At 52.2% G+C, this 273,268-nt stretch overlaps 16 protein-coding genes and 3 long non-coding RNA genes across 41 annotated transcripts in view; 11 read left to right on the forward strand and 8 right to left on the reverse strand.

The window, feature by feature from the left end:
• Positions 1–4,751: 4,751 nt before the first annotated feature.
• Positions 4,752–19,890, reverse strand: RBM5 (RNA binding motif protein 5). The gene is made up of 24 exons (XM_048315282.1): positions 19,754–19,890; positions 19,206–19,650; positions 18,848–19,003; positions 16,816–16,885; positions 16,257–16,330; positions 13,863–13,946; positions 13,384–13,444; positions 13,160–13,225; positions 12,852–13,012; positions 11,692–11,789; positions 11,115–11,202; positions 10,812–10,889; positions 10,649–10,721; positions 10,044–10,129; positions 9,647–9,725; positions 9,296–9,387; positions 8,590–8,754; positions 7,972–8,118; positions 7,822–7,893; positions 6,896–7,075; positions 6,619–6,693; positions 6,106–6,203; positions 5,890–6,019; positions 4,752–5,374 (listed from the first exon to the last, which is right to left on the reverse strand). Exons 1-24 carry the CDS (start codon positions 19,768–19,770, stop codon positions 5,249–5,251), a joined length of 2,721 nt encoding a protein of 906 aa, XP_048171239.1. The 5' UTR covers positions 19,771–19,890; the 3' UTR covers positions 4,752–5,248.
• Positions 19,891–22,050: 2,160 nt separating this feature from the next.
• On the forward strand, positions 22,051–26,670 carry PARP3 (poly(ADP-ribose) polymerase family member 3). Its single transcript, XM_048315482.1, has 11 exons — positions 22,051–22,183; positions 22,789–23,029; positions 23,243–23,368; positions 23,783–23,974; positions 24,337–24,472; positions 24,700–24,926; positions 25,066–25,221; positions 25,371–25,448; positions 25,691–25,868; positions 26,070–26,216; positions 26,332–26,670. Exons 2-11 carry the CDS (start codon positions 22,847–22,849, stop codon positions 26,499–26,501), a joined length of 1,593 nt encoding a protein of 530 aa, XP_048171439.1. The 5' UTR covers positions 22,051–22,183; positions 22,789–22,846; the 3' UTR covers positions 26,502–26,670.
• A 739-nt stretch (positions 26,671–27,409) lies between these two features.
• LOC125331464 (probable G-protein coupled receptor) lies at positions 27,410–29,867 on the forward strand. Its single transcript, XM_048315488.1, has 2 exons — positions 27,410–27,543; positions 27,882–29,867. Exon 2 carries the CDS (start codon positions 27,992–27,994, stop codon positions 29,219–29,221), a length of 1,230 nt encoding a protein of 409 aa, XP_048171445.1. The 5' UTR covers positions 27,410–27,543; positions 27,882–27,991; the 3' UTR covers positions 29,222–29,867.
• Positions 27,550–29,867, forward strand: LOC125331467. The gene is made up of 2 exons (XR_007206063.1): positions 27,550–27,892; positions 29,444–29,867. It is a non-coding gene; the product is annotated as an uncharacterized LOC125331467 (long non-coding RNA).
• Positions 29,868–30,709: 842 nt separating this feature from the next.
• Positions 30,710–36,817, reverse strand: PCBP4 (poly(rC) binding protein 4). Of its 4 annotated transcripts, XM_048315483.1 has the most exons (13): positions 36,644–36,816; positions 35,055–35,170; positions 34,729–34,752; positions 34,618–34,650; positions 34,243–34,359; positions 34,028–34,156; positions 33,658–33,786; positions 33,331–33,405; positions 33,117–33,161; positions 32,896–32,971; positions 32,455–32,507; positions 31,860–32,029; positions 30,710–31,523 (listed from the first exon to the last, which is right to left on the reverse strand). In XM_048315483.1, the coding sequence occupies exons 2-13, from the start codon at positions 35,148–35,150 to the stop codon at positions 31,208–31,210; spliced, it is 1,263 nt and encodes a 420-aa protein (XP_048171440.1). In that variant the 5' UTR covers positions 35,151–35,170; positions 36,644–36,816; the 3' UTR covers positions 30,710–31,207. The 4 variants fall into 4 exon arrangements, with proteins under 4 accessions (XP_048171440.1, XP_048171441.1, XP_048171443.1 ...); XM_048315484.1 differs by lacking the exon at positions 33,331–33,405 and having other exon boundaries at positions 36,644–36,817; XM_048315486.1 differs by lacking the exon at positions 36,644–36,816 and having other exon boundaries at positions 34,243–34,354; positions 35,055–35,072.
• Positions 36,189–41,772, forward strand: LOC125331465 (protein ABHD14A-like). 2 transcript variants are annotated; one of them, XM_048315490.1, is made up of 4 exons: positions 36,189–36,410; positions 40,512–40,627; positions 40,921–41,156; positions 41,406–41,772. In XM_048315490.1, the coding sequence occupies exons 1-4, from the start codon at positions 36,250–36,252 to the stop codon at positions 41,586–41,588; spliced, it is 696 nt and encodes a 231-aa protein (XP_048171447.1). In that variant the 5' UTR covers positions 36,189–36,249; the 3' UTR covers positions 41,589–41,772. The 2 variants fall into 2 exon arrangements, with proteins under 2 accessions (XP_048171447.1, XP_048171446.1); XM_048315489.1 differs by lacking the exon at positions 36,189–36,410 and adding an exon at positions 40,036–40,382.
• Positions 37,967–39,690, reverse strand: LOC125331466 (protein ABHD14B-like). Of its 3 annotated transcripts, none has more exons than XM_048315493.1 (4): positions 39,459–39,690; positions 39,054–39,263; positions 38,658–38,899; positions 37,967–38,324 (listed from the first exon to the last, which is right to left on the reverse strand). In XM_048315493.1, exons 2-4 carry the CDS (start codon positions 39,259–39,261, stop codon positions 38,142–38,144), a joined length of 633 nt encoding a protein of 210 aa, XP_048171450.1. In that variant the 5' UTR covers positions 39,262–39,263; positions 39,459–39,690; the 3' UTR covers positions 37,967–38,141. The 3 variants fall into 3 exon arrangements, with proteins under 3 accessions (XP_048171450.1, XP_048171448.1, XP_048171449.1); XM_048315491.1 differs by having other exon boundaries at positions 39,054–39,340; positions 39,459–39,687; XM_048315492.1 differs by having other exon boundaries at positions 39,054–39,366; positions 39,459–39,687.
• Positions 41,773–41,976: 204 nt separating the features above from the next.
• ACY1 (aminoacylase 1) lies at positions 41,977–47,873 on the forward strand. Of its 3 annotated transcripts, none has more exons than XM_048315839.1 (15): positions 41,977–42,012; positions 43,294–43,438; positions 44,033–44,097; positions 44,635–44,739; positions 44,847–44,941; positions 45,131–45,207; positions 45,463–45,552; positions 45,796–45,852; positions 45,962–46,035; positions 46,136–46,185; positions 46,376–46,520; positions 46,600–46,668; positions 46,763–46,842; positions 47,120–47,180; positions 47,294–47,873. In XM_048315839.1, the coding sequence occupies exons 2-15, from the start codon at positions 43,330–43,332 to the stop codon at positions 47,456–47,458; spliced, it is 1,242 nt and encodes a 413-aa protein (XP_048171796.1). In that variant the 5' UTR covers positions 41,977–42,012; positions 43,294–43,329; the 3' UTR covers positions 47,459–47,873. The 3 variants fall into 3 exon arrangements, with proteins under 3 accessions (XP_048171796.1, XP_048171797.1, XP_048171795.1); XM_048315840.1 differs by having other exon boundaries at positions 43,306–43,438; XM_048315838.1 differs by lacking the exon at positions 41,977–42,012 and adding an exon at positions 42,056–42,121.
• Positions 47,874–49,298: 1,425 nt separating this feature from the next.
• On the forward strand, positions 49,299–61,132 carry SEMA3G (semaphorin 3G). The gene is made up of 16 exons (XM_048315837.1): positions 49,299–49,395; positions 52,760–52,920; positions 53,960–54,022; positions 55,504–55,623; positions 56,230–56,320; positions 56,402–56,518; positions 56,769–56,911; positions 56,991–57,105; positions 57,207–57,276; positions 57,451–57,595; positions 57,844–58,075; positions 58,176–58,267; positions 58,533–58,574; positions 58,745–58,970; positions 59,257–59,396; positions 59,488–61,132. The coding sequence occupies exons 1-16, from the start codon at positions 49,308–49,310 to the stop codon at positions 59,950–59,952; spliced, it is 2,310 nt and encodes a 769-aa protein (XP_048171794.1). The 5' UTR covers positions 49,299–49,307; the 3' UTR covers positions 59,953–61,132.
• Positions 61,133–63,343: 2,211 nt separating this feature from the next.
• Positions 63,344–75,410, forward strand: BAP1 (BRCA1 associated protein 1). 3 transcript variants are annotated; one of them, XM_048315769.1, is made up of 17 exons: positions 63,344–63,460; positions 65,850–65,879; positions 65,978–66,032; positions 66,700–66,832; positions 67,221–67,340; positions 67,827–67,888; positions 67,962–68,104; positions 68,660–68,738; positions 69,402–69,525; positions 69,827–69,944; positions 70,318–70,505; positions 70,852–70,985; positions 71,581–72,053; positions 72,181–72,338; positions 73,031–73,123; positions 73,634–73,706; positions 73,987–75,410. In XM_048315769.1, exons 1-17 carry the CDS (start codon positions 63,424–63,426, stop codon positions 74,118–74,120), a joined length of 2,154 nt encoding a protein of 717 aa, XP_048171726.1. In that variant the 5' UTR covers positions 63,344–63,423; the 3' UTR covers positions 74,121–75,410. The 3 variants fall into 3 exon arrangements, with proteins under 3 accessions (XP_048171726.1, XP_048171727.1, XP_048171728.1); XM_048315770.1 differs by having other exon boundaries at positions 72,181–72,284; XM_048315771.1 differs by having other exon boundaries at positions 63,345–63,460; positions 71,728–72,053.
• Positions 75,411–75,546: 136 nt separating this feature from the next.
• DNAH1 (dynein axonemal heavy chain 1) lies at positions 75,547–143,764 on the reverse strand. The gene is made up of 79 exons (XM_048316018.1): positions 143,759–143,764; positions 142,295–142,468; positions 141,663–141,735; positions 139,000–139,174; positions 138,334–138,490; positions 137,665–137,797; positions 136,535–136,696; positions 135,766–136,018; positions 134,361–134,518; positions 133,322–133,533; positions 131,789–132,084; positions 130,641–130,791; positions 129,870–130,063; positions 128,776–129,001; positions 128,033–128,152; positions 127,155–127,237; positions 125,584–125,725; positions 124,340–124,495; positions 123,139–123,337; positions 121,018–121,271; positions 119,906–120,118; positions 119,048–119,212; positions 118,238–118,359; positions 117,569–117,674; positions 116,284–116,463; positions 115,250–115,390; positions 114,469–114,632; positions 113,970–114,083; positions 113,166–113,354; positions 112,015–112,120; positions 110,819–110,932; positions 110,344–110,493; positions 109,763–109,849; positions 109,471–109,657; positions 109,267–109,358; positions 108,628–108,782; positions 106,861–107,038; positions 106,551–106,745; positions 105,764–105,883; positions 104,983–105,141; positions 104,601–104,705; positions 103,289–103,429; positions 102,638–102,798; positions 101,798–101,955; positions 101,491–101,664; positions 101,081–101,119; positions 99,817–99,995; positions 98,756–98,986; positions 97,237–97,433; positions 96,717–96,852; positions 95,355–95,563; positions 94,401–94,572; positions 93,856–94,047; positions 93,216–93,326; positions 91,955–92,140; positions 87,027–87,218; positions 86,410–86,577; positions 85,938–86,129; positions 85,401–85,532; positions 85,060–85,185; positions 84,497–84,616; positions 83,564–83,713; positions 83,008–83,168; positions 82,660–82,885; positions 82,379–82,574; positions 82,024–82,175; positions 81,345–81,541; positions 80,810–80,954; positions 80,231–80,389; positions 79,664–79,795; positions 79,312–79,482; positions 78,705–78,884; positions 78,451–78,627; positions 78,101–78,271; positions 77,771–77,901; positions 77,280–77,424; positions 76,822–77,028; positions 76,181–76,415; positions 75,547–75,820 (listed from the first exon to the last, which is right to left on the reverse strand). The coding sequence occupies exons 1-79, from the start codon at positions 143,762–143,764 to the stop codon at positions 75,699–75,701; spliced, it is 12,639 nt and encodes a 4,212-aa protein (XP_048171975.1). The 3' UTR covers positions 75,547–75,698.
• Positions 143,765–152,807: 9,043 nt separating this feature from the next.
• Positions 152,808–161,540, reverse strand: LOC125331837. The gene is made up of 2 exons (XR_007206232.1): positions 155,155–161,540; positions 152,808–154,702 (listed from the first exon to the last, which is right to left on the reverse strand). It is a non-coding gene; the product is annotated as an uncharacterized LOC125331837 (long non-coding RNA).
• A 28,513-nt stretch (positions 161,541–190,053) lies between these two features.
• On the forward strand, positions 190,054–196,771 carry LOC125331766. Its single transcript, XR_007206183.1, has 3 exons — positions 190,054–190,522; positions 191,146–191,393; positions 193,451–196,771. It is a non-coding gene; the product is annotated as an uncharacterized LOC125331766 (long non-coding RNA).
• GLYCTK (glycerate kinase) lies at positions 191,861–207,190 on the reverse strand. 3 transcript variants are annotated; one of them, XM_048316105.1, is made up of 5 exons: positions 207,081–207,190; positions 198,302–198,697; positions 197,781–197,932; positions 195,768–195,943; positions 191,861–195,152 (listed from the first exon to the last, which is right to left on the reverse strand). In XM_048316105.1, exons 1-5 carry the CDS (start codon positions 207,158–207,160, stop codon positions 194,244–194,246), a joined length of 1,713 nt encoding a protein of 570 aa, XP_048172062.1. In that variant the 5' UTR covers positions 207,161–207,190; the 3' UTR covers positions 191,861–194,243. The 3 variants fall into 3 exon arrangements, with proteins under 3 accessions (XP_048172062.1, XP_048172063.1, XP_048172064.1); XM_048316106.1 differs by lacking the exon at positions 207,081–207,190 and adding an exon at positions 200,630–201,860; XM_048316107.1 differs by lacking the exon at positions 207,081–207,190 and adding an exon at positions 200,135–200,544.
• A 238-nt stretch (positions 207,191–207,428) lies between these two features.
• WDR82 (WD repeat domain 82) lies at positions 207,429–225,383 on the forward strand. Its single transcript, XM_048316112.1, has 9 exons — positions 207,429–207,678; positions 212,594–212,691; positions 215,567–215,633; positions 215,825–215,924; positions 217,990–218,106; positions 219,480–219,635; positions 219,760–219,829; positions 221,609–221,751; positions 221,930–225,383. The coding sequence occupies exons 1-9, from the start codon at positions 207,518–207,520 to the stop codon at positions 221,957–221,959; spliced, it is 942 nt and encodes a 313-aa protein (XP_048172069.1). The 5' UTR covers positions 207,429–207,517; the 3' UTR covers positions 221,960–225,383.
• Positions 225,384–226,142: 759 nt separating this feature from the next.
• PPM1M (protein phosphatase, Mg2+/Mn2+ dependent 1M) lies at positions 226,143–233,848 on the reverse strand. The gene is made up of 10 exons (XM_048316108.1): positions 233,614–233,848; positions 232,521–232,644; positions 231,643–231,897; positions 231,040–231,152; positions 229,978–230,062; positions 229,539–229,657; positions 229,056–229,119; positions 228,050–228,157; positions 227,704–227,852; positions 226,143–227,431 (listed from the first exon to the last, which is right to left on the reverse strand). Exons 1-10 carry the CDS (start codon positions 233,826–233,828, stop codon positions 227,287–227,289), a joined length of 1,377 nt encoding a protein of 458 aa, XP_048172065.1. The 5' UTR covers positions 233,829–233,848; the 3' UTR covers positions 226,143–227,286.
• A 57-nt stretch (positions 233,849–233,905) lies between these two features.
• On the forward strand, positions 233,906–257,249 carry TWF2 (twinfilin actin binding protein 2). 3 transcript variants are annotated; one of them, XM_048316111.1, is made up of 11 exons: positions 240,096–240,505; positions 243,341–243,418; positions 247,230–247,408; positions 248,700–248,795; positions 249,547–249,651; positions 250,845–250,859; positions 253,385–253,564; positions 254,770–254,895; positions 254,989–255,139; positions 255,543–255,664; positions 255,831–257,249. In XM_048316111.1, the coding sequence occupies exons 1-11, from the start codon at positions 240,394–240,396 to the stop codon at positions 255,996–255,998; spliced, it is 1,332 nt and encodes a 443-aa protein (XP_048172068.1). In that variant the 5' UTR covers positions 240,096–240,393; the 3' UTR covers positions 255,999–257,249. The 3 variants fall into 3 exon arrangements, with proteins under 3 accessions (XP_048172067.1, XP_048172068.1, XP_048172066.1); XM_048316110.1 differs by lacking the exons at positions 240,096–240,505; positions 250,845–250,859; positions 253,385–253,564 and adding an exon at positions 233,906–234,016; XM_048316109.1 differs by lacking the exons at positions 250,845–250,859; positions 253,385–253,564 and having other exon boundaries at positions 240,111–240,505.
• Positions 257,250–261,766: 4,517 nt separating this feature from the next.
• Positions 261,767–269,027, reverse strand: ALAS1 (5'-aminolevulinate synthase 1). Its single transcript, XM_048315841.1, has 10 exons — positions 268,729–269,027; positions 267,753–267,959; positions 266,611–266,766; positions 266,309–266,531; positions 265,675–265,859; positions 264,926–265,105; positions 264,593–264,757; positions 263,208–263,476; positions 262,598–262,760; positions 261,767–262,047 (listed from the first exon to the last, which is right to left on the reverse strand). Exons 1-10 carry the CDS (start codon positions 268,925–268,927, stop codon positions 261,887–261,889), a joined length of 1,908 nt encoding a protein of 635 aa, XP_048171798.1. The 5' UTR covers positions 268,928–269,027; the 3' UTR covers positions 261,767–261,886.
• A 16-nt stretch (positions 269,028–269,043) lies between these two features.
• The window catches only part of LOC125331618 (heat shock transcription factor, Y-linked-like), a 24,460-nt gene continuing 20,235 nt past the window's right edge, over positions 269,044–273,268 (forward strand). For 5 of the 9 annotated variants that reach the window (XR_007206138.1, XR_007206141.1, XR_007206140.1 and 2 more), the window contains exon 1: positions 269,405–272,008. The gene's annotated coding sequence lies outside the window, so the exon portion shown is untranslated. Of the gene's footprint in view, positions 269,143–269,404; positions 272,846–273,268 lie in introns of those variants that run through there. The other 4 variants (XR_007206137.1, XR_007206145.1, XR_007206142.1 and 1 more) reach the window with 4 other exon arrangements.

The following is a 273,268-nucleotide window of genomic DNA, read 5'->3' on the forward strand; positions in this document are numbered from 1 at the left end:
TGATGCTGCGGGCACATCCCGCCGGGGAGACGGATGGGGCTGGGGGGCGGTGGGTTTTGAGCAGCTTCCAGAGACGACAGATGCTTTGGGGTGCCCAGGACAGGGTCCTGAGAGGACCGCAGAGGGATGTTCTGGGAAAAATGGAGTCCCTCTCTTGCCTGGATTTTCGTGATGCAGGAAGCAGTTTCTCTCCCCAAACCAGGCTTTGGAGGAGGGGAACAAGCACCAAATAAATTTTTCTTAGGAACTGGAGCAAAAAAGCCCCAGTCTCTGTTTCTCAAGTGCACCTGCATGCACGCACCCCTCGGGTCTGGTTACTGCTAAAGGGGAAAAAAAGGGGTGGAGGTAAAGAGATTTTTGTAGGTGGTGACAAATTCCTGTGAAAACGTTTTTGACATGAAATCGTCTCCTATCCAAGTCCCTCCCGGCGGAGATGGTGAGCTGTTCCCCTGCCCCACTCCCATACCAGGCAAAGGGCTTGAGCTGCTCACCCCGCCGGGTTCTGTGGGGCCAGGGGCCTGTGGATGCCCCACGGGGGCTCAGGTTTTCCCCATCGCCAGGCTCTGGCTCACTCCCTGGAACCCCAGGGCCCTGCCTGCAGCAAGGCTGACACTGGCCTGCCCCCAGCCCCTCGGTCCCACCGCCCAACCCCCTCGGTCCTCTCCCCCCCGGGCTTGGCTCCACTGCCCCGGGCTCTGCGCAGCCTCCAGCCCAGCGCGGGGCTGCCTGGCTGGTGATCGACGGCTCACTGCCGGAGGCAGGGAAGAGTCTCTGCTGGGAAAACCGTTTCTTTACCCTCCAAATCTGCCTGTTCCAGCATTTCTGCAAGGCTGGAGCATCTCCCCTGGGAGAGCCTGGCGTTGGAAGATGCCCAAGGGCCCAGGAGAGTGTGAGCATGCTGGATGTAGCCACAGGTCCCAGGCCCCAGGATCCCAGCCCCCATCTGTTTTTGTTTTCTTCCAACAACAACAGAGCCCCCCTCCACTCCATCCTCCAGGGCTGCAAATTGTGTCCACGTTGCTGCAGATGGCGAGTCAATTAAAACCATCTTTTTTTTCTGCCCCAGCAGAGAAACCTGGCCCATGCAGTTCCCAAGCCAGAACCGGGCTCTCAGTCAAAGCAGCATCTAAGTAGAGCAGCCACGGCGTAAGGGACACACCTCCCCTTCCTCACCCACCCTGGTACTGTGGGGCTGGGGAGGAAGGATGTCCAGGATGACATGGCCACTGGTCCAGGGCCACAGGGGTTCCATGCCAAGGGGCAGGAGAGGGTGCTGGTATAACTGAGCGCCTGGAGCAAGGTGCCAACACCCGTCCCCTCAGCTGTCCTCTTCCTGCTCTTTGAGCATCCCAAACAGCCACGCTGCCAGGGTGCCACAGCGGTACCCATGGTATGCTGGCAGGATGCTGCACCCGTGCCCTGCCCATTCTCCCACCACAGCCCCACGGCTGAAGCCAGAGCCACGTGGCTGTGGGGCAGTTGGGTAAAATAAGGACAGCTGTTCCAGGGCAATTCCAGTTAGGACAGATTTAGTGGATCAGGAGAGGATGGACCAAGATGGTGGGGAAGAGAAGGGGAAGCAGCCTTGTTAAATCCCCAGTGGCAGTGGGGAATGGCACAGGAGGGAGCATGAGCACACACAGGTGCATAACCTCACACACGTTGCCTGTGCCCCCCGCCCCAGGCTCTCCCATGGCAGCAAACACCACCTCCCACTTCAGATCCCCTTTTGGCATCAGGATCCAAACGCTGTGGAGCTGTGGGTGCCTGGCTTTGGCCAGCACTCAGCATGTGCACAGCCAAGGTGGTCCCAAGTCACAGTTCTCTCCACGCCTGTCCTGCTGGGCTTGGGAGGCTTTTTGGCAGGGGGAATGCAGGAAGGCCAACCCAATCCACACAGAGTCCTGGGGCCTCTGGCAGCCCCAACCAGTGGCACAAGGATGTGTTCCTACCTGCCAGCGGCATTTCAGTGACCGTGCAAGAGAGCAAGGCAGGCCTGGGGCTGGCCATGCAGAATGCCGAGCTCTGTCATGGGTTGGTAACTCCAGCAATTAAGGAATACTCAGGAGGAAAGCTGTTCACACTGATGATTTGGCTGGTTTCCTCGCCTCAAATTAGCAAGCAGGAGCTCACAATTCTCCAAAGCCAGGGCATAGCAGGCTTGGGAGTTTTAATATTAATAATGCTGAAAGCCAGCCAGAAAAATCCCAAACTTTAAAACTACAGCAACAGGGGCTGCATATTGTAGGTGCTGGAGGGAGCTGCAACCCTGTAGGAGCCAAGGCCCTAGAAGTCATCCTGCAGTTGCCCTGTGCCTAGAAGGAGCCCCTGGCTGAAGTCCTGCTCTCATGTACCTATTGCCCATGGCAAAGGGCACAGGGTCCCTCTGGGGATCCCCCCTTTACCCCTAGCCTGGGGTCTCCACGTGCTCTGGGGGTTAGTGTCTTTACTTTTCCATTGTCAGCCACAGAGAAACCTTGTGGCTGTTCAGCGATAGGGAAACAAAAGCATAGGAGTGCAGCGAAGCTCTGCCCATCCAGAGACTGCTCTGCACCGCCTCCTGCACTGCCCAGCTACACAAGCCTGTCTCCAGGATTCTGTGTCCTTCTGCATTCCTGGTGGGACCAGCTTCAGCCCTCCAGCACTTTGACTGCAGCCTGGCACCTTTTTGGGGCACCTTGCATCAGGCTCAGGATCAGCTGCAAAGGGATTGGCGCACTGGCAGCCCTGCAAGCCATGCCCAAGGCAGCTCCCCCCCTTGCTCCGAGGGGGATCCTGCCTCGTCACTGCACACTTCTGGGGCTGGCCCCATCCCACGGCTTCTCCTCCCGCCCCCACAGAGGTCGGTCCCCGGGGAAGCAGGGACACCACGTCCCTCTGAAGGCTGTGGGCCATGGTGCATTCAGTCACGAACAGCCGCGCTGTGCTGCCTAAATTGGAGGCGCGGGTGCTGGCAGGCAGCGGTGCCTCCATGCCCCGCTCCAGCGCTTGGCATGGGGTTCAGGGGCATGCCTGGAAGTGGTGGAGCTGCATGCAACCCCCCCAGCTTCTCCTGTTCCCTGGGCACCCAGCAGCAGTGCCTTAACCCAGGAAGGGGGGCTTTAACCCATCTAACCAAAAGGGGGTGGCTGCAAGCCCAGGACCCCATTAAAGCCTTGCCCCAGCACAGGACCCTGCTTTGGGCGCCCCATTCCAGCAGTTATCCCCACAAGCAGCTCCCTGTGCCCCCATGGAATGCTGCTGGCTCCCCACTGCAACTGCTCTGCAGGAGGTACCAGCTGGGGCTGGCTCAGCTCTTGGCACTGGGGCAGCATTTTGCTGCAGCAAGGAGGGAGCGAACCTGACAGACCACCGTGCTGTGCCCACTGCAGGCCCTCCCCCCGTGCCCGCAGCATCACCCCTCATCAGGAGGATGCACTGGGACAGGGATCGATTGGGCTGGGAAGAAGCTGAGCTACACAAATGCACTTTATCGATCCCTCGAACCCACCTGCTGGGAAACAGACCCCCCATTTACAGCCCAGAGCAGCAAAGCACTTCGCTATGTCGCCAGCCGGGACACACGGGAGGGGAGTGGGGGGAGGCTGCCGCAGGCACACGGGGCACTGTCGCAGTGCACCAGGCCTGCCTTCTCTGCCATCACCCTCGGGGGAAGCTGCGGCAGGGAGCTAGCACTTCTAGGTTGTTTCAAGCCACTCGGCTTCCTCTGTGGAGCCGAAGAGGGAATGTCACACGCTAGGATGAAGCCCTGGGGCCCCGGCGACGCTCGGCAGTCCTGCATAGATGAAATATTCCACAAGCTGTCACAGCCGGGCCACGCCTGCCACCTGGTGGAACGGCCCGGGGACTCCAGCAGGGACCCCAAGCCCTGCAGTCCCGGTCCTGAGGCAGAGGCGGGGGGGATTCCCAAGCTAACCCCAAGCCAGGCACCCCTAAAAAAATCAGGCAGGGGCCTGACCGTGCAATAGGGACACAAGTACAGCTGCAGCAGCCTGCAAAGCAGGATCCACCCACTCCAAAAAGCAGCCACAGGGTGCTGGCCTTGACCCCCAGAAGGACTCTGCCCCAAGCACGAGTAGTGAAGCTGCCCTGCTTCATTCTACCCCTTCCTATGCCCACCTGGACAGTAGGAAAGCCCACTGCTGGCTCAGCTTTGTGTGGAAGCTGAGCAAGACCCACAGCCAACAGCATCAGCAAAGGCAGAGCTCAGGGCTGAGACCCACTCTGCTCATCTTGGCTCTTGGGAAGAGGAATGTGAACAAGGCACAGCACAGGCAGAGGAACAGAAAGGCAGCCAACAGGACAGCTGCAGACACCTCTGGTGAACCCTGTCCTCCCCTCACCCAGCTGGCCACAGCCCCCCACAGCATCGAGGTGTGCCAGAAGCCAAGGTGGAGCACACAGACCTTCCCAGAGGTGCCACACGTCACCCCACTCCCTGCCAGCCCCCTGCCCACCACAGGACCAGCACCTAACACCCAGGGGGGCCTGGGCAAGCACAGACTCTCCTGCTCCTACAGCAAGAAGGGCTACAGAGAGATCTGATGCTCCACCAGCCACCGTCCACACTGGAGCTGTGAGAAAGATGCTGAGAACAACGCACAGCACAGGGATGAAAGGAGGGAGGCGAGTGAAGAGCTGCACAGAACAGAGACTCCAGGATGAAGTCTCATCAAGGAAGAAGCAGAATGACAGCAAGGACAAGTAGCACTGGCAACTTAATTCTTCATTCACCCACCGAGAAACAGAAATAGGGTAATTTTTGGATGTATTTCATTTGGAAATGAGCCAAATTGGCAACTAGAATCAAAGTCTTCAAAAAGTCTATACAAAGATGTATCATACAAAATGTACAGGAAAATTCTCAAAAAAACCCAGACAGACAATACAACAAAAGGAGAGCAGAGACAGTTTGAAAGCACAGCCAACAGGTCCTGCTGCTGCTCCAGAGGGCAGGAGCAGCACCTGGACAACAGGCTAAAACACAGAATACATTACACTATATACACGACCATACAAAGATCAGCCATCCCCCTTTGGTCGAAACCAGGAGCTCTCCAGCATGAAGTTGGGTCGGTTCAAACAATCTGCTCATGGAAGTGTTTGTTACATGCTGAGCAGGGAACAACGTCCAAGGGAATGAAATGGTCAACTCTAAACCAAAACCAGGATACAGCCAGGTCACCAAGGCTACCGAGTTTAACAGTCAGTTCTTGCTAACAACGAAGTGCTTTGCAGGCCAGAGGAGTTACTCCATCTCTGTGAAGCGAGCGAACATGGCTTTCCGCACCGCATCTTTGTACGAATCTGCTGTGGAGACACCGTAGGAGCTGCCCTTGGCTCCCAAGCCAGCTCCTCTCATTCGTACTTGGGCCTGCAAGGGAAGAGAGACACACTTCAGCTCTGCAGCGAGTGGCCAGACCACCATGATGGCACAATCAGAAATCCCATCAATCCAGCCAGTTTCCCAAGCTTCCCTGGGGATCCCTACAGCCATAAATACCACCACAGACAGCAAGAGGCTGGAGTATACCTAACACCACACCCTCACTGGCTTCACTCTACTCTGACCCCACTTTGACTGCACAGCACAACCTGGAGCACAGGCAAAGCCAGGAAACGCAGTGACTGGAGGGAGGGCAGCCACCCCTAAGGGACTGGGGCCACAGCACCTCAGCAGTCAAGTACCAAAGGGAGGAAGGCATGGCCCTGCCTCTGCTTCAGCATCCGATGGGACAAACATGAGCAGGAGCCAACATAAACAGAGGCAGCTTTGCTGTGGCTGGCAGTTTATTCCTTCAGAGCTCTTCAGCAGCAAGTGCTTGTGGTTAAAAACAAAAAAAACAAAGGCACCAAATCTCCTCAAGGAGACAACTCCTCTTCACTTACCTCAATGGGTGCTGTGATGCCCTGGCATTTTCTTCCCAAGCCTGAACCTTCCCTCCAGCCCATGGCCTGCAGCATCTTGTTCCCTATATTACTGTTGTCAAGGCCATCTTTGGTGGGCTGCTCGTAATTGCTGTGGGAAGAAGAGTTGAGTTAACAAGTTACCCACACTGCTCACGGTGCATCGAGGCAGCTGCTGAGGAGCTTTCGGATACGTACACTGTGCCTGCATCGTAGACCTTCTTGCGCTTGGGCTCCGGGGGCTCAGGGATGCCGTACTTTTCCCGCCTCTCAGCTGCTCTGTCTCTGTATTTCATCTGCACAAAGCAACTACAGTTAGCATGGGTTTCAAGACACTTTTGTTCATCTTTGAGCTATGGGAGTCAGATAAACGCTGTAGACTGCAGCCTACTAATACTAACACCACCAAGAGCAGAGCCGCAGACCCAAGTCCCTGGAGCATCATCTGAACCAGCACTGGGGCAGGAAGAGACTCGCAGGTTTCTAGTGGCAGCCCTGAGCTAAAGATGGAATGAGCCTTCCCTGTTAAGCCATAGCTGTGGGATATGGGACACTTCCCTCCATGTAACACGGCAGCTCTGAACCTTGACTGGAAAAGCGGTTGGCTTACAAGGATTATCTCAAGTGACGTGCGTCGGGATAAGGAGAGCTCAACAGATCACCTGTGCAGGTTTTCCATTAGCTACTCATCTGCTCAATCTCAACACTGACCTCTCTCTCACGCAGCTCCAAGGCTTCAAGTTCCTGCTCAGAAAGCTTTGATCTCCTATAGATATCCATGTTTTGCTGAAACAAGGAGAGAGATTCCCTTTAACATGAAATGCACAACAGCTCTTCTTAAGTAGCTGACTTTTGGGAGAGCAACAATTCACTTGCAGATTTTCACTTTAAGAGAAATAGTTTTCCATACAGCAACATGCCTCGTGGCTTTGCTTTACGCATTGAATTATGACAACCAAGTATTTTCCTCACCACACAGTGTAACTACCTTGTGCAAGTCAGACAGCTGTTGGTGTCGAATAAGAGCATCTTTGTTTGGGAACTGCCTTCTACACAGCAGACAAGCCATCTTCTTCCAGTCAGTCAGCTTCTCCTCCTCATTCTCCATTCTTTCCAGTAAGTCCTCATCGTTATCGCTGTCACCACTGTAGGCAGCCACAAGGCCGCGCTGAAAAGGCAAGACAGCATGAAGGGGACTGCAACAGTGCCACCACAGTTCAGACAGCACAAAGAGGGAACACAGGCTGCAGATGTGTGTCACAGGAGGAACAGCATGCTCCCACTACTAAGGATGAAATCACAGAATACTTGAGGGTGGATGGGACCACAGCAGGTCATCCAGTCCAATCTCCCTGCTTAAACAGGGTCCCCCACTAGCACATACTGCTCAGGACTGTGTCATGATGACCTCTGAGTATCTCCAGGGAAGGAGACTCCACAGCCTCTCTAGGAAACCTTTCCAGTGCTCAGTCACCCTCACAGTACCACTTCTTTTACTCATGTTCCCCAGGGTCAGGGATTCCTAACGGCTGGCCTTGGCAGTGAAGACTAAAACAAAGGAGTTCAGTATTTCAGCCTTCTCTGCCACCTCTGTTGCAAGGGTCCTTGTTCTATTAAGTACTGGGCCCACACTTCAACAGCACTGCAACTCAAAAGAAATACATACCACAGTGGCTGCAAGACAGCTCCCACTAGCCAAACAGTACTTTTAAGTACAGCCTATGTAGAAACCTCAAAACCCAAACTGAGCTTGAGGCTAGAAAGAATCACAGCTGTCCTCTGTGTATCTGAGTCACCCAGCCTACTGCACTTGTACCACACCACTGCAACCACCAGCACCACTTTTTACAGGTAATACCATGGGAATCCAAGTTGGAAAGCAAGTATTGGCTGGAGCTCCTCTACCATACTCACCTTTAGTGGATTTTCATCATCCCCGTTTTTCAACACCTCTGGCAGGATCTGCTGTCGCTCAGACAGAGCTCCCTGGATGAGACAAGAATGCCGTGAGCAGGGAGCTCTGTCACACGACCCCCCACCTCACACCACTGCCAGCACCTTCACCTTTTTCTCAAAGAGGGCAAAGCCTGCATCTGCAGCTGCTGACTCCTTCCGCTCCTCCTCCCTGGTACTCAGTGGCTGGAAGCTATTCTTGAAGTTCTCTTTCTGCTTGTTCAAACTCTTTGCCCAGCGCTCCATGTCTTTAGCAATCTGAAATGCAGAGTGGTTTGCTCACACAGCTCCTCTCAAAGCTATCAATCTCTTATGACATGTACTCAATCTCACATGCAGCTTCAGAACAAGTCAACCCACTACCTTTTATTTTTAAACCACGGGACACTGGATGTAGTGCAGCTGTTTCCCTGTATATGGTGTTCAAAGATAACGCAGCTTGCTGCTTTTACTGTACAAACCCTTCTTATCAAGCTAATCCTCTAAGTGACGGCTCAGTTATACTCCCACTGATCCTGGCAGGATTCCATAAGCACTCCTCCTATGCAGAGCTTATTTCTGCACTGCAGCCTTGCCAACTCCACCTCTCCTCAGCCCCCCACAATGCCTGCAAACTGAACGCATGCACCCCCACTGAATAACCTAGGATTTCCTTTGTCATGAAAAAGGAGAAATACTATCCCATTCCACAGAGAAGACTTTATCCCAGTTATGATCCCATTCTGTTACCTGTTGGGCTGTTTTACTTTTAGGCTTCTCTTTCTTCTCTTTCACTTCTTTGGTGGTGGTTGTGGTAGCCGTCTGTTGGTACGTGACGCCTTCTGCTGCAGGCATGTAGGTCTCCTTTTCGCCATCCCAGTACAGGTACTGCTGGGTTAAGGCATTGTAGTAATACTGCCAGAGGGAAGGATAGGCAGACAGTTAAACACCTCACAGGAGCTCAGTGTCCACGGGAGAACCCAAGCAAGCTGATTCACACTACTGCACCACACGGGAAGGCGTTTTGTAGAGTCCAAACAAGTTTTGCAGACTCCACAGAGGAGTCAAAAGGCAGAAAGTGGCTGAAGCCTCTGTCCCCACACACAGGCAGTTCTGCCCAACAGCACTATGGAGCATCTTTTGCTTCTCCCAAGAGACGACCCACCAGAGCCCAGAGCTGGGTGCACTTTGCTGGGCACTCCGCAACGAAATAGCTCAGTTACAGTGGCTGTGACAAGTGCTAATCCTATATGGGCCAAACGTGGAGGAAAATTAAGGAAAAGGAGAGAAAAATGCAGGGCTATACCAGAGGGAAATCAAGTCCCAGCCCTACACACAGCGCTGAGTTATCTGCAACATTTGGTATGTCGTGCACTTCAAATGTCACTCGTATGATGAGAGATAAGGAACTAATGGACCTTAACAGTTAAGACATGTGGGAAGAACTTGTGTTTACCTGGGAATTAGGATCATAGTAGAGCCCTGTTATAGGATCATAATAATATCCTGAAGATTCATCATATTGGTAGGTGGAAGTATCAGGGACAGCTGTAAAAAAATTAAAGTGTGGGACATGGTCGTTCCAGACGAATTCAGACAGGTATCTTTCTACATTTCAGGTAAAATTCGGAGATTATAGCAGCCACGACGGCAGACACGTCTGTAAAGGGCTCTTAATCGCCCGTGCAGCCAACACTCTCCAGGAGCAGCTTCACCATGACACGGTCATGGAGCACTTGGCCAAAGCCGAGTCTCTCTTGCTACAGTGACAGAAACCTGTCCCCAAGAGCAGCTCCCGAGCACTTACCGTACTTGGTTCCAGGCACCACGCCAGTCGGAGGAGCCGCCTGTGCCTGAGTGCTAGTGGTAGGTGGTGCTGATTGTGTCTGAAAAAAACCCAAACCACAAACCTCAATTAGAAAATCTGTCACCAAGAAAACAAGGACAGCGAGCCAAGGCGTGAGCAGCGCACCCCACGCGTACGACAGCTAACTCCTCCTCACCAGCACGCTTGGCACTCACCTTTAGCAAGGAACAAAACCAGCAGAGAGAAGAAACGGCAGGTGACTTATGAGCACAAGCACTGTGACTAACCCATGGACACTCAGAAGCTTTGCCGTACCACCCACTTTAAAAAGCAAAGGCTACAACTAAGCCACATATCCCAGGCTTTGAAAGCAAGGGCTCATCAGCGCTGTAATTACCGGAGAGTCAGGTGAGTTTGTCTGCTGATTATACAGCTGAGGACTCTGGGACACAACTGCTGCTGTGGTGGTAGTGACCGGAGCTCCTGCCAAAAGAGAGCAGCAATGCATAAGCCAACTAATTTGTAAAACAGTTCTGCATCCTAGAGCTAAAATTACTTTGTTTATAGTTTCAGCTACTAGTTCCAGCTCCAGCAGTCAAACAAGGCAATAAACGTTCAACAGGAGATATATACACAGTGGGTATCTTCTACCCAGACAAGGAGTAGTTTCCTTTTCAGGAGGCAATATTCTGCTCCCAAAATCAGCAATTCCTGGCCTCTACAGCTGTTAGTGCTGAACATTTGCTAGAGCTGCTTACACAGCTCTCATAAGTTCAAGGCCTTTGTCAATAGTCTGAAACTGAGGCTTCTCTCTAATCTTGCACAAGAGGTTCCACTTCAACAAATGTGTTACAGTTCTCTACTAATTCAGACATCCTGAGAGCAAAATGAACCAAGTCTTCTTTTACACAGCAAAATAACATAAAAGGCTGAGGCAAAATACTATCACTACTGCAAAATTATCATTACAAACAACTGCTTCTCAGATGCAGGAAGCACTACCTGATATGGTAGCTGTGTCTGTGTCCAACACTCCTCCTTGATTTTGGTAGTACTGTTGATAATCCTGGGAATACTGCAAAGGGAAATGAACGACAACACAAGGTGAATAATTTGCATACCCAAATTTATGACAACTGGTTAGAGCACGATCTCTCCTACTAACCTGAGCATACTGTGAGTATCCATCCTGTCCTGACTGGAGGTAGCTGTAGTCAAGGGTGCTGCCCTCTCCAGTCTGTGGCTGAAATTCAAGAGGGTAATTTTTGTCAGGGAGAGCTCAACTACCTTATTAAAGAATTTCATGCATCCCACTGCCTAGGCTCCAAACTGATTGTGGAGTGGACGTGTCATAGCTGGATCTACGATTAAACAGTTCAATCAAGCAAGGGGCCAGCAGGGCAATTACACGGGCTGCATTTTAATTTTCAGGAAAGCAAGACTATGAGGAACAGTCTCCAAATCATACCTGAGTGGATGACCACTGAGCTGCAGCAATGGCTGTGCTTGCCACAGAGAAGGCGCTGACTCTGTTACCATCTGGAAGAAGCAGGTCTCTGCAATCACAAAAATCAGGCACCTGAGTAAGTACTGCTTTTTTCTCAAGTGTCTCCCATGCAAGGAGGTGGAGTCTGCCCCTCACACATGGATTTCTTGGCAGTTACAGAACATTTGTGATGTAATGAACGAGCCAAAACACTGCTTGGCAAGTAAAGGAACTTCAGGTTCATTGTTGAAGAGCCAGTAACAAGTCAGGAGGTCTCCAAGGAAACAAATGTGCTGTGCACACAAGCAGTTACGGTGTTATCTTCAGAGGACTGGAAACAGGGGTGTGGGGAACACTGCTTTCACTCTTCTCATACACAGTGAGGAGCAGGATGCATGCAACATGAGTGACTTAAGGGAAGCAAAACTTTGGAGTTAGAATCAGCTTAGTACAAGTCTGGGTGACACGAAGAAACCATCCAATATAAAGGGAAGGGGTGGGTGTGTAAATAAAAAAAAAGCAAAAACCAAAAGTGCAATTGACTGCTATCACAACTCACTTTCTGGCACTCTTTGCAAAGTCAACACCAATTGTTTTGCCATCAATTTTTAACGGTGGCTGAAGACTTTGTAAAATCTGTAGCAGTTGAGAAGCATCCTACAACAAAAAATACTCATTATTATGAAAGGCAGTTTACTGAGGGGGATTCAGAAGTTCCCCAAATTCCACCTTTTCATGTACAGCCACTGAAAAGAGCTAGAGATGTAAAAACACCTCCATCTCCTCATATTACACGCATGCAGAAGAGTACAGTGAGACCTATAACAGCCCATGTGAAAATACTGAGCATTTCCCTGGGTCACTACATATTAAATATGTTCCAAAAATCTTAGCTTTATCAAGATCCAAATTACTCCAAACAGGATATCAGCAAAAACTGAGATCACGCACCTGGGTTAATCTAACCACCTGCTTTCTGCTGACTAAAGCAGGTCCAAACAAATCACACTGCTGCTCGAGTCTGGTGTACAGACTCATGGAACCATTTAGGCTGGAAAGGATCTTGAAAACCATCGAGTCCAACTGTTAACCCAGCATTGCCAAGTCCACCACTACACCACATCCCTCAGTGTCACATCTACCTCCAGGAACAGAAATTCACTGCCCTTCAGGGACCCCATGCCAGCATAAGACCTCCCTGAACCTTAGGAGGCTTTTATTGTACCTCACTACCATCTCCTGTATTTCAATTTATGGCTGTTGCCTATTGTCCCATCCTTATGTATCCTTGAGAATATTTTTCTCTTGTCCCTGCACCCTCCCACTGGATGCTGCTGAGAAGAGCAACATCTGCCTCCTCCTCTCTTTTCAAGGTGGAAGAAGCCTAATTCCATGCACCTGCTCCCACACCGTATGCCCCAGATCTTACAATCTGTCAACAAAGTACAACCCCACACCATTATTTTTGCAATCCAAGCACAAAGCTAAGCTGCAATCCAGAACAGCACTCTGCTACAAAAATAGCTTTTCAATGTGCTTCCAACATCCCACCACGTTCTTTCAAACTGCAGCTACCTATCATCAGCTTTAACACACTGTATCCACACCAACATTCCTTGAAGGGGGCCAGTCCTTCAGACAGCTCAGGGCTCTAAGTGCTGCAGTGAGAGAAGGAGGTTAACCAGCTGTTTCTCTCCAGAACACCAGTAAGGTCCTCACCATGGCAGAAGACAGCTGCACAAATGCAAAGCCTCTGTTCTGCTGAGTCTGCTTGTCTTTGATAAGACGAATATTATTGACTGCCAGAGATGCATACGGAGACAAGGCAGTCATGATGGATTCCACTACTGTGTGAGGAGCAATGTTTCGGAGAATGATGGCTGAGGAGAAAAAGTACGACATTAGCAGTGCACACCATGGCTTTGCAGAGTGTTTCAAGTCCTTCAGCTGGGAGGCTGAGGTACGGGAAGGATTTTTAGTACCCATGTTTACATTTCACATTCTAGAATAAGTCAAAGATCACTTACTATCACAGTAATAATCCACAGACTGAACGGCTTCTGCTGCTCCAGGTGGTACCTCCTGTTCTGAATCTTTGTAAGAAGAGAAAGTATTTCAGTCAGGACATGGCTCGTTCACTTAAAGCTCAGTATTTCGTAAGTCAGTCTAGAACCTATACAGAACTCTGCTGCCTACATAGACCAGAAAGCTTCCCACAAAACCAAACGTAAGAGAGATCATGGTAACGTACCGAATTTGTCCGCTCCACAGCGGAAGCATTTTAGCCTCCTTCTGAAGTTGTAAAGGCAGCACTGTGACAAACAAAAGAAGCCTGGTAAGAACTTGGATAATTTTAATAACGCTGCATTTGCTGTATACAAAAAAACCCCAGACATTCACACAAAGTAACACAACAAAGCCAAACCCACCAGAATAATCCAGAACATTGAAAGCCACCCTTATTTGCACCACAGCTGCTTTTCAGAACATCCCAGCTACTTTCTCCCTAGTCATCCCAAGTTAGTTAACTGTGTGGTCTTAAGCTTACAATCCCAGGCACAGTGACTACTACAAGAAGCACAATGCTAAAAGGGAGCACATGCTGGAGAATAATTTAACTTTATGAGGAACAAGAGCAGGTTTGATTCAGGTGTCACTTTCTTTCAACGACTGAGCAAGTGGAGAGCTCTAGAGCCAAGACAAACTCTCCCATAAAAACACGTGTTGTACCTTGTTGCAGAGCCAGTCCTCAAATTTAGGCCTTGGGTTGCTGTAGTGCATTGCAATCTGCTTCCCCTGAATCACCAGCTTTTTCTGCAAAAAAAATGGTTTCAATTATTCCTGTATCAAGACACACATGTCCATTTTCCCATGGCAGAGCACCCTTCGGAGGAATCAGTGCTCCTGAATTAAATGGACAACATATGGGGAGGATGTGGAGGACAACCACCGCCACCTACACCCTGCCCATCCAATCCTGCAGAGAGGAGGACGAGGGCAGTAAGAGAATGGGATGTGGAGCAAAGATAAACGGAATCAGGGAGTGTTGAAAAAGCTGGCAAACACTAAACGCTGACATGGAACCAGAAAGTGTCTCGAAGGAGACAGAGTCCTAATCTGCTGCGTTCAGATTAACACATTTTTAGGAGTCTCTTTGCCCCCACATTTCTATTCACTTCTGGTATAGCACTGAGCAACTTTTTAAACATGTCCTTAGGTGACTGCTTCACTTCATCCCCTACTCCAAACACCCCACACTTTTTAACCGCATTTGAATTTACTTTTCCAAGCACACTTCAGAAGTGTCCCCTTGAAAATACAGTAATTCCTCCCAAAGGGACCCTGCTTAGACTTCTTGAAGGCTGGATTACAAGTGCCATCAACGGAAACGTAACTCAAGAGTGGTTTCATTTGACTATTGCATCAGTTCAATTGGAAGCCTGCACAAGAGGTTTGTGTTCTTCATTCAGGCAGGAGCTCTCCAAAATGAGTAACTAGACTGCACGTGAAGCTTCTCCAGGGGTAGGAAAAGTTCATAATGCTTTCAGCACGTCCTCTGACTTCAGAGGAGTTAGGAATTTACAGCTATTAAGAAGCCTTGACTCTTAGCCTCACGCTTTGCCAAGCGTGGGTATGCAGAATGACCTTTCAAAATATGGCTATCAACATATTTTGGTCAAACAGGTGGAAGCACATCTGAGGAAGTGCGTATTAGAGGCCACACCCCAGACACTGCAATGGCAGAACCATTTTTATGGCAGGTTGGCTTTCTGCAGAGGTACCACAGTGTCAGGACCAGTGGCTTTTCCGGTAACAGGGTCTGACACAGATCTAGCACGTAGCATGAACAAGGCTCTCACATTCTGCACAACTAAATAGGGCAAAGCCATTGCTCCTACCGGCAGGAGGGAGGGTTGGAGGGCCCAGCACTCACTGGATGTGCACACATAGAAACAAGGCTGCTGGCATAGCTGCAATACATCATTCTGTCATCTAACAGTCAGCAACCCGGCTGCTGGGGACAGGCTATGTTTTCCCTACTACTAAGGTGGCTGGTTAATGGAGTGAATTTGAATATACTTCAATAATATGCATCAATACAGCTTTGTATATATTAAAACAATCAATTTCTGAAAATATGCTCAGCATTCGTTTCTTGATATTAGTCTTTCCCCTGCAGCCACCTGCCCTAACTGAGCAGCATGTCAGGAAAACAGAATTTGAAAGCTGCTCTCTGGCTGGGGAAATCACCCAGAGCGTGGGACATACCAAACACTATTCCAGCACAAGGTGTATGACAAATTTCATCTGCTGGAACTGCCATGAATCCTATTTACAGTGCCATTTCTTTATTGTAACATGAAGAGAGCAGAAAAACAGCAATTATGCTGTCATGGGACCACTGCATCAAATATTCAGGTGCAAGAAAAGTCAGTGATTTGATGCATTTGCTCACTTTGAGAGTATTTTTAAGTTCTGTTGTTAAAATAGGTTATGAATACTCAAAAAAGTAGTGAAAGCAAGTGAAATTGTTTGCAGTGCTACAGGAAAATCTCATGGGAAAACAAACCAGAGGATTCTTACTGCATTTTGGCTCCTTATCAAGGCATAGTAACAAAAAAGCCAAAATACAGAGCCTAACAGATGTGAGAACTCACTCTCTGCCTAATTTATTTGCAATGAACATGCTTTTTCCTCTAGAAGAGCCAGTTCCCCCCCTTAAACCAGGGTAACAGATTAGTGCCAAGAACTGACACTTCTCTTTCAGAGTTAATACCAATGTATCACAGAGATGTGGTGTTTTCTCTGACAACAGAGAATGAAACGTTAAGTGGAAATAAGCTAGGATTCTCTAACAACTACTAACCGAATCTTCGTGAGCCAATTAAATGGAAACCAAGTCATTTAAAACAATGGCACCTTTTACTAAAGTAGAACTTTTTCTCCTAGTTTTACCTTGTATGTTACAAATTTTAATATATACAAAGCTTTTATTCTTTTAAATCACTGTTATGGAACAAACCACTCCTTCCACCTCTATTTTTTCTTTTTTTTTTTTTCTTTGTTAAACTGTACAGACTTGTTCCATTTTCAGGAATATCTAGACTTGGTGAGTGAAGCAACCTGATTGGCTTCCATCCAGCTGGTAGCATCTTGAAAGTGATAAAACTCCACGAAGGCGAAACCACGGCTTACACCTAGAGACAGCATTCAGATATAGACGGGATACTTGTGTTAGTCAGTTCCTTTAAAACAGGCGAATCTCTCTCCAACTGCTTCATTACTTCATGACAAAGCAGCTTTACAAATGCGACGTCAACTGCTGGGATCTGCTCGTTATTTTGCCATGGCAAGGAACCAAGCTGCCTTAACTGGCTACATTTCACTCGATTTGAATCCATGTTTAAGGGTAACCATGCAACAGACTACATACTATTAAATGGGTTTATACTATTATTACTTACCAACACCTGTTAACAAAACCCCCTGTAGACAGACTTCTTTTAACATGTTGACCAGCTATCTAAGTCTTCCAAAAAGCCACATTCCTTAGCCATGGCAAACCTTTCAGGTTTTTTGGGTTTTTTTATTGCATGTGCTTGCAGTTTGGGGACAATTCTGGATACTCTTTTGGGCTGGGGAAGAGGAAGGCGATGTCAAAAACTGGATTAAGAGCTCTCACCTGTCTTTCTTTTCATCAGCCTCACGTCTGCAGGCTGAGGACCTTCAAAGGACTCAATAAGCTCGCGAATCTGCAGGAGATTTTGATCCAACAGTTAAAATTTTCATAACTTGGTGGGAAATAACAGAGGTCACAGAAGTAACCTACCTTGCAGTACCATGCAAGAGATACACAAAACAGTGTTTTCAACACTATCTCAGGGACAAAGAAAATGTTTACTGAGAACCCAACAGGCGAATGATGAGCATCCAAGTCCACATAATCTTTTGCTACACGCTAAACTAACTGTAATCCTCACTCAGGACAGTGCATCATCCAGAATCTGAATCCCTATGGTTTTGTGTTCTGAGATTATCTGGACAGTATTTGGCAAAGACTGTGCATGACCCCAAGTTTTTAAAAAGAACTCTGCTGGTATCCCTCGCCCTGCATGTCTAAATACCCTTCACTCCTAGCAATGAAAAACAAGAAGCCTGCACTGCAAGGCTCCATGATGAATGTATACCTAAGCCTCATGCTAAGAATCTCATCCTCTCACAGATCTCCATCGGTTTCTCAGGATAAAGTAGATTTGTGAAGAACATGTCATCAAAGAAAAAGCTGAAGAGACATCAGTTCTTGAGCTGTTACAAAGCTGCTTAGGCTGCAGCACAGGCAACATAAGTCACTGTGCAGAGGGGCATGGAGGAAAAATAAACACTAACCAATTTTTTAATTCTAGAGCAGAAAACAAAAGGTTTTTCAGCAGCTTTCATAGAATTCAAACTACATTACATGCAACAGGGCTGCTCAGCAGAATCACAATTTATCTAAAGCTGTCCATTTATATGATGACTGGGAATAATATCAGCAATGAAAGTAGATTTATCTTATAAAAAATGTATTAAAAAAAGTAAATGGTGTACACAACCAGAAGTACTGTTAACTTAAGAATTCAACTGTAATTTCCAAAATGCATTATCTACATGCTGCATCCAGAATTAAACATTCATATAAATTATGTTACAGTAATTGCACAACTGTAGAGCTACAATATCACCACCTCAGAAACAAGAACTGTTCTAAAGTGTTCTAAGCGATGTCTGACTGGGCTGTTTCATTTGTATGCAGGAACCTATACTTGATTTCAAACACTCATGAAAATATTAGAGCAATATATTGTGATTAGGAACCCTCAATATCAGGAGGGTAACAAATGACCAAAAGAAAAAAAAAAAAAGGAAAAACTACCCATTGTAGGAAATGGTGCAAAAGTATTCTCTGTGCTAGCAATTAATGCATAAACACATCGGCGGCAGAGGCAGAGTCTGACCGAAAACAAACTGGGACAGCTCAGCTTTTACCCCTCAAGTAACAGTTGTGGGCTTATAGCTTGGTAACCAAAATAACCCAGCAAGAAAAAAACCCTAAAAAATTATCATAAAGAAAAAAAACTTTAACGCTTCAACATCTTTTTATTAAAGAAATTAGACAAGCAAGTACCAAGCTCGTCAGTACTTGCTCTGTCAGCTCGGCAGCAGCCATTTTGACTCCCACAGCTGTGCCCACACAAAGCAGCTTTGTGCAGGGCTGTGCTCGGCTAAGGAGCTCGGTGACTGTGTGTGACCCCATCGGTCACAAGTTCTGGCCTCGATAAAGACCAGAAAAACTGGTGAGTGCCACCTCATTGTCTCTGTCCCCCTCCCCTCCCCCAGCAACGGGGGAGAAGCAGCAAAAAAAAATCTGCCTCCTCCCCCCCATACAGAAAAGCAGGAAAGAGCAGGTAGTTTAAAATCCACTCTTAGGGAAAGCATCCAAACACGCGTGAAAAAACGAATATTCATGGGCTGTTCCGTTTGAAAAGGACTGGTTAACATTGAACTGACCTCTGTTACTTAACACTGAGAGTTTAAATGCTTTCAGGACTCAAAATGGCAGCGCGACGGTGCTGGAGACGGGCCACCATGATGCAGCGCTCAACAAAATGGCAGCAGCCGCTCCGGCACAGCCCTGCCCGGGGGCAAGGCAGGCACAGCCCTGCCCGGCTACTCACATCGTTCTCTGTAACCGTGATGGGGAGCCCACGCAACATGATGGTCTTGCTTTCTTTTTCATCGTTAATATCGTTCCTGTAGTCGTGCTCTCCGTAGTCCCCATCGGAATGGTATCCGTCCTCTGATTTGTCGCTGTTCCTGCGCTCCCGCTCCCTCTGGAAGCCAGCGCCCAGGATTAGCCACCGCGATTCCCTGCAGCGCGTCCCCACAGTGCCACACGAACGGACGGCGGCACGGACACCGGCCGCTGCCCGGGGCTGGGCCCCACGGCTTCGGGCAGCGCTCCCGGTGCCCTCCACCCCGCAGAGCCCGGAGTGCCTGCCCCGGCCCCCGACCCCGCTCGCCCGCCCCGCTCACCTCGGGGCTATCGTAATCGCGGCTGTCGTAGTCTCTATCATAGTCTCGGCTATCGCGACTGTCGTAGTCTCGACAATCCCGACTATCGTAGTCCCGGCAATCGTAGTCTCGGCTGTCCCGGCTGTCGTAGTCGCGGCAATCTCGGCTATCGTAGTCTCGGCAATCGCGGCTGTCGCGACTGTCGTAGTCCCGGCAGACCCGGCTGTCTCGACTATCGTAGTCCCGACTGTCGTAGTCACGGCAGTCTCGGCTATCACGGCTGTCGTAGTCTCGGCTGTCGTAGTCTCGACTATCGTAGTCGCGATAGTCATCATAGCGGTCACCACGGCGCTCCTCACTGGACCGCTTGTAGTCATCTCTCCGCCGGCTGCGGGACTCCCGCTCGTCGCGGTCCTCCCTCTCCACGATGGAGCCATAGCGGCCGCTCCGCTCCGTCCTGCTCACCCTGCGGGGCACAGCGGGCCGAGCTCAGAGAGTGAAGCGCCCGCCGCAACCCCCACCACTGCCCGCCTCCTCCCGTCTCCCCTCGCCCTCCCGCCACCGCTCACCGCTTGTCCGAGCCCATGCCGCTGCCCAGGATCCGCAGGCACCCGGCACAACACTGTCCGGCACCACACGCCGAGCACACCCGCGCAGCCCCTCTCACTGCCTCGCCACAAAATGGCGCCGAGGGGACCGCCCGTCTTCTACCCAGCGGCCACCTCGCGCGCCGACTGGAAGCTTCCAAGCGGGGCGCAGGCGCAGCGGCAGCGCGCCGCAGGGCACGCCGGGAGATGTAGTTCGGGGGCGCGGGGGCCCGCTGCCGCTGTTAACGTGCGGTCCTGCCTCCCTCACTTATGGGACCGGGATGCTCAGACCCCCGTCCAGCTTGACCCTGGACACTGCCAGGGATGGGGCAGCCGCAACTGCTCTGTGAAACGTGTGCCAGTGCCTCGCCACAGGGCATTTCTTCCTTATGTCCAATCTAAAACTGGTGTCAGTTTAAAGCCATTATCCTTTGTCCTATCGCTACGTGCCTCATCCAAAGTCCCTCTCCGCCGACTTGGAGCCCCTTTAGGGACCGGAAGGGGCTCTAAGCTTCCCATGGAGTCTTATCTTCTCCAGACTGAGCAACCCCAGCTCCTCCAGCCTGTCAATAGCTAAATAGCTGTGGTGGCCTGCCATCCTTTTGGGGAGCACCTGCCTCAGTAAAACTGAATTGCTTCTGCCCCCAGGGAAGGACGTGGGGCTGTACCCCGACCTGCACTGCTTGGGCTCACGTGGCCAAGCCCATGAGCTACAAAACCACCAAGACTTTGGCCCCAGCAACATTGTCCTCTCTGTGTTGCCAGCACAAAGGGCAACTCTGCCCCCTTCCCATGGCACCAGCATCAGTCTCCACTCCTGCACAACTACTCCTGCCCGGACCCACACTCCTCGGTGCCGGCAGGAGCAGGCAGACGTTGCTGAGAACCCTTCAAACCACGTTCAAATGCCAGGGATGCAGTCAGGACCTCCTCCCTGCCTGACCTTCAGCCCTGAGTGCTTGCTTGGGACCCAAGAAAAGACATTTAACACACAAACCAGTGCCATCTTTAACACTTTCAAATCAGTTTTCTTAGTTTCAGAGAGTGGCGGAGTGGGGCTGGCTGGAGGGCAGGGTGGTGTCAGGGTCACACCTCATCCAGGGACTGCTGGGCAGAGCAGGCAGTAGCAGAAGGCAGTACAGTCAGAACAGGCAGCACAGGTAGCACAAGCAGTGCAGGCAGACAGGCAGACAGGCAGTACAGTCGGTCCAGGGAGTTACAGGCAGCACAGGCAGTACAGTCGGTACAGGGAGTTACAGGCACACAGGCAGCACAGGCAGCACAGGCAGTACAGGCAGACAGGCAGCGCAGGCAGTACAGTCTGTACAGGCAGTGCAGGCAGTGCAGTCTGTACAGGCAGTACAGGCACACAGGCAGTACAGGCAGACAGGCAGCACAGGCAGTACAGGCAGTACAGACTGTACAGGCAGTACAGGCAGTACAGACAGTACAGGCAGTACAGACAGTACAGGCAGTACAGGCACACAGGCAGTACAGGCAGTACAGTCAGTACAGGCAGCGCAGGCAGTGCAGGCAGTACAGGCACACAGGCAGCGCAGGCAGTACAGGCACACAGGCAGTGCAGGCAGTACAGTCAGTACAGGCACACAGGCAGTACAGGCAGTACAGGCACACAGGCAGCACAGGCAGTACAGGCAGTACAGACTGTACAGGCAGTGCAGGCAGTACAGGCAGTACAGGCAGTACAGGCAGTACGGATTGTACAGGCAGTACAGGCACACAGGCAGCACAGGCAGCACAGGCAGTACAGGCAGTACAGACTGTACAGGCAGTGCAGGCAGTACAGGCAGTACAGGCACACAGGCAGTGCAGTCAGTACAGGCAGTACAGGCACACAGGCAGTGCAGGCAGTACAGGCAGTACAGACTGTACAGGCAGTGCAGGCAGTACAGGCAGTACAGGCACACAGGCAGTGCAGGCAGTACAGGCAGTACAGGCAGTACAGGCACACAGGCAGTGCAGGCAGTACAGGCACACAGGCAGTACAGACTGTACAGGCAGCACAGGCAGTACAGGCAGTACAGGCACACAGGCAGTACAGGCAGTACAGTCAGTACAGGCACACAGGCAGTACAGGCAGTACAGGCAGTGCAGGCAGTACAGGCAGTACAGGCACACAGGCACACAGGCAGTACAGGCAGTACAGGCAGTGCAGGCAGTACAGGCAGTACAGGCACACAGGCAGTGCAGGCAGTACAGCAGCAGGCAGTGCAGCCAGGCAGCAGGCAGGCCTGTCACGGGGTGCATGCGCTACGTGGAGGCGTGACAGCTGTTTCCGCTGTCATCTGTGGCTGCTGCCTAAGGAAAAAGTTTCTCCTCTGGGCAGGCTGCCCGACCAGCTTGAAGGCTCCCGGCAGCTCCTCGGCAGGCAGCCCCGAGCAGTGGGAGCAGGTAGGACATGGCTGTTCCCTGCACCTCTGTCCCCGTTGCTGCCCCCAGCACCCCCTCTTCAGCTGGGACTGGCAGGGGGCATAGCAGATGGGGGCTGTCTGAGCCCCCCCATGCCCAAATCAAGGCACTTCACTGGTCCTGAGAGGGACTGGGGAGGTGGCATTGCATGTTTGGGGGGTGTCGTCACGTTGTTTCCTCTCCTGCAAAGCCTCGGGGGCACAGACCTGGGCGAGCCTTGGGGACACACTCCTGTGGATTGGGGGTTCCTAGTGAGGGGAGGTGGGGGCTGGCAGTCCCTTGTCCTCTTCCAGCTCTTCTGACCCAAGTTTGCTGTGCAAGCAGCTGAGCTCCCCTGTGCTCTTCCTTGGCTCTGCGTCACTGGGCTCTTTCCACTTTGGGGTCCCTCAAGGGCTGAAGGGTGCTGAGAGGCTCTTCCACCCACTCCGAACAGAGGGACAACACTCAGACAGTTTGTGGGCAGAGGTCCCATCCCCTCCTCCAGCCCTGCTGTCGGCTGAAGGCACAGGGAAAGCAGGACCCAGCCCACAGGACTTTCCCGGAAGGGCAGCTCGGCATCTCTCACCTCTCCCTCTGCTATCTCCAAGGATTTTTCTGGGGGATTAAGGCTGCACTGACCCCACGGCAGGGGGTGGGGACTCAGTCATGGCTTCCAAGCGCCAGGCGTCCTCCTCGAAGCAGCCAGACAGCAGGGAAAAGAAGGCAAAAGGGGAAGAGGAGGACAGCACCTGGAGCTCCACCTTGGCAGCCCTGAAAACTGCTCCCAAGGAGAAGCCCCCTGCCACCATTGATAGGCTGTGCCCCCTGAGCACGGCACCGGACGCCCGGGTGAGAGCAGGGCTGAGGTACCCAGAGGGGCAGGGATGGGAGGGTGTGGGTGGGAGGGTTGGGGGAGTCCCAGAGCGGCCCCTGCCCTATTGACACAGGGTCAGCCCCAATTTTCCTTGCAGACCCCCATGTGTTCCCACTGGGACATTTCTGGACCCTCTCCTTCCCCAAACACTGCCCAGGTGCCAGCCCAGGCCGTGTCACTCGCTATAGGTCTATGAGGACTATGACTGCACCCTGAACCAGACCAACATCAGTGCCAACAACAACAAGTTCTACATCATCCAGCTCCTTGAGTGTGATGGTGCCTACAGTGTCTGGAACCGCTGGGGCCGTGTGGTGAGTCCACCCTGGCACTGCTCATCCCCTGCTCCTCAGCTGTTCCCACCCTGCCTTCGGAACCCCAAAAGCTGAGGGTGAACCTGGTGGTCCCCATCCTTTTTCCCTGGTCCCAAAGCGAGCAACCACCTGTCCTGCTGTAGCCCTTTAATGGGGGGGCTTCAAGGACTTGCCCCCACATAACATGGTCAGCCTGGCTGGGGCACATGGCACCTGTCACTGCAGTGAATATGAGTGTGACAGCCCAGCAAGGAGTCCTGGGGTGTCTTCCTGAGCTGGTGGCTCAGCATGTTCCTGCTCACTGCCCCACAGCCCTGCTATCACAGCCCTCCTGGTTCCTGCCTGCTTCCACTGGCATGGGGCTGGTGGAGCAGGGATGCAGGGGAGGTCCTGACCGCTGCTGTCCACTGCTAGGGAGAGGTGGGCCAGTCCAAGCTCATACCCTGTGCCTCCCTGGAAGCTGCCAAGAAGGACTTTGAGAAGAAGTTTCGGGAGAAGACCAAGAACAGCTGGGCAACAAGGGAGAACTTCATTGCCCAGCCGGGGAAGTACATGCTCATCGAGGTGCAGCCAGGGGCTAGGCAGGAGGTGGAGGTTGCCCTCAGGGTGAGTACTGTGGGCACCCAGGGTGTCACTGTGGTGGGATGGTCCTCATCGCACTCCTGGTCCACTGAACACCACAACATCCAAGAGGGTCAGCAGGATGGGATGGGTTTTGAGGGGAGTCTGGGTGCGTGCTGGAACAGCTTGAAGGCAGAGATTTGGGGCTAATGGGTTAAAATGGAATGGGAGGGCATCCTGAATGAGAAACATGGCCTTCTGGGTGGCAGTGGCCATGGAAAGTGGAGGCAGCACCTGCCCGTTGCTCTGCTGCCCCGGGACCAGGCTCTCCTCACAGAGATGGGCAGCGCTGGTGCTGTGCTCCCACAGCCTCTCACAGGCTCGCAGCTGATGTGGGGTGTCTGCAGGTGGATGCTGTGGATGGGGACAAGGTCTGCAAGCAGCGGGTGCTGCCCTGCACCTTGGACAGAGCCACACAGGACCTGGTATCCCTCATCTTCAGCAGTGACATGTTTCGGGATGCCATGCAGACCATGAATATCGGTAGGAGGCAAGGGGTTGATGGGTGGCGTGGGCTCAGTCTGGGGGTGAGGAGAACGGAGCAGAGTTGCTGATGGATTTTAGAGCATCCCCTCTGATATCCTGGCACCTGATGGGTCTGTGGACACCTCATGCTGGTTGCCCACACTTGCCCATAGTGATACTGGACGTTCTTGGAAGTAGCTGTGGGGCAAGTGGGGTGGATGGGTTCACCTTGTCCTCCCCTGTAGACGTGAAGAAGATGCCTTTGGGGAAGCTGAGCAAGCACCAGATCGCGAGGGGCTTCGAGGCACTGGAGGAGCTGGAGGCAGTGCTGAGGGAGCAGCCCCCCCAGGCCACACGCCTGGAGGAGCTCTCCTCACGCTTCTACACCATCGTGCCACACAACTTTGGACGGGCACGGCCACCCCCCATCAACTCCCCTGACCTGCTGCGTGCCAAGAAGGACATGCTGTTGGTGAGATGCCAGAGCACATAGTGGGTGGCATCCCTTCTCAGTGGGGCAGGAGCTGCTGGCAGGAGGCTGGGCTTGCCCTGGTCCCCCGGCACAGTGCCCAGTACTGGCGGTGAGGATGTCCCTGCTCTGTCCCTGCCAGGTGCTGGCCGACATTGAGGTGGCACAGAGCCTACAGGCACAGAAAGTGAAGGAGGAGGAGGAGGAGGAGAAAGAAGTCGCTCATCCACTGGATCAGGATTACGCCCTGCTCTGCTGCCAGCTTTTCCTGCTGGACCCGGCTTCCCGGGAATACCAGGTGCTTCTTATGCCACAGTGTCCCATAATGGGAAGCAATTATGTCAGGCCTGTGGGCACCCCAAAGGTTCCTAATGTCTCAGGGGGACCGTGGGCATTGCTGGGATGGCTGCCTGGAATGACACAGCTTTTTTGCCTCCCCCTTGGCAGCTGATCCAAACCTACGTGACGCAGACTGGGCACAAACTCCGCATCCTCAACATCTGGCAGGTGGCCCGAGATGGTGAGGTGAGGAGAAGGTGATTTTCCCCATGTCACAGTGGGGAAGCCATGGTTGCACCCCAGGATTGCTTTAGGGCTTCTCCATCCAGGAGGGGATTCAGCCCAGCTGGCCAGGGCCAAACAGGCACCCCATCTCCTGCCCCTCCAGCCAGGCACTGGGGCTGGACTGGGTAGGTGGGTGGCAGTATTCCACCCCTGGGCACCCATGTCTCCCTCTGTGGAGAGCTCTTAGCTCTGCATCTCTCCAGGATGAGCGTTTCAAGGCCCATGATCTCCTGGAGCACCGGCGCCTGCTTTGGCATGGCACCAACGTGGCAGTGGTGGCAGCCATCCTGAAGAGTGGGCTGCGCATCATGCCCCACTCGGGCGGGCGCGTGGGCAAGGGCATCTACTTCGCCTCTGAGAACAGCAAATCAGCCTGCTATGGTGAGGGTCCTGAGATGGGCAGGGCTGCTCATGATGCCCACAGGGTCTGTGTGAGCCTGGCTGCCTTTGCATACCCCCTGCCAGGCAGCTGTGGGCATGCCAAGCCCACGACTGGTCCCTGTGTCCCAGCATGGCCTGGGCACAACCAGATGGGAACACCAGGGATGGTGCTATCATCCCCATCCCTTTCTCCCATGGCAGTGGGCTGTACATCTAAGAAGGTTGGCATCATGTTCCTGACGGAGGTGGCCCTGGGCAAGCCCTATCGCATCACCCGCGATGACCCCACGCTGTGTCAGCCACCTGCTGGCTATGACAGTGTCCTGGCCTGTGGCCAGACAGAGCCAGGTGAGCCTGGGGCAGGAGCGGTGTGGTAGCTGTGGGCCTGTGGTGGGCACAGGGCATGGGGGGAGAGAGGCCAGATCTCAGGTTTGATGTGGTGGTGGGGTGCCTTCTGGCCCAGATCCTGCACAGGATGAGGAGGTGCTGCTGGATGGCAAGAAGGTGCTGGTGTGCCAGGGCAAGCCCATCCCCATGCCTGCCTACAAGGACTCCTCCTTCAGCCAGAGCGAGTACCTCATCTACCAGGAAAGCCAGTGCCGGATCCGCTACCTTGTCCAGCTCCACTTCTGAGGGTGCCTGGGAGCACCGTGGCCCTGGGCCAGCACCAGCTGGTGACACCCATCAGCCCAGAGCACAGCGATCTGGACACTCCGGCCACCCCACCTGGGGCTTGGCGAGGGACAGGCTGGCATGGGGACGGAGCTTGCTTTGGCTGTGAATAAAAGCACCGTGCCTTGCATCGAGCAGTGCTCTCGCTTTCCTGCCCAGCAAGGCAGGTGTGTTATAGGGAAGGGTGTCAGTGGGTCGCTGAAGGGATGGCACGGGTGGCTCTGGAGGGGCCAAAGCCTTCAGATGAAAGCTGGTGTCTTTGAGAGCCAGCTGCTCTTGTCACGTTAGCAAGGCACATGGCTCATGCCCACCCCGTGGCATCAGAGCTACAGAGGATGAGCCAGATCTGCTGCCCTGCGTGGGCATGGAGGAATTAATCCATCCATCCTGAGGGTGAGTGCCCGTCTGGTTCCTGACACCTGACCTCCCTCTAGTGCCATGCCTGCTGTCCTGCCTCAGCCTGGCACCCATGCCAAGCCCTTCTCTGTGCTCACGTGTGCCCCTTGTTCGGGTGCTCAGGCTGCCAGGGAAGGGCAACTCGCAGCTGTGTTACCCCAATGCCCCATGAGTATCCATGTGCCAGTGGAGATGATTTGCTGCAGACCTGCCTGTAGCTGTGTCCCTTGAACCCCAGGGACCTGAGGGCTGAGCTGTTCCTCTGGAAGGACCAGGCCTGGTGGAGTGGGTGGCCATTCTTGGGGGGCACAGGGCTCAGGGACCCCGGTCCCCCCTTCCTGAGCCCCTGCCGGCTGCTAGGACCCAGCAGCTGTCTCCGTGGGACTGCCACGGGTGCAGGCAGCGCAGGCAGCGCTGGGAGTGACAGCTGGTGCCATCCGCAGCTGGCGGGCTGCAGGCAAACAGGATGACGAGCGGGTGACGGGAGCGGGGAAGGGGGAGCGTGGCCTCACACAGGGCCGGCAGCCCCGGTTCTGCTGCGGGAGCAACACCAGCAAGAGGGACCCCAGTGAGGAGAGGAGCATCACCCATCTCCCCAGGAGCAAAGGTGCGCTGAATCCCATCCACCCCAGGTTCCCCTGTGGCCAGAGCAAGAGGGTTGGGACAGGCAAGTTGTGCTGTCCCTCCTTGGGACATACTGGTGCCATTGGAGAGGGGGACGGGGTGTCAGGCTGGCATGGGTGCCCACAGGTTCTAGCAATGCTATCCCTGGCCAGCTTGTGGACAGCCTGGGTGCCAGCTGTGGGACAGCCAGGGTGCTATGACTTCTCTGGCTACCTCTCCCTCCTCCAGCACCTTAGAGGTGTGCTGGTTGTCTCTGTGTTTCTCTGTGGCTCTTCTCCATTTTGGTTCTTTCCCTTCACACCCTGCTCCCGATCCCAACAGGCAAGGAGAAGGTAGCAGCCATGGTTGTGGTGGGGTTACCCTCTCTGGGACACAGGAGAAGAGCCCTTGCTGCCCAGGCACCAGAACTGCTGGCTTAGCCCTGGAGGGGGATGGCAAGCCAGACGGGGTCAAACACCACGGACAGCCTAGAGCTGCTCTCCATCCCCAAGCACTCCATTGCCCAGGAGGTGGTGGGCCTCTTCTGCATGATCCTGCTCACCCTCACCGCCCTGGTGGCAAACATCGTGGTGATGGTCATCATCCTCAAAACACCCCTTTTCAGGAAGTTCATCTTCGTCTGCCACCTCTGTGTAGTCAATCTCCTCTCAGCCATTTTCCTCATGCCCCTGGGGATCATCTCCAGCTCCTCCTGCTTCAACAGGGTGATCTACAGCATTGCTGAGTGCAAGGCCGTGATATTCCTGAATATCTGCTTCATCAGTGCCTCCATTCTCACCATCTCTATCATCAGTGTGGAGCGGTACTACTACATCGTCCACCCCTTGAGGTATGAGGTCAAGATGACCATCAGGCTGGCAGTGGCTGGAGTGATTTTCATTTGGGTCAAGTCTGTTCTCATCACTGTCTTGGCACTGGTGGCGTGGCCTCACGGTAATGGGGCCACCAGCGCCAGCCGCTGCACAGTCTACTGGAGCCCCGGGGCACACAAGAAGGTTTTTGTGATCCTCTTCAGCATCACCTGCTTCATTCTGCCCACCATCATTATCCTTGCTGTCTACTCCAGCATCTACCGCGTGGCCCGGACTGCATCCCTGCAGCAGGCGCCTGTGCCGGCACAGGCAGTTGCACCCAGACACCGATGTGATTCCATCGCCAGCCAAGTGACCATCCTCACTGCCAGGATCCTGATGCTGCCCAGGCTGATCCCAGATCGCCTTCTGGGAAGCAACAAGGCCATCCTCACCTTGGTCCTCATTGTGGGACAGTTCTTGTGCTGCTGGCTGCCTTTCTTTGCTTTCCACTTGCACTCCTCTGTCACTGTTGGCACTCTGGGTGGTGGGCATGGGGAGATGGTGGTCACCTGGATTGCCTACTCCTCCTTTGCCATTAATCCTTTCTTCTACGGGTTGCTGAACCGCCAAATCCGTGAGGAGCTGGCCCGGCTCCGGCGCAGCTGTCTTAACCGTCCACTGGGTCAGGAGCTCTGTCTTTCCATCTCAGAGGCTTCTGTTCAGGAAAACTTCTTGCAGTTCCTCCAGAGAGCAACTTGCACACTGGAGACCCACACCAGCTGCATCAGCCCCAGCCCCAGGAACAGGCTGGACCAGACCACAGCGGGCTTCCCCACCCCAGGTCAAGTTCCTGAAGAGAGCAGCTGAGAAGGAGGCTCTGTTCCACTGTGCTGGGCAGGAGACCTGCCAGGGACCTGTCAGACCTGCTTGGACCCAATCTCTTGGATTTGGGGAAGTCCTTGTTCAGGTTTTACCTCTTCTCTGAGCTTGTGCTGGAAGATGGTTTGTCTCTGTGTTTCTCTGTGGCTCTTCTCCATTTTGGTTCTTTCCCTTCACACCCTGCTCCCGATCCCAACAGGCAAGGAGAAGGTAGCAGCCATGGTTGTGGTGGAAGAAGGCAAGGAGAAGGTAGCAGATCTGGGGAAGTCACATCTCTCTTCTGCAGGCTGGAATTGTCTCCGGCTCCACCAGCACAGCCCAGTTCCATGGATGGGCTCTCCTCAAGACATGGAATGCTAAGGGGCTCCTACACAGGGGCAGGGACACCTCCATCTCCACTGCCCTGCTGGGAGCTCTCCTGGCCAGTGGGAAAGAGCAGATGTCCCTTGCATTCTACCCAGGAGCAATGTTCCAGCTAATGCCACTAACACCAGTAACACCAGGGCCCCGAGCCCCCTGCTGAGCCTGGATGGCAGGCATGAAGACCTCCATCCTTGACTGTTTAACCCAAAACTAATGTCTGTGTGGAGGAGCTCCTGCTCCCTATAACACTGATCAGGAGGACACACTCACAGGGCTGGCTCTGGCTGTGTCACTGTTTGTCCTGCTGGCATGGCAGCATGCAATGCCCATGGCCATGCCTGGCCGTGCCCTCCGTCCCCCTTAGCTGGCAGTGATCACCCCCCTGGGGGGGAACTGGCTGTCCGGGGGTCCATGCCAGGCTGTTTATGGACACAGCTGCCCAGCTGAAGCCCAGCCAGCAGTGCCACGTGCCAGCCAAACCGGGCTGCTGGCCAAGGGCACACTGGGGTGGACATGGTGACACAGGCTGGTGGGGGGTGGCTGCGTGGGGTGCCCCAGGGCAGCAGCAGCTGGGCAGACGGGATCAGGAGCTGCTGTTCCACTTCAGTCTCATTGCTTTTGAAGGGCTTGGGGACACTCTCATGGGGTCCCCAGTGCTAGAAAGAGGACTGGACCCTTTTGGGGAAGGCTGTGGGGGTACATCACCCCCAGCCCACCCACAAAGGTCCCAGGGATGGTGTTGGCATGGTGGGTTGGAGATGTCCCTTCTCCAGTAGTAACTGTAGGCCTGAGGGAAAACTGCCCTATGGCCTCTCTAACTTCCCTGTGGCAGGGAGGGGCTCCAGGAAGACCCCCAGAGAGATGGGGCTGAAGGCCAGCATCCCCTCCTAGACACAGGGATGCCCTTCCAGCCACCACTCAAGTACCCAGGAGCTGGGGCCACCCCTGCTTTGGGGGAAGTCTCTATCCAGGGTGGGGAATATTATTATTTTTGTTTTTATTGTTATTTTCTTGTAAATTTTATCTTTTTATTAAACCATTGATAAGTTACAAAGGAGGAAAAAATATAGACTCATATATATACAGCATTTCCAAGCCAGCAGGGACTGGCTCTTGGATGGGGTTGCTGGGAGGCGATTGCCCCAGGGTGGCCCAGCAAGGGCCCCCCACCAGAGCCAGCGGACGGGGGACTCCTGGAGAGGCCAGGCAGTCCTCATCCAGTGGGACCTGGCTTTTGGGTGCCAGATGGAGTGTGGGCGTGAGCAGGATGGCAGGGCAGGCAGGGTGAGGAGCAGGAGGCAGGGGTCCCACACCAGCACAGGGCACTGGGAGAAGGGACCCTAGGCCGGCAGGGATAGGCTCCCACCCATTACCAGGACACATGGTCTCTGTGCAGAAAATCAGGGAGGGGGGCACAGCGCTGCTGGGACGAGCAGCAGGCAATGAAACAGCTCCTTCCTCCAGCGGGCATCACCACCAGGAAGACCCTTCCCTTCCCTGGGGTGGGGGACATGGGGCACCTGGCAGAGGCTGAGGTCAGGGTGGGTGATGGGAAGGTGTCCTTGCTACTGAGGAGCACCCTGGACCCCCTGACCCACCCACCAGTGGGGTTCAGTAGGGCGAGAACTTCTGCCGGTCAGCTTTCTTGGTGCCGTTGGCTGCCGAGATCTTGGTCGTGTAAGTGGTGGTGCCGCCATTGGGACCTGCCATGGAGGATGGGGACAGTGCCAGGAAGGACACCGGCTTCAGGCCAATGAAGTTGGAGAGGGAGATGGCGTAGGGGGTGCCCAGCAGGGCTGGGGGGGCTGAGGCAACGGCGGGAAGTGCTGCACCGGAGCCTGGGGCAAGGGGCTGGGAGAAGCCCATGCCAAGGTCCATGGAGCCAGGGCCTGGTGGCACCTGGGAGGTAGATTTAGCCGTCTCTAAGCTGGGGAAGCAAGAGAGAAGGATGATGGTGAGTACCATGGTGACAGAGTGGTTCTCCCACCACGTGAGGGTGCAGGAAGCACGTGCCCCATCCTTTCTGGCACATGTCTCCATGGCACATCCTGGGTATCCCACTGAGCAGGATTAAAAAGCTGGGGCTCAAATCTGGTGGGTCTCGGGTCCTGCACCTACCGCCGCAGGATCTCAAAGCACCACCCCGCTCATCCTTCCTGAGGATGCTGTGGTGGGGGGATCCTCCAAAAGCTGCCTTGGAGTGCTGGAGAAGTGCCACCCCGCACTAGCACCCAGCATGAGTCCCTCCCAGGCTGACACCTACCAGGCTGTGATGAGGTACTGAGCCAGGGTGATGCTGACAGGGGTCCCTGTGATGGTCACATGCCGCTCACTGGAGCCCTCGGTCTGGTTGCCAATCTTGATATGGGCGCCCGACATCTGCCTGATCTCGCTGATCTTGCTGCCGTGCCGGCCGATGATGCAGCCGATGAGCTGAAGGGGCAGGGATGGGGTGAGCCAGAAGCAGCCAGAGCAGTCTTGCCAAGCAGGGAGCTCCCAGGGGTTCACCCGGACACACCCTACACCTCAGAGGGTTGGTGAAACTGTGGAAGGTGCTGGGAGGGCAGGTCACTGCTTTCCTTGGGCAAACCTTGCTTTTGGTCTCACTCAAGTCCCTCTAGCTGGCATTGTGCCACATGTCAAGGCCATTCCTTGGCATTGGCCAAACCCTTTCCCCCTGCCCTGTGTTTCAGTTTCCCTTTTCTTCTGCCCCAGTTACTCCCTCCTGCTCCTAAGCTCTGGCAGAGCCTCCACTGTGTGGGCCAGTGGGTGCTGGCCTCTGCAAAGTGCCTCTGGGATGGGACACATGGGTGGGGACAAGCTGTGGTCCCCCTTGTCATTCCCAGACCAATACATACGTCGTTGGGCACCAGGAACTCCTGGGAGCTGCTCTGGGAGCTGGCATCCAGACCTGGAGAGAGAGACAGGGATGTTAGCAATGGGGGGGGGGCAGGTCTCCAGTAACTCTGTGCCCCTACCCCAGCCCCATACTGGGGTGGTCAGCGGCTCTGGGGACAAAACTGGAGGATCCCTGGGGAGAGGCAGGGAGGACAGGACATAGACGAGTCATAATTTGGTGCTGGTGCTCTCTCACTGCAGGACTGGGGACCACTGGTGGGTGCAGGGACCCCAGGAAAACAATGAGAGGGTTGTGCTGGGGGGGGAGGTAGACATGCTGGGGGGGCTGGGACTGGGAAGGGTGCAGAGGATGGAAACCCCTTCATCAGGGCCAGGTGTCAGAGTGGATCAGGAGAGGCACCCACACCCCCAGCCTTGGGGGGAGCATGGGAGATGCTCACCTGGCATCATGGTGGGTGCATGGCCCAGGGGGGCAAAGGGAAGCGCATGCCCTGACAGCTGCTGCAGCTTTGTCACCTGCCCAGGCAGTGCAAAGAGGAGGAAGGTGGTGTTAGGGGTGATGGCAGAGGGTCCCCTGTGCCCCAGTGCCTCCCAAGACAGGCATTACCAGCAGCACCCATCCTGGTGGGCACAGACCCTGTTGCTACAGGGACAGACTCACCTCTGCAGGAGAGACCCCACTGTACTGGCCCTGCATGGAGAAGCCCTGGGGAGAGAAAAAAGGGGCATCAGTGGGGAGCCAGGTGGGGACCATTGTCTCAGGTCACTCCCCCCTGGGACAGAGAGACTACCCTGAGCCCACCAGAGTTTCCCCTTGCTGTCAGAGGCTGCCCCCCTGGCCACCTCATGCCCTTGGAGATGCTGTGGCCTCTTACCTGATTGGCAGAGAGCAGGATGGTGCCCAGGGAGAGACCAGGGTGGTAGGGTATGGTGGCCCCCTTCGGAGGCGACTGGAGACAGAAGGAAGGAGGTGGAGGAGATGAGAGATGAAGCTGAATGCCCCTGTAGCCCCAAGGACCCTCTGCCCCTTTATGCCTCCAGCAAGCTGGGCATAGCCCCCAGCACCATGAAGGCATGGTGCTCCTATGGGTTTCCACACAGGGGGACCCTGGTGTTTGGGTCCAGATGGGCATGGGAAGCCTTGGGGAGGGGGAGGTGGGTAGCAGATGCCCCCTGGGCTGGGCATGGGGCTTGGCGGGTACCTCCAGGATGACAGCGCAGATCTGCCTCACGCACTGGATGATGGTGTCTGGCACCCCCGAGACGGTGACAGCCCGTTCAGTGGAGTTGGGCAGCAAGTCACCAGCCACCTGCACCTGTGCCCCTGTGCTCTGCAGGAAGCAAAGAGAGATGCTGGCGTCCTCCAACCACTCCCTGCCAGGGCTCAGCACCTCACACCTCCCCTGTCCCCCTCCTGAGCCCCCAGGGACCATTGCAGGACCTGCAGGGTGCTGCTCCCTCTCCTGCATCACCTCCCCCAGCCCCTGTGGGACTGTGGCAGCCCCCACACCCAGGGCTCTGTGCCTCCAGGGGAAGAAGGGGATCCCACATTCAGGCTGCCCTCAGCCTCACCTCCCGGATCTCCCGGATCTTAGCTCCCGCCTTGCCGATGAGGGAACCGCATTGGCTGGCCGGGATGACGAGGCGCAGGGTCACGGGTGCTCTGCCTGCTGACACCCCATCGCCCCCTGCTCCCAGGTCCTGTGAGGGATGTGGGTTGCAGCGTCAGACCCCCAGGATCCCGCAGGTGTGGGGGCACCTGGCGGGGATGTAGGAGGGCTGTCTACCTCCTCCAGCTTGAAGGCGATCATGGAGACAGCGCGGAAGACGGCATCGGTGGAGCCGGTGATCGTGGTGATGCGCTCAGGGCAGGACCCTTCCGAGATAGTGATGCGTGCGCTGCTCTGGGGACAGTGTCACACCCCATTAGGGATGTCACAAGCCCTGTGCTTCATTACTTCTCCCAGGGGTAGCCTCATAGGCGAAGATTGATGCCTTCAAGCCTGAGCCTTCCCCTTCCCACCTGCCCCAGGCAACTTTCCCTGGGGTGCCGCTTTGTTTTCCCTGGTTCCACCTGGGATTTAGGGGGCCAGGCACATGGGAGCCACCGGGTATAGGCCCAACAGGCAGCAGGACCTGGCAGCCCATCAGCATGCCCTTACCTGCTCTCGTATCCTCTTAACAGTCTCTCCTTTCTGCAGGTAAAGGAACAGGGTGGGTGGTCAGGTCCAGGGGAGCCAAGGGCTGGCAACACACAGGACCCCAAATCTTACCTTGCCGATGATGCTGCCGATCTCCTGAAAAGGCAGACAAGAGAGGCACTGTCAGCAGGCAGCTCCCTGCCTGCCACATCCCTCCTCTGCCCACAGCCTGGCAACAGGCAGACCTTGCCCTAGGGACACTGGGTGACACTGGGGCATGGGAATGTGCCCCTCCCTGGCCTAGGATGGGGAAAGAAATCCTTCTGGGAATGCTATTCCCAGGAGAGACTGGGAGCAGGGGAAGAAAACAGGGCATAGTGAGGAGCTGGACCTCCAACACGGCCCCTCACCCCAGGCATCACTGACCCCCCCAGTGGCACTGAGCCCCCTGCCATTACCTTGCCGTGCATGAGCATGCGGAGGGTCAGGGTGATGCTGAGCTCCGTCTCCTCAGGACTGCCGCCCATGCCACTGGCTCCGTCCGGCGATGCCATGGCGGGAGGGCGAGATGAGCCTGTGGGACATGGTGGTCTTCAGACAGGGGGGATGCCCCAGCTAGCCCCCCACCCCCAGATCTGCAGCTTGAAAATCCTACAGCTGGGAAATGGGGAAACTGAGGCAGGGGCAGCACTGTGCCCTGCTCTGGCAGGGGAGGTTCACATGGCCCCATGGCACCCCACGGGCACCCTGCACTCCCAAAAGGGACCCGCTGCTGTGTGTCTGCCTGAGCTGCCTTCAGTCTGTCTCACGTAAAGCCAGGAACTGGATGGGTACAGGGGAAAGCGGCAAGGTGTGTGGAGCATGGCTGTAGGATAGGATTCTGTTTGCAGACGCTTGCTGGAGTGGGGAGAGCAGAGGTGGCCTGGGTGATCTCACAGGCTATGCAAACCACCTTCTTTCTCCTCCTTCCTTCCCCCTGCCCATGTGCAAAACCCCAGGGGAAACTGAGGCAAGCTCCCTGATTGGGACCACCCCAACCAAACCACAGCATGATGCCCATTGACTGATGCCGCTGCACCCTGTCCCTTCCCAGAGCACCCCAGGGCCCCCCCGGACCCTGTTCCCGGGTGGCCGTGGGCGGCCAGTGCCCCTGGGAGGAGGACAATTACTGCGTGTCCAGGCCCGGGTGGGCGGCTGCGGCACCGCTGGCTCCCGGCGAGCTGGGCGATGCCAAGCAGCTTTGAAACAAAGCACCCGTGTTGGGGCTGGGGCCGTGTCCGCGGGCATGGCGGGGGGGGGGGGGGGGGCGGCTATTTTAGGTGCTGGCAGGACTCGTCACCGCTACAGCACATCTCCTGCATCAGGGTAACGGGGGGGGGGGGGTGGGGGGTGGGGGTGGCGCACCCCCTAAGTGCTATGGCTCGCACCCCCGGAGTGGTTTGAACGCCCCGTCTCCACCCTCCTGTTACCGCGGGCTAGAGAAAGGTGGAGAGACTGAAGAAGGGGAATATTCCCATTCCTGATGCAGGGGAGCCTGAAGTGGGGCGGAGGGGGAGGGATGCACCCCGCTGTAACCCCTGCCCGCGGCATCCGGAGCTGTGTGCGGTGCCGGCAGGGACCGCGCAGCCGGCCGGGGTCCCCAGTCCCCCGGGGATGAATGGCAGCAGGAATCCGCCAGGGACAAAAGACCCCGCCGGCGGAAGAAGGACGAGGCTGGCGGTGGGACAGAGGGAACGCAGCAGGGCCACGAGTGTCCCCCCACTGCCACAGACAACGCGTGGGGGGTCTGCGGGCAGGGGGGTGCTCTCGCCCAGGTGAGCCAGGCTGGCAGGGACGCCAAAGGTCCCGGTGATGGGCACAGGCCACCTGCCATTGGGACAGCCACCAAGCTGGGCACCGCCCGTCCTTCGGGGCACCTTCGGGTGGCAAAGGGAGGGGGGGACGATAGGAGGAAGCCCCCACCCCGTTCCTGGGGAAACCTCTCTCTGCTCGCCCTCCCGGCCGCCCCAAGCCCTCTGGTCCCCGCGGAGTGGGGCCTGGCGGGTACCTTTCCGTGCGCCTCGTCCCTCCACCGCCGGCCGCCCCGCTCAGTGCCACATTGTCCCCGGCGGCGCCCAGTGACACCCGGGGCAGGAACAATGAGCCGCTTGACAGGCCAGGGCCAAGCTGGCAGCCCCGGCCCCCACCCCGGTCCACGCCGGGGCCCCCCTCGCTCTTCCCCTCTCCCACATCCCTCCCTCCGGGATCCTATTACAGCGGATAAGAGACACTAAAAGGAACAATGCACCCTGGGTAAGGCCATCTGCCACCGCTGGGGACATTCCTGGCCCCCCCGGCCCCCCTCCCTTTGGCTCACACATCGCCCCTCTTTGTAATTGCGTGGTTTTTTTCCTGGAAGCCGATCAGCTGGCAGGGCTCGAGGGCTCAAGGACACCGGAGCGGGCAGGGATGGGGCAGCTGGCACCCCAGGGCCCGCTGGCACCCCGGGCTGCTGCTGTGAGGTAGCGCCTGGAAGGGCAGGAGGCACCCCTGCATGGGGGGGTTGGGACAGCAACAGGGGACCTGAGCCATCTGGGGGGACAGGGATGCTCCAGACAGGGGTCCTGCCGTACTGCCAGGGCAGGGACCAGCTCCTGCACCCCTGGCACTGCCTTGTGTCCCCCACATGGGCATCCTGCACCCACAGAAAAGTGCCCCCCCCCCCCCCCCCCATTACCTCCCCCACTAAATCCTCCTGTGCCCTGGCGTAAGCAGCTAAAGCCCAGGCAAGCTTGGGGAAGGGGGGGCACTGGGGGGGCACCCTGCTGCCGGCTCCATCTGTGCCCCCGAGTGCCCGGTGCAGCAGCACCAAAGGCAGAGGATGCAGGTGGCAGGCAGGGGTCTTGTCCCCCTGTCTGTCAGGCCTCCCCACCCGCCTCCTCATCTGTTCGTGTTGGGTAAATCGCCCCCCACCTCCTCAGGGTGCTGGGTGGATGCTGCCGTGGGCAGGAGCCTGCCGGGGCTGGCAGTTCCCTTTTAAGCCCCTGTGGATTACCCTGGACTTGGGTGTGTGCCAGGAGGGGTGGGAGGAGGAAGAGGAGGATGAAGAGGAGGCTGGGGACGTGGCTGTCACTACCTTGAGGGACCTACCCGTCCCTGAACACAGCCCTGGGCCTCCCTCAGCACCATCTGAGGTTCATGGGGGTCCTGTCAGAAGTGATGGGTGGGCTCCAGCAAGGCTGGCACTCACCCACCCACAAGTCCCAAATGTACCATCCCTCAGAGGCTGCATCTTCCCTGCTGTCACCCCTCAGACCTGTGTGGGACAGCAGCCATGGAGGCGGGCATGAGGGAAGGAGGTGGGAAAGGTGGAAAAGTAGCAGGATGAAGGTGGCAGGAAAGCAGTGGCAGAGCCTGGGGTTTTATTTGGTCTCGAGAGAGGTAGGTGCTGGTGTGGGCCAGTACAGTGTGAGTGCCAGCCGAGCACCTGGGTTGGCACAAGGGTGCATGTGCAGGCAGAGGGGTGGGTGGGCTGGCCACATCCCCCTGCCCAGGTCCCATCCTGTTCATTTCAGCTGCTGCAGGAAGGCCAGGAGTCCATGGTGCCACTCATTGGGTTTGTCCAGGTAGCAGGCGTGTCCTGCACCCTGCAGCATCAGCACCTGGTGCTCAGCGAGGTGCCGCAGGTTGTTCAGGCTGGTCTGCCCCAGCTCCATGTCCTGGTCCCCGTACACGATCAGCGTGGGGGTCTGCAGAGGGGGAACGCACCCTGAGCCTGCAAGTGTCACCCAGGCCCTCACTCCTCCTGGCCAGGGACACCCTGGAGGGGAGACACTTGCCCTTCTCCCCCACCCAGTATGACAAAGGGAAACTGAAGCTCAGACTCCTGGGTCTCCAATTGTCCCCTCTTTCCCTCCCACTACCTCACATTTACATTCCTTCATCACCACATTCCCCTTTTCCAGTGGCAACAGGGTTTCTGGCCCGCTTGGCCTTTCCCCTGCCCAGCCCCAGTACCAGGGTCCCCTCTTCACCATCCCCTCCCAGTTCCCTGACCTCCCCAGTGTCCTTCCAGGCCGTACTTTGATTTGGGCATACTGCTCCGCCGTGAATTTCTCAGTGCAGATGGGTGCCACAGGTACATAGGCCTTGAACAGGTGGCTGTGCTCTAAGAGGAAGGGCAGCGAGTACATGCCACTGAGCGATGGGCTGATCACCACAGCTGGACCCAGGCCCAGAGCCTCCAAAACTGCCTTCAGGAACGCTGCCGGTGCTGGCTGGCCCACGGGCGCTGGCGCGACGGCATCCTTCGAGCGCCCCAGCCCTGAATCGTGGGAGACAGAAGTGGCCCTGTCAGGCTCCACACCACCTCAGTGACTGGGAGAAGCCAGCACACCACGACACCAGGGTTGCCATCCTGGCACCACAAACCGGTGACTACCCCACCTGACTCTAGGGCTGTGCTCACCACACCTTACCCGGCAGGTCGATGGCCACGGCTCGGTAGCCGTTCTCGGCCAGTGTGGCGAGCGTCCCCACCTGCAGCCAGGTTTCGGAGGAGAAGCGGATGCCATGCAGCAGCAGCACTGTCAGCTTGGGCACTGCCTGGGCTGGCTCAGCTTGGCGGTAGAAGAGGGTCTGTCCTTGCACTGTGACGGTGCTCTCAGTGATCCGCGGGGTGGCCATGCCTGAGGGCCGGGGGGCTGTTCAGTGGGGTGACAGGTGGGAACAGAAGGGCTGACAGGCCTTCTGCTGCTGTTGAGGCCTGGCAGTGGCAGGAAGGCAGGAGGGCTATGAGAGGTCACACCGGCATCACCTTCACTGTGGTGGCACCAGCGGGGTCACTGATGTGCCAGGTGGGCTCCCGGGCCTGCAGCCCTTACCTGCTGCTCCGCGCACGGGGCCGGCCCCCTCTTGCCTCTTCCCCGCTGCACCACGGGACTGGGGGTGCCGCGTCCCGGGGCCAAGGACCGACGGGGCGTGCGAGAGAACGGCGGCACCGCCTCACGGAGCGCAAGGTCCGGGGCGGCCCCGGGAACCACTGGGCAGAGCCGAGCCCTGCCCCGCCAAGCGAAGGCGAGCTTTACCGAGCGCAGCCGAGTCTTGCCGAGCGAAGCCGAGCTTTGCCGAGTGAAGCCGAGCTTTGCCGAGCGAAGGCGAGCCCTACCCGAACTCTACCGAGCCAGGTCGAGCGCTGTAGAGCAGAACCCGAGCTCTGCCGAGCCAGACTGAGCCCAACCCGAGCCCTGCCCGAGCTCTGTCGAGAGCCACCGAGCCCCTGATGAACATAGCCGAGCTCTGCCGAGCTTAGCCGAGCCCCAGCCCATCCCCGAGCAAGGGCTCCACTCCATCCCTCGGGGCTGCGGCGCCGCGGGCTGCCGCCAGACGGAGCCCGAAGGCTCAGCGGCGCCGTGCACGGCGGGGCCGGGGCCGAGCGGGGCCGGGGCCGAGCGGGGCCGCCAGCGCCGGGCGGGGGCTCGGGCAGGGCCCGGGCCGAGCAGAGCAGCGGGGACCGGGACCTGTCCCCCCGCAGCAGCGGGGCCGGGTCCCGCAGCCCCGCGCTGCCGCTCTCCTTCTCCAGCGGGAGCGGAGATGCTGCTTGCCCGCAGCCGCCTGGGGCTGCTGCTCCTCGGGGCGCTCCTCGCTTTCCTCCTCTACCTCTTGCTGCCGGCCGCCCGGCGCTCACGGCCTGACGAGGGGAAGCGGGGTTGGCGCGCGGCCAACGGTACCGTGAGGACGGGGATGGCTGCGGGAGAGCCCCCCGTGTTCTACAGGGAGGCTCCCGCAGCAGCTGTCGGCCCCGGGAGGTGGGTCAGCCCGCCGGCATGGGGGGTGGCAGGCCCTGGGGTCGGTGTTCACCAGCCCCCGTGGTCGCTGGACGCTGCAGGCATGGCAGCCTTCCTGGACCCCTTCCCACCTGTCTTCCCCCCACGCAGGCCCGATGTCCTCTTCCTGCACGGCCAGGCATTCACCTCCAAGACGTGGGAGGCCTTGGGCACGCTGGCACTGCTCGCTGGAGAAGGCTACCGTGCGGTCGCAATAGATCTGCCTGGTAGGACCATGGCACTGTGCTTAGCTGATCACTTTGGGCAGCTCCAGTCCCTCATCTTAGTCGCTGCTGGGCTCTGGATCTCTTTAGGGAGGGCTCTGGATGGCTACTGGTGATTCCTGGGGCAGTGTGCTCGGGATTTGTCACTGTCCTGGGCCATTGATGGCTGCGACTGTACAACCCTGGGGCTTCAGCAAGTGTCCATTTTTTGACAAGCCATTGAACCCTGGTGAGGAGAGACCATTGCAGGCTGCACAGTGCCCCCTGACCACCCTATGCCCTCTTCCCCATACCAGGCTATGGGGATTCGCCCCCAGTGGAGATGGTGGTGACGGCACAAGGCCGGAGGACTTTCCTGGACCATGTCCTCCAGGAGCTGGGCATGCAGAGGCCTGTTCTCGTCAGCCCCTCCATGAGCGGCCGCTTTGCCCTGCCCTTCCTCCTGGCACATGGGGACCGGCTGGCCGGCTTCGTGCCCATTGCACCTGTGGGCACCAAGGACTACACTGCTGAGCAGTACCAGGGGGTCCAGGTGGGTTGTTGGGCTCTTGGGGGCTGTCCTGGGTATTGGTGAGCCTTGTGAGCCAGCTGGCTGCAGGGTGATGTGGAGGGTGGCACTGTTTTGGGGTGAGTGAGGGGGACCTGTGTCCCCCAGCTCATGAGGGTGCTGGCACCTGCCTCCCCTCAGCTTTGCAGCCCCCTGCGGTGACAGTCCAGGGGGAGCGTGGTGGCCATTTACCCCTCTGACAGCTGCTCTTGTTTTCTCTCTCCCCTTACCAAGACGCCCACCCTGATCCTGTATGGTGACCGTGACACAAGCCTGGCTCCCCAGGCCCTGCAGAACCTCCAGCACCTCCCTAAGCACCGTGTGGCCGTGCTGCCCGGTGCTGGCCATGCCTGCTACCTGGACAAGCCAGAGGACTTCCACCGGGCCCTGCTGGGCTTCCTGCACCAGCTGAAGTGAGCGCTGCCTCCTCCCTGCCAAGCAGAAGGCGTCCAAGGGACTGGGAGACACAGAGAGCTGGCATGAGGGGTGCTGTTCCCTCTTGGGGTACCCCCAGGGTGGCGGGGGTGGGGACTGGCGGTGTCCCTTGCTGGCAGGACAGGGTGTCGTCTGTCACGAGGCCAATAAACTGATGCTGCTCTGCTTTCTGCGTGTGTCCCCAAGCGCCGCGGGGCTGCTCGAGCTCCAGCCTCATCCCTCTGCCCCTAGTGTGGGGCCAGGAGGGTGGCCTGTGCCCCTTGCGTGCACCCTGCCCCTTCTGCTCCCCCCGCTCCTCCCCTGCCCGCCCCTGCCCGCCTCCTGCCCGCTGCTGCCGGCGGGGCGGAGCGGAGCGGAGCGGGCGGAGCGGGGCCGGGCGGGCAGCGCCGGCGGCGGCAGCGCTGAGGTAGGGCCGGGGGCGGCGGGGGGCCGGGCAGCGGGGCCGGGCAGCAGCGCCCGGCACCCCGCGGGTGGGTGCTCCGGTGCCTTCGCCCCCCCCTCAAGCCCGGGCCAAGGTATCCTGCACCCCCCCCTTGCACCCCTCGTCTACCCCCTTGTACCCCCTTGCCGCACCGTTCTGCACCCCTAACCGTGGTATCTTGCACCCCCTGCGCTCCTAACCACAGTATCCAGCACCCCTCTGCCCTTCTGCCCGTGCTGCGCCTGCACCCCAATAACGCAAGTGCTGCAGCCCTAACCACGGTGCCCTGCCTGCCCTCTGCTTCACCCTGTACCCCTAACCACAGTACCCCTGCAGCCCTACCCGCGGGACCCTGCCCTGCCCTGCCCACAACTCTAACCGTGGTGTCCCTGCATCCCAGCTGCGGTACCCCTGCACCCCGCTGTGCCCGCTTCCTGCACGCCAGCCATGGTACCCCTGTACCCGACCTGTGCCCCTTTGCACCTCCAGCCACGGCACCCCTGCACCCCTAACCACAGTCCCACTGCACCCCTCATAGCCTCTCTGCAGCCCCTGCTCCCATACACCCCCCAGTGCTCCCCTTCACCCCTCCTGCTGAACCCCCATGTGCCCCTAAGTACCCCACATCCTCCTGCTCCTCCAGCACCCCTCAAACAGCTCCCACAGTACCCTGGCACCCTAATGTGGTCCCCCAGTACCTCTGTCCTCTGTTAACACTCAATCCCCCTTCACCACTTCCATTTCAGAGCACCCTCAGAGCCTTTCCTTGCAGCTCTCCTTCATCCCCTTAGCCAGGCAGTAGTTCCCTTCTACCTACCTGGACCCCCTTACACCAGCATCCCGCCTTCCCTGCCTGCATCCCCCAGCATTCCCCCAAACCTCTAACCCCTGGCTAATCCCAGCTACCTGTCTCCCTACTTGACACACCCCTCTTCCCCTCTACCCTTCTTCATATTCCCCCACCTAGTTGCCCCCCTTTCCTCCCAGCTAGCCCTTCCCTGGATTTCACCCCTTGCCTGGGCATCACAGCCTGTCCTGGCACTGTGTTTGGGGCAGGAACATGTGTGTTGGTGGAAGAAAGACAGGACAGTGTGGGAGGCACACCCCATCCTGCTCTGTACCCAAGTGGGGGGGATTTCTCCCATGGTGGCAGTGTCCCAGGAGTCACATGGGGGAGACCTTTGCCCCATCTCCCTTCGGTTTCTGTGACGACTGAGTGTGAGGGCGGACTTTGGAGGGGCCGGTGGGTGATTAACCATCTTGCAGCTCTTTCCCCAGAGCTTTGCAGCCCTGGTCCCAGACATGGCACCTGGGAAGCCCGGGAAGAGCACAGGGGCCTCAGAGAACCCCTCGGTTACGCTTTTCCGGGAGTACCTGAGGATTGACACCGTCCACCCTAAACCTGACTATGGTGAGAATGGGGGGACAGGATGGGGAGCCATGTGGGGATCTGGCAATGCAGTTTTGCAGCTCTGATCTTTGGACCCAGGTGCCCAAGTCCTGTGCTGGGGCTGTTTTGATGGTGGTTTTAACGAGTGAACTCCTTTGTGCCTTATCTCTGCTGGTGCCTTTGGCTGGGGCAGGGACGTTTCAAGTGCCCTCAGAGCTGCTGTTTGCTTCTTCCAGTCCCGTGCTCCTTGCTTCCTTTTCCATGCTGCCCTGGCTCTGGGATGAGTGATCTCCTTTCGTTAACATTTATGTCTTCCCACTAAAGTACATTTTATTGGTGAGGAGCTCCCAAAACTCCACTGGAGAAACATTCCCCCTGAACTTACCCCCCTTCAATTTTTATTTTATTCATATTTCCCAAGTCCTCACCCCAAAGGGATGGTGATGAGCTGCTCCTCTCCCTGCTCATGGCCACCTCTCGTGTCCAGGACCTGCAGCACCTGCCCTCTCTTGTCATCTCTTTCCCTGGTCTGGGAACCCCACAGAGCCTTGGGGTCCCTGGGGGGTTGCAATGAGAAACCCCGCTGTAACTCTGAGCATCCCTACTCTTCCCCAGATGCGGCCATCCGGTTTCTGGAGCGTGTCGGCACCGACCTGGGCTTGGCCTGCCAAAAAGTGGAGGTGAGCAAGCTGAGGAGCAGCCTCCAGTCTGTCCACCCATCTATCCACCTGTGTTTGGGTCCTTAGTGACCAAGATGTTCCTCTGCCTGCACCCAGAGCTGGACAGGAGTGAATCCCCTCTGCCTGTAATCCTCTGCTGACCTGAGCCCTTCCTTAAGCCAGTATTCTGGCTGCTCCCCACTGACCTTTGCAGCTGCCTGTACTATGATTAGCTGGGGACCTGGCAGGGTCACGTTGGCTGGGGCCATCCTTCCTGCTGGGCACTGGCTGTCCTGGGAGACTCCCGGGCACCAGGGGAAGATGCTGGGTTTGTCTTCCCTCCTCTGAATTGCAGCCAGGTTTGGCACCTGCAGCCGGGCTCTGGCTGGCTGTGCGGGTTCAGGCAGGCCTGCTCCCTCTCCCAGTGGAGAAAGGGGTGACTGGCCGGGTGGCATCCAGAAACTTTTCCTAAGCTGATGCTTTTTGGCTCCAGCCTGCTGGTCCAAGCCTTTCTGTCCCCATCCTGGACCCTGGTGACATCCTACCTTTGTCCCACAGGTGTGCCAGGGCCGTGTGGTGCTGATCCTGACCTGGCAGGGCACAAACCCCCGCCTGCGCTCCATCCTCCTCAACTCCCACACCGACGTCGTGCCTGTCTTTGAGGTGCTGGGACAGGGTGAGGGGTGGGAAGGGCACGGAGGGGAGGACAGGGTGGATGGGAGCTGGTGCCCTCTGTGCCCCTCTGCCATCATGGATGCTGTTCCCTGCAGGAGCACTGGACCTACCCACCCTTCGAGGCAGTTAAGGACTCGCAAGGCAACATCTACGCGCGGGGTGCCCAGGATATGAAGTGTGTCTCCATCCAGTGAGTGGAGGGCTCTGCACCTGCTGGGTGGGCACGGTGCTGGTGGTGTCTCTGAGTGATGCAGGACAGGATGCCACTGTCCTCAGGGTCCCTGGGACCAGAGGTGCCCCCGCTTGACCTGCCCTGAGGTGGCTGAGAGCACACAAGCCCCTCTCCTCCACGATGACCAGACACTACCTTCCCTTGCAGGTACCTTGAGGCCATCCGGAGGCTGAAGACAGAGGGAAAGTCTTTTGCCCGCACCATCCACCTCACCTTTGTGCCTGGTGAGTCCCCAGGCTGTCCCCTCTCAGGAGGTACAGAAGGGCCTGGCAGCTGGGTTGTGCTCTGGAGTCTCCCGTGGCAGCCAGGCACCAGGCTCTCCAGATTCCAACCTCCCCTAGCTCAAGGCTGGAGAGGTTTCCATGTCTGAGGACATCAGGTGTGCTGATGGCATCCAAGCTGGCATGGAAGGAGGCCTAGGGGGTAGCGGGCTGGGGGATGCCCCAGTGCCTTCCTCCATGCCAGGCTTTCCCCCACAGATGAGGAGGTGGGCGGACACAAGGGCATGGAGATGTTCGTGCAGCGCCCTGAGTTCAAAGTGCTCAACGTGGGCTTTGCCATGGATGAGGGTGAGTGGTGATAGGGCTGGCACAGGGATGTGTCTCCTCTTGGCACACACTCCTCTGCCTGTTGGCATCACTCCCCAGGCACCAGCATCCCACATGCTTCCAGGGACCCCCTTAGGGGATCCTTCCCCTGGGCAGTGACCCACATGGTGCCAGTCTGGAGGGAAAATGCTGCCAGGACAGAGCAGAGGGGGCACATCATGGCACCCCCATGCCCCACTGACCCCCTGTCTGTGTCCACCACAGGCCTGGCCAGCCCATCTGACACCTTCAGTGTCTTCTATGGCGAGAGGAGCCCGTGGTGTGAGTATCTGTGTGTCCCCTGCCCTGTCCCTGGCTCTCCTGGGCACTGGGGCACTGGTGCTATCCCAGGCTTTCTGCTCCACCCTTCCCTCTACGCCTACTGCTGCAGGGATAAAGGTGAAGTGCATGGGTAGCCCCGGGCATGGGTCCCGCTTCATCAGCAACACGGCGGCTGAGAAGATGGTAAGAGAGGGGGTACACCCTGTGCTCCCCCCGTGCTGCCCTGGGCTGCCAGGCCCCTGCCCATGGGGCTGGTCCTCACCCGCTGCCCTTCCCTCCCCAGCACAAAGTCATCAACTCCTTCCTGGCCTTCAGGGAGAGCGAGAAGCAGAGGTAGGAGGAGATGGGCAGTGGGATGGCAGTGGCTTAGTTCAGTCCATGAAGGGGGTCCTTGGGATCCCAAGCCAGGCTGTGATCTGGCGCTGCTGCCCTGTGCCTCAGTTTCCCGTTTTGCATGATGGCAGGGTGGGGAAGCACTCCTCCCCACGGGGGCAGATAGTGACTCTCCCTTGCATCCCCCAAGGCTCAAGTCCGACTCAAGCCTGACCCTAGGGGATGTCACCTCGCTCAACATGACCATGCTGGAGGGGGGCGTCTCCTTCAACGTGGTGCCCTCCGAGATGGCCGCCAGCTTCGACATCCGCATCCCACCCACCGTGGACCTGAAGGTGGGCACCTTGCCAGCCCCACCCAGGAGAGTGGGATGAGGATACCCTGCTCACACTCCTCCTCTGTTCTCTGCCCCAGGCCTTCGAGGAGCAGGTGGCCACGTGGTGCCGCGGTGCTGGGGATGGTGTCACCTATGAGTTTCACCAGGTGAGGGGTCTCAGCCACCTGGGCATATCGTGCCTGTCCCTCCCCTGCCAAGTGCCACCTCCTTGCCCCTTCATCTGCCCTCTCCCTCTGTCAGAAATGCATGGACCAACACATCACATCCACCGAGGAGTCGGACCCGTGGTGGAAGGCCTTCAGCGGGGTCTGTAGGGACATGTAAGTAGTGTCCCCAGGAAGGGTGGAAGCCTGGGAGGGACATCCTCTGGTGGAAACCAGGTGGTCCCTGGGGGTCTCTGGGGTCATGTCAGAGGCTGGGATGGGGAGCCCTGTGATGTGCCAAAGCATCTCCCCATTGCCCCCCAAAAGGGATGGGACTGAGTGTCCCTCAGGGCTGAGGGATGTCCTGGCACAGTCTCTTTGCCCATGGGGTATGAGGGGGACAGGGGACTTGGCTGGCCCTGCACCCATGCTGACACAGGGTCTCACTTGACAGGAAGCTGCAGCTCAAGCTCGAGATCTTCCCGGCTGCCACTGACAGCCGCTACATCCGAGCGGTGAGTGCGATGCCAGCAGACCTGCAGCCCCAAGCAGGAGCTGTGTCTAGGTGAAGGGGGGCTCGTGGTGCCCCTGCCAGCTCTGACCTCACCCTGTGCCTCCCCATCTCCAGGCAGGACACCCTGCTATTGGCTTTTCGCCCATGAACCGCACCCCAGTGCTGCTGCACGACCACAACGAGTTCCTGAATGAGCAAGTCTTCCTGCGGGGCATCGAGATCTACGCCCGCCTCCTGACTGCCCTGGCTTCAGTGCCCCCGCTGCCTGCTGAGGGCTGAGTGCCTGGCAAGGGGCAGGAAGGGGGTGCCAAGCAGAGACAGCCAAGGCTTTAAAAAGAGGGGCAGGGGCTGGGCACAGCAAATACCTGCTAGTGTGCTGGGGATGCAGATGGCATCATGCCACATTGGCTGTGTTCAGGGCTGGCCTGATGGTGACACCCAGGGGGTTATGTCCCCCTTGGCCAAGTGCCAGCAGAGCCTCATGCCCAGGTGCCTCCAGCCTTTCCTGGTGTTTTCAGTGCCTCCCTCTGTCCCTGTGCCATCTCTGGCTGCACTGGCTGGGTGGTGAGGGGCTGGCCAGTGCCCCACTCTGCCTGCCCATGCCTCGTCCTGCCTCCCTGCTCACTTGCTGGGGGAGCTGGGGCCAGTGCTGCCCACCCTCCCTGTCAATAAATCTTGCTAAGCACAGCCTGGAGCGGAGCAGTCTGTCTGTCTGTCTGTCTGTCCACGATGGCGCTGCCCGCAGGGTCTCGCCCAGGTGCTGCCGATTTCCTCGCACGGTGCGGTTTGCTGGGGTGCTTCTCCTCCCCTGGGCTCATTGCCTGCATGACAGCAGAGCGGGCAGGATCCTGCCCGGGCATGCTGAGGGGCCTCTGCTCCCGATCAGCCTCAGGGGACTGGTGCTGGGGTTCATCCTTCTCCTTCCCTCCCTCTCTCCAGAGCTTCTGCTGCAGTGCCGCTCCTGCAGACCCTCTGGTCAGGGCAGGCAGTGTGCGGGTCTGGGCAGGCAGCTCCGCTTACCTGCCAGAGCTGCCATCAGCTGCATCTCCTCCTTGCTTGTTCTGTGTGGCTCCCCAGCACCCCAGGGTGTGTGATCTGTCCCAGCCATGCTGTTCCTTAGGGAAACCAAGGGCCCACTGAGCGAATTGGGGTGGTTTTACACTGCTCGGGAGACTTGCAGAGCTGCTCCATTAAAAAGGTTGGGGGGAAGCCAGGGATCTCCCAGCCTCCTGACCTCTGTTTTAATTAAGAAAGCTGCTGGAACCCTTGGGGGGCTGGGGATAATGAGGCTGCCCCATGCCGGGCTGGGAGAAGAGATGAGGCTGGTGGTGATGAAGCACTGAGAGAGAAACCACCAGCTCCTCAGCTCCTTCCCCTCCATTCAGTGCAGGGGGAAGTCCAAGGTTTTTGGATGTGGGACACACCTGCCTGTGTGATGAGGCTCCCAAGAGAGGCCGGCGTGGATTCTCTGATGTCTCAAACGACCACATCCCCTGACCTCGCAGCCCTGGGGGAGGATGGCATGGGAGTGGCGTGGGCACCGTGGGGTCCTTGCCCAGGGTGTTGGCACCTTTGCACCTTTGCAGGCAGACAGCAGCACATCCCCTGCCCTGTGGGTGTGCTAGGGCTACGTGCGGCACCCTGTGCCCCCCTCGACCCTGCTCAGTTCCCTGCCCCAGCTGGCCTGCTGTCCCCAGCTTGCCTGGCACTGAGATGGGACCTGGCAGCTGTGTGCTTGCTGGTGCTTGGAGATCACACCACGCTGAGCATCCTTCTCGCGGGGCAGGTCTGTGTGCCCTCTCCTACCTCAGGAGTGCGAGGCTGGAGGACCCCAGCTTCCCTCCCTTGCTCCCCAACCTCAGGGGAGAGCCAGAGGTGTTGGCAGGGTCACTTCTTGGGAAGGGAACTGCAGTAACGGCTAAAGCGCCGCTGGCAGGGGACACTTTTGGGGATGTGCGGAGTTCTCGGGGTCCTCCCGGGAGATGGGGCCGTCCCCCCGCGCATCCCCGCCGCCCAGGGACGGGGTATGGCGGGGCCGGGCCGGGGCGGGCCGGGGCGGGCCGGGGGCGGTCGGATGTCGGCCCCATAAAAGCTCGGTGCCACCGGCGACCGCGGGCGCGGCGGAGGGATGCGGGCGGCCGCGGCGGTGTCGCTGTCGCTGTGCTGGCTCTGGGCGGCGGGGCACAGCCTGCCCCGGCTCCGCCTGTCCTACCGCGGTGAGCCGGGCCGGGGGCACCTGCTGCGGGACGGGGGGGGCTGTCCACGGAGGGGTGTCCTCAGGGTCCCCCCTCCGGGGCCCTGGGGGCTTGGGGAGCCTCAGCTGCGGGCGCCGCGCCCGGAGTACGGGGTTTTTTTGGTGCGGTTGGTGGGCAAATTGTGCTGGGGGCTCGGGTTGGGCCGGGGTTTCGGTGGGTGGCTGCCCGGCACTCTCCGCTCCCCACGCGGGACGTGGGGACCCCCGAGGAGAAGGAGGAGGAAGAGGGGAGCAGGGTGACTGGGACAGGGATTGTGCCGCCGGGCTCCGCGCCAGCCCCGCTGCTTCCCCTGGGGGATCGTCTCCCACGTGGGGTGCGGGGAAACTGAGGCACGGCGGTGTTCTGGCCCCGGCACGCTTTCTCTTGTGTGTTGGGGGGGGGCTGCGGTGCGCGGGTGGTCCCCCGGCGTGGTGGGCACTCAGCATCCTGCCCTCGGCTGGGTGGGTGGGTCCCCGGGCTGCACCCTCCGAGCCCCGTGGCGCTGGGGTGCGGGTGCTGGGGTGCCGGGGCCCCTCGGGGGGCTGCGGGGGCAGTGCTTGGTTTTAATTAAAACTCTCCTTGTGATCCTGCTCTGGCTCGCCGCATCCCCCGCCCTGCCAACCTAATCCACGGGCTGCTCCTGCCAAACTTGACGGAGCCTGGGGCGCCCCAATCTCCTCCTGGCCTCAAAGCAATGAACCTGCTCTAAAAAAATTAACATAAATTACATAATGTGTATCTTCCCCCTTCCCAGAAGGGGGAAAGGCCTGGGCAACCCAGCACTTCCAGAGCCCCGGGGGCTGCAGTGCCAGGGGAAAATTTGCTTCTCTGCTGCCTGGGCTGGGGGTTCCCGGGTCTGGCTGCATCCCCTGCTCTGTCCTGGGGCACAGCAGGTGACCCCAGGGGCTGCGTCTCTGTTGAACGGGAAACTGAGGCACGCAGTGCCCCCCACCCCCTTATCCTGAGAGTCCGGGATGGCTCATGGCTCTGCCCCGTGATGCGATCCGGTGTCCTCAGGTTGGGTTTGGCAGCAGAGCGAGGAGATTTGAGGTCTCAGCAGAGGTGAATCGTGAGGCTCAGGGTCTGGCTCAGTGTCTGATCCACTCCAGCGCAAAGTCCAGCCGTGCGGGGCCGTTTCCCAGGTGCGAGGAGCTGCCCCGGGGCGGGGTGGAAGCTCCTCTCAGCCTCCCACAGGGAATGAGCCACCTTTGGAAGATTTTTTTTTTTCCTTAAGCTGATTATTCCGTTCGTCTTCCAAATTGGAAACAGAAACTGAAATTTCCCATGAAACAAATTCTGCCACCGCCTTCTCCCCGGGGGAAGAAAAAAAAAAAAAAAAAAAAGAAAATTTCAATTAAAAACATTAGAGCCTCGGAAATTAAACCCGTGGTGAGCTGAAGCTGTTTCTGCAGAGCTCCTCGACCTGGGCTCTGCGTGGCTGTGAGGTGACTTTGGGGGGTGACAAGGACAGTGCTGTGGGTGCAGGGATGGCCATGTACCCAGCCTCACACTTCAAGCCACTTTTTTCCTTTTGTTTCGACTTCCAACAGTGGCTCATGTGAGACGGGACAGAGCATTTTGCTGTTGTGTGGAGTGGAAGCATTGCCCTGTGCTCTTTGCTGTCCCTCCCGAGGGACCCCCGCTTGTGGGGTGGCTCCCGCGGGAGCCCCACCCTGGGGTAAAGGTGTCCCAGGAATGGATGGGGCATGGCAAGGGGCTGTTCCCTGGGGAGGTGAAGAGGAAGGCGCCCTGAGCCAGTGTAACCCGAGGCACAGGAGGAATTCGCCAGGTCTGAGGGAGAAGGGGAAGCCTTGCCTGAAACAATAAAAGGAGCCCGACGACTTGGCCAATGTTGTTCTGAGCTGGGAAAATATTATTGCTGGGCAAGAATAGAAGGAGACGACAGCATTTTCCTGGGCTGTACCCGGTGATACGGGAGGATCTGATGCTGGGAGGACACAGGGAGGAGGGTACCAGACTGGGTGGAGGGGCCAGCAGTGCCGGGAGCCAGCTCTGCTTGCAGGCACAGGGGTCTTCCCGATGAGAATGGAGCCACTGGAGCTGTATCCTCTGTGCCACTGGCATCACCAGTTCGGGCACTGGGACTGCCCTTGAGCAGGGATGGGGTGTGTGATGGGGTGAAGGTGTCTATTGTCCCCTGCTGGGGATGGACCTTGTCTCCCTTGCAGGGCCTAGAAGACACATTTCCCACCAGGATGTGGCATTGCATCGCTGGCCACCTCCTGGCTGGAAGTGACAAATGTCCCCCCAGCAAGAGCAGGACTTGGCACCCCAGTGTCCTGAGCTGTGCCAACTGGGCTTGTCCCAGCACCACCTCCCTTCTCACGGGGACATGTGGGAGATGCTCGGGCTGGGTGTTTCCCTGGGGTCAGCAGCAGTGGCTGGCAGTCTTCCGGGCCGGAGGGTGTTTGGGGACAGAGCTGTGCTCATCAATGGCGCTTTGTCCTCCTCCTCCTTCTCCGTCTGGCAGTCACAGTGGCCTGGCCTGGGGTCAGGATGGGTTTTCAGAGCCCCATGGAGCTGAGCCATTCCCTCTGGCCCTCTCCCTCTGGCGGCTGTGGCAGCTGTGTGGGCGCCACTGTGCCAGCTTGGTGACCCTGGAAGTCATTTCCCACCGGAAACCAGTCGAGCCACTGCTCCCGCCTCATCGTCACTGTGAGGGTCCCCTTGGCATTGCACGAGATTCAGGCTTGGGCCTGCTCTGGGGGCTTTGACTGTCAGACCCAGTTGCTTTGAGATGTGATGTCCATCCTAGGGATGCAGTACCCCCATGCTGGTGTCTCTCTCCAGGTGCCTGGGGAGGAAGCGTCCCTGTCAGTGAGTTCTGGTGGTGGTGGCAGTGGCGGGCTTTGTGTGGCAGTTTCCCCATGGCACTGGCTGTGTGCCTGCTATTGTGTCCTTGGCTGGCACCCAGCAGGGACAGGCCTTGCTTTCTGCCCACGCCATGTCCGGTCTCGCCACCATCCCAGCCCTGTGTGAGCCCAGCCTGGGGCTGATGGCACAGCCCAGCTCGCGGTGGCACGGCCTCAGCAGGAGTCTGGGGTGGTTCAGCCAAACCTTGCTGGGGGTGGCAACCCTGCTTGGGACCTTGCTGCTTGTTGGCTCTGCAGCTTAATCCTTGGCTGGCAGGGAGAAGAGCACTCCAGCCAGGTTGAGGCTGGGATGTCCGTGCCTCTGGGAAGGGATGGCGACATGCTGCAGTCCAGAGTGGCTGTGAGCGGCTCTGCTGACTCCAGGACAACTGCATGATACTCAGAAGCAGCAGCTCGGAGGAACCCTTGGGGCTGGGATGGCTCCTGCTGATGCTTTCATCTCTTCCTGGCAGAGCTTTTAGGCACCAACCGCTCCGACCTCTTCTTTGGTCACCGCGGTTTCCTGGGTTTCCGCTCCCTCTACCTGGATGAGTATCGCGACCGGCTCTTCATCGGGGGGAAGGATGTGCTCTACTCCCTGCTCCTGGACAGGACCAGTGCAGATGCCAAGGAGGTGAGCTGGGTCCTGCTGAGCACCCTGGAGTCTCTGTCCCCACCCTGGCCGCTGTGGACCTGTCAGTGCCCAACTGAGCCAGGCAAAGTCACTCTGAAACAAGACCTGCCCTGGGGATGGCCTCATCTGAAGTGCCTCAAAATTATTCCATAAACTTGTTGAGCCTGGCAAGGGCAGGCTGGCTGTGGTGTCTGGAGGGCAATTAGCTGGCAATTAGTCACGATCATCAGCCTCAGAGACTGATGGTGCAGCCCACCAGTGATTTCTGGGTATTGAGCATTGTTTTGGACCCCACTCTTCTAAAAAACTGTCATTGGGAGGTTGAGTGCTGCCCATCACCATCTGGGCATCCCCTTCACGGGCCAAATATTCAGCTGAAAGCCTGCAGAGACAAGGAGCTAAAGGGATCCATCATTGCAAGAAGTTGTGGCAGGGTTCAGCCGGCAAAGCCCCCAGATCTCTCCTGCTTCCTTGGTGGGAGAGGTGGTGGACCAAAGTGATGGTGCGGGTGGTGGCTCCCCTCCTCTTTCACCCTCTCCACTTTGACTTTTTGTTTTTCAAACACAGCTCTGGGCAGTTTCTAGCTGAAGAAAGAGGAGGAGGAAATGAAGTGCCCTTCGGTGTGCTGGGTCACTGCGGTGGGGTCAAGGGCTTGTGTACCCAAGCTGCCCTTGGTCTGAGAGCCGCTAAAGGCTGTGGGGGACATGGACTCCATCACTCCTGCTGTCCCCTGGGCACCCTTTCCCCAGGCCACCCACAGGCCTACCCCCTTCCAGTCCAGCTCCAGCTGTCCCCAGCATGACCACCCCAATCCAGCCCAGCTGTGGGCTATTACTGCCAGGACGCATCTCCCAGGAGGAAGGGTCCTGCCCGGGATTATAGGGTGGGAGTCCTGGGCTGGGTGGGTTCCACGGAGCTGTGGTCCCTTTCTCTGTCCCTCTCTCCATCCCCTTGCCATTGGCAGCCTGGGGATGTGGATTTGCATGGCTGGGTCCCTGCTGTCCCCCCTCCCTGCTCCAACAGACCCTTTGTGTTCCAGATCCATTGGCCACCCCGCCCTGGGCAGACGGAGGAGTGTTTTCGAAAGGGGAAGGACCCAGGGGTGAGTCTCTCCCTATGTGGGGGTCCCCTTGTGCCAGATGGCTCCCCCCATGTTTGGGCTGTTGTCACCTGCCAGGGATGGCCCCCTGGGGCTCAGGGGACATTTAATCCTGGTGCACAAGGGAAACTGAGGCAGGGAGTCAGTGGCCAATCCTGGCCATGCAAGAGGCTCGCTCCAGGCTCTGGAAATCCTGTCTCGGTGGCTCTGCTCAGCCCCATGGCCACAGAGTGGTGGTCAGTGTGTCCCAATGTGGCTGCATGAGCAGGCAGGGATAGCTGGGCTTTGGGACCCAAGCTTGGAGGGACAAAAATCCCCATGGTGTGCTCCAGACCCCAGCAACACTGCCTGGCCCATCCTGGCTGTCTCCAGTGGTGGGAAATCTGTAACTGGCTCAGGTTTGGTGACCTTGTTCCCTAAACCTTACCCCTCTTTGTGTCCCCCTGCCCTGATATGAAGCAGGACTGTGGTGGGGCGAAAGTCCCCAAGGCTCCCCTGGCCCAGACAAATTGCTCCCAGGAGTCCCTGTTCTGCTCTCTGTGTTTATTTTACCAGCTCTCACCGACAGATCCAAGCCAGGGCAGGCTCAACTTTTTATTTTCCTTGAACATATATTTTTTTTCACTTGCTATTTTAGAGGCTCTTTGCAAAGGGAAAATAAACAGCAGGAAGCTGGGAACCCCCGGGGCGGCTCGGCAGCGGTGTTCCCAGCAGATGAGGGGCCTCGCATCCCGCTGTGGAGGGGACAATGGAGGGCAGGCAGGGCTGGCGGTGGCCAGGGGGAGCTGCCAAGCTAATGGTGGAGAAGGATGGGAGCCCTTTTCCAGTGGGAACTGCCAGGAGATAATGTGCAAAGTCAGAGGTGGCAGGTCTCCAGCCCTGGGGGTGTCATTGCTGTCATCCCCCAGAGAAGGGGACACTTCCAGACAGCAGCAACCAGGGCTGTTCTGGAGGCAGCCCAGGATGCCTGTGGGTCTCTGTCTCCACTGTTTCCTCCTTTTGTTTCATCCCTGGCGTAAGCAGGAACATGACGGGGAAGGATGTCCCTGCATCTGGTCACGTCCTGGGCGCCAGGGGCTTGGGGCAGGGCTTGGAGCTTGCTGGGCAGGTGACGTTGCTCCCCTGGCTAGCGTGGGCTGTGTGACAGGGTGAGTGCACAGGTGCCTGCAGGCAGGAGATGCCCAGGTGGCAGCTGGATCCCGTGTGGATGTCATCCCAGCAGTCCCCTGGGATGCTCTTGTAGCAGGAGGACCAGTAAAAAGCCCTGTCCTTTTGCAGTGGGCTGGGGACCACCCAGATGAAGTCCATACAAGCCCTGTCAGTGGGTACAAGCTGCCACCCCAGATCCCTGGCACCGGGCTGGAGGCAGGGAGCCAGGGCTGGGGCTCACCCACTGTCGTAGGGCCCAAGACAGAGGCAGGGGGCTGGGGGTGGGCAAGGCACCAATACCCTGTGACCCTTCCTCTCCCCTGCTGTCCCCCCAGACTGACTGTGCCAACTATGTCCGTGTGCTGCATCCCTACAACCGGACACACTTGCTGGCCTGCGGGACGGGCGCCTTCCACCCCATGTGCACCTTTGTCTACGTGGGGCACCGTGGCGAGGTAGGGCAGCATCCCCAGCAGGACACCCCTGGGATGTAGATCCCCATTGCCTGCCTCTCTCCTGAGGGGCCTTGGGACTGCGTGGGGATGCTGGATGTGGAGTTTGCTCTACCCTGAATACTGGTGGGGGGGTGTGTCAGGAACCAGCTCCCTGTAGTCCCTTTGTCCTTCTGCTGCCCCCTGTCCAGCTTTCCCATCTGTCTGGCCTGGCATTCCCTTTACAGACATGTCCCCAGGGGCTGGTGTCCTGCCAGGGGCTGAGGTGGGGGTGGCATTTTCTCCTCTCCCAGCTAACTGCTCATAAATCAAGCTGGCTGGGGTGGAATGGCAGAACACCCCTCAGAGCCCTCCTCACAGCCTGGCCCTGCCTGGGCAGCGGGAGCTCTGCCTGTACCGTGATGACTCCGACTAGGCAGGTGGGCGAGCAGTGGAGCTGGTGGGTCCCTTTGGACCCTCATGGCATCAGTCTTGCCTCAAAAAGCGTGGATCCTGCTTCCAGATGATCCTTTGGGTGCACTGAGTGAGGTGCAAGTCAGGCAGGGACCAGAGCTGGCCTCTGCATGCCCAGGCACAGCCTGGGGCTCACCTGGCTGCTGCTCTCCCCAGCACACCTTCAGCCTGGACTCCGCCAGTGTGGAGAGTGGCCGGGGCAGGTGCCCGCACGAGCCCAGCCGTGCTTTCGCCAGCACCATCATCGGTGGGTTGTCTTCCTCACGATCTGGGAGCCTCTGGGGTTTGGGCCAGGGATGGTCCCTGTGCCAGCTGGGTGTTTTTGCAGGTGGGGAGCTGTACGCCGGCCTCACCGCAGATTTCCTGGGACGCGATCCCGGTGTTTTCCGCAGCATGGGGACCCGCTCTGCCCTGCGCACAGAGGTGGACCAGCGCTTACTCAACGGTAACAGCTTCCCTCTGCCCCTCCATTCCCCCCAGCAGGGCTAGTGCCGGGGACCACGAACCTTGTGGTGGCCAGAGCATCTGTGGCCATGGTGCAGCATCCCCCGTGCCAGCTAAGAGCAGGGAAAGGCACCAGGGCAGCAAGGTCTGGGGGTGCTCCTGGCTGGCATCCGGCCCCAGCATGGTGTGGGGTCTGGAGGTGGTGGCTGTGCCCTCTCTCCCCACCTGACATGGCTGGCTCTTGCTTGTAGATCCCAAATTTGTGGCAGCCCACTTGATCCCAGACAACGATGACCGGGACAATGACAAAGCCTATTTCTTCTTCACCGAGAAGGTGGTGGAGGCAGACAGCAAGGAGCACGTCATCGTCAGCCGTGTGGGGCGTGTCTGCGTGGTGAGATGCTGGTGGGGACTGCGGGGGACAGGGATGCATCAAGTCACAGCAGTGGCCCTGATGCTCCCTGTCCCTGCAGAATGATGCTGGTGGCCAGAGAGTGCTGGTCAACAAGTGGAGTACCTTCAACAAAGCCCGGCTGGTGTGCTCTGTCCCCGGCCCTGGTGGCATCGACACCTACTTTGATGAGCTGGGTAAGGGGTGCGTGGAGCTGTACTGCACCGGGGCTAGTCACTTAGTTGGTGGCTGGTCACTTAGTTGGAATCCAGGAAAAAAAACATGCTCTCATTTCCAGAGGATGTCTTCTTGCTGAGGACAAAGGATGGGAAGAGCCCAGAGATCTATGCCCTCTTCAGCACCGTCAGGTGAGTGGTCCAGCTCGTCTCTGGGGATATCCAGCTGCAGCTGCCCATGACCTGCCCTGTCACTGTCACCAAGGGTTGCTGGCCACTCCCCTGGTCTGCACAGGGATGTCGGTGCTCCCGCTGCCAGCAGTGCCAAGCATGGCTCTGCTCAACCCATTCTCCATCCCCTTTCAGCCACATTTTCCGGGGCTCTGCTGTCTGTGTGTACCGCATGGCCGACATCCGGGAGGTCTTCAACGGACCCTTTGCCCACCGGGAGAGCCCCCACCACCGGTGGGGTGCCTACGAGGGCAGGGTGCCCTACCCACGGCCAGGCGTGGTGAGTGACTCTCTGGAGCTCCAGGTCCCCTCTGCTCTTTTGGGATGGTGGTGGGGCCATCCCCCATCTTCTCACCTGCTGGAGAGGTCAGCTGGTGGTTTGCCGAGGTCTGGCAAAGGGGTGGAAAAGATGGATTCCAAACTGGAAGGCAGAGAGGGACCCAAACCAGCTCTGAGGAGCAATGAAGGGGGAAGGAGGGATGGGTGCTGGGGTGGCTGGGCTGAGCTGGTCCCCTCTTGTCCCCTCAGTGTCCCAGCAAGACCACCAACCAGCCCCGGCGGCAGTACAGCACCACCAAGGACTTCCCCGACGAGGTGCTGCACTTCGCCCGCGCCCACCCCCTCATGTACAAGGCTGTGTACCCCCGGCACCGCCGGCCCCTCCTCGTGAACACTGACCTGCCCCACCGGCTGCGCCAGCTCGTGGTGGACAGGGTGGAGGCTGAGGACGGGCAGCACGACATCCTCTTCCTTGGGACAGGTGAGCAGCAGGAGCAGAGTGCAGGAAGGAGCCCCGGAGCTGGGGCTCCCAGGGCTGTGTGATGCAGGGTGCTCACACCTCCATCCTCCTCGGCCCCCAGATGCTGGCTCAGTGCTGAAGGTGGTGGTCCTGCAGAAGACGAGCTCAGCCACAACTGAGGAAGTCATCTTGGAGGAGCTGCAGGTTTTTAAGGTGACATTTACTGCCCCATGTGTAAGGGAGGGGGCAGTGGGGTGGGCTCAGGTTGGGGACACACGTGGGGATGGAGGCTCGGGGCTGTCACTGAGTTGTTGGTCACTGGAAGGTCTTGAGGCCGTGAGGGAAGAGGGTGGCTGGGGGTATTTTCACCCTCCACAAAACATTGCTGATTTTCTGCCAAGCCCTGGTGGCTCTGAAAGAGCTGGGCTGTCCGTGGTGAGGATTATGCCAGCCTGATGACCACTCCCCTCTCCTACAGATGCCTGTGCCCATCACCCAGATGGAGATCTCCGTCAAGCGTGTGAGTACAGACACGGCTTGGCCACGGGGCTGGGGACCAGGCAGGTGACCAGCTGTGGTCACTAGCCTCTCAAAGCTGTGTGGTGCTTGCCCTGGGGTGTCCTGGTTGGACCCCCAGGTGCTGAGCCCATGGGGGTTTCCAACATCACCACCTTGGTGCTGTTCCCCCAGCAAACGCTCTACGTGGGCTCCAGCCTGGGGGTGGCCCAGGTGCGGCTGCATCAGTGTGAGTCCTACGGCACTGGTTGTGCCGAGTGCTGCCTGGCCAGGGATCCCTACTGCGCCTGGGATGGCACCGCCTGCACCCACTACCAGCCCTCCAGCAAGCGCCGCCAGCGCCGCCAGGACGCCCGCCACAGCCACCCTGCACACCAGTGTCTGGACCAGAACCTGACCGGTGAGAGACTGGGGGCCTGCAGGGCTGAGGGGCTTCTCCAGGTGCCCCAAGATGTCCTGACATCCACAGCCCTAGCACACAGAGGGGCTTGTGGCCATTCCATGTGGGCACTCTCACCTGCCCATCTCATAGACCAGACCAAGAGAAGGTGGGTGCTGCTGGGGCTGGGGCTGTCCTCTGGGAGAGAAGGGGATGAAGTCACACGGTGGCCAAGGGGGGCTGACGCCTGGGCAAGCGGAAGCCTGGCTCTGCCCTCCCTGTGAGTCTGTGCCTGTCTTTGCCCCAGTGGATGATTTTGAGAGCGTTGAGGAGAAGGTGCTTTATGGGGCAGAGGACAACAGCACATTCCTGGAGTGCGTGCCCCGGTCCCCGCAGGCCAGCGTGCAGTGGTTTGTCCAGAGGCCCCCCGATGAGCAGCGGGATGAGGTGAGGCTCCCCTGCACCTGCTCCCCTTGCGGGCACACGGGAGGGGTGTGGGGCCAGACCTGGACACCCCCAACCTCGCGGTGGCCGACAGGTGAAGACGGACGAGCGCATCCTGCAGACGGAGCACGGGCTGCTTTTCCGCAAGCTGCACCGGCACGACGCCGGCACCTACTACTGCAAAACGCTGGAGCACGGCTTCACCCGGACCGTGTCCAAGACCGCCCTGGAGGTGATCGCCAGCGAGCAGCTGGCACACACCGTCCCCCGAGGGCGAGGGGACGAGCTCCCGCACCTGCTCTGCCCCGAGCCCTGGCTGGTGCCACAGGCTCCCAAAACCTGGTTCAAGGATATCATGCACCTCATCAGCTCCCAAAACCCACGGCGGGTGGAGGAGTACTGTGCCCGCCTCTGGTGCAGCAGCCGCCCCCACCACCGCAAGAGCAAACTGGCCCAGGCCAAGTTGGTGCTGGCTGGTGTGGACGTGGCCAAGAAGGGACGGACGGCCAAACCCCTCAGCGAGAGGAACCGTGTGCCCCGGCAAGCACCGGCCGCTTAGAGAGGGCAGGGTAATGGACGTGGGGCAGCCACAGGCAAGTACCAGCTCCCCGTGCTGCTGGTGGCCCCAGGGGCATCTTGCCCTGGTGGGTGGCTTGCAGTGCTGCCAGCCTAGTCCCCATGGCCGGAGTGGATGGACGGGTCCCTGTTACCCTCAGTGGCTGCAGGGTCACCTCACAAACAGGCGGTGAGGTGGGACTCGTTGGCCCCTCCTTGCTCTCGCAGGTGACGTAGCAGGTGGGGGCTGTAGTCCCTGGGTGGGGTGGGGCATGGTGGCATGGTGCCACCCAGGCCATGCTATCACCCAGATGCTGGCTGGATCCCTCCGTGAATAATGGGGCCGAGTGTGGTGCTGTGGGGAGCGGTTGATGGCTCCAGGCTCTTTCCACACCAGCACAGAGCCTGGGGAAGATGATGCCTGCTTGTATGGGGGCAAAACCAGCATCATCCCAAAAAGCCTCTGTGTGCACGAGGAGCCCTGTCACTCGCTGTGCCTGCGGAGCCGCAGCTGTGCTGTGTCACCCAGGGCATACCCTGGGGGACAGGGCTCCTTCCTCCCTTCTCTTGGCACTGGGACACACTCAGCAGGGCCAGCCTGTTCCTGGGTGCAGCTCCCCACTTCTCCTCTGTCCGCCTCACAGCCACAGTGTTAGGGCTGGACAGGGTTGGGGAGAACAGCAAACGGCTGCGGCAGGTTAGACCTGTTCCTGGGTAAACACTGGGAGAGGCACTAATGCCACTGCAGTCACTGTGCCCAGGTGGGAGCAGGGACAGGCAGAAGGCAGCCCCAGCACAGTCTGGGGGGCTGTACCACAGCTGGGGTGGTTTCTGCTGGTTGGTGGTCCTGCAGGGGCATGGGTGGGATGTGGCTGGTTTGGGTGAGCTCCTGCTGCCTGGGGGAACTAAACCAGCAGCCAGGGCCTCCCCCAAACACAGGGGTTGGGAGTAGGTGCCTGGAGGGCACCTCCAGGCTGCCAGCGAGGTGTTCTTGCTTTCCTCACCCGACATGAGCTCACTCACGGTCAGCCTGGGGTGATAAAGATCTGCCCCTTCCTGAGGCAGGGCAGCCCCACACAATGGTGTGAACCGCAGCCCCGCCGGGACGGGCATTGTTCAGAGCTGGAGGAACGGGAAAGAAAAATAATAATAATAATTAAAAGGCCCTAAATAGCTCACACAAAGCCAGGTCCTGATATCATCTCTCCTCCCTATGTGTGTGTGTGTGTGTTTGTGTTTCTGCTGCAGCAGCGGCTCCCCGGGAGCAAAGTCCCTCGACAGCACTGCCCCATCCCACAGAGACAGGTTGGGGGTCCTGGCCCCCTTCTCCAGCTCCCTGTCCCACCTCTCCTGCAAACTCCATGTGTCTCCTGGGATGGGAGAGCTGTGGTGGGGCTGGCAGGCTGGGACATGTCCTGCACGGAGGGGAGTAGCGCTGGTAGCGCTGATTTATGGGGCTGGGCGGGAGCCAAGCACGTGGATTTGGGTAATGGCAGGCCTGAGTGGCACAGGAGAACAACAGCCAGCAAGAGACGAGGGAGCTGGGTGCAAAGCCAGAAATGAGAGACAGGAATCTGATTCCTCAGGGCCCCGATTAAACAGCTCTGCAGTGCCTGCACTGACCCGTGTGGAACGCCCGCACCCTTCTGCCTCCGAGCGATGCCTGTGCTCTGCAGAGCAGGGGCTGGGCTGCCCATTGTGGGGGACACAGCAAGAGGGGGCCCGAGGGCTCTGCTGTGTATGGGACCTGGCCCTGAGGTGAACTGTGAGAAGCTGGAGATGGCACCAGGGCCAGCAGTGCTTCAAATTGAGCAGGAAAAGAGACCAGGAGCAAACAGTCCCCCAAACAGCCAGCCCCCTTTTGGGGACCTGGTCCTCCTGGGTAGATTTACCACTAAGGCTGGAGCAGGAGAGATTTTGTCAGGGCTGCCCCACAGCATTCTGCAGGCTTCCAGCAGATCAGCAGCCAACTGAGGCAACCTGCGTCCCTAGAAACTTCCAGAGACTGAACAACTATGACCACACCCTCATGCACCTGGGGGGTGGAAGGAGACACCGTCCCTGGGCAGACCCAGCGCCGCGCACCTGGGTCTCTGCAGAGGGGGATGAGCCCTACCTGGGCTTGGCCCTGTCCCAGGGGGGGCAGGAGTGGGGTGAGGGGAGCGCTGGGGGCCGGGGTGTGTGTGGGAACGGCCACAGAACAAAGCCATGGGGGGGGGACAGGCACAGCCGCCCGTCCCACTCCTATTTTTATCCCACTTCCTAAGGAAGCGCAGCGTAGAGGCGCACGCTCGCCCTGGGAGCTTTCCAGCCTCTGAGGTGGCAAAAGTGGAGCTGCTGGCCAGGTCAGCCCGGCCCCAGCCTCGCCAGCAGCTCTCACACCTCCACACACAAGCACAGAATCGATCAGGTTGGAAGAGACCCCTGAGATCATCAAGTCCAACCTACAACCCAACACCACCATGGCACCGAGCGCCACATCCAGCCTTTCCTTAAACACCTCCAGGGACGGTGACTCCCCCACCTCCCTGGCCAGCCCACTCCAATGTCTAAGCCCCCTTTCCATAAAGAAATTCTTCCTAATGTCCAGCATGATCCTCCCCTGGTGCAGCTTGAGACTGTGTCCCTCTCATCCTGTCTTTAGCTGCTTGGGAGGAGAGGCTGGGCAGCACAGCCCCTCACTGCAGCCCCTCAGCAACAGGGCAGCCCAGGCTGCTGAGCCTGAGCCCCATCATCATCATCATCATCATCACCCCAAACAACCCTACAGAAAAACAAAACGACGACAGAACCCCAAACCCACCAGATGGATGCATATTATTATTACACATTATTATTCTTGCTATTCCTTCTGCCCAACGTGCACATTTCCAGACGCTTTGTTACGATCACAAGGCAGGGATGGGGTCTATCCAACAGTCCTGGATGTTGCAAATTCTGGCAGAGGCCTCTACCCTCAGCAGTGCTGTGAGGCGAGCAGAGCCTCCTTGAAGGCACAGGGGCAGAGCTAAAAAAGCACTCAAGTATCACAATGTCTAGAGAATCATAGGCATAAAGCTCACGAGCATGTGCCGTTAGCTAAATTCCCTAGACAATAGCGGGAAGTAGCAGCATGCAGTGAGGAAAGGCAGAGAGGAGGGGCTGGAAGTCAAGTCACCAGAAAACACAGAGGAGTGAGATGTGACAGACCCCATTGTTTTAGAGGCAACACACTCTCGACACCCATGCTCCCTGCACACGCCACGCCAGAAAGAAGAACAGACGGGCATTTTTCAGAGGATCCGCTTTCCAGGGAATCCCGCGCCCTTCCCGGGCCCTTCCCGGCGCCCCCGCCCCTCGGGCCCCACGTGCCTGTGCGTGGCCACGTGTCGCGCCCGCGTGACGTCACCGCGCGCGGCGATGACGCACAGGGGCGAGCGACGGCGGATCCCGTAGTCGGGGCCGGACATGGCGGCGCGGCCCGGCCCGCGGGAAGATGAATAAGGGCTGGCTGGAGCTGGAGAGCGATCCCGGTGAGCGGGGCCGCGGCACCGCGCAGGGGGCGGGGCTGGGGGAGGGCCGAGGCACAGGTCGGGGCGGCGGGGGGGCTCTGAGGGACACACGGGTAGCGGGGCCTGGGCTGGGGGGGACATGGGGGACAGGTCAGGGAGGCTGCAAGGGGCAGGCTGGGAGTGTGGGGTGTACGAGTGGAGTTTTGGGGGCTGCGGTGTGCGGTGCATAAATGGAGTTTTGGGCGGGGCTGGGGCTGGGAGGTGTACAGGTGAAGTTTGGGGGGGCTGCGGTGAAGTTTTGGGGGCTGGGGCTGTGGGGTGTGCAGGTGAAGTTTTGGGGGTGTGGGGTGTACGGTGTACAAGCGGAGTTTTGTGGGGGGTGAGATGTACAGGTGAAATTTGGGGTGTGAGATGTAGGGTGCAGGCCTAGAGTAGGAGGGTGCAGGAGGGCAGGAAGGTGCTGGAGAGCCCGGCATGGAGAAACCGGCAGCAGGACGGCCACAGGTGCCTCCTTCCCGCTGCCTTGGAGGTGGAGTCTGTGGCGGAGTCCCGGAGTTGTTCCACGGGTTAGGATTTGAGGGCCAGCGCTGGTGTTGGCTGGGGCATTGTCTGAATGTTGTTTTAACCCTGTGAGTCGCTGTAGGGTGGAATGGGGTTGTCCTGTGGAAGGCTGGGAGCTGCTCTCTAGGATGGGGCGGTGAGTTTTTGAGGCTGGGGGTGAGGAAACTTGACCTCTGCAATTGTCTTCTCAGCAAAGGATTCTGTCTGCTGTCGGTGTCCCAGTCACCCCCAGTTTTGCTGCTCTTTATCCTCTTTACTGGTACTTGAAAAATGCTGAAATCATTCCCATCCTGTCCAAAGTCACAGGACATGGTGTGGATTCTCACAGCTGGGAGGGAAGGTTATTTGCTTGGGAGATAATCTGTCTGGGCAGAGGCAGGTTTTTTGGATCTGTGGCAGCTGGGACAGATATTAGGAGTGACCCGTGTGCTGCTCTCAGCTTTCAGCACATCCCATGAGCTGAATATCGTCCCACTGGCTCCTACTGTGGGGCTTGTGCTGAAATCTCTGAGTGTTTTATTGGTCAGGAAGGGTTGGTAGGTCCAGGTTTGGGCTGGCTGCTGGGTGGGGAAGAGAGCCCTGGGGACATCCCGGCTGCTGGCATAGTGTTGTGTGTGCTTGTGGACACCAGAACGTGTCCCAGCCAGCCCATATCATTTGGAATGGGTGTCTGAGTGTTCCAGGAGAGGTGTCAGTAGCAGGAGTGTGCCTTTTGTAGATGCTGAGGTAATACAAAAGATTGAAATATATCAGAAATCAAAGTGGGGTTGGAAAGGACCAGGAAAGTGCTGGGGTTTGGTGTAATGGCCTGGCACAGTGAGCAGGCTCCCACTGGTTTGAAGCATCTTATTTCCACAGCATATTTCTTCTCACTGGCAATTTTGTAAGAAATACAATGTTTTCTGATAAATCAATGAAGACTTTTTGCTCCCAGGAGTTTCCTCCCTGTTTTAATAATTTTAACTTTGGTGTGGAAGCCCCTTGGGCTCTTCTTAATTGAGCCACATGCATCAGAGTCCTTCAATCCATTGCTTACAGGGATGTTTCTCAGGATTTAATCCTTCTTATTGGTATTCCCTGGACTCCCTCCCAGGCTTTCAGCAGCCTTTATTAGGGAGATAAAAAAGCAGATTTGTTATTCCAGTCTTGAACTCGCTAACTCCATGTGCAGACTGACTGCCTGAAAATTGGGCTGACTGCCTTTGCTTTGGCATCATAGTGGCAGCTGCTGCTCAGTTGCTGGTATCTGATAATCCTTGTTTTCTTGCTGTTGTCTCTGTATCCCTGGCTATGTCCTCCTGCATTTGGTAGTCACTGGAGACAGGCTGTTGGATTTGGTTCCCCCAAAGAGACAGGGAGATGAAGACGAGCCTTTCAGCCCTCGGAGTTCCCTGCAGCCCTGTTGCTGTGATCTGGATTTCCCCTCACTGGCTTTCACTAACCAGGAGCAAAATGATCTTTTTTTAAAATATCCTGTGACCTCTTCAGCCATTTTTCTCTCTGGCTACAAGCGTGTGTGTGTCATTTAGGTGCTCCCTGCTGCTGCTGCTCACTTGGCAGGTCACCTGCAGTGGGTCAGGATGCATTGGGCTCTGGCAGGAAAGAGCTGGTTCAGGTCCTCTTGAAGAAGAGGATGATCACTGGGGATGGAAGGGTGAAGGGAGTTGGAGCACCTCTGAGGTCAACAGCCCCACTGCTGGGACTCTCTGTGATCCTGGTGCCGCTCTGCTGTGGGTTTTCTGGCTGTACCTTGGCCTGAGACCCTCTGGGGCTCTCGGGGGATGATGACAGCAGATTTTCTCTCTGCTCTCTTCAGCCAGAAGTAACCTGTTGGTTTTGTTCCTTTCAGGTCTTTTCACACTCCTGGTTGAAGATTTTGGTAAGTCCAAGAAACTTTCCTGGGAAGTCGGTTTTATGCCTGACATTACCTTGTCCTTTCTGGTGGGCCTTACACCAGCTTCTCTCCTTTGTCTGCAGGGGTCAAGGGAGTGCAGGTTGAGGAGATTTATGATCTGCAGAGTAAATGCCAAGGGTGAGTCAGAGGCCTGAGAGTGTGAGTTTTGTTAAGCAGAATGGTCTGTGGGCCTGGGAACTCATCACCAGGCATTCAGAGGGGCCCCTGTGAGCTTGTCTGTCATGGAGGTCAGTGCTGTAAGTGATGGCTTCAGCAGGTTTGGGGCAGGTGAGGGACATACTTCAAGGGATTCATCTCCCTCTCACCGTGGAGAGGTGGTGTGCTTGCAGTGTGAGCTTTCTCCCTGTCCTGGTGCTGTGAAAAGGCTTTGAGGCTGTCACTTCTTAAAAGCCATTGCTGAACTCCTCTCAAGAATGAATCCAAGGTAAGTGTAAAAGGAGGGTCATTCAGTGGCCAGGCACTGTTCTGCAGGTCAGTGAGTGTCCAGAGGGGAATTTCCCATTTCTCTGTCTTCAGCCTCTTAAGACTTGTCAAACCCCAGAGTTTTCAAGCTTGCTTGTTGGCTGAGTCTGGAGCATCACTGCAGGAGTGTCCTCAGTAATGTTGGGCTGGGGGGATTGTGGCAGGGATGGTCACCTCCAGAAAGATGGCACTGGTCGTTCTGCTTTTCCTCTCTTTCTTTGCTCTGCCCATGGTTTGAAACAGAAGGTTTCTGGTGCTGGGCAGAGCAGCCCCACTGGTGTGGTTGGTCCAAAGTGCTGGAGCTGCTGCTTTCTCTCTGCAGCCCTGTGTATGGGTTCATCTTCCTGTTCAAGTGGATTGAGGAGCGCCGCTCCCGCCGGAAGGTCTCCACGCTGGTGGATGAGACGTCGGTGATCGACGATGACATTGTCAATAACATGTTCTTTGCTCACCAGGTAGGCTCCAGGAGGGGGGAAAGTGTGTGTGGGGTGTCTCCTGTGACACCTCAGGGAAGCAGTGTGGTACTGAGAGGCTGCACTGATCTTGCTGGTCATGAGGGCAGCTCCTCTTTCCTGGGAGTGTCTTCCCTGAGCTCCAGGTTGGAGGGAATCCAGTGAGGGCTGGGAGACTGTGGCCTGCACTGTGAGCAGATGGGGCACGGTGAGGCTCACTAAGTGATACTGACTTCCTTCCTTCCTGTGAGAGCTGAGGTCAGGTCATTGCTCTCACAAGCACTGCTGGTTCTTGCATCAGTGCTTTCAACTGATTGTTGTCAGCACGGAGGAGTTTTTGAAAGGCTGCCTTGTTCCTGCTGGTTAAGTTGGTCCTTGTGTTACTCTCCAGCTCATCCCCAATTCCTGTGCCACCCATGCCCTGCTGAGCGTCCTCCTCAACTGCAACAATGTCGACCTGGGCCCCACGTTGAGCCGCATGAAGGATTTCACCAAAGGCTTTAGCCCTGAGGTAGGGGCAGGGTCAGGCAGGGCTGTGCAGGAGTGGCACATGTGGCCCTGCCTCTCGCTCCTCTCTTGGGGTGATGCTCTTAATGAGCTGGCTCCTTCCATGCCCTCCATGGCTGCACACTGCAGCGGGATTGCCTTTTCTCTCTCATGTTCCTGCCTTGCCTTGCTCAGAGCCTTGGTTCCCTTTAGGCTGGGCACAGCTCTGAGCCTTCTGTCATGTTACTCCCTGTAATCAAAAGTCTTTTCTCCTCCCTTCAGACCTATTGTGAAGTCCGTCTTTCTCCAGCTGTAATTTATTCAGAAGAAATTGTGTGCTCTTTGCATCTTGGGCTTTACCTGTAACTCAGAAGAGTACAGGGTGTGCCTGAGGGTTTCTGTCCTGGTCCTGTGGGTAGATGGACAGAGGGAGTGGGAAGGTGGTGGGTGAAGCATTTTGTTTGTTCCCTGTCACTTCTGAGCTGTTCTCCTCTCTTGTTGTTGGCTGCAGAGCAAAGGCTATGCCATCGGCAACGCCCCGGAACTGGCCAAGGCCCACAACAGCCATGCCAGGTGAGTGAGGGGTGTCTGCAGCTCCCTCTCTCAGAGGAGGAGGCAGACTCTCCATGACCTCTCACCCTCCCAGGCCGGAGCCACGGCACTTGCCAGAAAAGCAGAACGGGATCAGCGCGGTGCGGACCATGGAGGCTTTTCATTTTGTCAGTTATGTCCCCATCAAGGGACGGCTCTTTGAGCTGGATGGGCTGAAGGTCTATCCCATTGACCACGGTAAGAGCCCACCTGTCCCTGCTTGTTGACACAGGTGAATAGCACCCTGGTGTGTTCAAATGTATTGTTTTCCATTGCCTCTTAGTGTTAACTGGTGTTAGTGAAGAATCACTCCAGTGGCTCCCAGATTTGTCCTGAGTTTTGACAGTTCATTTTGGAGCTTGTGTGCTGGGTACTGTGCCTAGAAAGCAGTTATTTCTAAATGTATTGCTGTTGTTTTGCCAGCCTTGCCATTTTCCTCCCCAGTTGCTCAGGGCCACGAGGTCCTTCAGCTCTGAAATAACTGCATATAGCAAGGAGAATTTATCTCCTCACTCTCTCCTTGTGCCACATAACCACTGTGTGTTGGTTGAGGCACCAGGTCCCAACAGATCCAGTGGGCTGCCCAGGTTACTCCCTTCTCTTACAACTTGACCACTCAGTTCTGTCTTTCAGACAGTTATTTATCCCTGCCAGGTTTCTGTCTGTCAACCCCTTTGGTAAGGTACCCACTTCATGTACTTGGTTCACTTAAGCATGGCCTGCTTTAAGTCCAGCTGTGTCTTGTTATCACAGGGCCGTGGGCAGACGACGAGGAATGGACAGACAAAGCCAGGAGAGTGATCATGGAGCGCATTGGCCTGGCCACTGCAGGGTAATGTCCTGGGCCATGGGGCAAGCACTGGCCCCTTGCCATATTGCCCTGGATTATTTGTATTATGGTTTCTGAGTGGCAGGTTGTGGAAGTGGGGGTGGAGAAGGTTGCCTATAGAGAGGTGCAGGCGCTCTGCTCTGCCCCTTGCCTTCTCTTGCCTGCAGAGCATGCGGAGAAGGTGCATTCCCTGTGCGATGCAGAGTCCCTGCAAATGCTGCACAGTGTTAAGAGTGGCCTGGTTAGGTCCCCGTTAGCTCAAGTCCATAGGAGAAGGATTGGTGCTTCTGGTCTTGAGCTGGGCCTCTTGAATGCTTGGGCGTAAGGGTGACAGCACTGGCACAGGTTGCCCAAAGATGTTGTGGAATCTCCATCTCTGGAGATATTCAAAAGCTGTCTGGATGTTGTCAGGATGACCAGCTCTGGGTGTTACTGCTGGAGCAGATGACTCTCACAGGTCCCTTCCCACCTCAACCAACCTGTGACTGTGAGGAGTGTTTTGTGTGGTAGCTGAAGCAACCTTGCACTGCTTCACCAGCCACTGTGAGGTTGACTTGGTTTTGGGGAGAAGCCTTGGGTGTGTTGGTGTTAAAACACCCGGGCAGGAGGTGGGGATAAGGGCTGTCACCACAATCCCATGGCTGAGGCCCGCTGCCCTTCCTGCAGGGAGCCGTACCATGACATCCGCTTCAACCTGATGGCCGTGGTGCCTGACCGGAGGATGAAGTACGAGTCCAAACTGCACATCCTGAAGATGAACCGCCAGACTGTGCTGGAGGCCTTGCAGCAGGTAGGACAGCCCAGGCCTGGTGAGGGGAAGAGGCTGTTTTCAGGGCATCTACCTGTGCTGCCAGGGCCCTGGCTTTGAGGGTTTTGTTTGGTCTTGGGAAAAGTCTCGTGGGAAGAGGAGATAACCAGCCTTGCTGCTTGGCTGTTGCTGCTCTCCTGGGAGGTGACTCACCTGTGTCGGTTGTGTGCCTGGGCACTTGGTGTTGGCTCACCCTCATGAGCTCTGCAGTGCTTGAGTGGGAAGGATGTGGTTTGGGTCATTGCTGGTCCAGCATGCAGTTTCTATGTCATTTGCTTTCAAGCTTATCCGAGTAACTCAGCCTGAGCTGATCCAGACCCAGAAGTCTCAGGAGTCTCAGCCTGCTGAAGAGGCAAAGCCAGCCAGCAGCAAGACTGTGACTCCAGAGAGCACCCATCCAGGTAGGACCTTGTACCAGCAGTGTTGCCAGCCTGGCCTGCCATGGAATGAACCCAGGGTGGTGGTGACAACAGCTGCCTGACCTGGAGCTTGGACAGTTTCATTGTGATCTTCACTTCCTTTTCTGTGAGCCCTGCTCCATGTGCACTGTGCTGGGGCGTGGGTGATGCCTCTGTGCCTGGGGGGTAGTCGGAGGGATGCGAAGCTTCAAAGTAGGAGGGCTGGAGCTTGGGGACACCAGTGACAGCTGGAGGTGGGTGTGGTGGTCTGGAGGAGTGTAAGAGCTCCTCTCTCACCTGGGTAAGAGGTGGTAGAGGACATGGAGTAAAAGGTGACAGTGCTGGTGATGAATGGAATGCTGTGCTTGTGTGGCAGATGGCACTGATGAACCCACCAGCCAGGGCCACCCCCCGGCCACGCAGAGCCCCCCCAGCAAATCCAAACCGGTGCCAAAGACGACAGCGAGCGGTATCAATGGGGCCCCTCCAGCAAACCCCAACCCCATTGTGCAGAGACTGCCAGCCTTCCTGGATAACCACAACTATGCCAAGTCCCCCATGCAGGTAGGCTGGAGCGCCAGGCCAGCAGCACGCCTGAATCAAGCTGAGCTCTTTGCCTCCAGTCCCTCACCTCTGTGGGAGCATGGCTGTCAGCTGGCCTAAGCCCAGCCCTGCCTTGCAGCCAGCCTGGCCCAGCACTAACCCAGGCTGGGAGGGAGGAGCGTAAATAAAGACTGACCTGACAAAGGAGGTTAACCTTAATGTGGGTAAACTGAGCAAAAATGGGGAAGGGTCCCTGTTTCCTCTCAAAAGACACAAGTCCTGGTGTTAAGCTGGACCAAGGATGAGTCCACTGGGCTCTTCCTCCTTGCCCTGCTGCCAGCCTGCCTTCAGCAATGGTGTGTTGCAGGAAGAGGAAGACCTTGCGGCAGGAGTGGGTCGCAACCGGGTCCCAGTCCGACAGCACCAGCAGTACTCGGACGATGAGGATGACTATGATGATGATGATGAGGAGGAAGTTCGTAACACCAACTCAGCCATCAGGTGACAGCTTGACCTGAGGGTGGGGGGCCGGGAGCTGACATTTGCAGAACCGTCAGTGAGGACTTCCCAGACCTCTTTCCTTAGCTCTCCGATAGTTCTGTTCATCTCTTCACCTGCTCTTTTACTTTTCACTCACTGGATTTCGTGAAGTCCTTCTGTAGCTCTTCACAGCCAACTCTGAATTTCAGCTGCCCTGAGAGTAACTGTGTATTGGCAGCAGGCTTTGGGGCTTTGAGGAACCTTGGTTCACAGTGCCAATTGCCAGTTCAGCTCCTGGTGACAGTTGTTAATGTGCTTGGACTGCTGCTAAGGCCAGGAGGTTGCAGTCACAGCAAGGGTGCTTTGGAAGAAGAGCAGGGGGTACACAGCACCCTGTGCCTCCCAGCAGTGTAGGGATCCCTGGGACTGAGTGGTTCAGTGGTGCTCGGGTGCTGCAAGAGAAGCTGATGGCACTGGGGGTGACCTGGAAGTGTTTCAGACCTTGTTTCATCCCAGCAGGCAGCCTGGACTGCTGAGCACAGAGCTGGCAGTGTCTGTGCTGGGCCTCTACTTCCTTCCACCAGCTACTCACCTTCCCTGCTGTGTTCCTGGGCAGGTTCAAGAGGAAAGGGCAAGTGAAGCAAGAGCATGTGGCAGGGGCCGCAGATGGCCAGCTCTCTGTCCTGCAGCCTAACACCATCAATGTCCTGGCTGAGAAGCTGAAGGAATCTCAAAAGGATCTTTCCATTCCCCTGTCCATCAGGACGAGCAGCGGGGGTGCCGCCGTGGCAGTGGTCACCCACTCCCAGCCCTCCCCCACGCCCAGCAACGAGAGCACGGACACCGCCTCCGAGATCGGCAGCGCCTTCAACTCCCCACTGCGCTCTCCCATCCGCTCGGCCAACCCCACGCGCCCCTCCAGCCCTGTCACCTCCCACATCTCCAAGGTGCTGTTCGGCGAGGAGGACGGGCTGCTGCGAGTTGACTGCATGCGCTACAACCGGGCTGTCAGGGACCTGGGGCCCATCGTCAGCTCCGGGCTGCTGCACCTCACTGAGGACGGCGTGTTCTGCCCGCTGGCTGCTGCAGGTAAGCGCCTTACAGCTTGTAGGGGGTGGTAATCTCACCTAGGGTGACAGGACAGTTGTCCTTTGATTTTGGGAGTGGATGCCAGTCCTCTGCGATAGCTCCTAATGCTTCCTTCCCCTGTGTGTAGATGGGAAAAACTCCCCCTCTTCCATCAAACCCGGTGAAGAGGCCCCAGTTGCGATCAAACTGGAGGAGAAGGAGGGCAGTGAGGCCAGTGACAGCAAAGAGAAGGTGGGACTTGGCAGGACCAGTGATCACCCTGGGGGGGAAAAGTATTCTCCCAAGGTGAGTTTTGTGCTGCGACAGCCCTGGGAGCGTGGAGCTCACCCGGAGGTGCAGCAGCGCTGGCAGTGACTGAACCGCATGTGCACGCTGTCCCCTCGCGTGTCGTCGCAGCCGCGCCTCGAGGCACAGGGCAGTGCAGGTTTTGTGCCTTGCGTCATCTCGGGGACCTTTGCCTTGGTAGTGGGCGCAGCCCCTGTCTCTGCAGCTGAGATGTTCAGCCTGCTGTGCTCTCCTCTGGGCCAGGGGCTGGTGAGACCCTGCATCCCCAAGCCCCAGCCCGCTGGTGGTTTCACAGCCTGTCTGTGCCCTCTAGCCAGGGGACAGGACCAGGCTCAGGCAGCACCAAGGGCTCCCTGGAGGAGAGCTGGATAGAAACTGATATTCCAAAGGGAAGTCTTCAGATTTCTTTTTTGAGGGGAAGCAGGTCCTGGGGGAGGTGGTTCTGGCACACAGGCAGCCCCTCCCCCTGTCCTAAAACCAGGTATATGGGGCTGGGGCAGAGCCCACCTCCCCTGGGGCTGGCCGCAGTGAATTCCCTACAATGAACTGATCTCCTTGCTTTCCCCCAGCAAGTGTTTTTCCTTTGGATCCTCCCTTTCCTAGCACAGAGAGGAACACCTGCCAGCTCACCCTGCTGGCTCCTGGGCTGTGGCTGGGTCTGTGCTCACGTTTGGTCTGCTTGATCCTGGTAGGAGCTGCTGGCGCTGCTCAAGTGTGTGGAAGCAGAGATTGCAAACTACGAGGCCTGCCTGAAGGAGGAGGTAGAGAAGAGGAAAAAATTCAAGGTGTGTTGGTGGCTTGTTTGTATTGCTGATTTAGCTGCCCAAAGGCTTTTTTCTGGGGTGGCTTTATGCACAAATGGAGGGAGAGCGGTTCAGCTGAGAATGGCGATGAGGAGCATTCAGGAGTCCCTTCCCTGTTACCAAACAGCTCAGCGGGGCAGAGCTCTCAGCGGGGCGGACCACAGCCCCGACATCCTGGGGGAGGGTGATACAGCTCTGGGATGAACATCAGCACTGATAGGAGGCAGGGGAGAGTCTGCAGAGATGCCTCCCTGCCCACCCTCACATCTTCCTAGCTGCCCTTTGTGGAACATGCCAGCATCTGAACGGGGATGGAGACAGTCCTACTTGTGCCCTGGCCCAGGATAGGCTGGGAGGTGGGTCCCTTCCTGCTTGTCTCCTTAGTCTGTGGGCTGGGCCAGGCATGCCAGTTCTTTGTCCCCTGTTAACCTTGAACTCTCCCTTCTCCCTGCCCCCGGCTTGTGGATTATTTGTGGATTTGTCTCTTTGTAGATTGATGACCAGAGGAGAACCCACAACTACGATGAGTTCATCTGTACCTTCATATCCATGCTGGCCCAGGAAGGTGAGCTGTGCTCATGGGGCAGAGGGTTTGGGTTCAGCTGGGGCAGCTGCACTGAGCATGATGGAGCAGCAGCTGTGAGCCTGGGAAGCTTCACCCTGCCCGGCTCCCTGTTTATGCCAGGCCTGAGGCACAGGGTGATGCTCAGTCTGGGGAGCCACAGATCTCTGCTTTTATAGTCCCAGGAGGTGCCCACTGATGGCTTTCGAGCGAGAGAGGCAGGGCTGCCCTCTGGCATGGGTAATCCCAGCACTCCAGGCCCGTGTGTGTGCTCTCCCTGCAGGCATGCTGGCCAGCCTTGTGGAGCAAAACATCTCCGTGCGCCGGCGGCAGGGAGTCAGCATCGGCCGCCTGCACAAGCAGAGGAAGCCGGACCGCCGGAAACGCTCCCGCCCCTACAAAGCCAAGCGCCAGTAGCCAGGGAGCCAAGACTGAGAAACAGCAGCTGGGCTTTGTGGCTTTGGGCACTGGCACTTGGATCTATGTTACCCTTTGCCCAACGAAGAGGGACCACAGTGACGAGCCCTCAGCCCAGGTGGAGCCTGGGGACAAAGGGAAATTGGGTTTTTCTCTGTGCCTGAGCTGTGAAAGGCAAGAACCTGTCTGGAGGAGTTCCTGCAGCAGAAGGGAGTCTGGAGTGCTCAGCTGCCTAATCATGCCATGGCAGCACCCAGATGCCATGGCCTCTGTCTCAGCACCCTGGCTGAGGACTGTGACAGGAGGGAAAGAGCCCACCCAGCTGGGGATGGGTCTGGCGTTGTGGGAACGCTGGCAATGCCCATGTGAGGTTGTGCTGGCCGCAGCTGGCTGTGGCTTGTGTCCTCCTGTGTCTGGGCCTTCAGCTTTGTGCTTCCCTGGGATGTTCATGTCTGTGTTTTCTATCCTTCTCCCTTCCCCAAACTCATTTTTGGTCCTAACCCAGGCTTTGGCCATTCTGAGGAAGGTGGCTCCAGGACAGAGCTGCTTCTGCACCCACCCGCCGCTGCAATGCCCAGTGCTGGCTGAGCTCCTGGGCATGGCATCACCTTCCCAGTGTAGCTTGGCTCCCCAGTGGGCCATGGCAGCTCTGGTGCTGGATGAGGGTGGGGAGGCTCATCTGTGCCCAGCCCTCTGTGGTGGTGCTGGGGTGGCCTGTGCCTCCTGCTGCTCTCCTCAGGACCAGCTCTGTGGCCCTGGCAGTGCCTGTGGGTCACACAGCATTGCACCAGGCCCAGTCCCCAGAGAAACCCCGTGAATTATGAACAGACCAGGTCCATATGGGGGCCTCGGTGGTGCTGGGCACGGCCCAAGGGTGTGGCTGTGGCTTGGTGCAGCCTCGGGGCAGGGGGAGAGGTGGCTGGTTGCTGCAGTGGTGGAGATGGGATGGGGGCAGCAGTGGAGGGAGCTCGCCCCTAGCTGCCTGCTAACACGAGGTTGCTGGTGCAGCCTGGCTGCCTCTTGCCCGCTGCCTCCTGCCAGCCCCCAGGAGCCTGGCAGAAATCTGAGGTATCAGAGGTGAGCACAGCTTTCCACAGATGTCCTGGGGCAGGAGTCCACAGGAGAGGACTGAATTTTTTCAATATGTGTACAGATCTTGACTATGGAATGAAACAGTTCTTTTGGTATTTGTTGAAGGAAAGAAAATCCTTCTGTCTCTTGCTGTGTCTAATATCAAGTGCTGTAAATAATGGATCTGTCTGAAGGAATAAAGCTATCCTGTAATGGCCAGCCAGGGAAGAGGTGTGTGAGGGAAGGGGAGGGGGGGCAGTGGGGCTGGAAACACCATGTGGCAGCTCCACGCCCTGTTATCCCTCCTGGCAGCTCCTCTGTGGTGTAGAGATTTGAAGTAATTGGGGGGGGATGGTACAACAACACCAGGCTCAATTTATTGACACTTCAACAGGAGCAGGGCAGGACTCACCTCAACAGTAGGAGGGCAGGAGGAGAGGGGGGCAGCAGCCCGGCTCAGGCCCTCAGCTGCAGTGGGTTCCTGGGCTGCCTGGCTGTGTTTCCTGGCTAAAAGTCCAGGGCACAAATCAAGGCTGTGCCACGTTTGATCCAGTGCTTCTCTGGCTTGTCCGTAGGGATCTCCACAGCAATCACGTAGTTGGTGGAGTGGCCCGTTGTTGACAACGTGCCTGTAATGGGGGAAGCAAGGGCAAGAGCGTGGTGCTGCTGCACAGACTGGAGAGTCCCAGACAAGTGACCCCATCCATGAGCCCTTGTTTCCACCCTAATCCAGGTGACAGGCTGAGCAGGGCTGGGGGAAACAGGCTTGTGGGCTTGAGGGGCACTGCTACAGAGCCAGGGTGCCTGCCTGCTCCATCTCCTCAACCACAGCAGGAGAAATCTTTTCTCCCTGGCTGGCCACTGCCAACAGTACCTTGCTCCGTGCCCATGTATGGCAGGAGGAACTCCCTACTGCCTCTCCCGGGCTGCCCCTCCTAGCTGCTCCTGCAGCTCCCGTGCTTCTGGAAATCTGCCTTTAGGGCACCTACCTGCTCGAGTGAGAGTCTTATAGATGGGGCACAGGTAGGAGCCGGATTCTGGAGGCTTGCGGTTGGGAACAGGCACTAGCCAGATGACAGCCATCTCCGTGTAGAGCTCCTTGGGGCGTGACTCTGCCAGCTGACCCGCAGCCGCGTCCCATCGGGCGCCCTCCAGGAACAAGCCGTGGATGTAGCAGCCCACGTCGGGCTGGTGTGTCAGCTCCTTCACCGACTCCTTCATGACCTGCCCAGGGAGGGGCGTCGGGCCCTTGCTCAAGGCCTGTCCCTGGCGGCTCAGCCCCAAAAAACCTCTTAAGCAGCTCTTAGTTAAGCCAGCGTTGCCAAAGGAGACCCTGCCCCAGCTCTTGGAGGGGCTGGGCTGCATTTTTTGGCAGCTCACATCATGTTGGGCAGCCTGTGACAGAGCTGGTGGAGGGGGATGTGAGCAGCTCTGGAAGCAGAAGCCTCTGCCAGCCTTGGGGAGGTGTCTGGCAGGGTGGGTGGGTGGGTGTATCCAAGCACAAAGAGGATGATGCGGCCATGGGCTGCTGTGTAGCCTGGTGCCTTCACCTCTTGGGCAGACCAGGGCCTTTGTGGCCTTCTAGCAGGAGATTCCAAATAAATTCAGAGCCTCCACCTGATTTACTTACCTTGAAGTTAAATGAAATGGTGTCGATGGAGATGACAGACTTCCTGGCGAAGTTCTGCAGTGTCCCGGTGAGGAAGGCCTGGGGGAAGAAGAACCCACTGATCCAGAACACGGAGGGGATCCCATGGCTGATCCAGTTCTGCAGGAATTCAATCCGCTGCACCAGGTCGTTCACCCATGATGCCAACGGCTTCAGCGACGGATAGGCCTGTGGGGCACCCACAGAGGGAGGTGCTGAATGCAGCCAAGGACAGCCCAGACCTTGTGCCTCAGCTGCTGAGGCTGCCCAGAGCCCAGGGGCTGGGAACAACTGGGAGCTGCACTAGGCAGGAGACATCTCCATGTCAGGGGACCAAGAGCCAGCTCCACATGAGACAGCCCAGTCCAGTGGCAGTTGATGACCCATTCCCCTGGTTTGGGTGAGCTCTGGCAGGCAGCTGGGCTGGCTGGGGCATGTACCTTGGCATTCCATATTTCAGGAACACTGTTGTTGTACAAACTGGTGGCCATCAGCTCCAGCCGAGAGGACATCACAACCAGACCCTTGAGAGCTTTCAGCAAATCCTTCAGACTTTGAGCAACCTCCTCCAGGAGCTTGTTGTACCTACAGAGAAAGGGCAGAGGGAGCAGAGTGACTCTCTGCAGTGGTTTATTGCCCATTGCCTGCCCAGAGAGGGTGTGGATCTTTATACAAGAGCGAAGCTCCTCCATGTAACCCCCAGCCCCAATCCTCTTCAACAGGGTCTCACAGCTGCTTCTCCAGCCCTAAGCTGCTGACTGTAGCAGATGGAGACAGGATCAGCCAAAGGTCCTGGCTGGGACAACACAGTTGTTAGTGTGACTGCCAACCCCACTGCTGTGCTCAGTACTGAGGTTCCCCAAAGGTGGGTGGCAGTAGGGGCCTGCACCTCTCTGCTGTTCCGCAGGATGTGATCCCACAGGAGTTTTACCTGATCACTTCCTGCACCAGCACTGTGTTCATGGATTCTTCGTAGAGCAGTGGGTATTTTTGGATCACCTCCTGCAGGTTCATGGGGTCAGGCAGCTTTGCCAGGATGTCATTGGAGGTCTCCTCCACGATCTGCAAGGAAGGCAGCACGTGGCAGCACCCTTCTAATCCAGCCCCATAGCTGCTGAGAAGGGGCAGAGCTAACGCTGGGATGGCGGTGCCACTGCTGGCACCCAGCAGGCAGGGTGGCACCTGCTGAGAGCCGGTGCTTGTGGTCACTGCCCACACTGGGCACTGGCTGCCAGAGCACCGACAGGACTGGGGCACCCACCTCTTCCCTGCTGCGGCCTCCCACCGTGATGGTCTTGGGCTGCAGCAGCAAAATGGCCCCCAGCAGAGCAAAGGTCTCGTTCTGAGTGAAGGTGATGTCAGCATTGTCGTGTAAACCAAAGAGCTCCGGGCTGTCGTTGAGAGGCAGGCCCTTGACGTATTGGAGGTAGCCCTGGAGAGGAATCCACACAGACTCTGAGGGCAAGAGCAGCCAAAGATCCCCAGGTTCTTACAAACTTATATTCCCCCAGGGACCTGAAAATGCAGTGGGTTTCAGGGAGGAGAGATCCCCTTTGCACTGTGACAATCCCCCTGGATCTATGAGCTGAAATTTGTGACTTGAGTACTTACATTGAGGTCAGAAGAGGTACTGATCTGCTTGTAGATACCTGATTCGGAATAGGAAAAGTCAGGACTTAAAACCTCAGGTTTGTAGAAATCCTCCAAAATGCTCATGATGCAGCGCCGGTCCCAGTCGTCGGTCACGCGGCCGCCGTAGTTGATCTCCCCAGCTGTGTATTTCAGAACCTGCAAGAGACCCCACCACGGTTCCGATCCATGTCTGCACCGTGAGCTTGTTCCCTCGCAGGAGGGGCAGCTCTCACCTTGTAGGGAATTTCTGCGTATTCATTCAAGAACATCTGCAGCTGACTGATGCAGATGCGGAGGTCTCCGTCTGTGAACTCATAGGGGATGTTGAACCCCAGAGGCCCAAACTTTCTCCTCTCCAGCATGTTCCCATGGAAGAAGCAAAGTGAGAGCAACAAGGATTTAAACTCTGTGACCTGTGGGAAGCAAGGAGAGGAGTTGCTCAGCTTGGGAGGAGGCACCCTTGGAGGGAGTCAGGTTCTGCTGGGACCTGGCAGATTAATAGTGCCAATTCAGGAGTTCCAGCTGGAGCTTGGAGAGGGGGAAACCTCAGTCAGGCTGCTGTGCTGGGAAAGGCCATGGCCCACTTCTGGCTTAAAGAGAGCTGCAGCAAGTGCCTTATGCCCGGCTTCCAAAATAGTGTTGTTTCTGTTTCTCAAAGTAAAACTTCCAAGTTGCTCTTCACAGGTGTGAGTTTATGAGAAATACCTCCTTCTCTAGCACATGCATTCTCTAATGGGGAGGAAGATCTATGCCTGGAGAGGAGCAACATCCAGGTGGAAAGCATACAGTGGAGCAGGCGTGGAATGGGGACAGCAATCCAAAGCACAATCTGGGTCTTACCTTGGAGCAAGAATTCAAGAAGTCATCACTGAAACTAATGTAGGACTTGAGCAGGTTGGCCTTGACCCCACGGGGGGGCTCGATGGTCATCTTGGAGCCATTCTGGAGAATGGACACAGGGAAGTGGTTGCTTGGTAGACTGGTGAGCCAGAGGCGAAAGTCCGGATGCACCTGAAGTCCAGAAGGCAGCAAGTGCTCAGAGGGTGCAGGCACAGCCCCTGCAGCTCCTGCACTGACCCTCTGTTCTGTGAGGAACCTATGGATGGGACTGAACTAGAGCTGGGGTCCTCCCAGGCTCCAGCCTCCTGCCTGTTATCCTCAGAGTGGGCACCTGCTCAGTAACACATCTCACCTTGCTGGGGTCAATGCCCTCGATGAGTCTCTCCAGTGAGGGCATCCAGCTGGGAGCCAGGTGGCAGTTCTGGAAGAAGACCCAGTTGCCCTGCTCCATGGCACTGTGCAACATGGCTTCAGCACGGGGGCCCTGCAGAGGCAGAGAGAGAGAGCTCAGAGACCCTGTCCCATGGCATGCTGTGTCCTGCTGAGCTGGACTGGGAGGCAGCTCCCTGGAGCTGGGTGGAAGGACCACTGTCCTGAGCTATGGCCTGGCTTTGCCCCTATGGCTCAGCTGGATCTTTGCTGTTTGATGGCACAGCAAAGGACTTTTACAGCTTTTACAAGCCTGTGAGGAAGGGCGGAGGGAAGGGAAGAACTGCAGATGGATTCAGGAAGGCAGAGGGCACTGTAGTGGGAGCTGCTGCAGCTCCCACACCAAGGGGGCAGAAGCAGAAGGTTGGTAAGGGCCCTGGGGCACGAGGGTGTTTTCACAGCGCTGCAAGTGTTTGACCTACTTGGAGCTTGGTGAGTGTCCTGACGAGTGCCAGGACACTGCTGTTCCAGGTATGCGCTGACAGCTTACCTGTCCTTGGCCCAGAGAAATGGCAGTGAGCTTCTGTGTGAACTTCATTTCTTCAGCAAACTTGTAGAGGTCGGCAGCGGGGTCAGTGCCCGGGGACAGCACGAACACCAGGGGGGTGGTGGCAGTGGACTCCTTAAACACGACTGAGAGGTCAGTGGTCTGCAATAGAGAGTTGGTCAGAGTGGAGAGCCCGTAGTGGAACCACACAGCACCTCCTCAGCCTTCCTGGCCTCCAGCTCCCCTCCAAGGCACCGGCGTCCTCTCGGGTGCCAAGGTCAGGAACACGTTCAGTGAGGACCACATACAGCTCTCCTCTGGCTGCATTAGGGTCAGGGCATGAACCACTTTCCCATTTGTCATTCGAACCCTTATCTTGTACACCTGCAGTATCTGCCCCTCCCAGTGTGGTTTAACTGGTGGACATCAGAAAGGCTATCCCTCGTCTAAGGCACAGGTATTTCCCCAGCTGTGGGAGGAACACTGTGGCTGCAGAGGGACACCATCACCCTCACTGCCCATTTATCACAAGCTTGAGGCCTCCTGCTCCCCTCCCACCAGCACCTGCTCTTGGCTGGTTACCTGTGGCTCGATGAAGCGCTGATCCAGGTTCAGCACCACGAAGTCCTGCATGGCGTTAGTGATCTTGTCTCCACGCAGACACCGCAGAACCAGCAGCTTCTGGAAGGCATCGAGCCCATCTTCCCACTTCCCAGGCAGAGGCTCTCTGCAAAGAAATTGGGTGCATTTTGGGGGGATGTGCCAGATCCTACACTCCACAAGAAGTACCCAAGTTGCCTGCAGGCAGCCATTAGGGCTTCATAAGGGACAAGGACCTTCTAGTCCCTTGGCTGAAGTTGTTGTCTGCAGCTCTGAAACCACCAGTGGGCAAGCCAGAACTGCTTCCACTGGGGAAGCAGCAAATACTGCTAGGATAAGGCATTGTGTGGCTCTGTCTTGGGCAAGCAATGGTCACCCCTGAAGAGAAAAAGGCAGTGCCTCACCCTTTCCCTTGTGTGGCACTGCACCGGTAGCAGAGCTGGCACTGTGGCTGTATCAGCTCCTCCTGCTCTCCCAGGGATGTCATGTGCAGTAGAGCTAAGCAGGGGACACTTGCCTGTGAGGCTTGTGGCTGTCAAAAATGGCCCTGAACCCTTCAAGGTTGGCTGCAAAATCGTTGTCAAAGTCAGAGAAATTCTTCAGGCTGCTCAGGGCCAGGATGTCTCCCCACGCTCTCTCGTTCAGCCAGGCTGGAGCTGGGTTGTCCTTCATCTCCTTTATGGCCCCTCCTGACAGCAGGTACCGCCACTCATCCTGGGAACAGGACACAATTTGGTCATGGATAACAGCCTACACACCTGAGCCCAAGGCATGTGGTGCCATATCCAATTAAAATCCCGTAGTATCTTTCTGGCTGCTCTCCTGCCAGGTGTGTGTGTCAAGCAGTAAGTGAGCTGGAGGGTCTGGTGAGAACAACATAGTGACTGCTCAGCTGCCACTCTCTGCTAACCCCTGTCTGCTCCCTCCGAACTCATTAACCTTTGCAGCAGTCTGGCAGCAAGCTGGCAAAAGCTGCAGGTGATTCAGGCTAGGCAGCTCTGCATGTAGACACAGAGAACAGTTTGAAAGCCGAATAAGGACAGAGGCCCTGTGTTTGCCCAGCAGGCTGTCAAGCCTGTCCCTAACCCCAGGGAACAAGGCTCCTTTTCCACCCAGCACACAGTTCTAGGGGCTGAACAGGCTGTGCTTGAGCTGCCTTGATGGGATCCCTTCAAGGACTAAGGTGACTTGCTCACCATATCGATCTGCCCCTCATTCATCAGAATCCGGGCGCTGACCAGGAAGGCAAACATGAGCTTGTGCTTCTCGAAGAGGCTGCGGCACACGTTGCAGTAGAGACTGAAGGTGATGTAGTTGTTGATGTTCTCCACCCGCTCTGTCAGCGCCTCTGAAAAAAAGGCAACAACCAGACAAGGGTGGTGGGTGCCTCAGGGGAAGTGGAGGGTGTTCTCCACGTCAGCTCTGGGTTCCTGGTCACAGAGGCACACCCACGCCCTGCCCGGGAAGGACAGATGCTGCTCTCACACGCAGACCTGGTGCAGATGTGGGGCGAGGGAGAGGATACAGGAGGGGGCTGTTCTGGGAAGGCACCTGCTTTCTCGGAGTTACGGATCCCCAAGAGGAAGATGTTGAGGAACCACTCGAGCGAATACTGGTACATGGGGTCCACGTTGGACAGGTCTGAGACACAGAAGTAGAGGATCTGCGAGCGGACAGCCACAGGCACGTACTGCATGCGGGTGATGTTGATGTCCTTCTCTGTCTGCTCTGCGACCGCCACCTTGGCCTGGAGGACAGAAGTGATGTCCCGGTTAGTGGAGTGCTGGCAGGGGATGCACAGCTGCAGGGGGAGAGCACCTTTCACCTCTGACCTGGATCTCTCCTGCCTTCAGCTTGGATGCCTCCAACACTTTGATGAGCTCCAAGTCATCCACAGGGTTTCCTTCAGAAGTGCTGAGCCGATACAAGATCTGATCTTCTATCTCCTTTAGCTCCTGGCGCATCTGGGCATTGCTAATAATTAGCTGGTTTCTATCTTCTTCTAAGTCAGGCCGCTCCGCAGCCACCACTTCTCCCAACAGTTGGTCTTCCAAGCCACTACAACGAAAGCCATGGAAGTGAGGGTGGCAGGTGAGGGGGCAACAGGCCCGAGGATCTGAGGACTGCAAGGAAGTCTGAGGCTGAGCAGCATGGGCAACTAATGGGGTAAAAGCAGGTACCTGGGTGAGAGGGTGAAGTTGATGAGGGTGAGCTTTGTGGAGACCTCAGGGCTGTAGTGAGGGTTGGGCAGCTTGGTGGTGATGTACATCTTGAAATCATCGTGGTAGGGGATCACTGTATCCCCCAGCTTCAGCACGGTGTTGCCTTGCTGTTTGAAGGTCTGTACCGGAGAAGGACAAATACAGAAAGACTGGGATGGCTATCCCTTGTGAGAGAAGGCATCCTGCTGTGCCCTGGGCTCTGAAGGCTCTCAGGACAGATGAACTCCAAGCTTTCCTGCAGAACTGAAGGCCTGAACCTGAAGAGAGCAGTTGTATTTCATGGCTCTGCCTCCCAGGCAAAGATGCCTGCTGGCAGAAGACCAGTGTGTGCAGGAGGCTGTCAAAGTGCTGGAGCCCTGGCCAAGGCATGGGACTCACTCATCCATGTGAGTTCTGCCTGCCCACACCCACGGAGACCTATGGATGCACCACACCCCATGGCACCCTGGCCAGATGGCCCCTTACAGCTCAGCCAGGTACCCACTGCTCTCCTTGCCAAGGTAAGACATAGGACCTCTTTCAGCAGGACAGGCTCAAGGACTGGATCCAGCTCCTCGCCGACATTCTCTAGCAGGAAGGGCTTCCCAAAGGTAATGGTGTTTTCCAGAGTGGAGAGGAAGTCCCGGTCACTCAGCTTGGCCACCTCCAGGCTGTTCTCTCTCTCCTGAAAGGCAGCAGGGGAGGACAGTGTTTCTGTGGTGTCCTGCCACCTTCACATCCAGCTCCAGTGCACAGTACACCTCTCACTGGACTGATTTAGCTCCCTGTTGCAGCGGAAATAATATCTTTTCTTGCTCAGCTAGACTTTGGCTATTTTGGCAAGTTTATCCCCCATCAGCAGCTACTAGAGGCAGCTCAATGAGGCAGGAGAAAAGTGGGGAAATAGGGAGAATTTCCTTCACAGAGCCATACCCCTCTGGAACCCCACACTGCTAACTCAGGGCACAGCCTGCAAAGTGAGAACAGGTGGGTGGGAAAAGCCCTCAGGGAGCAAAACAGGAGCAGCTGCCTCAGCCTCCTGCCTGATCCTTCAAAAGGGCAGTAAAGTGTGTCTCTGGAGAAGATGTGGTGGTCAGTGTTGTCAGCTCTTTGGCAGTAGGGTCTGTGCTCAACAGCCAGGTAGTGTCACCCTGATCCCTCCCTGTCCTAGAAACCTGAAAACCATTATGGGATATGTTGGTGGTGTTTTGTGAGGTGAAGGCTCCCAGAATGTTAGTGGAGAGCCAGAGTGGGAATCTGATGCTTGCTTACGTGGGGGCTCCTCCTGCCCAAGAAGGGAAACCCACCTGGGATGAATGTGGATGTGGAGACTGTCTGGTACTGGCTAGGTTGGGCTGGCACAGTGTGGGGGTTTTGGAGCTCTAGAGCCCAAAGCTCTGCACAGCTCCTGACAGAAAGCTGTTACCCCTATCCTGGCATGCCTAGCCTTCCTCCCCACAGCTCTTACCAGGTTCTTGATCCACTTGTTTGCTTGTCCTTGTGGGTCTATGTAGTGAGTCCAGCGCAGGGAGAATCGGGTTATTACCCCATTCTCCACAGACAGGGCATCGTTGGGTAAACCAGCAATCTAACAGGGTAGAAAAAGTTGTTGGGACATCTGGTAGCACACACAGGTGACCAGAGAGAAGCCCTTGCTGCCCTGGCCCCTGAGTGCTCCCAGTGGGTGAACAGGGGATGGTGGCAAGCCCTGGGATGGAACTGTGCTGTGGGGTCAGGCTTGGGCAGGCTGTGGCCAGAGCTAGGCTCTAGGCCTGGGAGCTGTAAAGGACAAGCCTTACAGGTCAAGGCTGATGCCTTCATTGCTGCTGCCCAAGCCTGGCAGCAATTCCAGCTCTGCAGTGTGGAGGTGCTTGGTCATTATCCAGCTGCTTGGTTTGGGGCTTGTCCTTTGGTGCAGGTGATCCTAGTGAGTGGTGAGCTGAGTGTTTTAGTCTTTACCCGAGGTCCCTTCTCCCTCAAGTATTGTTTGGTTTGGTTTTTTTTTTTTTTTTTTTTTTTTTTGCAACTTGCCTGCCAGGAGCGGATTTCCACAGGGTCTCCAAGGGTGTTGATGAGGCTTGCATCCCAGCTGTGGGGAATGTAGTTTTTGGCCAGCTCCTTCATCCACTCCTCGGACAGTGCTGCACGGTAGTCTCCCTGCCACGAGAAACACCATCATAGCCTTTCTCTAAGTTGCAGCTGGTCTGTTGTGAGTATCTAAACCCTTCTGTTCCCATTCAAATGGGCCCTATGCAGCCTTTGGCACAAGTGGAGAGAGATCCTGGAAGGATCTCACACCCTTGTGTCCTATTCCTTTCTCCATGGCCAGGACAGCAGAGCTGCAAGCTGAGTGCTGAGCACTGCCCACTTACTGTGAAAGGGCCCAGGTAGGCCACAAAGCCAGCTGCAACCAGCACATCCCCAGAGCTGTTGTTGATCTTGCCATCCAGGCTCTCCACGGTGTCCTGCCAGCGCACCTTCTCATCAGCCAAGCTGTTGATGAGCTGTGGGATAAGTTGCACACGTGAGAGCTGCTGTGTGGTCTAACTTTGTGTCCCGGACCTGCTGCTCTCTGGGTAATGCTGCAGGTGACTTTGGTGACCAGAGGTTGGGGTGGCCCCTGACATATTCTGAATTCTGTGTCTGGCTTTGAGCACCCAGTTCTGGGATTACTGAGCTGCTCTCAGCTGTCCTGGAGACCTATTACTAGTTGAGGAAGCTGTGCACAGGAGGACAGCAGCTTTTCACATCAGTGCCTGGCTAGCTTAGCTTTCCAGTCCTGTTGAGCTGCTGAGATCAGGGCAGGCAGCTTCAGCCTAGGATTGTCATGGATGTTTTCACCACTGTGGTGCGTGGTCTGAAATTGAGTTGCCTCATATAAGCAGGCAGAACCCAGCTCTGTCCCTTACCACATCAGCACGGGCCAATCGCTGCAGACACTGCTCACACTTCATCTCCAACTCCTCCTTATTGGCTTTGCAGGCCTCGTACTTGGCTTGCAGCATGGCAATGCCATCTTCAACCTCCTTCAGGCGTTGCTTGGCTTCATCAAGGACCACCTGAGTGGCACGCAGGTCCTCCTCTGCCTCCCGCAGGGCTTGCTGGGGAGATGCACAAGGAACGGTGGGTATGTTGGGCATGTGGTCAGGCTCTTTCCCAAAAGCCAGAGACCTTGGAGCAGGAGCTGGTTTTCCATAAAAGCACTTGCTGATAAGTGCTAGCTACTGATATCTCAATATCTCAGTCAATCCAATCCCTGGATGACAAAGACGTTACGTCCTGACCTGCAGAACATGGTGATTCCCAGCATCTCCAATAGAAGGGAGCAGCTGGTACTGTGTTCCTGAACACCGAAAGCAACTGGGTCGCACAGTCTCTTACCCGCTTGGGCTCCACGACCTTGGACACAAAGTGGTACTTGTGCATGGCACGCACCCACTGGCAGATGGAGGTACAGGCTTTGGACACCTTGGCGATGGCAGCTGGCTGAAACTCCTCATTGTCAATGTAGGGCTGGATGGCCTTGATCACATTGTCTGAAATATTGTCCTGTGAAGAATGGTGGGAGAGAAAGAGACTTCTCCTCAGGCAGATCTCTAGCATGCTCATCACTCAACTCCTAAGGGCTTCCCCCAGAGGCAGCAGCATCCCAGGACCTGACAGGGTGGTCAAGGCATCACACTGGAGCAAGAGGAATCGAATTGCTGCACGCTGAGGTCTGGGAGCCACAGCTGTGGGGTTGGGTAAATCCCTTCCCATACCACTTCTACATAGCTCCTCCACACAAAAGAGCAGAGGGACAGAATGTGAAGATTTGTGTGTCTGGGTCCCAATGCCCAAGGCAATGAAGTGCACCCAACTGACATGAGGGCTTGCAGGCCAAATACACCCCCATCCTCAGTGTTGCTCACAAGGAGCTCAATTTGTTACTGCTGTGAGAAGGATGTCTGTGAGGCAATACCTTATCCCACTCACAGCCTCCTTCTGCCACTGCTTACCTTATCATAATCATACAGGCTGTTCAGGAACTGCACTGGGTCCTGGAGAAGGGCCCTGCCTGGCTCCCAGTAATCATCCACCTTGGTGCCTATCTTTTCTCCTGCCACCTTTTTGGGCTTTTTTCCATGCATAATGCAGACAGCTTCAATCACAATCTTCACACCAGGGGGAGGCCGCTGCAGGGCTCGTACCTGCAAAACCCAAATGGAAACAGTGGGTTAACTTGATTCTCTGGGAGATGGGGTGCTCATCCCTCCCTCAGCAGGGCCAGCGGAGACTGGGACGAGAGGTAGGACGCTTAGAGAATGCAATACGCAGGCAGGAAGGACAGAGGCATTTGAAGGGAAAGCTGGTTATCAGAAAGGGCATGGAGCAAACTAAATGTAGGCTGAAAGAGCCTGCTGTGATACCCTGATAGGTTTGTCCCTATGGGCTGAATGTATCTCGGCAAAGGAGCTAAATCTGTATGGCCCCAGGGAGAAGGCTGTATGGAAATGGGGCATGGGCAGGCTTTCCCCCGTGTTCTATGGGCTCTCGTTTGTCTTGTACCCCACCACAGCAATGCCACACCCCACGAGCTGGTCTTCAGCACTTGTGGAGTGCTGCTGCAGCACCCTTGAGATGACTGTGGTGTCAGAACCTCTGAGGATGACTCCTGCTTTATCCCTTCTAGTGCTCGACCATCCTTGCCATGTTCAGCTGGGGATATTCCCAGGCCTTCCCACTGGACACTGTCAGCAGAGCAGCGGACTTTATGGCAACGCTGAGGCTGATCTACCCCCACGCAGACACCCTCTGTGAGAAGGACTTTGAGTGGCTCTTTGACTGCCCTGAGACAAAGCAATTCCTCGAGTGGTTCTGCAGCATGGTGGGTGAGGAGAATGTACTGAGCCCAGCTGAGGTGGAGGCCTATGAGGCCCTGCTGGCTGCAGGCAAACCCATCTTGGAAGGAGATGCCCTGGAGGAGGCCCTGCGGATGTGCTGCCAAGTCATGCAGCTCCCAAGCATGATAGCAGATGAGGGGCCCTCTCAAGAGGCCCTGCAGCAGGAGCTTCAGGAGCTGAAGGACTATCGTGACTGTCAGCTCTGGAGGTACAGGAAGCTGCTGGCCTGGACAGACAAGCTGCAGCAGGAGCAGAAGTATTTGGAGGAGGAGGAGAATGTGGTGAAGCAGGACTTGAGGATGGCTCATATGGACCTGAAAGAAAAGATCTTCAAAACCAGAGCTGTCTTGAGCCAGGTCAGCCAGGCTGCAAAGCAGGTGTCAGAGTGTCAGGTGGGGATGGGCCAGCTGCCAACACTGCTGTGCCAGATAGATCTCGGCCCTTACCTGGAGCAAGAACAACAGGCCACCAATGCATTTGAGAGGTTCATCCAGCAGGTCCTACCAGAGAGTGTCCAGGCTCCAGATGCTTGGGAAGCAAGTGCACAGGGAGAGAGAAGCCTGAAGGAAGGGCTGGAGGCTGGGGCACAGATGGACTCATACTGTGAAATGCCACAAGAGAGAAGAGGAGCTCCTTATCAAGAACGCACAAAGACACCGTGGGGGGTGGCACCAGCAAGCTGGGGAATACTGGCCCAAGGCTCAAAAGCAGAGCTGCTATTGGATGTGGGGAATGAGAGAGATGTGTTGAGCATGGAGAGTGAGGAGGAGAGAGATGGTAGCCAGGATTTCACAGAGAGAATGGACACCAAAAAAACATCAATGCCGAAAAGCCTTGGGACTGATGAAGATGAGCTACTGGAGGACCAAGACAGCTTCTGGAAGGAGCTGGGCCAAATAGAGACAGCATATATCTGTGCCCGGAGGGAGGTTATAGTCACGGCAGCAAAAGTGGAAGGTGCCTGTGCTGCACTGGAGTGGGCCCAAAGGACTCTGGAAGCTCTTGAGGATAACCAGGTAGGGCCAGTGCCCCCATTCCTCCACCATCCTTTGTGGCAGGGTCTGCCTGCGGCAGAGGCAGTCCCTCCTGCTGACCACTGGAGCACAGCTGACAAGCTGGGAGGGGGCGGCAGAGCCAGGCAGCGCAGTGTCACCAGCCTGTCTTGTGTCACCAGCCTGTCTTGTGTCCCCCTGTGCAGCAGGCGGTCGAGGCTGAGCTCCGGAGCCAGGCTGCCATGCTCCAGAGGCAGCTGCACACCCTGCGCTTCGACATCACGCACACTCTGACACACCAGCTGCTGCCCCTGCTGAAGGCAGAGGCCCGGCGCCGCTTTCGCCTGCCCATCCTGCATGAGCACTTCAGCCGGGAGGCTGCTCGCCTCCAGAACATTGCCAGGAGGCAGGAGGCAGCGGCTGCATGGCTGCCGAGCCAGCACAGCCGCCTGGATCTGCTGGAGCTCCAGCTGAAACGGGAGAGAAAGGAGCTGGAACAGAAGGCTGCTTGGTTGGAGAAGATCGAAACCATCATGAGGAAATCCCAGACTAGGCTGCAGGAGCAGCAGAACTACTTCAGAGGTGCCAGGTCCTCCCAAATGGGTCATCCACGCAAATGGATAGACCCCAAGGACCTCACTGCTATACGGTAAGGGCCTGGGGGGTCTGAGCACGAAGAACAAACTGGATGTGGGGGCAGTGGCATGGGAATGGCCGAGGCAGGCAGCACACCCAAGCTACCAGATAGACTAGCAGTGCTCTTCTGCCAGTGCAGCCACTGTGTCTCCATGGTGGTGTGAAATTCCCCAGATCTGCTTCTTTCTGGCTGGCTTGGACTGAGGAAGCAAAGTACGGGCTTGGAGAGTGGAATGAGTACAGAGAACATAAGTTTTTCTAGAATGCTAAGGTAGAGAGTGTAGAGGCAAGTCTTCAGCCATGGAGAAGGAGAGCTGGGCCACAAGAAAGCACAAGCTGCTTAGAACAAGACCTTTCTCGGACTAGGTGCCCTGCATTGACTGGGTCTTCTCAGTCTTCCCCACACAGTTCTGGAGTAGCTGGTGCTGGTGTCTGTCGAAAAGAAATCACACACTGGCTCTTGAGCCAGCCTGGTCCTTTATGGTGCTCTTCCCAGAGCTCCATGACATGGGACGCTCATCAGGAGTGGCTGTCTTCTCATTGCTGACCCACATCTGCTTGCATCCCAGTCTTACAGTGCACAACAACCTCAGAGCCTTGATCTTCCTCAGCCCTGGTGCTGTACTCACAGCTCTGCCTGGCTGTCCTCTCTCACAGGCTCTGGGACATGCTGATGGGGGAAGTTCAGGAGAAGCAGCCCTTCCGCAGCTACGAGGCCTTGGCAGCCAAGTGCTCCCAGCTGGTTCAGGACAAGAAGGCACTGGAAGCCCAGCTGGAAGCTCCTATACCCGAGGTGTCTGCCCTGGAGTCCTCCATAGAGGTGGTCTATCACCAGCTATACAACAGCTCCAACCAGCTGCAGCTCTCCTCGCCGGTAAGGAAGCACTGCTGCACCCCTCTGCCATCCTCCCTGGGTGCAGGGGGGAGACCTCGCTGCCTCTCAGCCACAGAGGGAGGGCAGGTTGGCCTGATCCTTGCCTTGTCCCAAAAACCATCCGGTGAGGCAGTGGCTGGCTATGGGACACAGGTGATTCTCACTGTGTCTCACATGTGCTGTTCAGTGTCGAGATTGGGGTGCCTTAGCCAAGGTGTCCCAGTAAGCCACCTCTGCTCCTTGGACTGGGAGGGTTTGGAGGCCAGAGCTGGGTGGTTAGTTTGTTTCTGGGGGGCTGAGCTGTTCCACAGGTCTGAGGAAAATCCCTTTATTTCTCCATGTTCACATGAGTTTGGGCTCTGTCCCTTAGGAGATCACCAAGCTGATGCAGCAATTGATCATCATGCAGGACGACCTCCACCAAAAGCTGACAGACTTCCTGGGTGACTTGGAGGTGAAGCACAGGGCTCTGGAGAACCCCATCCTGCAGGCAGAGCGCAACCTTTATGTGCAGTTTTACTGCGATGAGGATCGGCTGAGAGAGGTGGTGGAGGAGCTGGAGAAGCAGGCATCGGCTTCCTTCCCCTCCCGTGAGGGGAAAGGAGTAGGTCAAAGGGATCCTTGCTCCCTGCCACAGTAGTGGTGTCCTCTCTTGGTTGGGCTGGGTCCTTAATTCTGGACTGGGAGAGAACTCTGGTGGTCTCTGCTCCAGTGACAGGTTACTTGGGTCATGACCTGGCAGCTGGGTTTAAAAGAAACTGGGAACTTATTCCTTAAACAGTTTCCAGGGGCTGGTTTAGATGATGCGTAAGAAATTGATGCATCTTGTGGCATTGGAAGCCTTGGATAGACAAGACACCTCTCATGCCATCTTGACAAGAGGATGGGTGCTGGGGGCAAGAGGACCAACACTCTCTGTGCCTTTCCCCACTTTCTGGGGAAAGGGGTTTTGTATGTTTTTGGGAGAATAAAAAGGTCTGTTCCTCACAACTGCAGAGCAATCAATAAGCCTGTCCCTTGTGCGGTGAAATCTACTCACTGAGTGTGATCTCTTGGCTATGGGCTGTGATGCTTGCAGGCTCAGAATCACCCTTCTTTCTCTCACTAGCCTATTTCAAGCCAGCATTCCTTGAATTCAGCCTGCTACCTCCTCTCTGCCTGTGGTGGGTCCCTTTCCAAAGAGCCTGCAGGTTCAGGGTGCTGCCAGCTCTGTCCCTGTGCTGCAGTCAGCTCTTGGGGTTGCTTGGTGGTCCCTGCTGCCTACCCCCATGGACAGGCACGTGGGGCCAGCCCTCCTCCACAGCCTCTCCAGGACATGCTGGAAACACCCAGGAGCCCCTTACTGCCTTTCTGCCCTTCATTTTGCCTCGGAAGGAGTGAAGGTGAGAAGCTGCATGGGCAGCTGCCCAGAGTGAGCCCAGGGGGATGGATGGAGGAAAAGGCTGGGGACATTGCAAGCCTATTGAAGGGGAATTGCTGCAAAGGGACAGGCTGTCCTTGACCAGACCCAGCTTTGCTACCCTCTCCCTTGACACAGTTACCTCTGTAACATCATTTCTGTTGAGGTTCTTCAGGCTGGCAAGAGCAGCATCCAGGGCTGGGAGGGCTTCATCCAAGTCCTTCTGAGCATCATCTGCAATGGCTTGGGCTTTCTGAGCTTTCTCATTGGCCTTTGCCTCCTCAGCCTGCACAGCACTTCTTGTCTCTTCAGCCACAGCTGTGTCCACCTGCAACACCATAGACAACCTCAGAAGCATGCTGGAGGCAGAGCTTGACTTGGCTAGGAAAGGATCACAGCTGTCCTGGCAGCTTGTGTGTCTTCTTCCAGCAGATCTCAGGGACCTAACTGCTGCAGGGGATGCCCTTCCTGCACCATACTGGGAGAAGGTTTTTGTCAGCCTGTATAAACCATCCACAAGCTCCAGCTCTGGCTGTGCCTGGGATGATGTTAGTCTTGCAGGAATTAGCTGCTCTACCCATCTTCCTATTGGCATGAGTAGAGGATGCATGGGGGGGGGGGGTGCAAATTTGTAGGGAGATGGAGGAATAGGAAGATATGCTTAGGGGTTTGTTTCTAAAACTGCCACTTCTGCCTACCCCAAGGGTTAAAACACTACCAGGAGGTATATCTGCTTATCTGCTATGTGGAAATTTAGGAGATTGCAGATTCTTTCCCCTCTGCATGCAGAGCTGTATGATGTTAGTGTCCCTGTTGACTCTGGCCCAGTGTGGCCATCCCACAGTAGGAGATGGGCAGGGAGGAACACAAGGAGAGAAGGCAGTGACAGCCAACACAGAACAATTCCCTTTTCTGAAGTGGCATGAGTGACTGTGTGATGATCCCTGAGGTATGGGATCATCACACAGTGATGGGGGGTAGGCTGCAGCTGGATCAGCTCCCTGGGAATGGGATGTGAAGAAATGATCCTGTTCAACAACAACAGTCTGGCTTAGAGCTGCTCAGCCCACCTGAGGATTGTGTTAGTGTTGCTAGACTGTGCTTGCAAGGGCATGGGAGCTGGGAGCTCGGCTGCCTGACCCCTGGGTGGTGGTTTCAGACAGGGGCATGGGAGCCATCGCTTCTGCAACAAGTGGTGCTCACCTGCAGCAGAGCAGGACCCCAGCAGGAGGCAGTTTTTGCTGTCAGTGCAGCTCTGCAGAAATATCTGCTGTGCCAATCTGAGGCGTTTTTACCTCTGATCAAGCAGGATTTTGCACAATCCCTGCCAGGCCCCTCCAGCCTGTGTCGAGTCCAGTCTGAGCATCAGAGTCAGAAAGTGCAGGGCTGCCCAGCAGCGGTACCTTTATCTGTTCTATGGTTGCCTCAGTGTCCTTGGCTGCCTGGGCCAGGAGAGGGCGGGAGGACTCCAGCTCCTCCTGCATCTTCGCTACATCCTCTGCTGTTCGCAGGAGCTGTGGGAGCAAAGCAGAGTTAAGAGCAGGGCCAGCAGCCATGGAAAGCCCTAGGAAAGGGCTGTGCTGCCCTGGAGGGTGCTCCCTGCCGAGCATCGGGCTGTGCAAGGCACAGGTCTTGCCCTGGTCCCTGCTAAAGCAACAATCTGACACTGTGGTGAGCTTGTAAACAGTAGTGCCTAATGCTACCTGCACATGTTAGGCATCATTTCAATGAGGCAGCAGAACAATGTTTCTGTTAGAGGGGTTTCAATTACAAGGTCAGTAAGGAACATCCTGAGAGATGAGCTACACAGAGGTCTGTGGTCGCCTAAGACTGGGGTTCATTATTCTTTCAGAGCCATTGCAGACTCAGACCTTCAGAAAGACTGGCCCTGGCAGAAGGCATAGTTCTCACTCGCTTTAGCCTGAATTTTTTCCTGTTACACAGGATGTGTAGGACATCTCACTGCATCTCTGCAGCTATAAATACACTGCTCAGAGTGCATAAGGGGTAGCCTCAAAGCTTTCCTGGGTATGAGGGACAAACCTTGTCCAGGCCACTTTGCATCCTGTTCTTGGCTGTCTTCAGTTCCTGTTGCTTCTTTCCAATGAGGGAACTGAATATGCTGAGGAACTCCAGGTAGCTTTTGGGAGTGATATAATTGTGTCTGCCCAGTTCTGCTAGGAACAACTGGCACTTCTTTGCCACACTCTGGTGGATTGCTACACATACTTGAATCTACAAGGAGAAAGGAAAGAAGCAATCTTACTCAGCACTGAACATGTGAAAGGCAAATCCATGTGATGCCCAGAGAGAGCAAAAGGGGCTTATGAAGAACCAAACTGTACAGTTACAGCAGAGCTCATGTGTGTGTGTGGGCTTTAGTGCCCTAGAAGGGTGACAAATGGCCAAGCCTGTTTCAAGGCATACAAAAGCTATGCAGTTCTGCATTTGAATGATCCTGCCATGGCACATTTCTGCTGTGGGGTAGGACACTTTTGAAGGTGTGCCCTGCATCCATTGTCTTGGTGTATTCAGAGACACAGCACACTGAACAGACGGGAGCAGATTATTCCCGAGGATGCACCTACCATCCCGCTGATATCTTCATTACCGCTACCAAGAAGTGGGATTTCACTCAGGAAGGAGGAGGCAACGCTCTGCAGGGCTTCAGCAGGCCACTCATTGAACCAGTCAATGGTACAGCAGTTCACAAGAGAGGGGAACTGCCTCAAGCGTGCGCGGAACACTTCTCCGATGGGGCTGAGGGCGAGGCATGAAGAGATGTGTTACAACTGGCTCCAAATAAAAGGACAAAACAGCTTTCCTTCTACAGAACCACCCTGAAGCCTTGCAGAATAAGAGGGACAGGAATAACACCCAGGGAAGGAGGGAAAAGGGGAATGAAAGTTCAGGCAGTGAGCTGCATGCCCAAAGGTACACGTCTGAGCCCATTCCTTGGCAGTCCTCGGGATATTCTGGAAGTATTAAGATGGTTTATGGGTCCCTCCCTAGGGAGAACACTTAAGCGATAAGAAATAAATGTGCTCTGAAGTTTATTTCAAGCAGGTGGGTGCAGGGATCACATCACCAAACCAGAATCATGGGCCTGATTTTTCTACTTGTTCTTGCACTGGGAATGCCCTGTACCTTCTGGTATCCCTCCTGCAAGGGAGCAAGCTGCTTATGGACTGTGCATTAGATTCATAAGCAAACATGGTGCAACTGAGCCCCAAATTCAAGATATGTCTGTAACAAATGGCTCAGTGGTGCAGGGAGGAAGAGGTACCTTGTGTTTCATCTGAATCACACATAATCATACTCTTGAAAATTTCAAACTTTGTCTTGAGACCAGCAAAGTGTTTAAAAAAAAAAAAAGTATTTAGTCCTAGGGGAAGGTGTTCTGCAAACCATATTCCTATTCTTTCTCCTCCTCCAAAGTCTGGGGCTCGGAAATAAAGATCCCATTACACAGTGAAGCAAGGCAAAGGATAAGGAGGGAATAATTAACATTAAAAGCATGGAGCTGTAGGCCTGAAGTGTACCTCATGCACAGGACCATGTGGATATTGCTGCGAACCCGGGCTGTGTATGCAGCCATCAAATTGGCCTTGGTGGGCTGCTGCCCTAGATCTCGAACAATAGGCTTCATAGCTGTCAGGATCTGGTCTTGGTCCTCAGGATTGTAAATGTTAGGAATGTCACCAGAGTTGAGCAAGTTGTTGATATCTTCGAGGAAGGATTCACTTTTAATCTAAGTAGATGATAGGTAAAAAAAAAAAACAGTTTCTTATGTCAGAAGGCAGTCATGTCTCACATGCCATGGAGATAATTTCTGCATAAATACAGCCCTCAGCCTCTGTAATAAGAAACATTTCTGTGATCACTTGACTCCAGAAAGGCACACCCTGATTCTTGTCCAGCACTTCCCATTAAACAGCCATATTCAGCCATTTCAGGTGTGGGAGGGTGTGTTTGAGAACAAACCTCCTTCTGCCCATTCTGTGCCTCCTTACAGACCAACTGAGCTCAGGCTCTTGCTCCCTGCCTCTGCAGTGAGACCTCAGACACCTGGTTGCTCCGGGTCTTCGTTCCTCCAGCACAGAACTCTTCATTATTAAAATAAAGCTTATCAATGTGGGAGACAGAGTAATTGTAGGGATGTGTCACAGGCTGTGGGACGATCTCCCTCCAGCACTACACTCACCTCTCCACCTTTGCTAAATCAGAAATACACAGCATCCATCTCCTTGACTAAATGTACCCTCCTGGGCCCCTTTGCTCCCACATATGCTTCTCACTGCAGGGAAAAGGCTGCAGGAACAAGCAGCATTTGACTGATGCTCATCTCCCTGCTTAGGGCTTCGCCACAAGGGAATGGTTCCTATGATAATGAAGGCAGTAAAAAAGCCTATGGGGAACATAACTGTGATTCCAGAAGTGGAAATTGGCCTACTCATTAGCAAGTTACAGTTTACAGTTACAAGCCAGCATTATCCTGTGGAACCAGCAGGAGTAAGGTCCTAAATCTACTCTATTTTTGAAAAGGAAAAGAATCGTTTTACTTAGGACTTCTGATATCAGTGGCCAACGTAGTGCTTAGCTTCAGACAGCTAAAATCTATGTACCCACCAAACCCTTGGATGGAGCTGAAAGGAGCTTCCTTGAGCTAGAGAAAAATCCACCCACTCACACACAGCTCTACAGACCCTCTAGCAATAAATGCACCACCTCCAGTTTCCCCGAGGCTCTTTTATAAGATGATGAATACAGGCTACTGAAGAAATATACAAGTTGTGTCTGGTTTGTGTCAAGCTCCTTAATACTCTGCAGGGGAATTTATTGAGCTTGGAGATGTGTTTTTAACTCCTTTTAAGATGGAATCCACCATGCTAATACTCCTGTACCTGTGTGTCTACAAATAGGAAAGTCTTGGGTAGACTTTGAAGGCCTGCCTTCATCATGATCTTCCTCACATCATCTCGCCATTCGGTCATGCCGTAATTTTTGGACAGTTCAATCTGGAAACATTCATTTTCTGCCCTAAAGGAAAGAGAAGCCTGTGGAGTTACATCAGATTAAAATACCCTCTTCTGTCAATTCCCAGTATGTGTTGTGTACTCAAGAGGAAAGGGCTCAAGCAAGTTGTTCTCCTACAGTGAGTCCTGAGCACACGCTTGTCCTTATGCACCAAGGACAGCCACCAACCCAGGAACATGTTTTACACAAAGCAGAGATACCAGAGCTAGCTAGAAACCCAGTGCAGATGTGCATGTTAATTGAGTCCTAGCTCTTGACTCATTTGAGGAGTCAGCAGCCAGAAAAACATGTAACTGGCAGTGGGAAGGACAGAAAAAGAGATTCTCTGAAGGCAGCCCCAATGGAGCTGCTCCACATTACATGCATAGGTGGGAGTGCATTACTTACATGTGAGATGCCAGTCTGGTGAGAGACTGTCTCCCACTTCCCCCAACACCCAGGAGAAGAGCATTGCCCGGAGCCTGCCGCAGAATCCGGCTGATTCGGCAGATGTGCTGTATTGCATCCATGAAAAGCACAAGCTTCAGTTCTGGGGTGTTGCTTTGATTGTACTCCTCCAGGTAGTCTTCAATCACAAGCTTCAGCTGTGGGTAGAAATGCTCAGTTGTGGCTACCAGATAAAATCAATTGTGTGTGGAGGGGGGGTTATTGTCTGCCGGCACAGCCAGGACTAGGGGAGGGCAGAGCCTGGTGCTTAACAGGGTCTGGGAGCAGCTCTCCTCCATGCTCCTATAAGGAACTGCCACTGGATGGGCTGAATTCAGTTAGTGGTGGTGGCAGTAGCTGCTCAATGGTGACCTTAAACTGACTCAGGCAAGTGACTATAGTCTGCTGTTCCCAACAGTGCTGTTTGCCTTGAGCAACAGCAGGGTGTAGTTCAAAATAAAAGAGCTTATGGCTGCCTGATCCATACTGCTCCAAGGCTTCCCTCTGGGTTAGCTCCCTTGCTCTATAGCTGACCACTGCCTGCTGCTGAATCCTGTGGTTAGGATCCTGGCTGGAAAGCACAGGTGCCGGGAAAGAAAACAACACTGGCTGTAGATGGGTACAGTAACACACTCCTCTCCCAGTCCAGCCATCACATGGAATAGCTGCAGAAGCAGTTTCTCCTGCCCTTCCCAGGGCTCTCTTCAACAGCACCCTCAGGCCAGAGAAGGAGATGAAGCATGAAGACATCTGGGATTTGATCCTACCCCCTCACCAATCTCACTGTGAAAGCAACACTAGCTGGAATTCATACAGTGCTGAGATCCCTGCCTAGATGCCTAAGTGCTGTGTGCATCAGTGGGGACTGTGCAGCTGCCTCTAAGTCTGGCTGTCTCGGTGGAGGACAGGCCTACCTACTTTGTGAAAGGGATTGGAAAGCTCAGTTAATTACCAGTCCTTGTCACACAGCTATCACAAGAGGAGAGACGACAGAATAATCATCTGTTTCTGATAATGAGAGCAAAAGGCACCACTCATTGCCTTTGCTTAATTACCACTACCCAAGTACTCCCAGTATCTTCTCCAACAGGGAGTCTGGCAGTAACATTAATTACTTGTAAAGGTCAATTGTGAAGTCTTTAATGGCAAAAATAGTATTGTTTGGGGGTAATGTGCCATTTCTTTCCAGCAAATTTCACTTTTCTCTCCCATGTGTGGCTCATTTGGGAGATTTGGCATAGCAGGCTGCCTCCAGGATTGCAATGAAGAGACAGCTTGTTCCACCTCAACTGCCCATCACAACACATGCAGCCACTGTTCATATATGGGGTAGGATTTCTCAAGAGACCCCTGGGAGGGTTTGTGGTTTCAGACACCTCCAATTAAAACACTGCCATTGTTACTATTACTGTTTTCCATTGTTTATAGAAGACCGGGAAGATGTGAACGTAGTTCACAACGCGATTCCCAGGGTCCTTACCTTATCCTGGCTGTCGATTGCTTGGTATACTTTGACATTGGCACCTGGCTCCATGAAGTCTCCAAACAGAACTGGCAGCGTGGGAATGACCTCCTTAAAAGTGGTGCCAAACTCCTCCATCTTCTTCGTCATTAGGTTGTCAAACCAGCTCCGGTCCTCGTCGCTGACCAAGCGATCACGGAACACTCGGCAGCTCTCATGGTACCACAATCTCAGCAGGTGCTCTTTGTTCTGGTAGGAAATCCCAGCAAAACAGCCCCCGTGAGAGAAGCAGAGAAGTGTTATGAGCGTTGCTGTCAGGAAAGCTGGTTCCTGCCCAGCATGTGGCCAGCTCCACTCCTGTTAGAAGGCAGCTGGAGCGGAGAAAGAACTGGGCGGAGGAAGCTGCTTTCCCTTCTCCTCTCAAAAACAACTCTTGTCAAAACAGCTGCTTTGCAGAGAGCTCATTACAGCTTCAGCTTATCCTCCTCTATTTGTCCATATGTCAGGCTTTCTTCGAGAGATTTAAATTTTATGTTCTTTGTTTTTATCTTTCCCCAGTTTGATTTAATTTTTACGGTTTTCTTGTGTGTTTTATGAAAGATCCTCTTACTTGGTTGATAGCACAGAACCTATAGTACTTAGGGCCTTAAGTACTTCCAGTGATAATTCAATCTCTACTGGCCAGGCTGGAGCCAGAGCAAGGTCCTCAGGAGAGCTGAAGGGGCAGAAGCCTCCACTGACAGAAGCAGGTAATAGAACAACACTTCTGCCCCTGCTTGGTCCCTGTCTGATCCCCCATGGCTCCATCCAGCCCTGAATGGGTGGGCTGTGTCCTACTGACTCCCTGTGGCCACTCACCTGCTTCACCACGCCAAGGAAGGCCTGTGATGAAAGGGGGGTCTGCCTTCTACTGGTACTAAGCAATAGCCAAAGGGGAGGCCACCACACCCATTGAGCAGTATCAAAATGCATCTCCAAAGGGAAATTGAAGCCTGTTTTCAGGCCTGTGGATGAGGCCTCAACTAGAACATTTCTGGTCTTGCCCTGGGTGGCAGGGCTGTGCTGATGGGAGGACTCACCTCGACCTTGCTGGGCTCAGCCATGAGCATGCCCTGGAACACCTTTGAGAGGTCTCTCAGGTTGAAGGTGTAATGTGACTTTGCTGGCGTGGGCAGCAGCTGGGATGTGATGGTCAAATACACGGAGATTGTGGCATCTACTAAGGGCTCATTCAAGTCTTTTACTGCATCTGCTCCTGCTGCAGAGACAGAAATAGTGGGAGAGGATGTCAGGATAGTGACTCTGGGCTGAGAAGGTCCTTGCAGTGCAGGAAGGTGGCTCTGAGTGTCAGAGGTGCTGGCTAGGACTTGGGCAGAAATGCACTTTCTTCTGCTTTTTTCGGCAGACACACTGAGGGACCTGACCAAGCACCTGCTCACTGCAGTGGACAGCTGCCAGTGGGTTTATCAACTAATGTGAATCAAATTTGGGAGTGGAAGAATGTTTCACAATGATTCTGTGGTGTGAAGACTTCATGCCCCCCAGGAACAGAGGAGGCACTGCCAGACAGGTAATTGATGCCTACCTGAAATATTCCAGACGGATTTTCCTTCTCCCTCCTTGCATTCCTGCAGTGAAATCTCAGCTACTTTTAAGCTAGAAGGTGTGAGTGCCCTCTTAGCTAAACCCCCTGCAATTTACTATGCCCAGCAAATGCAAAGCCACTGAGGAATAATTTCTTATGCAACAGTCTGGCAAGGTTTAAACACAGCTGCCAGTTTTAGAGCATAATTATTTTTTTTCTCCCAATGAAGCTTATTACAAACACTCCTGGAGAAGTAGAGCCCTGTGACACCCCAGCATTTTGCATTGTTTTGCATTATTTCAAAAATCCTTTAGTTTCTCTCTAAACTGCAGCTAGATGTTTCAGTGTGCCCCTGAAATCACAGTCAGGTACTGGTGCTTCTGAATATTGCAAGCACTCAGAAAGCTCTGCTTTGCTTCTCCCATAGCTGACTATTCTCACTCCTTTCTACTGGCATATTTGCAGATGAGGGCATATTTGCAAAGATGATCCTAAATTCCCACCCTGTCAAGTATAAGAGGACTCATTTCACTCCAAATGAACCCTTTTTTCATGGTGGCTGTAGCACCATGCTCAGATCCACCCTACTCAGCTGTCTACAGGCTGCAGCAGATGGAGAGTAACAGAAGGCTCTGCTTCCACAGAAGGCTGTTGTCTGGGCAAGTGTCTGCCTGCTGAGAGCACAGGTAAGTTGTGCCATGCTGTGCCCACCAGCTTGTTCTGTTCACAGTCTCTCTCATCTTTCTGCTCTTACTTACGCACTGGATTTCTGTAACTTTTTTCTCCTAGGAGTCCATCTAGAAAAAGACAAAAAAATGAGTTCCAGCTTAACCTATTGAGGTTAAGAATATCTGCATTGTCCATCACAAAAAAAAATCCTCTTTGAAAGGCCCAGGCTATAGGATAACATAAGCAACAGTGAAAGCCAAAGCTAAAGTTTGCTGATTTGCACCAGCTGAGTTTGGCCCTGAGACTAAACAGTGTATGAGCTCTCTGTTTGCTAAGCCTCATAAAACACTTTCCCTAAAGCATCTTCAAGCAACTACTCCAAGTTCCAGTTTTCAACACTGATCAGATCATCAATATTAATTCCTCCCGTTCCAAACTCCATTATCATCTGGTTGACTTGCAACATGAGGAGAAGGTGGCAGTTTTCTGCAGGACTTACCCATCCAGCTGCCGAGGATGGTGGAGAAGATCTTCTTCTTGCTGCTGTCATCCATCTCGGTGAAGGAGAGGTAGTTGAAATGGCGAGTGAGGCGTGGGGTGACAGGATTCCTTCCCCCTCCAGGAGGTCCCATGGCACAGACAAAATTAATATCTACCAGCCTCTTAAAAGTACCTTGGAGAGTGCAAAATCAGGAATGAATGCTGAGTTGTAGCTAAAAACCCTCGCCAGAAATCTCCACAGCAGGTACACGTATCTAACAGGCCAACTCTTGCCAAGAGCTCTGGGCACAGGATCTGGCTCATACCGATCTGTTTCCGGTCGTACCAGCCCTGGTGGTCCATCCACTGCCGCAGCAGCTCGATGGGTGGCTGAGCTCCGTACTGCTCCAGCATGGGCATGTTCAAGTCGTCGATAAAAAAGATGAAGTACCGACCAACTGGAGGCCCGAACACTCCCTTCCGCCTGCAAGGACAGAACCAGTGTCAGGACAACTCCTATTGCAAACGTACTCCTAACTTGATCCAAAAGCATCTTTTTTTCCTCTGGATGCTTCCTGAGTCAACAGTTTCAGCTATTTTTACACTTGATACACTCCTTTGTAAGGGCCTTTGCATGGAAAAGATCTGGAGCGATGTTCCAAGCTTCTTTCCAAGCACGGGTGAAATTTTGTCTACTTATGCAAAATGCCAAGGAGTAAATGGGTGCATATAAAAGCAAAGCTTGAGCCCATGAACCTGTTGGAAACTTCCAACCAGCGGCTGACCAGGGAGGCGAAATGGAAGCTGTTTACTGTGGGGAGTAGGACTGCGGGTGGGCAGCCACATTTTCTCCCTTCATCACTTTCTGTAAAGATCCCACACCAGGGTTTGCAAACACCTGTGCTGTGAAATGTAGTATTTCTGGAATAACTAGAATTGGAGCAACTTTTACCAACCCTCACTAATCCTTCTCACTTTCCTGCCATTATAACAAGCTATTATTGGCCCTCACAATCCCAGCTCAGATGTGCTGTGTGGAGTACTTGTTATCCACAGCTGTACATGCTCAGGGCCCCTTCAGGTCTTGGGATGAAACTAAATAGCCCAGTTGATAGAAACACTGAGCTCAGGGATACTGCCCTTGCACACACAGAAAGGAATCTTGCCTCTTATCCAATTTGCTGTCGATGAGATCCTGGGTTTGGTTAGCAGAGGTGCGTGCTGAAAACATCAGGAAGTGGGTGATGTATTTGTTAGGCAAGTTCTTCAAAAGCTTGTCTGCAATTGTGAGAGTTTTCCCTGTGCCAGTGGGACCAATGCAGAGAACCTAGAAGCACAATCAGCAATGCAGCATAATCACAGGCAAGCAGTCTGTGTTTCCCAGCACTCTGACATTTGCTGGAGGAAATGCAGATTACTGCTCTTTTAGGCATTTAAAGGTTGGGAGAGGACTGTTGGCCTTGCTTCTTCAGTAAGGTCAGCTGCCCAACACCAACGTCTCTTGGTGTGGATGGAATCCAACCAGAGAAATATGAAATGGAACTGTAGGAAACAGGTAAAGAGGGATGGTGATGGGCTATCTAGCAATTGCTGTGTTTTGATTGAACAGCTGAGTGTTGATATGCCTTTGGGGTGCTGCCATGGTGCCTGGGGACTGAATGGATAACTCCTAGTGTTTAAACACAGATTGGAGCAGAGGAATACAAATCTGTGGGAGTGGGAAACAATCTCAAAGTATTAGGTAGCTGTTAAGTTCTGACTGCACTGGGAGAGGAAGAGGCTGAATCAAAAATTCGAAGACAAGGCTGGGCACATACTGGCTTATAGTTGGTGAGCAACAGCTCCAGCAGATAGGCCATTCGGACTGTGTTCATTGTGGGCACAATAATGTCACAGAAGTTGGTGTCTGGAACCATGGTGAACTTTGCTGCAGCATCCAGCCACACCTCCCAGCGCACCTGAAAGATTGGAGTCCGCTTAGAGGGGGCAATTGCATCTATCCCTTCTAGGAAAAGGAAAACTATTGCTGCTCTTTTCCCTGTCACCAGTCCCTGTGTAATAGCTTGGATTCTGATGAGAAATTCAGGTTTCCAGCCCCTCTGTTGAGTCTTGCCACCCTTACCTTTCTGTATGGCAATGCTGGGAGTGTTCGATTCGTTACTTTTGGGAGGGACAGAGCCCAAGAGTTAGAGGTTATTGCCCCAGCAGCGACACACCTGCCCTCCCTCCTGAGAATTGGGATCAAAGCGGGATGGAGCACTTGTGGTATTTGCAAGAACAGGAATTCTGCCCCTGGCAGAGGGCTGAAGGGGGCTTATCTGGGATCCTGTCTTCCCATTCCGTGCCATCGCCCACGTTGCACTCAGAGGCACGTGAGATTTTCTACTTGTACAAGACATGGATCCCTTGTGCTAGATGGAAGCTGAAGATGAACCTCCCAGAGGCCACCATACAAATGAGACAGAGGTTCTGCCAGGGCTGTGCTGGAGAATACAGGAGAAAATCTACATTCCTGACCACCCCATGTGGCCTTCCCACTGAGACCACACTGGCACCTTCTGCTAAGCATCTGACACTCATGTAGGGTTCTTTTCTTTCACTTCAGGAAGGGGAAGCATTTTCCCTCCTTTTTAAATTCATTTTAGCCCAGAGTCTGGTGACTGTCAGTCAAGATGACCCTGACATGCCCTACACTGCTGTCTCTTGTGAAAAAGATGGAATATTTGTCTGCCTTGCTGCTACTCCAGACTCTGCTGCACACAGCTCTTCTGCTGTTGTTCACTGCTTTCTAACACAGACAGATCTATCCGTCTGAGCTTCTCCCTGTCCTCCAGCAGCCACACCTGTGCCACCTCTGACTTTTCTGAGCACTGACATGGGCACTCAGGTCTCAACTGACCAGCTCTTGGCTCAGCTTTGAAAGATCTGGTTCACAACTCTGAAGGCAAGAAACTGCCTTCTTGATTCAATGAAAAGCTTAATTTTGATTTAAACATTCTTGTTTGCTTCCTTTAGGCCTTTCTTATTTGCCCTTGATGAGAAAATCCTACCAAATCCTGTAGGACTGTGTTGCTTCCTGGTCCCTCCTCCTAAATTACCTAGCTTGGAATAAAAAATGAAATATTTTACCTCTCTAACTACTTCCTCATCCACATCTTCTTCAGTACTGCTAAGTCCAGCATCATCCAGTTTATAGTCATAAACCAGTCCTTCTTCTGGGAAGAGTAACCGGATCTGTGAGAATAAAGCTGTGGTGAACCTGGCTGCCACTCAGCTGAATTCTCAGGAGGATATGCACTACTTCAAGGAAGACTTTACTAATGGGATGCTACCCAGGCCAGGGGGCTCAGGTCTCTCCCAGAACTTCCAGCTCCAGAGGTCCCTTTGAGAAAGTGGCATACCAGATGCCAAGAGGAAGTCCATCCAAAGCCTCCAGGCATTCAGCTCTGATCCCCATTCCTCACTACTAATTCTTCTATAACGAGAGAAGATCGGCTTTTCCTTTACTCACCCTTTCCTTTGCCATCTTATTCCTGAGCCATGAGCTGAAGGCCTCACGACCTGCGGAGTCTCCAGTAGCGCCCACACTCCAGATCAAGGCAAATATAAACCAAGGTTCGATCAGCTCTCCCATACGAGCAACCTTCTCCCGGGGAATCGTCTTAAATCCCTTAGAACCAGAGACAAGCAGAAGAAAAATTCTCAAGTGTAATTGAGGTACACAAACCCCAGACTCTCCTTAATTTGCTCATAACTCTATTTAGCTTCTATGTAGTTTTTTCTAGCCAGTTTTTCACAGGCCTTGTTAATACATTCTGTGGATTAAAATTTGTTGTTTCATTGGTGTACTTGAGAGACTCTCTTTGCTGAACTAACATCACTCAACAGGAGCTGGGAGAAGAATTTAGTCTTAGGTTTTTAATTTGAAAATTGCCCAGCCTTCTTCAATGCTAATTCTCAAAGGACTTGCAATCTGAAGTGCATCACTGCTCAGCTCTGATCTCTGCTTTCCACTCATTCTCCAATTCCCACTGCTATAAATAAAAGTGAACCTCTACCCTCCAGCCTGGTAGGCATGGAGCTTATCTTGTGTTCCTTCAGTGGGCAGAGCATAATCCTTCCAGGTTTACTTGTGCTTTGCTGGATGTTGTATTACCTTCTGCCACATAGATGAGCTACAGCACGACCTTTCTGCACCAACATCTTGCTCTCTGGTGACTAACCCTTTCCATTACTTAGTGTCCTTAAGAGTTACAGGCACAAGTAACAGTGATAGAGGTAGCAAAATCTACCTTAATGGGAACGAAAGGCTGATACAAACATTCCAAGAGCACGAGGAGGCTCCTTGTGAGGTTACTGTCTGTTGAGGCAATTACCTCCTTCACAGAGCTTCGTATAAAGTCGATGGCCTCCTGGAAAGACAGGCAGGGACAGCTTAGTGTCACCATCCAGCACAGCTGTCTATGGTTTTATCTTCTTGCTCACCTCCATCATGTTATGTTTAGCAGGGAGAGTGTGACTGAGAATGCTGCCATTTCCAACTGCATCCCAAGTACTACTGTTTTGTCTGGAGAAAAGCAAGCTGAACCCCTTGTTCAAGTCTTAACACCAAGAAACCTCTGGGCCTCCCTTTTGGTTCTGTGCAACAGTTACGTTCATCTTGTGCTATCTGTGCTGTTTAAGGGTTTGCTCCCTTCAGAGCTTTCCTTTGCAGCTCCAGGTTCTTCATTAAAATAATGGCTTATCAGCAGAGTAGAAATAACAAGACTTGCTTGTACAACCTTCTCCCTGGAGGTACTCCACTGTAAGCTATGAAACTGCACTAGGGATTGCTTTGTCCAGAAGATAATTTTAAAATGAAATAAAACCAACTATAATGACCAATAAGACTTAGTCACATCTACAGAGATCAGTGAGTAACCTCTATTAAAGCCACAAAATTCACAGAGAAGTTTCTATGATAGGTATTATGCTGGTATGAAATGTTCCCACAATGGCATTTAAATCCAGGCCTTGACAAGTCTGGGCTGGTTGATATCCAAGCTGACATGGAAAGGCTGGAATAGAACGGTAGCTCACCTGGAGGAATCTCTTGAAGAGAGATTCCAGCTTCTGTGAGAAGCGCTGCATGATGTCTGGCATATTTTTCAGCCCGCATTCAATGAAGGGCTCCAGCCCCAAAATGCTGGGTTCCAGGTAAACCATGCCACAGCGGGAAACTGTGGCAGGGGAAGCAACAGCCAGATCCTGGACTTCAAACATCATGGTCATGCTCTGGAAATTATAGAAGAAAAGAAAGGATAAGGACCTGCTTGGTTTTGATATGTATTTCAGCGCAGGGAGGAAGGAGTACAGAAAACAGGCAGCAAAAGCGGGAGGGATGAGTTACCTCTGTCATCTTGATGATCTCCCCTGAGCTGAGGCACAGCTTCTTATTGTCATCAAGTACTGTGTTCATGTTCTCAATCCACAAAGCATCCACTGGCCCATCAAACATGTACCACTTCTTGTTGGAGTCAGTGGCCACGGTTCCCCGACGGATGAGTGTGGAAAAGATCCCATCTGTCCTGAAAGGCAGGAGGAAGGCAGGGCTTGGCCTGTTCTGGTTTTGCTGAAATAAATGGCAAAGTTCCCACCACAAAAGGCAATCTAATCTGGGTTCATGTGTCTCCGTTATCCATGAGCTGCAAAAAAGTCCACCTCATTCTTTTTTTTACTGAGACACATCTCAGCCTGAGTGACACCTCAAAACAATTTTTTTGGGCATTAGAATCTGGAATTCATGTCATTTAACTAACATGTCAACCTTCCCTTTAACATCTCTGTCCTCAGTGAAGAGTAAAGAGGCCTTGCTAGCATCCAGTTCAGGTCATAGGCAGGTTATCTGCTCTCTGGAGGTGTGTCTTTTTCTCTTTTTCTCTAGGTTACAGGGATAAATCCAGGCTAAAGAGCATGACCCTACCCTCTTTATAACTGAAGTTCCCCATCCCCTGCTGCCTGTGAACCCGGGTGGCACTGGAGCTGGTGACCAGCAGAGCAGACACAAGGAATGCTGGCTGTTGACAACAAGAATTTAATCTGTACATGGAAACCTGGAGTGTAGTTTCCATTCAGACTCTGGACTCTACTCCCACTATTAAATATTTATTTGTTATTTTTCTAGTACTAGTGACTTCCAGAGTATTGTTACTGAGATCAAGGGAAAAGAGTCTGTTCTAAGGCCCAGCTGATTAAAACAGATGGATTTGTCTGTAAATATATTTTAATGACTGCTGTATTTTTCTTTTTGTCACATTGACATGCCTGTGTGCTGCCCTCGGGTAGAGTCACGTCATAAATAAACTGTTGAGCTTAACTGGAACTCCTATAAAATGTCCTTCAGTAAATATGTACCAGATCCTAAGCTGGGAAGTTCTGGTCACGGCATCAGTAATGTTTACTTGCTTGCACTTTTCCTAGAGGTAGTTAGTTTCATACATATTTAGTTTCCCTCATTTTACAGAACACAGTCTTTAGCTTTGCCCTGAAACAAGTGCTGGCTGACAGGGCCAAAGGGAGAGTCACACTGCTTCTCACATCCTAGCTTATGGATAAAGCGAGCTGCAAAGTCAACCTCAGGTCACATATGGAAACATAAGCAGTAGCACCTGGCTGTAAAGAGGGCAAGTGGGCTATTGGTTCTTGTTTCCAAACCATGTAAGCAAGCAGGAGCCCTGGCAACGGGAATGAAATGCCGCTTTATGCCTCAAAGTCATTCCTCATCACTCAAGGATACCAGAGTATTTATACAGAACAATTCAAGTGCGCAGTCCAGAGGTCACTTTTCTTCAGAAGCAACACAAATGTTTTTAAGCTGCTGTATCTTAGGAGCAGAGGCATGTGCTCCACAGCTATTGAATTATTGTTCTGCAGTTAATGCTGTGAGCTGAGCTGCAGGAACTGTCTGGGCATGTGCTGGCAGACAGGCCAAGCACACAATGAGGGATGTCAGCTTAAATCGCCGTGACTGGCTATTGTAGCTTGGTGGGGATAAGGACTTGATCGCTTCTGGTTTTATGCCACCACCCCAAACGGTTCTCAGCCTTGAAGAGAAGATGCTCAAGACCAGAAAAGTGTTTTCTGTCTGGAAGAAAGGAAAGAAGGTTTTGTACTTTACCACTCATGCGTTAGCAAGTTGAACTCTCCATAGAGCTGGCCCATTGTGATGGATTTGGGATTCAGTACAAAGTAGCGGACTGCTTCGTAATTCCCGCCGCTAGCTGCAGGCTGACCTTTCAGTGATGTCATTGCAGCTGCCAGGACTTCATAACTCTGCAAAAGCAGCACAGACAGAGAGTTAACTGCCATGGCTCCAGAACGACAAAGCCACTTGCTCTCACAGCAACTGCATTCAAAAGGCAGTGAGAAAAGAGACATAGTGAAGCGTAATATCATAGTAAGGAGATACCTGGCTGAAATAAAAGCGCAGCAATTAAGCACTCTGCATGCAGTGGAGGAGGAAGTTAGATCATCTGTGCAAGAGGCCTGAAGCACCTCGAGAGGTCAAAATACGTCTCAGCCTTAGAAACCTGCAGCAGAACTAATAAGCCTCAGTCTAATCTCACAGCTCAAAAGAGTGAACCAGTAATATACCTCCCCATGGCTATAAATTTTTACTAACAGGCAGTATCTTTGTGCCCTGACTTCTATCTGAGAGCAGCTTCAAATGCCAGTGTGGGTCTTCTGTGAAACTTAACCCTCTGCATCACTAGGTAGGTGATGGCTTGCTGGGGCCAGCAAACTGTCTCACTCATACCTTTGTCTTCCCAGAACCTGTTGGTCCCACCAGCATCAGGCCGTGACGAACCACGGTGGTCTCGTACAGCTGGATGCACTTCGTAACAAAACCTGTACAGGAAGATGATGTAGAGTGGGTCTGGGAACAGTCTCTTTCCTAGGACAGCATGCTGGACTAAAAGCCCAGGTCCAGAGGGAGCTTGTGGAGAGCCTTTTTCCTCACCATCAACATCCTTCAGATTCGCCTGGATGCAGGATTTGCGGATGGCTTCTTCCAGGATGCCATAATCAACAGGTGTTTCTCTGATATTTGGAAATAAATCTGAGACAATACCATTGAAGAGCTTGAGGTCATCCTGCAGGAATTTGGGTACGTTGGCATCCCTAATAGCTCGCAGGCAGATCAGCTCCTGCAAGGATTTAAGGACTCAGGACTTCAGAGATCTTTCCTCTCATATGAGGATGCAGAAAAGGCCCCATAAGTCCATGGCAGTGTGAAGTACAAGCACATTTACCTCATCCATATCAGGATTCTCTCTTTTGAGATTGCCAGCTGTTGAGATGACAGTCTTCACAGCTCTCATCCCAAAGTCATAGTGGTCCTGAAAAAGGCACAGAGGAAACAATGTCATCAGATAGAGGAGCACCACCTAAAAAAGTAAACTTATGCATGCACTCAGTTAACAGGTGAGAAAAGAAAAATGAGAGAGTTATGCTTTCAGAACAATTCCTCCTTCATTCAAGTCTGCTCTCAGGATCCTTCAAACAACTAATTAGTCTTCAGCAGTACAGTCTACGAATGAGGAAGATGTGAATAAGTGCATGATGAAAAATCCTAGGTAGAACGAAAAGCAGGTAGGGCTGTTTGGCTCAACTGTCCTGCCACTGTAACCCTAAATATTCTTTAAGGTGAATCCAAGTCCAGCCACAGGAGCAGAAATGAGAATTAGAAAGAAAGAAGGAAGATGAAGAAAGGGTGTGGTGACCTTTTTGAGATATGCTATCACAAGGTACCAAGAAAACCATCCAGGTACTTCATGCCTAGGCTGAGAAAGTCTCACATTCGAAAAACATTCATGGACGTTAGGGCATCTACCTGGGAGCTGAGCTGTTCTGACAACAGTTTGAATGTTGTGGTGATCTTCTTTGCAAGGACTTTGGCTTCATTAAACCCAAAGGAGTAGAGTGAGATCTCAGCAATCATGGAGTAATCTGGGACCATCATAGCCACAGGACGAAAGAGAGCCTGGAACATACACATCCAACACAACGTCAAAACACTGGCATTTCTTGCTTTTTTCCCAGCAAACTGAAAAGGCTGAGTATCCATCCCAGACTGTTTGGAGGACACAGCATGAGTGTGCCTGGCAGCTCTCACTGCAGCATCCCTGCAGACTGCAATCTGAACGGTGCCATTTCCTTACACAAGTGTTTCAATCTCAAAGTGATCCTTGAGACTTTCCAAAAGTGTCACACCCTAACCCTTGTCACAGACACACTGCTGGGTCCAGGCAGCACCCAGCACCTGTACTGCCCCTCTTCTTTCTGTCTGTGCAGCCTGCCCTCCTCACCTTCAGGTTATCGGGCAGTTCAGTGCGCCCAGCATACCCTGGGTTCATCGTGATGAAGACTGCACAGGATGGCACCAGTGGGATCTCTGTGCCTTCAAATATGAAGGTTTCCACCTGGAAAATTAAAAATATGATCATCCTCAAAGAACAGAGCCTGACCTGCAAACTAAATAATGAAGCAAAATTTTCCCAGAGGAGAACAATGGCTTTTAGTTGTTAAATTATAAAGCACAAACACAGCTGCCCACAACTGCAGTGACTCAATCTGGTCCCACTGCAGGAACCCAGTATTACCAGCAATATTTTTCCTTGTATAAAAAACTGGGCTTGTTGAAGATTTATTTATAGGTTAATTATTATTTTTCGGTTTTTTACTCTTGAACAGACTTCTATCCCTCCAGCTGTAAACAAATGTCTTTCCATTTATTTTGCACTAGAGATCAGAGCTGCATTAATTCATGGCAAAGAGGGCAAAGAGAAACCTAAATCCTTTTTAAAGCTGTGTAGGTAGTAATTTCAGATGGGGGATAAAGTAATGCAGAAGAATTTACACAGAGCAAGTTTCTAATTCCAAGCCAAAGTCAAGGAGGTTCAGGTCTTAACCCTTCTGGGCCTCCAGAGAACAAAGCAGAGGCTGGCTGCTAGACTGGCTGACAGCTGAATCTCCATTAAAGCCAACAATGCACAACAATTCACTTTACAATGCAACTCTGTGTGTGCATGAACATACTTCTTTCTGCACATACTGGATTTTGTGAATCCACCAAAGCTTGGTTAACACATTTAGACAAATTTGGTGCTGGGCAGCTCATGGCAGAACACTGGCTGCCTTTATCACACCTCCAATTTTTATCAGCTCAGTGGATCTGTATCAGAGTGTCTCTCACACCAAAGTCTGCTGGCACTACAGTTCAAGCTGAAAGGTACTTCAGGCTGTGAGAGTAGGGGCAACTCTGGCAGCTCAGACTGGGGTGAAGTTAAAAATTCCCCTGAGGATGTTGACTGCGTAATGGACTGATACGATGTGCCACAGTTAGGACATCGTTCAAACCTCTCCTCAAGGATGCCTGTTCAAGTTACCCCTGAGCAGTGAAGCTTGTCCTCCATGAAGGAGTGTGCAGAGACAAGGACTTGCCTGAGCTAGCTCCAGTGGAGATTTTTTTGCCTGCCTTTGCATCCCCGTGTTCCTTACATACCCTCTGCTGCTGTGCTTTCTGGATGGTTGTGATCTGCTGGGCCACCACAGACAGCACCTCGATATCGATGCGGTTGAACTCATCGAAGCAAGCCCAGGCACCAGAGCTGGGCAAGGAAGGAACAATGAAGGGAATCAGGAACACCACACAGGAGCAAACTTGCAGTCAGAAGTTCAGCTAGCTCTCGAAATTATATATCCGCATACTGGGTAGGCATAACAGAGACTAGAAGCAAACACAAAAGGGCCCTGATGTCCCACGGCAAACAGGGACACAGCCACAGTGTCCTGGCTCAGTGGACACCCTGACTGTGCATTCCAGGCCATGCAATGAGTGACCATGGCAGTACCTGATCCTAGAGCTTGGGACAGATTCTGCATGGTATAGATTTGAGCTTTAAAGAGTTGTCCTGTTGAATTCCTGGTTTGTACCTGAGCTGTAAGTGTAGCAGGTACAGTTTAGGTAACTCTTAAGTCCATTTTTCAGAGTTTGAAAAACTGTGTATAAAGCTGGAAGCATGCATATGAGGAAGGTGATCTTCCCACAAGGCATGGCTTAAGAAATAAGTTAAATTACTTACAAAAAAAACATCTGAGAAAAGAATATCAGCTTTTGTCAGAGTAACTAATTCAGATTCACCAGTGTGCAACAGACTAATTGGACCAGCTCTGTTTGAAATGTAGAGAAGAGAGAAGCCTCTCTGAGAGGATCCCTCAGGGCTTAGAGCAGTCTCTCTTGGTTGCTCAATTTTGAATACTCTCAGCAGATTCTCTTCTTCTTAAGATTAAGCAGCTTGTGGGCTGAATCTCAGTCCAACATGGATGATATTAAAATAAAGGCCAAAGCTGCAAACATTTGCACAGGTGGATTAGTGCATTGTGGATTAGCTCAAAGCATTTTAATTTTGCCTTAAATGAACAAAGATCTCCTTTTATCTCTCTTTTTAAAATTGGATCAACTGTCCTTCCTTTCTGGCTGGAATTTTGTAACCTTGCTCATTCTGGAACTCAGTAACCCCCTTGCTAGGGCTTTGTTCTTCTGCTAGGGCTTGTTCTTTTGGGCTGCTATGAAATATACTCAACAATTCCCAGTGTGCAGCATCCCAGTATCCTACCCACTCCTCAACGAAGACACTCAGCATTTCACTGTACCTGGCTAGTCCCTTAAAAAACTTGCCCATTGCCATGAAGTCGAGTTGGTCAGAGCAGTTGAATACTACAGTTTGGATTGCCAGTGCTTTGCCCAGGTCTTTTGTTGTTTCTGTTTTGCCTGTTCCTGCTGGTCCTGCAGGTGCTCCTCCAAATTTCAGGTGCAGAGCTCCTGTAAGTGTCAGATAACACCTACAACAAAGAAGAGACCAGATGATGAAAAAAAGCATTTGTACTACTGATTTCAGCAAGGAGACATATGATCTATCCAGCTGGAGACAAGGAGGAATCCATCATTCATTATTCTACAAAACTGCTTAGATATGCAGCATTCTGCAAAGGAGTTAGAGCTATGTGGCCTTGATTAGTATTCATGGAGGCCTGAATGGATAAATCCTTCTGCCACTGGCTACACATTCATTCTCTGGAAAAAGGACAGTTACAAAAGGGTAAAACTATTATTTCTGCTGCATATTCTAGAGTACTAGCTGCTACCTTCTGGTTTCTAGAAGAGCTCCTTAGCTATCAGGTAGGCATTTTATATGAGTCAGAGCACTACATTCAGAATTAGGAGAGTGAAAGCAATCAGTCTGAGCACTGATCACTAGGAACACAGTAGCAACCAATGTCAGGGTGCTCCTGTGCACTCATCTCAGGTAGTCCTTTACTGTACAAATGGATTCTATTTACATATATTAAGCTGTAAGACCTGCATGGTCAGATCCTTGGTTTAATCCTGTTCATCCAGAAGAAAAAAAAATAAAGGGAAAAAAGGTGCATTTATTACCCAGAAAACAATGTCTTTACCTGTCAGTGAGGGGAGTGATAACCAGACGGCCAGTGTTCCCCAGATACTCATAGCCATAGATAAACTCAGCATTGACTGCTCTGATGTACAGGTCTCCCCTCGTCCAGTAGTATCTAATGATGAGTGAACATGACATCAGAAAGATAAACACTGCCTGGCAGACAAAACAGCAGCTCACGAGATTATAGCCTGCAGGTTTGGAGACCTGCATGTTAAGGGATTTCCCTCTCAAGAGCAGAAAGGATAAGGTAACACAGCAGGGTGGACAGGAGTTCTCACAGGACCTGGGATCAAGCATTGCACCCCTTGGGCAGGAAACATGGCTTTTCACAGTGAAACGTCATTGTATGGGTTAGTCCATATTGCCAAAGAAGATGCCATCAAAACTAGATCCATCTCAAACTCCTGTTTCCATCTGTCATGGACACAGCTGATGGGCAAGGAGAATGGAGACTGGCCAGGGAGGCCAGGTGAGGTTCAACAGCTGTGCTCTCTAACCTGAGCTGGGAGATCCACTCAAAATCGTTCATGCTCGTTACATTCTCCTCAACCAGCTTTGCTGCAACATCCTTGGCATGGACCTCGATCACAATAAGAGCTGACAACACTGCTCGCTGCATCTTGGACAGTCTCCCACGGACCAGGGCCACCAAATCTCCCAGCTGGGGAAGGAAAGGAAAGTACCCTGAAGCAATCCATTCTATACCAACACAATGCAATCAAACTCAGGGCATGCTAAGTCTCAGATGACAGGCTGTGCTCAGGCAACTTCTGCCTCTTCTCTTGTCAGAAGTACAAATGGTTGCTCAGAAAGCAAATCCTATTCATGACTGGCTCAGAGCTGAGTTTTGCCTAAACCACTACCATGTTCAGGTGAAAGGAAAGAGTTAAGCCACCATGAAGTCCCGAGCTAATAACTCTCAGGTATCAGGTGTGATTACATGCACAGAACTGATATGAAGGATGCAGTTTCTGCCACTGTCCATCACTTCAGTTCTTCACCTTTGGCTTCTTGGGTAACCCTGGAGAAGTTATCTTTCACCTTGTTATAATGTTCAGGTGGTGATCATATTATCAGTCCTGTATATTTGAGGTTTATTATGACAAATATCCTAATGATTAAGAAGATAACCTGTTTTTTCACCTGAACAGTGCTATGCAAGAATGTGTCTCTGTTTCCCCACCAGTATTGTCCTGGCTGTATTTATAACCTGTCTGAGGTCTGAGGACTGAAAAGTCTCCATCTGGCAAAATCTCACCCTTCCATTCATTTTCATACCTGAGCACTCAGCTGTGGGTAAAGCCTGCTGGACAAATCTCCAGCTTCCAGAGCTTCAGACACTTCCTTTGTCCAGAAAATCTGGCAGCCAGCAATGACCACTTGGCCAGGCCATTGCAAAACCCATGTGGTACGTGGAGTCTTAAAATAGAAAAAAACAGGTGTGAGAAAGGGTGGAAAAAAGGTGGTGAGACATTTATTTATTTATTTATTTATTTATTTCTATGTCCTCTTCCTCTGAGATGCATGATTAACAAATAAGCACAGAATTCTCATGCAAGAGGCTTTCCCTTTTTTCCCCCTCCACTTGCTGAGAAGAAATCTTCAGGCACAGGTTCTCTGGCCACGGAGTACAGCAGGTACCTTCTCTCCAGTATGCCACCTGCAGTAACCAGTTACACATAGCCAGTAGCAGCTGAAGAGCAGGAATCTGTGAGACCCAAAAGAATGTTTCCCCTCCTCTGGCCTTTTCTAACTTTCCTATTTTCAAATTTTCAGTCTGAATTTAAAAAAAAAGTAACAGAAATATCCAAGACCTCTTTATTTTTTCAGCCTTTCTTCCTCCCTAGATTAGAAATTTCAATTTTACACCAGCATAGCTTTTATACAGAAACCAGAACTAAGATGCATCCCCTATGCACTGACTGAAACCAACAGTTCATGTGCCTTGATTACTTTCACCAGCCCCTAGCACACTGTGTGAGACATGAGAGCTGAGGCAGAAGATCCTTACAAAGAGGAAGTAGTCTGGAGAGATGAACAGATATGGATTCATACAGGGTTGTTCTCTGCTACACGGAAACTGTGAGGGAGTGTGCAGGGTTTGCATTCTGCTGGACCATTTGCTTCTTGCTCAGCTGCCCATTCTGCACTTACAGGCACACAACTGGATGAAAGGCTGTATTTTGAAAGTGGAATAGAATAGAATATTCTAGTAGAATACATCCCAAGTTCATCAGCCCCATCTCTGGTGACCTCTATGGCAAGCCTGGAACTAACACACCAGAGACCTGCCAGTCTATGATAAAACTTACCTCTGGATAAACACCAATTGATTTTTCTATGTTGTCCCGAACACTGGCCTTCATGGATTTCTCCACTTCCAGCAGCCAGTCCTCCACATTCTCACTGGGACAGATGGGAGTAAACAGCTTCACCTCTTCTCCTTCACCAGAGTACATGTGCGTGATCTGTAGGTCTTCCTGGAACATCAGCTAATGGAAGAAGCACAACAGGAGATGTGAGTGGAGGATTTCCTTTCTATCCCTGCCTTCCTGCCCCTGGGGGACAGCCAACCTATACCAGTGTTTGCTCATTATAATCCTGGTGCCAAACTTGGTTGCCAGTAGTGATAATAAAGTGTGCGACAGACGTGCAAAATGACCTCTCCAAATAATGGAAAATGATTGTATGAAAACAAGAGATTCGCATCGCTTGTGTGAATTGAGTAAAGCAAATCAAATTATAGCTGGGATGAACATTTCTCATCGCCTGTCTAGGATTCAGACCCTTGACTCCCGCTCAATTCTTCAGATTCAAATCATTTCCCTTGATGTCACAGTGCCTGGCTTTAAAAGTAAAATTTTAACAGCTTCTTTGATGCCCCAGCATATCACTGGAAGTCCCCTTATTTATTCCAATGGCTTTGCACCAGGTTTCCAGTCCAATTTCCTTTCTATTTTTCCAAACTAATGACTAGGAGATTGGTTTTACTGTCTGAGTATTGTGGTGGTTCGAGCTGTGACTAGCTATGGAGTCTGAAGTCTATTAGGAATAACAAAGAGGAAAAATAGCCAGGTTAACTCCAGCTCCTAAGTAGGGATGAAGGCAGAAACTTAATTCAACTCAGGCTTGCTCCATCCTTGCCCCTTCTGGGGCTGTCAGCAGTAGTGGGATTCCATCCTAACCAGGTGCCTGTGAGTAGACAGCTAAGTCAGAGCTATTTCTCTTGGCCTTCATGGTCGGATGGACACACATCTCCAGAGGGAGTGTCCTCTCCTCCTAGGATGTATATCTAAGTGGATTTCCCTAAGTCACCCTTTTCAGATGCCTATTTCCCCACCACTGTCTGAAGGATAATGAAGGGTACCCAGTTCATGGGCAGATGCCTGGCTTTGAAATGTCTAACGTGAGGTTGCTGGAATCCCACTTCAGGACAGGCAGCACCTTGCAATGCCTACATACAGTTACAGGTTCCCAGGAGATACATTTCCATACAGCAGAATGTGAACATTCCTCCAGACCTCAGAATGCCCCCAAGTTCCCATGACACAGCTTTCCAAAGGTGGGCCAAGCCACTCATGTGCTTGCTTTGCCTACCCGTGCAATGTTCTCAAAGCACTTGTGGAGGTGAGGTTGTACAGCAGTGGGGTCTTTTGTCTGAGACAGGATTTCCAGCAGCTCATCATCCGAAAGGAAGTAGAACCTACAAACACAGAGGGAGGCATGAGGAGGCTCTGTTTATTGCAGCAGCAAGGGCTAAGTTCTGGTGTGATGGGGAACAAGCCTTTTGCTAAAGACCCTGCTTCTGACTGCTCACTGATCTCTTTGTATTTGTGTAGATGAGCAGCCACCATCCAGCCATCTCCCTTTCTGCAGAGACAGACTTCTCCTTCTGCAGAAGTCAGTTACTTGCAAGCAAAGAGGGTTTAAATGAGTATCAATAAAGAGAAATCTTCCTTCAGGAATTAGAGACAAAGTTACTTGGAGGCTTTCATTTTACCCCACCCTTTCTACACAAATCCTGAGGCACAGATATGCAACGATGCTACCAGACTGTCCTTAACTCACCACACTTGTGTGCACCTGTTTTCTCCCCATCAGATGGCAGCATTGAAAGGCACAGCTTGGCTTATGTTTGCAGGCCATGAATAAATCCTAAGCTTAGATGGTTTTGCTCTTTCTTGGCAGAATGAACTGCAGTGAGCCTCCCCTTTCATATTTTCTGAACCAGGGAGTGTGATCTAGCCCAGTGAAATTTGGGGTTACCTGGGAAAAGCAGCTCTCTTTGTCTCCAGATATTCACTCAGCCCTTTCTGCACAAGTTCAAGTAGTTTATTACAATTTTGCAGCTTCTCCAGTAGCTCTGGATCAGGGCACAAAGAAATCACCTAAAACAGAATGTGTAATCCAGAGGAAGCATCAGTATCCTGAGCATGTGGGAGATAAGGCAATGGAGATAATTGGGTCGCCCAGTGATGTTACTGATAGGATTTAAATGACTCATTTGCAGGAATTCTCAGGGATCTGGAGAGGTGTAAGCTTTGTGGGCAAGGAGGGTAAACAGCCCTTATGGAGACAAGCACATTTCTGGGTTCCCCTAAATACCAACATTTGTAATATGGAACACAAGTGGTGAAGGAGTCCAGGCAAGTAGAGACTGGAGAACAGAAGAGAGCAGAGCACTGCTACCAGGACACAAAAATAGGCAAAAACAATGGTTCTAAAAAACTCAGAGAGTCAGTCTTGAGGAGGAGTTGAAGGAGTTACCTTATGGATTACAACCACAGCAGGTTACAAAAGTCATAGGAGGCAGGGAGTCTGTGTGTTGAGGAGGAGGCACCTGGTGGGGTGGAAGGCACTACAGGGTGACTACTCTGTCCTTTCAGACACCAGAACAAAAAGCCAAGTTCCAAGAGAAGAAACCCAGCACAATGCCCTGGGCAAGGCTACATGGTTTATACAGTGCTGCTCATGTCCACACCGTTATGAAAACAATGACTCAAAGACACAATCCTTGTGTGAGCACAGCTCCAAGGTGTTTGAGATAGCTGCACTGGCTTTCATCAAGGCACATACCTCAGGGTTTGCATTAGCATTCTTCATGACATGCCTCCAATCCTTATCCACGGTGTTGTAGCGCTGGCTTTCCACTGGGAGCTGTCTTTTGATATCCTCTGATCTAAAGATTGGCTCCAAGTAGAGCCAAGAGCGCTGACAGTTCAGCCACTCCTCTAGGACATCCTAGTGGGAAACAAGAAAAGCGTATTAGGACACCATGTTATGAACCTGTTCAACAAAACCATTCAAACTGTGCACCAGAACGGGTTTAAAAAAACGAGGAAGAAAAAAAAAAGGTGATGCTGCACTTAGACCTTCCACACTTTAAAACTCTACCTAGAGGGTCAGGAGCTGGAATTTCCTTTCCAAGTAATTAACAACTTCCTAGCACTCCCCTTTCCAAAAGTTTTGGAACTTTTCTCCTGCAGCACTGCTATTTTGCTGTCAGAGTCCTGCTGGGTGTTCCTGGTTTGATGAGCAAGTGCTGGCACAGTCTGCCAGGTTCTGCTTAAACAGCAGTCTTCCATGTGCTTTCCTACACTGAGATGCGAAAGATTAGTGTGGATTTCACAGGGTATGTAAGAATCTGTGAGGTCCACTTAGTACAGTATGATTAGAGAGACCAGCAACATTATTCACAGCAATGGGCGAGTTCTGGGTCCACCAAAACATGTCACAATAGGCAGCAAAAGGGCTGCATTACTTTCCTAGAGTCAAAGGGCTTTCACAGGCCCTATTCTTCACTAAAGACTGATACTCTCTTGATAACTGTCCTTCCAGTTCCCTAGCAGCAACTGCACAGTCCACGTTCAAGCATGGCAGCCCAGCCCAGCTGCCTGCCTTCACCACCCGTGTGTGGTGGGTAAAAACCAGTACCTGTGTCATCTTCAGCTTGTTTTCCCACAAGTTCATCCTTTCCTCAAAAGGTTTCTTGAAGGGTGAGAAAGACATGCTCTGAACCAGGACAATATGATCATCTAGGAGCTGAGAAATGTCATCGGTGCTTTTCAGAATATAGGTATTTGTGTCTTTGTAAAGCGTCACAATGAATGCAACAGATTTCCATTCATTCTCTACCTTGTTGAGTGCCTGGAACAGAGGGACAAACAATTTAATTTTCAGATACAAGCTGTGCAAATGGTTATCTCAGCTTCCACAACTCTCTTAATGCCACTCTCTAGAAAATGACAGATTTTGCTCTTAGATTCCACTGGAAATTGCAGCTGTGTATTTTATGCATGACACAGTCAGCAACAGCACATTTCCTCTGCCTTGCCCACAGGTTCAACACCTCAACACCAGTGCTGAAACAAACACCTTGAGGGAAAAAAAAGGCAATTTTACCTCCAGGCCTGTTTATGCTCTAGATGCACAGAGGCTGCCAGCAAAGGGCTTATTAATGACTATGATTAATGACAGCTTGGTCAAAAGGGGAACTATCCATTGGGAACTTGCCTGAGATTTCAGAGAACAAGAGCTGCCAGAAGGTCAAGACCATCTTAGATCACATCTGAACTGATGAACTGAAGCTGAAAGACCATCTAACCTATGAATCTCCAGAGCTAGAAAGTTTTCCCTGCACGTTTACTGGTTTAAAGGATTTGCCATCTCTGTTTCCAGTCACAGCTAATCCCCCTGACATAACATTTGAATGGAAGAGTGCAGAAAATCAATTTATTTTAACTTAACCAGTCACTAATCCCATAGTGAGGAGTGAGACCCAAGCAGTGAATCAAGGTAACCATAAAGCAGTGCTGTTAATCCCAAGTGAAATTCTGCACAAGATAGAATAAGTTCTTCTAGGGTGTCAACCCAGTTGTGTGGCCATTGCTCCCTTCTGTAAGGACAGCATTCCTCATTTTCATTTGTGCTGCATAATGTGTCTAATGCTCTGGGACAACAGGAACACCACCCAAGGCAATGACTGCCTGCTCAACAGGAACCTATTTGAGAAGCAAGCAGAGACACAGCAAGCCCTCTCCGCTCACACTTTCGATGGCGTATTCCTTGCTGGCTGTCTCAGCTACTTTGAGAATACTCTCCATGTGGTCCTGCAGGTTCAATTCCAAGCAGCGACCAAATGTCATGCTGGGTTCCAGCTCGACATCAGCCTTAATCTGGCTCGACAGCATCTCCCAGTGCCGGCTCCTCATCCCGGGATTGCGCAGCCCTTGAATTAAGGGCACGTATCGTTTGAAATCGTCCATCTTGTCTCGAAACTCCATGGCGACACTCTGGCAGTCTTTCAGGGAGAAAACAGAACAACATCAGTGATAACACTGTGTGAGGAAGTTGCCTTAAGGAACTTCTAGGTGCTGTCTAAACCTGATGTGCATGTAGTCATGTGCTATGGGGTAGATAAGCAGCAGGAGAGAGCACCGGGAAATGCTGGTTGAAGTAAGGAGGATATGAAGGCCCTCTCTATATGGCCACTAAGCCAGGATTCAAGCCTGCTCCCAGAAGCAGACCTGTCTGTTATCAAAAGCCTGTTACAGGCAAGCCCATGCTAAGCAGAATTGTGGCTTAGGCTAGAGCTCACCAGAAGAAGAGAAGCAGACAAATTTAACTCCTTGACATGGACTGAAGCATGATCATCTGCCAGTGAATATTTCAGAAGTTCCAGTCATCATTTCAAGATATTCACTCCTTAACAAGACTGCAGTTAAAGTTGTCTCACACCACAGCTCCCATCATCCTCAATTGAAGATGGACACTAAGGAGCTAGAAGCAGGCTGGGATCCCAGACAGCTCTGGAAATGGAAAGTGTGCAGGACAGGCCCTGCCAGCCTACAGCCATGCTAGAAACAAACGTACTTCTTCCTCACAGGAAGGACAAAGTGAGGGAAAGGGCGTTTTTCTCTGGAGACATCCTAGAAAGTCTCTGCACTGTTCACATCCTACCCTTTTTTCAGCTTCTGCTACTGTGAATAAAACAACGGGTAGGTCAAGAACATGGGACTTGCTTCCTTTCCAAAATCTGGCTACAGCACGTGCCTCCTTTTATTGCACCCTGCATGGTTGCACTGCTTGCTCAAAGAAAGGATGTGACCACCTCATGCTCCCTGCTGTGGATATGCAAACGCAAATCAGACTCAAGGACAAAACAAATGTATTACCAGGTACCAGAGAATATTGCAATGAACATAAGCAGGTATTCTTAGTATTTCTGTTTATCATAATGATTCATAGTTACTCATGCATCCACTCATCACCTCCTCCATTGGGGCTGATTCATGGCATTGTTTAAGAGCAAGTTCAAGTTAAAAAGGATGAATCAAAAATCACCCACAGCAAAATGTATTTCAATCTAAGCCATCTGGCAGGAGATTTTAGAATTAGCTTTAAAGAATGACCAACACATCTCTGAGAATCAGGGAATGGCAAGTTAAGCTACAACTGAAGTCTCAATTTCAGCTTTATTAGGAGAAATGGTCAAAAGACCTTCATGTGAATTGCAAGGGCTGAGTGCAATCATCTAAATTTCATACACATTCAGGCAAGAAGGGAAATTGTTATTATATTGCAGAGATCATTTCCAGATTTTGCAATTTCATTTTATTCATAACAAAATCAAGACCTCTTCTGGCTTTCCATTAAATGCATTGGCCAATAAAGAAAATAAGACTGGCCAAGAAAACAGCACCTGCAAGACCCAGATTCAAGTTCCCTTGCTGCCTGACTTACATGAGGGCTCAAGCCCACATGTCTAGCCAGTGGGCTACATAGTAACTCTCTGTGACTAGCCTGGATTATTGCAATATATATATATATATATATATATATATATATATATATATATATATATGAGTGAATACTAACTGCAGCATCAGAGGGTGGCTTTTATTTCAGTGGGAATTAGGCATAAAAGGGATTTGCAGCCTGGTAGTTTCCATGCCAAACCGGTACTTCAAGCATCTAACTAGTATCTAGATGTGAATCATCATAGTCTCAGGAAAAAAAAAAGTGGAAAATAACTTTGCTAGCATTTTCCCAGCTGTCTCTAATACACACGTGACATCCCGACAATCCCTGTTTAGAGCACTCTGTGACATTCCTCACATCAAAATGCTGATGTGCACGAACTTCCTTTCCCCAGACTGTGCACCTACCTGGTGAATCCTTGAACTGCTTCACACATCTCTGCATTGTCTTAACAGAGTCATTGACATTCTTTTCTAGCTCCTCTGCCTCAATTTTAAGGAGAGAATCATTCATCCAGCTCTCATTCCACTTTATCCAGTCTGACACCGTAGTCCAGAGATCATAGTATGGCTGGAACTCCTTAAGCATCTTGGACAGCCCACTGTACTTTGGAAAGAGATTAAAAACAACATAAGCAACGAGCGTATTCACCTCCAAATGACAGCTTACATGTCAAAAGGCCAAAAAAGCCCACCTCTTCTTTGAATCAGAAGCCAGCAATGATAAAACACGTATTCCAAGAGGATATATCAAACTACCTTCTCCAGGGCCAACAATATGTATTCCATGGGACAGCAACCAGCAGAGCTGGCCTTGACACATTCAGGCCAACATACATCCAGTGGAACTGTGCCTGCACCGTGCATGTGGCATGGGAAGCATACTCTCCACTTGCCTCTACAAAGCTCTCCTGCAGAATGAGGAGATTTTGACCGACAGGCCACACAATAGGTGTGACAATCAGTGAAAGCTCACACCACACATCATATCAGAACTTGGCTCCTTACAGGGAAGGAGAAGTAATCACAGACTGAAGGGTAGGAAAGGATCATCATGTGAACTCCACTTCTGGTCTGCGGCCAGACTTGGCTGGATGTGGATGACAATGACTCATTGGCAGCTGAGCAGCTACAAGCAAAATGAGTGTTTGCAACTATATAAACTGTTGCCTTAGGAGAACACCATGCTCCAAGCCCCGCCAGCTGCCAGCACTCACTATGCAACCACTTGCATTCACACCTATAGACCTGCAGCAACAGCCTTAGAGAAATGGATGCATCCTAGCTGCTGCTTCAAGACCTTCCTCAACCAATTCCTCCTCACGAACATCCCTCAGATCTCACTGTGGGTATCCAAAGTCTCTCACAGAAGTGGAAATACCAGACCCTGAGCATCCTTCCACGTTCACCTGGGATCAGCTCCTCTGCAGCCCAGTGGAGTGATGAAGCAGTGTAGTCATTCTACAGGACTGAGGAGCAGTTCCCCAGATAAACCAAAACAGCATGAAGGATTCCTTCCTGAGGAACTATATCTCATTATTTGCTCTACCTACCACCTAGAAATCCCAACAAAGACCAGAGTCCTGTGGGTACAAGACCTGACACTTACATCACTAACTTTCATGCCAAAGAGTCTTTCCCTGTTGTTGTAGAGAACTGCCATTTCCTGAAGCTCCTTCAGCTTCTTCCGGACACCCCTTGCATCGTCAGCCAGCTCATGGGCTTGGTTAACGTCTGACTGGACAGAAAATCCACCTACAGTCAGCTGGAAGAGAAAAGGCAGCCTAAGTTGGGACTCTGAAGCTGAGTGCTGCTTCTAGAGATCTCAGCTTCCTGGTGTGCTCTTTGTTACATTCAAAGGCAAGATTTTTATGCTCATGATTTCCCCTCCCCCCAAACCAATTCAACTTCTGTTCAGACCATGGTGAAAGTGGTGAGGAGGAGCAATAACCACTGGTCAGGTGGAGGAAACTGCAAATGTGATGACCAGCTGCTTGTCTTCTTTGTGACAATAGTTAACCCCCAAGGAATAGGAACAATAATCTGTGCTTAAATTTGATGCTGAATTTATACTGTTATTTGCTACAGAGTCAGTAAAGTGCAAATGATAGCTCTACTAGTCACTCAGCTTGTTTCCAAAAATTGTTTAACAACACATATCTACAGCTTCTCTAATAAATTTTGTGTTTTGTTTTGGTGACTTGGGTTGGTTTGTTTGGTTTGGATTTTGTTCTGGTATTTTGTGTGGGTTTGGTTTTTATTTGCTTGGGTTTTTTGATCCAGTGTTGGGGTATTATCATTTTGGGAACCTGTTTCCAAGATAATCTAGGTCAATGATTACACCTTTCTAAAATGGCTTTTTTCCCTTGAATTTAAGAGTTTCTGAGGAAAAAATAAAATTCAGACTGTTTTAGCAGACACCAGATGTATCTCAGTTCCAAAACTCTGCAATTATTTCAGGGTCTTTTCCCACAAGATGAGTTCCATGGCTGAATGCTGTATTTTCCCCCTTGATGGCAGCGCATCATAGGACATGCTCTGCAGGGAACTGAGTACACAAGAAAGAAAAAGGAGGTGCCAGCGTTGCCCGAGTACCAAGAATTGGAACACTGTATAAACACCTTCTCAATGAAAAATGAGTATTTCTGCAGAGTATTGTCTTTCACACAAAATGGAAAGTCTTAATCAAAAGCCAACAAAAAACCAAGGGAGGGTGTGTTAATATTTGGTCTAACAACACATTCACCTTGAAATTCATCTGAGTAAAATCTCATCTGAAAGTTTCCCACCTGGCTGACCACAAGAGCTTCAAGACCCCCTTCTATGGACAGTTCATTGTCAGGGGCTTAATACCTGCATTTCATCCATTTTGTCTTGAAATGCCTTCTGATCCAAAATCTGCATTTTGCGAAATCTTTCTTCATCCTCAATGTGCTGGAGCCGAATGGCCTCTGAGTCCATAGACATTTTCACTGGCCAGTAACTGGCAGTCCACCTGCATTCACATGATACAAGAAAACAAACAGGGAAAAAAAATAGGAGAAAGAGACAAGCTTTTTGAGCATATGTTTGAAATGCTGAAAATAACAGAATGAGAAAGCGAAATCCCACCAAACAAGGAAGCTTTACAACAACAGAAACACATGTGCTTTCAACAAAACATTTTTTTCCAGCTTGTCTTGTTGATATGCAGTCCTTGTGACTAGGCTATTCAGCTGGAGAGAGCTGGGGAGAAGTGGAGGGCCTTTTTAAAAGGAACAAATCCACTACATTGCTGAAAAGCTAGGAGACAGCAAAATAACAGTTGGCATCCAGAGGGAATGTCTGTCTTTGAATGTATTTGCAAGGAGCTGAAAAAAAAATGGGGTCAGACTCTTGGCTTATGGCTTTTCAGGGCTACTAAAAAAGCCAGTCTCCTGTTAATCAGGGCAGTGAGGGGCCAGCATAACCCAGATGCAGGGAAGCCCAGGATTCTGCAGCGTGCCCTTGGGAGAGCATTGTAGATCCAGGAGAGGCTGCACAAAGTGGCTGCTCATGCCCAGGCAGGTTTCTCAGTTCTTGCTCAGCCATAGCCCACCTATTACTGCCTCCATTTGGACCCTCAGCCTGTGTGCAATGCCAGGTACAAGGTTTGCACATTACACTGGAGGTCACACCCCTCCCAGCACCTGGGGATGCAGCCATCTCCTACTGGTCCTGCCTGTGGCAGCTCTGGGCAGCAGGAATACAGCCACGCCTGCTCCAAGCTGGCCTGCGGCTGAGCTGCTTTCCTGCAGCTTCTGTGGGGTTTTTGCACCTTGCACCCCACGTTTCTAGTTTCAGGAGCACTCTGCAGAGACTCAGTCAGGTTGCAGACGTGCTGGACCAAGTACATGTCATAAGAAAAGTGCTTCCCGGGCTGAGCAAACTTTAGAAGCCTTGTAGCTGTGTTTGTGAGCTGACACTGCTATTGGGGCATAGTCAGGCCACAATCTGAATAACAAAACTAAGAGGCTGCTTGGAGAAGAACTGCAGTAATAATAAGGGTTCAGATTCTTTCCTAGTCCTAAGAAAACCCTGGGAGTGTTTCTATCTTAGAAGTGTTCATTTAGTTTCAGACACAGACTAAACCACACACTTTGAGACCTTGCAAGTATCTCAAAAAAACCCCAAAATCCAAAAAAAAAAACCACCCAGAGAAAAGGGCTTTACTATGTTAAACAGGTTAATAGCTACCAGTTTGCCTTGCCCCAGGCCAGAAGGCAGCATGAACTCACACTTCTTGTCTACGAACTTCATTTCAAGAATTCAGTGCTCATATAGCCTGAGAGACACTTAGAAGTTCTGCAGGAGCCCTTGATAGACACATGGCCCCTGAAGCACTGAGAATGGTAATTGCTGCAAAGAGTCCCACTTTGACGGTGGGAGAAATGCCTTGTGCTCACTTGTCGGTGAAATCTTCTTCAGTAAGATTGTAAAGGAAGTCGTCCATGACCTTGTAATCTTCCATGACTTCCTCAATCAGTTGCTGCACAGGGTGAGAGAAAGAGACAAAAAGTAGACACCTTTAGACCATGCTGATTCCAAGTCTCTGGGGTACACCTCATTTTCATGAGGTGCCTTTGAAGAGCGTTAGTCACACAAGCTTAATGTGATGTGGGCTGCTTCTGTGCTGTGTGAACAGTGGGAATGGATTTACAACCCCTTGTTCTGTGAATGATCGTGCCATCATCACCCTCTGTTCTATGGGAATGAAAAGAAGTGTGACCTAGTGGATAAAGTGCTGGACAGAAATCGAGTGTTTTAGGTTATCCTCCAGGTTCCCTCATTGGCATAGACAAGTCAGCTTACAGCTTGATGCCTTTGTTCCCCATTTGTTCAGCTAGGAAAAGACTTACACTTCAAATAACTTTGAAATAACTCGGTACTGAAATGTCCTATTAGAAAAAAAATATTAACAGCAATTTGAGCACTGGGTAACAGAAAGATTTTCCGGAAAACAGCATTCATTTTTAGAAGATAGCTGTTCAGTATACAAATGCAGAATGGATCATGAAGGCAGCAAAATGCACATGTAAGTATTTTAGGCAAGATTTTTAACTTCTATTTTGTTTTGCAAAGATATTTAAATTTGTGATATGTGTATTTAAAAATACAAATCTTAGGAATTATAAAAATACAAAGCCAGGAATCTCGTGGCATTGCACGCAAAGACGTGCAAGTAAAAAAAATGGAGTTCTGCTTCTGAGACACCACACATTACATTGACAAATTTCCTCCTCACTTCCCTTGAAGTCCCTGTCCAAAGGAGAGCCTGCCCTACCTGCTGCACTGCCAGCTGCTCGGGCACTCCCTTCAGCCAGTCCCGCAGCTCGGTCAGCTCCTCGATGTTCTTTGGTTTCTCATGCATTTTGACACTGACCGTTTCATATGCCTCACAGATCTGCAGCAGGACCCAGCAAAGACCATCAAAAAGTCACCAATTGCTAATAGGCAAACTGGAAAACCTGCCATGATCCACCCACTTCCCATTCTGAAGGTGGTCTAAGTGATGAGTACACAGCCCTGTTCTGGTTTTTCTTTTCACAGTCTTTTCCCATCCATCTCATTTGAGCTCAAACTGAATGAGACTGCCAAAAAACGAGGAAGAGGTACTGCAGGTATGTAGTGGAAATGATGATAATAACAGATTTAGACAACCAGCTGGCAGAGGCAATTGCCTATATTCCAGTTATCCTCAGAGCAAGCAAAAGGACTTTCCAGTTGTCTACTAGACAGATCTTTTCAATCCACCAACACACTTTTGTAAGATGGCAAGGTCTTGAAGAATTCATCTCATGAGGTACAACTTTCAGGCATGTAATTTCTTAAGTATATTTAATACTTTATTTGGTTGAGTTTGCATATATCCCCTATAATTTTAATTTTAAATAATCACCCCAGTGAGATCTTTAAAATATCCTCATTAATGCGGCCTTTTGGCCATTTCACAAAAACACAGCAACTTCAAAAGCAGAAGGACAAGACAAGACACAGACAGATAATCCACTGAACCAGGTAACTTACTTTCTGCACCTGAGAATGGAGGGTTTTAGCCAGCATGTCCAACATGGCAGTGGCAAGTGCTTTGTGTTTGTCAGACAGATCATGCCTAATATGTTCTATCCTGACTTGAAAGGGGCCAATGATAATAGAACTAGGTAGAAGGTGGTCCAGGGTCTCCTTTTCAGACAAGTACGTGCTTACTATCTTCATCACCTCCTGGGTAGGTGGAAATTGCTCTTGATAGTCTCTGTAAATTAAAACACCGACAAAAAAATGGCAGTGTAGACCTTAATATTTGAGAATATTTGAGCATCCAGGCTGTTTGTGTCCACTCAAAGGATCAAGACATGAAATTAATGAGGCATACATTTACACAATAGATGTGGAGTGGAATAAGAGCACGAAGTATTTTAACTGCAGAAAAGGAGTAGAAAAAAGAGATGAAAGAGGATATACGGCAACAAGAGAGGGAGAGACAAAATAGAAGCACTGGTGTAAACAGGACAGCATCAGGAGGCACTTCAGGGGAGGATAGGCACTTCAGTGTGTTCTGGGGAGAGACAGGACTTTGTCAGATGGGATTTGTAAATTGATTAAGCTGGAATACGAAAAGAGAAAAGGGCTTCATTCCCACTGTTTGGAGAAAACATAATACCTAAACAGAAGTCCATTAAAGTAACAGAGGCTAAAGGACAGAATAGGTGCAAGGAGTTTTGGCAGTGAAAACAATGAAGTTGAAACAAAAGAAAACATTCTACAGAATGCTATCAGCCTGAGCAGACACTATGTGAAGGAGGTCAGAGTCAAATATGCTAACTGGATTCTCAAACAGGATGATTCATTTTTAGGGCCATTAATATCTCCAATTATACTGACAAGCATGACAGGAATGTGACTGCTGTCAGAGACAGGAAGAAATTCTCAGTGCCACCACCAGTGTCCTCTAAAAGCATGGACTGTCACCCATGACTGAAGGCAGCCTCTGACAGGGGCCTGATCTCTCATCTGAGGCACGTGGTCTCAGAACAGGCCCCACACTCTCATGAACATCCACACAACAGCTTCCACAAAGGCTTGTCACTGGGGTCACAGGGGTTTTGTCAGAAGCCACTTACTTTAGGAAGTACTTGATGTCATTGTTATTTATCTCTAAGAACTTCTCATATTTCTTGCCGTAGGCTTCAAGTGGGATCCCAGTCTTCTGAATGGCAGAGCGCAGAGCCTCCCGTAGCTCTTCCACTTCTGGCTCTTGCAAACCCACTGATTCCAGCATGTGGGTGCCTGTGATATCCATGTTCTCCAACACATACTGGAAGGGGAAGAAGAGAGGTCTTTCAGGACTAACAGAGCTAACTGTGCCTCCTCAGGAGAGGGGAAAGGCAATCCCTGGTGGCACCTTTGGGAACTCCTGCAGTCCACACTTCTACATTGTGTCAGGAATTGTTTTATCAGTTTTATGTGCCCCACTCCCCAAAGAATGAGGATCTAGGGAGACAGGGCTTTCACAGTAGCAGACAGAAGGATGCATATGCAGAAGAGACCTGCATCAAACTGACAGAATTGGAAACAATACTATTTCCTTTATGAGTCTGCTTTTACCAGCCACCATGCACTCAGGGCAACCAGAGTGTCCATGTGCCCACAGAACCTGCAACACAAAAGCAGAAATAACCACCAGACAAAAGAGCTATGAGGCTGGGGAGACTGACAAAATCCTATCAGAACAGAACTGCATGAGCACAGTGCTGTACCCAGATTAATTTAACTGAACTCCCAAGTACCCACTTCTGCACCTCTCCCTGAGTACGAGCTCAGGGGTGTCTGTGCTGAGCTGCAATGCAGTGACACGTGCACAGCTGTATCACTGTTGATGCACAAGTGTTCACCTGCTCCAGCTGTGGGATAGTGTGAGTCGCCAGGATTCCGTTGTCGAACAGAGCAATGAGGGATGTCTCAAAGCTCTCCACAGAGGGGCTGTAGAGGACGCCACTGCTGTCTAGCTTAATGTTTGTTACAAAGAGTGGATTCCCTTGAGGCCTGTGGTGGGCAGAGATAAGAAAGAACAGGGATGCTTTTTGAGACAACGATACACAACTGTATTGCTCTGGTGCTGATACTAAAATGCCTCCTGGACAGGAAAGGAAAGCAGAGGATAAGAGGACTGTCTCGTGCAGATGAAAATATAAAACATTGTGTTCTGAATTTACCATTAAAGACTTTGAGAACCTTTTTCTATCATAGGTGAAGGAACCATCAACCATGACATATCAGGATCCCCAAAAGTCATAACCTTATCTTGAGAACTGGAGCTGCTTTACAGAAAAATCGCATGTGCTCTTCAAACTAGGCATTCAGTATCTCCAATATACTCCTAAAATGCACCTTCTGGAAGTTATATTAGATTTTCCCAATCTTGCATGTGACCAGCACGGCTCAGGATCAGCTGAAGTCAGTGTCAAGACTTCCACTGCCTTAAAGGTAAGAGGCCTCACGGGTGGCAGGGCTTTTTTTTTTCTTTTCTTCTGCCTTTCCATTTCTAAATGTTCCTTCTTTAACACCACAAAAAGCAAAAATCCTTAAATCAATACCCAGTGGAATAAAATTTTAGGCACTGTGCTAACCTATATTTGGTATTTTTCAGAGATCCCAGGTTAGATTCTAATTCTGAGGTTTCATCTAAGAATGAAATTAAGCAGCCATGCTCCTGATATTCTTCCTCCTGGCATCCAGAAAGAATCTAGCAGTAACAATTTGCTCCCGCAAGAATGTTGGAGGTGGCTGGTCTTTAGAACAGTACATCAAAACAGCAGACCTTGGTTCTGATGGGCTGCAGCTGGAAAGCTGTACTAACAGAGCAGCCAGCTCCCTGTCCTTCTTCCATACTCCAGTGAACCTGTCAAGTGGGGGATTAGGGAAAACAGCCCAGCTTAAAGCCCCCATACAGAGCAAAGCTTGCTTGCAAAACAGCAGTTAAAAAGACAACAGCACTATACTTTTCCGCTCTTTCCATCCCTTATTTTTCTTTCTTTCTTACATGTAGGGACTGATGGCGATGTCACTTCCCCATTTCATGTCCTTTGAGCAATTCAGGACACTCTGGCAAGCATCCAGCACAAACTGGGTGAAGCTGATGAGAGATCTCTGGACCAGGTACCGCAGAGAGTCCTGAAGCATGAATCTGATGCGCTCCATCAGCTTACACAGCTTGGACCTCTGGTAGGCATCCCAGTCACTCTGCTCCAGGTCAAACCATTTGCCTGCATTGCTAAGGCTGCTCTTAATCGCAATCTTTACAGTATCGACCCAAGTATCCTTAAGAAATTCCTGAACCTAGGGCAAAGAAAAAAGCACGCTGAGTAATCCTCCGAGGGCTGATGGGAAAACATTATGGCAAGGTGAGCTGCTAACTGGGGCTGCTGGACCTTTCTCTGCTGTGAAAGGAAACTGTTGTCTCAGAGCTGTGGTAGCTAAAAGTAGCTCTCAACCCCCTTCCCCACACATGTGGCATCTGAACCTGGTCATAGATCTCCTTCACTGACAAAAGACCCACAAAAAGAAAGTCTGATATTAAAAAGTGGGAGTGCTCTATTCTCTGTTTTATACACACTGTTTCCTTTTTGGTCTCTTTTCTATAGAGCAGTATCCCTGGAGCTGCCTGTGTCAGGGTCCCTCACAAAAAGTTGTGTAGACAGTAGGATGAGCATGTAAAGGACAGAATGCTGTCTTCTCTTGACAAGTGAGAAGAAAGAGCAGAAGAAGCCAAGGGCAGCAGCAGTTTGCAGTATTTTAATTTATTAAAAATACCACCAAGTGTCACTTCTGCTCCACAGGCAGTTTGCTGTTTGTGTGTAATAAAAGAACCTTAGTCACTGAGTGGATGACAACACTGCCAAGCTGAAACAGCATGGGACTGGGAAGGACCAGCACATTCTCTGCCACTGATTTAGTGTGCAACCTACTCTGTGTGGCCACATCCAGGGCGCAACGTGCTGCCCTCAATCAGAGGACATGAAGATCCTCTGGTGGGCATTACCACAGAGTTGCAAATTTTTGTCCTACTCTATCTGCTGGCATTGCAAGCAGAGTAATTTAATTAAGTACATAAAGAACACAGAGTGTAGAAAAACATTACCCCCGTGAGTGTTTCAGGGGGAATCAAGGATCTTGTGCCTTGCAACTGGATGGATGGCGAAATAAAGAAAAAGAAATAAAAGGGGAAAAAAGAGAAACTTTTGAATGCCAACCAGGACTCATATCTGCATATAAACCAGGTGGAGGAAAGAGGGGCTGCAGCCCTTTATGGCCACTTGTTTAACACATGACTTAAGAGCATGGTCAGCACTGGCTGATCCTAACCAGGAGACTATGACTCTTTCAGCCCATTCTCCCCACACCCCAATAAATTTGACAGGCACATGCAAATTCCTCCCTGCCCCAAACATGATGTCTCCTTCGACAGCTCATCAGTTTCCAGAAAATCAATCTGCAGCTGCTGCATCTGTCTAATACACACTGACAGCACTGCTGGCTGCTCCATGCGGTCACCCCTCACACTTCTTCTGCTCACCTGAGTGAAGGTCTCGGTCTGGATCTTTTCAAATTCCTCCAGAGTGACAGTTTTGGTTAAGGTTGTGTTAAACAGAGACATGACAGCTGCCTTGTTGCACTCATCCTGTACCTGTGCAAGGAGATGGATGACTTCTGGACTGGTCAGGAGTGAGAGAAAGTTGAATTCTCTCTGTTGTTTACGAAAAGGATAGTCTGGGATAGAGACGAGCCCTAGCACCAAAAAAAAAAAAAAATAATGTCATTGCCTGCAACAGCCATTCCAGCTTCTGTTTTTAGAGTACAGCTCCCTTTGGGAAGCACTTGTGAAAAGGACTCTGCTCTGATGCATAGGCCTTATCATGTAGCAGCTTCAGCAGAGGGCTGGATGAAAGAGGGAGTCTCTGCCCTGCAGCAGAGACCTTCTACAGCCTCCCATTAGGGGCTGAGGTGCTGTCTTGGTGCCTGACCTTCCCAAGGCTTTGGCTCATGAAGTTTCCATGAGAAAGAAAATTGGAACTGAAGAAACTTCCTACTGAGGCTTCAAGGCACAGCTGAGTCATCTCATCTGTGAGAGGCCACTTGTGAACTACCTCAAGGCCTTCCAGCCTTTGGAAGATTGAAGTCCACAAAATATGCCTCCCCCCACCTAGTCTTTCACTGGGGCCATTTTCCTCCTGTTTGGGACTCTAAAAGAGCCTGAGCCCTCTTCCACACCTGAGGCATTTGCCAGCTGGGCACAGCAAAGGCAAGGCAGTCAGCCCCAGCACAGTGCTAAGCTAATCACACTGCCAAACATTTGGTGCCATTAAGGGTACACTTGCAGAATTACTGCAGCTTAGCTGATGAGTTCAAATGTATTTTAGTGAGGTAACATGAACATGCAAATATACCCTAAAAAAGAGGAGACACGCTCAAAAGTCTCACATAATCTCCTGCTGCTGCCCCTTACGAGCTCTAATCATGACCATGAACCTGAGAGTTCCTACAGCAAACCACGAATCCTATCAAAGACAAGAGGTAACTCCACTGAATTCAAACTGCTTCACTGTGACCCCTACCTTTCTCTGGTGCTTCCTTCTCCTCTTTGTCTGGCAGGGTGACATAAGAAAACATCTGGGGTTTGGAAGCAATGATTCTGTCAAAGCTGATCCTGTTCATGATGTGTTTATACTCTAATTTCACTTCTTTCTCCAGGCTGCTCATATAGTCTAACATGCTGTTACAAGACACAGAAACACTGAGAACCCATGGTGTTTGAGCACAAGTATGTCTGTAGCTTTACCGCAAACTCCACCCCTCCCTCACTCCCTCCCTCCCAAATTTGCTAACCCAGAAGCCCATCTACCACTGAACACATCAGGAGATTTGTGCAGACAATGAAGCAGCCAGCAAAAGTATCAACTGGACTTTTAATGACAGAGGCAAGTGGGGATTGAGGACTGGGACTGTAGCCTTCTTAAGTGTCTTTCAATTCAAAGCAACATCTCCACTGGGGAGAAACATTACAGAGGGAAGGAGAAATAACCACAAACTAAAGAAAATAGCTGGCAGTTCAGGAAAAGTTGGGCTATCCAAGCTGGCCTCCCATTTGCCTCCTTCTGAACATCTCTTGTTGTCCATTTCCTCAGCCAGAACACTCACATTAGTGCTGAAACCCTGCTCTGTTTGCCTTAGGAAGTCATCATCCTTTACCTCAAGCAGGCAGAGTACTTTTCTTTATCCCTGTATTTCTGCTCAGGGAGACTAATTACTCTCCTACTCTCTAGTTCGGGCTGGCAGACCATGCAGGCCTTCACACCTTCCTATTTCTGAGCAGGGCAATCAGTCACGGCTGATTCCCAGCAACACCACCAATGGCTCATGATTCATCAGCCCAGGGACATTAAAATGCCTCCCCGATATGAACTGCATCACAAAGAGATACTCGATTATATCCAGGTGGAGATCTCCTGTTCTGTTTGCCTCCCCCTGTGCAGATCTTCTTTTGATTTGTTTTAGCAGCTGTTAATAGGTAGAAGAGTCACCAGCAGACAATAGCCAGGTCTGTGGAGACAATGGGTGGTCTGCAGATCAGTATAGCAATGTTCTGTTCCTCCAAAGCACAGGGAGACAGCAAGGTCAGCCATGCCATTTTTGTCAACCTTCTTGCTGTTGAAGGCCACTTAACTGCAGGTGCAAGCACAGCTTGGTGGGTCTGCATACGGAACCTACTTTATCTGGGAACCCTGACACACCACCCATCCTGCACACGTGTCCCTGGGGCTGCCATCTGCCTACTTCTGCTGCCACTCTGGGCAACAGAGTGGTGTGCTTGTGTGCAGAATGGAAGGCAGGTGAGATCCATGGTCTGTGAGTTGGCTGCTGAAGATCTACCTCCACTGACACTTCTTTTGTAGCCCTATGGAGTCCCACAACATTTATGGACCAAAGGCTGAGCCCCCAGACAGGTACCTGATGCTTTACCTCATCTCATCCCTCAGTTTGGGAGTCTGCATAGCCAAGCACCTCATCCTCTGCAGGCTTTTCTCACTGATGCTCTCCACGCCCTCTGTGGCCATGCAGTCCACGTACAAGTGGTACATGAGCAGCCCCTGCGTCTTCTTGCGCGTGCTGTCGGCAGAGGCCACGCGCTCCGCAAACACCTGGGGATCCTCGGCCAGGAACTGCAGGCAAACTCGTGGCACCCAGTACTGACACGGCAACAATGGAGCTCTTCCTGGGAAAGGAAAGTACAGCTTACAAGAGTCTGCAAGGAAAACAAACCTCAGAATGGCTTGCAGTGCTGACAGAAGCTTTTCGATAGACGGGATAATTGGGCTGCGTGCAGGAGATCAAAATGAGGGACCAAAGCTGAGGACAGCAAGAGATAAGGGGCATTCCCTTTTAAGAGAACAGTACTTCATTTTAATCTGTCCACATTCCCTTTCAAAATGGCATTGACCCAGAAAGACCAACATTTTACTTTTCTTAAAGGCAGAAGGATGGGAGATGGATTAAAAGGAAAGGTGTCTCCAAAGGCAAAACCTCAAACAGGGTGTCAAATTAAGGTGTGGAGTTCTCTTCCCTGGATGTTTTTTTCAGACAAATTAAACAGACACATATCAAGTGATAACAGTGAAAGGGTTTAAATGACTTCTTGGTGTCCTTCCCATCTCCAGCTAGGAAAAGCATGGATAATGAACTGGCTCTCAGACTATATGACAGCTCCCAAAAGACCTTATTTGAAACACACCTTCTTGAGTTATTCCTCCATTGAGGATGGGTCTCCCTTCTTCATCACGCACCAGACCTTTCTTGTCTGTTTTATGGACCAAGTAGAGCTCTGTCTCCTTGTCATAATCCAGAACACCAACATCAATCCACTCGTAGATCAAGTCCTGGCTTTTGGGGTCCTCTGAGAGAGCCAAGGATTAAAACAGGGTTAGTCCATTCTCCTGGAGGCTACAGCAAATGGACTTTCCAGATCAGAGTGGTGATGCCACAGTCAAATCCACTTGCTCATTTGAATCTCAGTCAATCTCACATAGTTTCTGCTGTGACCAATTAAATAATGAACTTAGGTCTTACGGCTTAGAATTCCCAACTTTTTGCACACACCAGACAGCTATGCATCTATATTGGTACCAATATGGATACAAGTCAGGACAGCATTATGCTGTCCACTCAACCTGAGGAGTTGAGTCAGTGATCAGGTGTGGTGTTCTCCAGGACAGCTGCAAGCAGAACTCAGCCATCACATGCTGGCTGCCCAAGGATACACAGAGCTTATGTTTTATGCTTCAGTTTTGCAGTCAGTCAAGCCTCTGGAGGCTGCTCCAGAGCTGTAGATGCCAGTTCCCATGCTTTAAAGCTATTGCAGATGTGTTAATATGAGCTGCAGCCACGGCTGGACATCAGTACAACCGTACATAGTAATGTCTTCTCATTGAGAAGGCTCCAAATGACAGGAAAACAATGTCCACATCACTTAATTTGGCCCAGGTTTACTATTTGTATGCTCACTGTAGTCTGAACTTGTCTTCTGATCCTGCACTTGCAGTGAAATCCTGGCAGAACATACTGTGTGGAAGGTACCTAACTCCATGAAGATAGCTATGCACCAATAAAGAGAAATTTTGTCTGTGCTGACGGGAAGTCAAAAGGCAAAGGCTACTTTTAAAAAGTGGGAACAGTCCAGAGCAGGACTGGCAGTCAGTGAGATTGCTCATCTCTTGCTCTGACTGCCTGAGCCTGATCAAAACGAGATATGGCTTTTCTGCTATTCAGAGCTACACTCATCAGAATCTACATGTTCCCTTCTGCTGAAAGGGCCTGTAACTGTTAGTGTTGCCCTGCTTGAGCAGTAACTGATTCAAGTTTTACCATGTCCAAGTACATCATCTGTAGGTAAAAGTGCTTTTCCAGGCACTGGCTTTCTATCAGAAGATCCTGGCTCCAGTCCTAGTGAGATCCACTCTTCTGGAGTTCGACAGTCATATTCATCATTGTCAAATACCTAAAAAGCAAGGACATGAGTGAAATTAAGCTTTACTCCAGAAACAAGAAAACACCCAAATAAAAAATTTCATGAGAGGAAAACATTCAAATTCAGTTCCTAAACGGGCTACAAAATACAGAAACCAGTCCAGGTGCAAAAGCTGTGCTGATCTTTAATCACAGTTTTCTCCCAAACAGCAGTATCTGTACTTCCAGCCCTTTCCTGGGGAGAACAGACCAACACCTGGAAAGGTCTCCTGCAGCAATACTGCTGACTACTGTGCTCAGTAGGAAACATGAGGCACCTTCCCTTTGGACACACAAAGGACAATGAGGAGCACTCTCAAGGACTATCAGTTCTGACAAAAGTTGGGGGCACCCTGCAGAAGATGGTCAGCGTCTTGTAGAGACCCTTCAGAGCCCAAGACAGTTCCAAAGCATTTCCTTGTTTTGTTGCTTGCTGTGTCAATACTGGCTAAGTGTCCTGCCATCCTTAGAAACCTCCTGTGGTATAAGCAAGGAGACAGATCACAAGTACCAAACATGCTCTCTTACCTTTAATGGGAGATAAATGGGAAAGACAGAATCTTTTGTCTCCTCAATAGGTGGAATATTGTCAGGGTCATAGTGCCTTGGCATCAGCTGATTGGAGTCTATCCCCTTGCTGGCTAAGAGCTCAGCAATATCAAAGGTGAGATACAGCCGTCTCCTCCTGGTTTAAATCAGAAGGGAAATAACCATTTGATGTGCCTATAAGCATTCCTATGCCTATGACTCCACTTTTTTACTGTGCACCCCTATCAGTAAAAATATTTTTAGTACACATTGCATCCATGTCTATTTCTTCATTTATAGCACAAAATAATTCAGTGGAAGTGACCTAGAATGATCAGTTACTCCAATCTATAAATTATATATGTGTACTACTGTACTAAAATATTATACCCATTATAGAGCATACACAAAACCAGAAATTAAAAAAAGAATGACAAAAAGATGACATAAACACTATTTAAAAACATTATTTTCTTCCCTCATCCCAGTGAATTGTCTTTTGCACCCTCTGCAATGTGTGCACGCCTCACTTTGGAGACCATTGCCTTTAAGGATAAGGTTTTCTTAAGGATTTTTGATATGTCATGTCTTGAAAACAAAAACCAACACCCTAACCTGCTGCATCCATTCCACAATGATGCCTGTAGCCATTTTCTGGTTACTCACCTCTCTTCTTCAACCTTCCGAGGGTTTTGCCCTGGAATCCGTTTGAAGGGCATGTGCACTTTGGGCTTAAATGATTGTACAGGGAAATCTGACTCAGTGACATCCTCAGTGGATGGTCCAACCATTTGCTGATCCAGGAGACTTTTGAAGTTCCCAGGCAGCTTCAATTTTGTAACTAAGAGACAAAGAGAAACACATGTCTGAAACCACCAGGCATCGCTTTGCTTTACATTCACACACAAACGAGGACTCTGCTGTCTACTGGGTTGCAGAAGTCACTTCACTAGATTTATAAGAGAAATCAAGCAGACATCAAATTAGAAACAGAAAGACAGACCTTTTTTCCCCCTGCTACAATATGTGATTGTGGTTTTCCAGTATCAAAATGATGGCATAGAAGAAACCTCCACTGAGGATTACTGTCATGCAGATTTTTAGGGGGCAAGGCACTGACCCGGCTCTAAGGAGCTCTGTTTTGTTCCCAGCTTTGCTATGGACTCTCTACATGATAGTGGGCAAGTTACTGTCTCCAGTGCACAGCTTCCATCACCCTTGGAAAGGGATGGGATTCCCCTGCCTCTCTGGGGGGCCCTGAGACCAAGAGTCAGTCATAGCTGGGAGGAACTTGGTCAAGGTGGTGATAAAGGGCTTATGAATATTGCAGGGCAAAAGAAGTTGCTCAGGTCATCTTTGTCTGCTGAAGTGCCTATTCACACCTTGGGACAAACCTCTCTCTTCTCAGCTTTTGCTCAAGCAAACCACCCACTCACATCAGCAATGGTGTGAGAAAAAAATGAGTTAAACAGCCAACAATCTCACCATTTGGCCAGAAGTTTTCAACAGAAATTTGGACTAAGCAAAAAGTATACATTTCCAATAACTGGCAGAAATTAAACCATGTCATTTACCCCATAAATAAACCAAACTGTTTATATTGCTAAACAAGTTGCAAATAATAGAACAGCAGCAAACTGGGAATTTGAAGCTTAACCTAAATTAAGTAATTGCATGCAGGCTTTAAAAAGCACTATTCCCTAGACAGAGCTAAGCATTGAACTAAAAATAGATTTTAGTGGAGTGAGAGATTTTCCTTTGATGAACTTTCACACTCTATCATGGAGAAACTTAAGGTACTGATTTGTAATTGGGTATTTTGAATGTCAAGCTTTGAACCCAATTGTTCACTGTATTGCATGTGCTTCTGGAGTCATGGATGTGACCCTTGATTTAAAAGCAATTGTGCAGAGCAGCCAATAATGCTAAAGCCAGACGTTTCAGGATGGTTAGGTACAGCAAGGCTCTTCTAAGAGGTCATTCCTTGTCCTTCTTAAATGGCCCCTGACTTAACCCTTGTAGCTATATGTTGTCTGCTTAGAGACTAAAGGAAATGGCCACTAACTGGCTCCACTTTCTCTATTTCCCTCCCTCAGGAAGGGCAGCTAGCCTGGCACGAATGTGCTCTTAAACACTTGCACGGTCCACAACATAGTTTTGAGGAATCCCTAAAATGCAGCTCTTGAGCCTCATGTGCATCTCTTGCTTGGGGTCTTTACAGACTGGCCCTGATTTGTATTTGTTGTCAAGGAGCACAGCTGTTCCAATTTAGTCACTTCATTGTTGCCAAATCCATGCACCATCCATTATGGCACTTTGTGCACTATCAACTATTTATGTCAATATTTAGTGTTTCATTTGCATTTACATTTCCAACCTGATGGCTTCTTCCCCCTTGAAGAAGCAGCAGATCATAAATAGAGTTCTGTCTCCACTTGTTAAAGATGAGTCTAGCTTGTCAAGATTCACTTGAGGAAGCAGTCATTTGTCCTCACTCATGAAAATAAATGTCACATCTAAGAACAGGAGGGTGGTATATACAGTTCCCATCTTTCTCTAAAATCCTCTCACACACACAGTTTCTTCCCACCCGCTGCCAGTCTATGATCCATATCCCCAGGAGTGCTCTAGGGGCCAGGAGAGTGCTGGCAAACCTTCAACCATTCTCTGTTCCTATATTTGAGCATCCATGACACAAGTGCTTGTAAGCAGGTGGCACCAGCAGCTCTGTACACACAGAGAGCCCTTGCATCTAGAGAGAACAATCTGCTCTGGGGTGCAGCTGGGTGTAGAATAAATAAATGAGAGAAGACCGTGATTTTGGCTATGGGTACCTAAATCCCAAATACAGCTCTCACAGGCAGGTCCCATTTTTTGGGGTTGTCATGTGCAGGGCCAGCAGTTTAACTTGATGATCCTTGTGGGTCCCTTCTAACTCAGGATATTCTATGATTTTCACAGTAAAGGGACATTGCTGGCTCCATGCACAGTAAGAACACATGCAAATTCAGTGTTCTCCTGGCAGTAGGACCAGAACTCCCACAGGCACCAGCACAGTCCACCCTGAACTCTGGGGTAAGTGGATATATCCAGGAGAAAAGGAAGAATGGTTTTACCACCCACTCAGATCACTTTGCTGCACCTCTAAACGAAATTCACTTTTCATGGGATATTCAAGCAGCTCAGCACCGTTCCTGAGCACTGAGAGGAAAATGAAAGCAGAGCATGAACCCAGAGGCAGCAGCCTAATTCCCAGCATGACCACTGTAGACAACCTTAAACAGTTATAGCCCAGTTTCCTGCCCCACCCGTTCCCTCAGTGTATTTACCTTTAGGGGTGTGCTGCTCCAGGTCCGCCTGGCTCACCAAAGACTGGGACACACGCGGGCCAGCAGAAGCACCCTGGAATGTGAGAGAAGTGTCAGAGCACAGTCATGACACAGTGTGAGTGGGGGTCACAGAAGTCCAGAGAGAAAGTGTGACTCTAAGACTGACTTTACCAAATCTTTAGGAACAACTGAGACTGTGAGTAGTGGTCAGAAAAGGCTCAGAGACAGAAATACTTGAAAAGTTCAGCCCAGTGCACAGGGGCAGGGGATCTGCCAGCAGCATGTGGCCTGATGTCAGCTTAAGATGTTGACTGGGGGCTGATTAGGCAGCCAGTCATTAGGGTTTTACTACCAAATATCACCTGCAGTCACAACCACAAGCCTGCCCTGCTGTACTGGCATCCTAAATCCAGGCAATCGTGACAGTGCTGTCACTGGCTACTGAGGAAGGCAGCACAGCTCTGACCAAGATACGCCTCATGGCTTCACTTTGTAAAGGTCAAGGCACAAAGGCGTCTGAGCAAAGGAAGTGCTAGGACCTGAGGTGAAACCTATATGTGTCCACACCAGCTGTACCATCAGTCTTCCCCTTTTGGGACAGTGCTGGAAAAAGAACTGCTCTTTTCACTTACCCCTGAGCTACTGGAGGTTCTTGGAGTAGGGACACCAGCAGAAGCCTCATTGCTGGTACTGGGACGGCTCCTACTCAGAAAATTCCTCAATTCCTTCCTTGCTTTCTCCATCTTCTCAGGAGAACAATGCTGTGACGTAACCCTGGGCTTGCTACGAGTGGAAAGACATTGAGCCTGTCACACACTGTATCTTTGGCACGCCTCCACACCCTCCCACAGTGCTGGATATCCTTGACTTGCTACGATGAGTGGGTAACATGGAAGGTTCGATCCCCTGATTCGATACCAACCACTGCATTCACAGCCTGGGGGCCATCAGACTCACGTGGCTGCCTCAATGGCTCACTAATTCTGGAGAAAGACCATTTTATTATTCCAGATGGGGTTTGGAGTGGGAAGACCAGCAGCATACACAAGAAAAGCTGCTTTCCTTAAGCAGCAGGGGCTTCCCGGATCCGTGGCAGCGTTCAAAAGGCTGCAAGGAGAATTTGAGTGAACTGGGACTACAGAAGAAGTACTACTTTTGCTGCACCCAAATCCCTTAAAAACCTTGTCACACTTGACTCCAGTGGGAGTAGCCTAGGATACCAATGCAGCTACTTCCAGGTCTAAGTCTGCCTCTTCCATTTAAATAATTCACAACAGATATTTAAGCATCACCTAACACATATTAAAATATAGCTAGAAGCTCCCCTCTTTCTCCTCCTGCAGGGGATATTTTTGCTCAGCTCACAAATAATTTCTGCTCTTCCACCTTGGGAGATGCAAGTCCAGGCAAATATCACAGCTGTACATCTTTATTTTACAAAAACCTTTGTGCACTGAGAGATACCAGTTAAGAACAGCTCTCAGACTTCTGGCAGGAGGATAATGCAACCCTTGATTTTAGGCTTGTCTAAACACAGAGATGTCTATTGTAACTAATTAGAACAGCTAAAGTGACACAAAACCCTCCAGCCTGCGCACACATGCACTGATATAATGATGTACACATACCTGTGTAGCTTATTCCTATAAATTATGAGTCAAAGCTCTCCATGGTGTCTCTCAAAGGTACTCCAAGGCCAATACAGCTTACTGATCAATTCCTGCTCAGGGCTAGACCCAGACTCCTCATCCAGCCCTACTTGACTTGTGGTTTGTCTCCTGAACCCTTGCTAGGACCTTTCTTACTTCTGGTAGCTCTGCAGTAGGAGTCTTCCAGCTTCCCACAGCTAAGCACTGCAAAGACCTTGCCTGGTCTTGCAGGCCACAGCTGGCACAGTACTTGTCTGGAGTCTCATCCTGACCTGCAGACAACGCCACAGAACCCCTTCCTGCCATGTCCTCTCTGCTCTGCTCTTGAATGGAGTGAAAACTCTGCTCGCCCTATACTCTTGATGAGAGAGGGCAATCTTGTCACAATTTCACCTTGCTGCCTGTCTGTGAGAATGAATCGGGTACAGGCAACAGGGAAAGCATTACATGCATGCCGGAGATAAGAGGGAATAACTGTGCTGGTTTATTACTGCAGGTTCAAGCCAGTGCACAATTTTGAGAGGTTGAATCAAAAAAGAAATCAGATAATAAATCAAGGTTACCATGATGCGAATCTTTTAAGTGAAATGGAGTAAACGAACAGATTGGAAAGACCTGGGAGATGAGATCAATAATACCCCCTCCCCTCCCTCAAGCTAGAAAATCTCAAATCTCTCTCCTCTCAGCTTTGCTTTGGCATGGCAACTGGAACCTCACACCCTGAAGAATGAATTTTCCATGGAGGATTTTGTTTTTATTAGCTATTTTATGCTCTGGCCATATCTATTTTAGCAGCCCAGCAGGACTGATTGGAATCAGCCAAGATCCAAGGATTCCTGATGAATCACTGCTGGACTCTTTCGTGCCTGCTGCACCGGCACCGAGAACAGCAGCAAGGCAGAACGACCCTGTGGTGCCTCTCCTGATGTGTCACCTGAGCGTCCTCTTCTTGGCAGCAGGGCCAACATGGTAACATGTACTTTTGCCTCTTAGGACCAGAATCCTAAACCCATCCAATTAAAGAAGTTAGCTCCAGGACACAAGGTTCATCTGAACCTGTAGTAGGGGTGAGTGACTGAATCCACTACCAGTTTAGCAGGACTGGCAATCTCTGCCTAGAACCAAAATAATGTGGCTGCTGCCCATGACAGACAAGTTCCCACGACTGGGGAAAGGTGTACCAAGCCAGCCCACAGCAGGCCTAATTCTTTGCCACTTTGCTCTCTGTGTACTCACTCACACTTCTGTAAAAGTCCTTCCTGAGCACTTATGTCAAAATAAAACAAACCCCTACTCAGTGTCCAGATCAAAAACATCCATCATGTTCTCCCAGCTGCACAGAGGGGAGGTCCTGTGTTTGCAACTGCAATAAAACCTGACACACACCACTTAAAATAAAGAACAAAACCAAGCATCCAAAGTTTTCCCAGCAATTCCCCAAACAAATCAGTAAAACAGCTTGTCTGAGAGCACTAAAGCTGATGCAGATATGGGAGAGCTGCTAAGCACAAAGGGAATCCTACTCTCCTGCCACCCCAGCTACTGGGATGTGTCTGGGTTTTCCAGCAGGGAGGTTTCCCAGAGCATGGTGGCGAGCTCGCTTCAGTGCCAGCCTCCAGCTAGTAGGTGGTTTGGCTGGTCCCATCCACCTCTCAGGAATGGTCTGCAGGCTGGTTTCAAAGACAAGAAGAGAGACCCTCTCACTTTTATTCAGCCTAGCTACTGAGTCAAGGAGTTGACTGCAGAGCAGTTCCCTCTTTCCAAGCTTCCAACGCCAACAGCCTTTCCACCCCCCAAAAGAATGAGCAGCATGCAGACCTAGGGCTGTCATCCCCTCCCTCCATCCAGGGGTGACCCTAGACCCTTATCCCTGGGCAGCAGAGCTTGGCATGGACTGCCAGGGCTTACAGGAGAGAACACCTTCCATCCTGCAGCGAGCACACAATGGCAGTTCAAGCTTTCAGCCAGCTCTGCTACAGCACTTGCTGATGGTACCACATAGCTTTTGCTCAAGAATTCCTTGGTTGTCTGAGGGATCCCAAGGAAGAGCAGTGAAACTGCCCAGTGCCCCGTCACACTCCAGCTCGGGACAGGAGGCCGGATACCTGCCACATTCACAGCCTTCAATCTCTTCCTACTTGGAGCACTTTCCTCAGGACTGAAGCTTTCCTTTGACAAGGAGAGGTACAAAGGTGGAGGAAACAGGAGTCCAGCTCGTTGCAAGTAGGTGAGATGTCTTCCTTAAAGCAGCTTCTCTGCCCTCCTCAGTAACCCTTCTCTCCCCCCGGCCCCTGCACACCTGGGAGCCTCTCCCTGTTCTTCACTGGCTAACATCTGCCGGGCACCAAGCTGTCCCAGCTTCAGCTCTAAAACCTTTTCCCGACTGCTGAAACACCTATCTGTGCATTAGTTCAGTCATGCTCCCTCACACCTGAAAAGCATGTTTCCTAGACATACCAGGTACTATTTATGCTAAATTGAACTATTCAAAGTGAGAGCATATTCTTATGGCACTGCTGACACAACATTAGCTACAGCGTCTGTGTGTCATTGTGGCAAAACTATAATTACAATTTCTCGGTAAATCCAGGCTTTACACATCCACAAAGTCAAACTCCCACATGTCTTGCTCAACGTCTGGTACAAGCTTTTTGATCTGTTGCCTCTACTTCAATTCTTTGATGCAAAGCTTTGACAAAATGGGACTCTTTTCTTTCAAATCAGGTTCAAAATGGCTAAAAATTGCAACAGAGCAAGAGAATAGTACTTTAAATATCATCTAACCCCTAAGCAAAACTGCAGATGGAAATCTAGTATTTATCTAAAATCTATTTATCTGTGCATAGCCAGAACCCCAGCTACTAGACCATCTGGACACCAACATGCAGAAATTCCTTCTTGCTATAATTTAAGCCACACAAGGTAAGCTCAGACAAGGTGATGCATTCTCAACAAACTGCTTTAAACATTATCCTGTACTTCAAATCCCTTCTACCTTAAAAAGCGAGTTGACAGTAATTTCGAGTTTTATAGCAGCCCATTCCCTCCAACAATTTGCAAGGGTTTAAAATGGATTTTCCTCTGGGTTTTTAAGTGCATTCTTTTCCCCACGGGAAAGCACCACGCAAGCACCGCCCGAACCGGGGGGAGCAGCACAGGCGGACGGCGGCCAGCGCTGCTCGGCACGGCCCGGGCTCGGCGGCACGGCCTGGGCTTACAGCCACGGTGGGTGCTGCAGGACACCCCTCCGAGCATTTGCACCGCGACTCCAACAACGTCGGTGTCATTTACGAAGCACAACACGGATCAAACAAGCGCTGCTGTTGGTTCCATTTCCGAAAGACCCCGGCTGCGGGAGGAGCAGCCCAGGGGCTGTTAACGTGCGACGTGTGGCGATGGGGCAGCGCCAGGAGCAGCTCCCGGCGCCCAGCCCGTGCACCAGCCGCGGGGACACCCCGCTCCCAATGCTCCGAGGAATCCTGGCCTGCCCGACACCTCCAGTGTCCTGGAAGCACGAGGGGACTCCCTCATGAGCCACCTGCGCGCCCGCCCTCCCGGCCCAGCCCGGCGGGGCCCGCTGCAGCCCCCGAGCCCCTCCTCGGAGCCCGCAGCCCCAGGCCCGCTCCGGGGGCCGGCGGGGCCCTGCCCGGCCCTGCCTGCGGGCGGTACGCACCGAGCGACCCGAGTCCGCCCCGACGCCGCACGCGTTGCCACGGGAGCAGGGGCGGGCAGAAAGCTCCGGCTGGAGACTCCGGCTCCCCCCCCTGCGCGGGCCGTTGGGCTGGTCCGGAGGAGGCGCGGGGCAGCGCGGGCCGGGCAACGCCACGCCCGAGCCGGGGGGGAGCGCCCTCCTGGGAAGGCGGGGTCTGCCCCAAGGTGCAGCTGCCAGCGTAGGGCTGTGCAGAGCCGCCGGTGCCGCCCAGAGCCGCCACCGAGCCACCGCAGGGACACCGCAAAGCTCCCGGTGCCACTTCAGCTGCTGCCGCAGGGACGTCGCAGAGACCTGGAGCCACCTAAGAATCACCACCACGGAGTTGCCACTGGCGTCTCTGAGTTGCCGCAACGGGGACACCACAGAGCCTCCCCTGTGGGTGACTCCCACTGAGTCACCATACTAGGGCCAACGCAGAGCTGCCACCAGAGGCTACCGCTGTGGAGCACTGCCACCGAGCCACCACCAACCCGTGCCTTCCAGGGCTGCCAGCCCCAGGGTGCGGGTGCTCGGCCATCCCAGCAAGGAGCCACCGAGTGCCACTGGGGACAGCCCCCGTTCCCCATGCGAGGAAGGCGAGGGGCTGGGTAACTGCTGTTCCAGTGCCACCTTCCGCACCAGCTGACTGCCAGCCCTGCCGGCCACTGTCCAGGAAGGTCCAGCAGATCCTTCCTCCATCCCATCCCCAAAACCAGTGCAGGCGGGGAGGGTGCTGATGTAGAGCTGCACGATGGCTTGTCTAAGTCAACCTTGTGTACTCGTGAAGGTCTTGAGCTAAAAGACCATGTTGGGTGGGGATGGGGGACTACTGGCCCTGGAGAACATGTCATCCTTGCAGAAGGAGAAGTGGCACTGAGGCATTGAGTCCTGTTGAACAGGGACCAACAAGCTGGTCCCCCACAGAGAGAATGGTGGGGAAGGGACAAGCAGTGCCAGCCCTGCAGGGGAGTGAGGAAGAACAGGTTTGGATTATTTTGGGGGAGAGGAAGGAGGTGGAAGAGCAGAGAGGAAAAGATTTAAAGAGGAAAAAAACCCAAGCGATAAGAGATCTACTGTGAAGGAGTACAAAGGGCAGAGGAGGAGAAGGAAAGGATGAAACAGGAGATGAGTGGAGGCTCCTGCAGGAGGAGAGCTGTGGCACGTGGGTGGGCAGGGGCTGGTTCATAGCTCTTTTGAGACCCCCAATCCCTGCTGGCCCTGTCCAGGCTGACAGTAAGTCCTGCTGCTTCCCAGCTCTGCACCTGGGAGAGGTGCAAGTCCTAGAATGCAGGGCCAGAGGAGCAGGACAACACAGCTGGCCCAAGGGATGCCCACATGGCCTTGTGTGTGGGCAGAGAATTAGACAAAGAGGCACCAGGATGGGGTCATGCCATGGGGAGGCAGAAGAGCCCAGGCCACGAGCACTGGCTCCTCTCCCTGCCTGGGTACCTGCCAGGGGCAAAGGGCCTGGTAGTCAAGGGTGGTGAGGCATTTGTGCCATCTGAAAATTTGCATGTAAGGAGATGTGAGGTTTGGACAGAGAAAGGTGGGACAGATAGAGCCTCAGAGAGGATGCACAAGCTTCTCTAGATAAGCAAGCTCCCTCCCAGCAATGCTCAGCTGCTGCCAAGGTGTTCACAGGATCAGTCCCACGCAGCAAGGAGGTCTCTGGGTGGATTTTCACTCCAGGCTGAGCTGCTCCCAGCCCCACTGAAAGCAGCGGATGCTGGAGAAACTCCCAGGTGAACGTCCTCTGTCATATTGCTGGCCTCATCGCTTTACTTAAGTAAGGAGTGGTGCTGGCTTGCCTCAATTATGTTTGATATAATTACAGCTCTTGCTGGAGTTCCCTGGAGTCACATCCCAGATGGCTTCTCTGATTGAGAGGAAACAATGGTGGAGCCCCGTTGCCCTTTGCATGGGAAAAATATGCATCTGTTTCATGCTGGCTTCATCCCCCCTGCCATGGGCTGGGATTCACAGCAGGTCTTGCTCTCTCTGTGGTCAGCTGGGCTTCATTTTTGACCAGGCTTTCAAAGTTTACCACAAAATGCTTCAGCAAGTCAGGAGGTGAAAGCCCCACTGATTTGACTGTCTGGGCCTTCACAAACCCATCAGGCCAGAACAGAAAGCAGACAGGTGTGTGAGCCATGTGCTCTCCACCCATGTGCTGCCATGTCTGATCCATTCCCTGACCCACTTTCAAAAGGCCTTTCTGCTTCTCCAGAGACTTGCTCCCAGGTGTTGCAGCAGGATTTGCTGGCAGTGTGTTCTGCTTCCATGGGTGCTCCTTTAGCCCAGGAAGACCGGGCAGGGGAATGTGGTACCCACTTGCAAAGGGCAGGTCCAAAATGGCAGTGGTGGTGGTTGGCACAGCCAAGCCATCTCTGTGCTTTCACCTTCTTATATCAGTCTGAGCTGAGATCCTGTCCCCAGCTGGGCCAGCACAAAAGGTTTAGTGGTGTCTTTCTTCTGACAGTTCTTCTTAGTGCTCCTTTTCTACCATGGGCTCTTTTGAGGCCACAGATTCATCCATACTTACAGGTGATGCTGACTTCCCAAGAAAACAGTTCTCCAAGAAGAGGTTCCTGAGTCCCTGCTGAAACACACTGGTCAGTGACTTACCCAGTATTTTTCTTAGTGCAAGGCTGTTTTGGAGAAGGAATACACTACTCTCCCTGTCTCCTGTCACACGACTGGAGTGAAAGCATGAGCAAAGGTTAGCAGAGTCTGGACTCACAGGGAGGGAGAGAACTCTCCTTTCACACAGCTACCAGACATGAGAATTAAACCGGTTTCAGTAGATGTTAGGGTGTGAGCTGGCACTGGAAAGGAGAAATATGTTAAACATGCTAGTGGCTCATTCTGTCTCTGAGGCTCTTTTCTGACTGAAGAGCCCAGCTTTTCTCCTACTTGGTCTGAGCTGTTGGAGCTACTTTTCATGCCCTGCACTTTCACACATTTGTCTCTCATGCATCTATCCCAATCCAGTAGCCCAGGAAACCATATATCACACCACAACTCGCTTCTACAGAGAACAGCCTTCCCTTAGTTATGGGAGGAATAATAAAATAGCAAAAATCCCAGCTTCTGTGGACCTTGGAGATGATGTGCCGGTTGTTTTGTTCCATCACTTGCACCTACCCCCTACTGTGGGTGGCAGGCCCCATCAGATTTAGCAGTGTTTCCATACCCACCCCACACACATTTTGCTGAAGGTGTAAATGATCCTTAAAGCACAAGGCCACTAGAGAATAAGGCCCTAGATTTCTCTGTCTCCACACCTACATGTGTTCCCACACACAAGATACAGCATTAATCTAGCGTAAAACACCACACGTTGACAATGCTGCCAGTACTTTTGACAAAGTCCTCAGATTGAACCCCGAGACACAAAGCCATGAGAAAGCCATAAAGCAGGGAGAGTCAGGACAAGGTCTGGCTTCTTGTTGCCTGAGCACTTCTCTTGAAGGGGCAGGTTGATTCTGGGGAGGTGATATCAAGCCAGATTCTCTTTATATTCCTGCTGCTTTCAAAAGCTCTCTTGACACAAGGCTGTTACCTTGAATTTGGTTAGGTTGGGACCAGTGAACAGTTTGTAGCTGCAAGTTCTGTACTTTCCAGCCAGCTTTTGCTTCAGAAAGCGAATGAGACTTTGACTCTGATGGTGACATTCTTGTTAGTCTCCACCACTGTGCCACAGTACATCATCTCCCCAGGGCGTGTTCTCTCACATTGGGGATCACACCATTAACCCAGCCAGAAGGCTTCCCCAGGGAATTTGCAGGCAGAGGTTACTTCCCCAAGGAAGACAGACAAAATGTGTGGGGCTCTCCAGAAGGAGGAAGATGACAGTGAGGATTACCAGGGCCAAGCCTGAGCAGGCAGGGAGTGGTGGGGATGGAGAAAATAAACAAGCCTAAGTGATGAGAGCTCAGCAGCGGTGGGCAGAGGAGCTTGCAGTAGCCATTTTCACACAATTGGTTCAGCTGGATTGGCCAGAACTGCCTCAAATGCAACGCTGCCATGTTCTCCATGGGGCTGCAGACAGAAAGAGCTTGTCAGCCAGCAAGTTCCCAGCAAGCTGGGAGATTTTTCCAAAAAGAGCCTATGTGTACTTTATAAGGACTTTGTTTCCAGAGACGGTTAGTGGCAGAGGTGCTCCCAAGTATCCCACCCTCTGGCTCCCAAATCCCCTGGAGCTAGACCTTTAAATTCCTCAGAAGTCCCAACAGATCAATGGCCAGATTTTATGCAGATGACAGGTTATCTGTCAGAATATCCACAGGGGGTTTGGAGCTCTGTGGCTCCACAGCAAATATGGGGCAGCTACTTCCCCTTTTCTTGCCTGCTTCTAGAAAGGCTGGAAATTTTCCCTGAAGCTTCCAGAGGAACTTCAAACTTTTCATGAGAGACAGAGGCATCTTGGCTCCCTACCACAAGAGAACTTGCTGGGGGGCTTGGAGAGTTCTGGTTCAAGTCTGCGGTCTGAACCAGACCCATCAGGCTCAAGCTTAAATCTCCTCTCATCAGGTAAATGTCGAAATGATCTGGCTTTGAGCAAAAATTCCAGCCTTTGCTGACAAACAGTAACAGACTCCTGTGAAAAGGCTTTCTCTCAACCAACTGGCATCTGATCAAGGAATCCCCAACCTGTTTAGATTTTTTCCACTGGAAAGCATGTGCCAAAAGCTGGAATAGATCATTGTCTGAGCACCACTGTTTCAGATGCTGTACAGAACAGGGCCTGAGCCAGCAGGCTGAACAGAGCAGCAAAACCAGTGCATGTCTTTGCACCATGAGAGGACAACCCATTTTTTGATTTCAAATGGCTTCAAAACAGACTTTCTTGGACTTGTTCATCAGCTGATTTATTGCGCCAGGTGCCAGCCTGACTTCCTGCCATCGACACAGTGTTGTCAGTAGTTGGGCATTCATATCATTTGTCTGGCTAGTCCATCTACTATTGAAGTACCTTCTCGCTTGGCAGGGAATATTATCCATAAATAGCCCTCCTAAATACAAGAAACTTTTTAAAACTGCTCGTAGAAAGCAAACAAAAAACCAGAAACAAACAAACCACAAACAAACAAACAAACAAACCACAAACAAACAAACAAACAAAACCAAAACAGAAACCCTAAGAGAGTGGGTTTTTTGCTATTTTCTGTCATATTTTTGTATTCAGCTGGTAATTGTAGCAATGTAAATATGGATGCAGATGTGAAACCCAGAGGAGAATGGAAGCAGAGTTTGGGTGTAACCTTTTGTTGCCTGTCAGCCTGCCTGCCCCACACCCAGTGTAGAGGCAATTACTGGTGTGTCCATCCTGCAGAGCAGGGTGACATTTCTGGGAATCCCAGCAGGAAGGAGATTCCTGAAGCTTAAGGCTGAGCTTCTTCTGCCCAAAGAAAGTGTTTAGTGAGTGCCAGTCTTTTGCTTCGGTACCGGGAGCAGAGCTCAGAGAAAGCAAAATCCAAAGAAAGCTGTGGTTGTGGCATTGCTGGGAGGAACTGGGCAATCAAGTGAGAAGAATTATAGCTTCCAAATGTGTACCGACATCCTGCTAATTCCCAGATCTCCCCCTACTCCCTCCTCTGCTGACGTTCCAGTCCCCACTTCAATACCTGCCAGGTCCTTTTAGAGAGCTGACATTTCCATTCCTGACATTTTCTGCAGCTCCATCTGGGAATTAATGTCCGGATATTAGCAGCGATGGGGCTGTTTATCATAATTAGTCTCATGAAGATACTAAGCATCCAACTATTTTTCATCAGCGCCAAGGAAATAAACTGCAGAATCCAGTAGACGAGACGGACGATTTATTTATTGATTGATTTATTTTGGTCTGTCAGGATGCAGCTTTAAAGTTTGTCAAGATGAGCAATGCTCCTCGGAGGCAGTGACGACAGTAGGGCTGGCTCACCTTGGGTGTGCAAGCTGCAGAGAATAGGTCCCCAAACCCCCTGAGACAGTGAGGAGGCATTTGTTATCCTATTAGTATCCTGTTATCCTAGGCTCTAGCCTCCTGCACTTATAAAATGACGAGTTGTGACAGGTTGAACCTTGTCTGGACAAGCTCAGGAAGAGCCAGCTGCTAGCCCTGTGATGGCATTATGAACGAAAGCCATCTCCAGGCATGGCTTTTCTTCTCCATCAGGAGCAAAACAAGGGTGCTGTGTACCCTACAGGAGGTGGCACAGCAGGCAGCAGCTCCAGGACTCTCATTTGGCTGGGTGTGCACGGTTGTGCTTGGACCTTAATGCTAAACAGAGGATGCTGCAGGCAGCACACGTGTCTGTCACCTTCCAGACGTGCCTGGGAGCAGATGAAGCCGTTTTCTCACTTTGTCGTCCCAATTGGAGCAGGGTGCAGTACAAGCTTGTTGTTTTCCTTCCCCAAAGGACTGGGATTGAAGGGCAGAGAAGCAAAGTGCTGTACACAAGAGATCTCACACTTGTGTTCACTACAAGCAGGGGAAGGTTCTTTGGAAGGGTACTATGGGTTGGATCTTATCTCTGCCAGACAAAGTGGCTAATGCTTGCTGTGGTCCCAAGCTTAGTGTTTAGGGGCTGGTGCAATAGATTGTCCATGTTTCTGTGAGTTTGGCTCCAGCTCCCTGCTCTCCAGGCACGGCTGGTGCCTGAGCTGCTGAAACCTAACAAGGGTTGTTATCCATCCTGATGGCTACTACTGAGGGCAGGGAGCCTGTATTGATTTCAGGAGCTCTTCTACCATTTTGCAAGCTTCAGTGACCTCCTCACATGTTCTGAATGCGAGGATATGGGAGATTCCTGGCAGGGTCATCTGCCCTGCATCACATCTGCCCTGCTCATAGCCCATCTGCCTAAGACTGAGGATTACAATGCTGTGTGGAGCTTCTGCCCAGAGCGAGGCATGAAGGGCTTCTGAATTCAGTGTTGCTCTTCTCTCTATCCCCATAAAACCCCACAAAGTCTTGCTGCATCCCACACACCTCAGTGCTCACCTGCAGCAAGCCCACCTCCTCCCTGCAGGCTGATTATCAAGAGCTTTCCATCCTGAGGTTTGCTATGCAAACATCAAACATTTGTATTTAAATATTACACTCTTTTGCTGATGTGAAGCTAGTAATTACAGCCAGATGGGACCTGGCTCACAGGCAGACACGAGGCCCACACGCTGCTCAATGGTGGCTTTTTTTTGCAAAACCATGTGGCCGACCACCGGCAGAAATATCAAAATAGCTGAATGCAATTAAAAGCAATGGGAAATTAAAAAAAAAGGCATTCTAAATATATCGTGCAATGTATTCCAGGTGAGCACTAAGTGTTCTGGCTGCAGTGCCTGGCAGCCCTAGTACTACACATGGGACATGATCCAAGCCAGTGTGCTCAAGCCATACATCCCTCCAGGCACAGCCTGGCAATGACATGCACTGATTTGATGTCAGCACTTCCTGCAGCACCAGCAGAGTCTGATCCTGCAAAGCGTCCCTCAGCTGAGGAAGAGCTCTTTTTGCACAAGGGTGTGATTCAGCACATGTTCTAGTCCATCAAAGTGGCCCCTACACAAGAGTGTCACAATCCCAGGGCCTCCTCAGCTGCTGAGTGGAGGGATCACCTTCACTGCACAAGCCTGCACACATTTCTGCCTTGCGCAAGCTGTCCAGGGTAGGAAATAGTTCATTTTCCACCACCTCCAGGATTACAGATCTGCTTCTGTTCAAGGCAAAACAAAGGCGTTGCACTGAGTGGTGGATTTTTTCCCCCTGGATAGTAGCCCACAGTCCATATTCACATTCAACATCTGATTGTGTTTTTAATAGATAATTGTCCCCCCATTGCCTCTCCCCTACACATCAACCAAAAGGTGAGCAGGAACGTACCAGTTTAAGCAAAATGCCTCACTGCTTGTGCTACCCACCACCTGTGTTGTATATACACACCACCAAGTGCCCAGGAAACAATCCCTTCCTTGCCCCACACCCCTGACTGAGTTCCAGCAGTAACAGTGATGCAGGTAACAGCCACCACTGTTGCCTGAAAGAAGGACTAGAGTTAGCCCATCACACAGAGTTTAAGTAGCCCCAGAAACCACTGCAGGTGATGCCATCAAGAGCTATAAGGGCTACAACCCTTCCTCTGCACATCAACCCAGCTCTGTGTCTCACCCTCTTTTTTACTCTTAGGGTATTTCCAAGCCAAGCAGTGCAAAGCCAGAGCCCAGTTTCCTGTCCAAACATCCAGGGATGTTTAATTCCTCAGGACAACTGCTGAGATATGTCCTCCATGTTGCAACAGTCAGCGCTACACAGGTACCTGCTCACCCATCCATCTGTAAATGGTGTCCCACAGCCAGCCTGCCAGAGAGGAGCCAGCAGCTCTGTTTGCAAGGAGAAAAAAGAGAAAGCAGCAAACTGGAAAAAAAAACAAAACAAAAAACCATTGCTTTGTGAGAAACCACAGAACCATAGCAAACACGTGCTGTCATTTGAGACAAGTGCCAAGCCCTGATAGGTTTCCCTGTTGAGGAAATCAGAATCAGCCTTGGTGAGAGGTGGAGAACCTTGATCTCACTTGTCTGCTATCTCTCTGGGGTCCGCTTCTCCCTCCTCCTGTGTTCTACAGGTTTCTAACTTCCCAAATCTTCCTCAACAGACCATGAGTAGAGCTTTCCAAGGAAGCTTGTTTCTGATGTCATATGCCCCAGGAGAGTGTTGTGCTGGGAAAGGAAGGGAAGGGAAAGAAAGGGGAAAGAAAGGAAAAGGAAGGACTCAATGCCTCTCTGCTTTCTACACCCAAGAAGCAGAGCTTTGGCATACCATTACCAACCCTTGTTTCTGCAGTAACCTTATCCAGCGCTGCCTGGGTCTGTGCAAGCTCTGTTGTACTACTGTTGCCTTCATGAATAATGGATCCCCCTCCACCTTCCCTCTCCTCTTCCCTGTTAGATCTCATTTCATGTTGTATGAAATGGTATGTTTGCTGCTTCCCTGGGGTTGATCTGAACATTCTGATTCCCAGCTCCAGTTCCCCCTCTTCCCAGGCTGCGAGTGTAACACAAGAGGGCCCTGACTAGTGAGGGCTGAGCCTGTACTGGGGTCGCCTTTGGCTCTTGTCTTGCCTTCTGCTAGGAAACAGTTGATCCTTGATGTTCCTAGGAACCTGTAATTTCTCCTTCTCTTCTGGAATTTTCCATTTTAAAGACTAAAAGTAAAGTTCCAGGGAAAAAAAGTCCATCATTCTAAAAAGTCAGGTCTCTATGCCTAAAAGAATCATAATTCTACACGGGTTTGGACCACAGAACATTGTGGGTCACTTCTACAGTGCAGTCTGGAGAATTTAATTTCCTTTGTTCTTGGAATTACCCAGCTTTATTGAGCTTTATCTGGTAAAGACCGGTGTTTTTATTCTCCTTCAGAAGCCACAGACTCAGCAGTGAAGCAGCCCCACTTTTAGCAGGGAATATGCTGTGGCATTTAGCAGCATCATGGGTGTCTCTTGCCTTAGGTCCTGCTGCAGTAGCACCACGATTCAAGGTGGGGACTTGGTGAAGTTCAGATAGCTCTGTTTTGAGTGGCTTTGTAGCATTTGTAGGTTTGTAGACATGAAGGTCTGTCAAAGCTGTGTGCTGATCCCAGTTTCCCAATCTGAAGCACCAAGTTCATGTTCTCTGGGGCTGTACCTTACCTCTGTGCCTTCTGCCACCCTCACCAGCCCAGCTTTTAATCTCGACCACACTCACTTGGTGTTGCTGCACCTGCAGATCCACCATCTTTGGGAGTTTCCCTGAGGAGAACCCATGTTTAAAAAAAACTGTGAGGATCTGAAAATCAAAGGCAAGGATGTCAAAAAACCTGCAACCAGGAGAGTGGAGTCTGCAATTTAGGTGAGAGTGTAATGCTTACAAAGGGAAGGGAAGAAACCAGGGTCCTCAGTGAGAAACCCCACTGCCAGAGGCCCTTGGAAAGACACCAAATCAGTTGCCTGGAAACTAATGCTGCCCCTCGTTATTGTCAGCAACAGGAAGAACCCACAAGTGCCATAATTCAGGCCCCCACTACTGTCTTTTTCTCTTGGCTGAATGGAAGAAGCAAAGAGAAAAGGCTTTTCATGCTCTGTGGGTAGCAGGGTGTCTCCTTGCCCTCAGCTCAAGGGATTGCAGGCTCAGTGCTTTTGCATCTGGATAGTCAGTTCCCATGGCAAATCTTGTGTCCTGAAATTTAGAGGCTAACTCATCCTTCTACAGCTTTTTAAAAATTAAAGAACAATTGAAGTTGGCAGGAGCCTCTGGAGACCATGTAGTCCGACTGCCTGGCTCAAAGAAGATCCATCTCAAGCAGGTTGATTTGTACCACATCTCATCAGGTTTTGAGTATCTCCAAGGATGGAGACCCCACAACCTCCCTGGGCAGACAATTCCAGTGTTGGATTACCCTTCTGGTGAGGTTTTTTGTTTAAAGTTTAACTCGAAAACCTGTTGACAAAAAGGACTGTATAACCAACTGTTACAGAACAAAACATGCATGTACACATGAAGTTGCCCAAAACAATCTGGTTGCAGCACATTTAGAGTTAATTCCACAGCTAAGCTATTTTCTGGGGGACCCTCCTTCATGCCACACAGAGGACAGACTTTGCACCGTTAGCAAAAAATCTCACAAGGCTTTTCCACCGTGTTGTTCAGTGCATGAAGCCTGAGGCAGGATTTACTGCACATTATTCAATCTCTGCTAGGGAGGTAGGATTATTAGTCTCCTAAAAAGCTTTTCAGTTGAGTTCACTAAAATAGCTGAATGTTTCAAAACTAGTAATGATTTTAGCTTTGCAAGTCCCCTGCCAGAGGATGGGTCTATGCCATGGCTGTTTTACAGAGGACAAAGCTTGAGCCTAGAAGGGCTAAAGGGATGGGGTGCTGCATGGACACACCAACAAGTAGGACATTACAGAGCACTTAAAAAGGTGTAGCAGCTTCCCTTCAAGTCAAGAGGCTTTAAGAAAGCCAGTCCCCCATGGCAGACCAAGCTGCTGCACGAGGAGCAGCTCAGTGCCAGTGGCAGTGGCAGGGTCTGTGCTTCCCCTGTACCCAGGCATTGCTCTGCCTTAGTGTGCTCACCACACCAAGTCATTTCCTACAGCTCACAGCCAAAGAGGAGTTGGGCTGTAGGACAGAGGGAATCAGTCAACTCAAATTAAAAGAGGCCAAGATTGCCCAAACCTGGGTCTAGGCAAGTCTGGCTCATCCTAGCCTAAGCACTTTGCATTTGGTGAGGGCAAGTTGAGAATAAAGAAAGCACCTGAAGAGTCAAGCTCAGGCAGACAGGTAGCACAAAGCCTCTGCCATGTGTTCTGCTGGCCCTGGGACTGGAGACCTGTAGCCTTTGTCACACAGGTGGTGGCTAATCCCTGCTTCCACAGCTGTTTCTATAATCCATGGTGGCACTAACCCGCTTGTCTATAGTTCAAGCAACCTTTTGTCTTCAAACCAGAGACCACTGCAGGGACCCCTTTTCCTGATTGCCCCTAGGAGGGAGATTTGGCTTTTGTTTGGGTGAATGCTTTCCTGATTCAGCACGGGAGCGGGGAACAGGACACACGTTTCAGGAATTAAATCCATTGCAGGAACTGAAAAGATCCTAGCCCCCAAAAGCTGGTCCACAATGTCAAGCGGGGGGGGGGGGACAGGAAGGGGGGGGACAGGAAGGAAGGGGGACAAAAAAGACTTTGCAAGGAGCAGACCAAAGGCAGGTCTGAGTTTCACTGTTTGTGGAGGAGAGCAGAGCCACCCCCCTACCTCCCTCCATCTCCCAGCCCTTCCCTCTTACAAGCTGCAAGTCCCTGGGAGGCCCCTAATCTGCTTTGCTGTACAAAAGACCCAGTCTACTGGCTTTCCTTTTCTTTTTGCCTGTTTAGAGTTGAAGTGGGGATCAGTTTCCAGGCACGAAGGCGAGGAGGGGGAAGGAGGAGGGTGCAAATGGTCTCTCTGCAGAAGAGATCCTGTGGAGGGCAAGAGCTCAGGTAGTTTCAGGTGGGAGGGAGGCACAGGGACACAGGGTCTGGGGTTGTCAGCATCCTTGCTTTCTAATTTGTGAGTTTTTCTGCTGTGCTTGGCTATCACTTGCAAACCAATGGAGAAGATAACTCCTTCCATCTTTTGTTTTATTCGTGAAACAGAATCTCCAGTCTCTTGATCATATTCAGAGAATTTTTCTGCACTGCTTCTGGCAAGAATTCAGCCTACCTGTCCAGGACTCCTACCCAATGCTAGATGAGGTCTTGTCAGTACTTCGCAAATGCTATTAATAATTTCCTGCTTCTACTGGCAATATCCCAAACCCCTCGGGTCTCGTTCGCCTTTTTGTGCCTTTAGCTCATTGGTGGTTCATAATCACCCATGACTGCTACAACGAAGTTCACCTCCTCCTCAGTCATGTCCAACTGACACACTCCCTGTCTAGCACAAAAAACCCCAACCCTGTGATTAGTCTTGCATTTCGTGCTCTTGAATTTCAACTCGTTCCTGCGTCTCCGTGCTCAAGGTTGTCTGCTGCTTTCTGTTTGATCTCCTGTCTCCTCTGCATTCACAATGCCTCTCCCTTCTGCGTCATCAGCTGGCTTAACCTAAGCGCTTCCACTTCTTATGACAACATCATTCATGGAGAGAATAAACAAGATCAATCCCAGGATCAATTCCAGAGAAACTCCAGTGGTGAACTCTGTCTAGCCTGCTACTGCCTCTGTCCAGAGGTACAGCTTCTGTACCCGACTGCTATTTCTTCCCACTAATCCCACCATCTTCAGTTTAATTAGTAATTTCCCTGTCACTCCATTGAGCACAGCTTGGCGCATTTGTCTAGAAATTTGTCTAGATGAATTGAGATGAGCAGGCTGTCTCGGCCGAATGCTTTCCATGGCCTGCTGAGCTGGTTCTGCTCCAGCTGTTTAACCGAGCTGGCCTGCAAATTTTGTTCCAGGTCTTTGCATGCTACTGACCCATCCTACAAACTCCCCACATCCCACAGGAAAAACATGAAACAAACAAGGAGTGGGTACTACATTCACAACCTTCAGTGTGGTTCTTTCTCTTCTGCAAGAGGTTCTGCCTCTGGAAACCTTGCCATCCCACCTGCATTTTGGTATTTTGGTTTGTTTGGAAACCAAAAATGCCTGCTTGTCCTGGCTTTAACACATCAGCATGTCTGACTTTTGTACCTTATTTTGTTATACCATTCAGGCTTTTTTTCATTCTCTATCTTGCATGTTGACCCTACACCCAGCGTTATCATCCTCTTCAGACTGACAGGGAGCCACATCATGAACATCTTTGCTGCCCAATAGAGCTACTGTGCTGAGTGGATGCCTGAATGATACTTTCCCCAGTGTTGTAACACCCTTTGTAAGATTGGTGTCAGCTTGGTTTCCCATGTTGTCTTTACTGCTTCCAGGTCTCTGGAGTATTCTGTCTCTTGTCACCAAAAACTGGTGGGGAAGGATATTTATCCAGTTGGAACTTAATTTCCCATAGCTGACCTCGTCCTTTTCAATGTGAGGCCAACACATCCCAGATCCAGTCCTCCGGGCTCAGGTAGCTTTAAGGTTTTGCATTAGCTTTGCTAAATGCTGTGCCAGGGGACCTGGCAGTCCTGCTTCTTTTGACCCTCAGGCACTGGGTTCCAGATGTTCCCACTGCAATCCAGGCCTGTCAGAGGCAACTTTGATGCTCTCTGGGAGTGGACCAGATCATCTCTAGTGCAGACAACACTAGGCCTAGAAGTAACCAGCCTTCATCTGGATTAAACTGTAAAAGCCTCTCTGAATTAAACTGTAAAACCCTCTCCGTCAGGCTACTGAAAAAACCGGTTTTCCCCAATTTAATCCAACCTGCCAGGGTACTGGGGTCCCCAAGCAGAGAGAAGTCCATCCTCAGTCAAGAGAGATGAATGGACTCTGAACAGACGGACGAGCAGACTTCATGTGTTGTAGAGGAGGCCGGGACAGAGCCCAAATCATGTAAGGGGCAGATTGGACAGACTCCCTGGAGGGTCACCATTCTGTGTTAACCTTTGCAGGGGACTCCCTGGGCGTTGCTGTGCTCCCCGTGCCTCCCAGGATGCTGCTGGCTCTCTGGGTACCCGGCTGCTCCCACCTCACCTGCCCTGCTGCGAACACCAAAAGCGAAGCCGGAGCCTCACCACGCTGCCCTCTAAAGCCTCTGTCTTGCGGTGGAAATAAATTGCCTCAGATTCCCGTAACTCAGGCAGAAAACCCAGGCCCCTTGCTGATAAAACCAGGCAGCCTGGACAGCGTTGCCCTGGCAACCTGCACTTTCTTCCCCATCCTTTTGTTCGGCCTCGGACCCAGACTTTTGTACCCAGCCATAATGGGGCCAGACTCTTGGGATGTTTACGGGGTGAGGTGAGAGGAATTTCATTCAGCCATGTCTTGCTTGGCCCGTCTCCTTCCGCAGGGTGAGGGAGGAATGTTATTGACCAAGGCCCCATGCAGCGACCAAGGCACTAAAGAAAGGCACTTTAGACTTTCCGACAAAGAAAAGAAATTCCTGCCCTCCCCCATGCAAACATTACCCCCCCTGCCCCAACTTGCCTTTTGTTTCCTTATTTCTCTTTTGGTAACTTCCCCACTCACCCACTCCTGCCCACAGCTGCTCTCACCAGGCACAAACAAAACCCTTCAGCGTGCCCGGTGTGCCTGCCATCTCCAAGTTGCAAGGCATTCAGTAATCCTCCTGGATCCCTATGCTCCGAGGCACCTTGACAATAAAACAAAGCTGGATGTGCACTGAGTTTGCAGGAGCAGGAGTGGTGTGAAGCTGAGGTCGGGGCATGGAGCAGCCAAGCACAGCAGGCAGCTGGAGCAGGACCCCAGCCCACTCTGAGGCCCTGCCATGCTCAGTCCTTCACCCTCTGGTTCGGGCTGGAAAGGGTTAAGCACATCAGGTCCAGCTGCCTGCTGAGAAGACAAAAGTCTGCCTTGACATCCAATATTGAAGCTCCCAGGGACACCACTGAGGAATTCCCATTAGCTGGTGTTTGTGGAAAGCCTTATATCAAATGCCAAGGACAGCCAGTTTGCTTTCCTCGTGCCAGCGACTGGGAGAGAAGCAGCACCTTCCTGGCACTGCATTTCAGGGAAGAAGCAATGTGGACACAGACCAAGTGGTGCCTTTATGGAGGAAAAGCAAGCAGATCTTTCCTTTTGTCCCCCTGCACAGCTGGCAGCTCCAGCAGCGGCCAAACCACCCTGGAGAAACTCTAGCCTGACTTGACCAGACTGTGCCTGGGTTCAGGTAGCTCATTTCAGAGGAGAACCCCATAGCACCACTCTCTTCCTGGCCTTCAGACTTTGTAGTGTCTTGGGAGAAGTCAAATAAATCCACAGTTTGGGCAGAAGACTCTGAGGACCTGTTACTGGCAACACAATTGTGTTTCCTACTCACCCTGCCCCACACTGCTCTGCTTTCGGAGCACCTGTGCAAAGCCAAAGGCCTGGGAAGAGATGGGATTCTGGGAAGGATGGGCACTGGGTTTTTTTCAGTTCTGCTGGGGGCATAAACAGAAGATAAAGCCCAAGCTGGTGTTGTTTGAGTGGGTAGATGAGTTGAGTTGAGAAGTGAGTGGCTCCTACTATGGGTGCTGTCCCAGTGCTCGGACATCCTGGGAGACTCTGCCCAGCAGAGAAGAGCCTGCAACTCATAGCAGAGACAATGAATGTCTTATGGATGGTGAGAGACACTGCCAGAAGCTTTACTTTAATCCTGAATGGATTGTTATGGTATTGCTCTCTCCCAGCTGGATTACCTGATTAAAAGTGAGCTCATGCATCATAGCCTTTCACTTCAGCTGGCGCTGCAAGAGGATGGAGGAAAAAGATCCAGGCACCAGTTTTCCTAACACTTGTCTTTGAGACTCTTACTCTTCCATCATGTCCACTAAAAAAAATTAAAATTCAGCTAATAGATTTAAAAAATGATTAGTGAGCTGGACAGCAGAGAGGAGAGGCGACACAGACGATAGAGGACCACAAGACGGCTTCTCTTGGGACTGTCGCCAGCAAAAACTGAAGCCCAGGGTATGCCCAGTTGGCTCTTGACAAAGGACTGGCACCATTTCAGTCCTGCTTGCCTCAAAGGCATGAAAACCCAGTGAAAAACTAGGCTGGGAACCAAGAGGAAGCAAAATGCACACCAGCCATGAATAATGGGGCAAATGTGTCAATGCTAACAGCAACACACAGCAGCCCTTCCCATTGTCCAGCCTTGGCAAGGTCTTTCCAAAAGAGGCTGAAGTGAGCCTTCCTGGATCAAACAGAGTGTGCCTGCAGGTGTGATCCCCAAGCTGGGTTTGATTTATGTGTTTGGGGTTAGTGATTCAGCCACAATGAGGGATCACGCACTGGAGGCACTCTCCCATTGCTCCTCCGTCACCTGCACCTCCCTCACACCAGCCTGCTGACCCCTCATTTCTGGGCGGGTTGCCTCAGCATTGATTTTCCTTTCTGAAAGTACTTCAACTTGAAGTGCTGAAAATGGCTCCTCAGCAACCTCAAGATGTGAAGCCACACTGAAAGTGTCCCTTTTCTTGCATTTGCAGGAGTGTTAGCATTCATGTTTTTCATGTTTCTGTGTCGTGGGACAGAGAAGAGGTCAGAGCAGGTATGGGGAAGCAGGCTTAGGTGCACTTACAAACAGATCTCTGTTAGGAGGTGCAGCAGAAGAAAGCTGCTTGTGGACCACAAGAAGCAATGAGGACTGTGGTTCTCACTGCTGATGATAGAGGAACTTGGGCAGCAAGAAACCAAATGCCCAAAGCAGCTGAACAGGGAGAAAATCTCTGCTCAGGTGTCCCTGCTCCCCCACTCCGCCTTCGTCACTTGCTGCATCAACCCTGAAGAAACCAGGTTTTTTTCTACATAGTTCAATGCAATCTTGAGAGGGTTACAGGATCCCTTCAAGGTCTCAGTGAGAAGGTGTGGTGCAACATCTTCAAATGGTGCCTTCAAGAGCAGCTAATCTGGGACATCGGAACTGTGGGAGTGGGAATTGTGTCAGGCTGGCACAGGAAAAGTTCTGCCACTAATGTCTCATCAAGCCAACGCGGGCTTAACCTGTCAGGCAAAACAAGAAGTGGTAGAGACAGAGTCCCAGTTAATAGGCTTTAGGACATACAAAGCAGCAGGAAACCCATTTTTCTCCAACCACCCACATCCCATACGGATGTAGCTTGGAGGGTTTTTTTCGGCTTTGTGTTGGTGGAAACAAAAGCAAGTCCCTTCTGCAACCCATTTGAGCAGGAAAAATGAGATAGAGGCTCCTGGCAAGGCTTGTTTTATCAGAGATGCTGGTGCTGAGGGCTAGTATAGAGACCAATGAAGTATGAATGGTGCACTAAATTTGGGGCTCTCAGGGATGTCTCAGATGGGACAGTGACAACATTGCATTTCCTCTTGCCTTGATCCAGATGGGTTTGTCCCGTCAGTGTCACAGAGTGTTGACAAGGCGTTAGCTGTGATGCTGCCCCCCTCTTTTTAGGGGGCAAATTAGAGCCAGTTTGTCACAGCAGAAACCTTTCTGCATCCAGCCTTGCCCAAAAGTCCCCAGGAGAGGTACGAGACAGTTCCTCTCCATAGGGCCTGCAGCAGATGTTCAATGCAGCCAAAGCTAACTTGTTTGTAAATCTGATGAAGTCAAGTTGGGTTTTTCTCCTGTTTCAGATATTAGCTACTTTGATGTGCATAAAACACCTTGGATGATCTGTAAGTCAGAGACTTCTGCATGGAAATATTTCCCTGGGTTCACTTCTAAGAGAGAGAGAGAGAGAGAGAGGGAGAGAGAGATTTTTTCTGAAGTTCCCTTTTAAAAAACAATCCATAACTTCAATTTTCAGATCAATGTAAAAAAAAAAAAAAAAAAACAAAAAAAACCAACTAAAAAAATCTATCAAATTATTCTCTTCCCACATTCTTCTGATACTGCTTTTCTCAGCCCTCTCTTCCTCCCAGCCTGTTAGATGTAGGAGCATTACAGGGTGCTCAAGGTGACAGGAGACGATTTGATTACAGCAGCTGAGCTCTGAGTGCCATCAGTTCCTGCTTAACCCGCTGGCTGGGGGGAGCACAGCAGCTGTATTTTCCCTCCAGAGGTGGGGCTCCATAGCTTTGGTGGGTGAAAGAAGATGGAGTTTGCTTTAAAAGGCAAACTGTCGGTGTCATTAATGAACTTGAGTTGTGTCAGCGAAGCAACAGAAAAAAAATTGGGAAGCAAAGAGAGAGCAGCTGAAGAAATTCCTAGATTTGCTTTTTCTGTCTGAAGAACAGAGATAAAAATGTAAAGGGGATCAAACAAATGGAAAACGCATCAAGACGAAGCAGAAAGGGTGTCAACTTTCCAGCAAATTACACACTCAGCTTTTAGAGACCACAAGTCTGATTTCCAGTCCTCCGGGATATTCCAGGGCATCATCTTCAAGCTGGCTTCCTCATTCTGCTGCAGTTGGGTCTGACGGCTAGTGTGGGCTCTAAAATGGTGAGGGATTAGAGTTAATAAAGGCAGCAGCCCCCCCCCCACCCCCTCGCTGTATTTTAGGAATGGCCTTGTGCTGGAGATGGCACATTGTTTCCCTTCTACAACCATCCATCAAGGACAGTTCATCTCAGACTCCGATAAATCCTATTATTTCAGCTGCACATTTCCACTGCCTCCAAATCAGCAGCTGATGATACGCAGAGTGTTGCAATAAATGTTTATGGCTCTGCTTCTCCTCAGCCTTTAATTTCAATGGTTTGATGTTGATCAGCCCCTTGAACAGCCGCTCGTTCACATCATTACTGGTGTGTGCAAACAGCCTGCGCCGGGGACCAGCACCAGCTCCGCTGCCGCACTGATCTTGGCTTGTTAGAGGTGTTTCCAGATATGATCTTATAACTCATGGAAACAAATGGTTTCCTCCAGCCCTGAGTTAGCATCCTCTGCCCTGAGTTAGCATCCTCTGCTGTAGCACGAGCATATGCTATGGGTGTATTTATGCGTGGCTGAATGCCCTGGGTGTACACATAGCTGGGGATTTTATTGAAACCTATGCCCACCTCGGTGCTTCTGGTGAATTCACAGCCGAGGCACACCATCAGTTTAGGAGCTACACAGTGGCTGTGAAAGCCGGTAATTAAACATTCCCCCAAACCAGCGAGCGGCAGTTTCCCTGCCAGCCTCCTGCCTTTGCCCACAGAGCAGACAGATGCAGGGGAGGATGCTGCTGCTCTCCCCTGCCTGAGCTGTTGCAAAGGCCAGAGGATGCTGCCATGGAGGTCAGGACCTGCTGGTGTGAGCTGCTGTGCAAACATCTAATTTTTGCCACGTTTTGGACACAGCAAGTCCAGCTATGAAGTCTTGGTGCAGATTTGGGGCAAACAGCCTGTGTGGTGAGTCCAAGGCAGAGCTGAACCTGCATCCCTCAGGTCTTTATCCAAGGTGACCATCCTTGTACAGATCCCAGTGTGGACTGAGATCCCAGTACTGACCGTGTCTTGTGCCCCGCTAGGGACAAAGTCAGGCTTTCTCAGCCACACATCTTACCAAGATACACAAGTCAAAGTTCTAGGCCACCATGGTAGCCAATTTGACAGACAGCACTTCACAGCTCCATGGACACAACAGCTCAGAAGCCCAGAGCAACAGCAAAACCTGTGGGACCTGGAGGCACTTCCAGGCTGCTCAGGGCCAGGACAGTGCTTATGGGGAGGAGGAGACAAAAGGTACATCATCAAGTTTGCAGATGACACCAAAGTGGGATATGTTTGGAGTGGGGCATGCTGGTGCCAGCTCCTAGCAGCGTGGCCCCTGTGTGACTGGGGGGTATAGTTTCTTGGAAGATGCTCCAATTCTGACACAACTAGAGGTGTCACTGTGCAGGTGTCATGACTGAAGGTCTGGCTTGGCGATGGTGCACGCTGCAGGAGGTGAGTGGAGATGGAGCTGTGCTCTATACCAGGCGCAAGGCTGTGGGTGATGGACAAGGGAGACAAGAGAGGAAACAGTAGTTTCTCCACACTGTAGCTCTTTGCAGGTGTCACTGCAGGAGAAGACACAAGTCCACGAAGCTCAGTTGCGCTGGGATTCTATGGACATGAGCCCAACAGACCTCAGTGCTTGCAGGGACAAAGTGGTCTCAGGTGACTGCAGCTGGGGGACCACGTGTCCCACATCCCCACCGTGGGATGCTGACTTGCACCTCCAGCTGTGGCAAAGCTGATGCTGGGAGGCTCAGGCACAGCAGGAGGACACAAGGGAGGACCAGGAGCTGGGGATGGGTGACGCCTGCAGGTGGTGCTACCCAGCTGATGACTGCGCCATGAGTGGGGCGCGATGCCCTTGAGGAACAAGCGGAAGGCTGACCCACAGGAATACCTGCTGGCCCAAGCCTGGGGAAGGGGAGCAGGGAAGATGAGTTGGGGCTCTGCTTGCCAGAAAAAATGAAGTTCACAGCTCACTTGTCAACATGGAAAAGGGAAGGGGGGGCTTCCTGGGAGCGGGATGGAGCCGGGGAGCGCGGGTCGTTAGCCTTCTGCTCACATCGGCGGGGGAAAGCAGTTTCATTTGCTGGCCTGATTGGACTGATGAGATTTCCATATTCTTCATTAAGGGGCTGCCAGCAAGCGCGGCTGGGCTGCCATTTCCCATTACTCACAGCCTATCCATTATGCAAAAGGCGAAAGGGAGAGGGATAAGCCCGTGAGCCCAGATAGCGGCTGTAATGATCCTGTCAGCCTCGCGCCCGGCGCCGGGGAGAGGGGAGCCAAGGGTGCTGCAGAGCCTCCTCGGAGCGCTGCCTGCCTGCTTCCCTGCCTCCTTCCCTGCCTGGGCACATGCTCTCTGCTGTAGGGGCCACGTTGGTGGCATCACGCGTCTCATCCTGGCCTCTCCATGCCCAACATTCAGCTCTGGTGCTCTGCCCCACTCTCAGCACTGCAGCAGGGGGACAGGTGAGCCAAGTCCCACTGCAGTGAGCCCAGTGCAGAGGGAAGGGAGGATGAATTACCAGCCCCAGGATGTGCTCATTGGCCTCCTGGCCATCCAAGGGGGCTACAGGACACTCCCTCTCCAGTCCCTTTTCCCATGGCAGAGGAAGTGGGGTTGCCTGGTGCTCTGTGCAAGGATGAGGTGGCAAGGACCAGCGAGAGCAAGGTGAAAAAGCCTCCTTTGGTCATGGGAGGATAGAGGCCATGGACAGGTCCATCTGCGCCCCACTGGCTCCCAGGTGGGCACTGGTCCTGCCTGGGTGCTCTCACCACACCCCATGGGAGCTCCAAGCCTTCGGGCTCGGTACCCTACTACTCCCTGTCCCTCCCCAGGGATCACAGCCCACGTGTGGAGCTGTTTGAGGGGGCTGAGTGCTGTTTGAAGGATGATGGAAGGATCATCGCCTGAACCTGGATCCACCCAGAGAGAGCCTGTGCTAGGGGAGGTTGGGAAAATTACCTCTCAGCCCCAGTATTGAACTGGGTTGCTGCAGGGAGGTCTCGGAGCTGGGAGCTCTTCCCGAGGTATCTGTCACGCCTGACCTCAGCTGTCACCAGCAGGCAATTATCTCGGTGCTGAGAGATCACGGTGGGGATGCAAGGACCCATCTCTCCTCCTGCCTCCCCTTCAGCTCCCTTTTCCCCATCTTGCTTGCCACAGTGGTGCAGGCAGCAGGAACTTCCCATTGGATAGAGGCCGCAGGAAAGGCAGCCCCCCAGAATGCTGGCTGTGCTCCCCGGCCTCCATCCCGGGATATGGATGGAGGTCTCTGCCTTGCTCCTGCCTTACTGGGGATTGATTCATGGCATGGGGAGAGGGATGGGGTGCCTGCACAGCCTCTCCATCCCCTCAAAGCCTTTCAGCCGTATTTCACAGAATTGTTTACGAGCCGAGCCTCCCTGGAGGGAACGTGGGTCAGTTCCAAGCGAAGGCTGCTACCGGCAAGGCTGTGCTTGGAGGAGGATGCCAAATGCCCAGACGCTGGAAGGAACAGGAACACGTGTCAAGGGAGAGTCTCCATTTATTAGTGACAGTAACCTCAGCAAAAAATAGCCTGGTCTTTGTCACATCTTCATCCCTTCAGTGTCTCTGCAGGGCACAGGCAGAGCAGCTCTAATTGCTCCCGGGTGCGGGAAGCACAGATCAGAGCCTGGCATCTCTCTCCTCACCCTCTCATGTTTCCTTCTCGCCTTTTTGTCTTCCTCTCCACCCTTTTCTCCACCATCGCTCTTTCATCTTTCAGCACCAATATGACCAGCATACATGGCTGTGTTTGCTGCTTCATCCCTGCCCATATTCACCTTCACAGACCTTCAGAAGTCTTGGCCTCAATGCTGGGTCCCTGGGAGGCTGTCCTCTGCCTTCCTGGCTGCTTTTGGGGACTGCTATGGCACAGGCTCTTGTCCCTCCCCTGTGTACAGGCAGGAGGAGCACATGCTGCCCCACGGTCAGGCCCTGGCTTTGGGGTGGGAGAGCCGCCTGGGAGGCACGGGGACAGAAGGGTTAACTGTCCCTGGTGCGGTGCCATTGCTGGGTGCCCATCAGCTGCCCCGTGTTGCACCAACAGCGGGCACTGAATCCCTTCCTTGTTGGCAGAGCTCCAGCCTGGCGGAGGAAGCTGCTGAGAAAATGCAATTACAGCAAACAACAGCCACACGCGCAAGCGCTGCAATCCACACCTGGCACTAATTAACTTAATTAGCCCTTAATGAGCTACACTGGTCGGAAGGCCTATTTTTACTTAATTATCCCCTAATGTGCTTGGCAGAAAGTGGGGGCCCTGATGGATGGAGAAGTTTACCTGGCTTCCTTTACTCCGGCAGGATACTCCATCATCCCGGCATCCCTGTAATGAGCTGAGCTGCCTGTGAGTGGAGCAAGGATGAGCCTGGCATGGGTGGCAGCCTGGCACACAGCGGCACCTGCCTGGCCGATGGCAGGGTTTGGCTACACTTAAGGAGGACCCTGTGTGGCTTGTCCCACTGTGTCCCACCTCCCGCAGATCTGGGTGACATTTAAGACAGCCTGTGGTGGTGCACTGGTTGAGTGAAGTCATGGTGCTGGTGCAAAAGGCTTTCCTGGGATGTGCTGGCAGGCTGTGCCATGCAGTTCCTGGGGGGATGGCTGGATCTGGCCCCCAGGTGGCTGGAGAAGAGGTGGTGGCCCTGGTCCAAAGTACTGTGTCCCATCCCAGGGAGCCCCATGCAATGAAACACCCCGTGCATGACATACACAGGGTGGGAGGGAGCAAGCCCATTGATCCCTGGGGAAGGTGAGACTGGAGCAGACTGGGGCTGGGAACAGCCCAACGCCACCAGAACAGCTCTCCAGCATCCTATGCTCTCCAGCTGCAAACTAGGTGAGAGGAGCTGGTACCAGGTGCAGGGAAAATGCTGCGGTCCCTGGATCTGGCTTTGCTGTTTCCACAGCAACCAGCATCATCCAGCCCAGCCCTGGCTGCTGCAGCATCTCTGGGGGCTTCCTAAGAAAGCCTGTCCCGAGCATCTGTGTTAAAGGTGCAGGAGTCAACAGCTCCAAACTGTGTCCTGGGGAGGCTGAAAGCAGCATGCAAGAACCTGCTGTGGCCAGCCAAGGAGGCAGTGACAGGATAGGGAGGGAGGGGATGGCGCCTGTCACTGGCCCTTATTCATACCATGCCTCAATGTAAAGAATTCTTAAATTAGAAGAAGAGCAGGAGCCAGGAGGGCAGTGCTGCTCTCCCAGGCTTGTCGAGCCACTTCCCAGATGGATATGCCTGTAAATTATAGATTGAATCTCCCGTGCTTTCCAGCAGCAGTGACGTGCTTGCGAAGGAAGCGGCTGTCTCCCACAGCATGGCATGGCTGGACACTGGGGGCTTGGTGCTCTTCTCTCACCTGCCCGGCAATGCCACCACCAACACGGCAATGCCACCAATGGCCTTGCCAGCAAGTGGCACCGAGCTGTGCTGGGGCAGTCCTTCCTCCTTCCCCTCCTCCTCATCACTGTAGCAGATTCAATGAACGGTGCCATGTCCCAGTATTACCTTCCCTTGGGTTCGGTCCCCCCTCCTTCCTTTGTTCTTCGTCCCATTCCTTTGGTAGGATGATTTTCTAAAGCTATTTTAGTGAAGTTTCTCTTTCTAATTTCTTCCTTGTTAAGTTTTGCAGCCCAAACCTCAGCAAAACACTGGCCTGTTGCTTTCCCCGGGCAGGCTGTGGTGCAGAGACATGGTGGGTCCCTGGCTGCTGGGGTCACTGTCCCTGCACACCATCCCATGTCCCTGCAAGTCTCTCTCAAGACTGTCTGGACTGATGGATCCTTTTGTCTCTGACTCATTTGTTTAACAGATTCGGGACCAACAAATTGGCCTTCATTGCCTTTTCTGGGTCTTAAAGGGCTTTGCTGTGTGCAGGAAAGGTGTGCAGGCTTTTAGGAGATTTCTTCTGCTCTGGAATTTGGTTAATTTGCTCCATTTTTCCTGGTGACTCGAATCAGAGGTGTGAAACCCTTTATTTATACACTGAAGTGTGTTGAGTATTTAAAGGAGGGTTTAGAAGCAGATATTGGGGGGGATCTGAGGGTCCTGGCTGCTGCCCTGGCAGCAAAGGGCCTGGCCTGTCCTCTGGAGCATTCTGTCCTTAAGGGGATTTCTGTCCCAAAGGCACATCCTGCCCTGGATGGGACTCTTGTCCCAAAGAGGCATTCTTATCCTGGAACAGGGGATCCTGTTCCCAATGGATGTTCTATCATGGGCAGGGGTCCTATTCCCAAAGAACACCTTGTCCTAAATTGTTGTCCCATGCCTAAGGAACATCCTGTCCCCAGGGGTTATGCTGACCTGGATGTATGTCCTCTCTCCAAAAAGGGTTTCTGTTTCCACAGAACATCTTCTCCCACGGGATGTTCTTTCTCCATGAGGTGTCCTGCCCCTACAGATGTCCTGTCTGAGGTGGAGCTCCTGGCTGCCCAGCCCAACTCTGTGGGATGTTTTCCACCCTGCTCACACCATGGCACAACTGGGTATCCATGAACACCCCTGGTGACCCAGCTTTCCCCAGGGGACCACTGCTCACCCAGCCTTGCCGTCACTACACCCCCCTCCCCACAGGCAGCTCACAGCAGGATTATAGCAATGCTTTGATGCAGTAAAAAGGGGTCTTGGGTCACTCAGGGGAGCCCTGCTGCGGGGGCTGGCGGCCATTCCCAAAACTGGGGCTGTTAATTTGTTGTTGTGCAGAGTAAATAGGGCACTGAAGTGCGTTTGAAGGTGAGCTGATACAGATTTATTGGTGGTTGGGCCTTTTTGGGAGAGGCATTTAAGCAGCGCTAAGAGGATGCTGGGAGAGGGTTTCCAGCAGTGAAATCTCTCATTTGTCCCTAAAGGAGAGTGGGGTGCTCCAGCCATGCAGCCCACCTGGAAAGCCCTTGCCACTGCAGCAGCACAGCTCTTTTAACCACAGCCCGAAGCCCCTGGCCCTGTCCCCATCCCCTCCCACTCTCAGTGGGGTCCAGCATCCCTGCCTTTGACCTCTGCCTCTACCAAGCAGCATTTTGGCATCTAAATTCAACAGAAAGAAGCTTTTTCCCAAAGACACCTTTCTCCTGGCAACCCAAGGGTGCTCCCTGGGGACAGCACCCACCTCACCTGAACTCCACTGCCTGCCTCCCTGGAGAGGGAAAAGCCCATGGCAGGGCTCAGGCATCGCCCCCACTCGGGCTTCATGTTTGTCATTATATTAATCTCTCATTTGAAATGGATACAAGGAGGGGGGAGAGATAAATTAGTCCCATTCTTCTGGGAAGAATGAAGTGACCCTGCGAGGCGAGGGACGACCGTGCCAGCCCCACCGGCCCAGGCAGAAATGCTAATTTCTCCTTTCCTCCACCAAAGCCGGAGTAAAAATGCTAATGGGGCTGACGGCGGGCTGCAGATAAAAGTCTGTGTCTGCTCGCGCGCACACAGATGGGTTTGAGCGCCGCGATAAGCTGGCAAACAAGGTAATTAAAATAATTAAAATGCTAAACAAAGGGGAGGATGGAGACAAGCGGTACAAAGGGCTGGGAGGGATGAGCAGCTCCTGGGAAATGGTAACTGGGTGCGGGTAAGGAGGAGGAGGGCAGAGGGATGGAGGTGGGTGGGCTGGGAAGGAGAAGGGCTGTGGGGTACACCAGGTAACCATCCCATCGGGGAGCCCCATCCCTGTGCTGCAGCTGGCCCTGGCCACGGGGACATCTGCCTCTTCCATCCCCTGCCTGCCCCAGTGTCCCCTGCACAGGTGACTGGGGGGAACCTGGGAGCCCAGGCAAATTCCCACTGCCTCGGCAAATTTTTCCAGTTTAAAACAAACTGCCCCCAAAACAGGCATGTTCCGCTGCTGGAAATTGCTATCTCGAAGTCTCCCTTTTATTAACAGCATCTATTAAAATAGAAAAAAAAGCAAGCTTGAAATTAGAATTTATTTTTGTTTCAGGCCAAGAGAAACATTGGATTTGAGCAAAGCAGACTTTTATTTAAAGCCAAGTCCTCAGGTGGCAGGCAGCTCTCCCCTGCAAGGAGAGCTGGGGTCTGGAGCCAATCTAGAGACCTCTGTGCTGTGCTGAGGCCAAATCCCAACATCGCCAGCTGCAAATCCACACTGGTGCAGCATTTGGCAGGGATGTCCCTGATGGGCTGCCACCACCACACAAGGTGCAGCATGGAATTGGGATGCCCCTGCCAGATTGTGTTGCCCCATGCTGGGTTCAGAATGCCCCAAAGGACTGTGCTTCTCCTTCCCCGTGGCTGTGCATCCCTCCCTGGCGCTTTCCTGGTGGCCACGGCGCTGGAGCAAGGAGCCTGCGAGACAGTTTTAGCAGGAGCCACAGAGGGTGGGGAACAAGCAGATGCCCTGTGAGATGCAGTGGGGGGGTCGGGGCTGAGATCCCCCCTCTGAGCTTCCTGCTGTGAAGGAGCTGTAGCCAAAAAGCAGGCCGGGGCCTGGCAGCCTGCCCGCGGTGAGCTGAATCTCCGGCTGCAGTTTGAAGCTCGCAGACAGCTATTTAACACAAACAGCCAAGCTGTTATCTTTTCCCTTAGGGCCACCATCCCTTTCGCTTCTCAAATGCCAAATTACAGCCTACATTTAATTTCAATGCCACGGGGAGATGCATGTCAAGGGAGGGCAGCTTCGTTTAAAATTAGCCACATTAGATTAGCAGTGATACAGCCGGGGAGGAGGGTTTGGAGGGAGGAGAAATGTCCCCATTAACTTTGGGGGAATTCCTCTAGGAATGTTGAGGATCTGGGGTCCAGCGGAGCCAAGTCTGCCCCATCTGCTGCATCCCTGGCTCCACGAGGGATGCTGGTTCTGGCTGGGGATATCCCGTGTTTCATGAGGTCAGGGAAGGGATTTGTGGTGTGGGAGGCACAGTGCGGAGCTGGCACAGACAGATACAGGACACAAAGTGTGTTTCCAGCCATCAGCCGTGAATTATTTGACCAAGGGAAATTTATAAGGATCTTCAATGAAAATAGTTTATTTTTTTCTGAACAGCATGCTTATGGGAGCAGGGTGAGGTGGTGCTGGTTTCCTGACCACAGCGTTGGCACTGATGGGATTCCTGCAAAGTTTTTGCCTGGATATGAGTTGAACACGCAAGAGGGTAAAGACCAAACAGCCTCTGCTAGTGCACAGCTACATTCTGCTCTGGTCTGAGCCCCCAAAATGATGTTTTTTGGCGGGGGGACAATCAGAGGAGTTTGAAATCAGCTGCGCGCACATGGAAAGCGTCAGCCCAAATCTCAATTTCTTTTTCTTTACATTGAAATGCAGAAATGCTAAAATTGTGGGCAATGCTTTCATGGGGAATAGTGACAGCCAGGAAAAAAAGCGAGAGCCTGTAATTGCAGGCTTTCACTGACAGCAAAACAACCCTTTAATAATAACTAAATACAAGGAGCGCGCAGAGAGCAATCTTCTCCGAAAGAAACAAACACTGATTTTTCTTTTTTTTTCTCCTCACCAGAAACATCTCTGGTACAAAAGGGCTGGCTGCCCTCACCAACATCTCCTCCAGCCCCAGGGATTCAGTTTGCCCCACCAAGGATTTCCAGGCTCACTGGTGTGTGGCAGGGCAGGGTGAGCCCTGGCAATGCCCCTGTTCCTACATGCCAGTACCCAGCAGTGCCAGCCCAGCCACTCATGGGCTGTGTGATGGGTTCCTGGCAGGGTCCAGCATCCCTGTGCTCTGCGAACCAACCTGTTAGTTTTAATAAAATGAATAAAGCCTCAAAATCCCCTGGGGTAGAGCTACAAGGAGTGGACATGGACAGGCATTGGGAGTGAAGCAGAAGAAATAGGGAGAAGGTCCGCAGGGAGGTCCCTGAGGGAGTGGGGGCGGTGGTGCCATGGAGCAATGCCACCCCTGCTCCAGCTCCATACTCGGGGGTAACTGGGCAGCCCTGTGGCACAGGGGTACTGCTGCACTTCCCCATTGCAGAGGTCCTTGTGCGTGTCCCCATCTCAGGGCTGCCCCTGCCCGTCCCCGCTGTGGGAGCGCTCCCACAGCGCTGGTGCTGGCTGGCTGCGTCCCTGAGGGCATTCACCTCAGCTCACCCCAGGTGACACAGGGAGAGCGACAGGTGACACGGTGTAGCTTCAGCAGGAGCACAGGAGATGTTGATGGGTCTATGGTTGGTCCCATGTGGAATTCAGCGTCTGTCTCTCGCATCAAGCCAGTCCTGCAGCACTCCCAGCTTTAATGGACTGCGCTGCCCTGCTCTGCCTCACCAGACTCCCTGTCCCGCACAGCAAATCCAACACCCTTGTTGTGGGCAGCTCTTGCCCACCCAAAGATCACCCAAAATACAGTTTGCCTTCCCGTGCCATCAGCCAGCTCTTTTTCACAGCAGGTGAGGAAGCGGTGGTGGAGGAAGGGGGGAGCACGGCCAGGCAGAGCCGAGCCGAGCCGCAGGGATGCTCCATCAACATGCAGAGCCACGTGCCACTTCGACGGTGGCCGGACAGCGTCTGGCTCATCCAGACAAACTGCTGCGGGGAAAGGTGGAAATTCAGCCCCGGAAATAATGGTGGAGAAGGAAGCCCCTCACATCGAGCCCAGGACAATGGGCTGAATCCCACCTCTAGGACCTGCCAGCGGGAGCCCTTTGTGACCCTTAATTAGGCTTTAATTTAGGTGGAGTGAGGACAAACCTTCAGCTTGTACAGACCAGTGGTGTAAAGCCGGTGCCACCCCCCGCCTGTCCCCTCCTGCCCTCTCACGGGTGGCGTTCGGGGTGGGAAGCTGGTGTGCCAGGTCTGGGCTGGCCAAGCCGCCGGGGCCAGCCCTGGTACTCAGGAATCTGCCGCCTCGTGGGGCTTCAACTAATGTGACTTGCATCTGTAATTTACTTTTAAAAGGGGATTCTTGCTTTCTCTCTCTCCACACTGCCTGCTGGCTGCTCCTGGATTTTCCAAGCAAAGGGAAGGGGAAGAGGGGTATGAATAAAATATCATCATGACAGCTTTTTTATATATATACATGAACCCGCTCTGTCAGGCTGCGAGCTTCATTTTTAAATAAGAAGCTCAGCTCCGTTCCCAAGAGGCCGGGAGAAGGCAGCGGGCTTTTAAGAGAAGGGACCAAAACAGAAGAGCATTTTCCTCTTCCATCACATCAGACTGGAGCTGGGTTAATTACGCTTCTCTGTCCTGATTTAAGCACGGGAGCTTATTCAGTACAACTGTTCCTTTATTAATGAATTGCAACCCAATTTTAACCGGAGGAAGCTGGCGAGGAGGAAAAAAAATTGGAAACCCTTTTGCCAGCATGCTCTGTTTGCCGCTGCCTTTCATTTACATAACTTCAAAGTGATGCATTTTTTAAACCAACCTATTTTCAGGTCTGGCTGGACTGCATGGGTGCATGGACATCCATGCAGATGTGGCATTTCTCCGTGCATGCCCACTGTTGCTGCAGGATGCAACAGCTCCTGGGCAGGGCTGGGATCCACCATCCTGCTGGGCTGGGACATGGCTCTCCACACTCTGCTGCTGCCAGAGGTGCTGCTGGCTGGGTGAATGTCACCACGAGTTTATGACCTGGTGCCAGCCAGTCCCTGCAACACATCCTGGGACCCAATCCTGCCCTGTCCCATCCTCCCTAGGATGGACCAAGGGGTTCATGGACTATGCCCCGGGGAGCAGGGATACATGCTGCTCCAGTTCTGTGCTGGTCCTGCAGGGCATCACTGGCACCTCGGGGTCCCTCTGTGCCTCCCCGCAGCATCGGGGGAGTCGCGGGCATCGCCGGCGCCGCCACGCGCCAGGGATCCAGGGACATATGCTGCTTTTTCACGCCGCGGAAACACCACCTGCTCAGCTTCCTGCTCAGCCCCAGGCAGGAAGGGAGGGGAGCCCATCGCCCCAGTGTCCCCCAGCATGTCCCCACAGCCCCCTGCACCCAGCAGGGCTTGGCCTCTCCCTCCCAGCTGTGGGCATCCATGGGTGGCCCGAGCTCTGGAGCGCTGTGGCATGGCACAGCTGATCCCCAATGCTGTGCAAGCAGAGAGAGCTGAGAGCAGCTTTCCAGCCCTGTGGTGTGCCAGGACACAGCCCGGTGCCAGCACCCACCACTGACACCCTCCATCGGCTGGCTCCACACACGGGAGAGGTGCTGGGATAGGGGGGAGCCTCATGGATATTCATGAGCAGAGGATTTGCTGATCAAAACGCGTAATCCTGTTTTCCTTTATAATATATCTGGTTAATACAGACTTAATGAACAAATGAATAATAAATTAGACCAATTTTGTTTTCTTTCTTCTTGGAAAGGCGGGCGCAAAGGGGGACTCTGTGCGGGTTTGATTGATAGCAGGGGCTTGCTGGGAGATCTGCTCCTCAAACCCTTATTAAATATGAAACAAATAACGGTGCAATTGGTTTAATCTTGTTGCAGTGGTGGATGCTGGCTGGGCAGGGAGAAGAGGAGGAGGATGGGAAGAAAGAGGGATTTTCAGCTGCCTTCACCCCACACCAAGGCAGGGTTCAGGTCCCTGAGCAGGGTGCTGGGCACCTCGGTGGTGGTGGCTGCACCATTAAGCAGAGCACGGTGTGGGCACAAGCTACAGGAAGCAGCCGGCACTGCATGGCACCATCGTGGCACATGGCCCAGGGTGATGCAAAGGCATCGTGAGGGAATGGAGCAACAACATCATTGCACCAGCTGGATCAACACAGGGTCTTCTGGGCTCAGCAGGGCAATGTCTGAGGAGCTGCCACCAGAAGAAGGACGAGATGACAAGCTGCACCAGGGAGATGAGTTGTGGCCACCCCCTGTCACGGCTGTGAGCCTGGGATGGCGAGGGGCCGTGGGTCCCTGCACAGCAGCACAGCTCACTGAGCTGGCACTGCCTCTGCCAGCACGGCTCATTGCAGCCTCCGGGGTCGTGTCACATCCCACCTGCTGATGTGAAGCACTGGGAGGAGGTGTTGAGTCATGGGCGACTGGCACATCCTCCACCTGGCAGGACTTTGGGAAGACAGTTGCTCAGGGCAGCCCAGGGTGTTTCCTAGGGAGCACTGGGGCTGGCATGCAGGTCTCCAGGAACACAAATCCCTTTCAGAAACACCCTCCTGGCCTTCAACAGGCTCCAGCATCTGGGCTTCATCCTGGTCTATCTCCACAATATCCCACCGAGATGCCTGAACCACCTGGACTCCCTGCAGAGCCAGTGATGGGAGCATCCTCCTGCCCTAGGAGCACAGGGTGCTGGGCTCCTTGCAGGGTGATGGACTTGGGCATCATGGGTGGCTTTCCCAGGCCCAGCACCCCTCTGTTCTGCCAGCAGGGCCAGGCAGCGAGTGACTCCAGGTGGGTGCCAGCACCCCGAACCACCCAGTGCTGCCTCAGCGCACCCAGCCTCCGCTGGTGCAGCAGGTGCTTGTTGTGGAAGCTGCTCCTCTCCAGGTAGCCCCCCACTGCCATCATTTCAATCAAAAAAAGAGAAGGAATTCCCAGCTGCTGTGAGCTTAGTGCCGCTCCAGCTGCCTTGGCCCAGCCTCACCGCTTCCCTTTGAGGCTCAGAGCCTCTCACTGGAGTCCCGGCCGTGGTGGGAAGCTGGGTTGGGGATAAAAGTGCCGCTTACCTGCTTACTTCTGCTCCAGCGCCCAACGAGCAGCAACACATGGATTACCAAAAATAATTCCCCCTAGAAAAGGAGGAGGGGGAAGAAGAAAAAGAAAAAAAAGAAGGAAGAAAAGAAAAGAAAGCCTGTGCTGTGGGAACAGCCGGCTAACCTCGAAAGCCTCTTACCTGGCTAGATTTAACTGCCTTTGTTGCTGTATCAGCCTGAAAAATCCCCTCTTGCATCGTGTCAGTGCTGCTGGCAGCTCCAAGCCGCTTCCCGGCCCTTTGTAATGAAAGGTGGCTCTGTGCGGCGCGGCAGCCGCGGCTCCGCTCTCCCCGCTCTGGCTCCTCTCCCGGGAGACCCGGCTCATCTCTCGCACCGCTTTTCTTTGCGGGCCTGTGCTCGGTGTGCACGGGGCTCCAGAAGCGGCCTGGGGAGGAATCGCCTGTATTAAACAGTGGCCCTGGCATTAACTTATCTTCTTCCTCCTTGAACCTGCTTATCGCTGTGATCCCAATTGCAGCACTTCCAGCTCGCTCCAGAGGGGCATTTCTGAGCCATATCTCCAATCTATTAATTAATGGCTTAATTAATGCTAGAGGAATGGCATGGGTTCGGACTGGGGACATGAGGGGCAGGGGAGCTTGAGTGAATCCAGGGTGCTAAGGTGGAGCTCGAAGCTGTCCCGGGGGGTTGGTACTGTGGGACACAGCTCCCACACACTGCCGTCCCCATCCTTTTCCAGGGCAAGCCCCAAGGCCACTCTCTGCCACCATGGCTCAGAGCCTGGCATCTGTGCCACACTCCTGGCACAGCAGCACTGTGGGGCTGGGAGTGAGCAGGGGATGAATGGGACCAAGCCTGGGTGCCATCTGCGCTTTCCCCTTGGGTTTTTCTGCCACCTTGGTGCCAGCCCTCAGATACGAAAAGGGAGCCAAATCAGCTGTGAGGCATCAAAGGGGGACGTGTGTATGTGGATGGGGTGCAACACCAATGCCGACGTCCCCTCTGAGCTGGTATCACCCAGGATGGTGGGTGACAGCCACCTTGCCTGGGAGTATTTGGCAGAGGTGGCAGTACCCAGCTGGAGGACACGGAGGGGTGTTCATGTGTGTGTGGTTTGTGGGACCTGAGTGCACCTCAGGGCCCAGAGCTGCATCACCAGTGCAGCATGCCCCTGCAGCACCCCATTGCCCTGAGTGTGGGGACAGTCACAGCCCCTTCCCTGGACCTGCCACTGCTCAGTGGGAAGCACACGGGAAAGAGGACGGTGACGGTGCTCCATCCTCCCTGAGATGTTTTGGTCTGTCTCCCAGGGTGGGCATCCCTGTCCCGGGCCCCTTGTGCCTCTCCCTGCCAGGCCCACATCTGGGCTGTGTCCCCATGCCGGGCCGGGCTCCTCCTGTGCTCAGAGCGGCCTCGGGAGTGGGGGGTCCCGAGGGGATGTCGGGCGGTGCGGGGGGGGGGGGGGGGCGAGGGGGCCAGGGGAGGCTGCGGAGGGGGCGGGGAGCCCCGGCCGGACTGGGGGCCGGTGCCGGGCAGGGCCGGGGGCGGGGAGGGGGCGCTCGCCCCCCCTTCCCGCTGCCCGCCCCCGCGGCAGCGCGAGTCGGCGGCGGCTGCAGACGGGGACGGCGGCGCCGCGCAGGTAGGACCGACACCGGCAGCGGCACCGGCAGCGCGGCCAGTCCCGGGGGAGCTCGGTGCGGGGCGGCAGCGGGCGGCGGGGCAGGTGCGCCAGCCTCGGCTCGGCTGCACCGGCGGGGAGCGGCGCCGGGTCCTGCCCGGCCGGTACCGGCCCCGGGGATGGGAGCGGCGAGCCCGGCGCGGGGGTGTCCCCGCTGCTGCCGCTGCCCGGGGGCGCTGGGCCGGAGCCGGCGTTGGATCCTGCCGGGAGGGAGGCGGCTGTCTGGCCGGCCGGGGCGGAAAGGCTCCGGGATGGAGGATCGGTGGTCCTGGGGACCGCTCGGGGTGATGGGGTTTCTCGGGTGCCCACGGAGAGCGAGGCCGGGGGGTGCCAGGGGCTGGCGTGGGCGTGGGTCGGGCGCCGGCTGCCTGGCGGCAGGTGGATCCGGGGAAGGGACACCTCCGGGGGACCCCTCGGCCGCTCGTTGTGGCCCCCCCATTTCCCCAGCGGTCACTGCTGTGGCCACCTTGGTGGGGCCGGGGGAGCCTGGGGGAGAGCCCACTCGAGTGGGGAGCACTCTGGGAGGCAGGAGTCATGTCCTGAGGAGCCGAGCCCTTGTCTCCTCTCCCCGCAGAGCCCCGGCCCACGAGAGACTGCCCCCCTGTAGGTTCCCTGCATCGTCCCGGGTGGCCTCGGTGGGCTGTCGGGGTGGCCGGTGGCTCTCCGGGGATGTGATACATGTGACACGGCTGAGCTCCCTGCTCCGTTCCCTGCTGCCGCCTCTTCCCTTTGCAATTTTTCATCCTCCCATCTCCACGTCTACCTCTGCAGCCTCCGATTTCTTTTTTATCCTTCCCTCTTGTTTCAAGATCCGTGGGTTTGTGTGGGCTTTTTTTCCAGCCCACTCTCCCCCCCGCTTCTGTTTTCTTCTCCGTGCTCTCGCTCGCTCGAGCCCTCGTCTTTGTTTCAGCTGGGGGGAAAAAAAAAAAAAAAAAAAAAAGAAATAATTGCTTCCCTTGTAAAGTTGGCCCTGGCAGAGCGAGCCCCTGGAGAGCGATGCTGCCCGGGTGGCGCGGGAGCCAATGGCAGCCCCTGCCGCCCTCCAGCCGCGGTCCCCAGCGCGGGGGGACAGCCGCTCGCCCCAATAAATACCTGTCACCTCCCAGGCAGGGCGGTGTTGGGATGGCCCGCGGCTGGGGGGCACTGGCGGTCTGGCACAGGTACCTCCACGGAGCTGCTTTCTCCAGGGTGGGTTTTTCTCCCAGCATGATTTTGGTCACGGGCCCCGTGTCTCGGTTTGGGCATCTCTGTCACTCAGGTCCGTGTGTGGTGCTGGTCCCCGGCGGCCCCGTGGGGCTGGGGGGCCCTCAGCCGGCCGGGGGTCTCAGGGGGCTTGGGGTCTCAGGGGCTTGTGTTTCAGGTGTGTGCTGCTATGGCCAGGTTTGCCTTTGTTTGGAGCAGGGACTGGGATGCGGGACCGGGAGGGGGGCGGCGGGGGGGGTTGGTCTTTTATTTTCCCTTTTGCATGTGTCTTTCATACTGTCCCCAGGAGGGGATCCCATTTCCCCAAGCCGCCTTTGCTCTGCGTGGCTCCTCCTGCGCTGCTGGGATTCGCACCAGCCCCAGGTAAACGGAGAAGCCAGGACTGCTCTGTGCTTCCCGCTCCCCGTTCCGCGGGCAGGCTGCCGGATCCCGGCTGCGATCCCTGCATGGAGCCGCTTTGCGGCTGGGTTTGGCCTCGCTGGCTCGGGTGTCGCCTCCCGGATGCTGGCGGCAGAATCTGGCCCCTTGTTTATAAGTGAGGGAGTAGTTCTGTCCTTATCTCCATCTGCTACGGAGGCCGGAGCTAGAATTTCAGTGGGATGCTGTGGATCACCCCGGGCGGCAGCCGGCGTGGGTGCTGCGCCCAGGGGATGGGGTGCCCAGGGGAAGGTGCGAGCACCCCGAGGGAGCAGAGCAGCGATGGGGTCTGCTGAGCTCGGAGCTGGGCTGTTGAGGACCACGGGTTTAGCCATGGATTTATTGTCTGGTGTCTCTGTCTCCCCTCTTCTCTCTCTGGTTCCTTCTTCATCTCTAGGCTGGCTCTAAAAGGCAGGGAAGAGGTGATGCTCGGGGTGGGCAGTACTCAGGAGGCGTGCGGGGTGTTTCGGGGGGTACGCACACACGAGGGTCTACAAAACGCCCACTTCCTTGTCCCCAGGAAGTTGTTTTTGGAGGATGCTGTTGTGGCTTCGGGCACCCGGTGATTTTGATGAGCTAAATAAACCCGGGCGGAGCTGGAGCGGAACGTGAAGACACCGAGCCCCGTGGGGAGCGCTGGCCGGGCCCCTCCGGCTCACCGGTGTCGGTACGGCCGCGCCAGCTCCATGGGCTGTGTTTGGAGGAATGACGTGTGCGGTGACGGGAAGGAGGGAGGGTGAGCAGGGGACGATCAGGAGCCGGAGCCTGGCCGCATCCTGGGGCTGGCGTGGACATCCACAGCAGGAGCAGAGAGCCGGGGAGGGGGATGAACAAGGGATGGATGGCGTCTTCCTCCACTCTGCCTTCTGCCTGCCTCTGCGCTGCTGAGCCCCAGCACAACTGCTACGAGCCCCTGCTTGCCCCTGCCTGCCCTCTCGAAGCCGTTTGAACTCGGCCACAGGGAAAGAAGGCCGGGAGTAGAGTTTCCTCCCACCTCCCCCCCTTTTTTTTGTGTGCTTTTAGACATGAGACATTCCTGAGCGGATATTCGTTGCCGGGGCTGGGACGCCTCCTGCCAGACAAAACTCATGAGAAATAGGGGAATTGGTTTGGGATTTTTTTCTCTGGTGTCTTGACCCTTTGAGTTATTAAAAAGCCAGCTGCAGCTCAGCCCTGTACAGTGATTCCCATGTCTCCAGCCAGTCATTTTGGGTCTGTAGGCAGCTTGCAGAGAAGTCATTGTGAGTACGGGAGCAGCAGCTCACAGTGTTGTTGTTTCTGTGGCAGGTTACATGGTTTTGTCTCTATTTCCTCCCCTCTCCAGTTCAGATGTGTAATTATCAGAATTGTCAAAGTGTAAATTATAAACCAAAAAGCTGCTGTGACACAGTCATAACTCTGCCCTCAGTGAGGTCAGCCTTCGGAGCTGGGAGGCCCAGAGGAGCACTCTGCCACTATCCCATCTTCTGGCCACCACCCCATCACCCACCTGGCCAGTGGCAAGGCAAGGAGAGGGGAGATGCAGTTAGGCAGGCAGGGAGTGGGTGACCTTGTGAGGTCCCCTTCCTCCTGTTCTGCTCCACCACCTCTCGTTTTTGTCCAGGCACTCACCGTAGACATCTCTGAAAGCTCTAATCTGCAAAGCCCTGGGGGGCTCCACACTGCGCTGGCTGCTATTATCCCCGAGACAAAGAGGGACAGGCAGGCAGATTACCTTGGCCTTTATTTTTTCAGCTGGGAGCAAAGAAAAGCCTTAAATGAGCTTGCTGCCAGGGAGGGATTGACAGGGCAGAGCCCCAAATGTCCTGTGCTCCTTCCTCTCCGCGTATGCCGCGGGACTCCATTCCTCATCCCTCGTGCTGTCCTGTTCTGTCATTCCCTGCTCCGCTGCAAAGCCCCAAGGCGAAGCGAGGTTTTGCCTCCAGGCTGGGCTCCACTGGCACTCCCCTGCAGCACCCTCGGTGTCTCAGGCCGTGCAACACCTGGGGCTGGTGTGGCCGAGACCAATCTGACGCTCACACCCACCTTGTGTCCGTCATCTCTGCACCTGGTGGTTACATTTCCAGGCTGGAATGGTGGTGGGCTCGCATGGCCCCATCCCGCATGGCTCAGGGACTCCTCTCCATGCCAGGGTTTGCATCCCATCTTAGACTGGCCCCACGCCGAGACGGCACCGCCACAGCGAGGGGCTGGTCCCCTCCATATGGTGGCCCTGGCCGGCTCCCAGCGCCGGGGCAGGTGCTCTTGTCGGGACTACACAAAACCCTATTGTCGGGGCCCGGAGGGCTTCCCTGCGCCAGCCCCAGCACTGCCGGGCAAATGGCTCATCCTGGCCGGACACGGCCACAAACCCCTCAGGGTGCCCTGCAGCGGGTGCTCCCCACGCAGCCGGTGTCACCCTGCTGTCCCCGCCACTCGTGCCCTCCCGGGCAGCTGCCGGCAGCCCTGCTGGGTGGGTTGTGTCACCCGGCCGCCGAAGTCCTGATGGTTTTATGCCCAGCACTTAATTATTTCCCCGACTGCCACCGCCATGTGCTGGCGAGCGGCGCTGGCTGTGACCCCGCCGAGCCTGACGCCGCCGCTGCAGCCTGGGGAGCTAATGGCAGAAGCACACCACACGTGGAGTTTAATTATTGGCTTTCTTCCTTAACAGAGTACATTGGCTGACCTTAATGCAATTAATTAGGGCTTAATCAACTTCTGGTGGCTCAGCACAGCACACAGTGATTCCTGCCTTTCCAGGAGGGTTTATAAGAGGTTAAAGCGGTAGAGGGGAGAGTGGGGTTGTGCTGATCAGTAGAGGTCAGTTACTCAGGCATTGGGGTAGAACTTGTGTTCTCCCAGGCTGGCCTTGTTGCTGGGCACGCTGGTAAAGGCAGGGGGACAGGTGAGCTGGATTCAAAGGCTATGCCTGAAGTGATGCTTCTGCACAGAAGTGCTTGTGTTGCTTGTTTTTGGCATCACACTGAGCTCAGGGGTGGCTCGTGGTGGGACTGTGGCTGGGTTGTGCATTCAGCAGCTGCTGGTGGGTGGCTCTCAGGTTTGCACCCAGGGCGCTGGAGGTGATGTGTGGGGAGCTCCTTTGCCTCCCTGAGCAGCTGCCAGCCTTGGAGACAAGAAGTTGTTGGTCACTGGCTGTTCCTGAGCAAGAGGGAGGCTCCTTCTCCTCCCTGCCCAGCAGCATTTAATAATTAATAGTTCTCATTAATATTACAGAATGCCCCCAGCACCCCTGGCATGGGCCCCTGGCTCTGCACCCTGTGGCTCCTCTTGGCTTGCCTGCTGGGTGCCCCACAGGCTTTTGGGGCCCTTAAAAAGGGGCTGAGACACAGATGTCCAGCATAAGGACTTATTTGCACATCTTGTGTCTCCAGCTGCTGGCTCAAAGCCAGCAGGCACCTGTTGGTGTAGCTGGTGATGGGGTGCCCCATCCTTGGGCTGCTGGCTTCACCTGGGGATGAAGTGACTCGGCCTTGCAGAAAGCCCCTGGCAGGGGAGGTGGCCCTGGGCAAGTGGTGGCATCTCCTGGTGTCAGCTGTGGTGATGGTGACTGAAACCATGGCCTGTCCCCTGTGTGCCCTCACATCCTGCATGCTTTGCATCCTCTCTGTGCCATCATCCCATAGCAGTTCCTGTCCCACAGTGGCATGTCCCCCTCCTCTGCCCCGGTTTCTTTGGGTCCTCATGTCCCTGACTGTGCCACCAAGCCCTCTTGTGCGGGCTGCCCAGTGCTGGGACTGGGATGTGGCAGCAGGAGCTGTGCCAGACACTGTTGCTGCCTTGTTTGCTTCAGTGCCAATTCATTAATATCAAAAAGCTAATTAGGATTCCACAGCCCTTCCCACCCAGCCCTCTCCTTTGGAGGCTGGAGGATACTTGTCTGCAGGATTTTGCTGCAGCCCTGTGTTAAAAGGACTCAGTTCTGGTCTGTCCCATCGTGGTGGTTTGCGTCCCTCTCTCTGCTCCTAGCTAATCCACGTGGCTAAAGCCCCTCGGAGCCTGGCAAATGGGAAGTGATATTTGCCAATAATCCCTCTGCTCTCCTGGGGCAGGCTTCTCATATTACAGGTTTATTAAAAAAAACAAAACCCAGGCAGTAATAACTGTGGCCCCAGGGAGAGCCCAAGCACAGATTGTTCCTGGTCAAACCCCACCTAACAGGAGAGCCCAGGCAGAGGCAGCACAGGCCCAGCCTGATCTCATGGAGCATCTCTAGGCAGAGCCCAGCCCCTCTTGCAACCAGAGAAGGAGTGAGCCACAATCCTCTTTCTCCCTGGGGAATGAGCAGGATTCCCATGAGTCACAGAGTAAATCCAATTTCTCCCCTCAAAGGCTGTGGGATAAACCCTGCTATTGCTCACCAGGGCTCCCCATTCCGGTGCCAGCACCCCCTGGCCTTGGCATCTTCCCCGCTGCTGGGCTGGGCAGGAGCAGCTCCTGCACTGGCATCTTGCAGGGACAGGACAGAGCCAGCACCACCTGCCTGGCACCTGCTAGGACAAACACACACACTACTGCTGGCTTTTTTGCTTTGCAAGGCTTTTGAGAAAACTTGCCCAGAATTAGGGATGCTGTTTCTTCCAGGACAGGGTAGTGATGTTGCTCCATCCTTTTCAAAAGTCTTGCCTCCTTGAGGATGGGTTTGTTCCGTGGGAAATTCAAACCACTAAATATGTGGCTTTTTTGTTTATTTTGTTTTTTTTCCTGCAAAAAATACCAATTTCCCTCCAAGGAGTCTCACTGCAGCTCGAAACATTTCATTGCATGGACTGGGGGTTTCCTTCTGGTTTTAAGTCAACATTTCCCCTCAAAATGTCACTCAGGGAAAGCTGCTTTTTTTTACAGCAAAAGTCTGTGATGACATTTTAAGTGGAGAAGAAAATTGCTGCTTCGTTTCAAAATGTCAACTTTGAGTGGGGTGGGCTTAGAGTATTTTTTTTTTTTTCATTCCAGCGTTTCCCAGAGGAAAAGCAAAATGGTTTTGTTAGACTCGAGTAACCGTTGCCCCCCCATCATCCCCAAAATAAATCAGTTTGTTTTTCTTTTAACCTGTTTGCATTTTTGTAGCAGGGAAACTTTTGCCAAGAGAAGTTGTGCTCCGGTGGGATGCTGCCTTGGGAAGGGACAACCCTGCTGCATCCAAACCTGAGCCCTCTATGGCAAATTCTCTGCCAGCAAACTCCAGTGAGGAGCTGTGGGAGAGACTCACTCCATTGCTGCCGGCTGGCCCTGGTTGCTGTGAGAAGGATAAATGGCACATCCAGGTTTTGAAGCTCTCCTCTTCCCGTGCTTTCCCTCTGCTTTGTGCTCCTGGTTTTATTTCATACAGCTCTCCTCGAAAATCGCTTGTTCTAGATTAGGCTAGAGACTGGAGTTATCTTCCTTTTATTTATTAGGGTAATTATACCTAATGATTCACATGCTCGGGGAGAGTAATTGCTCCCAAATACAGCGCTGGTGGTGTTCTTACCCAGCCGGGGTGCAGTGATTCACAAACACATCTTTTCCTACAATTCATCAGCTGATGATCCCGTAATTGCTGACTTGGTTTGGAGGCAGTTAAGGAGCGATCGAGGAGCCGGCGCTGCCATCACCGTGTCCGGTTGTGAGTGTCTCCTCCCTGCCATCCTAATGCCCGGCACCGTTCGCTTCCTGTGTGGGTTTTGCTGGGGATTTTGGTCGGGTCAAGCCCCTTGAGCTGTGGTATTTGTGCTTTAAAAAGAGTCACCGTGCCTAATCTGGCAAATTCCGTGGCACAGCCTGGCTAAGGGAGAGCCGGGGCTGTCTCCCCTCATCCTCCCAAAACGTGGCAGTGATGTGGTTTGACCCTTGCCTCTTCACAGCTCTTGGAGCAGATGGGTGAGAGCCTAGGAAATACTGATGTGGAAAGCCAAACCCTCCAGGTTTTGCACTGAACAAAGCTTCTGTGTGGATGGATTCCCCCTTCCTTGGGGGTCTGGCAGCCCCCTGCCTGCACTGCCCTGGGAGGGGACATGTGGAGACCCTTGCGTCAGGACTCCTGCCCATCCACCCTTCAGCGTGGGTAAGGACATTCCACGAGGGATGATATGCAGAGTTCACCCTTCTGCATAGCTCCAGCCCCTGGAGAAACCCGGACTCTGGAGGTGGAGGAAGGCTTCGGGGAGTGTTTTGAAGAGTGTTGATGTTCCCAGTGCTACCCTGTGGCATGGAAAGGCACCCTGAGGCTTGAAATTCCTCCTGCTGGTTTAAGGGGAGCCCAGAGTGATGGCTCTGGGGTGGCTCAGGCCCTGGAGCTGCTTAAGACAACACCGTGGTGCTCAGCTGGTGGCTGCACTGTCTTGGGCCAGCAAAAAGAGTTTTTTGGTGCTGTGTGGCAACCCGAGAGGGTATTGCTACTTTGTTGGGGGGGTTTTGTTGTTTTGGTTTTTTTTTGGGGGGGGGGGGGATTTGTTTGTTTGTTTTCTGGTTGGTTGGTTGGTTCCGGTTTGGGTTTTTTTAGCTAGAAGCAGCTCTTCCCTTCTCAGTTTGTGTCTGGGCTGCACTGCATGAGCCTGCACCCACCACCGTTCCCTGCTGCCCCAGGCACTGCTCCAGGTTTCCCATCCCGCAGATGCCAGAATCGCTGCCGGGATGTGAGCAGAAATGCAGGAGGAGAGGAGGTGGCACAAACAGCCCTTTTTGCTGGCCACCACTTGGCTTCATCCCCAGCTCTGCTTGGGTGGGCTCCCAGCGGAGCCTGCCCTGGTTGACCCCCACCCCAGAACACGGGGTTGTGCCAGTGCTGCTCCGTGAGCACTCACTGGAGGAGCAGCTCCCTGGTTTCCTTCCACCCACATCCACCTCCTTAGTGGAGGATCCACGCTTGTTCACGCCAGTGCCTGGCCCCCTGTCAAGAGCTCCTGCAGGCAACCAGGAGCTGCTCCTAATGGGCTGCCAGGGGATTTGGGCTCTGACAGCTGGGTGCTGACAGCTCCCCGCAACCGCTCGCTCCAGCTGCCGGGCCCTCCTCTCCCTGTTCATGGGGAGAAGGATGCTCTGACCTCCACAGGGAGGAGGCTGGCTCCTTTTCCTCCCTTCACCAGGTGTCTGTGATGGTGCTGGAGGGCTGTGGTACCCATTGCCTTGGTGGGGCTGGTAAAGCCTTGAAGGATGATGGTGGTACAAGCAGAGTGTTCCCAGGCTGGAGGAGCTCCTGCAGGGTGATGCTCCAGGATGGGGATTGTGAGAGGGGAGGAGGTCTGGGTGTAGCACAGAGCAAGTCTTGTCACAGCTCCCAGCAGGGAGTTGGGATGGGAGGCCCTTGTAAGCTGGGAGAGCTGGGAGCAAGCGCTGACATCTCCTGGGGCTCCTCTCCAGCAGCTCTGGGGCCTCCCCAGCTTTCTCCTGGCTGACACATCGCCTCTCTTCTCTGCTTGATACAGGCCTTCTGTGTCTCCCCACAGACCCCGTACAGGGGCTGGGGGGAATCCTGGGGGTTCCCTGAGGTCCGGCTCCATCCCAGCGGGGGCCGTGGCAGCCACTGCAGAGGGACTGTCCCGTCGTCCTCCAGCACAGAGCATCTCGCAGCCTGCCGTCTTGTATGGCTTTTTATTCCTATGTGATTATACATCCCACTTCATATAGGGATTGAAGCCGTGCAATACGCCGGGGTCCTACGGCGGAGAGCAGCCCCTGTGCCACGGGAGCCGGCCTCGGAGGAGCCACCAGAGCTGTTCCTTGGGGTGCTGGAGGAGGATTGCTGGCCTCAGCCTGGACTCCGTCCTGCATCCCAGGCTCCCCAGCCCTCTTGGGATGCAGGTGAGGGGTGCCAAGCTGCTTTGGGGTGAGGCCAGCACAAGCCCACTCCTTGCATTGCACACCCTTGAAAGAGTGAGCCTGGTTCTGCACCACATCTGCTGTGGAGAGCCGTGGTGACTGCGCTGGTGGGCTCAACCCTGGGGAATCTGCTGCTTTGGTTTTGTCCCTGACTATCCTGGGAGATGGGCAACAGCTTCTGGGTGCAGGCACTGCCAGCAGCACAGGGGAGGAGGAAGAAGAGGAAAAAGATGCTGAGGAATGGCCACGACAGCAAGGGCTGCCCCAGGCACAATGCTCTTCAAGGTTTCTCAAGAGGCCTCAGCTGCTCTTTCAAGGTTTGTGTTATATCTGTCACATTGGCAAAAATAGTGAAAACCGTGGCTTGTGGAGGAGATGAAAGGCAGCCCCTTCCAATGCCTCCATAAAGAAGGGCCCCATTAACACCTAGTGAATTATTGGCCATTAATCAGCCTCCGTGCAAAATAAAACCATCCACATTTATCATTATTGGATCCTTAATGAAGTGATAATGGGAATGCTGGGGAGCTGTGATATTAATGTCTTCTAAGAGGCAAGAGCAGAGCCAAGGGTGGCAGCCAAGATTTTTAATTTACTGCCAAAAGCTCGTGCTGTTAATAACGCTGTTACTTCTCCTGGCTGTTAGCACTGTTTGGCTACGAGCTGCCCACTTAGGAGAGCAAATCAACCCTGAACACACCCAGACTTTGTTCACCCACTCCCCACCCAGCATCTGGGCATGTTTTTACCTCCCAGTGTCCCCTGCCCATGTGTAGGGATATGGCCAGGGAGCTGCTGGCCATCTTCACCCAACTGCCTTCTTCCTGAAGTCTGGCTGGTGTAGAAAGTTTTGCTTTTCTGATAAAAAGGGAAGGGACTGGGAGTGTCAAGCCTGAGTGGCTCTTATTGTCCTCACTCTCTCTGTGACTTTCCTCCTTAGGCACAAGCACCCCAGAGCCAGGGCGGCACGGAGCTGGTCCCAGCAGAGCCCACACACTGGGGTTGCTTGGTGTGACCACAGCCACGCTCTGGTTTCTTCATTTGCATGGCTTTACTCCCACGAGGCCAATATCCCATCCAGGACGGCACAGACAAGCTGCAAAGCCCTGCTCAGCAGTGGTGACTCACTCGAGTGAGATGGGAAACTCATTGCTCCTGCCAGCCCAGATGCAAATTGTTACCAGGCAGGTAAGGATGCTCTCGTGTCTTAACATTTGTGTTATCCCACAAGTCCTCCTAAACCTGACCAGTGTGCCCCAAATGTATGTTGGCTCATGTGTGGGGCCTTTTGCCCTTTTGTGAAGGGACCGCAGGTCAGAGGGAGCTGGATTTGGGCTGGAGCAATAGCAGACAATTCCCTGCTGAGTGCTATCCAGAGGAATAAGATGATGCTTTGTCTGTGAGGGCTGCACACACTCCAACGCTCCTTTTGTCCCTAGGCAGAAGCTGCCCAAGGTCCACCCAAACAGCCCTTTGGAAATGGAGCTTTGAGTTATCCAGGTAGAAGCATCAGAGAAGTACTTTTGTAGCCTGGGTGTTCTTGCTGAACCTCCCCCTGGCCTGTTATCTCCTCATTAGGAAAGAAAGGACAAGAACAAAATCCATGTATGGCAGCCAAGCAAAGGTAGATGGGAAATGTACTTCAAATAGATCCATCCTTTCAACAAACCTTTTATTAGACTTCTCCCCAACACACACTCTTTAATTGTTATGAAAAGCCACCATTCAGGAAGCAAGGACAATGCTCAGGCTACCTGAGGTAGGCATTTCCCAGGAGAAGCCAGCCAGCACTAGCCCAAGGTCCTCTGAACTTGACTGGGAGGCAGCACAAGCAGCAACTCCAAGGACCAGGGTGGTGCTCAGCAATGTGGCAGAGCGGTGGCCGGGGGTTATGGTGGGCCCGTGGCAGTGTGCCCAGGCTGGCACTGCTGAAGTGACCCTTCTACCAGGCACCCCAGCCCGAAACTCTGCATTCTGCTGGAGCAGAATAGTCCAGGGAGCATTCCCCACGTTGTGGAGCCAGCTTTAGGCAGTTATCCTGGCTGCAGCCAGACTTTTGGCTGTATCGCTGCCCGTGTTAGTGCCCCTGTGGAGCTGCCCTGCTGGGCATGGAGCAGGCGACCTGCCAACGACCTCCGGAGAAAAACACACGGCACAAAGCAGCTCCTCCTGCACAACCACCCCCCGACATTACAGAGGCACAGCGAGCTCTATAACTCTTGGCAGATTTTCCCCAGCAGATCTCGGAGCTGTTTGCCAGTGTGAGCAAGTTCAGGCATGTTACAGAAGACCTTCAGACTCTGAGGACAAATGAGATGCGGGGATGTGTTTAAACCACCGGGCAAGACTGGGGTTTTGAAATTCCCAGGGTTGTGCCTTACTCTGAGCCTGGGCTGTCGCCCAGACAGTCCAGCTGCCAGCCTGGCATCGACACCAGGCCCCATGATGGTCCTGCTGATATCCCTACTTGTTAGATATTGGCTTCAAAACCAAAATAGGAGGTTTTGCGTCCTCCTCAAAACCCCACCCTCTGATCCACCTTGAAGTGGGGCGCAGAGCAACCGTTCAGTGAGACACCACAACTCAGGGTGGTGGCACAATGGTGTATTTATGTCATGAGATGAGATCAGCCACACGGAGTAGGTCGGTCTGTCTGGAAAGAGTCTGAGTCAAGCGTGTCCTATTACATTAGAGCTGGATTTTCAAAGGAGCTCAGCTCCCACTTAGGCTCTGTAACAAACAGATGGATATTCAAAAGGAGTCAGACGTGCTGGGTCATACTGGCTGCTGAGCTGAAGTCCTTTGAATATCCAGCCAAACCATCAGTGTGCCTGTTGCTGCAGGCAAAGCCCTCCTGAAATCCAGCCCCACTGTGAGATCCATGTCCTGGGAAACCAAGCTCATCTCTGCTCTCCCACATATCACACTGCAGTAGGTGACAAAAACGTGATAACCACTGTGTCCTCGTGCATGTGGGGGGAGCAGCTCCCTGTCAGAGCACAGCTCTGGCAGATTTGCCCTTTGATCAGCTCAGCAGCATGGGTCAGGAGAGCTGAGCATGAAGGTTTCCTTGCCTTTTGTTCTGTGGAATTAGCAGTTAATCAGAATGACAGTGACTTCTGCCTTAGCGCAGAGGAAAGGTCAGTGGCTCAGGCTGGATGCACGACAGTTTTCTAGACAGCTGGAAAACAACACCATGAAAGCTCATAGCATACATGCTGCTGGCACGGAGGCTTTCCCAACAGGGACCAGCAGGGAAGATGTTCCTGTGGAGGGAAGGAAGCTGGAGGAGGACTCCACTCGGCTGGCTTGTCACTGCCCTTCATTCGTCCCCATCCTTACACTGCACAGTGAAGGTATGTCATCCTCTTTGTCACTGTGCACTGCTTGTGTCACCCAGCCAGTATCAAGAACTTCTCTCTGCCAATGTGCTTCTTAGCCACAGTCCTAGGTGTGCATCCTGCTGGGCTTGGGGTCTCTGTCACCTCAGTACCCTGGTGTGGGAAGAGCTGTAGGGCACTGTTCTGGCATGTGGGGCGGGTGCTGGAGTCCCCTTCCCACCACATTCCCCCAGCACCTCCATGCCTCAGGTGAGCAGGCCTTGCTGTTATTGCTTTTACATCCTTCAGTCACTGTAATTTGCTCTAGTGAACCCCTAAAACCCCAGTGCTGAGCTGCTCTTGAGCTGGGAGCACTGGAAGTACAACAGTGCATCAAGGGCTCTCCCTGGGAACCATGCCACAGCCTCAACTTCCCCACACTCTTAAATTAACTATAGTTGAAGCAGTCACAAGTCTTAAATCCAGTCTCCTTGCCTGTAATGTGACCTCTTACCTTCCTCTGATCCCCCCAATTAAAAGTGCTTGTTTTTGCTGTGGACATCCACTCGTGTCTAATTAGTGGATTGTTTCTGTCAAGGACAGTAGCAGCCTCGACAGTGAGCCCTAATTTAAGTAGTTTGCATTTGTCTGCAGCATTGGTGCGTTCATATACTCCTGCTCCTAATTAACTGCATCTGGATATCTGCAGAGGGAGCTCTCATGATCTCTCCATGGCTCTAATTAAAATGGCCTGGATGTCCATGACATTGGTGCCTGTCAAGCCTGTCACCAGGAGGTGATGCCCACCTTGGAAGTGGCTGAAGAACGTGTAGGAGTCGTTGTTCCTGAGAAAGGCCTCCACATCCAAGCCCTCCTGAAGCGCCTCAGCCACCAGCCCTGGGCTGCAGAAGGCTCCTGCTGCCTCCGTTGGCCCGTCCTGCCCGTCTGTTCCCCCGCTGAGGAAGAGGATCTCACACCTCCCTTGGGGGCTGCTGGCTCCTGTGCAGGCCTGAGCCCGGTGCAGCCCCAGCGCCACACGCAGGGCCAGCTCCTGGTTTCTCCCTCCCTTGCCGGTTCCTTGGAGCTGGACTGTGGTTTCTCCACCGGCCAGGATGCAGACTGGTCTGTCAGGCCCTAATCCTCGCAGGGCCTTTAGAAACTCATCAAGCTCCAAACCTGGGATCTGTAGCTCTGCTGCCAGCTGCAGGAGATTCCCCCTCAGCTCGTCACTCAGGGGCCCGTCTCCGAGGCCGGCGAAGCCCAGGCAGACCAGCTGGATCAGCTGGCAGTACAGCGTGGCAACACGGCCGACTTCCCCATGGACTGCTGCACTCAGGACCAGAGCTGCATAGCCCAGGCCCTCGGCCTGGTGTTTGGCCTCTTCCAAAGCCAGTGTGTTTGACCCAAGGATGATGTTGGAAACGTGGGAGTAGTTTTCTGGAGCAGTGGGCTTGGTGGGAGAGCTGGAGAGGACCGTTTCCACTGACTTGGGCAGGTTGTGCAGCAGGTTGTATTTGGTGAGTATCTGAAGGCAGTCTTGGACACTGTGGGAGCTGGCAGCAGTGGGCCCACTTGCTATGATGTCCAGGGGGTCACCTATCACGTCAGACAGGATGAGACTCACCACCTGTGGAAAGAAATGCCCACAGATTATTGCAGGAGGCAAAGACAGGTGACCACACAAGAGCCCTGGCATAAGCACTGATCTGAGTGCCACCCCCACATCAAAGCAGATGGAAACAGGGTAGGTTTGTGACTATTTTTATTTTATGGACCTGTGAGTGTCACTTTGCCCTTCTCAAGCCCACATATTTGCAGTCCCCTTTGAAGTTGGACCATCATGTTGGAAGATGTAGCCTGTGACACTGCACTTGTCAGGCCCAACCCAGTGTGGATTCGGCAATGGCACACGCTGAGAACAGCCCCCAGGGGAGCCAAGGGTCAGAGTCAGCCTTGAAAGTGCTGTGCTGAAGCACCAACACTGGGAAGTGCCTGCTGGGTGTGGGCTGTGGTCTGCAGAGAGTGGTGTGATGGGATGGCTGGTGTTTCCCAAGTCTGAATTCCCACTCTTCCATCTCTGTCTCCCTGAGAGTTTCGGTCCTTAGTGAAACCTCAGCCAGAGGGCCCCAAAACAGTGTGCAGAGTTCACTCAGTATAGAGAAAAACCTTGCAAGTTGATTAAACCTCTATTTTGAGGGTAGATGGGTGATCTCTGGGCAAGCAGGGGCTTTCCCTTGGTTACCCGTGCAGGATGTGCCAGCTGGGCCAGCCCTCCACCCTTCAGCACGGACAGAGTCTTCCGGACAATGTTCAGCTCCTGTATGGCAGCTCCTCGGGAAGCCAACAGCTTTGTGAGTTTCTCCTTCTCTTCAAGGAGCATGGGAGGGATGGGAGCAGGCAGTAGGGCTGATCCACCCCCTAGGATGCAGAAGAGATGGTAAGGATGTCAGGATAGAAGGAAAAGGAGGACAAAGGAGAGCAAGGCTTGAACCTTTTCTCTTCCCTCACCAGTGTCTGGAGGGAAGGCAGAGGTGATTGGGGACCTAAGCTAACATCTCTGGAGAATTCAGTCATCTTCACCAATGGGTTTTATTTACTGCTGTCCTGCACTCTCTGCAGCCAGCTACACTTCACCCAGGCAGTGTGAGCCTGGCTGGATGGGGGCACCACAAGCCTGCAGTGTTGTGGGGATGACAGAAGAGGGACAGCAACTACCCTCACCTCTGCACTGGGCTACAAGTGGGTCCTCACACTGATATTCAATGACTGCCTGGGTGGGTGAGCAGGGAGCACGGCCTCCACAGCTCACACTGCAGTCAGTGCTGGGCACATGGGGACACTGCCTGCTTTGGTGGCTCCATTTATTCAGGATAGTGTGTAAAAACACTGGCTAGGGATGCAGCAAGATTGGAAAGTGCTGAACCGCATTCATCTAGGCCTGGGAGGAAAGAAAAGGGGGGACAGTAATGCAAAGGACAAAGCACACCCAGAGTCCAGGGTGATAGCTTCACTGATGGGAATTCTGTCTGATACAAGCAGGCATTGGAAATGTGGAAAAGAAGGCAAGGTTCTAATGGAAAAGTGGAATGGATGGAAAACACAGAGGAGAAAAGAGCAAGGTCTGTGCAGAGAGTGAACACGCACAGAAGTACAGCTGAAAGCTACTGTCAAAATGCAAAGGCTGCTCAGAGGTTTGAGACAAATCAGCATCAATAAAACATGATGAGCAAGAAAAACAAATGCAAATGCCTGCGTTTCAGTCAATAGCCAGGGATCTAGCTGAGAGGCAGGAGCAGTTGGGGACCGGCTGCTGTGTGGGAGTGCACATGCATAGGGAGTCACAGCCACGGGGAGATCCTGTACCAGCTCCCTGAAGGGCTGAGGAGTCTCTTGGAGATCCCTGTAGCCAAAAGACAGGAGGAAGCTCAGGGGAATCCCCAGAAAGCATAGCTAGCTTCCAGTCACTTGGGTGTTTGCCTAATGGCACTGCTCTCTCTGTACTGGATCAGGCTTCAGCATCCACAGAGGAATAAACACTGAGCAGAGAAGACCAAGGCAGTTCTGCAGAGCTGCTCTCAGCCCCTGCATGCTTTTGCCCTGTCACACCCACTGAGCTCAGGATGAGGTGATGTCACTGCATCCCTCTGATGCACCTTCTTACACAGCCCTGGATCTGGGGACAGCCTGGGGGCCAGCAGCCAGGCCCTGGGGGTGTGCAGGGCTGCTCCTGCAAGGCAGGCAGCTTACTGTGTGGTACCTGGAGGCCTCATTTCCATTGGCTGGGAAGGAGCCAAGCCCTGGGAAAGGTCAGTCCCAAATTTCAGCTTTCAGACACACACTCCTGCACAAATTCAGAGCATGCAAGTCCACCAAGTGCTTGCTTCTCCAAGTCTGCATCCCCAAATGTAAGGAGGGGGCAGGAAGAAAGTGCCTCCTTGCCAAGAGGTGAGAACAGCTGCCAGGCTGGGCACAGAGGTGCCACTTCACTGTGGTGGCACAATGGCAGGACCCAGCCTGTGCAGCTCAGCCTCTTTCCAGTGCTGGGAGGCGTGTCCACTGCAGCAGCCCGAAGCCCTGTGCTGTCTCTTGCTGCATCCCTGGAGAAAGGATGGCAGAAGAGGGAGGAAAAATCAGAGGTGCAAGCGTCCATGCTGAAGGGGCTGGCACAGCACAGTGCTCCCTTGCTGCACGGCTGTGGGTGGGCAGGCAGCTGGGGGCCCTCAGCAGATCCCATTCTCTGGGATCCCCACTCTACCTGAGATGAGCACAAGGAGCAGGTCATCTGCAGTCAGACCCTCAGCCAGCTCCTGGATGGCAGCTGCTCCCTTCAGAGCCTCTGTGTCTGGGAGGTTGTTCTTGGCGCCTTCAATGACCTGGATTTTGCTGTGTGGCTTCAGCAGCATCTCCCTGGTGAGGTAAGAGAGGCAATCACACCACGGATCTGTGCACCCACACAGGCAGCCAGGCTGTCACCTGCGGGTGCCTGGTGTACCAGTGGCATACAGTGAGTGACCAGGACAGGGAGATGGCCTTTGCTGAGTGTTCCCCATAGCTGGAGAGGCAGCACTACCAGCACGAGAGGTGGGCTGTGTCACTGGTGTCACTGGGACGTGATGGTGGTTGAAGATGAGAGCGGTGGGGTTGACAGGGTGGGCAACAGCACAAGGACAGCTGGAAAGGACTTAAGGTGTTCTCAGAAACATCCCACAGAGGACAAATCCAGCAGCCTACACCCCTCCTTCCTGCTCCCCAGAATTGTCCAGAAACAGTCCTTACTGCATTCCTGCTCGCTGCAGGCTCTCCTGGATCCCTAGCGGCACATTGATGATGCCCCGAGTGAGGTGGTCTCCCAGGATCTCTTCTGCTGCTGCGGCCATCCCCAGCACAGCTTTTCCAAAACCCACCAGGTACAGATCCCTGTTCACTGGAAAGGCCTGGCCCTTCACCAGCAGCTGAGGGCACCCATCTCCCTGGAGCTTCAGAGCCCTCTTCAGCATGGGAGCCGGGCGGACGGTGCCCACGGCGCCACGGAACAGGGACAGCGCGTGCTCGCGGAGAGACATGGTACACAGGCTGGCAGGGCTGAGCCACTCTGCCTTGTGGGGTGGGCTTGTGCACTCTCTGCCAGCACTGGCAAGGCCTCGAGGGCTGGGACAGCCAGCAGCCTCCAACCTGCAAGGGAGAGTGAACATTTTTGCTAGTAGAAGAGACAGGGCTGTCACAGAAAGAACAGAGAGGTCAAAACATGAACCATGGAACTCTAGCTCCTGTTTCCCCTAGATTAAGGTGCCATGTGAGCAGCATTTTCTAACTTTTCCCCAGGCAGGATGAAGGGAAGGACAGTGTCACATTCAAACTACCTGTCAGCTTGTGATTCCCCTGCAATCTCATCACCTCCTGCAGGGAAGGCGAGCTCTGCCAGCCAGCTTCTCCATCACTGTAGCTTTGCCACTGGCAAGCCATCATTTCTATTTGCTTAGCATTTGACACCTTTCCAAACTGTGGAAGCTGCTCTCTGTCCCGGAGAGAGCAGGGCATCTGGGTGGAACAGCTTTTCACTACATTAACTCCCTTCCTCAATGCTAGCCAAATGCTGATCTCATCCTCTGGCTGTGCATTGCCCCATGTGTCCCAGCAGCATCAGACATGGACTGAGGAGAAACAACAGCCTTGCTGGCTGCCTCGTCCCTCGCTGCTGGTGGCCACAGAGAGACCAGTAATGAGGTTTCCTCACCAAACAGCAAATTAACACCAGGCTTCATTTACCTTTCTCTTCTAGTCCTCATTATCCATTAAAATCAGATTTAGAGCCCAAATAAGACTACATATCCAAGTAAAGTTGCCAGCTGTGTCTGTGAAAGCCCATTTGAGCTGTTCTCCACAGAGCATTAGCATTATATGCAACAGATCTGTGCATGGACCAAAAGATCTCAGCTGCTCAAGGGCAGATACTTGTCTTGACAGAGGAAGGGCAGCCCCTGCCAGCAAACACACATTCATTCCCTCCCAGCATTTCTCCTTCCTTCTGTTAACTGGCAGCAAGTTCACTGCTGGTTTCTGAGGATCAAAGATCCTTGTGATCTGCATCTCTCCTGCTCATGGCATTTAAGGAAGGATGCCAGGAGGCTGAAGCAGTCCAAGTGACACACTTGATCACAGACCCATTGAAATGACCTGAGAGAGTTAATCCTCTCTCTAGTAAGCGGATGTGTTTTGTCCAAGGGCTTCTTTTAGGAGAGCTCAGGAGTCCAGAGGTCTATTTGTCCTGACACTCCCATAGCATTGCAAGGTGTTAATCATTAAGCTGGACAAGCTTTTCAACAGCTCCTCTGAGTCTAAATCTGCCTTATTTTGCTGCAGGGACCCAAAGGATCTACAGAAAAACCCCTTACACAAGCACCTTCTAAGGCACTGAAACTTGGGCACATTCTGAAATCTTTGGACAAGGGACTTGTAGGTAAGGCCATATGGAGAATCAAAGGTTTGTCAGAGAAAGAACCCCAAGAATCACTGAAGTGGGAAAAGACCCTTAAGAACAAGGCTAACAGTAAACGATTTAATGCTTAGGAGAACAGATTTTAAAGGCAAAAGCCAAGGCAGATTAACTACCTATCTGTACTCCCTTTAGGTGCTGGTCAGAAAGACTGGCTTTTCAACCACGAGGAGCTAGGAGAACAAAAGACAGGGTGCTCCGACCACTTTGTTACCAGACTCTTAAACTTCACGGCAGCTGATGCTGCCAGCGGTTTAAACCACTGACCCCACTTCAGTGAAGGCCAGGGTAACTGTGCTGACCGCAGTGAAGTCAGCTGTGCACCTCTCAGGCACCGAGATAAGCATCTCTGCTCCCAGCAGGTGTCTGATTCACCTGGCAGCACAGTGCAATCGGAGGAAGGTGCTACAAAGCAGAGGTGCATCACACCCCAGGTCACCTCATCTGAGCTTCCATACAGGGTTTGCAGGAATGGCTGCAGAAAAAAGCTTAAATGGAGCCTGGGGAGTTTAAGAAAATAAAGCCCCAAAGTTTTTAACAGGTTTGTCTCTGCCTTGATGTTTCTGTGCACGGCTGACCCTGAAGCCCGGGGGAATTGAGCACAACCAGACCTGCAACCGTGGCTCCTGTCACACGTGCCCTCCTGGCAGCCCCGTTCAGCTCCAGCTCCAGACACGACACAGCAGACGTGAGTTCTTTAAAAGCAATCCTCTCCTACTGGAGCTGGAAAAACTAAATGCCAGCGTAATTCATCTGGCACTTGTGTACATACTGCTAATGCTTACTCTGGAAAGCATTTCAGTACAATAGCAGGCATGTAATCTGTTTTCTGCACTCTGAACTCAGATTATATTTTAACCATCGAGGCCTGATCCAGAGTCTGTGCAAGTCAGCAAGTGCCTTTCCATTGCTTCTCGGGATTTTTGGGTCCACTGCCTGGCACTGATCTGAGAGCACAGGTATAAAGGCAGAGTAAACAGAGTGTAAAACCCCCTTGCAATCAGAGGTTATCCAACTTTATACCAATGCAACAGAGAGCTGAATTTGGCACAGATCCATGTGCTTTGGATGTCTCAGTGTGTGACTCTGCTCCTTGTCAGCTCTGATTAGACACACAGGCTCACTGGAGGCTCCCCTTGGAATGGGGGTGCTGCTAATGATACCACAAATCTGTTTTTATGTAATTTATTTATACAGTCTCAGGCACTGGGTACTAAATGTCATCAGGGAACAGCTATAAATCAGTGCTATGAAATCCACTGTAGATATCAGCAAAAAATAAAACTCCCACTCATTTTACTAAGGCTTTAAAAACAAGATCGAGAGAACTGAATATCACCTCAAAACACAGGCAGTTGTGGAAAGAAAAATAACCCAAATGGCAGCTCTCAGGCTCCCCCCCCCAGATGGTGGGTTTAGAAGTGGTGTAATTGCCTGTTAGCTGCTACATATTGCATGAGGGGAAATTACACCCTCACATCCCTGCATTTTCCTCTTCCCACTGCTGGCTGGGAGGAATCTGGGCTGGGAGAAGGGGCTGGTGATGTGACTCATATTGCTTCGCGCACTAATCTTAGTTTCCCAGTTTCTCAGGAAAATCACCTAGGGATGAATGAGCCCTCTTCTACACGGATATAAGGTGACATGCTATAGGCAGGAGTGGGGTTCAGGTTTCACACCTTCCCTTTGTCCCTGGTTGGTATAATTTGGAGTTGGGATATAGACAGTCTTTTGAAAAGTTTTCTGTAAGTTCGCAGTAAGCTTAGGATGAAAATGATGCTAAGAATTGCCTGTTCCAAAGAGAGCTGGAGGATTGTAAGGGGTTTAGATTAATCCCCTTTAAATGAAAACTTCCTCAGCTTTCATTGATGAATAATCTACGCACTTATTATAATCTACGCACACCATTATAAGCCCTTTCTTCAGAGGGCTCCTCCTAAGCCTGTAGAAATTTCCACTGTTAGCTCTCACACCAAAAAGCAGCAAACCCCCAGCTTCTCATTTTCACCTTCTCTGGGAAAGAGGGAGGGAAAGGAGCTGGACTGTGATAAAATACAGGCAAAATGCTCGTTTGCATTACCTTTCATCAACTTTTTAATTAAAGCAATTCTGTAGGCAAGGAGCCAAAGTCAGAGGGAGACAGAAACAATCCAGCAGTAGGGGCAGAAATGTGGTAAAGCTGCCAAGTAAATTGGATAGTGGCAAGAGACCAAAAGCATGGACGTAGCAGGGCAGTGTCCGAGCCATAAACTTGGAGTCACACTGGGGAGGAAAACAGTGAACAAATGAGCTGGCCGCGCCCATGCAGTGAGAAAAATGAGCCAGCACCTCACTCCATGGCAGGTACTTGAAAGCCAGAAAAATACTCCTTTCTAGGGACCAGTCTGCCATCACTGGGCAGAGCTGAGCTATTCCAGGTGCTGTGGTTGGAGGTTTGCTCAAGGATTTGCATCTTGGGCTTGTGGCTTTTTTTGAAGTCGGGGCAATAGAGCTTGTTGCAGGCCAACCCAACCACATGCACATCCTGAGCTTTTCAGGTGCTGTGAGATCAGAGGATGCTGTGCCAGAATGTCTGGTTTAACTAAGAACTTCAGGGATCTAAGTTACTTTAGCTTCAATGCCATCAGGATGCCTCTGGATTTCCTCCAGGACTGGTGGCTGGCCCACCTTGTACAGGGTCAACTTCAAAATCCCTGAGGGGCTAGGAAAATATTTGAGATGGCACTGGATCAAACCCCAATTGTTCGAGGATAATTTTGAGCTCAAGCTCTAAAAGACAGATTACAGTAGTAAACTCCCAGACACAGCAAGTTTTAGCAGTGTCTCTTGCTCCTCGTTTTTCTTGCTGCACGACTTTTTTCTGGCCTCTCGGCATGTAAATTACTGACAGACTCACCAAGGCTCCCTGCTTCCATTTCTCCTGCATCACCAGGGGAATTTACCTATCAAGTACAACGGAGTGGAGATTTTACTGCCTTAAACTCCCCCGTTCCCACTTACTGACACATCTTCGCTATCATTTGATATATCAACTTTAATTTGCCTGGTGAGCCCTGCTCAAACCCAAGCTTGCTGCTCCACACGGTCCCAAAAGCATTACAAGAAAATTTTCCAGGAGATGCACTGAACCCAGGAGGGAAACAAACCAGTGAAGTCTTGTTCCAAGTGACTATTCTGGGAGGATTAGAGGGGGGATTTTTCAAGACTAATCTCTTTAAATGAAAATTTCAGAATTTGATTAATTTTTTAATCTGCACATGGATTTGCATAAAATTACTGCACCGCCTCATTCGCGTTTGGTAAAAGAGAAAACGTCTGCAGCAAGGATGGGCAGCTATGAAGTGGGTGTGCAGGGACAGGGTGAAAGGCCCTTTGCCCCCACTCACTGCAGTGCTCCTGCATCCATAAGTGGGAAAGAGGATAAGGGTGGACAGCAGCAGTATGATGAGAGCAGAGGGTTTGCCAGGCAGGCACAGGAGAAAGTAGGATGGAGCCTGGATACCTTTGTTTTAAGAATATGCTGAGCTCTGGGAAACCCAGGAGTCCTAGTTTCCAATACATGGCTTTCTCTATGTTGCTTGGAAAAGAAATATGTTGCTCTCATGACTGATTTACTCACCAGGAAAGTGTCAACAGGGTCTCTTTGCCTTTGATGGGAAGTGTGGCTTAAGGCCAAACACAGGGAAGATAAGTGTTCTGTTCAGCATTTTATATATACAGATCAGTATCATTAGCAAAAAAAAAAAAATTAACTGGATTTGACATATGCATCTTACTAGTTTTTCTAGGTCACACTCCCTTCACTCCCTATATACCTTTTGGAAATGATTTTCCCATGCACTGGGAATTGCAAGGAAGAAAAATGTTTCACTAAAAATTCTTCTGTAGCTCAACACAGAACACCACTACCCTGAAGCCAAGCCCATGCCAAGTCTACTTCCTTTCATGCTGTAATTTCTCAAACTCTCTATTCTGAGACAACTTGCCATCAAAGATGAGAGTCATTTAAAATACAGGGAAGGATCACAGTATTCTAGAGAAGATGAAAAGCTGCGAGCCTTGAGGACTGGAATAGTAGAAAGGGGTTGAAATTCAGTGCTGCGAAATACAAGGTCATGGTCTTTGGGATTAATAGCAGAAAATTATGAGCTCCTCAGTTGGAAATAACATAAGAGGAGAAAGAGCCAGGAATCTTAATCAGTCACAGGATGACAATTACAGCTGCCCTCTGGGCTGAGACAAGAGGCTGTGGGGAATGTGGAAAGCAGCAGATGTGAACTGCCTGGACTTTGCTGAGGTTTTTGACATCATTCCTGTGAGCACACTGGCGGGTGGGCTGGGCAATCACAGCCAGCCCCGCTGGAAACCAGCCTGACCACTGGGCTCAGAGGGCAGAAAGCAGTGGCTCGGGGTCCAGCTGACATCTGGTAATCAACAGGGACTCTGCTGGGGTTCGTGTCACCCCACGGCTTCATTAGTGACCCAGAGAGTAGCACAGAGCGCTTAATTTGGGGGAGCTGCTGATGGAGGCACCTTCCAGAGGAACCGTGATAAACTCAAGGTCAGGGCCCACAGAAACCTCAGGACACTCCGTAGGGAGAAGTGTGAATTTTTGCTGCTGAGCAAGCACAAGTTCCTGTATTGTGCAGGTTCCAGTGGTATCTAATACAGAAATGCATAGGTAGAATAACTGCATTTGATCGATATTACTCAAGCAGCAATTAAACATTTTTTCCATTAACTAATTTTGCAGGGGCATTATCCATAATTCCTACTTAATATGACATTTTTCTAGGAGATTCAATTATCCTGCCAGCTAAATTCCAGCTTGGTATAAACTGACAAACTAGGTTCCAACGATTAGGAAGAAAGGCAGAAGAATAAAAAGGAAGTGACAAAATATCAAATCAACAACCCACGGTGTTATACAACTCTAAAACTTAGCTAAGTATTGTAGGTGTTTTGAAGTAAATTGTCTTATGATGTTATTGGTGAGTCACCTCCCGGGCCTGCAGGAGATAATCCAGGCTTTGATCCTGCAATTTAGAGTGTGCAGGAGGCACGACATTCCGAGCTTTTCTAAAACCTCTCACCACACAAAAACCAGTTTTGGGTTTTGAACTGGCCTAACAAAGGGGCAGCTGACCCCGAGACCCTCAGGAGTAATGAGGGTGTGTTCTGAGTATCCCTGGACTCTGGTGTGAAAGTTTGACTTTGTTTCAAAGTTAAAAAGGAAACTCATTCTGAGGAGCCAGTCCCACCGCAGCGTGAAAAGATGAGTTGTGTGAGATCTCTAAACATGCAACGGGGAGCTCCAGCAGGCAAACAGCAAGGGCAAGGAATCTGAGAAAATTAGTATTTAACTAAATCAGACATGCACACAAAATAATTCAGCCTGTTTGAACGACGTGCAGAGCTTTAACAGGACTTGCCGAGGTTTGACCACAGGAGGGCAACAGGATCCAAACGCAAAATCAAACTCTATGCTGGACACTGTGAAAGGAAATGCAATTAACGTTCAGGAAGGCATCTACGGTTTATTATTTTTCTTTTAATTCTGAGTTTCTGGGTGACCAAAATGACAAGAAGATCTGCTGGTGTTGTAAATGTAAAATAGCAGAAAACTTTGTGGGGTGAGATTCTCACAGCAACTCTTATACTCCAAGAACAGCTTTTTAAGGTAAGAAATACACAAAAACTTGCACACTGAGCGTGTCATCAGGATTCGTGATAGAAAAAAGCAGTTCCAAGGTGTGTGTACTGGAGCAGCAGCCTGAAAAGCCACAGTGTGCTTCTCAAAGGCTTAAATGTGTGCTGCCCACCTCTCCCTGAGAGCTTATGTGGTGTAGGAACACGGTGCTATAGCTGTGATGTTCCTGTAGTACTGCCAACAAGCTTTTAGAGGAATAAAAAAATACTGGGAAATAAAAATGTGCAACAGCTGGACTGAAAGGAGGAGGGGAAGGGTGATAAAGTGTTCACAGTGTATTTTCAAAGGAGGGGGAGCTGACTGATGCTCCCTGGCTGCCCTGGGCTGTCCAGAGGCTGTTCCTGCCAGGCTCTGCTGAGAGGCTGGCACAGCATGTGTGCCCCATAAATGATTTCACAGAACCACAGAATCAACTGTCTTGGAAAAGAACCCTGAGACATCAAGTCCAACCTACGACCCAACACCACAGTGTCAACCAGACCATGGCACCGAGTGCCACATCCAGCCTTTCCTTGAAGACCTCCAGGGACAGTGACTCCACCATCTCCCTGGGCAGCCCATTCCAATGTCTAAGCCCCCTTTCTGTAAAGAAATTCCTCCTGATGTCCAACCTAAACCTCTCCTGGCACAGCTTGAGGCTGTATCCTCTCATCCTGGGAGGCCAACCCCCACCCAGCTACAACCTCCTGTTGGGGAGTTGTAGAGAGCGAAAAGGTCACCCCTGAGCCTCCTTTTCTCCAGGGTAAATACCCCCAGCTCTCTCAGCCGCTCCTCACGTCACTTGTGCTCCAAACCCTTCCCCAGCTCTGTTGCCCTTCTTTGGACCTGCTCCAGTATTTCAATCTCCTTCCTGAATTGAGAGGCCCAGAACTGGACACAGCACTAAAGTGTGGCCTCACCAGTGCCCAGTACAGTGAGACAACCACTGCCCTGGTCCTGCTGGCCACACTATTGCTGATACAGGCCAGATGCCACTGGCCTTCTTGGCCACCTGGGCACGTCTGGGTTCATGTTCAGCCGGCTGCATTTCTCTCTAGTTTCCACTGGAAACTCCGAAAACCGCCTTAAATCGACACAATATGGGGAATATCCCGCGTGAGGTGAGACTGTCCCAGGGCTCCCGCGGCCCCTCACGGCCCAGAGCAACGCGAGGCCGCCCGCCCAGCCCGGCACCGGAAGTGACGCGCTCCCGCCGCGCGAAGCCATTCCCGCTCTACGGGATGACGTCATGCCCTCAACCCTCCCCCCCCCGACCCCACAATAGGCACGGACGGGCGGGCGGGTACTGAACTGGCAATGAACCCCGACCCCGCCACAGCCGCCCAGCCCTGCCCTGCGCCGCCCCTTCCCACCTCGGGCCCCGGAAGCGGCGGGAATGGTGACAGACGCTGACAGCCACGGCGGGCCAGGAGAGCGCAGGCCTTTCTGCCATTCCTGCCACACTCAATATGGCCGCTGGGTACGGGACACCCCGCCCTCCCCCGTCCCAGCAGCCCATGCGCACGCTCCCCCTCCCCACACAACACCCCGTTCCCAGGGTGCCCCGCGCGGCGCCGCCGGAGCCGCAAGATGGCGGGCACAATGAGGGGGAGCCGCCTCTCCGCGGCCTGACCGCGCCGAGCCCGCCGCGCCCGCCGCCCTCCGCCACCCCCCACGGCCCCTCGCGGCCTCTCACCGCCCCGCCCCGCCCCGCCTCGCCTAGCTCGGCCGTTCCCGCCACCGCCCGGAGCCCCGCCCGGCTGCCCTCAGCGCCGCCGCCGCCCTCGTTCGGCGCGGCCCGGCGGGCGGGATGAAGCTGACGGACAACGTGCTGCGGAGCTTCCGCGTGGCCAAGGTCTTCCGCGAGAACTCGGACAAGATCAACTGCTTCGACTTCAGCCCCAACGGCGAGACCGTCATTTCCAGCAGCGACGATGACTCCATCGTTCTCTACGACTGCCAGGAGGGCAAGTGAGTGGCGGGGCCGGGGGTGCAGCCCTCGGGGTCTGGGGCAGTGCCTGGGGCACGGGGGGATGAGGGGCCGTGGGGGCTGCCCACGGTGGCCTTTGGGGACAAGCTCTGCCTGGCCCCGCAGGTCTGGCCGGTGAGCTTTAGCTTGAGCTTCTCTCCTGTTGTTTTTTAGTGTAGGCTTGTGAATAGAATCCCAGCGGCAGGGATAGCAGCAGCGTGGGTTTGTCTGCTCTGCGAGTGTACTCGTTATCTTGGTAGGCTGGAGACAGTGGTGATAATTTCCTATGTGTAAGCGAAAGTTCACTTCTGTGAGAGCTAAACAGTTGCAAAGCCTAAAGGATTCAGGTCTGGTCACATCTCCAGGTCTTGGGATTGCTGCAGGTGTGGAACTGACTTCTCTGGGCTTAAGTCTCGCTAATTAATAGAGAAGCGATTGTTGTGAGCAATGTGCAGATGTGCCCTTTTAAACGCCTCATTTGAGTGTAACTTCTTGGCTAAATGCTTTAAGCCAAAAGGTGCAGGTGGTGTGGTGTATATTACTATAACTTCTCAAAACCTGATGGTGTTTTCTATAAAACCCAGTTCCTAAGTGGTGTCTTGGATCGCTGCAGGCAAACGTGGTCCTCTGTGTTTTAGATAATTTTCTCGAGTTTTGTCCTTATCTCTAAAGCACAGTTAAAATACGTGTGATTTGTGTGTGTCTCCAAACATTGTCTTAGTTTAGATGTAATCAATCGAGGTGTTTATTGATTTCTGTTATGTAAGGGTAATGAGTTAAGAGTGTGTTTCTGTTTCTCATTTAACTGTCTGGTTTTATCCTTCTTCTGCTATTGATCACGTGGTGCTTGTCTTGTTTTTCGGATAAATCCCCAGAAATTTGCAGAGCACTTGAGATCTGTTCAGAGGATGGAAACCTACGCCAAGGGTGTTTGAAGTCTATGACAGCTGGAACAATTTGAGCCAAATGGTGTCATTATGCCATTAAAATCTTTCTCAGTTGGTACAAGTGTGTGTTTGTCTGCTTTAAATTCCTTCAGACTTTAAGTTTTACATGTGCTTATTGGCGTAGAGATGTAGTTCTGAGGTGTTCCGTGGGTTTTTTTGTAAAGTCAGGACTGGGAAGCATCACAGCCACACAGAAAGTGAACGGATAGCAAGTTATGTGTATTATGGGAGAGGGAATAAAAAGGACAAGGTAATGCAGGAATGAAAAAGAAATGGCTTGGGAGTATCAAGGCAGAGATATGTCAGTGTTGTATATATTTTCTAGTAAACCAGGTATTCCTAACCCTCCTGCTTTTCCAAGCAGGCCAAGACATCGTACTTGCTGGGAGGAAAGATTGCTTCCTGCATATTCTCTTAATTTTCTGGGACACCTATTTATACATTATTTTCAGCTTCTAGTTAGTTTGCTTGCTTTACACATTAAAGTTGTTGGTGTTCCCCACCTGCTAGAATGAACTGTGACGTGAAAATATTTAATTTTTATTTATGTAACAACAGGTAACTCTGTATGTATGGAGTGTGCCGTGGATCGTATCCCAGATCCTAATTATATACAGTAGTAGCAGGGCTGAGTGATGTTAATGCAGATGGTATTGATTGCTCTTCCCCTTTAAACTTGTAAAGAATGGTTTGATGGGTTGGGAGGCATTTGGCCCTTTCACTCCAATCTCCATCTAATCCTGATGTGCTTTATAGTCAGAGGGTTTGCTTTAATTAAGTTAAATGTAGATCAGTGGTCCTTTACTGCGGAGCTGCAGGGCAATGAGAGTAGTTTCAAGGTAACTGCTGTGTTCTCTGATGGTTATAAAATTTTAAAATTATTTGAAAGCTGCTCATGCACTATCAGCTGGCTTAGAAGTGTAGCTGTGATTTTTAGAGGTAACTGGGGATGCAGGACACGCTTGTTCTCTAACCTGGAAAGTTTTGCTTTGAATTACGTTGTCACTAGAAATTCGTGTGAAGATGAAACCTCAGGTGTCTGAATGATCATTGTTGTGGCAGCTTCAGGCTTGTAGTTGGTTTATTTTTCCTTATAAGTCACAGCTGCGAGAGCCTAGAACTCTCACCTGCTTGGATATAATGGCCAGGAAGAAGTTAAATGTCCTGCTTGCTGGGAATCAGTGTAGGATACTCTACTTCATCAAATGGCCAGAAAATTAATGCCTTTCCCTGTCTAAAAGAAGGAAAATTTGGTGTGTGTCCTCTGTTAATGAGCAGTTCTGCTGGCAGAATTAAAATGCAGCTGTTCGGTTGTACTTTAGGTGAATCCTCACCTAGTTGGCTGTGTTGCCGCACCAGAATGAGTTGTACAGCTCTGTGAGAGTATGGCCAACCCCACCTCGGTGAGCTTCAGCTTCTAACAGTGTCAGGACAGTTGAAACAGTGCTGTGCAGCCAAGGACTGACAGGACAAGATTATGTCCTTATCATGTGTGTTCTGGGCTTAGGCAACTGCTTATTCATAAGCATCCAATAATTTTGGTCCCAAGATTCCACTTCTATTTCAAAGAAATAATTGTTATAAATGTATTTATAACAATTTATTGATTTAAAATTAATAAATGGTTATTAAATTGTTAGCCCATCCTACATCGCCAAATCCCTCCACAGTAGGCTGGCTTGGAAGCATAACTAAGAGGCTCACTGGAGTCTGTTGGGACTTAAGGAGGGATTCTGAAAACTTGTAGGACAGTTGTATGTTGGGATGTACAGCAATCCCTGAGGCTGGGAGCAGCCTGGCTGCACATTGGTAACCCTGCTGTGATAGAATGGTGCTCTAGCAAAGGTTTAGCTTGTATTTTAGTGCATATCAATTGTGTATTATTGATATAAATAAAGTGATGGATCTGGACTCCTGCTTAGCTGTGGTGTTTGCTGGGCACATCCACATTCCTGGTTGTGGGTGATGTTTACCCATAGCAGCACTGATTCAAACCAAGGCATGGATGATATTACAAACCTTGCCTCTGTTTTGTTTCATCTTTGTAGCAGATTTGACTGAGCTCTTGTATTTTTCTTTGTCGATATTGCTTGGTTTGTAGGTGGGATGGATAGATTAACCTTGACCTTGGAATTATGTTTAGTGATTGTGATTTGTTGTTTAAAAGTACTTAATTTTCTCGTTTGTGTTTGAAGTAGTTGATTGGCAACAGGTCTTGTGTGCAGTGACACACTTCTGTTTGTGTCAGTTTACATGAAAACTTCACCTTTCCTAAAACACAGAACTCTCTTTCTTTTTGGTAAATGTGCTTTTGTCTGTGTGTTGATATTGTCTCTGTCTATATTAATTTATTCTAAATAGATCTTCTAAGTTTTATACTTGTAATAGAAAAGGAAAGCCAAACTAGGCATGAGAGTGTCTAATATAGTATGTTTTGAGATTGGGGTTTTTTCTTGGTTTGTTGTTGGGTATTATCCCCACTAGATTGGTCAACAGCATAGCTGAGGTAACTTCAGAAAGCAGTGTGGGGAAGCGTATCAGACATAATGTTAGAGTGTGTCAAACTTTAAATTAGGTGTGTTTTTTTAAGTGTGTGGCATGTTTGCATCTGAAGAACGATTTAAAGAACTGCTGGAGGAACAGGGGAAGAACCAGTTGAGATTTGGTCTGTGGTACAGGTGGTGTGTGGGTTTTCACTGCACTTGCTGTGTTGGCTTTCACTTCGTGGGAACTTGTCCCCAGCAAGTTTGTTTGAAGTCAGAGCCCTATGGCTTCTGCTGCTTGAGAACTAATCTTTAAGAATGAGTGTCTGTTTTTGTTATGTTATGAAAAGTCTACGACTTGTGCTCTTGTTGGGTGTGTCAGGTTGAGGCTAGTGAAAAAAGGAAAAAGTTCAGCATGTTAGAAATAGCTCGTCTAAGGGTGTAGTCTGACAAACTTTTCTCTTGGTTTCGACTGCTCCTGCTGTTTGTTTCCATTCCCATGCTGTCCTCTTTGGTCGTGTGGGTAAAATATTTCATGGGCCCCTATAATAACCAGAGTTACGAATTTCTGGATTAAAAATAGCTCCTGGAAGAGATGGTATTTCTGGTGTTGATCAATACCCTCGCTGGTTGACTGCCCAGCTCTGAAACCTTTGTGCTCCCTCAGTTGGGGATGAAAGGGTAAGGAGGGTGGTGGAGACCTTGCACTGCTCAAACAGGTACCACTGTTGTGAGATACCCTCACAACATTATTAGCCAGCTGCTTCTAAACTTAATCTGCAGTTTAAAATTCTAGCACTGCAGTGTATCACCTGCGTCCCAGACCCCCAGAAACACAGTTCTGTAGATTGTGTTCACTCTCACTAGAGTGTCTTTCATTGTGTTGCAAAATGTTAAATTTGCATTTCTTGCCTTAAGGTTGGATACAAGTAGAATTCTGCAGTGGTTTGGAAAAGTCCCTGTGTTACTATGTCTTTTATAGATGACTGGTATATAGATGTGTTGGGTTAATATCCCGTGAATGAGACACCCTGTTCTAGGTTTTGAAGTAACAGAGAACAAAGACAAATTATACTCAATCAAAAATGAGCAGCAGATGAATGGGAGATTTGAATCGGCAAGGGCACAGTGAGGCAGTGCTGCTTGCTGTGCTCATTATGTTAGCTCCTCCTTTTCTTTTTGCAGTAGACATCATAGGAAAAGGAATTTTTGGAGGAGACAAGTGCATTTTGCAGGTGCTACAGGGAATTCTTCAAGCCTAAGGATAGTCTTGGAGAAATACCAATATCCGTGTTTGAAAATCAAATAAAATTTTTTTTGTATAAAATGTTTTTTTTGTATATGTATGAGATGGTTTTTTGTATAAAAACATCTGACTACTTGAAACAACCGTGTAATGCCTTAATGGGAATAGGCCTTGTTGATGTGAGTTTTGTTTCGAGGTTTTTGTTGCAGAGAGTGCAATTATTTCTGCTTCCTCCTGACAGACCGAAGAGGACCCTGTACAGTAAGAAGTATGGAGTGGATCTCATCAGATATACACATGCTGCCAACACTGTCGTGTACAGCTCCAACAAAATAGATGGTGAGTGATCCACTGGAGTGGAGCATATTAATCTCCTTACACTACATGTCTGGATAATTAGCTCTAAAGATTGGGGAAAAAGTTATAACAGCTCTTCAGTGGTAAGAACTCTGTCAGACAGAGGCAGAGGAAGAAATTAATGTCCAACACTGATGCACAGCTTGGTGCTAGTCCTTTGAGCATCCTTACGTGTGTTTGTTCGCTGCTGCAATAACTGGAGGGTTAAACATTGTTATGGAGATAAAACTCGGTTCCTCATTGCGCTGTTCAGTTGGTGTTGGGTCAGTGCTGTCAGGCAGCCTCTGCACCTTCACTTCTTTCGTGTGAGTGAGGTGGAAGGAGCATCTGGGCTGAATGCCACAGCTCTATCTGGTACACACAACTTAGCTGCAGAGGAAGGGAGGGCAGGAGGTTCAGGTAACTCAACAGATCACCAGCCAAGCCTGGAGGAGGTCACAGAGCTCAATTTTGGTTTTGTTTGTTGTAGTCAACGTCTGAGAATTCTGCAGTGACCAAGTCTCTCAGCGCAGCACTTTACAAATAGCTTTTAACGTTGTACCTGTAGATTCATAATTTCTGGAATAGAGGTCTTGGTTTGGTTTTTCCTTTGCGGAGATGAAGCTTAACAGTAGAGATGCTGGTGCCTTGTGATGTATGCTGGGCTACTAAAGTAATTTCAAAGACTGTGAATTTAGAGAAGATGGAAGTTAAGAGTTAGGAAGTCAGGTTAAAGTAGAACGAGCTGGGCCTGAAACTAGAGGAACAGGGAAGTCTCCACCAGAATTGGATTTAATGATGTAAAAGGATTAAAAGTGTCACAGGAAGCACATGCCTTTTGAGTGTGTTTCAGAACCTACTTATTTTTTTAATTATGTAATTACTTTGTGTCACATTTTTTATTTGGCTGTTATTTAATTTACAATAACTAATAATTAACAATTTAATGAAGCATTTTTAATGCCATTTTGAGTACTGAGTTTTTGTTTATAAGTACTGGTAAGCCTTAAGACTTAAGTCTTTGTGCTGCAGGGTAGCATTATGCTAAACACTTAATCAGAAGAAAAGAAAAAGATACAATGTGAGAATGTTTGTTGCTGTTACAAATTGTAAGATTAATAAACCCGACAGGGTGTTCTGTAGGATTCCAGATACTGTTTAGTCCCTAATGCATGTGGTCATGGGCAAGGTGCATTGTATTAACCTGTTTTGCAGGTACTGGGAAGGAAAATTACCTCAGGAACATGCTATAGGAATGCTGGTGCTTGTTTCCAAGCATTTTTTGTGTTGAATTGCTACCAATCTAGTTGTGAAGATTTCCTCAAGACCTCTGGACTTAGTTCCTGTTGCCTGATTCCAGGCTGAGGTAGTAGTTTGTACAGTTTGAGGGTCTATGATACCACCCGGTACAGGAGATAACTGTACAGGCCACTGCCTTGCCTGGGACAGAGCACTGCCAGCAGTGAGGATCCCAAAGGAGCACAATTCCCCAGTGCTTCCTCTTTAGCAAAGGAAGATGGAATTCTTCATGGATACTTCGGAGATCAGGTAATGACAGTTCTTGCAGGAAAAAAATAGAGATGTGTCTTAACAGGAAGTTTGAAGCATGTTGGTTCTATCCAGTGTGGGATGTGACACTGGTGTTAGGGATTTGTATTTTGGATAATCACCTCAGGTCACTTAGAGCCTTTCAGAACTGTGTGTCACCAGTACCACATTTCCAGCTTGTTCCATCAGCTTCAGTTTGCTTGTCAGATACTGGAGGGTGGTTTAGGCCTCTGACCTCAGCTTGATGAGCAACCTCAGGCAAAAATGGGAGCTTGATAATTTTTTCACAGATAGAAAATTTTGCTGAATGAGCCTTTCAAAACATTCTGAACACAGTAACTCCTCTGACTGTCAATACACCCAGTACATGTTGCATCCTCTTGGCACATGTTCTTCTTAGTCAAAAGTAAAAGTATCCTTGACCTTCAGCAGGACTTGTTCCAGCAGTACAGCGTCTGCACATAAAGATTGAAAAGTGGCTTCGGTTGTTTAATAATTGTTTCCTCTTAGAAGGATTTATTTTAATTTTGGGAGAAAGTCTCAACAGCATCTTCAGAATCGTGGGCTACTCTTGGTATGTTCACCTATACTCAGGATAAAATTGGCACTTGAGAAATGTTGTGCTGCTGCTCTCATCTATTCAATTTATGTTTAAGGTTGCTTGAAGTACACTAAGCTTTAGATTACTCCTCTGTCCTCTTCTTAGAGCTTAGCTGCTCTAAGTGCAGAGAAGGTGTGAAGCTGTTGATTGTCAGATTAAACAAAAAGAAGAGAGATTTGCTAGTTTTTAATGGTCTTGTCCTGGCTTTGAAGTTATGGTTTTATCTTTTATCTTTAGCTGAGTGCAGAATTTGTACATTTCCTGTGTGTACTGCTTAGTTGGAAATTTGTTTGCTGAATGTGTATGTAGGAAAGAGCAGTATTCATGCTGCAAAGCAATACAAAGTAAATTTGCAGAGTAAACTCTGTAAATTTGATACTCTCCATTTTGTGAGAGTGATGGACTAAAACCTGCTGCTACTTAAATTTTAGCACCTTTGAAATTACCTTGCCTAGATCACATGACAGTTGTTTTTAAAATGTAACATGACTTCCAAACGTGGGAAGTATCTTTTCCTGTTGGCTAATTTTCAGTTCTGCTTAAGAACAGAGTTGGTTTTTGTCTGTTTCTAACTTGATTCTCTTCTGAAGTCTGACTTAAAATCAAATGACCAGACTTAATCACTGTGATGAGATTACTGTTGCTCTGGGGAGCAAGTTAGTATGTGATCACTTTCAGATGACCTTGGGCTCATGGAATAATAAAGCTTATGGTTTGTTTATGTTTCAGACACTATCCGATACCTCTCCCTGCATGACAACAAATACATTCGGTATTTCCCGGGGCACACAAAAAGGTGAGATGTGGCTTGGGGACAGGACAAGAGAAATTGAAATAAGAATGGTAATGAGCTCGAGTTCCATTACACTTGGTTCATGCTACTTACTGCTTTGTTCAGTTATGGGTTTGTACACAGCTGTTGGGGTGGGTGTTGCTCCATTCACGTCTTTGGTTTGTCTCTGATGCATGTGGGATTCTGTATTGCAGAGTGGTTGCTCTTTCAATGTCTCCAGTAGATGATACTTTTATTTCTGGATCCCTGGATAAAACTATTCGACTTTGGGATCTCCGCTCTCCAAATTGCCAGGTAGGTTATAAAATTCGTGTGCACAATGCATTGAATTTTCAGTTGGAAGAATAAAAAATGGATGTGTGTTTGTAACAAACTAAAAAGACTGCTAGAAGTGTGTGCTGCTGATTCAGTGTTGACACCTTCCCAAAGAAGCCTGGATCAGGAATCTCTGTGCAGTGTGTGTGGTGTGTCACATTGTGTAACACCACTTGCTCTCACCTGTGTCTCTGCTGGAGAGGCACTGGGGAGAGCAAGAAATAACACTCGCAGCTGATGAAACAAGAGAAGGGCTGGGTGTCATCAGCTTGTTCATCAGGCTGCTACCTTATGCAGAGGGTGTTCTCTCAGAGCAGGCATCCCTCCTGTGTTGTGAATTCATCTTATCTGAGTGTTTGTAGTGTGTGTCTAAAATTGGTGCCTTGATGCAATTAAATTTGATTAAGAAACTGGTGAGCTAAAGTAACACAGCAGCCATATGGTCTGGCACTTCCTTGCATCACTGCTGTTGTTCATCAGAACTGTTTATGAGCAGATTTGACTTGCTAGCAAGACGGAACACTGTTTGGTTTTGTTTACTTATTTTGCTGGAATACTTTACTTGTTTTAGTGGAAGCAGGCTTGTACGGGCTGAGAAAAATACCAGAACTGGCAGCAGTGGCAGGAATAAAAGATTGGAAGTAGAATCTCCACCTTTAGTGGTGCTCAGTTGTTTTCTCCTGGTATCTGGATACGTAGTGTTGTGTTCTGTTATTTCCCCATCTCCCCGGTACCATTTTGCTAACAAGAGAGGGCTGTTTGCTTATTCCAGATGATGGAACTGTAAATGAAAGAGAAAGAAAAAAGTTAAATTTCTTACAAAATGTTTTACATTTTGTAAATTACGAAATCTTTCTTCAAGCCTTTTCTGGCAGATCTTAATTCTGCTATTTTTGGGGGAGTATGCCTTTAACTCCAGTGTGTAGGTTTCCCTTGGGATGTATCTTCATCTCCAAGTTGCTGCAGATGAGGTAGGGTTGTAAGTGCAGTAACAATTCTGTGATTTATGCTAATGCCTGAACGTGTAAGAATGATAAAACAAGGACTTGTTACTGGAAGCTGCATCCAGCCAAGTTTGGGAAACAGGTTGAGGAAGTGTTACTTGTAGTTTTCAGTTGGTCCGTGAGATGGCAGCCATACTACCTGGAAATATTCCCATTCCCGGGAAACCAGAGCTGACCCACTCACCAGAGCCCCTTAGCATTGGCTAAGCTCACTGCCTCATCGACAGAGAGCACAGGGAAAACTGACCTACGTGGGAAAGAAGAGAAGTAGTAAAGTCTCTAGACTTTATGTAGAGAAGAATGCAGAAAGAAAGAAAAATGCAGAAACTTGTTCAATGTATTACATATATTTACTCAAAGGTGTGTTCTTGTTTAGGTGCATACAGTATGTTCATAAAAATGCTTGACTAACATGCACAGACTGCTAGTCAGGATACAGAAAATTACAATTAAAATTAAAATATTTTGTGGGCTTTTACCAAATTTTGTCAACTGTTTTCTACTATGTGACTTAAGGAAAAGGTAACATTAAAAATAAGCACTGGTAGCAACCTGTCAATTTTAATATGTAAGGTCTGTTGGCTTCCAGCAGGTATGAGTTTTCATTAAACAGGCATGTAAAGCTCAGCAGCGATATTCCCTTGCTTTCTAAGTATTTTTTTTCCTCTCTTGTGCAGCCGTAAATCGTAGAGCATTGCTGTTGATCCCAGCAGCAGTGTTTTGTGGTGCTCCCTGGTATGGTTGTTAAGACAGCCATATGAGCCTCCCTTCTCTGGGGACTTTTGGAGTGCATGACACCTTGAATGAGGTTTTGATTTGTTTTGGTGTAAACTTTGTCACTGAAGCAAACTGGAAGTTCTGTATGGTGACCTGAAGTTGAGAAAGCTGAGTTCTGAACCTTTGTAAAACCTCAGTATTTACAACTGAAATTAATTTGTTCCACCCCTAATCTGCTGTCCTGCTCACAGTGGGCTCAAAGGATGGTGGTAGAAATGTGAGCATCAGTCTTGCAAGTTAATTCTGGCTGTTTCTCTTTCTAGGGTTTAATGCATCTCCAAGGGAAGCCTGTGTGTTCTTTTGACCCAGAAGGGTTGATTTTTGCTGCTGGAGTCAATTCTGAAATGGTGAAGCTTTATGATCTCCGCTCTTTCGACAAGGTGAGGTACCCTAACTTCCCTTCTTACACTTTTATCTTGCAAGAAATAATCTAAACTCAGTGCTCAGAGGCTGGATTTGTGTACTCGAGCTTACTGTCTGGGGTGCCTCCTTGGCATCTACAGAGTTCTCAGTAAGCACACATCTCATGGACAGAAAGGGATACAAATCCTGAGGTACACTCTTAACCAGTGTTAAAGTGCTAACTCTTGAACCTGCTCCAAACTCCAGTTTAGGCTTATATAGAAGTGCGTGGTGTTAGGGCAATAGGGAGATCGCTGCTGTGTTCCCCAAAACTGTCTTGGGCACAAAAACGCTCAGGTGCAGCAGTATAGCCACTAGCAAGCTTCTCCTTTCAGCCCCGCAGATGTTTAGCGCTGAGGAGACACACACACACACACTTAAGCCAGATAGCTCAATATTACCAGAGATAAGGAGCCAAGGAGCGCTCTCCGCATGGCACGTTCCACAGACGAGGTTTATTTCATCCTCCGCAGAGGGGACCCAATGCGAGAGAGGGCCCAGCGTGCTCGTGCTCAGGTTTAGGTAGAGTTACAGTGATCTGAGGGCATGGGGGCGGTACAAAGGCGGGACCAGGGAAGGGAACCAATGAGCGAGGGAAGGGGCAGAGTTGGGGGATCAGGTCGCATATGCAACAGCACAGGCTGCTGGGAGAGGTAGTTTTCTTAACCAGGGTCTGGGGGTGTGTAAGGTTACATTTCATCCAGAAGAAATTGTGGGAAAGGCCTTTCCTTTATTCACACAAAGGTGAGAGTGGTGTCGCCAATATCTGAGTTTTTCCACCATCAGGCATTTGCTATTTCAGGGTTCTCTGGCCCACCAGCTGGCTCAGCTGTTGGCTCAGTGACTCCAACATAGGCTCTTTTTTGTGTGGTTTTTGGCCTTTCTTTCCTTGCGGCTTATTCCAGAAGAACACAGGCAGAGATTGAGCCAGGAGTGTCAGAAAGGATGAAAATTTCAAAGGAAACTGTACTGACATGAGCAGCTGAACTGAATAAGTACTCAGCATAGTTAGGTCTGTGGTTTTCAAAACTCAGATGATGATTACACTGGCTCAAACTCTTTCTCTAAGTTCATTTAGCAGCCTTGTTCAAAAACGTCTTCCTTTCTTAATTTAATTTCTGCTGTTGATTGTGGTAGAGTGTGAAACTATTGGATTGAAACAGCCTATTGCACTCTTTTTTTGCTTTGGAAACTGGATTCATCTGTTGAAACTTACACATGCAGAGACTTGTTTGCCTTGACACTGTCTTTTGGTATCTTAGGGCTAAGGATTTTCTTTTAAAGGTTAAAAGCAGATTCTTGTTAACAGCAGTGCAGAGTCTTCTTTATATTTCCCACTTTCTCTCTGCAGGGGCCATTTGCTACATTTAAGATGCAATATGACCGCACATGTGAGTGGACAGGCCTGAAGTTCAGCAATGATGGGAAACTCATCCTCATCTCGACGAACGGCGGTTTCATTCGGCTGATTGATGCCTTCAAAGGAGCTGTCCTGCACACGTTTGGGGTGAGCCTGCTGCCTGTGGTACTTCCTGGAAAACTTGGTGTTAGTTTGGGGAGCAGGTGCCCTTTGGCTGTGAGCTTGCTGTGGACACACTCTCTACTACATATTCTCCTGTTTTGTGCCATAGGGTTATAACAATAGTAAGGCTGTCACGCTGGAGGCATCATTCACACCAGACTCTCAGTTCATCATGATAGGTAAGATAATTCTTGGCAAAAATTTCAGTGCTCTGAAATTAGGTGTGTTATGTAGGGCTAAAGCTGTGTCTGTTGGGAAGCAGAATGTATTTAAATAATACAGTGCAGCTGTAAGCTTTCTTTGCACTGACAGTGTTCTGTTAGATTGCTCAGTGTTCTCTAGACTGAAATGTAAAAGAGCCTGCAATAAGTCTTATCGTTTTTACTTATGTATAAATGCTGTTCCAAAATAGATAAGAAACCAGGAAACTGTTGTAATGTGGGAAGACCTGTCACATAATTTGTCAGTGGTCCTCGCCCTGTGGCTAGGATGCCCTCATGTGCTTCCTCAAAGCATTTTGTGGCTGTGTTGTGGCCATCCCGTTTCCTGATGACCAAAGCACCTGTTTGTGCTTGGGTGACTGGTCTTGTAGCTTGGTGCATTTGTACCACCCCCAGGGGTGTTCCTGCTCTGGTGACATGCTGGGGCAGCTGCAGTTTGTTCATGTGGCTCTTGTAAACCCCCATGTCTGTGGAACAACTTCTTAAACCCTTGATAGAAGCTGTAGGCATCGCCCTGGTGGCTCCCAGTGTATGATTCCCCGGCCCTCTGCAGATGGACTCCTGAGGGAAGCAGGTGGCAAAAAGCAGTTTGAAACTCTTGTACAGCCTGGTGCTGCACCTTGGGCACCCCAAAATAAGCACTTCAGTCGCCTGCTGCCCAACAGGACCTGTGGACATGAGTCAGATGAGTCTGTGTGGTGCTGCCCCTTCCTAGAACTTTAATTTTGTTCTTATTTCTGTGGCTGATATATCAAATATGTTTAACTTTGTGGTAATTTGGTATCCAGATCCTCGTTTTTTCTGGATGACTGATGATCTTGGCAAAATTTCTTTTCTTTTGTTCTGGCTGAGAACTTCCTGATTGCAGAGAAGAGGGGTGGGGTTTTTTGTTTAGTCTGTCTCTGGAGAGCACTTTATTGCACATATTTACCTTCCTGTTGTTCTCTTTCAAATTAAAACAGTAGTAGAAGTTCCAAACCACTTATTCCTCTTCAGTTTTTCCCTACAATTAAGTTGCAACTTGTGCTTCTTAATTTTTTTTTCCTGAAAGGCTACAGGCGTAAATACAGAAGCAGAAGAAAATGCTTTGCATGTTTGTTAGGAATCCTATTTAAAATGAGTCTAAAGCCGAACTGAATTACAAAAATGTAAAGTTCTCAGCCTCAGAGTTTGAAAAACGTAATTTTAAAGTGAAAAACTTATCCCATTATAGTAATGTGGAGAGTTGACATCTCCAGGGAAGCTTCTGGTATTTGGCTTAGTGCATTGAAATCTGGTTACCTTCCATGGTACAGGCTTTGGTTTGATTCTGTGCCCACTGAGTGAGACATTTACCTGTGTCTGAACTGAGAACTTATGTGAACAATGACTCTTCCCCCAGCACTTGGCCTCTGCACATTGGTGCAGGTTGGCCAGGGTCTCTCCTGCATTGCTGGAGGTGTCAGCTCTCCTTTTCTACTGGGTGACAGTAGTTAACATCTTTGCCTGAACAGTGTTGCCCTGTTGTGTAGTTGAGTCTCTGCAGTGCAAAGGTACAAACCTGCTGTTTGGATACAGGTGTGTTAACTCTCTGATGTTTTGTACGTGACCTTGTGACACTTGGAGAACTCTAAAGGTTGTGTTACAAAGTTGAGACCTGCCTGTTCCTAAAGTTCTGACAGAAAAAAATGCTCTTCATTTCCTCTGCTGACCTCTCCAGTGCATCTTGCATATCTTGTTTTCCACTCTTACCTTCAGGTTCGGAGGATGGGAAGATCCACGTTTGGAATGGGGAAAGTGGGATGAAGGTGGCTGTCCTAGATGGAAAACACACAGGTCCTATAACCTGTCTGCAGTTCAATCCAAAATTCATGACTTTTGCTAGCGCATGTTCCAATATGGTAAGGAAATGGGCTTTAAGTTCCTCTGAGCTCCATGAGGTGCTGACCCTTCCAGAGATGAATCTGAGAAGTCTCAGTGCCTCTCATGTGTGCTTACAGAAGGTGCCAGCTCCTATGGGGTGCTGTAGGAGAGATTTGTGTTCTGCTATGAAAAGATGTGTTCTTTTCTCCTCTGTAGGCCTTCTGGTTGCCAACTATCGACGACTAATTCCTACGCTGCGGCTGCTGTTGGATGGCTCCTGTACTGCTAACAGCAGCACGTCATTGCAAGCATAGTTTTGGAATTGCCTACATCTAGACTGTGTTCCTGTTCCTGCGTATTTTCCATGTCTTACCTTTATCTACAGCATTCCGTTGTGGGGACTGCTCCTCTTGGCCTCCTGGCACGCTCAAGAAGCAGCATGCTACAAGTTCTTACCTTCCAGTCCATGCCCGGCAGGCTTCAGCCCAAGATGGAACTGACACAGTATTATTTCTTAGAGCGGTGAAGTCTGTTTTATCTACAAAATGTTCGTGGCATTTTTTAAAGCTGTAATTATGTGTTTTCCTGCTGTAAGTGCACAAGGCTATTGATGTTCCAACGTGGAACGTGCAGTTCCTTTCCGTAAGTGCATGTTTTTAACGTCTGGGATCTCTGGTTTCACTGCAGTCCACAGATGCAAATACTTCTGTGCCAAATGTGAACACTGACAGTTTTCAGCGCAGATGCTGGATTCTCTTGCAGTGGAACATGCACCAGAAGCACGTGGGTAGCTGTGAATGTACCTCATACATCTTGTCATCCTTTATTTGGCGATTTAGTGTGCAACTGCACAGGTTTCATCCACTGTCAAGAGGTTGCCAAAGCCTCCCTGCTGTTTGCTGTGTCAACATCCTGGAGGCGCAGACAGCACTGCTGAGGTCCGGCCAGTGTCCTAAGCAATAAAGGAGTCTGTCAGCAGGAAGACGGAGAAACCACACTGAGACTGAAAGCACAGTCTGCCTGTGTATCTTCCTTATGTACCATCTTGGCTGATCTTACTTGTAAATATCATGGGGTGGGTGGGCAGTGGGAATGGGCCATATTTTTTTACTTTTAGATATAAAAGAATATGATGTGGGCCAGTATTGTGAGGTGTCTAGGCTGTTTACTTTCACTGATGCAGTTTTCCGCCCCCCGGTCTGTAAATAAGCTCCATGAAATTTGTCCCACACCAGGCTTAGACCTGTATCCCCTGTTGTTAAAACTGACACGTGGATAGTCCATCACACAGTTTGTTACTGGTCTGCAGGTTTCCAGTGATAGCTCCAAAAGAGCATCCTTTCTCAGATGGCGTCTTCAGAAATGAATTCTAAAAATCTTAGGCATGACTGTGCTGACACTGCTTTGCTGTGGCCCTTCTCCAAGGAATGCCCCTGCAAAGAGATGGGGAGGGACACGCTCTCCTGCCTCAGCAGCTTGTAGCACAGAAAAGCTGGCAGGCTGGTCTTCAAGCCCAGTTCCAGTTTCTTTTCCCTGAAATGCTGCTTCAATGGAATGCATCCACTAGCAAGCTGGGACAGGCCTGGCGAAAATGTGGTGTTCATTATTCTTGCCTTTCCAAACACACTTGGGTTTGTGCTGGGCCACAGCTTGGGAAGTCTGTTCTTTCCCTCGCCCAGTCACATGTGCTTCCCTGCTCATAAATACGAAAAGCTGGCAAGGTGACAAGACAGTAAATGGGCATGTTCTCTCTGCTCTCTAGTGCCACTCCATACTGGCAAACTGTGCTGGAGCGTTTTCCTTAGGTCAGTTGTCCTGATGTTCCTGTGTTAGAGCAAAGTTCATCTCAGCTGTATACAATTCACATCATGGCTCCCTGGAAAAGTAAATGCCTTGTAGCACAGCTGTTTCTGTTTTGCTCCTTGTTGCCTTTTGTTTTTATCCCCTCCCAGTCCTCGTCCATGGAAAGGTGCTGTGCTAAGAGCTGGGGATGGGCACTGAGCATTTCTGTGCTGCTGGTTCTGTTCAGGTCGCAGCGCCTGCCTGTGGCAGTGCAGGAAAACTGCCCACACAGGGCAGGCTCACACCGTGGTGCTCCATCTGTGCTGTGGTTGTGGCTCATCTCTGCTGCTGCTGCCACACGGGGCATTTCTAACCACATGGGAGTTTGCCATCCTCCAGCAGAGTGATAGATGCTTTCCCTCTGCCACACAGGCCTGCTTCTGGAGATACAGATGAGAGGTTCATGCCACCCCCGTCTTCCCGTGCTGTCCCACCGTCGCCTATAAATAAAACTGCCCCGTGCAAAGGGAGGTGGTTTTCTGGGGCCTCAGTCACTTTAACTCAGCAGTGTTGTATTTCAGGCTGCTTGGTGCTATTTTACCTTCGTTGGTGTTGGCAGTGGTTTGTAAAATACAGATTTTTGGGGTTTGTAGTGTGTTTTAACAGTCAAACTACAGCGTCCAGTAGTAAATCATCTTTGAAGTTTTTAAAGTCTTTTGCCTGAGGAAGTGAATAGATAGCCTCTGGCCATATTCCTTGTTACTTTTCACAGGGAAGCATTTGGAAGTTTTTTATTCTATAAAAGCTCTTTGTTAATGTGGTTTGAGCGCTTGTCTGGAGGTCGTTGTTCGGCTCTCTTCTGCCTGCAGTGATGTAAAACATGGTACGTTGTGGCATGGAATGTTTAAGGAAAAGGGAAGCAGAGGAGTGGTTTAGGAGGGTAGACACACAAGCACATCAGTGGCTTTCTGGAGTGAAGAGGAATGTTCAGGCTCATGCACAAGAGCCCTAGTGCTCTGTTCAGGATGGCAGCTGAGTGCCTTCCCAGGGCCCACTGCCACCCACACAGGCAGAGACATCTCTGTTGGTGTAGCATGGAGTGCTTTCTATCTGGATTTAAAAGAGGGGAATGTGCCAAGTTTTGTCAGGGAACTTGAGAACTGTGTGTTTCAGACAGTTGGACAAGAAAGGTGAATAAAACTTGTAGCTTTCAGCTTCTATATGCTTCTCTAGGAGTCTCAGGGCTGCAATTCCTGTCTTCTTTAGGGCCGCCAGCTAATGAGAAACAGATCTGATGAAAAACAGCCTTCCCAGGTCTGACAGTGGCCAAGCTGGAAACAGCATTCCCCCTCCAAATCTGACATTTAAATCCACCCCATATTCTTTGGGATGAAATAAAGACCTTTTTTCAAAATAAGGGGAAGTGAGACTCGAGATCCCACTTCTGAGTAAGCAGTGTGGTGGGTGAGCACGTCTGCCTGGGCTGTAGGAGATTTCGGGTGTAATTCTCCAAGTCAGTCTTGAAAGGTTTTTATTACTTTCTTGAAGCTCCCAGGTCCTGGATTCATGCCCCAATCCCTGCTTTGGAGGGTGCAGGAGCAATTGAGTGACAAATTTGGAAGCAGCAGTGTATCTTTTCCAGTGCCTCTTGGCTGTATTAGCACTTTAAGAGACTTCACCTTGGTTTTGGGTCAGCGGCAGGAACCTGGCGAGCCTTTCAGAAACTGGTCTCTGTGGTTGTGAGCTGCTCTAGGGAGTTGGACTCCTCGGTGGTATCTGCCAGTGAGTGTAAATACATAAAGTCAAATTATGCTTTGTCACAAAATACTACATATGTGGAGAATTCGATGTTGTGGCTGTGACCAATAAATATTTTGTAGAGATACCACTTGAGTGCTGTAACTTCTACATTTGTCCAGTGGGATACAACTTGCTGGTTTCTTAGAGGGGGAATGTTAAACTCATCCATTTTTTTTAAAAATTCCCTTTGTTTTGAAGAGTCAGAAACTCTGTAGTGGAAATTCTGATTCTTTGAAGTTATCCCTCTATAAATTGCCCATTTGAAGAGGGGGGTTTTTTTGCCAATGAATGTATCAGGGTAGGGAAGCCTTGTGACAGCTACTTATGGAGCTGTGGTACCCTAGGTGAAAAGGTGTCCACAGCAGCCTGTGGTCTGGATGCAAGAGCTGAGCTCTTTCTCAGCAAGAAGGTGAGAAAATAACTTGTTGGATTTGAGTAACAGGAATCTTGGATTATTACAGTCAATGCATATAAATACAGTGTTATAGCTGCTGAAGGGAGGACAGCAGCCAGCATCATTAACATGGGTAAACCCTGCATTGTTTTCAGGTGAAGCTGAAGAGGATGGGGGAAAGTGAAGCTGGAGAGAAATGTTTTTGTTCTACCCCTTCCTTAAACCATGAGCAGATAGCTGAGAAGGCTGCCCCATTCCTGGGGGGAATTTCCCCCTACTGCAGGAAATCATCTTTTGACACCAAGCTCTTGTGGCAGTTCAGGTACGGGAATGCTTCTGGTGACAAGCAAAGACAAATTAAAAGCAAGAACTCCCCCGTGATTTTCTGGGGCTGTTTTTCTCCAGCCCAGCTCTGTGTAAAATCCCTAGCAGGAATACCACCACAGTAAGATGCATGGGAAAAAAACCAAAGTACTTTTATTTCGACTTTCATCCTTGTGGAACTTAAACACACACTGGGGTTTGGCTGCTTTTCTAGGGAATCTTGGAACCTATGTAATGAATAATGAAAACCAAAGTGGGGACTCAGGGAGATGAGGAGCTTGTCCAGACCTGTATTTGCCTGGCTAATAAACAGGTTGGGAAGCAGATCCTCAGAGTTTAAGACAACTCTGGTGTGTCTGCTGGAATAAGTGCTTGAGATTCAGCACTGCAGACAAATTGCAACAAACCAGTTTTATTTTACCTGGAGCTCTTCTGCTGAATCAGCTGATGTACTGAAACACCCTGGTTCTCATCAGTGCTGCTGCTACAAAACCTGCTTTGCTGTCAGAAATGACCTGAATAGAAAAAGTGTCAGCAAGTGTGGATTAAGATTTGTTAGAAGTCTGTACACTGTGTTACTAATACACTTCAATGTTCTTAAGTAAGGCACAAAGCTTTGCACAGGGGCTCCTGTACACCAGGGTGAAGCTTCACTTGGCTACATCCTCTGGGCTTGAGGTGGTGCTGCCTACAACTGGCAACTGTCTCAAGAGGTCTGGGCTACTGCTCCAGCATTCCCATGCCACTGGCATGGCTGTGCCCAACACTGTCTTGGCAGCAGCTCCCAGGTTTTAGCACATCTCACGTTACAGCAAATGGATACGAGAGATGCTTTAGCTTATGCATCCAGTTCAGCTTAGTTCAAGTCTGATTAAAAGCCAGCTCTTCAGACTGGCTGGATCTCAATCGATCCTTATTGTTCAGTATTAAAAAGGGAGAGGGATCAGTAGAAATAAGGATTTCAGTGTCACTGTACCGCAAAGATCTTAGAAGAAGTGCCCTTCGGCTTGCATATGGCCCCCTTTAAAGGTTCTCTTTGGTCCAACAATGAGAAAGGGGAGTGCTTTGTTGCCCACTGTGCTTTTCTGGCATGTTCTTAAGGAGCTAATCTTGTTCATTCTGTGCCAAGTGCTGGCTGTGCATTTCAGGTTCCACTGCAAATGGTTTTGCTGGAAGAGAGCGTACACGTGCAGCAGAAATCCCTCAGTCTCAGGTTGATGCTGAATGGCACCACAGTAACAGAACACACAGATGCTGTGTGTCATCCTGGCAGTCAGTCCTCTTCCCTGTTGTGTAGTGGGATGACAAATACAGAGATGTCATCGTAGGATGCCTCGTGGCTGTCATCCAGCATCCACTGATGGCCTCTCTTCTTCCCCCTTGCTCTGCATACCAAGCACTTGGCCAGTTCTGAAAACCTGTGGGTAGAAAAATGCAAGGCTTGGGTTAACGTAGCAACTATTCCCCTTAAGAACAATGTTGAGATGTGGCTTTATGTTGTCAAAATAACAAAGTTTTTTAAGACGTCAGCTTTTTAATTGTTACTTCAGGATGGAGACAGATTAGCAGTTTCCAAAGTCACACAAAAGAGCGGTCATGCCAGAGCTGACCTGGAAGCAGTGGGATCTCAGCCTGCTTTAGGTCTGACCAGAGTCTTTGGAAGGGAAAACAAAGACAAAGCTGGTATTACCTTTGAGGATCTGTCTTGTTTTCTGCAAGGAAGCTCCTGACCACATGGGCGACATCGTCATTGCACAGAACATCCCAAAGGCCGTCAGTTGCCATGATGAGGACGTCATCTTCCTGAATGTCATGCAGAGCAAAGTCAAATACATTCACCTGGAAAACAGGAGTAAATCTGTGACAACTCCTGCAATGGAGCAGAGGCGTCAGGGAGATGAGGCTTCCCCTGAGAGGTGACACACTGGGACCAGGGTGCTTGGAGAAAGGCTAAGACCTGCCAGGTCTGTAGAAGCTGCATACAGAGCAGCAGCTTGTTTAGTTCCACCCTACAATTCCCATGTGCTGTGACTGACCTTAGGAATGCAGGAGAGGAAAGGTTTGACTTCAATGTTGGTGTCAATGACCTTGAGTTGATGATCCCCCAGGCCTCGAGAGACAGCCAGAGTCCCCAGCAGGCGAGCCTGGCCACAAACAAAGCAAAACAGGATTGAAACATCTGGGTGTGGTGCCTTTAAAAGCTGATGTGTGGCTTGTCCTGACTGATCTATGTATTGCCTTTAGGACCCTTCTCCAGGCACCACCCAGAACAGCCTCTGGAGACTTTGGAGATGGAGGAGTGATCAGAAGGAATGGCCTGATGGGAATGTGGAGACAGCCTGATTGTGAATGGCTCCATGTGGTCCATGGTGTGCTCTGGAGTACATGTGCTCTGGGTAATGCTACAGACCTCAGGAAGCCCATGGTGGCATCTGCTCTTGATTTGAGGTGGCAAGAAAGACAGTTGGGTTGGTTTGGGGGTGTCCCCTTGTCCTGGCAAAGGAGGTTTTGCACTGACTCTGTAACGGGGGTGGCATGGGGGTTTAGTGCTGGGGGAGGTGATGGGGCCTTCTGCTCAACCCCAGCAGGCAGATGCTGGATGGGTGCAGTCGTTGCTTCTCCCCACCTCCTCCTTCCCTCTCCAGGCTCATTTCTCAGCCCCTCCTCGAGGAGGAGAGTTTGTGGGAAAGGCAGTAGAGCCAAAGGAGACAGTCCCAAGTGGGAGCTGAGGAAGTTTGTTCTCATCTGAATCGAGTTGTTGTGTGCAAGGGGAGATGAGGAAAGGGCAGGCTGCCTCAGGACTGCTGTCTGCTCTGCTGTACTCTGGAGGAGGGTGCAGACTCTGCTCCAGAGGGCTCTGGGTTGCACCAGCCAGGCAGCAAAGGAAGCTGCTGTATCTGGGCTGTGGGACTGCGCTGTGCTGGAGAACACGAGAGCTCCGGGTCTGCTCTAGTGCCCCAGAGTGTGACATGAGTGACAGGGACACTGAGGACCCCCAGCAGACTTGCCTGTGCCTTGCCAGTGTGTAAAGCATTAAGCTACCTGCTTCCCATGACCATGGACGAGAGGATACTTGAGGTCAGCTTTCTCCACCGTCTTGTACCCCCTGGAACAGAGAATTCACTGCTGATTTGGGATTTGTCTGACTTGATAGTACAACCCAGCCAGAGCATTTTGACTCTGATTGAATCCTTGTGGTGTCCCCACACACAGGCAGCTCACTGAGGAAAGGGCAAAGTGACCCTCACTCTCCCCTTCCTCCCCAGCTTGTACCTGCACCAGGCTGGGACTCCTGCACCAGCCCCACCTCGGTGGATGACAAAAGGACCATCCTGACTGTTTTCTAACCACCCTGCCAGGGCCCTGGTCCTTCAGTTGGAGGGAGCTGCTCACAGCACCCTTCCCTACCATCGTGCTGCTGCTCTCACCAGCAGCAGGTGCCCTTTCTCCCTTCACCTCCCCTTTGCTATGAGCAGGTAAAGCTGTCCTGTGCTGCAGCCTTACCCTCAGGCAGAAGGGACTCACCAGCCCTCCATGAAGTAATCCCGGTACAGGACTTTCTGGCCCACATCATCTCCCTTCAACCTCCGTGGAAACTCAAAGCGTGTGAACTCACCATCCAGAAGCTTGGGGAAAAGGAAAGCCTGGAGGAGGGAATGGAGGGGTGAGCATGCTCAGGTTCTGCTTCAGTGCAGTAGGGCACCAGAGCTGCTTCTGCCTCAGGACTGGCACTCCCAGCAGCAGAGTGGAGACCAGAACTGGGAAAGCATGTTCCAATGAGGACGTGAACATCTCCCATACTGAAGACTGTTGGCTGAATTTCTACCCCAGCCCTCCCTGGCTAGTGTCAGCTGACATTATGGCCACACAGTGGCCTTCAAGGAAAGCTGGAGGTCCTCTTGCCACATGCCCTCTCTGACCCAGTGGGATGCTCGCAGCTGGATTGTCTGATGGAGTCACTCACCAAGTGCTGGATTCGCTGCCTCTCTGACTCAGGGGTGAACTCGCTGCTCATGGGCACAATGTTGTCCTTCAGGACAAGAACTGCCCTACAAAGGGGAAGAGGCAACGCTCAGCTGTGCCACAGAATAGCTGTGCACCCAAAACTTTTAAAAAAGGCCACTGTATTTCAAATAACTCCATTGCAATTGCACTGTTGCAGCAGAGAACTGTGCTTGCCTGGTTTGACAGTGGTTGAGCTCACTCTTAGAGGAATGGGAGGCCACAGCCAAGTGAGGGAAATCACCCTTCACTTTTAAACACCTGCCAGGCTGAGTGTACTGCTGCATTGCCACCCCAGTGCTGGGTCTGGGCAGCTCTAATCCCTTGAAATCCCCGAACCGTTCCAGAAGGCATGAGAGCACCTTTCTTCCAACAGGTCCTGTGCCTGTTGGAAAGCAGGAGGGGGATGGCTGGGCTGCACATTTACTGTCTGTAGGATTAAATCAGAGCTGTGGTTTAACCTGGCAGGCAGCTGAACACCCCACAGCTACTTATTCACTCCCCCCACATCCAGTGGGATGGGGGAGGATAACTGGGAAAAAGGAAAGTAAAATCTGTGGGTTGAGAGAAAGTTTAATAGGACAGAAATGGAAGGGAAAATAATAATGAGAAAAGGATTAGAATATAGAAAACAACCGATGCACAGTGCAGTTGCTCACCACCCACTGATCGATGCCCAGCCAATTCCCCAGCAGTGGCCCCAGGCCAGCTTTCCCCTCAGTTCACACACGGAGCATGGTGCCACGTGGTCTGGAACATCCCTTGGGTCACTTGGGGTCAGCTGTCCTAGCTGTGTCCCCTCCCAGCTTCTTATGCCCCCAAACCTCTTTGCTGGTAGGGTGAGAAGCTGAAAAGTCCCTGAGTCTGTTGCTGAGCAGTGCCTGCACAACTTAAACATCAGTGGGTTTTCAACAGTGTTCTCTAGAACTCTGTCCCGGCTGAAACCAGGACAGTAAGATGCTGGAAACCTCGCTTAATTCTCAGCTCTCATCCCCAGCAACTTCCCCCTTTTATTATGACTCACCTGCTGTCCCCAGCATTGGCCACATACAGCTTTCCCTGGAAATAAAGGGCAGCCAGAGCAGTGCAACCTCCTTTCTGGTTCGTAGCTTCCATCTCCTGGCCAATGACTTCATCCTGTTGGTTTATACAAGTTTGGAGACTGACGTGATCTGGGCTGCTGCTTTCTACACACTGTCCCATCCCTCCCAGCAGAAATCCAGAACCAAAACTGACTGTGGAAGGGCCACAGAAAACCAGCAGAGCGACAGTGTTGCCTCTGTACAGCCTACACAGCTGTTGCTCCTGGACTGTGGGTGCTTTAGGAGGGTGATGGGGAGAGCTCAGACTTGTACGTGCTGTATGAGTGTGACAGTAGCCACCTTCCTGCCCTACACAATTGTACAGAGCTACTGCAGCCTTGCTCTGGGTCAGCACTGCCAACATACAACTCTGAGGGGACCCGGGGGTCTGATCCAGCATGATCTCAGCACATTTAAAGGTTTGGCCCAAAGTTCTAGCCTACTCAGCGAGCAGCAGAAGTGCAGACCCTGCCCTTCCAGGGCACAGAGAGGGACAGACTGACTGCCTAGGCCAGCAGGACTGGTGCCCTGCACGGGGTACTCACACATTCCTGGAAGGCATTCTCCAGGGCTCCCACCACCAAGTCTGCTGCATGGATGTGCTTCTCCTCCACGAACTGGGGGTCACTGTCACAAACGCAGCGTCCGCTGAGGTGCATGGGGGGCTGGGCCTCGGTGATGCCTCCCACAACCTCCTCCAGCTTCTGCTTGATGCAGTAGTGCAAATAGTTGGAGGCGATGATGGCAGCGTCTGGGCCACCGTGGCCATCAAACAATGCCCAGTAGTGACCAGTCAGAAACTGCCGTGCAGAAGAGGGACAAGACAGGGGCTGAAGAGGTTGTACAGATGGCAGGCTCACAGCCAGGATGCCACTGTGGGTTTTGCCTGGCTTTTCCACCCCAGCTACCCTTCCCTGCCACTCGTAAATCTCTGGGCAGCTCAAACTCAAGCGATGCCCACGTGCTGCTCTGCCAGACCCATCATCTGAGCTCTGTGCATCTGCATGGGCACCACCCACCCTCATGTGCTGTTCCTGTGTTAGGGGAGATGGGGCCATTTCACAAGAAGTGAGGCAGAGCCTGGTGAGAGCATCCTGTGTGCCCAGCTCACCCTGCTGCCCCAAGTGATGGCAAGACATACTAGCCCTTGAAAGCAGGAGGACAGGAGAGGCGAGGGCACAAAGGGCTTGGATGACCTTAAATGCTGCAAGTCATGGGCCATGGAAGTAGAAATTACATTTACAGACAGAGCTACGTATTGGCTGGCCACAGGGTACATGGGGTCCCCATAACACATCCAAGGAAGGGTTTCAGCACGTGGGCACAGGACTGATGGAGTAATCCTGTGTTTCTTGAACCTGCGCCCTTGTGTGGCAGCAAAAGGCTGGCAGCAGGGTGAGCACAGCCTGCCTGGGGGCAATACCTGCGTGGAGCACAGGATCAGCCATTCCTCATCCTCCTCCAAGCCTGGCTCTCTCCTCCGGACAGAGATCTGACAGCAGGCTGCCTGGTCCTCATTGAACTCCGACTTCTCGGCATTGATAACCCTGCAAACACTCCAGGTAAGGTGTGGGGACACACTACACCTCTCCTGCTCCCCGCAGTCACTGCAAACAGCTGCACCTTGCCCCTCCTTTCCAGCCCCATGCTCCCTGCTCCCTTTTCAAACTCAAGGATCTTTTTGCAGGTGACTGCAATAGTAAGTCCTTTAAGTGCAGCAGGGAAAAGCCCAGCTCGGGACACAGAGACCTGCACCCTGGCCTCAGGCAGTGCTTGTCAGCAGCCCAGATTGTGCCATTTCCTTGTTGACACAGTGCAAAATCACCACACTTGCTTCTCCTTCTAGCCTTGCTAATGCTTGTCCCGGGACGGGAGTGTGCTCTCCTTGCATTTCACGCTGTGCCATCCCAAGACCATGGGGTCATGACGTGGTCTCGCCAGGACGTGGGGACAGCCCCTGGCTGGAGTTGTTCTGCCTGATCTATCCCCTCTGCCATTAAAACAGCAAACCAAGAGATTTCCAGAAGTGTGGTCTTCCCCTTCCTTTGTTTTAAAGACGCTTTGCTAAGAACGGTGCTGCTCTCGGGGCTGCCCCGGCCACTTGTCACAGTCCTGGTGCCCGCCTTGCAGCTGGCAGGGGGTGGGTAGGGGTGTCCCCGCCACCCCCGCCAGGGAAGGAGAGGGGCTGGAGGATTCACCGCCACGCCAAACCTCCTCTGGAGCAGGAAGCCGCTCCCTCCTCGCCCGCGGATGGTGCAGGAGGGCGAGCTGTGCCTGCGGGCGGCCACTCCGGGCAGGGGCGGCTGCAGCCGAGGGGCGCAGCGCGGGTAGGTGGGGTGCGACCACCAGCGGCACCTCGCCAGGAGCCCTCCAAGCCTCCCCCGCACCCTCCACACGCCCTAAACCTGCACTACGCCCCGGTATCAGCACCCCGGGAGGGCCCCTAACCCCGCCCGGCCACCCCGGGGCTCTCCCGGAGCCCCTCCCGGAGCGGCCCCGCTGCCGGCCTCACTCACTCGGCGTATCCCGCGCCCCAGGGCAGGGGCCGCTCGGGCCCGGCGCCCCTCACGGCCCGCCCGCCCCGCGGGGCCTCCTCGCCGCCGCCGGGCAGGAACTTGGGCCGGCGGTAGCGCAGGGCGGGGGGCGGCGGGCCCGGTGCCGGTGCCGGGGATCCCCCGGGGCGCTCGGCGGGGCCGCCCCGCCGCCAGCGCCGCAGCCACTCGCCCGACATGGCGGGGCAGGTGCGGCTCCTCCCGGCCCCGCCGCGGTCCCGCCCCGGGGCGGCGCGGAGCGGAGCGGCCCCGCGCTCCGGAACGGGCGGTGCTGCCTGCCCAGCCGTTTCCTGCCCGGGACGCGGCGGAGCGGAGCGGAGCCGAGCGGAGCGGAGCGGAGCCATGACTCACCAGACCGGCATCCACGGTGAGCGGCGCCCGCCGAGCGCTCGTGTCCCCCCGCCCCATCCCGAGGGCTGCCCCCGGTGCTCGGCCCCCGCCCCGGGCTGGGCTGCCCCGCTGCGCCCCCCGCCATCGGCACCCCCGGGGCCGCGCCCCGCGCATCCCCGGCCCCGCCGCGGCGGGCTGCGGGCGGTGTCGCGACAGCGGCGGCGATGGGGGCGATAGGACGAAGCTTCCCGAAAGAGCCGGCAGGTTTCCTGCGAGTAGCGGGGGAGGGGGACACTGAGTCAGGCTCGGAGCGTTTGGGTGCCGGGAGGAGGTGCGGGAGGGGGTCTGGCCCCGGGTGCCGCCGGTGCGGGGCTCTCCCGCATCCTTTGTCTGGGCTGATGCTCAACACCCGCCGCGACGTGCTCGGACAGATGTGTCACGCACATCTGCCTGGCCGCAGCCCCGGCCACCGCTCCCTTGCCTACGGGGATGCTCGGCCCCAGCTGCCCCCCAGCCCAGGGGAGCTGCGGAGAGCCCGAGGAAATTCCTGCTTCCCGATTTCTCCGCCCGCTCCCCGCAGGACCCAGCCAGCGCCCCGACACGATGGCTTTTGCATTTCTGAGTGTGCTTGGTGCATGACTAACTGTGTGTCCTCACGGTATTTCCCTCCTGCCCCCCGCCTTGCCAGCTCAATTAGCAATATTAATCAGGAGTAGAGGTGCTGCATAATTTATGTAACCGAATCAATATGCGAGCAGGGATGTGAGAGTAGCTGCCCCTGGAGCCCTGCTCTGTGCGGTCGAGTGTGAATGCAGCCCCGCAGCGTGTCCCGGGAGGGGAGCTGGGACATCAGCTCCCTCTGGTTAGCACCTTTGTGCCAGGGTGGGAATTTGTGCCTGCTGGTCCTTCATGGCATGAGCATCCTTGTTCCTTGAGCATGGTCGAGAACATCCTTCCCCTCCAGTTGCTTCTGGAGGGGCTATAGCTGAGAAGTGGCCAGCAATGATGCTTAGATGTTTCTCGTGCTTTTGCTCAGGAGAGCTGGTGGTTGATGGCTTTTGGGTTCAGGTTTATTGCTTCTGGCTTAAGCTGAGATCCTGAAGTTCAGGCTCTAATTAAATCTTCCTTGTTTTGTAAAAATATAACAATAATTTAAAAAGTTAAAAATCAGCAGGATGGACCCCAGCACCCACCCCAGCACCTGCAGAGCTGCCCATGGGGTTTGGGCAGGCAGGGCCTGTTGCACTGTGTGCCTCAGGAGGCTGCTGCCTGTTGCTCACTGGCCATGCCCAGCTGCTCCTGTGCTGCTGGTGCTGTCCTTCCTGGCACCCTGCGGCTGGTGGGGAGGGAGATGAGCCAGCTCGGCTCTCTCTGAGAGCACTGACCTTCGCTGACCTTGGTTGCCCACTGCTTGGCAAACTGTGGCCAGTGCTGGGAGTCACCGTGGGGCACTAGTGGCCGTAGGACGTGACGTGCCCTGTCAGCGGGAAAGGGGAAGGGACTCGGCTTCCCCCAGCGAGCTGCGGTGGTGCAGGGTGGGGATGAACCTCATGACTCTGCCCTGGCAGCAGATCCCTGAGCTGGGGGTGGTGTAAAAACCTCCCTGTGCTCATGGAAAACAGCTTTTGTTGGGTGCTCTTGCTGTTGCAGCATCTTAGACACCTCTGGGCTCTCTCTCCGTGCCCTGTTGCGCCGTCTCTCTTCCGGGAAGCTGCTGTTTCCTCTCTGAAGGCAAATCTGCCCTTCCAACACCTGCGAGGCACAACTGGGGTGCTCCAGGCTTTAAGGGAACTCCCCCGAGATGGGTTTGGGATATTTCAGTCTGCTCCACCCCGTCACAGTGATCGCATTATTCTGTTTGCTCAGCAAAGAGCAGATTCCATATCGAATGAGGAACAGCAATCCCACTGCTACTTTCATCGCCTCTGCTGAGGCACTGAGGTCTGTTGTTTGCTGAGGAGGAGGGATTTTCCACCTCTTCCTGGTTTCTGGGGCCTTTGTGAGCACCCAGTGTTTAATGGTTTTTTCATTCCCATTTCTCCTGTATTTTCAGGAAGACATCTGCTCCCGGGGGAATTATGATCAGATTCCGTGGCTGGCTTAGGGGAGGTTGCAGACAAGCTGGCGAGGGATTTTGCTTGACGCTCTGCTAGGTCTGTGTGAGAGCAGGGTGACGTGGTGGTGGGGAACCCCCGGAGCAGCCCCTGCTGTGACACTCCCACGTCATCCCAGCTTTGGTGGAGGGGAAGAAATGGCAATGAGAGCTGCAGGTTCAGGGAGTGCAATCAGACTGGAGCCTTTCATGCAGGGGCAAGAGGCCAATTATTATTTTTTTGGGTATCCCAGGCAGCTCTCTTGAAGGTGCTGGCGAGAAAACCAGGCTGCCATGGAGACTGCCAGGCTGGGGAGGCGGTTGGAAGCTATCAAAGGGTGCTGTGGGCTTTATGGGGCTGGAAACCTGCTTTTTAGCTACAGCTGGGAGTGTAGTGTTTTTGCAGTCCCTGTTTTGCTCTGAGTGGCATTAGATTGGAACAACATTTGCTGCCTGAGCTTAGAACCTTGGGAAGGCGATGCTGAACCAGGGCTTTGATGCTGATGGGAGGTCATCTGCTTTCAGTTGCTTCTGGGATCTCTTTCAAGACCACTGGGTAGAGAGAAAAAGTCTCTTAGAAGGTATTTTTTTTCAACCCAAAAATAGAATTTGGTACCTGCTCTTTCTGGGGGAGGTGGCAAGATCTGGGGATGGGGGAGGACCATTGCTCCCATCCACAGCTGAACTGCCACTTTGCCCCAGGTCTGGATCTTGCTTTGGGAGAGCATCTGGTAGGAATGGATGTTTGCTTCAGGAGAAGCATAACCATGACGCACATGGGCAGGAATGCTGTCAGATGGGTAAAAAAAGAGCAGAGAGGTGGGACCCAGGAGCTGCTGGGTCTGCAAAAGTCTTCTTGGAAAGCAGGTGGCTTCCCAGCTCTTCAGTGAGAAGAAAGAAGGACCTTCTGTGCCCATCCACCACATCCTCAGCCCCTCTGCTCTGGCTATGCTGGCAGGCAGCACTGGCTCCTGAGGCGCCTAGATGCACAAATTTGGAGGCAGCTTTGGAATGCTGGAGGCACCCCCTAACCAGGGACGTGTCACAAGGTGCCATTAGTGAAGGAGGAGAAGGAGAAGGGATGGCTGGTCCATGGCCCCTGTTATTCATGGGGAACAGAGGGCACAGGGCTGCTGCAAGGATATTTTTGAGGAGCCAGACCCAGGCTCTTTTCTGGTGCAACCTTGGACGTTGATGCCCACTTCAGGGAATGGCCCATATCTAAGTGGATGGCAGGTCAGGATGGCCAGAGGGGCAGCATGGGTGGAACACCAGATAAATGCCCTGAGATGTCAAACCCCTTGAAGTCAAGCACCTAAAGTGGTGGGATACAGGAAGTCCTTTGGAAGGTGCGCAGTGAGAGACGAAATGCAATGAGATCATGGCCAGGGTGTGTCCCTGGGTGCCTGCTCCCTCCAATGCACGAACCAGTGCTCTGCTGGTGGCCTTACTGGGCACAGAAAAGGAACAGCAGCCAGCAGCTTCTGCAGGCAAGGAAGGACCATGTGTGCTGCACCACCACTTTGCCCCAGGATCCAGCTGATGCTGCCTGCAGGGTGAGTGCTGCCTGCCCTGGAGCGAGGGAAGGGACAAATAACTCCAATCCAAGGTGACCAAGTGCAGACAAGACAGGTCCTGGGCACACGTGGCAAATCAGGTATTCAGAAGCAAATGTCTGATGTCAGGCAGGTGGCTGAAAGTCTCTGGGCAGGACTTGCACTAAGGACCAGGAGCTGTCCATGTGAAATCCTGCAGGAATACAGTCTAGCCCCACAGAAAATTGGGAGAAAAGCTTTGCTTGTCTCCTCTTTTGCTCCCCTTCCCTCCCCCCACCCCGCTCCCTTCTTTCTATTTTCTTCTGACATCTGTAGCTTTTTTCCTCAGAAAAGATTCCCTGCAAGGATATATTTATTTTTTCCATGGTGAGAAATAAAATCCTCTTACTGCTTAAACTGGCCATCCGTGTCCATCAGCAGAAAAGCTCTCTGCAGCAAGTGTGTTGAGCAGGCACTGTGTAAAGGAGTTACACTGGGATAGGCTAAAAGGAAGGAATTTTAGCAGCAGCAAAAGCTATTTTGTGCCTGTTGCAGTTATGTCCTTTCTTGGATGCCCAGATCAGGAGCAGGGCAGAGCTGTCTGGGCAGGGAAAGTGTGGGTAATGCAGGTATAACCATGTTTTATTCATCAGCATCTTGACTTCTGTCTGGCCAAGCATCATCCCTGGAACTTGGACAAGTTTTGCCTGGGTTTGTGGCCGGATTTTTGGCTGAGTTTCCCCGTTGCATCCCAGGCACGCTGTGCCCCGGACAGTGAAAGGGAAGCAGCCACTTGCAGTCGAATCGAGTTGAAGATTACGTCCAGGGAATGAAAGATTGATGGCCGGAGGCTCGGGTTTCCCGTCGGGAGGGCAAGGTGACTCGATGTATTGAGAGAGGCATCTGTTACAGGGAGCATTTATTATTGATCCAGGAGCTGGGCACTGTGTGGGGGCGATTGGGAAGGGTCAAACACGCAAAAACCTGTTGCTGCCCCAACAGGTGGGCGAGAGGCTGGAGGAGGGGACATGGGGGGGTGACGCTGTGGCTGTCGCCTCCATCCCCGTCCCCGCGGTGCTTCCCCGGGGATTGCACAGGCGCCTCCGCTGGCACCCGGGCATCCCCAGGGAGAGAGTGGCCGTTGCTGTGGCTACGGCTGTCATCGCTGCCTCTCTCCCCCTCCGGGCTCCTTGCAAGCTAATTGGGGCTGTAAACAGCAGAAAAAGGCTCAGTTTGGGAACAGCGGTGGTACCTGCAAGCAGCATCGTTCAGCAGCTTAAGACAAGCGTGATGCTTCGAGCCCGGCACTGAAATCTCCTGGGGACTGACCCAAACGGGCACATCCCAGCACAGGGCAGTGCCTGTTCTGGCTACAAGCAGCACGTCTATCAGTAGGTGCAAAGATCTGGCTGCCCTGAGCTGAGGGCTTCAGGCTTTGGTCTGTGCCTGCTCAGTGCTGCCAGAGGGGAGGCAGCGTCCTGCCCTCCCCCGACCAGCTCCAGTTCTCCTCTGGCAGTTTGCCTGCAGGGTCAGGGCCATCTGAAGGCCACTGCTGGGCAACCATCACCTCCCTGCCACACTGTGAGCTGCCCAGCCTGGGTGCCCCAGTGCCATCAGCTGGCTGTGCTCAGCCCTCCATCCCAAATGGGTGGCAGGTGCCACTGGGCTGGAAGGTTATGTGGGGCAAGGGGGCCTGGGACATGCTGTTATCAGGCTGCTAAGTGCAGGTGGCTCGTGAATGGGGGACAACTCATCTGCAGCCTACAAACAAGTGGGAGAGGGAGGTGCTGCACGACTCGGTGGCTGAAGGCGATTTTGGGCTGAGGAGGCATGGGGGGGTGTGTGTGCCCACCAGGTCTGCCAGGAGGGTCGACAGCAAGGCTGCCTTGTAGAAAGGCCAGAAGGTTCCTCAGATGCCACTGAGCTCCTGCTGCCTCAAAGCAGCAACATTCCGAGCAGCAGCATCCATTTTTCAGGGCAGGGATAGAGACATGGTGTTCTTCCCAGGGTTTGGTCACCCTCATAATGAGATTTCCCAAACACCAAGGTGGGTCTTGATGTTTCTGGCTGCAAAACCAGTACAAGCTGTTCATAATTTTTCTCCTCTTCCCTGGGCCGACCAGCTGCGGTTCCTTTGGGCTCCTGCACATCGTGCCCTCTGGCACAGGTGCTGTCTGTGCTGTGCCTTGCTTCTTGCACGATGCTGAGGCTGGGTGTGCTGTTCGTGCTGTGCCTGCAGCCTTGTCAGCACCAGATAACGTGGTCATGCTCTTGTTCGTGCCTTCACAAATGACTTTGCCTGCAGCAACGTGAAGTGACTAACCTGGACTTGGCTTGTGACACACCTCTCTTCTCTGGAGCTGCTGGACCCTGCCCTGTGTCTGGTCCTATCCCCAGTTATGGTACTTTGCTTCCTATTGAGTTTCATCCTATTTCTTTTTTTCCCAGCCCGTTTCTCCAGTCTCCTGAGAGAACGGTGAATTTTTCTCTGGTGCACACTTGCATCTCCTCTAGCTTCCCACCTTACAGCTGCAGGAAGCACTACTGCAGCTGCCAGAAGTGTTCATGGACATGTGGATAAACCTGGACCCACCACAGGTGCCCAGGACACCTTGCTTGAGCCCACCTCTGGTACCTCCCTGAGTGAGTTATCCACGTGGTTTTGTGTCCATGCCATGGAGGTTCACCACCACCAGGTTCCCAAGCTGGCTTTTGACACTTGGAGACACTTAGAAGCTGAGCTGAGACCCCTGAAGCCCACAGGTCTGTGGCTCTGCTGGAGGAAGCATGAGGGATCTCATGTATCTTGGCCTCAGTAGATCCACACTGGCTGTAGCCCAGCTTGGATTTGTTTCTGGATTATTTGTTCCAGGATTTTCCAGGAACCCATGTCTAGAGGGTGAGTTGAAGTGTGGGTCTGTTGCTCCTCCCTTTCCCTTGGTTTTTATGGTTTCCCCACACATGGGTTTTTCAGCCCTTGAGTTGTGTCCTGGAGACTCCCTGGCAGGGGATGCCATGAGGTGCCATCTCCAGGGTGAGGTCTCCTCTGGCTTTTCTTCCAGAGCTGACTGTGGACTTCTCCATTAATATTTCAGGCACGCGAGCCATCTCGTCAAGTCTGTTGTGCCAATTAAGTCGTAATCATGCAGTAATGAAGCAGTTGCTGAGCTCGTGCTCAAACCTTCCCTGGTTTATTCCTCTCCCTCCTCACTGGCTCTTGGCTCTGCATTGTGAGAGCAGAAGAGGACGTTGAAGACACTCTGGTGTTTTTATTTAAATGAAAATTGCTTTAAAATATATATATATATTTCAGCAGAATTAAATCTTGCAAGCCCCCTCTGAGGTTTTTTTGAAAGCTTTGCTGCTGTCTTCTCTGGAAATAGTCTCCCTCCTTGGCAGACCTTGTGGTATTTCCTGTGGTGCGCTCGGCTTCTCCGACAGCATCCAGGCTTTTCCTCATCCCCTTCAACCCCTCGGTACCTACACAGATCCCAGTGCTTGGCTGTCACTTGTCAACCACTCAACTACCGGCTGTTGATCCAGTTCTTCAGGGCACTCCTCGCACTTCCAAGTGGGCTACAGGGTTGCATTTGCCCAGACTCCTGATTTTCCAGACCCCCTGCCTGCCCTTGGGTTCTGGGAAGGATGGGGTCGGACTGGAGGGATTTGTAAGCTGGTTAGTGCTGCAGAGCTTTCCTATTTCTTCCCTGAAGCTGATGCTATAGAAACATCCAAGAACCATGTTATTCTCTCCCAGTTTTGCAGTGTAATAGGAATTGGTGAAACTTCATGCTTGTTAGGAGCTTTTGTCTCCTGCACGAGGTTTCCTGGGTGTATCAGTGTCTCTTTCTCTCTTGCTCTTCCCGCCTTGTGTGTGTGCAATAACCACAGATGCTGCCGGAAGGAAACAGCCGCTCTCAGCGGGGAAAGGGGCTAAAAATATCGGAATATCCTTGGCTGGGCACAGCAGGAGCAGGGTAAGCTCCCGGCTGGCACTGGGAGAGGGTGAAGGTCTGCTTTGGGAACTGGGAGAGCTACATGCCTTGATGCTGATGGAGGGAGCATGCTTGTGATGGGGTTACACCAGCAAACCTTCTGTTGTGTCCCCTAAAATGCCATTAAGGAGTGATGCGCCTTTGCTGGGGTGTCTGTGTACCCATTCCTACAGGGTCCTGTCGGGATGGCATCTTTGGGTTTGTATGGGAGTTGCTGCCTGCAGGGAGCCAGCCTTGGGAGCTCTTCCTCGTGTGTGCCTCTTCTCTCCGTGGGAGGGGAAGCCACCCAGACCTCTGATCAGGGCACACTTTGAGCTGGTGGAGCAGATGCATCGCAGAGATGTCACTTGTGGGGGACAGGCAGGAGTTCCCTGGGAGCTCCCCAGGGATTCCTTCTCCCTTGGGGCTGGGGGAGCTGCGGCCGTGCCCCGGCCCAGGGTGTGCCTCCAGGGGACTGAGGGCACCGCTGAGTGACAGTCAGTGGCCGCCCATGTCCCTTGGACAGGTGCCAGGTGGCATCCACGCTCTTCCTGGGACTGTGCCGAGGGTGGCACCCAGCGCTGGAGGGTCTGCAGGGAATGGATACAGCCCTTGTAGGGATGCCTTCCTTTGCCAAGTGCCTTAGCTGTGGATGCTCTCGGGCTCCAGGTTCTTTCCTGCTGCTGGCTGTTCTGGCACAGCAAAGCACCAGGAATGGGGGGGCTGCTGATGGAGATTCCTAGCATGGATCCTGGTGTGGGCTGAGGGGCATCTGCCCAGGTCTCTGATCTTTGCAACACCAGTTTCTTGAGTATTTTTAACAAGCACAACAGCTTTGAGCTCACAGGGCCTCCTTTGCTGCACGGCTGCATCCAGGAAAGGGCTCGTGTGCGTAACCAAGGGGGCTTTAGGGGGAGCCAGGCAGGGAGTTGATCCTTGTCAGGGGGGTCGGCCCCTCCGAGCCCCTTCTCCTGGGCTTTGCCTTCGCACGGAGCATGTTGTGGGTGGGACAGGGAGCTCTGTGCCAGTGATGCTTCCAGGGTGGGCAGATGAAGCCTCCAGTGCTGGCTGTGGGCTGCTCCTTCAACATCCAGTGCCTCCAGTTGCCTCCTGGTAGGATGCTGAAGTGCTCAGGGAACAGGGTGGCGATAAACACTCCCCAAAACACTTCCCAAAAGCCTTCTGCAATCTAAGCCCTGCTGGCTCTGGAGCAAAACCCTGGGGCTGTTGCCTTTCCCTTCCCCACGGGCTCAGCTTCAAACCAGCATCTCCAGTTTGGAGTTGTGCTGGTTCCCAGCTGCTCAGGAGCAGCGTCCCGCCGTGTGTCACAAGCCCAGGACATCACAGTCTGTCAGGACATCTTCCAGCCACCCCGGCTATGCCAACCCTGCCGCTCTGTAAAGCAAATCAGCTTGTCACTTGAGCTCTCCCTGCCTGCACTGGCCAAGCCATCATCTAAATTTGGGTGATTATGTTCACCCAGGCCAAGTATCAAGTTCTCTGGATCACATGTGCTCCCAGCTGCTATTTAACTCTGATGCCTCAGGGAGACACAGCACTTCTCTCACAGCTTTTTGGGTTTTGTATTATTGTTATTTTTTATTATCTTTTTTTTTTTGGCACCAGAGATTTAATTTTTTTTTTTTTTTAAATTCTAAATTTCTATCCTGCCAAATTGGTCCCCTTTCTGGTCAGTCACTGAGCAACCCAGCACCTGCTTTGATTGCTAAATCTGATCACGATGTTTTTGGTTCTTTCAGCCACCACAGAATTAAGGGACTTTTTTGCCAAAGCCCGAAATGGTTCAGTTCGGCTCATCAAGGTCATCATTGAGGACGGTAAGTCCCATTTTTAAGTGCTTTGATTTACACTCTGTCTATTCTCTGTTTCCTCTCCTCCTTTCTTTTTCACCACTGCGGTGCCAGCTTGTGTTTTTGGAAACCTCAAGGAAAATGCTGTTGGGGCTTCTGGGCATGTGGCAACCCAGACTTGAAATACAAGCCCAAAATTTGGGTGTGCTGTTGAGCAGCTCTTGGAGCCCCAGGGCAGCTCCAGTGGGTAGCAGTGACTTTGCCAGCAGAGCAATACCAGCGTGGGATCGGTGCTCTGTGGGGGCTTTTGCTGCTGCTGTGTGATATTTTATTATGGGATCCCTGTGACAGGCTACTGCAGGGACCCTGGGACCTTTGTTGGGGGTGATGCCCAAGCATCTTCTTCCTTGGATGTGTCATCCCACACCTGGCAAAGAGATGCTCAGGACAGGGGGGTGCTCTGTGGCTCAGGGCCCAGCACAGGGCCGCAGTGGCATCCTGTGAGGAATGCCACACTCTGAGACCCATCCCATCCCGTGGGGCTGCCCCTAGCCCAGGATGCAGGCTGGCACCAACCTTGCCCGTGTTTGTCCCATGGAACAGTGCCTTTGGGTGGCCTCTGCATCTGCCAAGCAAGTGAGCAGAGCACAGCACTGATTGAAGGTCCCAGCAGGCGGGGAGCTGCCCTGGTGTAGGTTTTCCATCACCTCGGCCTCATACAATTGCATATGAATGACTTGTTTCTCACAGCAGTGGGGATATTACTGCCCTGCCAAGCTGCTGTCACCACCTCCCTTGGGTGGGCCACCAGTGCAAACACTGAGGTGGATATGGTCATAAGGAACCCACCTGACTTTTGGAGAGGCCATGACATCCTGCTCAGAAGAGCAGTGTGGCTTGAAATACATGGGACACATCAGTGGAGCTGCAGCAGGGCCCAGCAATGTTGGCTTTGTCCTTGGCAAGGTCCCCATCGTTGGGGGATGAAACATCCACATTGTTTCTTTGGAGTGTCTTTGACAACAATTTTGTGCTGGCAGCTTCTTTTGCTGTTAAAAAGTGGGAATCAGGTTTGTAGGTTTGTGTTAGGATCAGTCGTGCATGTCCCTAAGCCTGGACTTGGGATGCTTAGGGCTTGTGCCACTGGTTTTGGGTTATGCCTGCTGATGCCAGCGAGGGAGACTTTTTATCCCCAGTGGAAAACATTTCCTGCCATCTCTGCTCTGGCTGAATGGGATTTATTTATCTGTCCAATGTGTCGTCAGCAGCAGGGCCACCACTTTTCTGTCACACAGGGGACATCAGCCTGCTGGTACCCAGCAGAGAAGGACCTTTGGGCAATAATGAGTGGCCAGGCAGATGTCACAGCCAGACAGAAGGATGCTCACCCTAGAAGGGAGGTGTCCAGAGCTGGCTGGGGAGGACATGCCAGCTGCCCTGCCTGAACAGGGGATGTGGAACAGGAGCCTCCCTCTCTGCTGGATGGCTTGCAGCACCTTGTGCCCTATGGGGAAATTGTCTTGGGGCATTTTGGAGCAGGTGACAGCGAGTAAAAGGAGAGGAAGGTGGTACAAGGAGCTTTATGGCAGATGCTCTGTGTCCAGGCATCCCCAAAACCACCGTTGTGACTGAGCGACACTTTGGGAGCAATTTGAGATCATTTTGCCTTTGGAGAGCTACTGGGAAGAGCTGAGATTGGAGGGAGGAGGGGAGCAGGATGTGCCCCAAGGCTCAGCAGCAGTTTCCTGGCACGAGAGCGGCTTGTGGTCCAGTGTGCTTTTAGATGATGCTCTGTTCCTCACTGTCAGCAGGATTTGGGGCAAGATTGGCTTTGTGGACTTCCCTCTTGGATGCATTTCTTTACTCACAGGTGATGCTGTGCACTGAGTTTTGCAGATTGGCACCCACCAGAGAGCTGCAGCAGGGCTGCCTTGCAGAGGAATTTCAGAGCAAGGCAGGGAGTGCTGGGGGCACCTCGAGGGCCAGAAACACTCCCAGCTCTGCTTTTCCAGCAGCAGCTCCTGGTACAAACAGAGCCTGATATAGCCAGTGCTGTATAACTCTGCTGAAGGGCGTCTGCTCTGAGTTTCCCTTTTTTAACGCTTCCCAAGGAAGAAAATTTGTCCCTGAATGGATTGAACAGACCTGCAAAGAGCTCAGGGGAAAGTTGAAGGCTGCCAGCTCCTGGCAGCACGGCTGGGGTCCGGCTGAGTCACAGCCCGGGAATAGCCTGGGGTGACTCAGCACTGATGGCTTTGTGTGAGAGGTGTTGGTTTGTTTTGCAGACAGAGATGCCCTCGAGATGCCAGTGGGGTTGGCCCTTCGAAATTCCTGCAGTTTCTTCAGGATCTCAGGCCTTTGTGATGCACAAATCCATTCACAGGGCTTTGTGTTTGTTTTAGGGGTACATTGAGGTCTTTAGCTTCTCTTTCTCGAAACAGGTAGTTTTGCCAAAGGTAAAGTATTTCCAGCACCTTGTTCTCTGCTGTCCTTGTTACTGAACCAGCAACTTGTGCCACCCGTGCACAAATGACTGGATTCAGTAGTGGTGGCAGATGCCAGGGCAGCGCTGGGCAGGGGAGGGCTACGCTGCTGTCACAGGGAATGTCCTGCCTGGGTCAGAACAAGGGGTGAGAGCAATTCCTCCCAAACCCTTCATTCCTCAACTGTTTTCTTTAAAAGCTTTCCTGCCGTGGGATTTGGAGCTGCTGACATGAATGGGTTGGGAGGGAGAGAGCTGTGCTCCAGCCAAGGGGCTCTCTGGCTCCCAGTGGGCAGCAGGGCTGTGGGCAGAGGTCCTGGCAGGGCACGTGCCAGGCCAAGCATGCCCTCAAGTGCCAATTGTCCAAGGCCCCAGCACCTTTTGCTTTGGCACCTCCAGATTTTCCTACATCTTGTTGTGAGTCCCGTATTCTCCCCCCAGACCTTTCTGCATCTACAAATAGAATGAAAATACAGGCTGTTTTCCAGCAACCTATGCTGGTATTGCCAGCACCACCACTTTTCCACCCAGCCATCCCAAAGCTTGGCGTGACACTTCGCCAGGGTGTGGATTCATGTCTGTAGGATGCCTGCACCAGTGTTTAAATCCCAGCTGAGCAGTGCCCAGCTCACAGGGCTCCCAGTCCCACTGCCCCTTGTGTAGCAGCTGAAAATAATACCTTGAGATGTGTGTGAAATACACAGGTTGCTTCCAGAGGCTGCAGCTCTCCTGGCAGCATGGTCCTCCTCCAGGCTGGGGACTGTGGGACATCTCTGGTGCCCACAGACACAGGCTCTGGGTATCAGCTCTGATTTTGACCCCTGTGAGGTTACAGGGAACCCAGTGAGAGCAGCTTTGGCTCATCATCCTGGATTTTGCTGAGACCATTACTTTCTCAGCACCCAAAATGTTGGTGGTTGTTCATGTCCCTTGTGAGGTGTTCTAGTGCCCCTAGAGCTTGTCCAGGTGGGATGGAGGAGGTCTTGTGTTCCCCTGTGAGCAAAGAGGGATGGCTGGGGACTGCAGAGCTGGAGGGAGCAGAGTGGAAGGAGGCCTTGGGTGGTCACAAGGGAGGAGACCTTGCTGGTGAGGAACACAGGAGGGGAGGAGATGGTTAACAGGAGGCTGGCAGAAAACCAGCCCTCCACAGCAGCCACAGCCCCACAGCCTCTCCTGGGGGGCCATCCCTGGGGGTGTACACTCCTGCATGTGATTCGAGGTCATAATTTGTTCTTCTGCAATACAGCATCGTTGTTGGTGCTGGAGCTGCAGTGAACCCTTAGTGAGCTGCCACCTGGTCCTGCAAGGTGAGCCTTGCCTTCGTCTAACCCCACCTTTCCTGTCTTCTCCTTGCAGAGCAGCTCGTGCTGGGAGCCCACAAAGAGCTGTCCCGGCGCTGGGACGCCGACTACGACGCCTTGGTGCTGCCCTTGCTGGACGAGCAGCAGCCCTGCTACGTCCTGTACCGCCTGGACAGCCAGAACGCCCAGGGCTACGAGTGGCTCTTCATCTCCTGGTCCCCTGACAGCTCCCCGGTGAGCTCCTGCCCCTGGCACCCAGCCTGGGCACAGGGACATGCAGGGGGGAGGAGGTACTGGCCAAGGGGACTTTGCTCTGGGGCTGGGCAGCAGCATTCACACCCTCGGTGTGAGCCTCGGTCACTGTGCCTGGGTTGAGAAATGGAGACTGCTGTGGGGATGGGGAGTTTTAAGACACAGAGAGATACACTGGGACTATGTCTCTGTCCTCTTTGCAGTGCTGCAGTGAGGAGGTGGGGGGGCTGGGATGTAGAGTGGAGAATGGTGTGGACCATGGGACCAGGATGGAGACATCCCACCATGGCTCTGACCATTGCTTGGAAGAAGAGCTGGCACTGACTGATTTGGCTCCAGCCTGGCCCTGCTCTGCTTGAGGCTGATGCAGAGTGGCTGCCAGCCCTTCTCCAGGCCTGGCTCCTAAATCAGCTGTTGGAGAGTGGGCACAAAAGGGCTGGCTGGATGGGAAGCAGGTTTAGAGGATGTCAGTGGCACAGCTTGGAAAATGCCATCCTGTTGAGCATGTCACTGTAACAGGCCTGAGATTTACTGATGTATTAACCCGTGTGCTTGTCTTCTATATACATATTTATGTGTGTATATATATGTACATACATGTGTGTGTATGTATAGGTGTATATATATATAATTCTATATATGTTTGGTATATATTTTGTATGATCTATAGGCTAGATAGATTTACTGCCACGTTAATACATGCACTGGTCACATATATAAAAATATGTATACAGGTGATACATATGTAGTTTTATATGCATGTATATATTTGTGCATGTGTACATGTACATATGCACATGGATGTATAATAATATCTATTTTAAATATGTATATCTTTCAACAAACCACAGAGGCTCTCACTGCAGGAGCACAGTGTGCCCAGGAGCACTTGCCAAAGCTCTTCCCTGCATTTTGCAGAATGATGCAATAGAAGTGCCAAAGGCAAAAGTCACTTTTAAGTGGCTCTGGTGGTATTTGTGCCTCCTCTAACCCAGGTGTGGGTGGGAAATGGTGCTCTGGAGCTCAGGGATTGGAAGCAAAGCATGGAATAAACTGTTGGATTGTGGGCAGCACTTGGCAAGGCTGCAGCCCCGGAAATAGTGCTGGTGGGTTTTCCCAGCTGCTCCCTACCTAGGGATGCTGCCATTAGAAATCAGTGAGCTAGAAACTAGGTGGGTGCTCCCAGGAGAGGCTGAGGTGTGTAGAGCCTGTGGTGGGATGGTGACTGTGAGACTGAGCACCCGTGACAGCACTGCCACCCCTGTCCTGGCAGGTCCGGCTGAAGATGCTGTACGCTGCCACCAGAGCCACTGTGAAGAAGGAGTTTGGCGGGGGGCACATAAAGGACGAGATGTTTGGCACAGTGAAGGTACAGTGGTGGGTCCTGGGCAGCCTTTTGGGTCTGACCCTGAGCTTCAGCAGCCTGCCTGGAGCTCAGCATGGGGGTGGTGGGATGTGGGATGCTGGTGTTTGGTGGAGGAACAGCAGGGTGTTGGTCCTCCACACTGCTCCCTGGGTGGCCACTTTCTCCTGCCTGCGTGGCTGCGGTCTGTGACAGAGAGCGTGGAAGAGGTGGGAGGAAGGCTGTAAGATGTGGAGTTTTACTCTGAGTGGGAGAAGTGCCAGGTGGTGGCAGTGTCACTCCAGCAGCGAGAGCTACCTCCACGCCGGGGTTATCCCTGCCTTGGATGGAGGTTTCTCCTTCTCTTCCATGGGCAGAGGGAGCTGCACAGCCAGGGCCTCCTGGACATCAGTCCTGCTGGGACTGATGGTGCTGGTGGAAGCCAGGGAGCATTCTTGCTCTTCTCCAGGGTTCCTCTGCTGCTCCTGGGCTATGGGCTCTGCCTTTCCCTCTTACTTCCATGCTCGTGTGCTTCATGAAACAGCCAGAGGAGCCCACTGCCACAGCCATGGGTGACTGGGGAGGGGCAGGGTGGTCAGAACAGACAAACCGAGCGTGGGATTTGCATGGAGGCATCCAAGAGCCTTGAGGATGATCCTCCTGGTCAGGAGGGTGCCCGAGACTCACTGGGTTGCTCAGGCTGACCTCAAGGCTGGGGGTACATCCAGCCCTGCAGCGATGGCCACCCGTGACACTCGCCCTGTGCCTCTGTCTGCAGGAGGACGTGTCCCTGAGTGGTTACCAGAAGCACGTGTCCTCCTGCTCTGCCCCGGCCCCACTGACCGCAGCTGAGCAGGAGCTCCAGCAGATCCGCATCAACGAGGTGGGTGTCCAGCAGAGGTGGGTGTCCAGCAGAGGTGGCTGTCCAGCAGCCCTGGGAGAGGAGCTTGAGACCCTCTGGGCACAAAGAGATGAAGAACGCAGGGAGTGAGCATTCAGCTGAAAGGGATAGCTCATTTTTACTTTGCTCTCTGCCATTTAAACTATTCCTGCACTTCTCAAGGTGGATGAGCACCCTCACAGTCAAATTAGGACATTTACACTATTCTCTTTTTTTCCCCTTGCTTGGACATGAGCTCAGGACTGCGTTCTGCAGACAGTCAGAAGATGGTTTGGGGCTGAAGGCAGGTCTCTGACCTGTGGGTATTGGAGCAAAAGCCAGAGCTGAGTTTGAAGATATGGAAGGCAGGAAGAATTCAGGCTTATCTTTGGGGTGCAGCAGCATCCTCTCCCATACACTTCCTTTATGGCTATAAATATGAGGGATGCTGTCCCAAGAAATACAGATCTTAGCCTAAATTTGGGGGCTTATGTGCTGGAAAGGATGTTGAAGTGACGCAGGGTAGGGCTGGGGGCACACAAGGCTGTGACACCCTTGTTCCCTGGTGGCCTTTCACAGCACTCATGCCAGCCTCTGTGGTGCTGTGACACACTGAGGCAGAAAAGGGGGTGGGCTCACTGTGTGGGAAGACCACCTGGAAGCAGTATTTTTTTGGGATGGGGGGATTTCCCTTAGATGCATGGAACACCTTCCTCTCTAGAGGAGCATCCCTCTTTTCCACCTGTGCTGAGGCTGTGGTGCTCATGGATGGATCAGGATATGTGTGGGAGATGTGAAGCCAATCAGCCTCGTGGCATTAATTAATGGCACAGATGAGGCAGGAGGTTTCTACCTGTCAAAGCAGGTCTGCAGGTGGAAAAGTTGAGGGACATTTGGGAGATGCCACCAAGGGGTGGTCTCCACCAGATGGGTCTTAGTGGAGTTATCCCAGCTCCCAGCCTGGAGGGCCTGGGCAGAATTTGTTCTGGTGGATCCAAGGAGATGCCCATGCTTGGAGAAGAGAGAGGTGCTGATGGTGGTTCTGTGGCTTGTTTGGCACCTTGGGACATCTGGACTCGATGATCCTTGAGGGTCCCTTTTGACTCAGCTGATTCTGTGATCTGTGCCACCATCACCTTGTCTGGCCAGTGCTGCAGGATTAAGTGGTTTTGGGGGGCTTTTAGGGTGTCTTACAGGGTCGTGTGGCCCAGGTAAGTGGTGCTTGTGATACTTGTTGATCTGCCCCGTTCTGCTTCCCTCCCACCCTCGCCTTTGTGAGATGCAGCAGCTGGCTGGAGGTGCTGCTGCTGTCTGGTTTGTTGGGGGTTATTTTAAGGGTACATGGTCCCCTGTGTCAGCCCAGGCCAGAGGGAAGAGTCACTGACATTTAGAAAGAGATGAAGATGGATATATTTTTTCCTGTGGATTTAAAGGTGGGAAGCAGCCAAGTGCTGGGTGTGCTAAGGGGTCTCTGTGTTGGTGTTGCAGCTGCTCAGCCTTGGACATGGAGCAGGAGGCAGTGGGAGCTATGATTTGGGTGCTTGGTGCTGTTCTGGCCTCCCCAGCGTGGGAAATCTCAGGACTTCCATTAAATGCAGTTTTGAGAGAGTTTCTGGAGCCCCACAAAGCAGAGGGCTGTGATCAAGGAGGGTGTGTGGGAGCAGCTCACAACCTGTGGCACCCTGCTCAGTACAGTGATGCCTCCAGCCTTGTTCATTGCCTGCAGCTTGCAGGGTCCCTTGCACAGGCTGGGGGGGCCTGCAATGTGCTTGCACATGACAGCTGAGTTTGGGGGAGCAGATCCAGTGCGTGGGAACAAGTGGTGAGGGCCAGCAGTGACCTGGGAATCGGCCCTGGGGCAAGCCCTGACCTCAGCACTGCTGTGTGTCTGCCCAGGCCCCTGCAAGGTCCAGGACCATGTGCATCCCCCTGTGTTCAGCCAATCCCTTAGGGTTTCAGAAGTGACACAAGGGACATGGTTTCTTTAAAAGCCACTGTCCCACAAGTGTTTTGCTGTGCCCCTCGCCTGGAGCTGCTGCTGGGGCCCACTCCCCTCCCCTCTCATGCTGTTGACTCACAACCTTCCAAGACACCATTTGTCTTGGAATCTACTACAGATTTGTAGCCTTCAACCCCACACATGGCTGTGTTTCTGGTCAGGCAGAAGCTGCCTGGGATCCTCCTCAGCCACCAGATGAGTGCAGAGAGGGGATGGGAAGAGAAGGGCAGCAACATGGCCCAAAGGGACAGGTGAGAACTGCAGGGCAGCAGCTTCAGGGCCAGCAGAACAGCCTTTGGCACTGAGCAAGGAAGGACTCAGGTTTGCACATCCCCCAGGGAGCTGCCCAGCCTTTTGGTTTTAGGCTGCATGAGGCAAGCTTTCCCTGTGGTTTGAGGATTGGATGGACAGAGGTGATGTTGTGAGTCAACCCCCTTTTTGATAGCTGGGTGGGAGCTCACGGAAATTTGCCACCTGCTTTATGTATATATATTTTTTTAATAGCTGGAAAATGCCAGCTTTACTGAGCTGATAGTTGTCAGCAGACCGTGGGCTAAGAAACAGCTTTGAATTTGGCATTGAGCTCAACACCCACGACTGGGGAGTCTTTGTAGAAGCGTTGCAGGTTCAGAAACACGGGCAGGGGGGAGCTGGGCATATCCCACTGGAGGGCCCTTGGGGAAGAGGAAGGCAGCCTTGGAGCTGGGGGAGGAGGCAGGAGAACTGAGAGGAGCCAAAGGTGGGGGTGTCCTTCACAGCTGCCCCGCAGTGTTGGTGGGTAGAGCAGAGGCCTCCCCAGAACCCTCCCATGAGGATTTTGCTGTGAGACAGAGAAATGCTCCTTAGGCAGGGTCAGCACCATGCCAGGAGGGAAAAAGAGGGGGAGATAACCTAACCTAAAGAAAAGGAGATCAAATAACCTCCCAGGGAAGCCTGCTGCTGGCAAGGTTGGGAGGCTGGGATGTAGCACATGCTCAGCTGTCCCAGGCACTGCTCCCAGGCTGTGCCCTGGGGAGTGTTTCAGACAGCTGGTTTTTAATGCTTTTGAAAAGGGAAGGAGTAGAAAATACAGAGGTATAAGGGACAAATTCCCATCTCTTGGTGGTTTTGGACTTCAGTGTGCTTTGTGTCAGAGCTAAGGTCTCTATGTAACTCTGCTGGTCTCCTTGCCTTTATGGGAGAGAAAGCTGGGGCTCCGGAGGTGTTGGCTGTGGTAATGTCTTTGTGCTGCACCTCTCCACAGGGTGGGACCAGGTGATCCTGTGTGTGTCCTGAATCCCTGGGTGCTTGCCCTCAGTTCCTTGCTGGTGCCTCGGCACCCTGGGGGATGGTAGGACAGCAGAGCTGGAGGTCAGCTGGACTTTGTGTGCACCTGAGCAATATTTCCCTTTCCCAAGAGCTGCACATTAACACCCTGCTCATCCTCCAGGATGCTTAGCATGGATAGAAGCTTGGGCATATTTTTCCTCTCACACCTTCTGTATATGCTCCTTGGTGGAGGATAGTCCAAAAGCTATTGCTGCGAGTGCTGGAACTCCTCCAGACCCTGGGTTGGGGCCACCCTGGCTGGGGAGCCAGGAGGAGATGGGGCAGGGATGGGCTCTGCACAGGGATGTTGGTGGAGACCCTGCATGCTCGGGCTCGGGGCTGCCCAGGCTCTCCCTCCTGCTCCTCCCCAGCACTGGCATCTCCTGTGTTGCTTTTTGCTGCTCTCCCTGCCCACGTCACCGGGATCAGCCTCCCCTGTCCTCCAGCAGAGAGGTGGCACAGCTCCCTCCTCCTGGCATATCTGTGTGTCCCCAACCCCTTCTCCTGTCACACGAGACCCTGCTGTCCCTGCGCCGGGTGCCATTGACAGTGTGTCTCCTCTCCCCACGCTCGCAGGATTCCTGTTCCCAAGACTCGAGCACTGAGATGGTAGGCTGCTCTGCCCGCTTGATGCCCGGTTTTTCCTTCTTCTGGCAGTGTTTTCCTGCATGCTCTGCTCCGGGCATCTGGCTCCATCATCCCCCCAGAGTGTGGGTGCTGCGTGGGGCTGCTGTAACAAAGGGCAGCCTGTAACGAGACCCACTTTGGTGCTGCCGAGTGGTTTTGAGATGTCAGCTCCAACTCTTGTGTTTCTCTTGGCATGCCTTGACTTCTCTTCCTTTTCTCTGTCAGGGGGAGGGAAGTGAAGAAAGTAAAAAAACCGTAAAGGTTGGCCTCTATCCAAAATCCCAAAACTGATCCCAAAGGAAAGGAACCCACGCTCGTTGCAGAGCACCTGGGATAGTGTTGCTGGAGTGTTTCCCTGGGAGGGGGTCTTGAGGTGGGAGGGGCTCCTCTGCCATCGGGGTGACACCGTCTCCCTGTATTCTGTGGCAGATGGTGGGGGGCTGTTGCTGCTGCCCATCGCTGGTAGAGTACCCCGACCCCGAGGAGGTATGGTGTGCCCGCCGCGTGCTGCCCCTTCCCCCCAGTCCCATCAGGGACCCCCGCTGCGGCTGGATGGAGGCACCTGGAGCGATGTGATGTCTCTGCCATCTCTTTCTCTCCCCTCTTTGAAGTGGGGTTCAGTCTCCTGGACTAGGGGGTTTGCTCGAGATACAGCCGGTGGCCTCTGCCTTGTAGGGGTTGTGGGGAAAAGAGCAGCTGGGATCTTTCAGAGGTGTGGATCTCCAATCCCCAACTCCAGCACTGGAGGGAATGCCTGTCTGCTGCAGTTAAACCCACTGAGGAGGGTGGGGTGCCCAACTGAGTGCTGTGATTTCAGGGCTTCCCGTCCCCCACAGGTTGCAGTTGGAGATGATCGGTGAGGACACGTGCCAGCGTTGGTCACAGCATCCCTGCCAGTGACTCGCTGGGAAATGTTTCAAGCTGGTCTTTGCTGAGAGTGAAGCAGGGGGTGTGGGGGTGCATGGCTGGGGCTGGGTGATGTCCTGGAGAGGTGGGATGGTGACAAGCACCACCATCCTGAGGCTGGCTGACTCTCGGTGGTTTAATGCTGTGGTCCCTGTGAGACAGGAGACAGACAGCTCCTTGGATGAGAAGCCTTTAGCTGCAGAACCAGCTGGATTTCCTGTTTCTCCCTTCCCCACCCTTTGCCACTGTGTCCTGACGCTCGAGGTGGTCTCCATCCCCAGGTGAAGACGGAGATCAGCGTGGAGAGCAAGCACCAGACGCTGCAGGGCCTGGCCTTCCCCCTGCAGCTGGATGCCCAGCAAGCCATCCAGGCTCTCAAGCAGAAGAAAATCAACTACATCCAGCTGGTAGGTCCCTCACATGGCTTCTGTGTGCCCCACTCCCCACCTCCTGCTGCTGTCTCTCACTCCCATCTGCTCTCTGTCCCCTGTGTCCATCAGAAGCTGGATCTAGAGCGGGAGACCATCGATCTGGTGCACACGAGCCCCACGGAGATCGCTGACCTGCCCAAGAGGATCCCCCAGGACTCTGCTCGCTACCACTTCTTCCTGTACAAGCACTCACACGAGGGAGACTACCTGGAGTCTGTTGGTGAGAGCCTCGGCACTGGGAAAGGCTGGTTCAAGCCTGTGCCAATCCCTGTTTTCCCTGGACCACTGGTCTCATGGGGAGCAAGCAGGGATGGGGATAGGGATGGTGCATCAGGGAGCCTTGAGTCAGTTCCCTCCCGTGGTGGGTGCTGGCAAGCCCTTGGGTGCCATGTGCAGTGCAGGTCTCTGGGTGCTGCCACAGAGGATTTGTGTGGGCAGTTTGGTTTCCTCTGGTGTTGCAGGAGTACCATGGGAGACTTGGGAGCGGTGATGGATGGCATGGCTCACCCTCTGTTGCTGGATGTTATCTGGGATTCTTGGGGCTGGAAAAGTCGGGAGCAGGGTGGGATGCAGCTGGTGCTCCCTGGCCATGGGCCTGGGCAAGCCCTGCTCTCTTCTTGCAGTCTTTATCTACTCCATGCCTGGGTACAAGTGCAGCATCAAGGAGCGCATGCTCTACTCTAGCTGCAAGAGCCGGTTGCTGGACACTGTGGAGCAGGAGTTTTGCCTGGAGATAGCCAAGAAGGTGAGTGTGACCCCCCCCAGAGGTGATGGAGCTGGGCATTGCCAAAGGACTGTGCTGCAGCCTTGGTACAGCCCCTCTGGTGAGCTTGGGGGAAGTTGGGTGCCCAAAGGTGGGTGTCAAATCCCAAGGGAGCCGCTAAGCCCCTGTTCCCCGTTGCTGGGCGCAGATCGAGATCGACGACGGAGCGGAGCTGACGGCCGAGTTCCTGTACGAGGAGGTGCACCCCAAGCAGCACGCCTTCAAGCAGGCCTTCGCCAAGCCCAAGGGGCCCGTGGGCAAGCGGGGACAGAAGCGGCTGATCAAGGGGCCGGGCGAGAATGGCGAGGACAGTTAGATCCCGCAGGGCCGGCGGCGAACGGACACCATCCCTGCGGCGCTTCCCGCCTTCCTCTCCGCTGACCTGGGGATCTTTCCCTCCATCTCAGCCTTTTTTTTTTTTTTTTTTCCTTTTTTTTTCCTATTTCATTCCTTTTTTTTAAACATCTGGATGGCTTGTTGCACCTGGGGGCAGAGCGATGGGGAGGGTTCAGGGTTGTCGGTGTTCTTTTCCTGTGTCCTTGTGCAAGCCCCGGGGCTGCAGGAGGAGGATGGGAGCAGCAGAGCCATGGCCCCAGCCTTGCTCCTGTCCCCCTCAGGGTCACAGCCACTGCTCTCGGTGTCCCCTGGGTGACTGAAGGACACGCTCACCTGAAAGCTGCTCTATGCAAAGGGAAGGGGGTTGGGGAATCCTGTTTGAAAAGAGAAAAAGTTTCTTCCCCTGCTCCCCCAGCCTCCAGACTTTGTTCCCCTGTCCCGCTCTTGGTGTGCACAGCCCCTCTGCCCCAGGCCTGGAGCGATCCCGCACCCCTTCAGGGTGTGGGCAGGACCCCCTGTGGGGTGGGCTTTGCTTCCTGTGGGATGGGAGTTTCTCCCTGTGGAGAGCCAGGCAGCAGGAGGTGGAAGTTCCCCACTGAGTCCTGAGCTCAGCCTGGACCTGGAGAAAGGTCACTCTGCCTTTGGGTGATGTTTGCATCCCCTTTTTGAACTGCCCCAGTAAGGTTTTCCCCCTCAAAAAGAGCTGTTACAGCCCTGACTCAGCCCTATCCCTGTTCAGGATGGGAGCTGAGGGGTTCCTGAGCCCTGGTCCCCAACTCCCCATTCCCCAGCCCCCCACCATTACCTTACCCCCCAGGTTCTCAGCTGGGTCTCTGGTCTGGGGCAGCCCCATGTCTCAATAATCACATGGGCTACCCTAAATCCTTGTGTGGGGGAGCATGACAGCCCCTGTGTGCCCCCGGGGATGTCCCCAGCCACCAAGGACCATCGTCAGCTCCATGGTCTGAGCTTGGCACTGTGATTTGGGCTGCACTGGGGGCTTGGGGGGAGAGCACCTTGCTGCTGGGTACCAGCGAGGGCTCGAGAGCCACCTGCCTCCCTGAGAGGATGGAAAAGGGGTCAGTGAAACTGCCCTCTGCTGTCCAGCTGTGGCGGTGAACGTGCCGATGTTGCCTTGGCCTCGGCGGAGTCAGGGGGTTGAAGCTGGGGGGAGCAGAGCACACTGTACTGAACGCTGTATTTTCTAAAGAATAAAGTATTTTTAAAACAGTCTGATGCTCTTTGGAGACCCCCTGGGTTCCCCGTGTTTGGTCATTTAGCAGCTGTGGATTCCAGAGCTGCAAAGCAAATTGCTTGGACATGGTGAGCCAGGAGCCAGCAACTCTCACAGCCCGCCTGCCCTGGCTCAGTCCAGCCCTCACCACCTTGAAGGACATCCACACTGCAATCCAGGGGTCTGGCACAACCGTTTAATGCCTGGCAGAGATTTTTGCACTCCAGCAATGCCCAGAGCTAGAGCCGGCTGCAGGAGGCAGCATCCCTGCTCAGCCCAGCTTTCCTTGTTTTAATTGCTGGTGATGATTTTGCAAGGTTGCAAAGCTGCTTCTGGGGCTGTTCTCTTGCCTGGAGTGAATTCCTGCCTGGCCATGGGATGGGAAAGCAGAAGGATGCAGAGCCAAGAGGAGAATCAGGAACGCAATGGGGTCTGCCTGCATCCCAGGCTCCCAATCCTCCCACTCCTCATCCAGGTCAGGGCATTGCTGTGTCTCAGCTTTACCCTCTGTGCCCAGGATGAGATAGAAGATCTGCGAAGCCGGCTGTAAAACGTTTTTAAAAAAAAAAAGTTTAATGCAAAGAAACCAACCCTGAATCATCTTCCCTTTGACATGGAGGAGGAGAAGGGGGGAAGATGCCTCTGTGCGGGAAACAGCCTCAGCGCAGGAGAGCTCCCTCTGTATATAAATGCTAATAAGCCAGGCTGACGCCACCAGAGTCATTTGACGAGCTGAGTCACCCTTCTCCTCCGGATCTTGCTCCCCTTCTGTGCTCGGTAATTTTTAACTTGCCCAAGTATTGAGGGGGAGTGAGGGCTGTGCCCTTTTCCCACCTGTCCCACTCCCTGCCAGTGCAGCCATTCCAGGTGACAGCCCCTGTGCCAAAGGACCATGATGCATGGTCATGAGACAGATGGCCAGGAGCAGCCCAGAGGCTGGGCACCCTTTCCTTCTCATCCTATCTCATCCTGTCTGCTGTCCCATCCCATCCCATCCCATTCAGTGTCCTATCCTGTCCTCCAGCCCATTCTCCATCTTCCATCCCTTCCTATTCTGTTGTCACCCGTCCCCTCACATCCTATCTCATGTTCCCCATCTCTTTCCATCTCCTGCCCTCCTTTCCTGTCCCAGCTTCTCTTTAAGGTTTGAGCTAAAAGTCTCGGCTGCTGCATTGCTGGGCATCTGGGCTTTGAGGCAATGCTTGGGAAACCCACATTTGGTCAGCAGTGATTTGTGCCACCGCAGGGCACCTGCTTCAAATAGAAAAGGGGCAGCTGCAGGGGGCTGTGTCTGAACACCCACACAGCCAGCCCGAGTGCTCAGGTTTTTTAAGACTCAAAGGTTCATGGACTCCACAGCAAATGAGCTGCAGGGTAAATGATAGGACCATGATGGTTTTCCTTATGGGGTTCCCAGGTGGGAAAAGTCAAAATCTCAGAGGAACTAACTCCTTTGGCTTCCACTCCTGTGAGAGCTGAAGCAGAGGGGCTGCAAAAGATCTACACCTGTTTGTAAGCTGAATGTTTGAATTGAGAGTCAGCTGGCACCTGGGCTGTGAAGCCTCAGGTGTCTGTGGGAAAGGGAGATGAGCCCTTGTCCTCTCGAGAGCTCTGTGCCCTGCCCACAACCCTTGGGGAATGGCAGGAAGCAGGTAGGAGTAGCAGGGAGTGTAAGGCTATTTACCTGTGGGGGTAAGGATATCTGGGATCAGCTCCCTTGGGACTGTGCAAGACTGGGGGTCTGGGTGGAGAGGAGGGTGCCTAACCTAACCTGGGGATGATGAGGGTTTGGGATCAAGCTGGAGGGTGGCTGGGGCACAGAACATCCTAAATAACCAGAAGTCCAGCCGTGCTGGTGCTGTGCTAGCAGCTCTGGGCCAGGGGCTGCCTTGCATTAGGCTTTTGGTGCCTTGAGCCAGTGTGTGCCCCAACAACAGTGGTTTGGGGTGAGCTCACACACACATTCCCCCATCCCAGCTGCTGGCAGCAGGCCAGGGTGCAGTGCAAGGGATGTGTCCCAAAATAAATGGGTGCAAAATGGGACACCAGAGTGGTGAATTTGGTGGTGTTAATAATGCCCCTGGCCGTGGTGGGAAGAGGACCCCCCTGCAGCCTCCTCCCAGCAATGGGGAACACGTGCTCCTGCTTGCACTTGGAATGGTTTTGCTGCTCCTGTAGCAACCTGGGGTTTCTCCGTTGTGTAAATAGGTTGGGAAATGGAGGAGGGTATGAGTTTAGGGCTATGCAACGTTTAACTAGATGAATTATTTTGCCCCAGACAAATGTTAGCCATGGCTTTATGGCTGAATTCTTGCTTCCTCACTCTGTCACTGCCATTGTCTGGCTTTAAATATATTTTACTGATTACTTCCTCTATTATTTTTTTCCAGGAACCAAACTAAAGTTTACATAACGTATCCCTAGTTATGCAACACCCCATTCAATTTTTATTTGCTGGGAAACAATATGTGTTTATTTTTTATTTCTTTGTCTTTTTCATTGAGGAGAATTTATCCTTTCAATGTGCCATTGGATTAATCTTTCTTTTGCAGTTAAGTGATAGACATCTGCTGGCCCCTTGCTGTGCCCTGGTTCTCCTTTCACACTCTTGCTTGCCAACACCACTGCTAAAGGTAATTTGTCACAGCTGAAGTTAAGAGGTGTGGAGGTACTGACTGCCACGTGCTGAGGTTATTCGTGTTCCTGTCATTTCAGAGGTTGCTAGGTTTGAATCCTGGGGTTTGGTTCTCTCCTGTGATTGATTTGGAGGAGGAACTTTGGAGATTTCTGATAGCTGGTACCTTTCTATGTCTTATTTCTTCTTGGTAGTACAAAGTGTTGAGTTGCTTTTATAAAAACTAGGAAGAAAAACTGGGTTTATTAACTGGTTTGTAAAATGGACTGGGCCAATTCTGAAAGTTTTCAGTGAAAAAAAAACCAGAAATGCAAGTGACCTGGTACTGTCAGAACATGGCCATATGTGAGTCAACATGTTGTTATCTCCCCCACACACTGATTGCTTACAGCTGTTTACTGATTGTTGCCAGAGTGTGCCATGACATTGTTGGCACGTTGTGGTGCTGGGGACAAGGTCCTAGGGAGAGGCTGATGGAGGAGCTGTGGCTTTTTACTTCATGTCTCCAGTTAATGTAGTAATATAACCTAGAAGATAATGAGAAGAGCTCTGCGACAGATGCATATTCATTGAGTCTTGGGCCACAAATTGTTCATGGCAAGGACAGATGTGTCACATCCTCCCTTCTCCAGAACACCTGCACGTGGCAGAGGCAGCAGCAGCCCCTTGGTGGGCTGGACAAGGGCTTTTTAAAAGTAGCTTGACTGCTTGGGAAGCCAAATGTTTTATAAGAACTCTTCTGAGAATAGCAGGGTGCTTCAGTAAATGCTTAAGCAACTGGTGACTTCCAGCTGATGGAGCTGATGATTTTGCTTTAATTTGGGATTCTATCTCCCCAACACGTGGCTATTTGTGATATAATGGATCCCTAGTGGGAGGGAGCCTCACAGCACACATGTGAGTGTGACAGCAGGGGGAAGTGCCAGCGTGGCTCCTTACAGCCAGAAAACAAGAGTCCCTGGGACAGAGTGGCTATTCAGGGGCTTGTGGAAGCCACTGGAGCCATTCTTGGACTTGCCTGCACATGCAAGGAGCAGCTCAGTGCTCTGCTTGACTTCACACCAATACTGACCTCCAAGTCCATGTGCTTACCCACAGAATAACCTCCCCCTGTTCAAAGCAGGCCTTTGCTATTTTCACCAAAACATGAAATAAGATGGCAATTGGGTGTTAACAGGCCTACGGTTTCAGAAGGGCTGCAAAGGGAGTAGTGATGCTCTCCGACAATGAGTTCTCAGAGACCTGAACTATTAAATTGCTTGCTGACCGTTTTTACACCAATCTAGGTCTGAGTGCACTGAACAGCAGCTCATACAGACCTGCAGAGACAGAGGCAGCCAGAGCCAACCTGCATTGACCACCTGGAGTGGTGAACACGCCTTCCTTCTCCAGCCCTGCCACACCACCACCTTGCTTTTCTGTCAGGTAGTCAGAAAATTCCACTTAATTAACCCCATTAGCACCTTCTCCCTCAGAGTAGCAAATGCCAGAAGGGGAATGCTTGCGCACAAAACTACAAAGGAGGAACATCCAGCAGAACCCATTTAAATGCCTGCCTCCCACAACATGGAGGCAAGCTGCTTATACAACGTTTTTAAGGGGCTTAAGTTTTAGTGGGCATGTAGTACTACATGTGCATGTTTTCAAAGGCTTTCAGGGAGATGCCCCACAGAAGCTATTTTCTCTTTTCATAATAAATAAATCCCATGCAGGAAGCACTACAGAAGTTCTTTGGGTATAGTCATTGGACAGGTAGTAGTTCAGCTGAAGGACATTAAGCTGTAGAGCAGTTTTATTCCAGCAAATGCCCTCCCAGCCCCTGACACTTCAGTTCCAGTTATGGATGGGACACAGAGAAGCACACAAACACAACTGGGCATCATGGCTCTAGAAATTTATTTTCAGAGCATAGTGTTTCAGCTACAATTAAAATACTTGAGCAATTAAAAAATGCTACTGACTGGATACTAGAGCTAGACAACACCTAACACTGTTACTCTCATGCACTGACAGATACTAGTTTGCTCATGCCACTGAAGTAGGCTCGTTCTCGTTCACTCATCACTTCAAAATGCAGCGGTCGTCTACAGAAGTTGCATTCGGCTGAGGAGTGTGGTTTCAGCTCCAGACCAACATCATTCCATGTAGCCAGGAGTTTTTCTGTTAAGAAAAGTTTATCAAGATCAAAGCTTAAGACTGGATTGCTTTAGAGAAGCAGAAGTGTCAGCATATTTATTCTCCTAACAAGTGAGCAGGGATAATAGGATTTCACTCTGACACAATCTACCTCTTGAAACAATGGCTGCAACTAAGTCGTAGCTATCCTCCTACCACCTCTCCTGACAGGATCAAGAAGGATCTACCTTCTCTGGACAGATCCATGTTTAAGGTAAGCTAACAGCTCAGCTGAGGACAGCAGAGTTCTTTGGGATCCACATAACATGTGAAGATTGGTTTGGACAATGCATGAGCAGAGCCCTGGCTGGGTGTAGGTCTGCACTGGCCTTGCACCCTCTGTTCCACATCACAGTGCACTGCCCTTCACCTGTCACATTCCAAGCAGGGAAGCGTGCAGGATGTGCTGCAGCAGTGGAAAGACACTGTCCAGCTCATGACATCTAAAACTTAAGTGCTTCCCAGTCTCATCTTCAGTACAAAGACTGCACAGACAGGCAGTATCTTCACTGCACTGATGCAGGGGTCCACTCACCAATAAAATAACTCATCATCTGAGGGGTGTGGTGAGGTGTAGGGGCGATTCGGAGCAGCTCCTCTCCACGGGGAACCGTCGGGTAGTTGATGGCTTGGACATAGATGCTGTGCTGGCTCATCAGCTTGTCACAGATCTCTGTATTCTTAGCAGCATCTGCAACCTGAAGTTCAAAATCTTAAGTTACAAGATCAACCAAAAGATGAGAGTTGGTAAAACTGTCAGCCCAACTTAGCAAGCCATAGGAATCCAATGGGGCTGGTAACATGTATGTCAGAAAGAAAGGTTAAAAGTATGCATTGCAGAGTATTCTGGGCACAAGATCACTGCTGCAGCCTAGGCAGGTAGCTGTTTATACCCCAAATCTTTTTACTAGCTTGTCAGCAGTTTCCTTATTCTCTGTACACTGTTAGACTGTGGGTTTCACACACTTTCTCCCTCTATTTTATATTTACACCCGGCTTCAGCCAGACTCCAGGCACATCGCTGCTGAACAACAGGATGAGTCTGAACTTTGTGAAGGCAGCAACTAATACCTGACGGTGCAATGTGCTCATGGACAGTAAAATGAGCACCACAGCCCTGTGCTAACAGCACCCTAAGTGCTCACCCTTATGGGAATGATGTGGCTGGGGCAGTGCACCACGGGCAGCCCCGCATCCATCAGCATCTGCCTCATGAGCTTGACGTTGCGCTGGTGCTGGCGCCTCAGCAGCTGCCCCTCGGCGCTCTTCAGCGTCCGCACGGACTCCAGGGCCCCCGCCAGCAGCATGGGGGGCAGGGACGTGGTGAAAATGAACCCGGCGGCGTACGAGCGAACCGTGTCAATCAGAGAACTGGTGCTGGAGATGTAGCCTCCCACACAGCCAAATGCTTTGCCTGAAGGAAAAAAAAAAAAAAAAAGAAAAGAAAAAGGTAACTGGGCTGGTTCTTTCCACCTATTGGAAATGCGTGAAGTATTGGGGCTTTTCACTGGGAGGAATGGGTTATTTTGGCTGCACACTTAATGTGGTCATGGCATGTAACAACCCCCCCCCCCCCCCCCTCCCCCCATAATCTTGTATTTACTCAGCACATGGGACAGCTTTGTTTCTAAGCCAATCTTGGTAACATGGATCTAGTTACTGCACAGCAAGCACGGTTTATGCCTCTCTCAAATACTCAAGTTTTGATTTTGGGGAAGACCTTACAAGCCCAATCATCAAGCAGGGACTTCAATAGTGACCCCAAGTGATCAACACTAAGTCTCTCAGCAGATTTAAAATAATCTGTTTCAGAGATGCTAGAAATAGCCCATGCTCCTAAGGAGCACAGAAGGCTGTTAGTGTAATTGTGCAGTTGATACCAGCCCTCCTTTCCAAATGTTCAGAGTGCAGAACATAGCCACAGACAGAACTAGGGTGTCTGGTGAATGCTTCTGCTCCTATTAGGCTGTAACCCAAGACTTTAAGTTCCAAAGGCACGAACTTTCCTAGTCAGTTTTATTTATGTTTTGAAAGCTGTTTAAACAACCTTCCAGTTTGCAGCAGTAAACTTACTCCTGAGCCTGCATTCTACTCAGATAATAGCAGTTGCTTCAGTACTTGCCAAATCTCTTTACATAACTCCCCATCTCAGGTTTCTAGATTAGGAGCACTCCATTTCACATAAAGGAACTAAGTACTACTAAATATAGAGAACTGCTCTACTAGCATTCTCACCTGAATTTCTTCTTGAGTTGTATAACATGCTACTGGAGGACTTTTTGCTAGCTTGCTTAAAGAAAAACCCCAAACAAAGCTACCTTAACTATTTGTAAGGCAGTGTAAGTAGCTTAACAGAAGCTTTTCAAACTGTGGGGCACACTTAAATCCCTTGTGCTTTTTGAAAAATCCTAGGCCCCAGCAGCCCTTAACAAGTTCATTTGACTAGACTGCTTTTGAGCTAACCCATTTAATTTGGCTGCTCAGCAGCTTTGCTGCCTCAGCTCCTGCAGAAGTGCCAGGCTGTGCATACCAAGCGTTCCAGAGATGATGTCCATCTTGTGCATGATCCCATCCCGGTCTCCTATCCCACCTCCTCGGGCTCCATACAGCCCCACAGCATGCACTTCATCCACAAAGGTGATGGCCCCGTGCTCATGGGCCACGTCACACAGCTCTTCCAGAGGACAAACGGCACCTGGGAACCAAAGCAGTGACTGGCAGTTTAGGATTTTCTGCATGACTGGATAAACCCCAGAAGTACCCCATAACAACCCTTATAGCACTGTACACATTGAGACCTAAACCAGATGATTTGAGGACTAACTGCACTAGAAGCAGAGAGGAGGCTTTGATGTTCACTTACCATCCATTGAGTGAACAGTTTCAAATGCAACAATTTTAGGGGTGGATGGATCGGACTTTTTCAATAGCTCTCGAAGATGGTTGACATCATTATGGCGAAATATGTGTTTTGGCACCCTACTGTTACGGATCCCCTGGATCATGGAGGCATGGTTTCCAGAATCAGAGTAGATCTCACAACCTGAGGAAACAGCCCAGTCACATTTTAAGTATAGAAAGCATTAACTGATTCCTAGCATTGCATTATGTATAGGAAGAGTTCGGGAAACAAGGGTAGCTTGTTCTTGAAAGTAATGCTTGCTCTTGATCAGAAGAGCAAGTTACAGATCATGAAGCAAGAATAGTATTTAAGGTTTATTTTAGGCGTTCAAACTAACACAAATGAGAGGTTGAGAAAATAGTTATCTAACTCCCCTAACTTCTGAAGCGAGAGAGAAGTTCACCCCCTCCAGGGGGAGGACAGTGAAGATCCACTGTCTCATTTCCAGGTAGACTTTAAATGCAAGAACAGAAGACTCTGCTTGTCTAATTCCTCCAGCAGTTCCTGGCTCATAGATCTCAATCTCAGTAGGCTGATACTGTGATTTGTGTTGAACATAACTTGAATATTATATTAAAAGTATCTAACCATACTCTGCTGATGGATTAGGATGAATCCTCACTTTGGACAGCTATTTGCAAAACATACTCCCAACAGCTTGGGGCAAGGCTGTGTTTTTGTGGCAACAGAGGGGCAGTTTGACATCTCACCTGGCAGCATTTTAGCTAGAGTGAAGAGAGTGGAGTCATTGGCTACAAAGCAAGATGAGAACAACAGTGCTGCATCTTTTCCATGAAGATCAGCTAGTTCTTTTTCCAAGTCGACATGAAATTTACTTGTTCCTGATATGTTTCTTGTGCCTCCTGCTCCAGCACCATGTTGTTTCAGTGTTTCCCTAAAGAGGGCCCAAGAGAGGCATTAGCATAGAAGAATAAAGGATCGTTGCTGAAAACATTCTAGTACATAATCAGGACTGTTCTAAAAAAGAACAGTCAGCAAAAAGCAGCTGTTGGATCTTTGAGCCACCTGCAGACTCAGGAGTCCAGTGAGGTCAGAAATCAGTGACCAAGTACAGCTGCAATACAATATCCAGTTTATCTGGTAACATCTGGGGGCTTCTAAGGAAGGTCCAAGGAGCACAATCAGTGACCAATGCATACGGTGCAGCCCTGGATCTCAACACTAAGCGACCCACCCCAGCTCAAGAGATGAGTGTAATCTTAACTGCACACCAAGAATCACATCAGAAGCAACTTATGTACCACAGCACAGAAATCGATTCTTCAGAAGCCTTCCCACAAAATACAGCTTGAAAACACCTCTTAAGAACATGGCACTACTCACATAACTGCTCCACAGACACGAGGGTGCCGGCTCATGCCCAGGTAGTCATTGCTGCACCAGACAGACACCTCCTTCTTGGTGATCAGGGAATCAGTGTAGTCGTCTGCCATGGGGAAGATCTGCGCCTTCCGGTTCACGGTCTTGAACACTCGGTAGGTGTGATCCTTCTTCTTCTCATCTATCTTTTTCTCAAAGAACTGATCATACTGGAAGGTGGATACAGCTGAAAGGAGACAGACTTCAGCGCACAGGAAATAATCACAACAGACCAGGCCTGGGGGGGTTTTGCCAGACATTCTTACATTTTGGCAAGTTATCCTGAAGCAGATGAGAGACACTTTCCGGTCTTTGCTTCAGCATAATATCCTTAAACTTCTTGAGCAGGTCACTCTGCTCTTGTCCCTCAGTCTCAATCTTTCTCACTGTGGAAGTAGTTGGTATTTTGGCAAATTCTGTACCTACAGACATTGTAATAAATTCCAGTGAGTTTGTTTGGTTTAAAACAAAGTGAAGTAAGTTGAATTCAGGAGAGCAAACATTTTAAGTTAAACCAACACTTCAATCTTTAGGAAGGACATGCCCAAAACCCCATGTTGATCCTGCTACGATCAACTGTTTTATTTGCTTACAAATTTGCATTGGACAAGACAGAAGGATTAGTCTTGCTAATCAATCACAATACAACAGGCAATTTCCTTACAACATATTTGGTTCATAATGACTCAGAGAACCACACTATACAGCTACAGCATTTATCTGAAAGGACTGGTACACGCCTAACTGAAGGCAGAGTTCTAGTCAGCTGCTTCCTTTTTGTTCTGTTAGCACAGGTTTATTTTTTTAAAAACTATGCCACAGAAGGCAAACAGAAAAGTAAAATAAGCCTCCTGAGACAGGCAGCAGGGCTTTACTGATACTGCTGAAAAGTTCCTTCCTTTGAAGGACAGCCCTTCCGCACTACCACTGCGAGCCAGCCAACACCCTTTAGTTCCATAAACACAAAAAACCCACCCCAAAACCATTTGCCTGCTTTCAAGCTTGGATTTGTGCTGGTACTTGCCTGGTGTCTCGACACTTTTCTCCATCTTTGGGTATAAAACCTTTGTCTAAACCAGCATGCTGGCAAAGCTCTCTTCAGATCCAAGCATCTGCTTGGGTGCAAGTGTAACAGCTTGACTCACACATCTAGAGCCAGCCAGCACATCAAAATACAGCTCACGGTATTCCCACTTCAAGATCACCCAGGGAAACCCTGCACAATGTCACAGGTATGTCATTAACACCTACATTCTCCAGCAGCTTTTCCCTGCAGTCTCCCATAATCCCAGCTGCATCATTTCAGTGGTGCAGGCCCTGAGCATGTCAGGCCTGGCACACTCCAGAGCCAAGTCAGGCACCAGAAGCTCTCAGGAGGAATCACTGCCTCAGTGCACACAGAACATACCTTTCCTGTCCGCCTGCATTTCCTGCACATCCTCCTGCAGTTCCAGGCTGGCTTTGCAGAAAACGTTGCTGTTCTTGTGATTCATCTGAGCTGCCAGGAATGGGCATTTGGTAGCTGTACTCTGGCTAGTGCTGGCAGGTGGGTGGCCAGCAGGAGGCTGGGTTCCATCTGCATGCTGCTGGGCCACCTCTTTGACATTTTTGGCCTCTGAAATGGGGGCAGTGAAGGGAAAACATTTCAGCTTCATCATTTTAATACACTGACTTAAACTCTTCAATCCACTACTTTTGCAATTAATTTAGCAGGATCCATTCAGAACTATTTAACTGAGCAGTCACATTTTAATTATACAAGCACAAAATCTCAGTAACACCCAAGGGACATCTGATTTAAAATGCTAGATCTAGCACTGTACCCTCTGAGGGGTAAAAATATCTCTCTTTCACTCCCAAGGGAATATTTAAGAAAGGACTGGATGTGGCGCTAACTGCCATGGTTTATTTGACATGGTGGCGTTCAGTCATAGGTTGGACTCGACCTCAGAGATCTTTCCTAACCTAACTGTGATCTTGTGATTTTTTTTTTTTTTTTTTCGAGGAGTTCAGAGATTTTTCAGCCATGCAGCTTCCTCTGCTGCAAGCCTCAGCTCCTTCCCCTGAGTGCCTGGGGAACAATTCCCAAGGAATGTTCCCGAGTGGCGTGAAGGGGCCACTGCACCACGAGAAACACCACTCCGAGCTCCAGGATCCCGGATCCCCACCCGGGGCTCGCCGCTGGACGCCCCAACAGGCCGGTCCCTGATTCGTGCCACGGTCACAAATTTCATTACCGCGGACATTTCAAGGATTAAGCAACCCCTGCCTCAGCGCTGCCTATTCCAGAAGTTTCCTCCTGTGACATCCCATGTCTGTGCTATTTTTTTCCCCTTCAGGGGGGCCGCGTGTGACCCTCGGCTCGCTCCCCCGGCCGTACTCACCGCGGCGGCCCGCGGGGGTCTCCTCCTCCGCCTGCTGCCCGCGGGCGGCGGACGTGGCGAGGGCGCGGGCGGCCGCCGGGGCCGCCTCCATCATGCGAGGGCAGTGCTGGGCGTACAGCAGCAGCGACGGCCCGGCCTTCTGCAGGAACGCCTGGGACACACGGGCCAGGAACGGGCAGCGCCGCACCACCGCCTCCATCCTTGCTGCCGGACGGGACACCGGAGGTGACGGCAAAGTGACACCGGCGACGGGGAGGCGACACCGGGATGTGTTCTCGCACTGCCGCCTTTATAGTCCCGGGGGCGCGGCGCAGGCGCGGTGGGGCTGCGCAGGCGCGGGGAGGGACCGGGAGCCGGCACCCAGCGGCTCTAGGCTGTTGAGGGGTGGTGTGAGGGGCTGGAGGCGTCCTGAGGGTATGGAGAGACCTCCGGGGGTCGTGAGGGGCTGGAGGCGTTCCGAGGATAGGGAGAGAACCCTGGGGGTCATGAGGGACTGGAGGAGTTCCGAGGACAGGGAGAAAGTCCCGGGGGTCGTGAGGGGCTGGAGTGGGTGTGGACGCCTTGGGGGAATGGAGGCGCTGGGAGGGTGTGGGGGCGGCTGAGCTGCTCCCGCGGTGCTGTGAGGGCACGGAGGGGGCTTGGGTAGCTGCCGGGGGTCTGTGAGGGGAAGGGGGCAGCCGGCTCTGAGCGGGGGCTGTGTGGGCATGGTCCGCACGGGAAGCGCTGCTCTGGGTTTCCCCGGAGCCCCAGGCTGTGCAGTGCTTGCTTCCCAGAAGTTTTGGAGTCCCTTGCCTCCAGGACAGGAGATTGGGGGTCACGCCAGCGCGCCTGTTCGTGGGAAGAGGCGAGCTCTGAGTCAGCTGCGTGGGGGAAATCCAGCGCTGCTCGGACGCGTCTGGTGTCATCTTCCTAAATGCACCTCTGACTCCCTGCAGAGCTCCTGCCCGGGGGCTCAGGAGGTGGTGGTGGGATCCTGAACTCCTCTCACTTTTCCTACAGCTGATATGAATCTAACAGCTTCTCTGTCGGTGATGCTCAGACTTCCACCATTGCGTTTTTGCCAGGTTTTGAAGGAAAGAACAACAGCAAGAAGTAAAATGGAACCCTTCACCCTCTGGTTTGCAATGGACATTAAAGCTTATTTGCTGAAAAGAGTATTTTGGGGTGTGGGGGGGGGGGGGGTGGTAATGGTAAAAGGAGTTCTCCTAATGTGTGTGGCCATTCAAACCACGGTAGCGCGACTTCCTGTAAGCACTGACTGCTCAAGTATGGAAAGAATGGAGAAGGAAAAATGACAACACATTTTTTCCCTCATCTTGTGAAACAATTTCACGGAAGGCAGGATTTGGGTAGAGAGCCAAGAGCCGTTTTGGGCACTTTGGGGTAGAAGTGGGTTTTGTAACAGGTGTGGAGCTTGGAGGAGAGCTTTTGTAAAGGTCGCTGTTACTTGACTGTTGCTTTGCATGAAGTCACATTGTGTAGTTACTAGAAGGTGCTCATGTAGAGTGATTAGAGAAATACAAAGCCTGTGTAGGACTGTGGCTGCTGAACACAAGTTTGGCTGTAAAAAACACTTCTAAAATTATTGGTTAGCATTTAGTTGCTGCAAATTAATCTTTAGACAAATCCTCTTTCAGAGGGCAGGGGGACAAACCAGAAAGGTATTTGCTTGACCCTCCTGTATTCAGCACTGACTTGCTTTGAGGATGCTGCATGCAGTATGTAAACTTCAGGATCTGAGTAAGTTGATCAGAAGGAAAGCCTTATAGGCAAATGTCAGATTTGGTGTCAGCTCCAGTGTGTTACTAAGCTCTGAGGTAGGAAATGGGACAGAGTTCTGCCCTCATGTACTACTTACAAAACCCTGAAGAAGTTAGCTGGAGCTTTACAAGGCAGGGTGTGGGATCTGGGTTTTAGTAGGCTTTAGTAGGTGTGTTTTAAGCACAGTTCACTTCTTGCTTATTAGAAATTGAACACAGTATCATGTAAGAAATCTCAGTGCTAAGATCTTAACTCAGTATTTGTCAGTGTAATGCATCATTAGCATCATTAAACCAGGTACATGTAGTTTTAATTTGTTCTGTAGATAAATGATTAAAGTAGGGCAGTGGTATTTGACCTCAGCCTCTATAGCAGTTAAGATAGCAGGAATCCTGGTCATTTGGTAATACCAGGATAGTGTTTCGAATTATTTTCCCCCACAACTGGGTTTTGGCTAGTGTTACATACCTCAAGTATTTATCAAAATAATAGTTAATTAGTACTTGAAGTTTAAAGACACCTGATCTGTGTTTCAGATTACTGCTGTGCCTGTTCCCTGGAACATCAGCATTTGACTCCCTACCCTGAAGTTTTGTATCACATCAGTTACTCTAAAAATTGAGGGAGCATCACAGCATTCTAACGTGGATACCTGACAAGTGTCCTTAGAGCACAGTTAATGTGTCTGGGCCTAAGGGACCACTCCAGTGCTCCTGGGGTTAATTGCAGTTTTAGCAACAGAAATCAAGTCCCATATGCTTGATTTATAGTATGTTGAGAGTATTTTTCTTTCTCCTCCTATTTTTGCCTTATTAATTGTCCATGATACTTAGCCCGGAGTGAACATGTGTTTTGTTGTAAGAGACACCAGAGAAAGGTGTTGTGCAAATGAGCACAAATGTGCTGCAAGAGGCTGCAGAGCTCGTCTGCCTGGACACCTGCCACAGCAGGTTAGATCCCTCAGAAATCTCATAATCCTTCTTTATCCTGGTAATCTGAACAGCAGCATCTTGCCATTTTGTAGGGCTGAGGGATTGAAGTACAGGAGTCTGCTTGGTTGCTGGAATTCAGAGACTATGGGTTTGTATTCAGAAGCGCATGTGAAGCCTGAAGAGCATCTGCTTTTTACACAAACATCATTCAAGGCTGGCAGCTGAGACATGGTGACCTTGGCTATGATCTGGAGATCTCTGAATGGAGCAGAACTCTCCGCTTTCCTGTCAGACTCCCCTCCAATCTGTGCTGTTAATCAAACACTGCAATAACACTTCTTTTAAAGCTTGGTTTGGGTGAATTTGTTTAACCTTGTGCATGACAGGAATTGCGCAGAGCAACAGAACGACATTAACTTGACCCTCATCTTGTAGGGCTGCTGAAGGAACGTGTCCTTGTCAGTGCACAGAGCTGGCTGTGAGCCCTGGGAGCAACAGAGCAGGGAAAAGTCGGGAAAGGGTGTCTTTGTCAACTGCTCTGCCCGTGCCCTCCCTTGGGAAATGCTGCCAGAGCTTACGTGTTGAAGGTGAAGTAAATACTAATAAAGCTGCCGTTAATTAAAATTTCTTAGGGCTTCAGTGGATTAATTAAACGGTGTTTAAGGATGTTAATTGTGGCAATGTATTACTGCCATCCTACAGGGCTCAGGAGAAACTGATGTGAGGTGCCACACAAATGCTTTTTGCCACAGTGCAGGAGGAGGACAGTGCAGCAGGGCCAGTGGCCGTTCCGGAGGGAACAGGAAGCCCATCCTGAGAGAAAAAGCAGGCTTAGACTGGAGAGAGGCAGCAGGTGCACAGGGCAGGGGAGAAGGAATGGCTGCTTGAGAGTACGGAAGGGGCAGAGTAACATGGAATAAAGGAGGAAAAGGGTTTAAGCACAGGGGATAGCACTGGTGTGAGAACAAATTCAGCTGGCCCTGACAAAATTTAGGTCAGAAAGTGGGTAGTTCCTTGGTGTACCTGTGTATTGGAGCAGCCTTTGGAGCTGGTCCCTGAGACCAGATGGATTCAGCAGAGGAAGCTCAATCTGCCTGAAAGGCCTGTGTGTTGCAGTGGCAGAGGAAGAGAAGGGAAGACTCTCCGCTATCCTGAGAGCCTCTGCTGATTTTAGTTTGCTAAAGCCCATTCTGTTCTGATGATTCGTCAGTTTCTTAGCTAAGTAAAGGTTAATGGAAAACAAGGTTAAATTCCAGCAGTTTGGGAGGTGGGTGAGAAGCCACAGAATGTGCTTTCCATATAGAAATTAAAATGGGGAAAAATTCCCTGCCACAAGATCAAGTTGATGTCTGCTGATGTCAATGAAGAGTTGCTGGTGAAGATGCTCTCTTTCTGTGTTATTGGTTTACCATGCAGGGTCAAGTGTAAGTTACCTTGAATATTTCCATCCCTCTTCTTTCAAGCCCAATATTCCTGGAAACAGAACTTGATTCACAGGTTTGTAGCATTCATCTGCCCTTGCATTTGTCTGCAGGTAGCTCCTTTCATAGGATTTTCATGAATTTCATGCTTTGAAGAAAGCATTTAGACACTCAGCAGAAAAGCAAGGGTCAGAGCCCCTCTGCATTCGGCCCGTTCAAATGAAAGCCTATAACAACGCCATAATTAGCAACATCTAATCCCTTTTGCCCACTTCTGAAGTCAGGGCTGTGCATATTCCTAATTTTTTCCCATCCAGTCAGTGTCAGAGAGGGCAAGACAGAAAAACAATTCCCCCTCCCCACACACAAACCCCTGTCTATATTGAGACCTGAATTTTCCAAGGGAGTGGGTGTGATCCTGACATC

This window comes from Corvus hawaiiensis, chromosome 11 (assembly GCF_020740725.1).
Source record: "Corvus hawaiiensis isolate bCorHaw1 chromosome 11, bCorHaw1.pri.cur, whole genome shotgun sequence".
NCBI classification, from domain to species: Eukaryota; Metazoa; Chordata; class Aves; order Passeriformes; family Corvidae; genus Corvus; species Corvus hawaiiensis.

Bases quoted from the DNA above. Each gene is read 5' to 3' on its own strand.
- RBM5 (XM_048315282.1), bottom strand. The intron at 11,790-12,851 runs GTGAGGACCTTA...TTTTTGTTGTAG, and splicing joins TGCAGCTGTCTTCTGCCATG to GATGCTTCTCAACTGCTACA. The intron at 8,119-8,589 runs GTAACAGAATGG...TCTGCATTTCAG, and splicing joins AAAGTAAAACAGCCCAACAG to ATTGCTAAAGACATGGAGCG.
- DNAH1 (XM_048316018.1), bottom strand. The intron at 99,996-101,080 runs GTAAGTAAGAGC...CTGTCTCTGCAG, and splicing joins AAGTTACAGAAATCCAGTGC to CAGGAGCAGATGCAGTAAAA. The intron at 92,141-93,215 runs GTACCGCTGCTG...ATGGTGTTGCAG, and splicing joins CAACCATAGAACAGATAAAG to GTGGACACAGCTGTGGCTGA.
- LOC125331464 (XM_048315488.1), top strand. From the start codon at position 27,992: ATGGCAAGCCAGACGGGGTCAAACACCACGGACAGCCTAGAGCTGCTC.
- PCBP4 (XM_048315483.1), bottom strand. From the start codon at position 35,150: ATGGCATCGCCGGACGGAGCCAGTGGCATGGGCGGCAGTCCTGAGGAG. The intron at 33,787-34,027 runs GTGAGGCTGAGG...TGCTTCCTGCAG, and splicing joins AGATCCGGGAGATCCGGGAG to AGCACAGGGGCACAGGTGCA. The intron at 33,406-33,657 runs GTACCCGCCAAG...TTCTGTCTCCAG, and splicing joins TCTGCGCTGTCATCCTGGAG to TCGCCTCCGAAGGGGGCCAC.
- LOC125331466 (XM_048315493.1), bottom strand. From the start codon at position 39,261: ATGGCCACCCCGCGGATCACTGAGAGCACCGTCACAGTGCAAGGACAG. The intron at 38,900-39,053 runs GTAAGGTGTGGT...CCCACGATTCAG, and splicing joins CGTGGCCATCGACCTGCCGG to GGCTGGGGCGCTCGAAGGAT. The intron at 38,325-38,657 runs GTACGGCCTGGA...CCCCCTCTGCAG, and splicing joins AGCAGTATGCCCAAATCAAA to ACCCCCACGCTGATCGTGTA.
- ACY1 (XM_048315839.1), top strand. From the start codon at position 43,330: ATGGCACCTGGGAAGCCCGGGAAGAGCACAGGGGCCTCAGAGAACCCC. The intron at 46,186-46,375 runs GTAGGAGGAGAT...GCATCCCCCAAG, and splicing joins AGGGAGAGCGAGAAGCAGAG to GCTCAAGTCCGACTCAAGCC. The intron at 46,669-46,762 runs GTGAGGGGTCTC...TCCCTCTGTCAG, and splicing joins TCACCTATGAGTTTCACCAG to AAATGCATGGACCAACACAT.
- GLYCTK (XM_048316105.1), bottom strand. From the start codon at position 207,160: ATGGCAGAAAGGCCTGCGCTCTCCTGGCCCGCCGTGGCTGTCAGCGTC. The intron at 197,933-198,301 runs GTAAGGACTGTT...TTACCTCACCAG, and splicing joins CTGCAGCGAGCAGGAATGCA to GGAGATGCTGCTGAAGCCAC. The intron at 195,944-197,780 runs GTAGAGTGGGGA...TCTGCATCCTAG, and splicing joins GCTCCTTGTGCTCATCTCAG to GGGGTGGATCAGCCCTACTG.
- PARP3 (XM_048315482.1), top strand. From the start codon at position 22,847: ATGGCTTCCAAGCGCCAGGCGTCCTCCTCGAAGCAGCCAGACAGCAGG. The intron at 23,975-24,336 runs GTGAGTACTGTG...GGGTGTCTGCAG, and splicing joins AGGTGGAGGTTGCCCTCAGG to GTGGATGCTGTGGATGGGGA. The intron at 24,927-25,065 runs GTGAGATGCCAG...TGTCCCTGCCAG, and splicing joins CCAAGAAGGACATGCTGTTG to GTGCTGGCCGACATTGAGGT.
- SEMA3G (XM_048315837.1), top strand. From the start codon at position 49,308: ATGCGGGCGGCCGCGGCGGTGTCGCTGTCGCTGTGCTGGCTCTGGGCG. The intron at 56,321-56,401 runs GTGGGTTGTCTT...GTGTTTTTGCAG, and splicing joins TTTCGCCAGCACCATCATCG to GTGGGGAGCTGTACGCCGGC. The intron at 57,277-57,450 runs GTGAGTGGTCCA...ATCCCCTTTCAG, and splicing joins GCCCTCTTCAGCACCGTCAG to CCACATTTTCCGGGGCTCTG.
- PPM1M (XM_048316108.1), bottom strand. From the start codon at position 233,828: ATGTCGGGCGAGTGGCTGCGGCGCTGGCGGCGGGGCGGCCCCGCCGAG. The intron at 230,063-231,039 runs GTGAGTCATAAT...TCCCCTTTGTAG, and splicing joins GCCAATGCTGGGGACAGCAG to GGCAGTTCTTGTCCTGAAGG. The intron at 229,658-229,977 runs GTGAGTGACTCC...TCCCTCCTCCAG, and splicing joins GGCAGCGAATCCAGCACTTG to GCTTTCCTTTTCCCCAAGCT.
- WDR82 (XM_048316112.1), top strand. From the start codon at position 207,518: ATGAAGCTGACGGACAACGTGCTGCGGAGCTTCCGCGTGGCCAAGGTC. The intron at 212,692-215,566 runs GTGAGTGATCCA...TTTATGTTTCAG, and splicing joins CAGCTCCAACAAAATAGATG to ACACTATCCGATACCTCTCC. The intron at 219,830-221,608 runs GTAAGATAATTC...TCTTACCTTCAG, and splicing joins CTCTCAGTTCATCATGATAG to GTTCGGAGGATGGGAAGATC.
- ALAS1 (XM_048315841.1), bottom strand. From the start codon at position 268,927: ATGGAGGCGGTGGTGCGGCGCTGCCCGTTCCTGGCCCGTGTGTCCCAG. The intron at 266,767-267,752 runs GTATGTTCTGTG...CAATGTCTGTAG, and splicing joins AATGCAGGCGGACAGGAAAG to GTACAGAATTTGCCAAAATA. The intron at 263,477-264,592 runs GTATGCACAGCC...TTTTTCCTTCAG, and splicing joins CATCATCTCTGGAACGCTTG to GCAAAGCATTTGGCTGTGTG.
- LOC125331465 (XM_048315489.1), top strand. From the start codon at position 40,168: ATGCTGCTTGCCCGCAGCCGCCTGGGGCTGCTGCTCCTCGGGGCGCTC. The intron at 40,628-40,920 runs GTAGGACCATGG...TCCCCATACCAG, and splicing joins GGTCGCAATAGATCTGCCTG to GCTATGGGGATTCGCCCCCA. The intron at 41,157-41,405 runs GTGGGTTGTTGG...CCCCTTACCAAG, and splicing joins AGCAGTACCAGGGGGTCCAG to ACGCCCACCCTGATCCTGTA.
- TWF2 (XM_048316111.1), top strand. From the start codon at position 240,394: ATGAGGGATCTCATGTATCTTGGCCTCAGTAGATCCACACTGGCTGTA. The intron at 253,565-254,769 runs GTAGGCTGCTCT...CTCCATCCCCAG, and splicing joins AAGACTCGAGCACTGAGATG to GTGAAGACGGAGATCAGCGT. The intron at 255,140-255,542 runs GTGAGAGCCTCG...CTCTTCTTGCAG, and splicing joins AGACTACCTGGAGTCTGTTG to TCTTTATCTACTCCATGCCT.
- BAP1 (XM_048315769.1), top strand. From the start codon at position 63,424: ATGAATAAGGGCTGGCTGGAGCTGGAGAGCGATCCCG. The intron at 72,054-72,180 runs GTAAGCGCCTTA...CCCTGTGTGTAG, and splicing joins CTGCCCGCTGGCTGCTGCAG to ATGGGAAAAACTCCCCCTCT. The intron at 73,124-73,633 runs GTGTGTTGGTGG...GTCTCTTTGTAG, and splicing joins AGAAGAGGAAAAAATTCAAG to ATTGATGACCAGAGGAGAAC.